General features: G+C 45.0%; 11 protein-coding genes, 2 long non-coding RNA genes, 2 other non-coding genes and 2 pseudogenes across 20 annotated transcripts; 6 read left to right on the top strand and 11 right to left on the bottom strand.

Annotated features, from left to right (window-relative positions):
- Positions 1-5,150: 5,150 nt before the first annotated feature.
- On the top strand, positions 5,151-13,486 carry LOC109272671 (uncharacterized). Its single transcript, XR_002082559.2, has 2 exons — positions 5,151-5,307; positions 13,254-13,486. It is a non-coding gene; the product is annotated as an uncharacterized LOC109272671 (long non-coding RNA).
- A 1,376-nt stretch (positions 13,487-14,862) lies between these two features.
- On the bottom strand, positions 14,863-22,680 carry NRSN2 (neurensin 2). Of its 2 annotated transcripts, none has more exons than XM_019458892.2 (3): positions 22,520-22,680; positions 19,045-19,239; positions 14,863-16,592 (listed from the first exon to the last, which is right to left on the bottom strand). In XM_019458892.2, exons 2-3 carry the CDS (start codon positions 19,231-19,233, stop codon positions 16,167-16,169), a joined length of 615 nt encoding a protein of 204 aa, XP_019314437.2. In that variant the 5' UTR covers positions 19,234-19,239; positions 22,520-22,680; the 3' UTR covers positions 14,863-16,166. The 2 variants fall into 2 exon arrangements, with proteins under 2 accessions (XP_019314437.2, XP_019314439.2); XM_019458894.2 differs by lacking the exon at positions 22,520-22,680 and adding an exon at positions 22,362-22,513.
- An 11,593-nt stretch (positions 22,681-34,273) lies between these two features.
- On the bottom strand, positions 34,274-37,607 carry SOX12 (SRY-box transcription factor 12). Its single transcript, XM_019458884.2, has one exon. The coding sequence runs from the start codon at positions 37,111-37,113 to the stop codon at positions 36,169-36,171; it is 945 nt and encodes a 314-aa protein (XP_019314429.1). The 5' UTR covers positions 37,114-37,607; the 3' UTR covers positions 34,274-36,168.
- A 21,076-nt stretch (positions 37,608-58,683) lies between these two features.
- On the bottom strand, positions 58,684-61,679 carry ZCCHC3 (zinc finger CCHC-type containing 3). The gene has a single exon (XM_019458880.2). It carries the CDS (start codon positions 61,415-61,417, stop codon positions 60,194-60,196), a length of 1,224 nt encoding a protein of 407 aa, XP_019314425.2. The 5' UTR covers positions 61,418-61,679; the 3' UTR covers positions 58,684-60,193.
- Positions 61,680-66,434: 4,755 nt separating this feature from the next.
- On the top strand, positions 66,435-90,286 carry CUNH20orf96 (chromosome unknown C20orf96 homolog). Of its 4 annotated transcripts, XR_008417749.1 has the most exons (12): positions 66,435-67,111; positions 67,378-67,426; positions 68,004-68,121; positions 77,111-77,223; positions 82,207-82,365; positions 85,555-85,654; positions 86,355-86,512; positions 86,598-86,699; positions 86,859-86,945; positions 87,611-87,729; positions 89,070-89,443; positions 89,838-90,286. XR_008417749.1 is itself a non-coding variant. In XM_019458881.2 (11 exons), the coding sequence occupies exons 1-11, from the start codon at positions 67,092-67,094 to the stop codon at positions 89,128-89,130; spliced, it is 1,086 nt and encodes a 361-aa protein (XP_019314426.1). In that variant the 5' UTR covers positions 66,435-67,091; the 3' UTR covers positions 89,131-90,286. The 4 variants fall into 4 exon arrangements, 3 of the variants coding, with proteins under 3 accessions (XP_019314426.1, XP_019314427.1, XP_019314428.1); XM_019458881.2 differs by having other exon boundaries at positions 89,070-90,286; XM_019458882.2 differs by lacking the exons at positions 66,435-67,111; positions 68,004-68,121 and having other exon boundaries at positions 67,229-67,426; positions 89,070-90,286.
- On the bottom strand, positions 82,714-106,088 carry LOC109272616 (uncharacterized). Its single transcript, XR_002082529.2, has 2 exons — positions 105,853-106,088; positions 82,714-83,189 (listed from the first exon to the last, which is right to left on the bottom strand). It is a non-coding gene; the product is annotated as an uncharacterized LOC109272616 (long non-coding RNA).
- Positions 106,089-114,629: 8,541 nt separating this feature from the next.
- Positions 114,630-116,378, bottom strand: DEFB132 (defensin beta 132). The gene is made up of 2 exons (XM_019458083.2): positions 116,327-116,378; positions 114,630-114,913 (listed from the first exon to the last, which is right to left on the bottom strand). The coding sequence occupies exons 1-2, from the start codon at positions 116,376-116,378 to the stop codon at positions 114,630-114,632; spliced, it is 336 nt and encodes a 111-aa protein (XP_019313628.2).
- A 6,545-nt stretch (positions 116,379-122,923) lies between these two features.
- LOC109272603 (60 kDa heat shock protein, mitochondrial-like) lies at positions 122,924-125,104 on the bottom strand (annotated as a pseudogene).
- A 1,175-nt stretch (positions 125,105-126,279) lies between these two features.
- Positions 126,280-126,842, top strand: LOC109272223 (cytochrome c oxidase subunit 7C, mitochondrial-like). The gene is made up of 2 exons (XM_053890874.1): positions 126,280-126,333; positions 126,542-126,842. Exons 1-2 carry the CDS (start codon positions 126,280-126,282, stop codon positions 126,809-126,811), a joined length of 324 nt encoding a protein of 107 aa, XP_053746849.1. The 3' UTR covers positions 126,812-126,842.
- Positions 126,843-135,814: 8,972 nt separating this feature from the next.
- DEFB128 (defensin beta 128) lies at positions 135,815-175,870 on the top strand. 2 transcript variants are annotated; one of them, XR_002082526.2, is made up of 2 exons: positions 135,815-135,983; positions 175,532-175,629. XR_002082526.2 is itself a non-coding variant. In XM_019458891.1 (2 exons), exons 1-2 carry the CDS (start codon positions 174,190-174,192, stop codon positions 175,765-175,767), a joined length of 288 nt encoding a protein of 95 aa, XP_019314436.1. In that variant the 5' UTR covers positions 173,929-174,189; the 3' UTR covers positions 175,768-175,870. The 2 variants fall into 2 exon arrangements, 1 of the variants encoding a protein (XP_019314436.1); XM_019458891.1 differs by lacking the exon at positions 135,815-135,983 and adding an exon at positions 173,929-174,241 and having other exon boundaries at positions 175,532-175,870.
- Positions 142,170-144,812, bottom strand: DEFB129 (defensin beta 129). Its single transcript, XM_019458885.2, has 2 exons — positions 144,755-144,812; positions 142,170-142,615 (listed from the first exon to the last, which is right to left on the bottom strand). Exons 1-2 carry the CDS (start codon positions 144,810-144,812, stop codon positions 142,170-142,172), a joined length of 504 nt encoding a protein of 167 aa, XP_019314430.2.
- Positions 175,871-175,975: 105 nt separating the features above from the next.
- On the top strand, positions 175,976-183,061 carry LOC109272222 (lupus La protein homolog; annotated as a pseudogene).
- Positions 183,062-193,400: 10,339 nt separating this feature from the next.
- DEFB127 (defensin beta 127) lies at positions 193,401-195,225 on the bottom strand. The gene is made up of 2 exons (XM_019458889.2): positions 195,177-195,225; positions 193,401-193,654 (listed from the first exon to the last, which is right to left on the bottom strand). The coding sequence occupies exons 1-2, from the start codon at positions 195,223-195,225 to the stop codon at positions 193,401-193,403; spliced, it is 303 nt and encodes a 100-aa protein (XP_019314434.2).
- Positions 195,226-207,145: 11,920 nt separating this feature from the next.
- Positions 207,146-214,227, bottom strand: DEFB125 (defensin beta 125). Its single transcript, XM_019458886.2, has 2 exons — positions 214,170-214,227; positions 207,146-207,527 (listed from the first exon to the last, which is right to left on the bottom strand). The coding sequence occupies exons 1-2, from the start codon at positions 214,225-214,227 to the stop codon at positions 207,190-207,192; spliced, it is 396 nt and encodes a 131-aa protein (XP_019314431.2). The 3' UTR covers positions 207,146-207,189.
- A 10,242-nt stretch (positions 214,228-224,469) lies between these two features.
- Positions 224,470-224,573, bottom strand: LOC128773609 (U6 spliceosomal RNA). The gene has a single exon (XR_008417962.1). It is a non-coding gene; the product is annotated as a U6 spliceosomal RNA (small nuclear RNA).
- Positions 224,574-229,064: 4,491 nt separating this feature from the next.
- On the top strand, positions 229,065-231,755 carry DEFB115 (defensin beta 115). Its single transcript, XM_019458887.2, is given in 2 exon segments — positions 229,065-229,158; positions 231,517-231,755. Coding segments are annotated over 2 exon segments (333 nt in total).
- A 7,982-nt stretch (positions 231,756-239,737) lies between these two features.
- On the bottom strand, positions 239,738-239,844 carry LOC128773604 (U6 spliceosomal RNA). The gene has a single exon (XR_008417957.1). It is a non-coding gene; the product is annotated as a U6 spliceosomal RNA (small nuclear RNA).
- Between the last annotated feature and the right edge of the window lie 2,164 nt (positions 239,845-242,008).

Raw genomic sequence — 242,008 nt, 5'->3', positions numbered from 1 at the left:
GGTAGTTTCCACAAAGCCTAAGATGCCATCTCTTAACCCCTTCCCTGCCCCCCCCCCCCCAACACACACCCTTGGAGAGCTGAGGGTGAAGGGAGAGGTAGGGACATATTTCCTGAGCATCCCCCATGTGGCCGGCCTGGGCTGTGCCCTTCGTCTGCTTTCTCATACAATCCTGACCACAACCCTGTGAGCTAAGGACGAATTTATGCTCTTTTGACAAGTGAGAAAACCAGGTGTCAGAGAGGAGAAGTAACCAGTCCCGGATCACACAGCAAGCCAGAGGGGTTTGAGCCCAGGTCTGTATGGTTCCAAAGCCCTCGCCGTTGGCTGTTTCAGGAGCCTCCACCAGATCGGTCAGAAGTTCCTGGGGAAGTCCCATGCCTCCCTCAAAGGGTGAAGGGTGCTCTCCCCCAGTTGGTGGCAGGAGGAGCCAGAGACGGCAGGAGGAAAGCTGGGTTGCAGTTCTGACCTTGCAGCTGACGGTTGGATGACCTTAGGCAGCCTCCAGTCCCTCTCCGGGCTCAGCCACATAATTACGGCTTTGTGTGTATTGGAGGTGGGGCTCTGGAACCTTCCAGAGATCCTCATTCTCTTCTTTGCCTTCCCGCTGGGAGGAGGAGGGAGCCCCAGATCCGAGTCCTCCCAATACTGGAGTCTTTGCTGAGTCATCCGATCCCTGCCCTGCCTTCCTTCCCCCCTGCCTGCTTCCTGCTGGCTCTGAAGCCGTCAGGGCCAGGAAGGAAAGGGATCGTGTGTTTGAATCAGGCCACTGTCCAGCCCTTCCGTTTCTGGGAAAAGCTTGAGGAGCGGGGTGGGGAGCAGGAGGGGGTACTGAGGTGTTCAGCCAGCTGCCAGTTGCATCAGAAAGCCTTGTGCAAGGTGTCCTCCCAGGTCGGGCACAGAGCCCTGCCCCATAGCCCCTACACCAACCCTGGTCTCCTGGGTGCCAGAATGAGGACTGCTAGGCCTTGTGGGGACACTGAGCCAGGCCTGGCCCGCATGGAGTGGCAGGAGGGAAGACAGGGTTCGGGGCAGGTGCTACTCATCTACCTGGATGATGGCACTTTAGACTGGTCCGGAGCCAACCCATCCACTTTGTCCCTGGAGAAAGCCAAGACTAGGCCAGTGCCCTGGATACTGACTGAGCCCTGATCCTTGACTCTGGTCATAGACTGAGCCCTGTTCCAGACTTTACACTCTTACTGAACTCTGACCTAAAAACTTGGACGGAGACTGAGCCCCCATCACTGCTGACAGCCACAGCTAAATCCTGACCCTGGCCCCAAACCAAGCACTGACTTGGTCACTGAAGAGGCACCCACTTTTTCCCATCCTGACCCTTGACCTAAGTTGCGATTCCTGCTCATGACTGAGTTACAATCTTCCAGGCAGACTTAGCTCTAATCCTTTACTCCTGACTCCAGTGCCCCCAGATAAACCCCCAACTGGAGCCCTAGGCCTGGTCTGTCAAGAATCAAGAGTGGTGCTCAGGCCCAGAAGTCAAGAGCTTGGCACTTGGGTGCCTGGGGGGCTCAGTTGGTTGGCGTCCCGCTCTTGGTTTCGGCTCAGGTCATGATCTCACGGCTCATGCGTTTGAGCCCCGCGTTGGGCTGGAGCCTGCTCAGGATTCACTCTGTCTCCCCCTCTCTCACTGCCCCTCCCCTACTCTCACTCTCTCTCTCAAAATAAATAAACAAAGTTAAAGAAAAAAAGAGCTTGGCACTTGCTGGTCTCCCTTCTGGCAGTCTCACCACCACATCCCCTCCCCGCACCACCCCCCCGCCGGCCCCCCTGCAAGGTTGAGGACGGCCAAAGGGCTGGATTGAACCACAAACCACAGCTCCATGGAGGTGTCCTCTGAGTAGCCCAAGACTGTGACTCAGCAGGGTGGGGGCAAGACATGGAGTCAAGCAGGGCCATAGGGGATGGGCTAGGGCAGGTGCCGTGTCAGTACAGGGAGAGAGAGGACAGTCTTTCTGAGATTAGAGCTGCAGGTGAAGTGTGGGGAGACCCCGGGGTCTGGAGATGGATGGTGCGTGTGGCCGGCCAGGACCACTGAGCCAAAGCAGCCCGGTCTAAGTCCTATCCACCTCCAGCTACCCATTTATCGCCTATTTTTCCATCCCTCGTCCACATCATTCTTTCTCAGAACATCCTTTATTCCCTTCATAACACACAATAGAATTTGGAATTACACATGTATTTAATTATACATAATCATTATGTATTAATATTAAATATATTAATTAGATACCATCACATATATATTTTACATATATATGTTTGTCTCCCCCATGAAACTGTAAGCTCCTTTAGGGCAGGCACCTGCTGGTTGGGCTCACCAGCATATTGGTAAGTGCTCAGTAAATTGTAGCGAAATGGATTAAATCCCTCCACCTATCTATACATCCCTCATCCATCCATCTACCATTTATTTATGACCTATTCCTCACCATCTATCCATTCAACTTTCTCCTACCATTATTCCATCCTTCCATCCACCCTCCATTTGATCATCATCCATCCATCCATTCATCCATCCACCAGCTACATATCTTTCCAGCATCAATCAAACCATTTATATATTCATTCACTCATTCATTCATTCATTCATTCAACAACTATGTATTGAATACCCACCTCTATGTCAGGCACTGTTCTAAAGGCTGGGGATATTTCAGTGACAATAACAGATAAAAACGGTGCTTATCTCCCAGTAGAAAGAAGACGTGCAAGGAACAATTAACACAATAAATGCTTACACGATAGGGCATGTTGGAAGGTGCTGGGTGCTAGGGGAAAGAAGTAAAAGTAGAATTGTGGGTAAAGAGGATCCTGAGGATCTTAATCAGTAAGGTGGTCCCCCGGATGCCACGAGACTATCTGGAGGACAAGTTGTTCAGGCCAGGGAATCACTTCCGCAAAGCTCTCAAGGGAAGGCTCGACTGGTTTGCTGAGGCCAAAGGGGGTCAGTGTGGCTGGAGTGGAACAGGTGAGGGGAGGTGGTGGTAGATGACGTCATTGCTAATACAGATTTAGACCATCTGGAGCTTTGAAGGCCTTCGAGAAGACTCTGGGGAGAAAGGAGCGGATGTTGCAATAATTCCGTTGGGAAACGCTGGTGGCTCAGAGCAGAGCAGGGGTGAGATGAGATTGGACTCTGGATATATGTAAAAGGTGGGGACAGCAGGGTCGCTGATGTTGCAGATACGGAGAGGAAACGAGAGTTCTCAAGGGTGCCTCCGAGGTTCCTGGGCCTGAACACCTGCAAGTGTGAATCTGCCGTCCGATGAACGGGGCCAGGTGGCAGATCGGAAGGTCAGCTTCGGTTGTGTTGAGTCTGAGATGTCGTCCCAACGTCTTCAAGGAGACGTTGGGCAGGCCATCGGATGTATGCACTGGAGTTCAGGGCAGAGGACTAGGCTGACGATGTACATCTGGAGCCATGGGCAGGAAGGAGCGGACGGGGAAGTAAGGGGGACAGCCATCAGAGTGTGGAGTTCTGGACACCAAGCGAGGAGAAATGTATCAGGGAGCAGGGAGGGGTCAACCATCAAAGGCTGTCGATCAGTCGAGAAGATGAAGACCGAGAATTGAGTGTTGAATTTTGAGTCGTGGTACCCTTGACAACTGCCGTTTCAATGGGTGTGGGATGGGGTGGGCAGGTAGCCACATGATTGAGGTGGATTGAAGAGAGGAGAGGAATTAGAGACAGTGAGAGGATAGACACTTTTTCAAAGACCTTTGCTGCCAAAAGGGGGCTAAAAAAAAGTGAGTGGTAGCTGTGGGGAGGGCTGTAGGATCAAGTGAAGGCCATTGTCTTGAAGATCCATCCACTTGCGACTCAGCCATGAATCTATTCAGTTGCCGTCTACCATACGCTATCCATCATGCATCTATCCCAATATCCCTTCCTCACTTGGAAGCTAAGAAACCTGTCCTGAATTTCTACGGGGTACCAACTTCTATGCCCGGGCACTGGAGTTGGGGGCTTGTAGGGCAAGAAACGGGGACCCCAGAATCTGGCACGTAGGAGGTATTCCGTTTAGGTGGATTGGATGATTTAAGACGCAAGGAGACCTGGTGCTCGTCTTCTAGGTGCTGGGTCCAGCAGGAGGACACAGAATGCCTGAGCTGGAGGCATGGTCTGGGTGCCGTATAATACGAACCAGAGAGGGAAAGCATTTTGCTCCAGGACGCACTGTGCGTCCGTGATCGAATGGAGATTCACACTCAGGCCTCTTGTCTTTTTTTCTCTTCCAGGGTGTTCCGTCCAAGGGGACAGAAGTTAGCTGGGAGCAAGGAGCGTGTAGGAATGTGGCACTTTCGAGAGGATAGATTTTGATTTTGGTTTATTTAATTTATTTTTTTAAGTAATCTCTACATCCAACATGGGGCTGAAATTCACAACCCTAAGATCAAGGGTCACGCAGGCTCCACCGACTGAGCCAGCCAGGTGCCCCAGGAGGATAGATTTTTAAATATTTGTATTTATTTCTGTTTTGGCTCAGAACTCAAAAGGTACCAGGGGTAATACTTGAAAAGTCTCCCTCCCATTCCTATCTCCAGCCGCCTACCGCCTCTTTCTGGGGGCAACCAATTTTCTCATGTTTCCTTAAAGACGTAAGGGATGACTATTTTCCCCTTTAAATACAGACGGGGGCATACATTCGCTCCTTCAGATTGCTTTTTTTCTTCCTATTTGACAATTTGTCTTGGGGATTATTTCACATCGGTTCAGAAAAAAACTTCCTGGGGGGCGCCTGGGTGGCTCAGTCGGTTAAGCGTCCGACTTTGGCTCAGGTCATGATCTCACAGTTTGTGAGTTCGAGCCCCGCATCAGGCTCTGTGCTCACAGCTCAGAGCCTGGAGCCTGCTTTGTGGATTCTGTCTCCTGCTCTCTCTGCCTCTCCCCCGCTCGTACTCTCTCTCTCAAAAATAAATAAAACATTAACGTTAAAAAAAATTTTTTTTTAAAGTTTGGGCATTTGTACTTTTAATGGAACTTTCTGGGTGATCATCCATTGAGAGTGTGCCAATCTACCCCCTGCTAACAGAGCGTGTGACTGCTTGTTTGCCCACAACTTCGACAGCACAGTGCCTTATCAACGTTTTTCGATCTTTACTCATCTGATTCAGAAAAACGAAAGTGTCTTCACGCAGCTTCCGTATGTTTCTCTTGTTCTGATGGACGAATCTTTTCACATTTTACAGGCACAAAGACGGATGGGGAAGAGGAACTTCTCAGGGCCGGCACCTGCCTTGCTGGGCGCTGAGCACCCCGTCTTGGGAGGTGACCCAGCAGAGGTAAGAGGAGGCCAGGTGTTGGCCTGGCAGGGACTAGGCTTCTAAGAACAGTTTCAACTCCCTCTGCTTCCTCCGTTCTCTCCTCCCCCTCCCTCCAGACGTGCTTCGTGGGCTGGCCAGGGTGTCTGTATCTCCACAGGCCACCCCAAAGGTCCTGCCCCCTCCCTTAGGAAACCTCTTCCTTCTTCCTGTCATTTGACCTTTCGTTGGCCCAGAGCTTCTGGAATGCTGGGCTAAGGTGACATCTAGCCCTTCTACTTGGCCCCACAAGACGGAGAAAACCATAGAATCGTAGGCTATTTCTGCTACTCTGACACTTAGTGACGGTCAAGCCCACACCCCCTCGTCGTGGGGGGAGGCAGGCAGAGTCGTGTAGCGTGTACGTGCCCATGTGCGTATATTGATGTGTATATTCCACGGATGGTATATCTCTGTGGCAGCCTGCGGTCAAGGAAAAAAATGCCTGGGTCTGGAGCCTAGCCAGGCCCAAGTTCGAATCCTCACTTAGCCTCTAACCAGCCATGTTGTTGGAACAGTCATCTGCCCTCTCTGAGCATCAGCTCCCTTTCTTGTGCTTTTTTTTAATTAAAAAATTTTTTTAATCTTTATTTTTGAGAGAGAGAGACAGAGTGCGAGGAGGGGAGGAACAGAGAGACAGGGAGGCACAGAGGGAGACACTGAGCTGTCAGCACAGAGCCCGACGCGGGGCTCGAACCCACAGACCATGAGATCATGACCTGAACCGAAGTCGGCCGCTTAACCGACGGAGCCACCCAGGCGCCCCTTTTTTCTAGTTTGTACAAACCAAATTCTTCCTGCCTCAGGGTTTTCATCCTTGCTGCTCCATCTGCCTGGAACTTTTCCACATCTTCCCCGCTTCCTCCTCCTCCTTTGGGTCTCAGGTCAAATGTCACCTCCTCAGAGAGGCCCTCCCTGACCACTCATGAAGCATCGGTCTGCCCCAGTCCCTGGGGTCTGTCTCTATTCCGTAACCCTGTCTTAATTTATTCACAGCCCTTGCCAAGGTTTGAGATGACCTCTCCGTGTGTAGTGAATTGTGTATCATCTGTCCCTCCTGCCCCCACCAGAAAGGAAGAACCCAGAAAGCAACAATGTTGCATCCTTATATCTAGCACAGAGTGGGGGGGAGGGGGCTTACTGGGTGTTCAGTGAATGATTGTCTAGAATGAATGAATGTGAAAGTGCTCAGCATCATAAAAGCTCAGAATTGCTGGGCATTTTTTATTCTGTAAATGCAAACCTTTACCCCTGGGCTCTGAGGTCTGAGTTGAGGGGAGCCTTTGTCCTGTGATTGGAAGGGGCAGGACGGGGTCAGGCGGAGGCCTGGGGAGGGGAAAAAACGAGGCCACGCTCATGCTCACAGGACACATGTAGACACTAGGCTGCGCAGGTGCTTGTGTGTGCACGCACGCGCACACACACACACACACACACACACCCCTCTTGCACACTCTTCTCCCTGCAGGCACACTGATGACTGCCCAGACTGGCTGGGCCCTCCCAGCTGCCTGGCCTGACTGGTGTCATGTGAGCTCTGAGCTTTGCAACAGCAGGGCTCAGTCCACCCGGCACCCGTAGTGCCCAGCCCAGGGCGGGCACTCACGATCGGTAGAGAAGATACATTCGCTTCCTTCCTCTTTCCATCTTCTATTTATTACCCTTCCTGCTCCCCCTCCCCGCCTCCCTCAGGGCCTCCAGTATCAGGCAAGGCGCAGCCCCGATCCCTCCCTCTGCCCTCTCCCCTTCCCTCACACAAGTCTCCACTGAGTGGGTATTAGATGCTGAGGCCTGGCAACTCTTCCTCTGCTGAACTCAGCCTGTGGGCCCCGCCTGGACACACATCTGGTGAATATCCTGTTTTCCTCCCTCCCTCTCCCTGCCTTGACCGCATGTCCTGGGCCAGATGCTTATCAAATCCTATGGGTTCTTCCAGCACCAGACTCCTGATGGCCTGGTGCCCGGGGCTTGGCTTTGAGTCATGGGCTTTGAGGTTTGGTGAGGCTGGGGCAGGAAGCTCATGGGCCCCTGGTGATGCCAACCCAGGCTGAGACTTGGCCCCACCACCACTCCAGCCCACGGAGCACACCTGTGATTAGACACGTGAAGACGTGGCCTGTAACAGGACATGATGTGTCCGAGGTCACAGGGAATGTCCATCTGGAAATTCAACCACGGCGCTGCCCACTTTTGAACACATCTGCTCGGCAGTGGAGACACAGACACCGCTGCCCAGTATTACAGGACCAGGGTTTGAATCCCAGCCGTTTACTAGCTGTGTGACCTTGGGCAAACCACAGAGCATGAACGGGGGAGGGGCAGAGAGAGAGGGAGACACAGAACCGGAAGCAGGCTCCAGGCTCTGAGCCATCAGCCCAGAGCCCGACGCGGGGCTCGAACTCACGGACCGCGAGATCGTGACCTGAGCCGAAGTCGGACGCTTAACCGACTGAGCCACCCAGGTGCCCCTCTGAGCTTTATTTTTACTTACACACGGCAGATCCTCAATAAACGTAGCTGCTAAAGAGAGGCAATACGAGTCAGGGCAAATACGCTCTTGAGGGTCTCAATGCGTCCACAAACACACCATTATAATAATTTACACGCCGGCTGGTGTGCGCACGAATGGGTCGCGGTACACGCCCACACAGGCACCATGCTCACTCAAGGGCTTGGGCAGGGGTCACCAATTCGCGCATGGATGCGTGTGTCTGTGAATTCACTCGGGCAGATTGTTTTTCCCCAACAATGTACACCATACTTGGGAGGGGGGGGTTCCAGAGGCTTCTCTGGGCACTTGTCACAGGCAGGACAGACTAATGTGTCCACCTGGGTAAACGTGATATCTGGATATCTACCCAACACCCATATGCTTGCCTGTGTCCGTGTGGGCCTGGGTGAGGGGTTATGCAGATGACCTCATCCTTTATCGGGTTGATTAGTTGGAAGACTCTGGGGGGCATTGGGGTTATTTCTACATCCACAGATGCCAGAGTTATGGAACTTTTTGAACCTGGACGTTTGGGTTCAATGTCACCTGTGTAGCCCTGGGCAAGAGGCCTAAGCACTGTGCTCAGGTTCCTTTTCTACGAGTTGGAGATAGTGGTTACCTCGTTATGGTGGCACAAGGGCGAAAAGAGTTTGTGTGAAATACTAATGGCACAGCATGGCACAGACAGGTGCGGTACGTGCTTCTCTCTAAATCTCCCCGCGTCTGTCCTCTGTGATGTGACTTCACCTGGTCCTTCAATTGCGGCCCTTCCTCTATTATACTGCCATCGTCAGTCTGCAGGGCTGTCCTTTTCCGCTAGACTGTGATGGAGGGCAGGACCACGTCTGAGTCATCCATAATTATAACTTGTACATTGAGTGCTAATCTGGACCTCCGATTTCTCCTCTGGCATAACAATAGCTAGCATTTATCGGGCACTCCTACGTGCCAAGCTCTGTGTTAAGCTCATTCGGTCTTCCAAGTATCTCAAGAGGTTGGTGTTCTTGTTGTCCTCGTTAAAAAAAAATTTTTAGGGGCGCCTGGGTGGCTAGGTCAGTTAAGTCTCAGACTTCAGCTCAGGTCATGATCTCGTGGTTTGTGAGTTCGAGCCCCACGTCGGGCTCTGTGCTGACAGCTCGGAGCCTGGAGCCTGCTTCGGATTCTGTGTCTCCCCCTCTCTCTGCCCCTCCCATGCTCATGCTCTGTCTCTCTCTGTCTCTCAGTAACAAATAAACCTTAAAAAGAATTAAAAAAAAATTTTTAATGTGTATTTATTTTTGAGCCTGAGCAGGGAGGGACAGAGAGAGAGTGGGAGACACAGAATCCGAAGCAGGCTCCAGGCTCTGAGCTGTCAGCACAGAGCCCCACTGGGGCCCAAACTCACGAAACTTGAGATCATGATCTGAGCCAAAATCAAGAGCTGGACGCTCAACCCACCGTCCCTTGTTGTCCCCTATTTTAGAGGAAAATAAACTGAGACTCAAAAGGGTTAGGGAATTGCCTTGACTGACACAGGGACTTGAACCCTGGCCGACTGTCCCCCTGTCAGCCTGCCCTCAATATAAGATTGGGGACAAAGAGTTGGGGCAGGAATGTCGCTGATAGTCTGCCTCACAGCTGGCTCTCTCCCTCCACCTCCCACAAATACCTTCCCCATCTCTGTCAATATCGCTTTGTTTGTCTCACCCTGGGGCATCTCCCTGCCCTGGCACAGCGCCCCCAGAGGCCAGGCAGTGGCCTCAGATCACCTCTTCTTAGATCCAGTTGGGGGTGAGGTGGAGGAGCTCCCCTGGAACTGGGCTTGAGAAGTAACCTCTTCCCCGGACCATAGGAGTGGGGAGGGTATACAGGACTCAACAGGACGGAGGGTAGCCCCTGGGGTGATGTGGGTTGGGTGCTCAGGCTCTGGAATAAAAGGGGGTGAGGCAGAAGGTGAACCTCCCCCACCAGCCCGTCAGTCCCTCTCCAGCTCAGGTCTCCCCACCTCAGAGAGCAGGGAACGCGGGCTAAAGGAAGAGGGGCTTCCCTCTGACCTAGGGGAGAAGCTGTCAACCGGCTGAGCCGCCACCACCTTGAAGGAACACCAGAGGGCGCCCGAGGCAGCTATGTGCTCTGTGTCTCTTCTGTATCCCCAAGCGCCCCTTGGGTCTCCAGGAGCCACCAAAGCCCAAGGCCCTGTTGGGTTCGGCTCTTGGGGTGGGGGGAGCACCCTCTACATGTCAATTAGGTCAAGCTGGGGGACAGTGTTGTCCAAATTACTGATTTGCTGTCTACTTGTCTCCTCATTTATTGAGAGGATTCAAATCCGTGCCACAGCCTGGAAGCTCCCAGGGAAGTGCCCTGGGGCAACTCGGGGGGGGGGGGGGGGGAAGGGGCTCTTCTCACTCACTCATTTCCTGGTCTTTTTCAGATGGGAGGATGAACCTAATTCCTGTTACTCCATTTTTTTTTTTTTTTTTATGTTTATTTGTTTTTGAAGGAGCCAGAGACCGAGCATGAGCAGGGGAGGGGCAGAGAGGGAGACACAGAATCCGAAGCAGGCCCCAGGCCCCCAGCTGTCAGCACCGACCCCACTGGGGCTCGAACTCACCGGCCTTGAGGCAAAGTCTGCCGCTTAACCCGGGTGCCCCCTCTGTTACTCCATCTTGACAAGAACGATCGTTACCATCGTGATTATTTTTACTCGAAAATAATTTCCGATCTATAGGAGAGTGGCGAAGGCAATACAGAGAGTTCCTATATACCCTTCAGCCGCCTCTCCTCACTGTCCTCCAATCAGCGACAGTCTCTTGGTCTTTCTTTGTCTTTCGTGACCTCGACGCTTCCGAAGAGTGCTGGCCAGATGTTTCGTTTCCCAAGGTCAGGTTGCGAAAGCCCTTGGGTTTCCCAAGGTCAGGTTGAAGTTATGGAAGTTGGGGAGGAAGAACACCAAGGGTGAAGTGCCTGTCTCCATCACACCATTTCAGGGGGCCATGCTATCACGAGACGCGTTACCAGGGATCCTAACCTGATCCTTTGGTTCGGGTGGTGCCTGACAGATTTCTCCACTGTCACGTCTCTTATTTTTCCCCTTTCTACATTCGATCTGTGGGAAGCAAAGTGCAACTCACGCTCCAGGGGAGGGGAACCAAGCTTCACCGCCTGGAGAGGAGGACATCGGAGGACAGGTTAAAGCCACCACAGAAATCACACGTGTTTGTGGGGGAGGGAGCTAGAGGCCGTGCAAATATCCCCTTTCACTTTAAAGTTTCACCCCTAATTTGAGCTTTCATAGGTGGGTTTGGCCTGCAGAAATTCTTCCTGTGGTGCTCTGGGAGTGATTTTTCTAATTCTCTCAATAATCCGTTATGCGTATTTTTTTTTACATTTTATAATTAATCATGCTTTTATTTTTTAATTTTTTTTTAACGTTTATTTATTTTTGAGACAGAGAGAGACAGAGCATGAACAGGGGAGGGGCAGAGAGAGAGGGAGACACAGAATCTGAAACGGGCTCCAGGCTCTGAGCTGTCAGCACAGAGCCCGATGCGGGGCTTGAACCCACGGACTGTGAGATCATGACCTGAGCTGAAGTCGGACGCTCAACCGACCGAGCCACCCAGGCACCCCAATCATGCTTTTTTTAAAGTGTATTTATTTTGAGAGAGAGAGAGAGAGAAGGTGCACACCAGCGGGGGAGGGGCAGAGAGAGGGGGAGAGAAAGAATCCCAAGCAGGCTCCATCCACACTGTCAGCGCAGAGCCCATTGTGGGGTTCGAACCCACAAACAGTGACTGAGCCCCCCAGGCGCTCCTACCATTAATCATGTTTTAAAGTGTAGTACATCCTACGTGGTGGAAAAGTGAAAATGAGTGGAAGCATACGCGATGCCAGTCTCCCTTCCAGTCCTACCCCCGCCACCCTGTCCCCGGTCTCCTCCCCGAGGCAACCAGTCAACAGGGATTTCACGCATGCCCAGGCTACGTCCACCAATATTCTCCTTTTTCCACAAACGGTTTGAAAGTATTCATAGAATTCCGCACCCTATACCTTTCCATCTAACAATATAACTTGGACATCAGTCCAGATCAGTAGTTAAGGATTTTCTCCTTCTTTTACACGGTGTTCCGGTGTCCCTGTAACATAGATGTGCCCCGCTTTATTAACTAAGTCCCCTACCAATGAGCATGTCGGCTGTTTCCAAATGTCTTCTCTTACAAACGATACTGCCGTGTTCCTGCATGTGGAATTGAACCTATAGGTATACCTGCACGAGAGGGAGGGACCAAAGGGCATGTGTATTTTCCATTTGGATATTGCCATACTGCGTTTCTTGGAGTCGGGGCTGGTTTACACCCTGTGTTAGTTTCCTAGGGCTCCTCTGCAAAGTACCTCAAACTACGTGGCTTAAAACAACAAAAATGTATTGTCTTACAGTTTAGGAGTCTGGAAGTCTGAAATCGAGGAGTTGGCAAGGCCATTCTCCCTCGGAAGCCTTTAGGGAAGAAGGCTTTTTTGCTTCTTCTAGCTTCTGGAAGTTACAGGCAACCCCTAGTTTTCTTGGGCTTATAGACGTATCACTCCAGACTCTGCCTGTCTTCACATGGCCGCCTGCCCTCTGTGTGTGTCATCTCCAAATTGCCCTTTCTTACTGGAACACTGATTATTGGATTAGGGGCCATCCTAATCTAATAGGACCTCATATTAACTTTATTATATTTGCAAAGACTCTATTTCTTTAAAAAAAAAAAAAAAAGGATTTTATTTTTAAGTAATCCCTACACCCAGTTTGGGGCTCGAACTCACAACCCTGAGATCAAGAATCACATGCTCTACGGACTGAGCCAGCCAGCTGTCCCACAAAGAGCCTATTTCCAAATAAAGTCACAGTCACCGACTCCAGATGGACATGAACTTTAGGGAAACAGTATTCAACCCGGTACATATTCCCACTGGCAAACTATGACAGTGAAACAGCCTGCTTTGACATTCTTCAAGGAGTCACGTGACAGTTGGTATTGTTGGGAATTCACTTTGGTTATTGGATTCTGCTTCTCGGAAATAAGATACTCTGTGGGGATGGGGCTCTGTGGGGGCGTGGGATTTATTGGGGTTACAAGAGCAGGGTCGGCTTCCTACGGGGCAGCTGGAAAGAAAAGCTCATGTGACATAGATCTTCTGGGGTGGATGTGTACCTCCCTTTTCTGGGCCATTTTGTCAACGTGAAATTCTATCCCTGGTCCTGATCAGCTGTGGGCACTAACCCAGAGTACCCAGGTCAGAGGTCACGCACGGCCACTCACGGGTTGTTCCCTGGGAATGTTTTGTCTTGGGCAGCGCCTCGTCAAATTCTGAAGCAGATACAAATGTTTAAAAATAGGTACGTTTCAGATAAAAATTTGGATTCTAACTTCTCTGGAAAGAAATGTCGGTTAACACTGTGCTCGCATTTCCACAGGGCAAGAAACATTCCTGAATACATTTCCTGGCATTTGATATCGTCTCCCCAGCTCTGGGCCTTCAAACCAAGGGGCAGTTCAGTCCGGTGGCGCAGGCTGTGGACTCAGGAGCCCGACTGCCTGCATTTGAATCCCATCTCTTCCCCTTGCTACCTGTGTGTCCTTGGGCAAGCTGCTCCGTGTTCCCGAGCCTCACCGTCGTTCTCTATAAAACTATGATTGATTGATTCAACCCATTTTATTGAGTATCTACTATGTGCCAGACATTTTCTAGGCACTTGGGACATGCCAGTAAATAGAGCAAGGAAAGATCCTCCTTCTTGTGGAGATCATACTGCGGCAGGGGGTAGACAAGTGGCAAACACTAATAGGTAAGTGATATAGTATACTGAAAGGTGATAAATGCTATAGGAAAGCAAAAACCAAAGTCCAAAGGGAATAAGGAATGGGGGCATGGTCGCATTTTACAACAGGCTGTTCAGGGAAGGCCTCGCTGAAAAGGGGGGCGTTTGTGCAGTCTTGAAGCGGGTGAGGGAGTTGGCCCACTGGTGAGCTGGGGAAAATGTATCAGCAGAAGGAACAGCTATGCAAAGGCCTGGGGCAGGAGCTGGCCTTGATGTTGGAGGAACAACAAAGAGGCGGGAGAGGAGACAAGGAGGGAGAGAGCTGAGGTCACAGGGGAAGAAAGGGGGAAGGGAGTGTCAGTAAATCATGTAAGACCTTACAGGCCACCCAAGACTTTGGTTTTACTGTGTGAGATGGAAGCCATGGAGGTTCTGAGCAGAGAAAGGGCATGGTTATACCCGGATCTGTCTGCTCTGCTGAGGTTAGACTTGGGGGGGGTGGGGGTGGTGAGGGAGCACAGAGGGGGAAAGCTGGGAGACTGGGGAGACCAGGGAGAAGCTGGTGCAATAATCTCAGAGAAAGTTGATGGTGGCTCAGGCCAGGGAGAAGCTGAAAGGACGGTGAGGAGGGGTGGGGTCAGGCTGTATTCCCAAGGTGGGCTAGCCTCCGGGTTGGATTGGAGCATGAGGAAAAGACAGGAGCCAAGTTCGCTCCAGGGGTTTGGCTAGAGCAAGCAGGGGGCTGGGGGTGGGTAGTTCCTGCAGGGGTGGATCTGGAGGGGAGGGTTGACAGAAACAGTTTGGGATAGTTGGGCGAGGCCTCAACCCTCAGGCGAAGGCAGTTGGAAATACAAACCTGCAGCCTGGGAGCAGGGTTTGGGGAAAATAATCTGTTTGTAAGGCATTGAGAGCGCCCGGTGTTCCTTAAGTGCTAGTAGGGGTTAGCTGTTCCTGTTGCCCAGCTTTGGCTCCGGCTCTCTCTCCCAGTACTCCTGGCCTCATATCCCTCTCGGGGATGGGAGCAGTGAGGATGCTGGAGAAATTTCCTTCCCAACAAATTAGCATGTAAACCCACCCTTGGGTCACTTCTCTGATCATTAGTTAAGTCATCTGTAAAACGAAAACAATAGTCCCCTTTATCGGAGAATTAGCGTGAGAGGCGAATGCGAAATAGTGGATGTAAGTGCCCAGCACCTGGTAGGTGCTTTAACAGCCTTTTCTCCTCCTTACCCTTGTCCCAAGCTCAGGGAGAAAAGAAGCAAAGTCAGTATCCATCCCAGCTGTTTATTGAAAGGGAAGGCAACACGGAAGGGGTGGGCAGGATGGGGAAGGGGCGTGGGGCACCAGGGCAGTAGTGCCGGCCGGGTGGGGGAGAACGGAGGACCCTCCCGGGAGACCCCCTCCAGGCTGGAGGTGCGACCGAGGGGGGAGGGTATGGGGCGGAGGCCATCGGCGCCTCTCTCCGGCTGTCTTGGAGCTCCCTCTAGTGGTGAGAATGGAGATGATGCGTCTGGCCAGGGAGGCTGCAGGACGGAGGTGCTTGCTGAGGGCCCAGCAGGGCACATTTGTTACAGGGTGAGGTCAGGACCTGTGGGTAACCTGTGGGTGATGGTTTCTAGATGAGTGGATTTTCAGCGGCAAAGACATCCCAGTTCTCCTGACCCCTGGCTCTTATAAACCATTTAAACGCATGTCCAAATCATCTTCTGAGCCACCAGGGACCATCAAGCCTCCAGCCAGGCTCTCTGGGCCCAAACTGTCCCCCAACCCTTGAGGCCCCCTGGAAGCCAGGAAGGTGTCCAGCAGGTCCCCTGTTCCATATGTGTAGAACAAGAGCTGGCCCAGGAGGAGGCTGAAGATGTGGGTCCTAATTCCTGCAGACTGCCAGCCTCCCCCAGTCACCTCATCTGTAAACTGGGGCTAATAATAGCCCACGATGGGGGGGGGGGGGGAATGAGGGGCTCTGATGCCAAAATGGACGTCGAAAACGTTCTGAAGGAGGTGACTGTTTTCGCACCATCCTGGAGAAGTCCAAGTGGGGGTTTTTGACCCATCCTCAGGCATCCTGGGGCAGCTGACAGATGAAGGGTTTAGGGAAAGAGGATGACCCTACCACCTTTCCCCCCAACATTGCCTATGGAGAGTAATGCTTTTATCTGGGTAGAATAGGAAAGTCATGGAACTCCAGAATCTGAGCCAATCCCCTCATAGTACATAGACAGGAACTGATGGTCTGCAAGGGTAAGGGGTTTGCCCAAGGTCAGAGTAGAGTAAGGATAGATTAAGGGGGATGTTTTCTACTCCTGAAGGGCCTTGAAAAGGAGGGAAGTTTGGGGAGGACTTGGGGAAAGTTGGCATCTTGGATGAGTTGGGGCCCAATCCCTGGGAAGGGGCACTGGGATCTGAGCTCCAGCCTCTCTGACCTGGAGCTGGATCTTATGGGGGCATAAGTGAAAGGGACCTGCTTCTCAAGGAGAAGTTAGGGACACAGTTGGAGGGCAGGGTGTGATGGGACAGAGGAATGGTCCAGACCCCAGGTCTGGCTCCCCCTCTAGCCTTGTGGGCAGCTCAAGAGTCCCTCTTGGGCTGGATGGTCTGCACAGAGGATTGCCCAAAGGGGCTGGCAGGTGGTGAAAACCAAGACTGGCCATTGGCATCGCGGAAGATGGGGGACAGCTGTTGCTCTGGCTCGTCCCCGAAGATCTCCACGTGGCCATCAGCTTCGGCGTCCAAGGGTTCTGCCTTGGTGTCCTGGCTCAGCCAGCCGGCCACAGCCCAAACCAGGCAAATGGCCAGCAGGATCCCAGCTGCCACGCAGAGTACCGTGCCTGCCAAACGGCAGGTGCCCAGGGCCTGGTTGTAATCGGCTGCCCGCTGATCCAGCACCAGGAATTCCCCCTCTCCGATGCCCTCCAGCTTGGGGGGCACTGCGTAGCCAGTGGTCAGGGCCGCCACACCCAGCAACAGAAGAAGGGTCCCCGTAGACAGGCTGATCTGGAGAGAGGCAGACAGATTGGAAGGTAGTCAGGGTCAGTGGGGGGCCCCAAGGTGATCCCAAGTGGACTTAAAGGTAACTCCTTGGTCTAACCTTAGAGATGGGAATCACAGGGGAGTCACAGAACATACCTTCTAGGACCTAACTGATGAGGGGCACAAGATATCATGTTCTGTTGGGAATCTTGAGACCCCTTGATCAATGTCCTTCCCGACTCCCACTTAGGAACCACTTAGTAGGTTTCTCCTGCCCACCTTGAGTTTCCCGCCATCATTATTTAGGCCCCATCTCTTCTCTCTGTCCCATCTACCCCCATCTCTCTGTTGGGATAACTCCTACACATCCCCCAGATCTCATCTCAAACCTCACCTCCTCAGGGAAGCCTTCCAGGATGCTCCTGGAGTGGGTCACGTCCCCTGCTTTGGATTCATACAAACACTGCACGTTTGTTCTTCAGTGCACTCACCTTGGTGCACACTTGAACATCTACTTTCTTGCCCATTTATTTATTTTCTACACTTTATTTATGTTGAGAGAGGGAGCACACACGCTCAAGAATGAGTGGGGGAGGGGCAGACAAGAGAGAGAGAGAGAGGCCCAAGCAGGCTTCGTGCTCAGCACAGAATCTAGACTCAGGGCTTGATCTCACAAACCGTGAGATCATGATGTCAGCTGAAATCAAGAGCTGGACACTTAACCAACTGAGCCCCCCAGATGCCCCTTGCACATGTACTTTTGTTACCGTGTAAGCGATGTCTGCCTGCCCCGCTGGAAAGAGGGCCCGGGGAGCTATGACAACAGACACTGTCTGTTTTGGGTCACGCGGTGTCTTCCTAGCATGGTGCCGGTAAAGAGCAGGAGCTGAGGGAATGTTTGCAGAATGACTAAACGAAGCACTGCTAGGAGCTTCTAGAGAACAGGGACCGCATCTTAAATTCTCTGTGCACAAGAGCCTCGCTCCCTGCCCGGGAATTAGAAGATGCTCAAAATTTTAAGCTACGGACTCACTTTTCTTTTGCTCTTCTCTGATCACCCCAGGCACTGACAGTATCTCCTCTCCTGGCACCCTCTGATCCTTTGGCCTGGGGTTGTGCATTCACTGTAGATAGCTTGACACTTTGCCTCCCCCCCTGGAGAGAAGCCATTTGAAAGCAGAGGGAAAGGGACCCCTGCCTCGGTCTCTGTACAGTATTTAGCAAAGAGCTACGCCCAGGGTAGGCACTCAGCTTACTGCCATCTCCACACTTTTCCCCACACTGTGTGCCCTGACTGACCTCTCTCCCTGGTTGTTAGAGACACCGATTGTTTCCCCCCTGTCTTCCCCGGCCTGGCAACAGTACCCCAATATATCACTGTGAAACCACAGTAGGATTTAACTGAGATGAACCCCAGTTCATGCCAGTCAGTATCTACTTTCCCTGTGGCCATAGCGATCAGTTGAGAGACGGGCAAGTGACCCAGTCAGAGCCAACGCAATGCTTGACAGGACTTCCGGAAATGAAAAGCATTGTTTTTGTTTTTGTTTCTGAAGGAAAGGCTGGAGGAAATTCTGATTTCCCGTGGGTAGTGTGGAGGGAAACCCAGTGGGTCAGCAAGGTAGCAGCTACCTGGGGATCCTGAAACCTAGCAGGGGCCACCTGGATGGGGGCGCCAAGGGGAGCCTAAAGACTAAGAGAAATCTTGAGTCCTCGGGGTGCCGGTTTGCACTGCTGGATGGAACCTTACCTGAAGTTGCTCCACCTCTGGTCTACTGTTTAAATCCATTTGAGGTGTGTGTGTGTGTGTGTGTGTGTGTGTGTGTGTTTTCAAGATTTTATTTTATTTTATTTTATTAATTTTTTTTTAACGTTTACTTATTTTTGAGACAGAGAGAGACAGAGCATGAACGGGGGAGGGGCAGAGAGAGAGGGAGACACAGAATTGGAAGCAGGCTCCAGGCTCTGAGCCGTCAGCCCAGAGCCCGACGCGGGGCTCGAACTCACGGACCGTGAGATCGTGACCTGAGCTGAAGTCGGACGCTTAACCGACTGAGCCACCCAGGCGCCCCTTAAGATTTTATTTTTAAGTAATCTCTACACCCAGTGTGGGGCTCAAACCTACAACCCAAAGATCAAGAGCTGCACGCTCTACCGGCTGAGCCGGCCAGGCGCCCCAAATTTGTATGGTGTTGGATGACTTATCAACAGTAGCCATTTGGCAATTTTTTTTTAAGTAGGCTCCACACTCAAGGTGGGGCTTGAACTCATGACCCTGAGGTCAAGAGTCGCATGCTCTACCGACTGAGCCAGGCAGGCACCCCTCCCCCCAGTTGGGTGTTTGTTGCTGTTGTTGTTTGTTGCACAAGCAAGACGCCTATATCTGCTATATCATCCCTCTCCTTTCTATCCACTGATCCCATGTCCTCTCTGCAGTCACAGGAAATCACATGAGTTGCTCCTCCTCTGGCCTTACCTTCCAGCATAGTGAGGGCCAGGGTCGGCGGGGACACAGGACAGGAGGCCCCTCAGGGTCATCGCTGAGGGCCATACCTGCACAGTCTTCATAGAAAAGGTGCAGATAGGAGCGGACCCCATACCATTTACCGTCTTCCACGTTGGGGCCGCGGCTACAGCCACAGGAACGGTCACAGTTTGGCATCATGGATCTCTGTGGAGGAAGCAAGGTGCAGTGGGCAGAGGGCCCATTGAAACCCTCCCAGGCCCCCTGAATCTTTGTACCTCCTCCGCTCTTCCTCCCATTTTAGATAACCCACACTCATAACACAGTCCGGCTTTCTAGATGCTGGTTTGTCTTTCCCCACGTACACTGTGAATGAGCCAATGCGCAGGAACACTGAGCCCAGTGCTTGACAATTGTAGGCGCCAACAAATTGTACTTGTTTAGTCTGGAAGCCACCCAGTGGCTGGCACTGTGGGTTCGGGAGCCTGACTGACTGGGTTGGAATCCCAGATCCACCACTTCCTGGCTGTGTGACTTTAGACAAATGCTTCCACCTCTCCAAACCTCGGTTTCCTCATCTGTAAAGCAAGGCTGATAATCACACCCGCTTCACACTGTATCTGAGGCCAAGGAATGGCAGCTGTTGCAGTTACTATTCCTGTAATTTCTTCATTATTATTTTTAATCCTAAACTTTTTGAGCTTCATATCTGGAGTAAGAAGTTCTCATCCCTATCTCCCCTCAAAATCTTTCCCGTTTTCAGGGTACTCTTGGGGGTGACTGTCATGGCTGACACTTTGCCCAATCAGGCCGAGCTCCCAAGGTGCAAGGCTCTAAAAAAAAAAAAAATCCCTCCCCAGGGCTGCCCCTCACAAAGCAACAGCCTCCAAGTCCCAGGAAATCTTGACTCCAGACATGGTGAAAGCCAGGGGCCCTCTGAGGCTCAAGGGTTGTTAGATTTCTAGGGAAACCTATCTACGAGCCCCTCTTTTTTTTTTAAATTTTTTTTAATGTTTATTTATTTTTGAGACAGAGAGAGAGAGAGCATGAACGGGGGAGGGTCAGAGAGAGAGAGGGAGACACAGAATCAGAAGCAGGCTCCAGGCTCTGAGCTGTCAGCACAGAACCCGACGCGGGGCTCGAACTCACGGACCGTGAGATCACGACCTGACCCGAAGTCGGATGCTCAACCGACTGAGCCACCCAGGCGCCCCGAGCCCCTCTTTTTTAATAAGACGTTTTTATTGAGGTGTAATTGACATATAACATCATATTAGTTTCAGGTGTACAGCATAATGATTTGGTATTTGTAATGATCGCCATAAGTCTAGTTAACATCTGTTACCATGCGTAGTTACCAATAAATTTCTTTCCTTGTAATGAGAACCTTTAAGAGCAACTCTCTCAGCAACTTTCAAATATGCAGCACAGCATTATTAACTGCAGTCACCATGCTGTACATCATGTCCTCGTAACTTACTTGTTTTCTAACTGGAGTTTGTACCTTTGACCACCTTCACCCGTTTTGCCCCCCCTGCACCCCCCACCCCTCCTCTGGCAACCGCTAATCTTAAGAATCTCTCTTTTCACAGATGGAGACCCTGAGGACTGAGTCACGGAAAGTACTTGCGTATGCACACACGGAGAGGACTAAAACCAAAGTGGGGAATGGGGAGAGGGGTGGTTTGGGGGAAAGAGGGGTTTGTGAGGGGGACGGACTGGGCTCCTGCACCAACACCCCTTAACAGCTTCAAACAAAATAAAGCAAGGCATTTCTACTGAAAGATAAGATAATTTCTAGCCCTCCTCCCCCTCAATTTCCAATCAATGTGGCCTTCAGTTTCCTGCATAGAGAGACTCACCAGCACACACATACACAGTACAGACAGGCGCGCGCGCGCGCACACACACACACACACACACACACACACACATCAGAGACGCACAGATTGACGCACAGACACACAGCAACACGGATACACAAACATGGCAGAAACATACCCCGCAGGCACACATACACCACATAGAGACACGCACAGGACACAGAAACAGACACACAGACACCCACATTCAAAGACACGCCACAGACAAACAACACACAAAGACACGCAGAGCGTAAGCGTGTGTTGGGGCGATTCTTGGAGTCCCCAGGGATCCACACAAGCGCCAGATGGGCTCTTCTCAAGGCCTGTCTATAAATCGCGGTTCTTCACCATCCTCACTCAAAACTCGGGGAAAAGGAAGAAAAGGAAAGGGCACAATTTTTTTTCTTTGGACAGAGGATGGGAAAAGGCATAGACCAAAAACGAAAGACGGAGGAAGAGGGCGAGTGGTCCCTGGAGAGAACAGGAATCTCCCTAAGAGGTGGGGGGCGGGGTTCCCAGGGGGTGTGGCCAGCGAGGGACCCTCCCCCCGGCCGCGGCTCTCTGGAGGCCCCGGGTAGAGGGGGATGCATGGGGGCCAGAGGGGCAGTCAGAGTCAAAGCGGCGACTATTAAAAGACCCTAGGGGAAGGGGCAGGGAGGGGACGCCCCGAGGGGACGCCCCGGAATTGTTGGTCTGGATTAGCTCCTCCCCTGCAACTCTCACGGCCCCTCTCCCCCAAATACACCTAATCACTCAATCTTGCTGGCAATGGGGAAGGAAGGTGACCTTGGCGCTGTCTCCCCGGCGGCCTGGCCCCTCCTCCTCCCCTGCCGAGGTTGCGGGGAGGGGGTCGGGCGGTCAGGGGGAGGGAGAGGGAGGATGCTCGGGACACCGCGCGGATACCCGGGACGTGGGTTGCCATAGGAAACGCTGGGGAGGTGTCCCTAGGCGGGAGGAGGGAGGAGCTCGGCGAGGGGGGGGAGCGGGAAGAGGAGGGGGCTGCAGAGTCCGAGGGGGGAGACTGCGGCGGAGGCCGGCGGAGGGAGGCGTACGCGAGAGTGACAAGCGGGACGGCCTGAAGATGGATGGAATCTCTCGCCGGCACGGCCTCGCTCAGTTCTCCTTCCCAGACCCCCAGACCCGCCCGCCTCAGTGTCCGGCGCAGCCCAGGCTGGGAGTAGGGGCTCCCTCCTGGGGGGCGAGGCCAGCGAAATCCGGCCAGTTCCTCCCCTCTCTCCACCGCACCACTGTTTCTGACCGGACCACCGGTTCCCTGGGCGAGATTAACTGCATCCTTTCTCCCAGGGGGAAACCGAGGCACGGAGGGGTGGGGATGGGTTTTAGGAGAGAGGTGGCTACGGGTCTTGTCCTCTGAAGCCTCCTCCCATCCTCTCAGCCCTGAGGGGTCTCTGGGCGAGGCGGCTGGTGAGACCTCTGCCCCCTGCTGCTTCTCTGGGACCTCACCTCCTAAAGCCCGAGGCAACGCCGAGGCTTGGGCGCCGCCGTCCCGTCCGGGGCTGGACGTGGCCGTGCTGGGGATGCGGGCGGGGGTGGGGTTCCCCGGAACCCGGGAGAAGGCGGAGTGGGGGGTCGGGCCCCGCGCGGAGCAGGGCTGAGCTCACCTCTCTGCCTGCGGTCTCCGCGGAGCGGGAGCCGGAGCGAGAGAGCCGAGCCGAAGCTGGTTCTGTCGGCGCCTGCGCCGCAGTCGGGGGCGGGGGTGACACGAGGGTGGGAGGGGGGCGCCCGCCCCACGGCCTGGCTCTGCAGATGGCGCACCCCTGCAGGATGGAGAGCCCCTGTCTCTTTCCAGAGTTCCCTTCTCTCTCTGAGACCCCAGACCCCTCGCGGAAACCCCCAGGCCTCCCTGGAACCCACCCCCTCCCGCAGCCCCTGAAACTCCACATCTGACTCTCCATCACTCCCTCAATCTCCCATCCCTCTGCCTGAAGACCCTCGCCTTCGCTGAGCCCTCACTTCCTCCTTGTAGCCTCACTCCCCTCTCTGGGTCTCCGTCCCCTGCATGGAGCCCCTAAGCCAGTAGACAAACGCTCCTCTTGCAGAGCCCTCCCCCCCTTCTCCAGAGACTCCAGCTCTCTCTCTCTCTCAGCCCTCACCCATGGCTGAGCCCCATCTCGCTCTCAGGAGCCCCCTACCTCTCCCTGGGGCCCTCACCTCTCACTGAGTCCCCTATCCTCTCTCCACTCTCTTTTCCTCTTTGAGCCCCTGTCCCTTGCTAAGGATCAGCCCCTCTCATCTTGAGAAGGGAGCTGGGGTTGGGGAGAAGGGGTTGGGAGAGAAGCTTCATGTCTCCTCTGGAAGGAGCCAATGAGATGGCCTCCCTTGTTCTTGCTTCTAACCTACTGCGAGTTCCACCCTGGGCAGCGCGTGCCTATGGCCCATCTCTCTGGACAGCCAGGCCTTGGCAATTGTGTCTGCTTCATTCCTTGTCACGTGCCCACAGCCTTGGTTTTGTCCCACACTTGCTGCTGTGTGCTCTTAGGAAAGTCACCGCACTGCTCTGAGCTTCTTCAGGCACCATTGCACAAACATGCCTTCATGCCTTGAGCATGCATTCTATCTCTCCATGTGCTGGGGGCAGGGACACAGGGATGAATGAACTCTGCGAGATGAGGCCAGATCTTTTTCGTTCATTGCTGTATCCCAGAGCCTCACGTATTGCTTGGCATTGAGTAGGCAGCTCAACAAACATTCACTGAACACAGACTAGTAATAGTAACAAATATATGCTGCTTGTTATGTGTGAAGGGCTTGTCTAAGTGCTTTACAGGTACTACTTAGTCTAACTATGTGTGTGTGTGAGAGACAGAGGCAGGCAGACAGACAGATGGACAGAGACAGGAAGTCCTGGAGCCCCAAACTAAAGGCCTCAAAGAGTGACAGGAGGTGAAGCTGAAGAAGCATTGGAAACGACCTGTGCCGGTTTTAAAACATGGCAACAAATTCTTTAGCACTTCTCCCATGGAGGGCTGGGGTCCACGTACCCTCTGTTAGTATCTTGGGTGAGCTGATGACTGCCTGGGACAAGTGAGGCTCTGACTCCCAAGGCTAGGACATAAAAGAACATGCAGGGGGGCGCCTGGGTGGCTTAGTGGGTTTGGGCATCTGACTTTGGCTCAGGTCATGATCTCGCGGTTCTTGAGTTCGAGCCTCGCGTCAGGCTCTGCGCTGACAACTCAGAGCCTGGAACCTGCTTCGGATTCTGGGTCTCCCTCTTTCTCTGCCCCTCCCCTGCTCATGCTGTCTCTGTCTCTCAAAAATAAATAAACATTAAAAAAAAAAAAAAGGACGTGCACTTCCCCTGGAACTCTAGCTCTTGGAGACGAGAGGAGACATGCAAGAAGTCTGTTTACCTTGAGGCTGCCATGCTGTGAGGAAGCCAAAACCACATGGAGAGCCCACGTGAAGCAACCATTCCCAGCGGACCTTGCTCTTTCAGTCATTCCAGTTCAGGCATCAGATAAGTGAGTGAAGAAGCAACCAGATGATTCCAGTCCACAGCTGTTCAAGTCAGTTTCAGCTCCGATGGTAGTGGAGAGGGCTCTGGAAGTTCTGGAGGCAACAGGAAGGGATGAGGTCAAGCGTACAGGAGGATAGGCTGGCCTTGAGCCAGCACAGGAAGGATCCAGTATTCTCTGAGACCGGGGGAAAGGAGAGAGGGTGGCCACTGAGAAGAGATACAAGGTAGCGGTTGTGAGTTGAACTCTGGAGTCTTTCAGGTCCAGGTTTGAATCTTGGTTCTGCCACTTGGTACTCCCATGATTTAACGGCTCTGAGCCTCAGTTTCCCTGACCGTAAAATAGAGGTAATATTAGTAGTTGCCTTTCAGAAGAGTTGTAAGAGTGAAATGAGGTGTTCATATAAGACCCTTAGTGTAGCACCTGGACCAGAGTAATAACTCAACAAATTGTCCCTAATACTAGTATGGTCACCTTAGTTTATAGGTGACAAGGGTAGGAAGTTGAGTGACGACATCTGATAAATCGAATGCTCTGGAGAAAAACAAGAAACATCATCCACTAAGAGGAAGGTTTATGGGTGGCTCAGTCAGTTAAGCGGTTAAGTGTCTGACTCTTGATTCTGGCTCAGGTCAGGATCTCGCGGCTCATGGGTTCAAGCGCCATGTTGGGTTGTGCGCTGACAGTGTGGAGCCTGCTTGGGATTCTCTCTCTCCCTCTCTCTCTCGGCCCCACCCCTCCTTGCATTCTCTAAGCAAACAAACAAAGAAACAAACAAACTTAAAAAAAAAAAAGAAAAGAAAGAGGAAGGTTTTAGGAGTACCGGATGGCTCGGTCAGTGGAACATACGACTCTTGGATCTTGGAGTTGATCTTAGTTACTTTAAATTTTTTAAACAGTCACATGTGGCTAGTGGCCATCATATTGGACAGTCAGGTGTCGGTGGGACAAACTTGCTGCCAAACTTGATCGTGGGGTAGTGAGTTTGAGCCCCATGTTGGGTTTAGAGGTTACTTAAAAAATAAAATACGAAATAAAAAGGAAGTTTTAGTTCAACAGGAGGCTTAAAAAGGGTGGTGAACCAGCCACGAAAGGCCATATATTGTATGTTTCCATATATATGAAATACCCAGAGTCCGAAAATCCAGAGACAGAGAACAGATTAGTGGTTCCTAGAGGCTAGGGGAAGGGAGGAATGGAGAGTGACTGCTTAATGGGTTTCCTTTCAGAGTGATAGAAATATTCTAGAACGAGATAGCGGTGATGGATGCACAACATCGTGCATGTACTATCATTAGGGAGAAATTTTATGTTATGTATGTTTTACCACAATTTTTAAAGGGTGGTAAAGATTTGGAATGATCAGTAATAATGATGGTGTTGGTGGGGACGGATATCACTTACTGAGCATTTACTATGTGCCAGGGTAATTTATCTTCTCAGCAACCTTATGACGCCACTTGCCTGAGGTCATTCAGTCACAATGTGGCAGAATCTGAATTTGCTCTGATGGCTCTGAGGCCACGATCTGTAGAAGCCACAGCGTGCACGGCTGTGACTTTCTTCAGCAGTGTCAGGAGACCTGGGAATGAAGAAAGAGGCTGCTGGTACCCCAGCTCCTGGGGTAGGTCCTCCTGGACAGGTGGGGCAGAAGATGCAGGGGTTCCAGACAGAGGAGCTCAGTGAGGTCCAAAAATAGGTGGATGGGAAGAAAGGGAGTCTGAGGTCAGAGTGTGGGATATTGTAGTCAAAGACTTTAGATGTAGAACCCGGTAAGAGGTGAGAAGGTTCACTAAGCCAGTGCTATCCAATAGAAGTTTCTGCAAAGAAGGGAATGTCCTAGATCTGTGCTGCCTGAACAGGCCATATTTAGCTATTAAGCATTTGCAATGGGGCTAGTGTGACTGATGAATTGAATTTTATTTAACCTTATTTATTTAAATGTTTATTTTTGAGAGAGAGAGAGAAGTGGGGGAGGGGCAGAGAGAGAGGGGGACACATGATCTGGAGCAGGCTCTGTGCTGACAGCAGAGAGCCCGATGTGGGGCTCCAATTCATGAGCTGTGAGATCATGACCTGGGCTGAAGTCGGATGCTTAACCAACTGAGCCACCCCAGCACCCCTATATTTATTTATTTATTTGGAAGTACGATTTACACCCAACGTGGGGCTTGAACTCACGACCTTGACATCAAGAGTCACACGCTCTACCGACTGAGCCCCCCAGGTGCCCCCTAACCTTAAGTACTTTTTTTTTTTTAATTTTTAAGTTTATTTATTTTGAGAGAGGCAGAGACAGCACGAGTGGGGGAAGGGCAGAGAGAGAGAGAGGGAGAGAGAGAATCTCAAGCAGGCTCCCAGCAGCCAGCGCGGAGCCCGATGTGGGGCTTGAACTCATGAAACCATGAGATCGTGACCCAAGCTGAAACCAAGTGCCGGTCGCTTAACCGACTGAGCCACCCAAGCGCCCCAACCTTAATTACCTTAAATTTAAGTTTGAATAGTCACATGTGGCTAGTGGCCACCTTATTGGACAGTCAGGTGTCAGTGGGACAAACTTGCTGCCAGGGCCCTACATTGGGCATGGCTGCCATCTCAGACTTCCATCATCTATCCCTTTTCACCTAGTGCTTCTGCCCTGCCCCCCTATTGGGTCCCTTCTCTACACTGTAGCCACAAGGATCCTTTTTTTTTTTTTTTTTTAATTTTTTTTTAACGTTTATTTATTTTTGAGACAGAGAGAGACAGAGCATGAACGGGGGAGGGGCAGAGAGAGGGAGACACAGAATCTGAAACAGGCTCCAGGCTCTGAGCCATCAGCTCAGAGCCCGACGCGGGGCTCGAACTCACAGACCGCGAGATCGTGACCTGAGCTGAAGTCGGACGCTTAACTGACTGAGCCACCCAGGCGCCCCACAAGGATCCTTAAAGCATGAGTCAGATTCTCATAGGGGAGTCTCATTCCCTGCCCCAAACCCTGTACTGACATCTCATCTTACTCAGGGTAAGAGGGAGAAAACTGGTGGAATAAAGGTGGCCACGAACTCTCTGTCCCTTTGCCCTTCAAGAGCTGGAGTTTATTTCTCTTCAGAGCTGGCCCTGGTGACTGCTTCAACCAACCCAATGTGGTGGGAGCAATGTCGTGCCTGTTCTGGACTTAGCTTTCAAGAAGACCAGCTTCTTCTTCTCCCTCTTGGGACACTCCCTTCTGGAAAGCTCCTTCTTGGACTCCAGTCCCCACGCTGAAGACGCCCAAGCCACATGGAGAGGCCACACGCTGGTGCTCCTGCTGGCACCCCAGACAAACTCCCAGCCCGCAGCTAACACCAAACACCACACTGAATGAACAGCATCGTGTAAGTGAGTCATCTTAGACGTGTAAGCCCACTCGAGCCCCCAGATGACATCGTGTGAGCGGAATTATCCCATTGAATCCCGTAAACCCACAGTATCTTGAGAGAGAATAAAACAGTGTTGGGCCATTAAGTTGACAGACGGTCTGTTACGCAGCAATGACTATGCCAAACCAGTTCTTACTAGGACCTACGGTTGCCCCTCCCCCACAACCTTACCTACCTCCTTGATCTCATCTTCTTCCGTTCCCTCACTCACTACTCCAGCCACACTGGCATCCTTGCTATTCCTAGAATGAGCCAAGCACATCAGGCAAACTCCTATCTCAAGGCTTCAGAGCCTTTGTACTTGTTTGTTTCTCTGTCTTGACTGATCTTTCTCCAGATATCTGCATGACTAGCTTCTGGCTTTATTCAGATCTCTGCTCATATGTCACCTTGTCAAAGAGGTTTTATTTAAACACTGTCGTAGGGACATGGACTGCTCACCAAATTTCCGTGTGCTTCACATATATTTCCCAGTTCCCTTGAAGTTAGACAAAGCCATGTGATTAGCTCTGGCCAATGAGACCCAGGTCTCCAAAGAGATCCTTGGCCGCAGAATTTCTTGGAGGAGAAAGAGCAGAACTTAGCATTCATTTAGTTAACAGGAAACCTTGAAAACAACCGAGGGTGAGAAACTGGGTTGCTAAGAAACCTTCTAGAATGGGGGAGACGGTTGGCATCCATTGCTAGGCAACCTAAAAGAAGCTAGACAGGCAGGTTTGGGTTGCGAGCAGCTTTCCCCCTCCTTTTCATAGTCTCCCTGATCACCAGACTGGATATGCTCTTAGACACTTCTGCTCCAACCCCCTAACTGAATAGATAGGGAAAATAAGGCCTCAAAAGGCAAGATGATTAGCCCAGATTCCCCCCGGTTTCTCAACGAGAGCAAAGACAAATGGCATAGGAGGGCATCGTCATGGGGAGTGACCTGGCATGGCTGAGGCAGAGTTTTAGGGTAGAGCTGATAGCTGAGGAAGAGTCTATAAAACAATAAGGAAGTCAACTGTGAAAGGCCTTGAATGCCAGGCCAAGAATCTTAGACTTGATCCTGAGGGTAATGGGGAGTCACTGAATGGTTTTCAGCCGTGGTCCCATGTGTTTTCCAAAGACCCCCTCGGGCTGCAGTGTGGAGACCCAGGACAAAGTCTCAGTGCCCTCAAGGCCCTTCATGCTCTTGTCAGTCTGTCTCCTCTCTCGCCACCGCCCCCTCCAGCCAGCCACAGCCAACTCCCTCCCATGTCACCTTCTTTCGCGGAGCCTTTCCCCTTGCGGTTGCTGGTGTCTAGAAAGCTTTTTCCTTCACCTGAATCCGCTTAATCTTATCGTTCTAGTTATAATTGCTACAGACCAAACTGCCCCCCAAACTTAGTATAGTAGTGGGAATAACCACCGTTCCATTATGTCCGTGGACTCTGTGGGTCAGGAATTTAGACAAGGTAAGAGGGGATGGCTTGTCTCTGCTCCATGGTGGCTGGGCCTCAGCTGGGAAGACACTGCTTCAGCTGGGAGTGACTTAAATGACTATGGGCTAGAATCACCTGGAGGCTTCTTCACTCGTCTGGCGCCTGGGCAGGTGCCCTTGTCACCTGGAGCACCTGCATGGAGTCTCTCCATAGGTTTTGGGCTTCTTCACTGCATGACGACCTTAGGGGTGTTGGACTTCTAATATACTCTTTTTTTTTTTTTAACGTTTTATTTATTTTTGAGACAGAGAGAGAGACAGAGCATGAACGGGGGAGGGGCAGAGAGAGAGGGAGACACAGAATCTGAAACAGGCTCCAGGCTCTGAGCTGTCAGCACAGAGCCCGACGCGGGGCTTGAACTCACGGACCGCGAGATCATGACCTGAGCCGAAGTCAGACGCTTAACCGACTGAGCCACCCAGGCGCCCCAGGGGTGTTGGACTTCTTAGGTGGTGGTTCAGTGTAGAAACCTACAGCATCTTTCTGCTACATCTTATTGGTTATAAGTGGATCACGAAGGCCAGTCCAGACTCAAGAGGCAGGAAATTTATGGAAGGAATGTCAAAGAACTTGTAGCCATGTTCTAAAATGGCAACAACGTACTGAGGGGTGAGTTACAGCTTAAGCATCGCCTTCTCCGTGAAGTGACCTGACGCGCCCTGCTCCATGTCTGGATTAAGTGCCTCCTGTGTTCCCCACCACCCCCCACCCCCCCTGCTGCCAGCCCCACTGTCCATCTCCAACAATGCATTTCCAGCCCTCTGTTTATGCGTCTTTCTCCTCCTCAGGACTGTGAGTTCAGTAAGGACAGACCATGTCTGGTTTTTTTCACCTTTGTACACCCAGCACAGAGCCTGGTAAAAGCAGACCCATGATGAATGTTTGTTGAATGGGTGAGCGAATGAGTGATTGAGGCAAGACGGTGATTGAGGCAAAGGAGAAAGCAAGGATGGGGCGGGGGGCGGGGATCATGAGGGTGGCCATTGAAAAGGTGAGAAGTGATAGGACACAGGACACACTTTGGAAGTGTAGTCAACAGGGATGAGGGATATGAAGCTATGGGGGAAAAAAGGAGCCCAGGATCACCAATAGATTGTTGGCCTTTTAGTCTTTTTTTTTTTTTTTTAATTTTTTTTTTTAACGTTTATTTATTTTTGAAACAGAGAGAGACAGAGCATGAACGGGGGAGGGGCAGAGAGAGAGGGAGACACAGAATCTGAAACAGGCTCCAGGCTCTGAGCCATCAGCCCAGAGCCCGACGCGGGGCTCGAACTCATGGACCGCGAGATCGTGACCTGAGCTGAAGTCGGACGCTTAACCGACTGAGCCACCCAGGCGCCCCAGCCTTTTAGTCTTTTAGCCAACAAAGATGTGGGTGCAGAGCAGGCTTGGGAGGACCATGGAAACCAGAATTCAGGTTTAGCTATGCCAAGTTTGAGGTGCCAATTAAATACCCCGGTGGAGATGATAAGAAGGCAGCTAGACATAAGAGTCTGGCAGCAGCAGGATGGAGATTCGGGCTTGAGAATCCACAGCTATAGTAAGTAGAATTCCAAGATAGCCTCAAGATTCCCACCTGCTGGTGTGGATGCCCAACAAAACCAGTTCCTCTCTGTATGGGTGAGACCAGGGAGCACGATGTATGTCATTCAGGCGATTAGGTTACATTATGTGACAAAGGGGAAGGGATTTTGCAGAAGTGAGGTCCCCAATTAGTTGATTTTTAATTCATCAAAAGAGATTTTCCTGGGTGGGCCCAATCTAATCAAGTGAGTCATTTGTTTATTTTTTTAATGTTTATTTATTTTTGAGAGAAACAAAGTGTGAGCAGGGGCGGGGCAGAGAGAGAGAGCGAGAGCGAGAGCAAGAGAGAGAGAGAGAGAGAGAGAGGATCTGAAGTGGGCTCTATGCTCATAGCAGAGAGCCCGATGCTGGGCTCAAACTCATGAACCGTGAGATGACCTGAGCCAAAGTCGATGCCCGACCAACTGAACCACCCAGGCGCCCCTCAAGCGAGCCCTTTAAAAGAGAGCCTTCCCTTAAAATTAAAATAAGTAACTACATAAATAAAAAGAAAAGAGAGCCTTTCCTGGAATGTCTGGCTGATTCAGTCGGTAGAGCATATGACTCTTGATTTTGGGGGCATGAGGTCATGAGTTCCAGCCCCGTGTTGGATGCAGAAATTACTTTAAAAATGAATGAGTGAGTGAATGAATGAATGAATGAATGAAGAAGATCCTTCCCTGGACCAAGCAACTAGAAGCTGCAAGAAGATTCTCTTCGCTGTCCTTGGCAAAATAAGGTGCCACTCTGTGACAGCACCTGGGAAGACAGAAACTGTGAGTGGCCCTTACAATAATGGCACCAGCTGACAGCCCAGAAGAACACAGGGACTTTGACCCCAGGGAACTGAACTCTGCCCACCACCAGGTGAATCCGGAAGCAGACGCTGAGTTCCGTAAAGGAATGCAGCCCCAGCCAACACCTTGACGCAGCCCTGTGAGATTCTGAGCAGAGAGCCCGGCTAAGCCTTGCCCGGCCCACAGAGACTCAAACAATAAATGCATGTTGTTTTAGGCTGTTTGTGGCACTTTGTTACCCAGCAATAGATGACTAACCCATCAACATACAGGTGTTTTTAAAACCTTGGAACCAAGATGGTGCAAATAGCCCAGGCCTGGGACCCTACAGAGATGAGTCAATGACGGCGTGAACAGAGACTGGAGGGGGACACACCCCGCCCCTCACCCTCGAATGCTTCTTACTCCTTCCAGCCTCTAGGTGTCTCCAGAGTCCGCATAAGCAGGTCTCTCCCCACCTCTTACAGGTCAGAATCCATTTCCTTCTGAAATGGAAAGACCCAGATAACATAACAATAAATGGTCTCCCGTAACAATAAGCGGGCCCCTCCCCAACTTTGTGTCTGGGAACTAAGGCCTGCAAAGGAGCCTTGCCCAAGGTCCCACAGAGATCTAGGACTATCCCCCCCCCCGCCAGGCGCTCGACCCGCCCCCACATTCCCAAGGGCAAAAAGACAGACAACCTCCCTGTTTCCAGCTTTCACTAGGGGAGAGATCCGGGGTGACTGGTAGGCTGAGACTGCAGTTTCTAATCGATCCCAACTGGAAAGGGTGCAGCCTTGAGGTTGGGGCTGCCGGTGTGTGTGGAGAAGGGAAGGAACCCCTCCCAGGGACGGAGCCAGCAGAAAGTGCCCAGCTGTGGTTATAGGGCCAGTGGCCCAAGCCCCGCTGTCCAGCCCCTGGCACCCTTCGTTGCAGATTGAGTTTCCCCCGAAGCAGACACGGAGACGGGAGTCTGGGGTGCAAGAGATTTATTAGGGATATAAACACCTGTGAAAAGAAGAGGGAGGAAGCAAGGTTGGGTACGGGAGGTCGAACTGCGCTGCAGGCCTGGCAAAACCTCGGCCACCCCCGGGGGCCCTGGGTGAGTGTCCGGAGGGGTGGGTGGTGCAAGTACTGCCTGTCAGCGTGTCCCCACACTGGACAGGAATGGCCAGGCGTTTCTACCTGATCCCCCTGGGCCACCAGACACGGGCTGCCCTAGGGCTAGTGGATCTTGGCAGCTGGAGGCCATCCGCTGACCAGATTCCTCACAGCCAGGGAAGTGCTCCTTAAAAGGGGTTCAAGGGTGACACCCATCTCTATCTTCCTCAACTTCTCAACTCTTCCTGGAGGGATTTTTTTTTTTTTTTTTCCCATCTTGCTTTCAATCAGAGGCTGAGCCAGAGGACTGGAATTCTTGCACCTCCCCCAACCAGACACCCCCTTTCTGTACGCACCCAGCCCTCCCAAACCTGCTATCGTCCTCTTTTAACGCGTCTATGTGTACCCCAGTCCCCAAATACCCTCTCTCGATGAGGTCTGCACACTTGGCCTTCGTTCTTACAGGGGACACAGGCTCTGTCCAACCTCAGGAATCCACTGGACCTGGCAGTGGAGGCACTGGGGGGGGGGGGGGAGGGGGACAGAGTTTGAAAAGGCTTTCCTCGGTTTCCAAAACACGCTGGTAAGAATCTCAAGGACAGGAATCGCTGTGGCTTCTGTTGCTTCTCTTTTAGTCATTCAATAAATCTACACTGCAGGCCAATGACGGGCCGGCTCTGGGACCAACCCCGCCAGCCCAGGCCCTGCGCTGACAGCCTAACGCCATCTGTGGATTCAAACAGGGAAGGAGAGGCAGCACCCTGACATGACACTCCGCCAGGGCAGAGAACCAAGATGCGGGGCCCTGACTTTGACCTTGGCCGCTTGCAGGCCCTCCTGCAGGTTGCTGCACCACCCTGACCCCGTTTCCTCTTCTGGACAAATGGAGTAATATATTTCAGGGGGCACCTTGTTAAATGCTGCTCACCTCGAACTTCATTTCACCCTGAAGAAGGTACTGTTATCATTTTCATGTTATTCATATTGAGAGAAGAGTCAGGGTGAAGTGAATTTGCTCAAGGTCACACAGATGCTCAGTGGTGGTGGTGCTGGGGCTTTTGAGCCCAGACGATGTGGCCCGACCCTTCTTAATTCTCATGAAGGGCAGGGTCAAACGGGCCCCCTGGGGCCAGGGATGCCTGCGACACTTGTTTCATTTGGTCCACGAGGATTTAAAGAGAGTCGTGTCAAAAAAATGAAACAAATAAAAATAAATAAATAAAGATAACGGAGTCAGCTTTCATTTTGTAGTTGAGATGTTCACAGAAACATCCAGATTTCTACCTTCTCTTGAAAAACCAGGCCACCGTGGGTTGCCTTCCCACAAGGTCACAACTGGCGGGAGGAGAGCAGCTGTCCCCGCAGAGTGTCTACCCAGACTCTCTCATGGACATTACCTGCCTGGCCCTGTGGGGAATGAATGTGTCACCCTTAATCAAGACCAGGGAGTCCTGAGACAGAGGGAGACAGAGGCCTAAAGGGGCCAGGTGCCTTGCCCAGCGACCCCCAGCTCTTTCTGCACATGGACTTCAATCTGGCAAACTGTCTGGGGGAGAGTTGAGGAAAGGCACAGACATGTAGAACCACAGGGCAAGGTCGGGGCAAATACACTTTATTCAGTCCTGGCATCAGACTGGCGAAGTCCTGCTGTGGGTGCCAGTGCCCCAGATCGGGGGACCCCTCCCCTCAGCTACTAGACTAGTTCTCCAAGACCACAGACAGTGACATCTCTTCACTCACATGACGTTTTCTGGGTTTTTTTCATTGTCTTTTTGTTGTTGTTGTTTTTCTTAAAAAAAAAAAAAAAGAGAGAGAGAGAGAGAAAGAGAGAAAGAGAAAGACAGAGAGAGAGCGCGAGAAAGGCCCAGAGCCGGAGCACCAAGCTTAAAGGAGGCAGCTGGTGGCTTTGTCAGCGACGGGAACGCGTGGGGCAGAGACCTGCAGAGACCCTGGGCAGGGGTCCAGGAGGACTCTGGGACCGTTTGTTCCTGAGATTTGTGTGTGTGAATGAGAGTGTGTGCACACCCAGGAGGATGAACACACGCCGGTGAGATACAGGTAGTGAGGGCAAAAGGGGGTATGGGGAGGCCGGAGGGGCGGGACTTGAGCGGAGAGTTGGGGAGCAAGAGGGGGAATTTGGGGCAGGGGTCCCCGAGGGCACCTCGAACCGGACACAACCTCCTCCGACAGCAGCGCTATCCAGATTTTTCACACGGAAAAACAGGCGCAAACGGCACACCTCCACTACTCTGCCCCTCCCTTCGGTGTCACTGGCCCAGTCGATGGTCTCAAGCCAGCTGTTCAAAAGTGGGTCTCTTCTTGTCACTCCGTCTGCTCTCATGCCTCAGTCTCAACACCCCCGCCCCCGTACCAACGTGCCTCAGCTTCTCCCACTGAATACGGTCACTGTGGGCACAGGACTTGAGTGATAGAAAAGGGCGGTGGGCTTAAGGGAGGAGTCCAGGCTGGGAGTGTGCCTTAACGTGAAGGGGCACTTGGGATGGGGGTGGAGAGCAGCAAGGCCCTTGTCCCCAAATAGACTGATAATTGCCTTGGTTCAGAGCTTTCTTGGGCGGTCCTCTCGTGGTGCAGTTCCAGATGAAGACCCTATTCCCAATTCCCGGATGGGGGAAAGAAAAGGCAAGTTTCTGGGTGCCAAGGTAGACTGTGGAGGCAGTCTAGCGGTGTGTGTCTAGCAGGCGGGAGGGTGCACGTCAGTCTGGGTAACCCCGCAAGGAAAAGGGGTTATGCCACTTAGGGAGAGTTCCAAGCGCCAAACCCAACCCTTCCGGGCCAGCTAGTCTCTTTCTCCCCTTTCCTAGTGCTCCTCCCATTAAGGCAGAGACGCCCCGTCGGGTTGAAAGGAAGCCGCGGCTCCCGGATCAAAAGATTTCTTAGGATCGCTCAATGCCCGCCCCACTTCTTCCCGGAGCGGGCCACAGAGGCTTGCGGTTCAACTGGGACCGGCCCCCTCCTCCTAAGAAGCATTAAGCATGCGCGAGAAGGGGGCGGGCCCCAGCGCTCGGGGGAGGGGAGCGAAGGGGTTTGGGAGGAGCGCGCGGTGCCGCCCAGCCGCAGCGCCCCCCTAAACCAGAGAGGAGGCGGGCTGGGCGAAGGCGGAGGGATCGGGAGCAAGGGCAGGGGCGTGTCCTCCGGCCACGAGGAGGGGCGTGTGCGAGGTGGGGGGAGGGGTGCAGGTCTGTAGGAGTGGACGGGAGGTGTAACGGAGGGGGGCTGGCTGCTGGTGGCTGTGCGGGAGGGGGCAAGACGGGGCGGGGCTTGGATGTCAGGGAAAGAGTGGGGGTTGGGCTGCCTTGGGGTGTGTCTGCGGGGGAGGGGCATGTCTGGGTTTGAGGGGGATGGGCACGTCTGGGAGGGGGGAGGCTGCGCGGGAGATGGGGTGCCAGCCTCGGCCTCCGAGGGGCCCCAATACCTGATTCCTGTATGTAAACAGCTGGTTTGGGGGCGTGCGCGCCCCGCTGACGGTGGGCTCAGTAGGTGAAAACCAGGTCGGCGATGCTAGACGGGCGCCAGTCCCCCGCGATCATCTCGGTAACTTCGGGGGTGCAGTAGTCCGGGAACTCGAAATGCGACGTGCCCGAGGGGGGCGGCAGGTCCGGGTCGCGGTCCAGGGCGCTGCAGTCCAGGCCGGCGGGGCCGGGGGGCAGTCTGGACAGAAAGCCCAGCGGCTCCTCCCCCGACGCCACCGTCTCCTCTTCGCCTTCCTCCACCGCCGCCGCCTCCTCCTCTTCTTCCTCTGGCTCCTCGTCCTCCGACGGAGTGGGGGAGGCGGCGGTGACAGCCGCCCCCTCGCCCGACGGCCCCTGGGCGCGCTCCGCGGGTCCCCGGGCAGCCCGCCCCGCTGGGACCATCCTCCACAGCTCCCTCCCTGGGGTCTCGACCAGGCGCACTTCCAGCAGCTCCTCGTCGTCGTCCTCGTCGTCGTCCTCGGGCGCCGCCGCGCTGCCCCCCAAAGGCCCGCCCGCTGCTCGGCGGCCCCCGCGGCCAGGCAGCTGCGGCCCGGGCTTGAGCCGGCTGCCGCCACCACCGCCGCCGGGGGGGCGGGGCCGCGCCTTGGCGGGCGCCCCCTTGCTCTTTTTGCGCGGCCGGTACTTGTAGTCCGGGTAATCCGCCATGTGCTTGAGGCGCAGCCGCTCCGCCTCCCGCACAAACGGGATCTTCTCCGAGTCCTGCAGCAGCTGCCAGCGGCGGCCCAGGCGCTTGGAGATCTCGGCGTTGTGCATGTCGGGCCACTGGTCCATGATCTTCCGCCGCTCGTGCTGCGACCACACCATGAACGCGTTCATCGGTCTCTTAATGTGGCCGCTCGGCGTCTTGCACCAGCCGGGCTCACGCGCCCCCTCCTCGGCCGGCCCGGGCCCCGGGGGCGGCGGCCCGCCGTCCCGCTTGGCCCTCGCGCCCCGCTGCTGCACCATCGCGCCTGGGCCCGGGGCCGCTAGACGCCGCCGGGGGCCGTCCGCATCCTCCGCGGCTGGGGGTGGGGGAGGAGGCAGCAGCGACGGAGGGGCGGCCCCGCCCCGCAGCTCGGCCCGGCCCCCGCGAGCTGGGGAGCGAGGAGCTGGGCGCTCGGGCCCAACGGACGGCGGGGGGAGAAGGTCAGCGGCGCGGTCTCAGGCGGGCTCGGCGCGCCCCCGCCGCCTCCGGCAAGTTGCGCCCAGCCGCACGCTGCACATTGTTTTGCGGGGGCGGAGGAATCGCACCCTCCGGCCCCCGCGGGCTCTCCTCTCAGTCTCCTGCTCCGCCGCGGCCCGCGCGCGCCGCTCCCCGCCCCGCCGCCTTCCAGTGTCTTTCTCCCCGCGCGGCCCCGCCGGCGCGCGCGCCACCCCTCCCCCTCGCCGTCTGCGGGCCGCTGCGGCGCGCGCGGGGCCGCCCCGTGTAAACACCGAGGTGCCCGCTTGGGCTGCGGCCGGGCCACGCCTCGCGCTCAGGCGGCGCGTCACCCGTTGCTGGGCAGAGAAGCTGGTATTTGCATCTCCCAATCGCTGGCTGCCGGGGCGGGGCGGAGCTCGGGCTGCGGGGCTGGGCGGTCTCGCTGGGTTGGAGGGTGTCGGATGAGGTTGGTTTCTTTTCTTAGGCTGGGGACTGGAAGGAGGGTGGGGGAACGCGGAGCGTGCTTCCCATCTGCCTCCGAAAGCTCCCGCCCCACGTTGCCTTTGAAATTTTAGCTTATTCTGTGACACCTGCCGCCAGGTGGGACATCCGCCCCCTCCTCTTTCAGGAGCGTCTTTCTGCACAGTCCCAGGACAATGTGGGGGCACTCAGGCTCGGGAAAGCTCAAGAGTACAGTGTCATCGTTTCAGAGATGTAGCCCCTGCCTACTACACATAGGGTCCAGCCACACAGAGGCTCGACAAATGCTTTGAACTCAATGAACGAAGCGCTTTCATATTATTTTAAACCTCGTTTGAAGCCCCACAGGAGTCCTGAGAAAGAAAGGAATAGGACGCCTATTTTCCGGATTCAGAACAAGAAAGACACGCAGACTAGTAAGGTTCGAATCCTAGGCTCGCAGTCCCTCCCTCTTCCCAGCTCAGCGCATCTCGCTGGAGCGAGTCGCTGGATCATCTCGCCTACCAGCCAAGGGTCCTGAGCAGGGCTGACTAACTGATTTTTCACAGTCCTCAGGCGAGGTTCGAGGATGCGTGAGTGTCCCATCCCCAGGTCCCAACCTACACAGCCACCCGCCGGGTGCGGACAAGGGCGCGACGCCCCTCCTGGGTCTGGAGAAGCGTGCGCGGGCACGGGGGCGGAGCCAGCGCGAGGGGCGTGTCCGCGACGCATGCTCTAGGCGCGTGGCGGGGAGGGGCTGCGCGCTCCCAGTTCACCACGTGTGAGCCGGCTCGGGAACCGCGGGCCCTGTGCTGCCCCCGAGGGAGGTCACCTTCACGGCGCCATGGGCCTGGGCGATGGGAGGGGGCGCGTAGGCCTCGCCCCTCAGGACTAGGAGCTGGGAGGGGTCGGGACGAGGTCCTCTAAAGTGTCTTTCTGCTGGGGCGTAGTGGGCACTGTCCGGGGCGGAGAGTGGAGAGCCTGGCGACAGACCTCACCCACCACTGGGCGGGTTGGAGCAGAGAGCCCAGTTGGAGGGTGTAGAGCAGGGAGGAAGGGCTGAGGTGCGGCTCCGCAGACGCGGGGGGCGGGGTGATGCTCTGGGTGCCCGGGAGGGAAATGGGAGCGTGTGGCCGGCGGGAGGGGGCGATTCTTAAAGGCACAGGGCGCTCGGAAGGAGAAGGCCGCGCTCCCGACCAAATGGTCCTTCCTCGGATTTACTGGACGCTGAGATTCGGAGCTTCCCTGAGTTTGAACCTTCAGAACTGGAGCCTGGCCTGTTCCATCCTCCATGGAGTCAGAATTACAGTATTCGTATCCCGATTCCTCCTCCTTGTCCTTGAAATGGAGGAAAAAACCATTTCTCCCTCATATGGTTGTTTTTTACAAGTTAAATGGGGATACTGGCTGTGAACAAATCTGACACCTAGTAAATGCGCAATAAATATTAGTTATCTGGGACTCTGGGCACCAACAACGTAGAGACACCAACATAATTTTTTAAAATTGGCGAGGTGGGGATGGGTTTATTTCAAAAAGGGCATCCGGGCACTTGGTGGGGGGGGGGGGGGGTGCACAGTTAGTTAAGCTACTGACTTGATTTTGGCTCAGGTCGTGACCTCCGGGTTCCTGAGGTCCAGCCCTGGGTAGGACGCTGCACTGACAGCACGGAGCCCGCTTCTCTCTCTCTCTCTCTCTCTCTCTGCCCACCCCGTGCTCATGCTCTCTCTCAAAGAAACATTAAAAAAAAAAAAAAAGTGTGCAAGTGCACTGCAATCAATTTTAGAATATTTTCATCAACCCCCAAGGAAATTCTGTGCTTGTTTTCCATATCTCCACCTCTGTCTCAATGGATTTGCTGCACCATTTTATATTCCTACCAGCATGTGTGAGGGATGCAATGTCTCCTTACTCTTACGTTTGAAAATACGGCTCTTAAAAATGTATTCTCTTGCCTCTAGCTTTGTCAAAAAGGTATCATGCTGTTATATATCCTGGTATTTACTTGCTCATTCAGTATTATAGTGCTAAGGTTCACCTAAAGTATTGCACGCGTATGGGGTTGGTTCATTTTCCACTGTGGGGATATGCTACAATTTTCCTATCTGTTGTCCTGTCCACGGACAGTTGGATTATTGCCAGGTTTTTGCTCTTATAAGGAGTGTTACTGTTAACAATCCTAGATGTGTCCCTGGAGTTCAAGTGCAGGGTCTCCAGAGTGTGTATCATGGAAAGTGTGATGGCTACATCTGAGGACGTGTGAATGCTAACTTTTACAAGGTAATGTTGTAAAACTGCCAACTTGCACCAATTTACTTTTTCACTAGGAGCAGAGAAGAGATTCTTTTCATCCACATCTTGTCCAAAGTTTGGTATTATCAAGCATCTTAATGTTTGCTTGCATTATTCTGTCTCATCATGATTTCTGTTTGCTTTGTGGCACTTACCACCTTCTGGAATTATTTTATTTGTTCACTCGGTTTTTGCCCATCTTCCCTCCACTAAAATGTAAGATCCACGAGGGCAGAGATTTTTGTCTGTTTTGTTTTATGGCTCTATCCCTAGGAGGGTGCCTAGCACATCATAAGTACTGATTAAATATTTATTGAGTGAATCAAAGTCAGTGTTCTATCAAGAGTACACTCAAATTCCTACAGGAGCCCAGAGAAGTAAAATTTTGAAAAAGAAAACCTAAAACTCAGATCCGCTGCTGAGATGCAGCCGTTATCAGTGCATACAGACTACCTTGAGTCCTTTCTAATGGGTGCCCCAGAGTCTAAATCTTGTAGGCCACGGGTGTTCAAGGTTGGGCTCACCACTGAGCTGTTCAGTGTAGACTGCAGTAGGAAGACAGTGAGTTTCTTGGAAAGATGCTGACCACCACTACCCAATGGTCCAGGCCACCATCACCTCTCATCGGGCACCTGTCCAGCCTCCTTTCTGGGCCCTGCACCCACCAGGTCTCCTTCCATTTCATTCTCTTTCCTGAAGCCAGAGCAATGGTATGTTTTACTCACAAATCTGATTGTGTATCTTCCCTTTTTAAAAACCTTCATTGGTTTCTTCATTACTTTCAAGATGAACACCAGGCTTTTATCGGCCCAGCAGGCTTGGTCTGACCCCTCCTCACCAATTTGACCTCCTCTCTTACTTTCTTTGTCCTGAGCCAGTTTCCAGCCACACTGGCCCTCCTCCCTTTGTGGAACAAGCTGGGCTGCCTCCCCACACAGGGTGTTGAGAAGTCCGTTCCCTCACCCTTCCAGCACTCCTACCTCTGTCTCCCTCCTTGTAGCCCTCCTAGCCCCATGTCCCTTGCCTTCAGTGCACCAGTGGCCTACCTGGCCCATGTGACACTTGGGATAGAGAACTTTTTAACACCTCTATCCTCTAAATGGCAGTATTTTCAATAACAGTTATAAAATATAATAAATAATATTAATGATAATGGCCAGAAAAGAAATGTAGATGGTGAAAATATTCTTTGAGCTTTTTATATGTAAGCATGTCAGCAAAAATAAACATGACAATACAAAAAAGGGAAAAGAGTATTGAATCGATAGTTTTCAGTTACATTAATATATTTCTTTGAAAAATAAAAGAAAATAAAGAACACACCTACATAGTCGTCTATTGCAATAATGATTATGTTATGTTACAGTTTAAAAACACGAAAATGCTTTAAAAATAACAATCAGGGGCACCTGGGTGGCTCAGTCAGTTAGGCATCCGACTCTTGATCTCAGCTCAGGTCTTGATCTCAGGGTCGTGAGTTCAAGCCCTGTGTTGGGCTCCATATTGGGCATGGAGCCTACTTAAAAAAAATTTTTTTTTAAAAAGATTCAATTTTAAGATTAAATATATTATTCAAGTTTGGTAAAACATAATTTTACCAGGGGCACCTGGCTGGCTCAGCCAGCAGAGCGTGAGACTCTTGATCTCACGGTTGTGAGTTTAAGCCCCATGTTGGGCAAGGAGCCTACTCAAAAAATGCCACCGAAAAAACCCACATAATTTTACCAAATGAAAATTATAATGTAATGTAATATAATATAGCATAATAATATAATTTTACTAAATAATAAAATCTGCAGTTACCACACAGCGATTCACTCTTTGTTTCCCTGTTTCAGCTTAAATACGAAAGCTTCAAGTGGTCACATAGGATGACAGAATTGAAGCAACTCAAGCTTCATAATCACTGTGCTATCATTGTTTATTTTGAATCTATTGTTTATTTTTTTTTTAATTTTTGTTTTTTTTTTAACGTTTATTTATTTTTGAGACAGAGACAGAGCATGAACAGGGGAGGGGCAGAGAGAGAGGGAGACACAGAATCGGAAGCAGGCTCCAGGCTCTGAGCCGTCAGCCCAGAGCCCGATGCCGGGCTCGAACTCGCGGACCGCGAGATCGTGACCTGAGCTGAAGTCGGACGCTTAACCGACTGAGCCACCCAGGCGCCCCTGAATCGTTTAAACAGAGACATATGTTGTACCAAAGGGGCTACAGACACAAGTGCTCAGGAAGCTAGCTGGAATAATTCTGTACTGTTACGAGCTTATTTTCAAAACTAACATGTGTAGCTGCATCTGACTCGGCATGTGTTAGGGGCTGACTGAACGGATAGTGCTCTGAATTAACTTCCTTGTAGAATATAATGTTTATGAGTGCACAAGTAATTAAAGTAGGCTGATTTGAAGCTTACAAATATATTATTAAGACTCCAGTTAGACCAACAAATTGATCTTCGGGGAGGAGTGTTTTACCACTGACAAGGTTTAGAAGGGTGGGCCCATGGAGGAGATAATAAAAGGCAGGCTGACTTTCAATCCGTTTTATTATTGTTTTTAAATTCTCTGCAGACGACACACCCTCTCGTTGCCTGCACAGCCCCACTTGGAATGCTACGGCAGAGCAGAAGCTCCATGAGATCAGAAGACCTGCCGAATTTCCACTCGCACCATTGTGTCCCCAGCACCTAGCAGATCTTGACAGAACAGAGACTCTGAATATCTGTTCAAATAAGGGAGGAAGGAGTCAACCCAGACACCATCATGCAACTCCACGCACCCCAACTCTATCTTGCTCCAAAACATCAGTGTGTGGACCGGCATGATCATCAAGGATGTTCCTAACGAAGAGCGAGGACAGTAAGAACAAGGTAATTCGCTTTTTGATTTACCTGACTGTCTTCTTTAAAAATTCAGAGATTAAAGGCATGCCTGGGTGGCTCAGTCGGTTAAGCGTCCGACTTCGGCTCAGGTCATGATCTCACGGCTTGCGGGTTTGTAAGTTCGAGCCCCACGTCGGGCTCTGTGCTGACAGCCTGGAGCCTGCTTCGGATTCTGTCTCCTTCTCTCTCTGCCCCTCCCCCACTTGTGCTCTGTCTCTCAAAAATAAATAAATGTAAAAAAAATTTTTTTTTTTTTAATTCAGAGATTATGATGGTGAGTGTGAGTGTGTGTGTGTGTTTGTGTGTGTACCATGTCTCTTTCTTTTACCAAATAATAGTATAGATCTGCACATGGGGCTCTTGATCGCTTAAAAATGGCTGGTGCAGGGGCACCTGGGTGGCTCAGTCAGTTAAGTGTCCGGCTTCGGCTCAGGTCATGATCTCACGGTTTGTGAGTTCGAGCCCTGCGTCGCGCTCTGTGCTGACAGCTCAGAGCCTGGAGCCTGCTTCGGATCCTGTGTCTCCCTCTCTCTCTGTCCCTTCCCTGCTCATGCTCTGTCTCTCTCTGTCTCAAGACTAAGTAAAACATTAAAAAAAAATGGCTGGTGCAAATCGAAAAGTGCTATAGTGCAAAATTTTCACTGGTTTTCAAAGACCGCATAAAAAATGTAAAATATTGCATTAACATTTTTCTCTTGATTTTGTGTTGAGATTATAATATTTTGTATGTATTAGCTAAATAAAATACGTTAAGATTAATTTCACCTTTTTTACCATTTTATTTATGTATTCATTTATTTTTTTTTTATAAAATTTTTTTTTAACGTTTATTTATTTTTTTTTTTTGAGACAGAGAGAGACAGAGCGTGAACGGGGGAGGGTCAGAGAGAGGGAGACACAGAATCTGAAACAGGCTCCAGGCTCTGAGCTGTCAGCACAGAGCCCGATTCGGGGCTTGAACTCACGGACCGTGAGATCATGACCTGAGCCGAAGTCGGACGCTTAACCGACTGAACCACCCAGGCGCCCCTCATTTATTTTTAATTAATTAAATTTTTAAATTTTTTTTGAGAGAATGCAAGTAGGGGAGAGGGGAAAAGGAATAGGGAGAGAGAGATTCTTAAGCAGGTTCCACACCCAAGGTCAGGGGCTCAGTATCACGACTGTGAGATCATAACCAGAGTCAAAATCAAGAGTCTGATGCTCAACCCACTGAGCCACCCAGGCACCCACTTTTTTTAACCTTTTTAAATGTGGCTTCTGGAAAATTAAAAAAATAATGTTTATTTATTTTTGAGAGAGATAGAGAGACAGAGCGCAAGCAGGGGAGGGGCAGAGAGAGAGGGAGACACAGAATCTAAGGCAGGCTCCAGGCTGTGAGCTGTCAGCACAGAGCCTGATGTGGGGCTCGAACCCACAAACTGTGAGATCATGACCTGAGCTAAAGTTGGTTGCTTAGCCAACTGAGCCACCCGGGGGCCCTTGGAAAATTTTAAATTACACTTAAGGCTTGTATTATATTTCCAATAGATAAGACTAATATAGAAGGTCGAGGTTTTTCTCATTTTATTTTATTTATTTTATTATTTATTTTAAATGTTTATTTTTGAGCGAGAGCGTGAGGTGGGGAGGGGCTGAGAGAGGGAGACAGAGGGCCCAAAGCCAGCTCCGCGCTGACAGCGGAGAGCCCGATGCGGGGTTTGATCTCAGGAACGGTGACCTCATGACTTGAGCTGAAATCAAGAGTTGGACACTTAACCAACTGAGCCACCCAGGGGACCCAGTTTTTCCCATTTGAGAAAAATTAAAAGTGGGCCATCTTTTGCCTATCCCCCAATTTTAAAATGTGTGTTTTGAGTTTGGTTTTGTTTTGTTTAGGTTTTGTTTTGTTTTTGTTTTTTTAAACTTGTCTGTGAAATTCCCAAGTTTTAAAAATCCTGCTGGAATACTGGATGGTCAATCCATGAGATGTAGTGTGAGATTCAGAAAAACACAAGGCAGAAAGGAGAGACCAGAATTGGGGATAGGTTTACGGAGAGAAGAAGACAGCGGGAGAGTCATTTTAACAGCACCAGCATGACTGATGGAATGGGGAATAATCATATTGGAGAAGGAAGGGAAGGTGACTGAATGGGGAGGGGATTTTATCTGGGTAGTGGGTCCCACCTGGTGACTCTGAAATCACACACCACTGGTAAATCCCCACATCTCCTGGAGTATAATCTTTACCCCCACAACCTGACTCTGAAATTCATCAGACTTTTTCTTTTGGGGGTGACCATATTATTTATGATGAAAGGGACACTGTTAATAATTATGCTGGAACAACAGAAATAAACTGGGTAAACTGGGAAGCAGGTTATCCTTATCTCATTGGCTAAATGTAGGGGACTCCCCTTCGATGAGTTAGAAGTCAAGCAAGCAGATACTGGGGTTTTAAACAATCAAAGTGTCCAGGGTTTGAAATGAAAATTTGTTCAATATTATTAATCTTTGGGATGTTATTTCAACTCCTTTGTTTCGATTTTCTCATCTGCAAAATGGGAGAGTATAATAGGTTAGGACATGGGACGTGATAAAAGGCTCAGTAAATGGTAGCTATAACAAAAGCAACAAAAAGATACAAAAGGCAAAACTATAAAGATAGTAAAAAGATCTATGGTTGTCGGGGTTTGAGGGAGAGAAGGTTGACTAGGTGAAGCACAGAAGACTTAAATCCTAATGCATGAGAATATTAAAAAATCATTTTAAACATCTGGAGAATCTCAAGATGGAATGAAGAATTCGACAAAATAGTTGAATTGTATTAGAAATGTATGAAGCGGGGCGCCTGGGTGGCTCAGTCGGTTAAGTGTCCGACTTCAGCTCAGGTCACGATCTCGTGGTCCGTGAGTTCGAGCCCCGCGTCGGGCTCTGGGCTGACAGCTCGGAGCCTGGAGCCTGCTTCCGATTCTGTGTCTCCCTCTCTCTCTGCCCCTCCCCCGTTCATGCTCTGTCTCTCTCTGTCTCAAAAATAAATAAACGTTAAAAAAAAAATTAAAAAAAAAAAAAGTAATGTATGAAGCAACCCCACTGAAGAGGGTGGGGAAAGGGTGCCGACTTAAGTAATTTTAGAAATGAGTGGATCCTGTAAAACTAAAGAGTAACGAAGTACTGTCCTCTAGTTGATAAAGTTTCCCACAGGGCTATGGGTTAACAATGCTGATACTGCTGTATATGTATACTGGAAATGAACAATTAGGTAAATGGATGGTGGAGAGTGGGAGCCAGGTCTCTCATTGTTGGATGGGAATGTACAGGTAGACAAGGAGAGAAGGCTATAATGACTCGTGGTAATGGATTAGAATTGGAAATAGAAATAGGAACTCATGTTTAGCTTACTACAGATACAGATGGTTACATGCAGAAATATTTATAGATGTGTGTACACACACAAGTTAGCATATACACATATACTTCTTTGTTCTGTTAGTTGAAAAGGCTTCAAAGAAATGACACTTCAGTAGCAATGAGCACCCTTAGCGTCCCAGTCTTGGTTTCTAATATCATTCTCCAATGGGAGGAATCGGGCCTTTTGAGAAACAGCTGATTCTAGGACTGGGGCAGGAAATATGCAAGATAAGCCTGGGGCGAAGATAAGTGCCCCAAAACAACAACAGTATGAAGGAAAGACACACAAAGACGCGGGATATGTCAAAGGGACACAGGAGTTAACTAAAAGAGCCCCCAAAGGCCAAAGCTGGAACAATTTGAGCAACAAAATTAAGTAGTATTGGATTATAGCCTAAAGTATGAAATAAATATCTATGAGTCCATACTGGTATAAATAAATAACTGAATAAATCAATAGAAAGGACAAATCTTGAGTGCAGAAAAACTCCAAATAACTATGTATATACTCTACTCTTTTTTTTTTTTTATGTTTGTTTATATTTGACAGAGAGAGCCCCAGATGCAGGGGAGATGCAGAGGGAGGGACAGAAGAAGCAAGCAGTGCACCAACAGCAGAGAGCTCAATGGGGGACTCAAACTCATGAATGGTGAGATCATGACCTGAGCCCAAGTCAGGCACTTAAACCACTGAGCCACCCAGGCACCACAAAATACTCCACTCTTAAAGGGGTGGAACAAAAATCCCACCCTTACGTGTGGCCTGAGCATAGTCACTTCATTCCAAAGAGGACAGTATGAAAAAGGGTGAAAGTAACTTTCCAGTGGAGAAATCTGACAAATTCCTCTTCATCCAGGTGTTCTGAGGTCAACACCAACAGTGATAAATCATGTTGATGTCTGAGAAACTGCCACAGCCCAGAGGAACCTAAGGGGTCATGAGATAAATGCTAAGTGGCATCCTGGATGGGATCCTGGCATAGAAAAAAGACATCAGGGGGGGCGCCTGGGTGGCTCAGTCGGTTAAGTGGCCGACTTCGGCTCAGGTCACGATCTCGCGGTCCATGAGTTCAAGCCCCGCGTCGGGCTCTGTGCTTACGGCTCAGAGCCTGGAGCCTGTTTCAGATTCTGTGTCTCCCTCTCTCTGACCCTCCCCCGTTCACGCTCTGTCTCTCTCTGTCTCAAAAATAAATAAACGTTAAAAAAAAAAATTAAAAAAAAAAGACATCAGGTAAAAACTAAGGAAATTTGAATAAACTATGAACTTTAGCTACTAACAGTGTATCATTATTTAACAAACCTATCATGTTAATATAATATGTTAATAATAGAGGAGGGAGGGTGGGTGGGGGATAAAGAATTTTGTATTATCTTCACAATTTTTCTATAAATGTAAAAGTGTTCTAAAACATAAGGTTTATTTTTAAAAACATGGCACAAGGCTTTATTTAGTTTATTTACACTTTAGAGTGTCAAAGCCATTACACTGCCTACCTTGAAAATGGAATTTCCTCAATGGATTAAAATAAATATTCATTTATCCTACAGTTTTAATATGTTTTGAATCCAGGAGTTAAATTGATCAATAAAAGTTGGCTACCAATTACTTAGGTCAATGTCTTGTGAACTCAGCATCAAAAAAAAACGCAGCGTCGTTAATTTGTATGTAGTTGTAATACAAACAAGGAAAGACGACTGGTTCCTTGATCATTTTAACTTCGATGAAAATACCTGTAATGAAAGAAATCCACATAGAGCAGATATCAACCCCAATGCTTGCATTTTGCTTGCGTAAAATTGTTTAGTACAGAAGGACTTATATTGTTGTGTAATTGGAACAATTTTGTTCTCCTTAAATAAAATACCAGCCAAAGATCATTCAGGCTGCAACTGACAAAAGGCGTTACTACTAGTTTCTTCTAATTTAGAGAATTCCCTTTTTTTTTTTTTTTTTAAATCGAGAGTCTTGTTGCTACATTGAAGCTAAAAGGAGAGCGGGGTCGAAGCCCATTGGTGGTGTGCCTGGGCCGAGGGCAGGACTCTAAGCCAAGGGGCCTGCCCATTGGTGGGCTGCCCGGCAGCTGTGGGGCAGGGGCGCCTGGGATGGAGCTCGGAACCCATTGGCTGCGTCGCTGGAGGATGGTGTAATGGACCGCCAAGGCCTGTGCAGCCGGTTTCTACAGCAACGGAGGCTTGAAAGAGCCACTCAGATTTCGGCGTTCACCCCCAACTCCCCCTTCCGGAGGGGGCAGGGCGGCCTGGATTTGAGGGCCGGAGAGGAAGGCGTGGGGGATGGGAGTTAAGGGGCCAGAGCCTTCCTCCGACCAAAGCTACCTTGCAAAGCAACATTTGAACTGGGTTCGAGGAACCTGGCCTGCGTGTTCACTGGGGGGGAAGGGGGGGAAATCTGCCAAACAGCCATAAAGAAGAAAGCGGAAAATGATATATAATACCGTCCCTCCCTGATTTTTCCATTGGTAATATCTTGCATGTGAACGAGCACAAAGCCCGGCACAGAGTAGGGCCTCAATACTTAATGGGAGGGAGAAAGAAAAGGAAGGGAGGAAGGAAGAGAAAGGGGAGACGGAGGGAGGAGGATCCATGATGTGGGCAACGTGGCGTGAGACAAAGTGCCCGCCCTACTGGGCTGAAATTCCACAGTCAGACCCCGAGAACTGAGGGGGAATGATGGCCTTAGGAACGGGGCTTGAAGGAGAGTGGGGTCGCCGGGGCGCTGGCGGAGGGAGGGGGCGGCTTACAGGCTCCTGGCTCTGGATATTTGGAAGACCTGACTCTGCAGTAAGACGCCCTGGGTTCACATTCCCGCGAGCTCTGTCACTTGCCAGCAGCCAGTGCTTCAAACTCTCCGGATCCCGGCGTCTTTGTGTTGGGGGAGTAATAATCCTTCATTGAGTTGGTGTCAGAACTGCGTTAAGATAATGCATGTCAAGTTCTTAAAACAATGCCTGAAACATAATAAATGTGCAATCACCAGTAGCTGTTTTCACAATTGAAGAGGGGTGGGATCTAAGTGGAGAGAACAGGGCGGTTGTCATTGTTGGGTAAGGAGGGAGGCGGGAGGAGCAGTGTGGAAATCCTACAAAAGAGACCAGTTTGGATGTCATATAGAAAAATCACCGGAGATGATAGCCAGCGGGCAAAAAAGGAAGAAAAATGAAAACAAACAAACAACAACAACAACAACAACAAAAAACAAGGATGGTGGCTACTGTTTGCTGAGGGTCTGGCATTCTGCCAGATCCTTTGCATGAATTGTTTCATTTCATTTTCTCACCAGCCCTGATGAGACAGTTATCATTAAACCCATTTTTCTGGTAGGGAAACAGGCCCAGAGAGGTTATGTGGCTTGTCTGAGCTAAGAAATGACAAAACCAAACAGGGGCAATTGTGAGGCCCGGGACGAGAGTGCAATTGGAGGTCTGTATGTCTCTAGTTAGAAGTTATACATCAGTATAATGTGCTGAATGAAATATGTTTAATTCTCCTTCTTGATGAATATACTTTCAGAAAAACCTGGAAGGCCAGGTTCGAATTAGAATTACAGGACTGAAGGCACCTGGGTGGCTCAGTCGGCTAACCATCAGACTCTCGGTTTCTGCTAAGGTCATGCATGATCTCAGGGTTTTGTGAGTTCGAGCCCCGAGTTGGGCTCTGACCTGATGGTGCGGAGCCTGCTTGAGATTCTCTCTCTCTCTCTCTCTCTCTCTCTCTCTCTCTCTCTCCCTCTATCCCTCCCTCTCTCTCTCTCCCTCTCTCTCTGCCCCTCCCCTGCTCGTGCAGTCTCTGTCTCTCTCAAATATATAAACTTAAAAAAAAAAAAACAGGGGTGCCTAGGTGGCTCAGTCCGTTAAGCATCTGACTTTGGCTCAGGTCATGATCTCATGGCTCGTGGGTTCAAGCCCCACGTCTGGCTGTGCGCTGACAGCTCAGAGCCTAGAGCCCGCTTTGGATTCTGTGTCTCCCGCTCCCTCTCTGCCCCTTCCCCACTCACAGTCTGTCTCTCTCTCCTCTAAAAATAAACATTAAAAAAATGTTTTTTAACCTTAAAAAAAAGAAAAAGAATTCCAGGACCTTTGGAATTCTGTGCCAGAATGTGTTGGCCCAAGGAGCAACTGGATCCTGCATCTTGCCCTTGTCCAGCTACCGCCCCTGCCTCCCATCCCACCAGGGAGGGACCCAGCATGCATGAGTGGACAACCCAGCCCCCACGCCCGAGCTGCCTCTTACAAACAGCTACTTTAAGAACTAAGCCTCCGGTCTATAAGGTGTGCATTAGGCAGTGTAGTTTGCCCTCAGCTGAGCAGGACCCAGGGATGAGACCCCCACGGGTGAGACCCGTGAAGGCTCTGTAAATGAGCTCAGGGATATTTTGGAAGGGAATTCTGGGGTCTTGGGAAATGTTCTAGAAAGGGAGGGCACAGACTCTGGTGGGCAGGTCCTCTTGTGCCCAGGAATCCTCACCCCCACCTCCTGGGGAGGAGCAATCAGGCCTCAGGGCAATGGCTATTCTTGCCGGTGGTAAGGGAGTGTTGAAGCCGGGCACTTGGAATCCAGGAACTAACTGCGTGCTCTCCCGGGTCCTCACTGTGCCAGGGGACTGGCAGGCGGTGTCAGTGATATGCCCTCAGAGAAATAGGGGAGGAGGGGCCAGACCTCTCAGGCTGAAGGAAACCCTTATCCAAGGTGAAGACTGAAGGAGTGAATTAGCTTTTTAAAGATGAAATAATAGGGGCACCTGGGTGGCTCAGTCGGTTGAGCAGCCCACTTCTGCTCAGGTCATGATCTCGCGGCCGTGAGTTCGAGCCCCGCGTCGGGCTCTGTGCTGACAGCTCAGAGCCTGGAGCCTGTTTCAGATTCTGTGTCTCCCTCTCTCTGACCCTCCCCCATTCATTCTCTGTCTCTCTCTGTCTCAAAAATAAATAAATGTTTAAAAAAAAAAAAAGATGAAAGAGCTGGGTAGCTCAGTCGTGTGGCGCGACCAGCTCTTGATTTCGACTCTGGTCCTGATCTCAGGATTTGATTTGTGAGTTTGAGTCCCGCCTCGGGCTCTATGCTGATAGTACAGCCTGCTTGGGATTCTCTCTCTCTCTCTACCTCTCCCCCTCTCCCATTTGCTCGCTCTCTCTCTCTCAAAAATAAATAAACATTAAAAAATAGATAAGTGTACTCTTAATCCCCTTCATTTATTTCACCCATTCCCCCAACCACCTCCGTAATTCTAAAAAAAAAAAAGAAAGAAAGAAAAGAAAAGAAAAAGATGAAAGAATAAGCCCTTTTTCAGGAGACAGTCCGTGCAGGTGTGCTAAGGGATACTTGGAGTACCATTAAAGGACAAGTAGACACAATGTCTTGATCTGTAACCTTAGCCAAGTAATTTCTAGATCATTCATGCAATAAATATTTATTGAGCTTTTCCTGTGTGCCAGACCCAGTGTTAAATGCTGGGCTACAACCAAGAGCAAAAAAGTCATGATTCCTGCCCTCTGGGAGCTCAAAATTGAGAGATAGAGGCAGATATTAATCAAACCATGGCATAAATAAACATATCATTGTACTTGTGGGAGCTGCTGGGAGGAGGGAGTGTTAGAGGGTCTGGTCTAGAAGGTTAGGGAAGGCTGCAGTTAGAAAGTGGCATTAGAGCTGAACACTAGGAAAGGTAAGGGTTAACATGGGTCGAGTCTGGGAGGGTGAATTCCTGGAATGACTAGCAGGAGCCTAGCCGGGGTGGGGGGTGGGGGGTGAGGCCCAGAAGAGGCAGGACTCTAGCAGGGCCTGGTGGGCCCCAGGGAGAGGACACAAAGTCTTTGAAGGTCTTTAAACTGGGGAGTAATGTGATCAGATTTCATTCTGGGGACTGTTGTCCAGGATTGAAGGAGAGCGTGTTAGGAAGCAGAGAGACTAGTGAGTTGGCTGCTTGAGAGTCTTAAACTTTCCCATCAAAATTTCTTATTTTTAAAGATAAAGGAGGTGAACTTCAGGCTCTGTAGAATCTACAGGAATTTCTTTGAAGTCTTGTGTTGTATTTTGCATTTATTGTTGTTGTTGTTGTTGTTTTTGCCGCAGACAACACGTGAAATCATTAAAACAAAACAAAACAAAGCCTCCAGGGACATACTGCATAAAATTAGTTTTCCTTTCACCTCACACTCCAAATATCCCGTTCTTCTCCGAAAGCACAACAGTTACCAATTTCACTAATATCCTTCCAGAGTTGTTCTACATATAAATAAGCATTTGCACATATTAATTCTCTTAATTTAAATATAGGTCTATCAGATCATTACCATCGTGCACTTAAATCTTACAGTTTGATTGTCAGCTATAACTCAAAGCTGACAAAAATCAGAAATTTGAAATAGTAGCATACTGTATCTTGCTTTGTTCACTTTAAAATATGTCTCAGAGAGCATTCTGTATTAATGCACAAAGAACTATTCTGTTAAACAGCTGCGTAGTGGTCCACTATTTAAATGTGCCATAGTCTTTGGGGCGCCTGGGTGGCGCAGTCGGTTAAGCGTCCGACTTCAGCCAGGTCACGATCTCGCGGTCCGTGAGTTCGAGCCCCGCGTCAGGCTCTGGGCTGATGGCTCGGAGCCTGGAGCCTGTTTCCGATTCTGTGTCTCCCTCTCTCTCTCTGCCCCTCCCCCGTTCATGCTCTGTCTCTCTCTGTCCCAAAAATAAATAAAAAACGTTGGAAAAAAAAATAAAAATAAATGTGCCATAGTCTATCTGACTAGTTCCCTATTGATAGGCAATCAGTTTCGTTCCAGTCCTTAGTACCCTAAGTAATTCTTCAGTGAACATCCTGGTACACGGGTATTGTTTACACACGTCCAAGTTTAGCTATAGATTCATTTCCTATAAATGAATGCTGTGTTACAGATTATGTAAATTAAAAATTTTTTCCCCAATGTTTATTGTTTTTGAGAGAGAGAGAGACAGAGCATGAGCAGGGGAGGGGCAGAGAGAGAGGGAGACGCAGAATCCGAAGCAGGCTCTGAGCTGTCAGCACAGACTCCGTCCCACAGACCGAGAGATCATGACCTGAGCAGGTCGGACGCTTAACCGACTGAGCCACCGGCCCCGCCCCCCACCCCCCCATCCTCCTCCAAATTGTATCTGTTTACTTTCATGAAACATGTCCTCCCCCAAATATTCCCGGTCATGTTGATAAGCCAGTAAGGGGCACTGTATGGATACACTGGCATTGCACATGTCTGGTACACTCTCATGAAACTCCACCTTAAACTCGGGATGATCTGAGCCCTGCTCACCCGTAGCTTCCTCTTGTATCCCCCCCACCCTCCACCATACTGAACTCCTTCTGCTTACTCTTTGTTGGCCATACCTGGAGCTGACATGAACAGATATGATGGGCACCCTGGCTGTGAATGAGGTCCCAACAGAGCCCAGGAGCCTCTTGCAAAAGGAGGTAGATGGTTGGCTGAGTCCCTGGAGCAATAGGGAGCCCCAGAGGGCGTGCCAGAGCACTGGATTGGCATTTAGGAAGATAATTTGTTCCTTGGTCTGCCTCCTCCCATCACTCTGCCTCTATAAGGCCCTTATCAATGACCTTGACATTACTCAGGCCAGTGGGCACTCTTCAGACCTGACTTTGCTTGACATTTCTCAAAGCCAGTCTTACTTGGTCTCTTGCGGCACTCAGTTCGGGTGTTAACCCCTCTCACTGTAACTTTCCTCCTTTGGTTTTTATGTCTCTACACCCTGGTTTCTCTTCTCCTTGTCTGGCTGTCCTTCATTAGCGTGTCACGATTTCCTTTTCCACCAGGTAAAACTCGCATGTCAGAGCTGCTTAAGGTATGCTCCAAGTTGCTGTAATCTTTCTTCCTTATGCTTTTTCTCCTGACCCGTTAGGAGACTGTAAAATCAGTTTAACGGGTCATGTAAGCATTTATAAAAGAACGAAGAAAATGTCAGGGCACCCCATCCACAGGGTTAATATTATTTCCTTATATACATAAATTCTTTTTTTTTTTTTTAACGTTTTTATTTATTTTTGAGACAGAGAGAGACAGAGCATGAACAGGGGAGGGGCAGAGAGAGAGGGAGACACAGAATCGGAAGCAGGCTCCAGGCTCTGAGCCATCAGCCCAGAGCCCGACGCTGGGCTCGAACTCACGGACCGTGAGATCGTGACCTGAGCTGAAGTCAGCCGCTTAACCGACTGAGCCACCCAGGCGCCCCTCCTTATATACATATAAACTGGTTTCTTTATAGGTAAGTACATATATGCATATGTCTTGTGGCCACGATATAAAATGCATATCTTATTATGGGATGTGGTTAAAGAGTTTGAAGACCATTGCTATAGGACTCCCGTTTATTTCTCCAGCCCAGAACTCTCCTTAGAATTTAAGACCTTGTATATTGAGCCACCTGTTCCACACCTTCTCTCAGACATCCTCTATGTCCCACAGCTGGAAACCTGGGAGTCCTCTTTGGCACTTACACCTCCCCCAGCCCATGTCTAAGTCTTGCTGCTTTAAACTCCTAAATATGTTTACCCTGCCTACTTGTCTTAAAAAAATTTTTTTTTCATGTTTATTTATTTTTGAGAGAGAGAGAGAGGCAGAGCACGAGCTGGGGAGGGGCAGAGACAGAGAAGGAGACACAGAATCCAAAACAGGCTCCAGGCTCTGACCTGTCAGCACAGAGGCCAATGTGGGGCTTGAACTCACGGACCGCGAGATCATGACCTGAGCGGAAGTCGGACACTTAACCAACTGAGCCGCCCAGGTGCCCCTCCCTGCCTACTTTGCTTATTCTGTCTTCATCATCCAGGTCCAAGGTACCCTCGTCGCTCACCTGGGGAAACTGGCCTTTTTTCTACTTGTGCTCCCCACTGACTCATTCTCTACAAAGTATCCACAATGATCTTTTATTTAAAATTTTTTTTTCCTTTTATTTATTTTAGAGAACTAGTGAAAGCATGAGTGGGGTTGGGGCACACACAGAGGAAGAGAGAGAGAGAGAGAGACAGACAGAGAGAGAGAGAGAATCTCAAGCAAGCTCCATGCTCAGCACGGAGGCTGACGAAGGGTTCTATCCCACGACCCTGGGACCATGACCTGAGCCGAAATCAAGAGTTGGACACTCAGCCGACTGAGCCACCCAGGCGACCCATGAATGATCTTTTAAAAATACAACCATGAGGCGCCTGGGTGGCTCAGTCGGTTAAGCATCCAACTTAGGCTCGGGTCATGATCTCACAGTTTGTGGGTTCGAGCCCCGCATCGGGCTCTGTGCTGACAGCTGGGAGCCTGGAGCCTGCTTTGGATTCTGTCTCCCTCTCTCTCTCTCTGCCTTTCTCCCTCTCCCACTCTCTCTCTCTCTCTAAAATAAATAATAAACATTAAAAAAAAATAAAAAAGATACAACCCTGATCATGTCACTTCCTTGCTCAAAGATCTTTCAGTGGCTCCTCATTAGATTCTTACACTCAAATTCTAAACATGGCTGACCAGACCCCAGGGTCTGTATCCTTATTTTGTACCATCATCTCCCTCCTACCTCTGCACTGGCCACACTGGCTGTTCTGGATAGGGTTAGATGTCAGACAATATCTATTCCCACTGTTTGTTTTTGTTTTTTATTAAGTAAACTCTATCCCCCATGTGGGGCTTGAACTCACGACCCCAAGATCAAGAAGAGTCCGATGCTCTACCGACTGAGCCAGTTAAGTGCCCTCATTCCCACTGTTTATGTGCCTTACTGTGCTATGCATGCTGTAAAGCTAAAACTTTCTGACTCCCTTGCAGCTAGAGCTGCAGGAATTAGATATACTTGCATGAGGTTTGAAGGTGGAAGGAAGGAAGGCAGAAGTCAAATAGTTTTGGCTGTTTCTGCTCATAAGTAAGGTTGTGGAGACACCAGTGTCATGTCTCTGACTTCAAAACCTCATTTTACTGTCCTGGCAGTGGAATTGGCAGTAGTTTTCCGATCCCAGCAGCCTGTCCTTGGACGGTAGCTTCAGTAGTATGTCCTCAAACTCAACCCTTCCAGTGATGGCTCCTGGCTCTTTTCTGTGAGAGGCAGCAGCTCCTCTGGTAAATCAGTTCAGTAGTGTTCTAGGAGTCATTCCTAATACCCACCCTAGGTCCCATTACCTTCTTCGATACCTAGAGTGGTTTCTGTTTCTTTCTCTCTTTCTTTTTTTAATATTTATTTTTGAGAGGCAGGGGAGGGGCAGAGAAAGAGGGAGAGAGAGGATCCGAAGCAGGCTCTGCCTTAACAATGGGAGCAGGCACAGTTCATGCAGGGCTTGAACTCACAAACCGTGAGATCATGACCTGAGCCAAAGTTGGAGGCTTAACAGACTGAGCCACCCAGGTGCCCCAAAGTGGTTTTCTAAACCTGGACTGATACACTGGGCTTCATTTGGTTTTAGTCATGCCTCCTCTCACCATAGGGTTATTAAACTTGTTATCTCTGCTGCCTAGGCTGCCCTTGTCACTGGTTAACCCCCATGCCGTCTCTCAACTCCTTCTGTATTTTTTTGATCTCAATTCAAACGTTTTTTGGGGACGTTATCCCTGACCCTGACCCCTAAGATCAGATCCATCTCTGTATGTTTCTTGCAGTGCTTTTTATCACACTTTGTAATTATGTCTTTGTGTGGTTCTAGAATTTGAGCCCCAGGGAACTTGACTATGTTGCTGTATGCCATTTCCTAGAAAGAGTTGGTGCTTAATATATATGCGAAATAAGTGAATGGAATGGAGGCGGCCAGACTGGAGGGGGTCAGGACAAAATAAAGCCTCTTAAGTAACACTGACAAGCCCTGGGTCACCTCCTCTTGGCCTTTTCCCAACCACATCTTTCTGTGACTCTGTAGCCAGCCTGAGCAGCCTGTGTACTCTGGCCTCCAGGCCTTTGCACAGGCTGTTCCTGTTGCTTGGATCTCTTCCCTCTCCACCTGACTTATTCATCTTGTGGGTGTCAGTCATGACATCATCATCTCTTCCAGGAGACCTGTACTTCAGACAATTTTATATGCTTTGTATATACTTTTTTCAGAGTATTAAAAAAATTATTAAAAAAACTGCTCATCACTTATCTGTATCTCCTTCTGCAAGTAACCCTCTCATTCCCGGGTGTGTGCAAACTACCCTGCAGAAGGGCTTGGCTCTAATGGCCCTCAGTATCTGTTGAAAGCTGAATGAAAGAAATGTCAGCTAATCAGCCAGCCTCAGCTTGGGGAACTCTGCACACTCTCTAGGAGCCCATGAACAGTGAGGGATTGTAATTCGGAGGTAGCTAGATCAGGAGGAAGCTGGGGGAGGTTTGTTCCGCTCCAGCCCATGGCTGAGTCCCCAGACTGCCAGGCAGGAGGCCCTGGAGTAGATCCTGTGGGGGATGGGCAGGGAAATAGTTTCTTCCTCTGCTCCCTCCAGGAGAGTTGGAGGGGGAGGGAAGGCAGAGAGAGGGAAGATTCCTTCCAAGGAGGCTCCTTGGCATGGTGCCTGCTTGGAGGGAGGGCGGATATGATGAATGCAGGCTTTCTCTCCGCCTTCAGCCCTGTGAAGGAGGGAAACCCAAGGCAGAGAAGGGAGAGCTGATGGGGGAGGGACAGGACTGGAGGGAGGGATCGAGGAGGGAAAAGTCTGTTTGCTTTGGGAGACAGGAAGGAGGGGCTATACTGGCTTGGCAAGGCGGGGCTCTCAAGAGCCACCCAGGCCTCAACCACACCTGATCAGCTCTGGAAATATCCTGAAATCACTGAGTTAGAGAATCAGTACACTGAGAATTTTAATTCTTAGGATTGGATCATTTCAACATCTCTGAGCTGAAAATCCTTGTCAGTTGTGTCTGGGGTCTTCAGGGCTGGCTTGGAGGAGTGAGTCAGCTCTCTGGGAAGTTTCCCAGACTCTTTCTTACTCCCTAATACCTGGAAGAGATGGCGTTTTTTAGAAACCTATGAATACTTTGCATCCTATTTGTGGCACTTCCCCATTGTAATCTGAGGGCAGAATGCCTCTCTCTCACTTTAATACCATTCAGAACTATAGTCTCAAGCCTGGCTGCCAATCAGAATTGTTGGGGGCGGGGGTGCTTGCTAAAAATGTTTTCATTCACACCAGTGATTTTGATTCCTTGGAGCAAAGTTAGGACTTAGAACTTGAGTTTTTGCCATGTGCCAAGTGAGTGTAACGCATACATAAGGTTTAGGAGACAATGCCAAAGGGTCTGGCACAACATAGTAGGTGCTACGTGTTGCCTACAGGGGTTGGAAATGCATTTGCAGGGTAAACAAATGATGGGTAAGAAGCATGGATTAAACTAGAGTCTGTGTGCCCTAGCATCTTCCACTCTGAAAGGAAATAGGGCAACAGTGTTAGCAATACAAAAGATAAATATTTATTCAGAACAAAACTTTTAACAATCGATTTTACATTCTAAGCCACAAGGAAATAGCAAAACATAAAGCGAAGGAAAAACAAAAACTAAAAGAAAAGCAGTGTACTGTCTTTTCTACTTTAACTTGATAACACTTAGTTGACCCAATGCCCTCTTGCAAGTGGTCTGTTTTGCAAGTACATTTTAGAGTTAACAGCTCACTTACGATTACAGGTTAAAATCACCTTTCTCCTGTGAGTGAGGAAGCTATAGATGAGCTCCAGTCAGATGCTTCTCTGGGGTTTCTAGCTATTGAGGCTAAGGTGCAAATGTAAACCTCCGGTAGGTTTCCTTACTGAGGAGCACCCCCATTTCTAAGCAGTGGCAATGAGTGGTGGAGGGTGAGGTCCCAAAGGACTTGGCACTTCAATCCAGATACAGTACCCCAGGGAGCAGTAAGTGCACCCTGGATTATGTTCCTTTGTCCCTTCCTGATCTCCCAAGTATTCAGAAGCCCCTGCTAAATGTCTTTCTCCCCCGGATGATTTCTTAGCATTCCTCTGGGCTCATCATTCTGGAGAGATCAGACTTTCTGGGCCCTCAAGTGTTGAGGAAAATGTTGTGAAGTGTGAGAGGTAGTGGAATGAGCACCGGGCTTGGGGTCAGGGAACTCTACTCTAGGCTAGCTCTGGAACCAGACAGCTATGTGATTTTGACCCAGTCACTGACCCTCTCTGGGCCTGTTGCACCTGTTGGAAATCCAGGGGATTGGCCTAAACCAATTTTTAGGTCCTTTCCAGCAAGAAAATTCTAAATTCCATGATTCTGTGAAAAATGGCTTCTGAGCCACTGAACAGCTGTCCCAAAGTCCATGCATTTTAATGCCATAAGAGAGGCCCTTGGCCACCATTCAGAGCTTATTGACTCAGATTACATACACTTCTAACAACACTGGTTTCACAAATTCTCAGACCACATAGATGAGAAGCAGCAAATTAAAAGGGGGAGGGGAAGAGCTGTAAAAAGTAGACACCCTGACAGAAGCCACAGTCAACAATGTTCTGGATTCAACAAACACTGACGGAGTGCCTACCACGTGGTGGGCCCTGTACCTAGGGCCGGGGCATAAAGATGAGCAAGGCAGCCCAATGGGTGAAAATCCTGGGAGAGGACAAGGCGTGGGGAGTAAAAAGTACAAAAAAAAACCCCCCACACAAAAACCACAAAAAAACCCCCAATACAACCCAGGTACAAAAACGAAAAACAAAATCTTAAAAAGAGGCGACACATCTGCACACGACAGTTCTCGGTAGTCACTGATGACAGAGTCACCAATTCAGAAAAGGCTGAAATGGAGTAAACTCGGTTTAAGAAGGCAGAGAGAGAGATGTCTCTTGTACGTTTAAAAAGATCTCCTTCAAAAACGATAAAAAATGGTTTAAAAAAAAGTTTTGGCACTTAAGAGGGGGTAAGCTGGCTCTGGGTTCCCCTGGCAGGCAGGCGGGTATTCAGTGCCCAGCCACCCCGGTTAGCTGAGCTGCCACGGAATTGTGAACTGCTTTGGGACACTGGGCAAAGGCGTGTCCTCGCTTGCCGCAGAGGTTGCAAACGATGCCCTTCCGGCAGTAAGGGCTCAGATGCCCCTCCTCCCCGCACCTGAAGCACCTGTCCTGCGTGCAGCTGCCGCTCATGTGGGTCCTGGAACCACATTTAAAGCACGTCTTGGGCTGCCCCTTGTACCAGCTGTAGCCCCTCTCGGCCCCCAGGAAGAAGGCCCCGGGCAGGTGCCTGACCCCGCCCTCCCCCTGGCGCAGCTCGATCTCACACTTGTACTCCCCGGTCCAGATCCCAAACCTGTCGGTCACTTTCACGGGCACGGCCAGGACATCGCAGTGGCGCTTGAGCCAGGTCACGATGTCCTCCACGTCCACCGTCTCGTTCCGGAAGAGGATGAAGAGCGTCTTCAAGCTGGACTTGCTCCGCCCCAGCACCACAAAGTTCTCCCAGCAGTCCTCCTGCTCGCGCTTCTCCTCGTAGACGCGTAGGAACAGGGCCAGCTTCTCCGCCGAGCGGAAGCTCACGTCGAACTCGCGACTGCCCGGGATCTGGATGACCGCGTAGATGTCGCTCGGGTCCATGCCGATGGAGCGCAGGATGAGCGCGCCCACCACGAAGTCCCGAGTCGGGCAGGCACCCTCGTCTCCCTGGAAACAGATGCGCACCAGGAAGCGGCCTTTGCCCGGGCCCGCCGCGGGGCCCGTCGCCACTGCCTGCTCGTCCTGAGCGGGCCGCTCGGCTGCGTCCTCGGCCGCGCCAGGCCTGGCCGGGCCCGCCATGGCCGCCGCCTCGGCCTTCTTTCTCCGGGCCGCCTCGGCCGCGCCTTTCTTCTTGCGCGGGTCCGCCGCCTCGCCGGCCGGGTCTCTCCGCCGGCCCTTCGGGTCCCCGCGGCCGGCCGGGGGGAAGTCACCGAGGCCCGGCGCCGCCAGGCCCGCGGGGGCGCCTAACCCGCCGCCCACGCCGCCCACGCCGCCGCCGCCTTCCTCCTCCCGCCGCGGCGGCCGCGACTCGCGGAACTCGCCCTTCTTCTCGGCCAGGTTCTTCACCACCTGGGCCCACCCCATCTTCTCGCGGCCGCCCTCGGCCTCCTCGCCGCGGGCCGCGGGCCGCGCGGGGGGCAGGAGCTGCGGCCGCCCCCGCTTCCTCTCCTCCTCCGCGCCGCCGCCGGTGGCCATTTTACCTCCTTCCCAGCATCCTCCACTCGCTCCCGCAGCCAAAGGGCGCCCATCCGCGCGCCCGCCCGCCCGGGGCTGTGGGGGTTTGGTGTGTGTCTGTGTGTGTGTGTGTGTGTGTCTGTGTGTGTGTGTGTTTTTTGAAATTCGACGCTTCTCTCCCCCGCCCCGCCGAAGGTATTTACCCGCGGCGCGCAGCGGCCAGCGCCGGCCCCGAGCCCTCGGGTAACGGCCGAGCCGCGTCTCCGCCAGCGCGCGCTCCGGCCCCACCTCCTGGGCGCCCGGGCGGGATGCGCCGCTTGGAGCGCGTCCCTGTCCCTTGCGAAGGCTTGGCAGCCCGGGGCCACGCTCTCGAGGATTCGCTCTTTCGCAAGCGGTCCTCGATGATTTCATTCAGGCAGCATCGCGAACGGCCCACGGTCCCAAGACGAGCCTATTTTGTTTTCTTTTCTATACCTCTTCTGTTTAACCAGAAACAAATGAAACTTAGCTCTCCCTCCTTTCAGAGCCTACGGCAGTGCATTGTTTTTCCAACGTTGGGTTATGGACATTTTCAAACACAAAGTTGAAAGAATTTTACGGTGAACATCTTACCTTTACCTTTGGAGTATTTTAGCATCATTAGAATTTTTACTGTGCCTTATCACAGTACACCTCTATTCATCAGTCCTTTTGATACATTCCTAAATGATACTGCATTTTTTAAAAAGACCCATTATACTCATGATGACAATTATAATATATTGAGCTCTTCAGTGCCCGGTACTGTACTAAGCTCATTAGCACACTTTAAGCTCTATCACATGGAATCTTCCAAAACCACGCTGTAATGACACCCCTATCACAAGAGGCAGGGGCCTGGAGACCCGGTTAAAACACTTGGCCGAGTGTCAGAGTAATAGGCGACCGCATGTGTAGGTGGCTTGTATTTCGAAACTGCTTTGCTTCTGACATTGTGGATCAAGGACTATTTGCATCAGACTCTCCGGAAAATCTGGTTGACACGAAGATTCTCAGCTGAAGTTCGCACTGGACAGAATTTGTATTCCTCCATCTGTCTCAAATGGTGCTTTGGAAGCATTAATAAAATCTGGGTGTTTGAGGGGATGGGTTAACAATACGCTTTGTCAGCTTTGTTTTCTTTATGCAAATCTGTGTGCATCTCAGGGTGTTTCAGTGACCATTGTGACTTTAGTGAAAGAAGAGGTGGATTGTGGAGTCAGGGAGACCCTGGTGTGAATCTGACTGCTTTGAATCTCAGCCTTGTCACATGGGGCCAATGACCTCAGTTTTCATAGGCTCAGTTTGCTCATCCATAACAAAGGGATATTAATGTCTACTCTCAGAAGACTAATGTTGGGGTTCAAGGAGATTGTGTGTCAAAGAGCTTGGTCCACAGGGGGTTTCCAAGAAAGGCTATTCTTCATTCTGTTGGTGTTTATTCTTTCTGCTTGACGGCTCAAGTCTTTCCACTGGGAGGAGGTTTACAAAACCAAATAGAACCTATATAATTTTAATAATCTCTCCCATTCCTCTTACCCTAACTGCTCACCCCAGGCAACTATCATACAGATATTTACAAGGATCAGGCAGGTACCTTAAATAAGGACAGTGTGCTGGGTGAACTGGAGAGCAGGTATTCTGTCTGAAGGGGCAGCCGCCAATCATCTTCCAGCTGATTATTGCTAGGGCTCACTGTAGCCAGATATTCCAAATTCTAAAGAGAAAACCAAACTATTTTATTTGTGGGAAACATTCTTCCTTCTCCTTCTACAAGGCTGTCTCCGCTATATTTGGTTCCTCTCTACAAAATTTAGAACCAGCTCACTAAATTCCAAGAAACCACTTTTTGGGATTTCAATTGGAATTGCATTGCGTTTGTACAGAACTGCCATTTGATAATACTAAATCACCTCATCTATGACCTCACTGGATTTCTCGTTTATTTAGGTCTTATTTGGATAAACTTCAATAACATTTTATAGTTTTCTTCATACACGTCTTGCATAATTAAAAAATTCATTTTGGGATACCTGGGTTGCTCTGACAGTTAAGTATCCGACTCTTGATCTCGGCTCAGGTCCTGATCTCACAGTTTGTGAGTTTGAGCCCTGCACTGGGCTCTGTGCTGACAGCTCAGAGCCTGCCTGGAATTCTGTCTCCCTCTCTCTCTGACCCTACCCCACTCATTCTCGTTCTCTCTAGAAATAAATAAATACTTTAAAAAATCAATTAAAAAAGGGAATACAAATTGAATTTTGTGTATTAACAACGCTGACATCTTTTAAAATTTCCAATGGTTTTTAAAATCACTTAAAAAAATTTTTTTAAGTTTATTTATTTTGAGAGAGACAGAAACAGCATGAGTGGGGTGGGCAGAGGGAGAGGAAGGGAGAGAATCCCAGGCAGGCTCCAGTGCAGAGCCCGATGGGGGGCTCAAACTCACAAACCTGTTGGATCATGACCTGAGTTGAAACCAAGAGTCAGACAAGACGCTTAACCGACTGAGCCACCCAGGTGCCCCTCACCTTGCTTTTCTATGTTGATACGTTCAGCCATATTGTCTGAATAACAAAGGTTTTGGTCTTTCTGTTCAGATCTAACAGTTCTTCTTGGGGGCACCTGGGTGGCTCAGTCAGTTGAGCGTTTGGCTCAGGTCATGAACTCGTGGTCCGTGAGTTTGAGCCCCGCGTCAGGCTCTGGGCTGATGGCTCAGAGCCTGGAGCCTGCTTCCGATTCTGTGTCTCCCTCTCTCTCTGCCCCTCCCCCGTTCATGCTCTGTCTCTCTCTGTCTCAAAAATAAATAAATGTTAAAAAAAAAATTTAAGGGGCGCCTGGGTGGCTCAGTTGGTTGAGCGCCGACTTCAGCTCAGGTCACGATCTCGCGGTCTGTGAGTTCGAGCCCCTCATCAGGCTCTGGGCTGATGGCTCAGAGCCTGGAGCCTGCTTCCGGTTCTGTGTCTCCCTCTCTCTCTCTGTCCCTCCCCGTTCATGCTCTGTCTCTCTCTGTCTCAAAAACATAAATAAACGTTAAAAAAAAAATTAAAAAAAAAAATAAATAAAAATTTTAAAAAACAGTTCTTCTTGGCTTACTGCACTATCCAGGACCTCTCATCTAACCAAACATATATTAAGCATATTTGTTTTATTTCTGACTACAAAGAAATGTTTGTATTTTGAAAAGATTTGACCTGTGGATTGGGTTCTGGCTCCATCTGAAATTTTACTAACCACATCTTATATTGTAAGATTTTGTTGGTATGTGTATGGCCATTCCTTCCATCAATTCCCTTTTTCTCAGGTCAAATTTTGCAGATCCAAGATTTCTGTAGTCTCTTTTGGTCATTTTTAGCTTTATTTCTTGTTGATTATCACTGTCAGCAATCTTCCCTAAGAGTTGGGTAAAAGACTGAAAATTTATATTTATTTCTCGGTGAATTTTTTTAGAAATTGTCAGCCATTCTCCTTAGCAGTCAGATTGGCCTATTGCAGAGATCATTGAACCAGGAGCTACAGGGGCCAGGCAGGTACTCTGAAAAACTCCGTCCAGATGGGCACTGAGGCCATCTACAGAGGGGAGACTTTACTCATTTCTGGCAAATTATTGCCATGGAAGGATATCAGAATTGGTCAGTTTGGCACCTCAGTCTGGGTTCTTATTGACAGACTTCTGGCATTGCACTTTTTTTTAAAGGTTAGTTAGGAGACTGTGACAGAGGCATGATTTGAGATGGACCTTGAAATAAGAAGCAGGTTTTGGAGAGGAAGACAGAGAAAAAAAAAAAAAAAAAGTCCGTGGGCCAGGCAGGTCTCTCTGTGCTGCAAGGTTGTAGATTGGGTGTGAGAGGAAAGCAAAGTATGTGTATGTGTGGGTGGTGGTAGTAAGCGGTATAATTCCAGGTATACTTTGAAGGTATTGCTGACAGACTTGGATATGGGGTGAGAGGTAAGTCAAAAGATGAGTCAAGGGGGAGGGGTGCGCATGGGTGGCTCAGCCAGTCTTGATTTCAGCTCGGGTCATGATCTCAAGGTTCGTGAGCTCAAGCCCTGCATTGGGCTCTGTGTGGACAGTGCAGAGCCTGCTTAGCCCCTTCCCCTGCTCGCACTCTTTCTCTCAAAATAAATATATATATATATTTAAAAAGGATGGGTCAAGGATGACTCCAGGAAGAGAGTTGCTATTTTGAGTTGGGGGAAAGAGTTGCATGTCAGAGTTGCCTATCAGGCACCCAAGTGGAGATGCTGAGTAGGCAGTTGGATGTATGCAGCTGGAACTCAGCGTAGAGGCTGGAGATACGAGTCTGGGAGGCATCTAGGCAGAGATGACATCTGAGGTCACAAGACTGGAAGGGAACGTGAATGGAGTGTGAGTGGATAAAGAAGAGAGGGCTGGGTTCTAGCCCCGAGACACTCTAAAGGGAAAAGAGGAAGAACCAGCAAAGGAGAAGAGAAGGGGTCAGGAAGCCACTCAAGAGAGTGGTTTCCTGGGCACCAAGTTTAGAAAGTGTTTCTACCCCAATGTTTATAGCAGCACTCTCAACAATAGCCAAATTATGGAAAGAGCCTAAATGTCCATCAACTGATGAATGGATAAAGAAATTGTGGTTTATATACACAATGGAATACTACGTGGCAATGAGAAAGAATGAAATATGGCCCTTTGTAGCAACGTGGATGGAACTGGAGAGTGTGATGCTAAGTGAAATAAGCCATACAGAGAAAGACAGATACCATATGGTTTCACTCGTATGTGGATCCTGAGAAACTTAACAGAAACCCATGGGGGAGGGGAAGAAAAAAAAAAAAAAAGAGGTTAGAGTGGGAGAGAGCCAAAGCATAAGAGACTGTTAAAAACTGAGAACAAACAGGGTTGATGGGGGGGTGGGAGGGAGGGGAGGGTGGGTGATGGGTATTGAGGAGGGCACCTTTTGGGATGAGCACTGGGTGTTGTATGGAAACCAATTTGACAATAAATTTCATATATTAAAAAAAAAAAAAAAGAAAGTGTTTCAAGGGAGGAGTGATCCGCTGTGTCAAATGCTGCAGATAGGTCAAGAAAGATGAGTAGAAGTGACTGTGGTGTTAGTACAGTGGAGGACACTGGTGGCCTTGACAGGGGCAGGTTCAGTGGAAAGGTGGAAATTCCTGGGGCAGTATCTCAGAGAACAATGAAGGAGGGTAGAATTCTGTGCACAGTTGTAGGAAGCGGTCTTAACAGGCAGTTCATACAGTCATAGGAGGGAGGCAATTAGGTGGGTCCATGAGATGATACGAACCTGTGAATTTACTGATCCCCAGGATTTTTCTTAGTGAAATAGGAAGCAAAATCATTAGCCAAGAATAAGGATGAAGAAGAAAGTGATGGAGGTTTCATGAGAAGAGAAACATGACGTAATTCTTTAGGATGATGGCTGGGGCCAGCTTAAGGATGGTATTTAAAACCCAGTTGAGCAGAATGTGGCGAGCTACGTTTCTGCTTGAGAGGTTAGTCCCTCAAGGCGCTCGGTAGTCCGCGTCCGTTTCCTTGGAGACGGACAGCCCGGTCTCGCTGGAAGTTTGAGCGGCCTAGGTTACCACGTGGTCCACGCTCAGACAAAAGAGTTGCAGAAGCCGAATAAATAGGCATCGCAAGAGATCGGAGCCCCGCGGACTCACAACTCTTCTTCCATTTTCCCCAATGGCCCATGTCTTTCCAAAGTAAGTAAAAGGAGCATCGATGGGTGGTGAAGTGCGCATGCGTCCCCCCCCCCCCCCCCGCCCCCGGCTTCTTTTGGTCTGGGCCTGGTTGTCTTTTGACCCCGCCCCCTCCCCCGCCCTCATCTCCCTAGCCCCGCCTCTCCCTCGGGCTCTCCCAGCTCCCGCGCGTTCCAGTGGTAGTTAACTGGGAGACCCTGTTCGCGTTTGCTGTTACAGTCCATGGGTTGGGAGTGATGGACGTTCTTTCCCGCCCCAACTCTTTCCAGACCCAACCGCTCTGGGATTCGCTCCACAGTCCACAACTTCCAGATTCTGGTGAGTCCGGGAGCGCTAAGGAGCAGATGGGGGCTTGCTGACCCTGGGCCTGCAGTCCTCCTGCCCTGAACCCCCAGGCTGTGACTGTCCCGGGTGATAGAGTCTGGAGACCTGAATTCCAGGCCTGCCTGTGTCACACAGTCGCTGTAGGATCCGGGGGCAATTCTCGGAGCCTGTTTTTTTCTCATCACCTTATCGGAACGTGAGGGTATTTTATACTGCTCTCTTATTTATCTCTGATTGCTACTATGGTTTTCTATTGGGTCTTTTCCATGCCTTCTGTTTCTCACAGTTCTTAGCACCTCACAGCCTGGATGTGCTTAGTAAATTCTGGCTGGCTGATAAAAAAGTGATAGCTAGCATTTCTGAAGCTCTTACCACATGCTTCACAAATATCCCTTGGACTGCTCGCATCAACCTGCGGAGGTGGGTTTTATAATTAGACCTAGTTTACAGATGAGAAAAATTGAGGCTCAGAGGAGTAAAGTCACTTGCTCAGGGTCACAGATATCTGTAAGGGGTGAAGCTGGGATTTGAACCCATCAGGCTGTGTGACTGATTGTGTTGTATCTGGTAGGATTATGTTCCATGGCAGCGGTCCAAGCAGAAAACCAAGCCATCTACTCTGCCTCCAGTCCTACAATCCAGAGGCCACAAGAAGAGCAGAGTGAAGGCTTTGACTAGTGTCCCGCCAGGTGGGCAGAAACCCTTGAGGGCTGGTATGTGGATGGGAGATGGGACAGCATGTATGCCCTCGGCCTTTGGTGACATCAACTGTATTAGAGTAGGCTAATTGCGGTAACAAACAATCCCCAAGTTTCAAGGGTTAATATTCAAGCCTATTTCTCATTTCCGTCAAAGAACAATTGTGGATCTGCAGGGGAGGAGGTAATCTTGTCCACATGGTCATTCAGCGATCCAGGCTTCTTCAGCCTTGTGGCTCTGACAGTTTGTGAGGCCTTGGAGTCCTCTGCTAGATACTTCTGCACTCAGGAGAGAGAGAGAGAGAGAGAGAGAGAGAGCGAGCAAGGATACGGGTAATTTTGTGGACTTTTTTTTTTTTTTTAGACTTGAAGTGATACATATCACTCCCACTCATGTTCCGGTGGCTGTAGCTCAGTCGTATGACTACCCATAACCACAAGAGGAGAAATGTCCTGCTGTGTGTCCAGGAGGCCAAGAAAACAGGGTTTGGTCAACTCAGGATAATCTCCACCACATTGTTGTTATGCCTTCTGAGGGAGTTCTCAGGCCCTTGGCTCAGGCAGACCTGGGTTCACTTCTTGGCTCTGCCCTTTACCATCTTGGAAAAGCCATTCATCTCTCTGAGCTTTAGTTTTCTCATTTTTTTAAAAATGTTTTTTATTTATTTTTGAAAGAGAGGGGGAGGCAGAGCATGAGTGGGGGGAGGAGCAGAGAGAGAGGGAGACACAGAATCCGAAGCAGGCTCCCGGCTCTGAGCCATCAGCACAGAGCCCGACGCGGGGCAGGAACTCATGACCCGCGAGATCATAACCTGAGCCGAAGTCGGACGCTCAACCAACTGAGCCACCCAGGCACCCCATAGTTTTCTCATTTGTAATATGAGGACCTGATAGGATGGCCGCAAGAATTAAATGAGAAGATCTGCGTCAAGCATTGTTGCTTAACCTTCTCAGACCCAACGTTCCTTTTAATAACAAATATTTTGTCATATTCCTTTAGTATCTGAGATAAACTTCATAGATAATATAATTGACCATGTATGTAATTTTAAAAATTAATATAATGCCCTCAGTGTAAAGTAAAGGAAAAGGAAAAGGAAAGCTGTTTATAGTTAAATAACTTCTATTTTAGTATGTAAATACTCAGGGTGAACTCTATTAGAAGATATGACAAAGTAGTCAGAAGCTTATTCACAGATGCGGAGTGACACGTGGTGGGATGTTAGGGACTCAAATGTCCAGAGGGATTTTTCATTGCAGTCACAATTTCCAAAGTGATGCCCCTCTCTTGGTAAAGTTCTTAACAAAACAGAGCACAATCTTCCCTTGATTGTAGCTGCTTTCTTGGAAAATTCAGCATTACCATAAACCCCTACAAAATACTCTTTGTGTTTAAATTTTTTCCTTTAACGTTTGTTTATTTTTTGAGAGACAGAGAGAGAGACAGAGCATGAGCAGGGGAGGGACGGAGAGAGGGAGTCACAGAATCCGAAGCCGGCTCCAGGCTCTGAGCTGTCAGCACAGAGCCCGATGCGGGGCTTGAACCCACGATCTGTGAGATCAGACCTGAGCTGAAGTCGGACGCTTAACCGACTGAGCCACCCAGGTGACCCCTCTTTGTGTTTATATGTGAAAGAGAGTCAGGTTCTGGGATCAGATCATTATAAATATGGTTTTTACCTACATCAGTGTCTGATAGGGCTTTGGAAAGTCACACAGGAAGTAGGAGAATTCTGTGTTCTGTGGGGCTGTCCTATTCTGGGGCTATCTATCGAGCATCCCTGGCCCCCACCCACAGATGCCCATCAGGCCCCCCAGTATTTGTGAGAACCACAAATTCTCCTTTCCAATGTATCTAAAACACCCCTGTCAAGAGATTTGGATGTTGAGTGCTGAGCACAAGGCCTGGTGGTAGTGACAGAATTTGTGTCTTTGCCTTTAGATCTATTCATACAGCATCCACAGGGAAACTCCTTTCCTTCTGTCACTGGGGAGACAGTGAGATGTGTAACATACAACCACAGTAAGAACCAGAGTAATTAACACAGGCCAAGCACTTATTATGTGCCAGATACTGTTCTCAGCACTTTGCCCACATCACTTCATTTAGTCTTCTCAACAACCCCGTGAGGTGGGTGCTGTGACGATCACCTCTTCTTCTAGATAAGGCATGGACAGGTGTAACTTCCAAGGTCCCACAGGTAGGAGGGGGCAGGGCCAGGCTGTGACAGTCGGCAGTTTGTCTCCAGGGTGGACAGTCTTAACCACAGGTCGATGGAGAGTCTGTGGGCACCGGAGAAACATGGACCTGAGTTGGTGTTCCTGTCTCCCTTCCTGCAATTCCATCTAGGTTATCTCTCGCAGCCCTCGCTACAGAGATTCCTGCTTTACACCCGGTGAAATCCTCTGTGTAAATTACAATGATGAAAATAGTTACCACTTGCTGAGGACTTATCTTATGTTAGGCTCTGTTGCAGAGGCTTCATTCATTCATTCATTCATTCATTCATGTATTCATTCAGCAGCATCCATTTGCTGAGTACCCACATGCCCCAAATTGGGCTGAGTGTTGTTGACTTATGGTGATGGAGACAGATTGGGTTTCCAGCTGCATAGAGTTCACAGTCCCAACCTCAAACATGTAACTACACAAAACTTAACTTAAAAAAAATTTTTTTTACACTTATTTTTATTTATTTTGAGAGAGATAGAGAGAAAGCAGGGGAGGGACAGAGAGGGAGACAGAATCCCAAGCAGGCTCTGCGCTGGCAGCACAGAGCCCGATATGGGGCTCGAACTCCCAAACCGTGAGATCATGACCTAAGCCGAAGTCATGTGTCAGAAGGTGTACTGACTGAGCCCCCCAGGAGTCCCTTTTTTAATTTTTTTTATGAAAAAATGTTTTTTATGCAAAACTTTCAATACACTTGAGATAGACGGGTACAAGGAAGTCACCACTTCATTCATTCCTTCCGACCTGGGAGATAAAATCACTATTTTACAGATGAAGGAACCGAGGCTTCGGTTGGTGAAATGTCTTAAGCAAAGTCATGTCCTTGAGGGCAGCTTTTGTGTCTTCAACAAGATGCATCAGCTGATTCCCCCAAGACGGGATGACCCCATTCCTTCTTGTTCCTCCCTTTTGCAACTAAAAAAGCCCTAGATGTAACACAACAAACGTAAGAAGACTTTGAAAACTGGAAAGAATAACGTGGGTTGGTTGCTAAAGGGGTGAGCAGTCATCTGGCCTGTATGCTACGTCTCAACAGGGGACGGACTGTCTGCTAAAATGAAGATTAAGTAGGACCCAGAGTATTATTTAAAACTTGGGGGTGCTTGGGTGGCTCAGTTGGTTGAGTATTGGACTCTTTTTTTAAAATGTTTTTATTTTATTTATTTATTTTTTAATTTTTAATGCTTATTTATTTTTGAGAGAGAGAGAGAGAGAGCGAGCATGAGTGGGGAAGGGGCAGAGAGACAAGAGGGAGACACAGAATCTGAAGTAGGCTCCAGGCTCTGAGCTGTCAGCACAGAGCCTGATGCGGGGCTTGAAGCCACGGACCATGAGATCATGACCTGAGCCGAAGTCAGACGCTCAACCACCTGAGCCACCCAGGCACCTCAAACATCCGGCTCTTAATTTCAGCTCAAGTCATGATCTCACGGTTCGTGAGTTCGAGCCCCATGTCGGGCTCTATGCTGACAGCGCAGAGCCTGTTTGGGATTTTCTGTCTCCCTCTCTCTGTGCTCCTTCCCTGCTCACTCTCTATCTCTCTCTCTCAAAAATAAATAAATAAGCATTAAAAATAAACATCAAGGATACGACAAAAGCACTTGTCGTACCAAGAATAAGGAAAATCACAACATGAAGGAGAAAAGACAGACATCAACACCAAGATGAGTCGGATAGAATGATTTGACTGTTTTTATTTACAGATGGCGTGCCTGTCTATGTAGAGAATCTTAAGGAATCTACTAAATCTCAAAGAAACTAGAATTAATAAGTTTGTCAAGGTTGCAGAATACAAGTACACAAAAAAATCAATCACATTTCTATGTTCTTACAATGAGTATGGGGAAACCAAAATTAAAAATACATTTATAATCCAAAGAAATTGAAACATTTAGGCATAAACTTAACAAAGAATGTATAGGACTTGTATGCTGAAAATTACATAATGCTAATGAAAGAGATCAAAGAAGACCTAGATAAATGGAGAGACATACTATTCACAATTAGAATACTCAGCATAGTGGGGGCCCCTGGGTGGTTCAGTCGGTTGAGCGTCTGACTTCGGCTCAGGTCATGATCTCACAGTTTGTGGGTTCGAGCCCCACGTCGGGCTCTGTGCTGACAGCTCGGAGCCTGGAGCCTGCTTCAGATTCTGTGTCTCCCTCTCTCTCTCCTCCTCCCCCGCTCATGCTCTGTATCTCAAAAATAAAGAAACATTAAAAAAAATTTAATAAAATTAAAAAAAAGATTCTTTCTCCCTCTCTCTCTTAAAAATAAATAAAAACATTAAAAAAAAAAGAACACTCAGCATAGTAAAGATGCCAATTCTTCCCAATTTGATTTCTATGTATAATGTAATTCCTATCAAAATCCCAGGAAGGTGTTTTATAGACATAGGTTTAATCTAAAATTTATATTGAAAACCAAGGCCCTAGAATAAACTATTTTGAGAAAGGAGGATAATGTGGGAAGAATCACTTTACCTGATACTAAGGCATACTATACAGCTACAGTAATCAAGACAGCATAGAATGGGCAGAGATAAACACCTACACCAGTGGAACAGGACAGAGAAACCAGAAATAGAGCCACATAAATATGCCTGGCTGATTTTTTTTTTTTTTAATTTTTTTTTTCAACGTTTTTTATTTATTTTTGGGACAGAGAGAGACAGAGCATGAACGGGGTAGGGGCAGAGAGAGAGGGAGACACAGAATCGGAAACAGGCTCCAGGCTCCGAGCTGTCAGCCCAGAGCCTGACGCGGGGCTCGAACTCACGGACCGCGAGATCGTGACCTGGCTGAAGTCGGACGCTTAACCGACTGCGCCACCCAGGCGCCCCACCTGGCTGATTTTTGACAAGGGTGCAAAAACAGCTCAGTGGAGGAAAAGGAAGCCTTTTCCACAAATAGTGCTGGGGCAAGTGGACATCCATAGGCAAAAAGAAAAAACAAACAAACAAAAACAAAAAAAAAACAAAAAAAGGGAGAGAGAAAGAAAAACAAAAAGAACCTTGACTTGAGTTTCAGAAGTTAGACAAAACTTAACTCCAAATTAATTGTAAAATGAAATAAAAATTAAATGTGTTCATGTAAATGCGTACACCTTTTAGGAAAGAAAATACAGGAGAGAAAAATCTTTGCGACCCATGGCCACGTGAAAAGCTCTCAGACTTTATACCAACAGCTTGATCCATAAAAGAAAAATGAAATAAATGGGGAAGTTCGATATCATCAAAAGTAAAAACTTGTTCTGTGAAAGACTGTGTTAAGGGGATGAAAAGACGAGCTACAGACTTGGAGAAAATATTTGCAAACTGCATCTGACAAAGGACTGCTGCTTAGAATATATTGAGAACTCTCAACAGAAGAACAATGCAGTTAGAAAATGGGCAAAAGACATGAAGAGACATTTCACTGATGAGGATATCCAGATGGTAAATAATCACATGAAAAGATGTTTGACATCATTATCCATTAGGGCCGTGCAAGTTACACCACAGTGACTTGTCACCACACGCCTATCAGAATGGCTAAAATGAAAAATAGTGATAACACCGAATGCCGGCAAAGAGGAGAAGCTGGACGATGCATGTGTTGCTGGTGGGCATGTAAAATGCTACAGCCGCTCTGGAAGAGACTTCGGCAGTTTCTAATGAAACCAACATGCAGTTCTCATCACGGTTCAACAATTGCACTCTTGGGCATTCATTCCCGTGACGTGACAACTTAGGGTCACACAAAAACCAGTGCATGAATGTTCCATAGCAGCCTTATTCATAATACTCTCAAACTGGAAGCAATCCAGATGTCCTTTAATGGTTAATGGTTAAATAAGCTATGGTACATCCATACCACGGAATACTATCCATTGATAAAAAGGAAAGGATTGTTCAGATTCTGTGTCTCCCTCCCTCTCTCTGCCCTTCCTCTGCTCATGCTCTGTCTCTCTCTCGCAAAAATAAAAGGAAAGGATTGTTGATACAGTCAATAACTTGGATGAATCCACAGAATTTTGCTGAGTGAAAAAAAGCCAATTCCAGAAGTTATATATTCTACGATTCCATTTATGTAGCATTCTGGGAATGACAAAATTGTAGAAATGGAGAACGGATGAGTGATCACCAGGGGTTAGGGACACAGGCTGGGGGAGGGTGGTAAGGGGAGGGGAAGAGGGTATGGCTATAAAAGGCAACATGAGGGGCCCCTGGGTGGCTCAGTCGGTTAAGGGGCCGACTTTGGCTCAGGTCATCATCTCGCGGTCCGTGAGTTCGAGCCCCGCGTCGGGCTCTGTGCTGACAGCTCAGAGCCTGGAGCCTGTTTCAGATTCTGTGTCTCCCTCTCTCTGACCCTCCCCTGTTCATGCTCTGTCTCTCCCTGTCTCAAAAATAAATAAAACGTTAAAAAAAAAAACATTTAAAAGAGGCAACATGAACTATGCTTGCGGTGATGGAAATGTTCTATATCTTGCCTGTCTTAACATCAGTTTCATGGTTCTGATATTGTAGGTGATTTTGCAAAATGCTACCATTGGGAGAGACTGGGTTAAGGATACAGAAGATCTCTCTCTCTGTGTTTTTTTTTTTTTAATGTTTTTTATTTTATTTTTGAGAGCAAGAGAGTGTGAGCAGGGGAGGGGCAGAGAGAGAGGGGAACGGGGGATCCAAAGTGGGCTCAGTACGGACAGCAGCAAGTCCGATATGGGGCTCAAACTCATGAACCTTGGGATCATGACCTGAGCCGAAGTCAGATGCTTAACTGACTGAGCCACCCAGATGCCCCAGTAATAAATTTAATTAAAAATAAAAAAGATATATCAGGGCTACTGCCATTAATGAAAATAAATTGTCATTATTAAAGCTACAAATCTCCCTAACTATTTGAGTTCAACTTGCTAATCTTATAATTTTTACAAACACCACAAAGGGGGATTTTGGAAGTTGGTTAATTAATTTCCCCTAATTCTTTTAAGCCACATCTTAAAATTTCATATATTGAATTTTCATTTTCAAAGAGTTCGCTTGTCTGATTCACAAAGACCATCGAGCATTTAAATAATGCTTGTACATCTAATAAATAAACTTCGAGATATGGGTAATCTTATGTCCTCTCATGTTTCGGTAATTTATACACATTTAATAAGAACGTCTTAAACTTTTAATTTGAAACAAATCTAAATCAAAATCTCATTTACACATTTTAAATTAGAACCACAATATTAATCTATTAATCATTCCATCTTTTAAACACTACAATTAAATACCCGGCGTATACAGATAACTCATAACTTTAACACAACATTATTGTAGTTTACTTCATCACTTCAGCAGTTATTACTAACATCTTCCAGGGTTAGATGTGTCGATGCTTTGAAGAAATACTATTTTTCTGAATTGTACTGGGTTGCACCTGGAGTAGGGATTGGGGGGAGGGGCGGGGACGAGAATGTGGCCACAGCATTCATGATGATTTGGGCGATTTTTTTTTTTTTTTTGATTTATTTTTGAGAGAGAGAGAGAGAGCACAAGCAGGGGAGGGGCAGAGAGAGTGGGGGACAGAGGATCTAAAGCAGGCTCTGTGCTGACTGTAGAGAGTCCGATGCAGGGCTCGAACCCATGAACCATGAGATCGTGACCTGAGCTGAAGTCAGTCCCTCAACTGGCTGAGCCACCCAGGTGCCTTGATTTGGGTGATTTGTCCCGGGCTGGCACATGACACGCTGTGAGGAAGCAGGGGTTCTGAGAACACGTCCTCCAAATGCCTTATTCTGATTGGAACTATTTTCTTTCTTTTTTTATTTTTTTTATTTTTTTTTAACGTTTATTTATTTTTGAGACAGAGAGAAACAGAGCATGAACAGGGGAGGGGCAGAGAGAGAGGGAGACACAGAATCCGAAACAGGCTCCAGGCTCCGAGCTGTCAGCACAGAGCCCGACGCGGGGCTCGAACTCATGGACCATGAGATCATGACCTGAGCCGAAGTCGGACGCTTAACGGACCGAGCCACCCAGGCGCCCCAGATCGGAACTATTTTCGTATACTCCTTATCTGGCAGGGCCACAGCTTTTAGAGGTGTTTCGGACAGCCAGTCGGGAGTTTTGCACAGCTCCTGTGCCTTCGTATGGTGCTGTGGTTCTGATGCCAATCCTCAGGTCATCAGTAACAGCAGTGACAACGAGAAATGCATATTCAGCACTGAGTATGGATCAGGCACTTCTCGACACACTTTAAAGCAGAATAACATTTAATCTTCACGACAACCCGATGAAGTAGGCGTGATGATCACTCCTATCTTATAGGTGGGAAAACTGAGGGATAGAGAGGTCATGTGACCTGCCCAAATTCACTGGCTAGTGGAAAGCAGTGTCTGGATTCGAACCCAGGCTGTCTGGCTGATTAGTTCCTGCCCTTAACCCCCGCCCTGTCTGACTCTGCTACCGGCCAGGTTGGTGGGAGAGATTGCGGGCACCTGGCCGTCTCCTGTGCTACTCTTCTCGCTCCTCCCCTCTGTCCATGCCCAGGGTCACGGGGAAGCCTCCTGCACTTCTCTGTCCCTTATATCAAGGCCCAAAGTGAGGCCTGGGAGCTTACTGATAGATATGAGTTTCATGCTCTGCCTCACTGTCACATATTATAAGGTCGAGAGTGGGTGGGGCTGGGGCCTGGGCCACCTCAATGGATGGTACTGGGACCCGATCCTAGGCCTGCCTATATCTTTACTCCCTCTCTGCCTTTTCCCATGCCCTAGCGTTGCATTCCAAGTCCGCCACGTCGATGACAAGCCAGCTGAGGCAGCCACAAGAAATGCACAGAGAGAAGCTGGACTCTGGGAAGGCACAGGCCAAAATCCGGCTAATGAAGGTAGGAGCATCCTCCCACAGGCACCGGGGCCCAGGATGGGGGCAGAGGGGTGGGGGGACAGCGATAGCAAACACGCACTGAACATTTGGTGGATGCTGGGCTCATTTCCTCGTTAGCAATGCCATGGGCATGCTTATCGTCACCCCCATTTTACAGATGGGGAAACTGAGGTGCAAGGCGATGAAGGACTTGTACCAGGTCACATAGCCAGAAAATGGTAGTACCAGAGCCACTTAAGCAAAGTGTTTGCCTTTGTGTTTAAGACTAGGAGGGGCGCCTGGATGGCTCAGTCGGTTAAGCGGCCCACTTCGGCTCAGGTCATGATCTCGCGGTCCATGAGTTCGAGCCCCGCGTGGCGCTCTGTGCTGACAGCTCAGAGCCTGGAGTCTGTTTCAGATTCTGTGTCTCCCTCTCTCAGACCCTCCTCTGTTCATGCTCTGTCTCTCCCTGTCTCAAAAATAAATAAAACGTTAAAAAAAAAAAAAATTAAAAAAAAAAAAAAGACTAGGAAAATGATCAGAATCGCTTTTTATTTCACTGCATTAGGAACACAATCTGGTGGCTTGTCCATTAAGACATTTCTAGTAAATGAACTTTTCGTGGAATACGATGCACCTTGAAGCAGAGCTTAGACGCTTACTAGTACATTTTTCACACCTCTGATACAATTTTAGATAAGTAATTTTCTCACCGTCCATTGTTTTCTATGGCTTCAGAACAACGTTTCAAAGTATTTGAAATGACAAAAAGAAGAGTCTTTGTGTCCATAGAAGAAAGTAGAATACTGAATACTATAAATACTACAAAATACCGTAGAAGAATTATTAACTTCTTCGAGAAAGTTTTTTTTTTTCCCAAAAGTTTTTTTTTTTTTCCCCATGAAATTTCATGGATTTGGCTATCAATAAATGTCTGGTAATACATTTCAGATGTTTGTTCATCTTCTGCTTTATTTTTTTATTTTTTATTTTTTTTTCAATATATGAAATTTATTGTCAAATTGGTTTCCATACAACACCCAGTGCTCATCCCAACAGGTGCCCTCCTCAATACCCATCACCCACCCTCCCCTCCCTCCCACCCCCCATCAACCCTCAGTTTGTTTCGAGAAAGTTTTTAAGAGCTCAGTGAACAATTACTAAATAAAGAAATAGGGAAGAATGCTATGAAACCTTTTCTTCCCTTTAACCTTCAATTTTGCAAAAAGGTTCAGAGGTGGCCCAGCGTTCTTAAAGGAGGAACTCATATTTCTGGTGTTTATTGTTATTGTTTTATTATTTTCTTTCTTAAAAATTTTTTTAAAATGTTTTTATTTATTTATTTTTTAAGTTTATTTATTTAGAGAGAGAGAGGGAAAGCGTGTGCTTGGGGAAGGGGCAAGGAGAGAGAGAGAGAGAGAGCGAGAGAGGGAGAGAGAGAGGGAGAGAGAGAATCCCAAGCAGGCTCCATGCTGTCAGTGCGGAGCCCGATGTGGGGCTCGAACCCACCAACTGTGAGATCATTACCTGAGTGAAATAAAAAACCCAATGCTTGGGCCGCCTGGGTGGCTCAGTCGGTTAAGCGTCCGACTTTGGCTCAGGTCATGATCTCACGGTTCGTGGGTTCGAGCCCTGCATCGGGCTCTGTGCTGACAGCTCAGAGCCTGGAGCCTGTTTCAGATTCTGTGTCTCCCTCTGTCTCTCTGACCCTCCCCTGTTCATGCTCTGTCTCTCTCTGCTTAACTGACTGAGCCACCCAGGCACCCTGTTTTTATTTATTTCTGAGAGGGGGAGGGGCTGAGAGAGAGGGGGACAGAAGATCTGAAGCCAGATCTGTGCTGCAGAGAGCCCAATTTGGGGCTCAACCTCATGAACCATGAGATCATGACCTGAGCGGGAGTCCAATGGTTAACCCACCGAACCATCCAGGCGCCCCTCTAGTGTTATTTTTATCCTGACTTTAGAACTTGGACAATTTGGCTCTGAAACCTGGGCTCCTAAACAGTTCCTAGTGTTGTCTCTTGTAACCATTCATTCGTTTAGTCAATAAATATTTATTGAATGCCTCCTATGTGCCAGGCTCTGTTCTAAGGATTTACCAGTCATGTGGCTGGCCTCTGACCTTAGGGAGATTACATTCTACTTTGGGAGACAGACAACAAACAAGACAGATAAATATATAATATGTGCCGTGATGATAAGAGTAATGAAGAAGTGTAAAGATAAGGTTAGGGGCTAGAGAGGCACAGAGGAAGAGTGGCTGTGACTGTTTCAGACAGGGTAGTCAGAGAAGGCTGCTAAAGTGATATCTGAGGGAGAAATGTTCTAGATAGACGAACTGCAAGTGCAAAGGTCCTGAGGTTGGTATAGCTGGAGATGAGGAAAGATAGTGGGAGTAGGGGTATGGGTGGTGATTTGTTTGCAGCTCTGTTTTCCCTGCTCTGGCTTTTTTTTTTTTCCTTTTAATGTTTTTATTTTATTTTTGAGAGAGAGAGAGAGTGCGTGCATGAGCGGGGCAGGGGCAGAGAGAGAGAGGGAGACACGGAATCTGAAGCAGGCTCCTGGCTCCTAGCTGTCAGCACCGAGCCCGACGTGGGGCTCAAACCCACAAACCGTGAGATCATGACCTGAACTGAAGGCTGACTGAGCCACCTAGGCACCCCTGGGCTTTGTGTTTCTATGCTGAGTGAGACAGGAAGACCCTGGAGGGTTCTGAGTAGAACCGGGAGATGATCTGACCTACGTTTTCACAGGAGTCCTTGGGCTGCTGCTGCTGTGTGGAGAATGGACATGGGGACAAGGGGGGGAACAGGAAGGGAGCGGAAACTACCCAGTCGATTTGCTCTCGGAGACAGAAGAGGATCCTGACTCTGCCCCTCAGTCTCAGGACAATATGCCTCTACATTTGAGAGAGGGAAAACTATGTGCCAGGTGCCATCCCCGGTGTTGGGGACACAGCCGTGAACACAGCACTCAGAACCTGTTCTATTATGGAGCTGACGTTGTGGTGGTGGGGGGGGGGGGGGGGACCTGTAATAAATGGATCAAAAAACCCCAAAGAATAGTTACTCCTCAGTTTATTCAACCCATACTTGTGGAGCCCCAGGCACTGTCCTATGTGCTGTGCCCTACAGCTGTGACGACACATGGCTGCCCCCGCCCTCCTGGCTGCAACATTCTAGTGGGGGAGGCAGGCAAGAAGTAAGAAAAATAATAAGAAAAAGATATAATTGCAGGTTGGGGTGAGGATCAGGAAGGAAACAAAGCAGGGGTTCTGCACTAGATCTGGTGGCCAGGGAAGATCCATTTCTAGGGCAGAGGTCATGAATTCTACAGTCGATTCGAATCCCCTGGGAGTTGGGTATGTGCGGGAGCACAGCTTCCTGAGGCCAGCCCCGGCGACGTTGGCTCGGCGGGCTTCTGGGAGACGAGGCTGATCGTCGTACCAAGTGAAATTGAGCATGTGAAGTGCTTAGCACAGTTTTGGGCACGTGATAAATACTCTGTACGTTTGCACCATGACTCATTCTATGAGGAGTTTGGGAGCCGAGGGCCAGGAGAGGGTGATTTCTAGTAAAGGACAGAGAAACGAGGAACAACAGAGGAAGAGAGCACGTAGGTATGGCAGAGGTGGAGGGCTAGAGCCCGTGGCGATAGTTTCAGCTCCTGTTCCTGAGTCACACTGGGTGCCAGGCACTGCCGCCAAGGGGCTTGATTGTGAATGTTACCGCCTGTTTTCTACAGCAGCTCTCTGAAGCAAGTATGTTTCCTGACCTTGAGAAATATTAGCAGGGCTCTCGGAGGCTAACGCCTCTGGCCAGGTTCCCTGCGGCCGTAAGTGGCCGACTTGGTGTTTGAACCAAGTGTGTCTAGACCTTACATCCGGCTTTTAATCACTGTGGGGCTTGGCCACATCTCGCAGCTTTAAGCCCACTCACTTCCTGGTCTTGGTGTCGTGAGAAGACAGGCATTGGGAATCACAAGTCTGGCTTTCCAGTGCCGGTGCCATTACCTTCTGGCTGCGTGACTTGAGGCAAGTCCCTTAACCTGGCTGAGTCTCCGTTTATCAATAAAATAAGAGTTAGTTGGGGTGCCTGGGGAGGCTTAGTGGTTGAGCATCTGACTTTGGCTCAGGTCATGACTGGGCTCGCAGCTGACAGCATAGGGCCGGCTTCGGATCCTCTGTCCCCGCCCCGCCCCCCCCCTTCCCCCGTTTGTGTGTGTGTGTGTGTGTGTGTGTGTGTGTGTGCGCGCGCGCGTGCGCGCTCTCTCTCTCTCTCTCTCTCTCTCTCTCTCAAAAATAAACATTAACAAAATAGCATGTGTTTAAACAAATGAAATAAGAGTCAACATAGGGGATGACCTGATACCGTGTGCCATGTTTGGAGTGAGGCACATAGTAGGCCCCCAACAATTCTTACTGTTCTTATTGTAGATTCTGTGTACCTGCTGGTGGCAACCTTAGGCAAGTCCCTTAACCTCTCAGACCCTCATTGTTTCCACGGGGGAGCGATGTACGAAATGAGACGCTACTCATTCAGCTCAGCTGCCTGCAGAGAAACGGCAGCGATTTTTCTTGCTTCCCCTGCTTCTCCACACAAGGCCCGTCACCTCTGCCACCTTCTTACCTACCTGGGGTGTTTTTTATTTTTATGACAATTGGTATTACTGTATCTTCTTGACTCAAAGAAGCCAGCGATCATAAGGTGCAGCTTTATCTTATTTACCCACGAACAGAATTTTGTCAGATTGTGGCATGCCGCCGGTTGGAAGAGGCACCCCCCCCCCCCCCACCTCCGAGGTGTAAAATTAGGGGAAAATGGGCGATTCAGGATGGACGAAGTAGTTCCGCGGCTCTGACCCTCAGACAATGGGGTCGCATTTACCAGTCGCGACCACAAGGGGGCGGGCGTGCGGCGGGAGGGAAGCGGTCCCTCGGCTCCGGGAGGCTCCAGCCTTCCCGCGCAGCCCCGCCTCCCATCGCTGCCCTCCCCTCCGCCCGCAGACGTTGCTCAGGAACGAGCGAAACTCACTCCAGGAGCTGTGCAGCCATGAGGTCTTCCTCACCACGCTCAACTGGGAGCTGGTCAAGGCCATCCAGGACATGGAGGACAGCTCGGCCCTGAACGCGCGCGCGATGCTGCAGCAGCAGGACATCCTCGCGGTGAGGCCTAACTGCACCCCCCTCGCCTCCGCCCTGTGCACCTCCGTCCAGCTCTCGGCGCCGCCCCGCTGAGCGCTCGGGTGCCCTCTCCCGGCCTCTCCCGGCCGGTTGCACCAGCGGCTTCCTTCTGGCAGATGCATCTCTCACACTTGGCCCCACCTCCCTGGGTTTTGGAATCAGACCCAGATGGGGGCTCATCCCAACGCCAGCACTAATTGGAGTTAACCTCTGAGCTCTGTGAAGTAGAGCACAAAGCACCCACCCCAAACGCGGGGTTGTACTCGGCACACAGTAGGTGTGCAAGAGAAAGCGGCTGCAGTCCCCACCCCAATCAGCAAATACACAGTGTAATACTGAGTGCTCTGTATAGACTCATATAATCCTTACAACAACCCCCTAGGGTGGGCACTATTATCTTTATTTTACGTCGGAAAAAATGGAAACAGAGAGGCTGGGTAACTTGCCCAAGGTCACCCTCAAGCACACCCACCTAGCAACTGGGATTTGAACCCAGGCAGTCTGGCGCCAGGGTCTGGCTTCCTCCCAGCATGCTGTGATCTGCGCTCTCAGCCCGTGGTGGCACTTATGGTCTATTGATGGCGCTTATGGTCTATGGGTGGTGCAGCTTTTCAGAGAACCCAGGGGGCATCCTCTGCCTCCTCTGGGAGAGGCTTGGAGAAGCTGCTGGAAGAGAGCTGAAAGTTCACAGGGACCCAGGAGTTTGGGCTGGAGAAGAGTCAGAGAAAATGGCTTCATGGAGCCGTTCTGGAGTTCCCTCTGGCCGCGGTCTGCCCCGGGAGAAGAGGGACTGAGCTCACTGGAGCCTGTGAGATGAAGAGAAAATGACGTCTTGGGAACTTGGTCTGCTCAGGCTGCCATAACAAAATGTGATAGACCAGGGGGCTTAGACATAGGCATTTTTTCTCAGGGTTTTGGAGGCCGGAAGTCCAAGATCAGGAGGCCAGGAGGGTTGAGGTGCGGTGAGGCCTTTCTCCTCGGGGTGCAAATGGCTGCTTTCTCTCTGTGTTCCCAGATGGCTTTTCCTCTTTGCTCACATGGAGAGAGAGATCTCTCGTGTCTCTTCCTCTTTTTTTTTTTTTTTTAGTAAAATTTATTTTTAAACTTTTTAAAATATAATTTATTGTCAAATTGGTTTCCATACAACACCCAGTGCTCATCCCAACAGGTGCCCTCCTCAATACCCATCACCCACCCTCCCCTCCCTCCCACCCCCCATCAACCCTCAGTTTGTTCTCAGTGTATAAGAGTCTCTTATGGTTTGCCTCCTTCCGTCTCTAACTTTTTTTTTCCCTTCCCCTCCCCCATGGTCTTCTGTTAAGTTTCTCAAGATCCACATAATGAGTGAAAACATATGGTATCTGTCTTTCTCTGCCTGACTTATTTCACTTAGCATAATACTCTCCAGTTCCATCCACGTTGCTGCAAATGGCCAGATTTCATTCTTTCTCATTGCCAAGTAGTATTCCATTGTATATATAAACCACATCTTTATCCATTTGTCAGTTGATGGACATTTAGGCTCTCTCTTCCTCTTCTTATAAGCACACTAGTCTTATCGGGTTAGAGCCCCACCCTTTTGACCTCATTTAACCTTCATTACCTGCTTGAAGCCCCTATCTCCAAATACAGTCATATTGGGGGGTAGGGCTTCAACATGTGAATTTGGTGGGGGAGAGGGGAAACAATTCAGTCTATAAGAGAAGCCAAGGACCTGCAGAGTTATTCATCCCAAACTTAGTAGAATATTCTCTAAACTTAGACAAAGTCATTGTTGATTTTCTGGCATTGATCCATTAATACATTTTTCTGTTCATCCTGAGTGCTTCCTGTGGGCCCTTGGGAAACAGTGATTAGTGGGGCACTTTGTCTACATCAAGCTCTCCTCGTGGGGTCACGGGCAATTAGAAAGCCATTTATGTGTACTGCCGTGGGGACAGGGGATGTGGGGAGCCCTCTCACCCAGAGGGGCCCTCTCACCCAGACATGGGAAGGTCAGGAAGGCTTCCTGGAGAAAGGGATGCTTGGGTTGAAACCTGCAGAAGTAGGTGTTCACTGGTAGAGGGCTGTTGCGGGCAGAACGAATGGGCATACAAGGCCTGTGGAGAGAGGGAACATAGCTCAAGGAGCCACATGTTGGCCCAAGGTCAGGCCAGGGCCTTGTCAGCTTAGCTAAGGAGTTTGGGCCTTATTTAAGGGCAGAGGGGAGCCACTGGAGAGTTTTAAATAGCAGAGAGATGAGGTCAGCTTTTATTTATTTATTTATTTATTTATTAAAAAAAATTTTTTTTTTAACGTTTATTTATTTTTGAGAGAGAGAGACAGAGCATGAACAGGAGAGGGTCAGAGAGAGAGGGAGACACAGGATCCGAAACAGGCTCCAGGCTCCGAGCTGTCAGCACAGAGCCCGACGCGGGGCTCGAACTCATAAGCCATGAGATCACTTGAGCCGAAGCTGGACGTTCAGCCGACTGAACCACCCAGGCACCCCTATTTTTTTTTTTAAAGAAAGATCATCCTGACTGCTGTGTGGAGCATGGATCTAAGGACAGCCAGTTAGCAGTAGCTGTTGTAGCATTGCAGGCAGGAGATGAAGAGAGCTTAAATAAGACAGTGGCAGTGGGGATGGAGAGAAGGACATGGCTTTGCAGGCTGTTGGGTGTTTTTTTTTTTAATATTTATTTATTTTTGAGAGAGAGAGGGAGAGAGACAGAGCATGAGCAGGGGAGGGGCAGGGAAGGAGACACGGAATCGGAAGCAGGCTCCAGGCTCCGAGCTGTCAGCACAGAGCCGGATGCGGGGCTTGAACCCGTGAACCGTGAGATCCTGACCCGGGCCGAAGTCAGACACTTAACTGACTGAGCCACCCAGGCACCCCAAGGCTGTTGGGTTTTAAATCTGTAGCACTTGGTGACATTTCAAAGGAAGGGGGCGTGGGGACCGCAGCCTGGGTTTGGCCCGGTGCCTGGGCGCGCGGCCGTGCCATCGGCGGAGGTGGGTGGTAGAGGGGACCGTGTGGAGCGGGTCGGCCAGCCTCCGGGCAGGTTGCTGGGGCTGGGGCTGGGTTTGGATCTGGGGGCTCCTCCGAGGAAGTGCCGGGTCCCCCGAGAGCCCATGCTTCAGCAGCGCCAGGAGACGGTGGGGGGCGAGCTGACCCCACCCCTCCCACAGACCATCGTGGACATCTTGGAGTGCTCCAACAAGAAGAAGCTGCGGCAGCTGACGTGTGAACTGAAGGAGTGGGAGGAGAAGGAGGAATCCAAGATCAAGCGTGAGGATCCCTGGGGCGAGCTCCCCGGTCCCCTCTCTGGCTTCTGGGAGGTCAGCAGGGCGCCCACCTTGCACCTGCCTTTTGGAAACCAGCAGCCCCGTCATCCCCCTGGGTCGGCAGGTGGAATTGCTAAGATGCAGAGCTTAGTGGCTTACTTCTGGAGCACTTGGCGCTTCGAGGCCCCGCGAGGCTTCCCCTTTACGGGCACTCTCGGTCACTGCGGCTCCCTGTGAGGCAGGGACCGTTCACCCATTTTACAGATGGGAAAGCCGAAGCGAAAGGAAGTGAAAGTAGCCCGCCGAAGGTCAGATAGCTGGGCAACAGAATCCAGCCCCAGCTTGCCTCTGTTTCCTGCCAAGGTCCCTCTGGGAGCCGGTGGCTGGGTCCCTCTGGTCCCGGGTCTTCGATCGTGTTGAGCCCGTGGTTTCTTTCCCCGGAGCAGACTGGAAGCCTTCTGAGGGAAGGGGCGGTGTGTCGGCGAGCCTCAGACCCTGGGACACCACCCCCATGGAGGGCGGCAGGACAGACTTTGTCTTAATGGTCGTTTCATGGGCCCGTTGCCCTGGGAGCAGGTGCATGAGGAGACAGGTCCAGGGAGGGACAGTCTTGGCGAGGGTCACACAGTAAGTGGGCCTCCCGCATCTCCTGGGAGGGGTCCTTGAGGGAGGATCCTGCCTCCTGTCCCTCCTGACCTCTCCAGACCTGGAGCAGCAGGTGGAACAGCTGAACGCCACGATCGAGAAGACCCAGAAGGAAGTGAACTTCCTGAGCACGTACATGGACCGCGAGTACCCCGTCAAGTCGGTCCAGATTGCCAACCTTGTGCGCCAGCTGCAGCAGATAAAGGACAGCCAGCAGGTAGGTGGGCCCTTGGCCCCGCTCCGCCATACTGGACCATACTGGAGACAGGGCTGGTGGCCAACACCCTCCTGCTGGCCCCTAGGATGAGCTGGATGACCTTAATGAGATGCGCAGAAAGGTCCTGGAGTCTTTGTCCGAGCAGATTCAGAGGAAGAAGAAAAACCTTCTGAGATCTCTGGTGGTGGTGAGTAGGCAGCTGCTGGGGTAGGTATCCAGGTCCTGCCCCAGCCCTGCTTTCTTCCCCGTCCTCTGCCTCCAGGCCCCCTGCACCCCCTCTGGTCTCTACCACGCACTGCTGCCCAATAAGAGGCACTGGGGGGCCAGACCTCTCCTCCCTCCACAGAAAAACCAGCAGCGCCATCAGGAGGCTCTTCTGCAGAAGATCCGGGATGGGCAGGACATGCTGAAATGCAGGGGCAAGTTCAGAGAAGTGAGTGGGCACGGAAGGTGACGGTCCCTCCGGGAGGGAGCAGAAGGGTGGGCGGTCCCCAGGACCTATGGGAGTCAGGCTTGTCTTGATCTGGCGCTCGGGTCTCCAGCCCTGGTATTGGCCTCCCTCCTAGCCAGTGCCTTACTGTCACCTGCCATTCATCGTAGGAGGAGGTTAGTGCCGCCTCAGCCTTGCCTCGTTGACCAGCATCCCCGGTGATGACCCATTAGCAACATCACCAGACATTGTCTGCGCGGCCATCATTTTACTGTCGTTCCCACTCCCTCTGTTCATCCTCTCATTTTTGTCACTCACCATCACCTGTTAGCCGTGTTAATGAACTTCACCGTCACCCCCCTCTCGCGTTAACTTTCATTATCGTCTTCCTTCATCCACTGTCGGCGAGAGTGGCCTTTGCTGCCGGCCCCCGTTAAGTCTCATTACCAGGTACCGCCCCCCCTTTGCCACCTGTCGCCATTCTCCGTGATGTCCTGGCCGCTTTCAGCGCCATCAGAGGTTGGCACTGACTCGCGAGCCCAGGAAGCCCTGTGACGAAGCCGCCCCGATTCCCTAGATGTCCTCGCTGCACCTGCATTCTGCCCCGGTCTCCCTGTTGTTGGGGGATGTTGGCTTCTCACTCTCCCCTGCTGCACTTCTGTCCTCAGTTTATCAGCCAGTTTGAGGAGGAAATACCCATCCTAAAGGCCGAGGTGGGGCGGCTCAAGGTCCAAGTCCAGGAGCCCCGAGAGACCGTGTTTGCGGATGTTCTGCTTCGGAGACCCAAGTATGTGATCTTTTTGGCAGCTGCCTCTTAAACGCGCCATGCCGTGTGCTTGAAGAGGCTCTCTGTTCCTGGGGAAGGCAGAGCCCTGCACAGGGGGCCGGGGAGACCTGGGTCTCGCCTCGCCTCGCCTCTGCAGCTGACCACGTGGCAGATGTGACGTTGCCCGTCTGGGCCTGCTTGTCCCACCAGCGCACGGGCAGCTGACTTACATCGTCTCTTTGGAACCCCCTTCTGGTTCCCAGATTCCGTGTTCCCACCAAGTGGGTGCACCCCTAAGCTTCTTGGTTGTTCAGGAAGATGCAGTTGAGTGGGGTGGTTGACGCCAGGGAATAGCCTGGAAGACACTCTGAGGAGAGAAGGATGTCCTCTCTGCTTGGTACACCGCTGGGCTCCAGAGGAAGAAGTTCCTTCCTTCCAAAGCCAGTTCTCTGCCATTTTTCTTGTGTCAGGCCCTTTGTGGCGGAGCTTGGGGGTCCTACTAGGTCTGGCCTCTCCATGATGGCACGCAAGACCTGGGGCACCTCCATGTGGAGGCCTCAGGTAGGCAGTTGACCTCAGAAGATGGATACTGGCTAGCGATGGAAATTTAGGTATTGCCAGTATAGAGATGTGTTTCCTTTTTCTTCTTTTTTAATGTTTACTCATTTTTGAGAGAGAGAGAGAGAGACAGACAGACAGAACACGAGGAGGGGAGGGGCAGAGACAGAGGGAGACACAGAATCCGAAGCGGGCTCCAGGCTCTGAGCTGTCAGCACAGAGCCCGACCTGGGGCTCGAACTCACGAACCGCAAGATCGTGACCTGAGCCGAAGTCAGACGCTTAACCGACTCGAGGCGCCCGGGTGCCCCTAGAGATGCTTTTTCTTTTTACCATTATTATGAAACATTTCAAATAGACAGACAGTAGAGAGAATATTAGGATGAATAGCCAGTTGCCCGTGTAGTTTTAGGAGCGGTTATATTTTTGCCATATTGGCCTCATCGTCATTCCTTATTCTCGTGAAGTGTTGTGAATTGCAGACAAGCCTGACATGTCACGTCTAAAGACGTCCGTGGGCACCAGGAGATTAGAGATTAGCGTGGATGGGAGAATTGGGACGGGGTGGAGACAGAGTGTCATGTGTGGCCTCGTGGGTGTGCTGATCACTGGGGGGCGGGGGGGATGTGTTGCGGATGCAAACCCATGGCTCTGGCTACTTGTGTGGAAAGAATGATGCCTGTCAGTTACCGAGCGCTCTTTACGAGCCGGCATGGTCTCATTCAGTCCGCCTGCCAACCATGGAGGCTGTGAGTCTGGCGCCCTGCTTGGCTTCTCACACCTTCTTTGCTCTTCCCTACCAGGTGCCCCCCAGACATGGACGTCATCCTCAACATCCCTGTGGAGGAACTGCTCCCCTTCTAGATGGCGGGCCATGGGCCACCCTTCCCTCCCTGCTCTTTCCCCCATACCTGGAGCCTTGACTTGTCTCCTTCCACGGCCACGTGTCCACTCAGACCCTGGTCTGCCCTCTCTCCCTTCCTTCCTTTCTCCCTCCCTCCCTCTCTCCCCCCACCCTTCCTCTCCTTTCCTTCCTTCCTCCCTCTCTCCCTTCCACCTTCCTCTCCTTTCTTCCCTCCCTCTTTCCCCCCACCCTTCCTCTCCTTTCCTCCCTCCCTCTCCCTCCCCCTCCCCCCCTTCCTCTTTTCTTTCTGGCTGGTGCAGCTGCTTGGGCCAGGTGTGCATTCCCAGTGAAGCGTGCCATTTCTTTTTACCAATAAAGCTGGCTTTGCATTTGCTCCCTTGCTTGGAGATTTCCGGCTAGGCCTGGAGAAGATGTGGTAGGCACGGACTGTCTTAAGATAAGGGGTGGGTAACTGTGCTGACCATATCTGGGGGCACAGAACATCTCAAGAAGGGCTCCTGACCCCCTGCCTGAGTCTCGATGGCTCTGTGGCTCCAGGCTGCCCCGCCCCTGGCATCCCTGGTGCAGTGGGAGCCCAGCTTCCCTCCGGATTTGTACCCAGACCTTTTGAGGCCAGTGCCAGGGTGGAGGGGAGACCCCCCGAGTCCTATGCACCTGGGATGTTGCTGGGCTTTCATAGCCGATGGCCATCTCTATTCTCGCGCAGCCGTCTGTCTGTCCACTGCCTGTGCCCCAGCTGTGCGCGGACGTGACACCCACCCAGGTGCGTAGTTGGGCACAGCCCCCAGCGTGTGCTCCTGGACCCCCTGCATGCAAGGACTGTCCCTCCAGTTACTGGGAGTGCTGTTAGCACACATCCCTCGGCCGTCGGACCCTCAGGGGCTGCCTCAGCTGCAGAGGCCACTTCACCGAAGGTCACCTGTCCTCCCACATGCAATGACTGCTCTGGGTGCAAATACCGAAGTCCCGGCCGTCTTGGCCTCACTTGGGACAACTCCGAAGGCCTGTTCTGGCTCCAGAACTCCCTGTAGGGTCAACTGAAACAGTCCTTGGGCCTGCCTCGCAGCTTGACCTCTCCCTCTGCCTAGTCCTGCCTGCCTCTCCCTTCCTCAGTTGACTCCCGGGTGCCCATTAGTAAACATCCTGCACTTTATACTCCGCCTCAGACTTGGCTTCCCTCGGACCCAGACTCTGGCTGCTCACTGATCCACTCTATCGAGGGACTTTGGGCTACAGGTTACGGAACACCTGACCAAACTGGCCTAAACAACAAAGGGCTCAGGTAGATAAGTGTTCTAGGTGAGGCGAGGCTTTACCCGGAAGTCAAGCGAGGACGCCTTCCTCTACTTGGTTCTCCAAAGTGTTCTCCTCCCCCTGAGGCTGGCACAAGCGGAGGAGAGGCAGAGAGAGAGGAGACACAGAATCCGAAGCAGGCTCCAGGCTCTGAGCTGTCAGCACAGAGCCTGACCTGGGCCTCGGGCCCATGAACTGTGAGATTATGTCCAACTGAAGTTGGACACTTAACGGACTGAGCCACCGGGTGCCCCTAAAGATTTTGTTTAAAAGTAATCTCTATACCTGGGGCGCCTGGGTGGCTCAGTCGGTTGAGCAGCCAACTCCGGCTCAGGTCATGATCTCACAGCTCGTGAGTTCGAGCCCCGCGTCGGGCTCCGTGCTGACAGCTCAGAGCCCGGAGCCTGCTTCGGATCCTGTGTCTCCCTCTCTCTCTGCCCCTCCCCTGCTTGCGCTCTCTCTCTCTCTCTCTCTCTCAAAAATAAATAAACATTAAAAAATTTTTTAAAGTAATCTCTATACCTAACGTGGGGCTTGAACTCACAACCCTGAGATCAAGAGTTGCATACTCCACCGACTGAGCCAGCCCGGCGCCCCGGAAGTGGACAGTGTTGAACATAATCCGAACAAACACTTAGCTAGCACTCTATCAACCCTATGAGGTATGTGTTGTTAGCATTTTCCATTGTACAGATCACTCTCATTAACCACTGTACCGGTTCAGGAGCTCAGCTGAGCCGCCGCCAGAGCTGTAGGTGTCCCATCACACTCTCACTTAACCACTGTACCGTCAGGAGCTCAGCTGAGCCGGAGAGCTGAGGTGTCCCAACAGCTGGGTTAAGTCACAACTAATGTGACAGTCAAGCCTTTCGTTGCTTACCCAGTGCAAGGAAGAGGCTAAGCCAGAGAAAGTGCCCACATCCGCCCTGTTGCATTTTCCCCAAGGAATGGCCCGCTTGGTCAGGTGGATCAGTGCCTGGGGGTGGTCTTGCTGCTGAGGGAGCCCTGAATGAAAGGCTCTTGGAGTTTTGTGAATCTGCCACACACACCCCCCCCCCCCGCCCCCCCACCAAGGGGTTGAGAGGGGGAAGGGAGAATGGGAGGGGCCAAGAGAAGGAAAGTAAGTGCTGGGTCCTGAGGCAGACTGGAGACAAGTATCTTCAGGGGTTCCCCTCCCCCCTGATACGGAGGCCTTGGCAGAGGTACCCGAGGAGGGCCTTGGTGGCTGAGTCCTTGGTTGCTCCCCATTCAGAGACTGCCGTGCACTGGCGGGGCAACGAGGCTGGTGGGGGGAGAACTTTCCCCAGGGAGGCCTACCAGGGAAAGCCTTCGTAATGGCCTATGGCCTAAAAAATCACATGGGTTTTTTGGCTCGGATCACGATCCCAGGTTCATGGGATCAAGCCCTGCATGGGGTTCCGCACTGAGCATGGAGGCTGCTTAAGATTCTCTCTCTCTCTCTCTCTCTCTCTCTCTCTCTCTCTCGGCACCTGGGTGGCTCAGTTGGTTGAGCGTCCCGACTTCGGCTCAGGTAATGATCCCGCAGTCTGTGAGTTCGAGCCCGGCGTCGGGCTCTGTGCCGACAGCTGGGAGCCCGGAGCCTGCTTCAGATTCTGTGTCTCCCTCTCTCTCTCTGCCCCTCCCCTGCTCACATTCTGTCTCTCTCTCAAGAAATAAACATTAGAGAAACTAAAAATAAAAAAGATTCTCTCTCTCACTCTGCCCCTCTACCCTGCCCACGCTCTTTCTCTCAAATAAAAAAAAAATAAATAAAATAATATTCTAATCGGTGTAAAGTGATATCTCATTGTGATTTTGATTTGTGTTTGTCTGACCACTAATGATGTTGAGCATCTTTCATGGGCTTATTTCAAAGAGCCTTTTGTGTGACTGAGTACTTTGAACTTTTGATCTTCCTGAGGTATTTATTAGCGAAAGTTTGTACAACCATTGTACAGCCCCAAACCGTCTTTTTTTTTTTTTTTTTTTTTTTTTTAAGTTTATTTATTTTGAAAGAAAGAGAGAAGGCATGAGTGGGGGAGAAGCAGAGAGAGGGGGAGACAAAGAATCCCAAGCAGGCTCTGCATTGTCAGCACAGGGACCCGAGGCCGGGCTGGAAGTCACGAACCTCAAGATCATGACCTGAGCCGACATCACGAGTCGGACGCTTAACTGAGCCACCCAGGCGCCCCTACAGACAAAAACGCTTAGCGTTTTCCCTAGAACATGTTTTCCTTACAGTGAATCTCTTAATGTATCCTTCGTCATTGCCTGGTGTATTTCCCAAACCAAGCAAGTCCTGGTTGCTTTTGGGTTGACAGCTTTTTCCCTCGCTTTATCTCTCTTCTCTCCCTTTTACTCTCAACAGCAAGAAGAAACCAGGCTTCACCTTCAACAGGTTCTAGTTTAGGTGACCGGCAGGAATTAGGAGGGATTTGGTAAGGCCCTGAAGGGTAGGGTCCCACCCGGAGGACCGCTGGTTCGCAGTAAGCCAGTGAGGATCGACCGTGGCGTGGGCATACCGGATATCGCCAGCAGATGGCGGTAAAAGGCCAATAAAAATTAACCTTAAGGGCCGGCTCCCTCGGAGTGGATGGCCGCTTTGTAACTCGCCAGTGGCGCGTTTTATCGTAGAGTTCGCAATTGCAGACGATCATTTGGACCGTGAGAGTGGCGAGGGGGAGACCTCGGTTATGTGCCTGTTGCCATTGCCTGCTCCATGCATCCAGCCTCACCCCTTCCTATTCTTCTCCGGTCCCGATTTCTAGTCCCACTTTCCTTGCCTCCGTCAAACAGGCTGATTTCCCGCTCAGCCTTTGCGCTGGCAGGGTGCTGGTCTGAATGCTCTTCTCTCCGTCTTATCATGCGGTGGTAGTTCAAATTTCCTTTCTCAGAGAGGTCTTGCCTGACCGCAATTTCTAAGGTGGTTCTCCTTGCCCATCACATCGTTCTATTTTATTCTAATTAATTTATCTATCATTTTATTTTATTTATAGCACCGACTACTGCCGGACATTAACACATTCATTTACTTCTTTTTATATCTGTGGTCTGAGTCCCCCAGCTATAAGGTAAGCAGCAAGAGGATAAGCAATTTGTCATTCTGGTTTATGGCTACCCCTGGCGTGGGGCGCAGCGCCTGGCACATAGTTGATGCTCAACAAATACTTACCAAATTACTGAACGAGTGAACTGGCCCTGCTATTCGTAAAGCTAGGTTTCAGCAGTGACACTTGCATCGTCATGGAAACAGAGCCCCAACCCAGGGAAAAGGCTCCAATGAAGAGGCAAAAAGGAGTATAAGGCAAACTGCATTATAAGACTATCGCTGCTCTGTGAGCTTCCGATGGCAGGACCTGGGTGCTTGGCCACACCCTCCCATTGCGCTAAGGCGACAGACAGGACGTCTGTAACCTCCACGTCACCTTTTATCTTCACGCAGGCGTGTCCCTGGGTTAAACACTGCACAATCTTTCTGTGCAGCTTTTTTTTTTTTTTTTACTGGTTGGCTTGAACCTGCAAATCGTCTGTTAAGAATGCAGCCGCGTTGGGGCGCCTGCGTGGTTTAGACGGTTGAGCGGCCGACTTCTGCTCGGGTCATGATCTCACGGTTGTCGAGTTCGAGCCCCGCTTCGGGCTCTGTGCTGACACCTGGGAGCCCGGAGCCTGCTTCGGATTCTGTGTCTCCCTCTCTCTCTGCCCCTAACCCACTCGCATTCTGTCTCTCTCTCAAAAATAAATAAACATTAAAAAAAAAAAAAAAAAAAAAAAGAATGCAGCCGTATAGGGGCGCCTGGGTGGCTCAGTCGGGTAAGCTCACAACTCTTGGTTTCGGATCAGGTCATGATCTTGTGGTTTCATAAGTTTGAGCCCTGCGACGGGCTCTGTGCTGACAGTGCTGTGGAGCCTGCTTGGGCTTCTCTCTCTGCCCCTCCCCCACTCGCGCTGTCTCTCTCTCTCTCAAAATAAATAAATAAACTTAAAAAAAATTAACAAACAACAAAAGAAGGCATAGCATTCACACACACACACACACAAAAAAAAGAAAAGAAAAAAAAGAAAAGAAAAAGAAAAAGAAAGAAAAAATGCAGCAGCAACTAGGGACGCCTGGCTGGCTCAGTGGTTGGTGCATGCAACTCTTGATCTTGGGATCCTGAGTTCAAACCCCGTGTTGGGTGTAGAGAGGACTTAAAAGTAAAATCTTTAAAAAAAAATGCAACGGCAACTCGTGCCCACCCCACCTGAGCAGGGTTCAATTACCTCCATTTCCCATGAAAGTGCATCGTTGTGACTAGCGCTGAATGGGCCCTTGTACTCATGGAATTTCCGCAAAGTTCTGTCTTAGGCAAAATAGAATTTGCTTAGGGGGTTAAGTAGGGGAGATGATGCAAGATGCAAAAGATGCAAAAGGCAACAAGTACAAGCTCTCACGGCTTAAGACAGTGGTTTGGTTATTACTAGGTGATATCTTAGGGCTGCGTAGATTCTTTTTAGTAGAAGCACATGAAAAATATAGATTCAGTGTCTAAGTAGCTATTTACATAAGTTTAATGTAGATGTGCATAGTTATGGGCAGGGTCCTTTCGAACAAGTGACAGAATACTGGTATAACATTGAACAATCTTCTCTTTTTATTATTTTTTATTTATTTAAAAAAAATTTTTTTTTAACGTTTATTTATTTTTGAGACAGAGAGAGACAGAGCATGAATGGGGGAGGGTCAGAGAGAGGGAGACACACAGAATCTGAAACAGGCTCCGGGCTCTGAGCTGTCAGCACAGGGGCCCGATGCGGGGCTCGAACTCATGGACCGCGAGATCGTGACCGGAGCCGAAGTCGGCACTCAACCGACTGAGCCACCCAGGCGCCCCTCTTCTCTTTTTAAATGTTGACAATAGGGGCGCCTGGGTGACTCAGTCGGTTAAGCATCAGCTCAGAGCCTGGAGCCTGCTTCAGATTCTGTGTCTCCCTCGCTCTCTGCCTTCCCCTGTTTGCACTCTGTCTCTCTCTCTCAAAAATAAATAAACATTAAAAAAAAAACCTTTAAAAAATGTTTACAGTAAAAACAATTCTAAATTAAAAAAAAAAATCTGAATACACTCACTGTCCTGAGCCAGTTTTGAGAACTGCAAGGGTGTATTTCATCATGGAGCATCTCAGTTTGACTCTAGATACAGGTACCTAATGCTGGCTCTCAGCTTTAATTTCAGTTGCTTAACGGAGAGAAAAAAAAAGACGCTTTCAGAGACTCAAATGGACCTGTGGCCCAGAACACTGAAACACAGCCAGTGGGGCGCCTGGGTGGCTCGGTCAGTTAAAAGTCTGACTCTTTATTTTGGCTCAGATCATGATCTTGTGATTCATGAGATTGAGCCCCACACATGGGGCTCCGTGCTGACAGTGCAGAGCATTCTTGGGATTCTCTCTCCTTCTCTCTCTGCCCCTCCCCTGCTTACACTCTCTCTTTTTCTCTCCCCCTCTTTCAAAATAAATAAATAAACTTAAAAAAAAACAAAACCCCACAGGGGTGCCTGGGTGGCTCAGTCGGTTGAGTGTCTGACTTCGGCTCAGGTCATGATCTCATGGTTTGTGGGTTCGAGCCCCATATTGGGCTCTGTGCTGACAGCTCGGAGCCTGGAGCCTGCTTCAGATTCTGTGTCCTCCTCTCTCTCTGCCCCTCCCCTGCTTGCGCTCTGTCTCTCTCTCCCAAAATAAATACATATTAAAAAAAAACAAACAAACCCACAGCCAGAAATTTCAGGATGTTTCATGACTTCGTATCTCTTCTCTAAGTTTCCGGGGACACATCTTCGTGGTAGGGATAGCTTGCTTTCTGCTTGTGATGGACAAGCAGGAAGCTACTCTACTTTCTGTAATAACAACTCCAAAACTTCCTTTTGGGGAATCCACCCCAATCCCTGCAGAGGCTGGCTCTATTTCTGGATTTGGGGGTGAGATTTGTGACCAAGACAATCAGAGGGTCCCATCCCCCAGCCACTGATCGATTTAGAGATGGGCACAAGATCTAAGTAGGGTCAGTCGGGTCTACTGAGGCTCGGGTCTTGGACTTCTATTTGTGCTGCTGGGGTAGTGAAATCTCTTTCCTCCTGGACTTCTTATTGGAGTTGATGTGTAATTGCAGTTGCTTGAGAGCAGTATGCATATACAGCTATCAATGAATCCACGGCAGCAGGAGGTAGCATATTACCACTGGAGGTGAAAGAAGACAGGTTCTAATGACATCATGTGACCCCTCACAAACAGCTTTGATGATTGTCCCTGGTCTTTCGGTTGGGTGAGCCAATAAATTACCTGAGGAGTGTTGACTGATATGTAACTAAATGGCTCCTTTTTGTATGGAAGCCTGGAATTGACTTTGAAATACATCAAGAAAGGAAGATGTCTCGTTAACAGCACTTTCTAATGTTCGCTCTCTTAGGAAAAGGAAGATGCATAAGCTTAAAATAGAATTCTTACTTATCAAAATACATGCATGAATTCTGGAAATGTGGCTTCAGGGCTGTTAAAATCTGTGATTAAGTCAATCAGTATTGCACACCTCAGGACCCCTGGCTGGCTCAGTCTCAATGGAGTGTGGGACTCTTGATCCGGGGTCTGGAGTTTGAGCGTGGAGCCTGCTTAAAGAAATATTGTATGCCTACTCTGTCTGTGCCAGGTGCCCACTCCAGCAAGGTTGGGGCAGCTCGGTAGTGGGAAATAATGCAGACCCTAAATGTTTTTATTTGCTCAGTTGGCACGCCTCACTCAATGGGAATATCAGCACTGCCTTGAAGAAATGAACAACTCTCATCCTCCATCAGCTTCGAGTTCAAATTATTCTGTTGTTCTGTCGCATCAGTAAAAATAATCACCTGATTTACCATGGGAGGCAGGGGTGGCTTGATGGTGTGTGATTTGTGCAGTCACACAGGTCCCTATACTCAGAAGGACTCTCTGCTTGGTTTAATATTCTATGGTAGCTGTCTTGAAATTCTTAATAATTTTGGAACAAGTGACCTCATATTTTTATTTTGCACTGGGCCCCGCGAATTATGTATCTTGTACTGACTGCGGTCCGTTAAGTTGAATCTCAGATTCCTTAAATCCCACCACCCCCCCCCCCCCGCCATTTTTTGATTTGCAGAAGCAGCTGAATGCATTCTTCATCAGATTTATGCCACCAGCCTGCCTTTCTACCGTCTGATTCCATGAAAACGAATGAATTTCTGTACTATGTTTCATAGCCTCAGGACATACCGCGTGATGATTAAAGGCACAAACATGGAGAAATGTCATATCTTCTATTTCTTTCATCCTGTTATCTGACTGAGAAATGATGCTGTGGGAGAGGAGCATGAATAACTACTGGAACAATCTCTTCTGGTCTGCATTGCTCTAGTGAACCCAGCTTTTTCACATTCGTGACAAATTTAAAAAGTTATTTACTAGCGAAAGAGCCCAAATACAGGTGCTAAAATTAGGCCCAACGTTTTCTGCTAAAAATATCAAGACGGATGCACTTTGTTCACAATTCATGAGTTGGATCCTTCTTAGAGGGGCCCTTTGTCTAAGTAAAAATGGCTCCAAGGATGGGACCAGGGAGAGGTTGAATGCCAGGAGGGGGAAATTTCTTACTATCTGTAAGATACATGGGAGGGACTCAGCAGACATCTTTTCCTCCTTCCCGGCAGCCATGACACCTTCAAATTAAAGAAGGTTTGGCGGGGCAGGGGGCGCCTGGGTGGCTCATTTGGTTCGACTGGTGTCCGACTTCACCTCAGGTCATGATCTCGTGGTTTGTGAGTTCGAGCCCTGAGTCGGGCTCTGTGCTGACAGCTCAGAGCCTGGAGCCTGCTTCGGATTCTGTGTCTCCCTCTCTCTCTGCCCCTCCCATGCTCCTGCTCTGTCTCTCTCTGTCTCTCAATAATAAATAAACATTAAAAAAAATTTTTTTAAGAAGGTTTAGGGGATAGTGATCAAAGGCAGCTACCCAGGAGGCAGAGGGAAAGCACGTTAAGTGCCTCGGGAGAGCTTCAAACTCCCTCTGACTTGAAAGCAAGAGATACTTTTGGACGAGAAAAAATGTAAGTGGTTAGCCCATTCCCAGTCTCCATTTCATAGCACTCATTTCCCCAAAGTTTTCTTATGAAACATTTCAAACATATAGCAAAGTGGAAAGAATACCCTTTCCCCACCACCTAGATTCTACTCTTAACAATGTGCCATACTTGCTTCATCACATGTCTGTCCATCTGTCCATCTTCCCATCCAGCCATCCACCCATCTTATTTTCATGATATATTTCTCTTTTTTTTTAATTAGGAATTTGGTGTGAGGGGCAGAGAGAGAGGGGAGACACAGAATCCAAAGCAGGCTCCAGGCTCTGAGCTGTCAGCACAGAACCTGATGCGGGGCTTGAACCCACGAACGGTGAGATCATGACCTGAGCCCAAGTCGGATGCTGAACCGACTGAGCCACCTAGGCAGCAACCCCCCTCCACTGCCCCCGGTCTTAACCATTTCCAAATGTAGAATTTAGTGGTTTTAAGTATGCATACATTGTGGTGCAACTCATCTTCAGAACCTTTTCAATTTATACAACTAAAATTATACCCATTAAATCTCAGCTCTCCATTTTCCTGTTCCCCCAGTCCCTGGCAAATGCCACTCTACTTATTGTTTTCCTGAATTGGGGTATTCTTGGTAGCTCAGTTCAGTGGAATCACACCGTATTTGTCTTTTCTGCAACTGACTTTTTTTTCATTTAGCACAGCATCCTCCAGGTTCATCCATGTTGTAGCATCATTCAGAATTGCCTTCCTTTTTAGGGCTGAGTAATATTCCATCGGACAATTATGCCACATTTTGTTTTCCCATTCGTCCGTTAGTGGACGTATGGGTTGGTTCCACCTTTTGGCTATCGTGAATAGTGCTGCTGTGAAAATTGGTGTGCAAATGTCTCTTCAAGATCTTGCTTTCAGTTTTTTCCAACTTTATTGAGGAATAATTGGCAAATACAATTGTATATATTTAAAGTGTATTAAGGTACTATTTCTATTTCACCTATCCATCATTCTTTCTAGAAGTTTCTTTTTTACTAACAGAACCCCAAATTTTAAAGACTCATTGCCTCTGGGAATAAAGATAACATTTTCTAGCTTCCCTTAAAGATGGTGTGGCCATGAGACTAAGTTCTGGCCACTGGTATGTAAGCAGAAGTGTTGTGTGGGACTTTTGGGAAAGTTGCCTAAGGACGAGGATCCTTTTGTCCTCACCCATTCCTTCTGTTCTCTGAAACAAAAGCATGATGGCTGGAGGCCCAGCACCCACTTTGTGCCATGAGGTGACCTTGAGTATGGAGGCTATTCACTAGGGATGGTGAAGCAGCAAATTAGCAATCTGGGTTGATGATGACATAGTGGGCCTGTCAAACCAACTCCTGAACTACTTCAAAAAAAAATTTATTAAAAAACTTTTAATGTTTATTTATTTTTGAGAGAGAGATAGGCAGACTGTGAGTGCGGGAGGGGCAGAGACAGAAGTAGACATAGAATCCGAAGCAGGCTCCGGGCCCTTAGCTGTCAGCACAGAGCCCGACATGGGGCTGGAACTCACGATCTGCAAGATCATGACCTGAGCCGAAGTTAGACACTTAACCGACTAGGCCACCCAGGCGCCCCTCGCCTGAATTACTTTCTACAAAAGTCTTTTGTGTGAGAGGAATAAACCAAAAAAAAAAAAAATTAAAAAATAATAAAAAAATTTTTTTTTAAGTTTATTTATTTTTGAGACAGAGAGAGAGCACAAGTGAGGGAAGGACAGAGAGAGAGAGGGAGACACAAAATCTGAAGCAGGTTCCAGGTTCCGAGCTGTCAGCACAGAGCTTGATGTGGGGCTCAAACCCACGAACCTTGAGATCATGACCTGAGCCAAAGTCAGATGCTTAACTGACTGAACCACCCAGGGTCCCCAAGAGGAATAAACTTCTATATTGCTTAAACCCTTTTGGGTTTTTCTATTATATGAAGCTGGATTTAAGTAGGACAATAAAGAAGGTTTCCCACCTTCTGTTTCTATCTACCGTTTTTACAGCCCCCAATTTTTCAGACACAACTCTGTAATAAATTCCACATCTTTACAATCTAAAGCTCAAAACATTATTTTAATTTTTATGTTTTATAATTTCCAAGACTTTGGTGTATGAACTTTGTGGTAGTAATTATTGTTGCTTCTGGGTCCATGGTAGGTTTTTATTTCTTTGTCCCCTTGCGGCTGGATGGAACCATGGGACTCATTCTTTTTTTTTTTTTTTTTTTAACGTTTATTTATTTTTGAGACAGAGAGAGACAGAGCGTGAACAGGGGAGGGGCAGAGAGAGAGGGAGACACAGAATCTGAAACAGGCTCCAGGCTCTGAGCTGTCAGCACAGAGCCCGATGCGGGGCTCGAACTCACAGACCGTGAGATCATGACCTGAGCCGAAGTCAGACGCTTAACCGACCAAGCCACCCAGGCGCCCCCCCCTTTTTTTTTTTTTTAATCTTTATTTTTTTTGAGAGAGAAACAGAGTGTGAGCAGGGGAGGAGCAGAGAGAGAGAGAGAGAGAGAGAGAGAGAGAGAGAGAGAGAGATGGAGACAGAATCTGAAGCAGGCTCCAGGCCCTGAGCTGTCAGCAGAGAGCCCGACGCGGGGCTCGCACTCACAAACCCTGAGATCATGACCTGAGCCGAAGTCGGAAGCTCAACCGACTGAGCCACCCAGGCGCCCCACCATGGGACTAATTCTGACCAATGAACTGTAAGAAGTGGCTGCTGTCACTTGAGAACTGGAGCATATAGCTGCCAGTGTGAGGGCCTGCAGGGTTCCTTTTCCTTCCGGAACGGTGGATGGGAATATTAGCAGCCAGCCTGGGTCCTGGGGACAACGAGGAGCAGAGCACCCCATTGACATGTGATGGTCAGGTAGCATGAGCAAGAAAGAAGCTTTTTTTCTTTAAGACCATTGAGATTTCCTGCTTGCTCTTACCGCAGCAGTAAGCACCTTAGCCCAGCTGTCCTCAGATGTGGTCAGTGGACTCCTAGGGGCCTCCAGAACCGCTTAAGGTGGTCCTCAGGGGGTGGTCAAACTATTTTCCTATCGACACAAAGGCAATTGGTTTTTTTATTTTTTATTCTATTTTTATTTTTATTTTATTTTATTTTATTTTATTTTATTTTATTTTTATTTATTTTTATTTTTTTAATTTTTATTATTTTTATTTTTATTTTATTTTTATTTATTTTTATTTTTATTTTTATATTTATTTTTAATTTGCCGTGTTGGCATTTGCACGCCTGGTTCACAAGCAGTCGTGGGTAAAACTGTTGGCCCCGTAGCATGAACCAAGGTGGTGGCCCCCGAGCTGTTCTTCCTCACCTTTGATTCACAGTAAAATAAAACGAGCAAACAATACACCCAAAGGAACAGCAACCACCACCACAACGAAAACCTAGCTGTACTTAAGAATGTCCTTAATGACAATCAGAATTTTGATCAAATTTCATCCCATGAGGCCTAAGAGGCACCAAGGGCAGGCTGCTCCCACATGTGCCATTTTGGCACCCTGATTGTTTGAAATTAAAGTTACGTGATAATGGGGCGCCTGGGTGGCTCAGTCGGTTGAGCGTCCGACTTCGGCTCAGGTCATGATCTCGCTGCTTGTGAGTTCGAGCCCCGCGTCGGGCTCTGTGCTGACGGCTCAGAGCCTGGAGCCTCTTCAGATTCTGGGTCTTTCTCTCTCTCTCTGCCCCTCCCCCGCTCACACTCTGTCTCTCAAAAATAAATAAACATTAAAAAAAAAAAAAAGTTACGTGATAATAAAAGTTACGTAGCGCAGGGACGCTCAGACTGTTCTCTGTCCCCTTGAAAGCAGGAAACCAGTAAACCAGTCTTTCCCTGTGAAAGATACCACCCCTGTACTAGAAAGTTAAAAGACCTCTTCATCCTCAGAGGCAGGGACTTCAAAGGAGAGAAAGCTTAGAAGCACATTTTATTTTTTCAAATCTACTACCCCAGCCTACACTCTGCTTAGAATTCTCTACGAATTAAAGCTCCCAAACACCTGTTTTCTATATCCTATCAATTCGTCACAGATTTATTGCCCAAAATGTATAAAAAGTGCCTGCCTTGGTCATTTCTTTAGGGCTCACTCTTGGGCTTCTGTGCACATTTAACAGAATCTTGGGTTTTTTCCCTCCCGTTCACTTGTCTTCTGTAAATTTAATTCTGGGTTGGCTGGAAGACCTTGGAGGATAGAGGAAGAATTTTTTTCTTCCGTACAGAACACATTCTTTTTCATCTTCTGTATGATGAAGCGGGAAGTACATCTAAAGCAGTTTGGAAGTATACTCGCGTCTCAAGGAAAAAAACACTTGTGCCGCTGAATTGTGAGCCACTCTTCGTGAAACACCATTTTAATTTGGATGAATGACTTATAGACAAATTATGGTTATCCAGACTTTGGTATGGTATTAACAAGAATGTGCGTCATTGTGATTTATAAGAACTACATATTTGGTCTTTGGATACTACATATCCTGGCTCACAGCTTCCCAAACCCTTGGAATTTCCTAAGGGTGGAGAGTGATAAAGGTGTCTTTTCTTATGTTAATGAGGCGACTTTTGGATTCTACCTAAGGGTCGGGGTTGGTTGCCAAGGGAACCCACCCAGCAATTAAGGGGTTGGGATTTCCAAATCCCCCCACCTCCCATCCTGGGGTTAGGGGAGAGGGGCTGGAGGTTAAATCAGCCATTGGTCAGTGGCTTAGTCAATCAGGACTATGTAATAAAGCCTCCATAAGATCCGAGGGGACAGTTTTTTGGTCTTTTTTGGAGAAAGCTTCCACATGCCATTGAGTTGGACCCCATACTCCAGGAGGACAGAAGCTCCCTTGTTTGGAACCTCGGCCTATGTATCCCTTCATGTGGCAGTTTCCACATTAAGTGAGTGTTCCCCTGAGTTCTGTGAGAGACTCTTGCAAACTAATCAGACCTAAGGAGGAGGTTGTTGGAACCTCCAACCTGTACCTTGTCAGTCAGAAGCAAGGGCAGTAGCCTGGGGTTGGCGCCAGGCATTGAGGCGGGGGTCGGGGACAGGCTTGTAGGACGGAACCCTTAGCCTGTGGAATCTGCTATCTCCGGAGAGACGGTGTCAGAATGAAGTTGAATTTTTCGATTCTAGGCTGGTGTCTGAGAATTGTTTGACGTTGTGCGTATGGGAAACACCCCTACCCCCCATATTGGAATTGGGTCCAGGAACCCTAAGAGAAAATGATGTTTTGCTATTGTATAATGAAATATGTAAAAATGTGAAAGATTTGGTAACTCAGTGAACCAGTATTTGCCAAATGACCGATGCATGAAGTGACCAAATCATGCATGGGTAACAGATCCATTTGAAGAAAACAATAGACCCGGCTGCCTGGGTGGCTCAGTCGGTTGAGCGTCCGACTTCAGCTCAGGTCATGATCTCACACTCCATGAGTTCGAGCCCCACGTCAGGCTCTGTGCTGACAGCTCGGGGCCTGGAGCCTGTTTCAGATTCTGTGTCTCCCTCTCTCTCTGCCCCTCTCTGCCCCTCCCCTGTTCATGCTCTGTCTCTCTCTGTCTCAAAAGTAAATAAACATTAAAAAAAAAAGTTAAAAATGGAACTACCCTATGATCCAGTAATTACACTACTGGGTTTTTATCCAAAAAATACAAAAACGCGAATTCAATAGACAAATTATGGAAACAGCTTAAGTGTCTCTCAATAGATGAATAAACATGATGTGATATATATGCACACACATATATGTATATCGGTATCCTCTTCAGCATGTGACCTATAATGTCTATCTCCTGCTGTCTAATTATTATTCATATTTATATACATACATACACACAATGGAATATTATTCAGCTGCAAAAAAGAATGAAATCTTGCCATTTTCAATGACATGGATGGAACTAGAGAGTATAATTCTAAGTGAAAGAAGTCAGAGAGAGACAAATACCATATGATCTCACTCATGTATGGAATTTAAGAAATAAAGCAAAACAAACGAACAAAGAAAAAAAAAAGCGAGGGAGAAAGACAAACCAAGAAACAGACTCTAACTATAGAGAACAATGTGATGGTTACCAGAGGGGAGAGGCGGGTGGGGAGGGATGGGTAAAGTAGGTGATGGGGATTAGGGGGTCACTTGTGATGAGCGCTGGGTGATGATATATGGAATTGATGACTCATTATATTGTACACCTGAAACTATTATTACACTGTATGTTGTTATATCTACTCAATTTTAGTAAATTGTAGTCCACATAATTTTATAGTATAACCTGGGTGTAGATATATATCTATAGATATAGATATAGATATAGATATAGATATAGATATAGACATACGTAAGCTCCACACTGGAATGATCAAGACCTGAGCCGAGATCAAGAGTCCGATCCGAGGCTCTACCAACTGAGCCACCCATGTACCCCAGTATTTTTATATTTGAACCAAGTAGTAATTCATTATTCACGCCAGCCAGGGAAAACTGCTTCTGAAGGCCTCACCTGATTTGGTCAGACCTATATGGGTATTAAGGCCCACTTTGACTTGAGACTTTTATTATATCGGCACAATCCCTTCATAGCTGGACTTTGATCAGTGTTTGATTGAATTAGCAGGGGACCGGAATCTGGGGGTGGGAGTAATGTTAGAATTTTGCCTATCACGAAACCCCGGTTTATATGACATTATACGTAGTGGAAAGAGAGCTCATGCTTTATAGAAAGGCACAGGAAATTAAAATGTTATCGGCAGTTTTGCTTTCGTGTAAAAAGCAAATTAAAAAAACAGAATAAAACGTGCCATCTCTATTTTCAAAAGTTTTGATGTTCTCTAACCAATGCATCGTTATAAAAGAATCGAAGCACGTCTATATTCATTTTCTCAAAACAATGATAACTGTTTGTCAATTGTGCTTTTTGCTAATTGGTAAAATTAAGTACTGAAATTCCAGGGTCACCTGGGTAGCTCAGTCGTTGAACCTGGACTTGGGCTCAGGTCACGATCTGGCTGCTGGTCAGTTCCAGCCCCACATTGGGCTCGATGCTGTCAGCCTGTCAGCGCAGAGGCTGCTTCAGATCCTCTGTTCTCCTCTCTCTTCCTCTCCCCCACTTGCGCTCGCCCCCAAATACATATTAAAAAAAAAATTCCAAAACTGAGTGCTACAGACTGAATATTTGTGTCCCCCCAAGATTCACAGGTGTTAGTTCCCAAACTGGGGAATTTGAGGGGGGGGGGCGCAGATCTGGAACCGCCCGGAACCCAGAGGGCAGGAAGAGACCCAAGAAGGGGGCAGATCCCCCCCCCCCCCCAGATGGGTGGCTGGTTCAATGAGCGAGGGAACTTACCTACGAGAGGCTTGTCTCGAGAGCCTTAATGGGTTCCGCAAAGGCTCCATTTCTGACGGTCTCATCAACACAGCACTCTCTCCAGGCTGTGTCCTTGAAAATGGCTCCGGCTGTGGAGGTGGTGGGCGGAACCAACATGCTAAGGACGGGGCAGGGGGTGAGGGACCTCCCAGCTCCCCGGTCAACCTGCTATCGCGTCCTCTGGATGACCTCCTCCAACCACTGGTCGCAGCCCCAGCCCCCCCCTCCGTGACTGTACTTGAATGTGGGGCCTCTAAGGAAGTGCTTACTGATAAATGAGGCCATGAGGGCGGGGCTCGTATCCTTTAGGATTAGGTTCCTTGTAAGAAGAGACCCCAGAACCAAGCCCCCTGTCCGCCCTGTGAGGACACAGCCGGAAGATGGCCAGGAGGGCTCTTTCCAGAAACCCACCCTGCCAGCCCTGGATCGGTGCCTTCCAGCCTCCAAAACTGTGAGCAAATAGACCTCTGTCGTTTAAGCCACTCAGTCTATGGGATTTTGTTAGGGGTGCCTGAGCAGACTAATGCACTGAGAAATACCAACATTTCGTACATTTTATTATTTGCCTTTACGTTTGGAAATAAGATAATAATTATTAAAATTTAAAAATCGGGGTGCCTGGCTGGCTCATTCAGTAAAGCTTGTGACTCTTGATCCGCGGGTTGGAAGTTAAGAGCCTTACGTTGGGTGTAGAGATTACTTAAAAGTAAAGTCTTTTTTATTTTTATTTTTAAAAATTTTAAATATTTATTTTTGAGAGAGAGAGAGACAGATAGAATGTGAGTGGGGAAGGGGCAGAGAGAGACAGAGGCACAGAATCTGCAGCAGGCTCCAGGCTCTGAGCTGTCAGCACAGAGCCTGACATGGGGCTGGAATCCACGGGGCTGGATTGTGAGATCATGACCTGAGCCAGAGTCGGTCGCTTAACCCACTGAGCCACCCAGGTGCCCCTAAAGTCTTAAAATAAATTTAAAAATCAACCCATATTAGAAGACTGGTGGCTTATTTTTTTTTCTCTGCAGCTTATAAACCAGGGCCATGGGATGTAGTTTTTTGTTTTGTTTTGTTTTGTTTTGTTTTAAGGAAAATAAACATTTTATTTTCAAAAACCTCAGGACTTCAGCTTCAGAAAGGAATGTCTTGAAAGTAGCTATTGTGCCATTTTTTTTTCCTGGGAATAATGCCATGGTATGTACATTATTTTTATCGGTTTCATGACTTTCTGCCAATTTGTAGTTTGATAACTCACAAGTTCAATTTCTTCTATGAATACGACTATTCTGAAAGATAGAATATTAAGGACTATTCAATTTCATAGCAGCATTTTGGTTTTGTTGGTTAACATTCGTCTTGACGTGGGTTACTAGGACAACCTCTTAACGAAGTTTCCCTCCTCCTACTCCCCTCCCTCCCTCTGTCCTTTCCTTCGTGGCCAAGCATACAATCACCATACAATTATCCTTGAAACAAGATTCAGAGTTATTTGTCTTCTTTTGCAAGGAAAAAAAACCTGGCAGAAATAGAGGAGCAAGCTAAACACACACCTATTAAAATAGTGATTGCGATCGAGCATATTTAGAGCTCTGTTCGGCTTTCAGAGCATACCTGTTCCCCATAATTCCGGTTTCAGTTCCCTGTAGCAAAATGACACAGGGGAAAAGGGAGGGAAAGAATCCTCATCTTCTCACAGGAGAATTGTTTACTTAAGGGGTCTGTAGACGTTTGAGTTATAGCTCTTGAGTAGCTGTACTTTAATATTTTGTATTGATACTTTATTTGATAAGAGGGACGTGTTGACTTCAATGAAAAGTTCGCTGTCGTCTCAGTATATTGAAGACGTTTCTCCCCCCCCCTCCCCCCCCCATGGCACTTTTGTGATTGTGTTTTTTACTCTTTGATTTCAAAACTTACCCTAGAGTAAAATGGACTCTTTTGGGTATACAGTTGTATGAGTGTTGACTACCACTAAAGTCAGGATGCAGAACAGTCCCCCGCCATCTCCCCAGATTCCCTTGGTATCCTTGACTACCGCAGAAGGCAATTCTTTCATCTTCTGCCCAGGAAGTCAAAGCCTGGCTGGCAGGCCAATTGAAGCAGAGAGGGGGAAGGAATCAGGTGTCTTACAGATCAATAGGTGATCTTTGAATTCTTTCCTTTTAGAGTGGTTTTCAGCTCCTCCGGTGTCCTTGAATCTAGTGTCTCTTTGTTCATACTCTGCAGAGCAGACGCTTGCCTCTCTCTTTATTGCAACTTCTGATCATCTTTTACCCTGAGTAAAGACTGTGAAGTGTATATATTCCTGCTTTTAATTTTATTTCTTTATTACTTAATTTAATTTTAATTTTATTTATTTATTGCGATCTACAAAGACTTGGCTAATTTTTGTGAATCTTCCACAGGTTTTTGCGAGGAAGTGTTTCTTTTTTCTAGTCATGCAGAATGTTCTTTTTTTTTTTTCAGTTATGCAGAATATTTTGTATTTTAATTATTCAAGTTTGTTAATTGTTTAGTACAAATTCTCCATGTCCTTATTTTTTTTTTGTACTTGATTTATTGATTTCTTTAAACAAATTAAAAAAAATTTTTTTTAACGTTTATTTTTGAGAGAAAGAGAGAGAGACAGAGCGCACGCAGGGGAGGGGCAGAGAGAGAGGGAGACATGGAATCCGAAGCAGGCTCCAGGCTCTGAGCTGGCAGCACAGAGCCTGATTAGGGCCTCGAACCCACAAATGGTGAGATCATGACCTGAGCTGAAGTCAGACGCTTAACTGACTGAGCCACCCAGGCATCCCATTGATTTCTTGATTTCTAATAGAATTGGAGGTCATTTACCTGGAAGAAATTTTAGGAGAGACATTTTGGGTGGGAAAAACTTTATAAGTGGAAATGTGGTGCATCATTTTCTCCAGTATCCCCTCAATTCTGTCTCCTCCATGCACTGTGGGTGAAGGGGATAGAAATAAGGCATAGTATCCCATCTTTTTCAGGGGTTGTGTCTCGTCCTTTGATGGTTCATCATTGGTGGCACCACAAATAATTTTGGAATCCTGCCTTGGAATTGTTCCTTTTTATAAGTCTGTGTACATTTTTAAAGATTGGGGTGTAAATGACATATGTTAGTTTTAAGCATACTTTGAAGCAACTTTCAGATATATAATACAGTATTATTAATTATAGTCACCATGTTATACATATCATCCCAGGACTTTATTTATTTTATAATTGGAAGTTTGTACTTTTGATGCCCTTCTGGCCATTTCTAGCCATTGTGCCCCATGGATCCCTGTGAATCTTTTTTTATTTTTATTTTTATTTTTTTTAACATTTATTTATTTTTGAGACAGAGAGAGACAGAGCATGAATGGGGGAGGGTCAGAGAGAGGGAGACACAGAATCCGAAACAGGCTCCAGGCTCTGAGCTGTCAGCACAGAGCCCGACGCGGGGCTCGAACTCACGGACAGCGAGATCATGACCTGGGCCGAAGTCGGCCGCTTAACTGACTGAGCCACCCAGGCGCCCCATCCCTGTGAATCTTTGATGGGGAGTGAGGAAATGAGTAGGAAACTAGAAAATGTTTTGCCAGAATCAAAACCACACTCAGATACCACCTCACGCCAGTCAGAGTGGCCAAAATGAACAAATCAGGAGACTATAGATGCTGGAGAGGATGTGGAGAAACGGGAACCCCCTTGCACTGTTGGTGGGAATGCAAACTGGTGCAGTTGCTCTGGAAAACAGTGTGGAGGTTCCTCAAAAAATTAAAAATAGACCTACCCTATGACCCAGCAATAGCATTGCTAGGAATTTACCCAAGGGATACAGGAGTGCTGATGCATAGGGGCACTTGTACCCCAATGTTTATAGCAGCACTTTCAACAATAGCCAAATTGTGGAAAAAGCCTAAATGTCCATCAACTGATGAATGGATAAAGAAATTGTGGTTTATAAACACAATGGAGTACTATGTGGCAATGAGAAAGAATGAAATCTGGCCCTTTGTAGCAACGTGGATGGAACTGGAGAGTGTGATGCTAAGTGAAATAAGCCATACAGAGAAAGACAGATACCATATGTTTTCACTCTTATGTGGATCCTGAGAAACTTAACAGAAACCCACGGGGGAGGGGAAGGAAAAAAAAGAAAAAAAGAGGTTAGGGTGGGAGAGAGCCAAAGCATAAGAGACTCTAAAAAACTGAGAACAAACTGAGGGTTGATGGGGGTGGGAGGGAGGGGAGGGTGGGTGATGGGTATTGAGGAGGGCACCTTTTGGGATGAGCACTGGGTGTTGTATGGAAAGCAATTTGACAATAAACTTCATATAATAAAAAAAAAAAGAAAATGTTTTGCCAGTTTGAGTTGTGATGTGCTTTATAATTATCGTGCTTTGGTTAGAGTATTACTTTTTCTCGGTAATGTGTTTACTATAGAAAAAATAGAAAGTAGATAAATAACAGAAAACATTATCCATAATCCCATATCTTTGTCCATTTAGGGCCTCTGGTTATCAGAAATGTTTTTATGATGATAAAGAAATAATTTACTTGCTATCCCATGCTATTTTCTAAAGAGATTAAGTGCTAAGGAAGGTTATTATCTGCTGACCTGGTTACGGAGGGAAGGGGGTGGATGGGAGAGAAGCAGCAAGAGGGCAAGAGGTATGTTGTAGAGAATGCGGGGGAATTATAGGGAGTGGGTTGGGAATTGGAGGCCTGGGAAAGAGCCTTGATGAATGGAGGAGTGCAGTGACTGACAAGACCCGGGACCTGTGGGCTGAGGTGTCAGTGGCTGAAAAGAAACTTGGAGGAAACCAAGGATTTTGAAAGGGAATGGTTGTGAAGTTTTGCCAGATAGGGTGATGGAAAATGTCTTCCCTATTTCCCCATGACATCTTCAGGAAAGCATTTATTTCTCATGACTGCATTGTGGAGTTGAAGCTACTGTGGGATGCATTGCATTGTTTTCTTTGAGAAGGTCACGGAGAAAAAATAAAAGCTGTTGCTAGAACCACCCCCCCCCCCCCCCCCCCCGCCCAGCATTTTGGGTGCCTGTTTGTGCGTGTGCATGTATCTTTGCTATACAATGGGATCGATATGGATGTGATATTTATAGTGCTCTTTGAGTTAGGAAAACAGTTGGATTCTTTCTGTATGACTGAAGAAAGCTCTAAATTTATCCTTTTGAAAGGATGTATATAGCATTACAGATTATGAATATATCTCCTTAACACTTCTCTCATTCCTGGACATTTAGGTAGTTTGGGGTTTTTTGCTATTTTAATCTATGCTGTTATCTGTGTTTGTACAATACATTAAAAAAAATACTTGGATTCTTAAAAAAAAAACACAACAACGAAAAAGCACGGATTCTTGTTATCTCCTCAGAATGTGTTCATTCCTAAAATCCGAGTCTCTGAGCCAAAAAGCATGAACATTTTTAGGGTTTTTGAGAAGGATAGCTAAATGTCTTCCAGATTTACCCGTTTAGTCCTAAATAGTCTGATGACAAGGCTTGTTTCTATCTATACCTTGACAAACGTGGGTTTGCAAATCTTTCGAATATCTGACAATCTGATAGATAAAAATGAGAGGTCACTGCAGCTTTAATTTGCATTTATTGGTTTTATAAGTTTAAAAATTTTATTTTTATCTGAAGTACACTTGACGTATATTAGTTTCAGGAGTACCACACGGTGGCGCAACAATTACCTACGTTACTCAATGCTCATCATGAGCAGTGGAGTCACTATCTGTGACCCGTTACAAAAGTACTGTGATACTATTACAGTATTATTGACTGTATTCCCTATGCTATACTTTTCACCCTGGGTGTTTATATTATAACTGGAAGTGTGTGACTTTTAATCCCCTCCACCTGTTTCCCCGCCCCCGCCCTCCCCACCACTCCGACTCCGTGTTCATTCTCTGTACTGATGAGTGTGTTTCTCTTTGTGGTTGTTCTTTGTTTATGCATTTGTTTTATTTTGTAGATTTCACCTGTAAGTGAAATCACATGGTCCTTCTCTGTCTGACTTATTTCACTTAGCATCCTACTTTCTAGGTCCATCCATGTTGTTGCAAGTGGCGAAATTTCATTCTTTTTATGGCTGAGTGATGTTCCATTGCATATATACAATATTGGTTCAATTTGCATTTATTTGAGACCGAGTAAGACGTTTTCTCCCCCATGTTCTTTGGCCATTTTCACAGTTACGTTGCTAGTTCATGTCACGCAGCCCTTTTGCTACTAGAGGTTTGAGGTTTTCCTCCTTTATGTTAACTTACTATATTTTTAGGGTATCAGCACTTTATCATATATGTCTCAATTTGTCATTTGCCTTTTAACTATTTATGATACTTTAATTTTTCTGTTTCACTTTGAGGTTTATTTTAATATATATATTTTTTGAGGTATCATTGACATACAACAAACTACCCACATTTAAAGGGTCCGAGTTGGGAAGTTTTTGCCTTATGTATTCCTCTGCTAGGCCATCACCACAATTAAGATAATGAACACATTCACTGCCTCAAAGTGTCCTCATGCCCCTCTGTAACTCCTCCTTCACCCGCCCCTCATATTCCTAGGCAACCACTGGTCTGCTTTCTGTCATTAGAGATTACTTGGAGTTTTCTAGAATTTCATATAAATGGAATCAGACAGAATAAACTTTTTTGGGTAACTAGTTATGAAAGAGTTGTACATTTAAAAGCACAATGAGATACCACTACATGCTTACTAGAGTGGCTAAAATTTAACGTGTTTTTTTTTTAAATTTTATTTTTGAGACAGAGAGAGACAGAGCATGAATGGGGGAAGGGCAGAGAGAGAGGGAGACACAGAATCGGAAGCAGGCTCCAGGCTCTGAGCCATCAGCCCAGAGCCCGACGCGGGGCTCGAACTCACTGACCACGAGATCGTGACCTGAGCTGAAGTCGGACGCTTTAACCGACTGAGCCACCCAGGCGCCCCTAGAGTGGCTAAAATTTAAAAGACCGACCATATACCCAGTGCTGGTGGCAAGTAGAATGTGTACTTTCCCTTGATGGTGGGAGTGTATAATGACACAACCATCTTGGGAAACAATTTGGTATTTCTTCTGTTTTTTTTTTTTATTTTTTTTATTGTTTATTTATTTTTGAGAGAGAGACAGGGCATGAACTGGGGAGGGACAGACAGAGAGGGAGACACAGAATCCGAAGCAGGCTCCAGGCTCGGAGCCGTCAGCCCAGAGCCCGACGCGGGGCTCGAACTCGCGCACCGAGAGATCGTGACCTGAGCCGAAGTCGGCCGCTTAACCAGGCGCCCCGCTATGTAATCTTTTAATACTTTGTTTTTCACACTGTCATTTTTAAACCATCTGGAATTCATTTTGGTTTGAGATGTGAGGTAGGGAATTGGCGGTTCCGTGTTTTTGTGTGGTTAGCTGGTTTCCAGGATTTCTTGGAATTATTTAGGCCTGAGTGTTCTGGTTTGTTTCTCTCAGGTGGAATTTGGCATCTGTCATGTAAATGTTATAGAAAATTCATGGGCATCAGGATGTGAGAGGAAACTTATGCATGATCCTGCTTTCCAACCCCCTCCCCCCCGCAAAAAAAGTCATAATTTTCATGAGTTTCATTGTATCCTTTGAAGAGATAGTTTGATATAATGGCAGCCATCGTATAAATGCTATTTTGGATAATGTTACTCGTATGTCCCGTATTCTCTAAGTATTTCCATTGTTCGTAACTATATGTGTTATTAGTATATAGCGTTTCGCCCTTTAGAATTTTCCCGTTTTCTTGCCATTTTAAATAACGTTGCATTGAACAGCTCTGTGCCTTTTTCCTTCCTTTGAATAACTTGACAAATGGATAGATTCCTAGAAGTAACGTTAACTGGATTAAACACGCAGAAGTTCTGTTTCTTTGTTCTTATCTCCACTTGACTTTCCAACAGGGCTGTGCCAGTTCCTATATTGTGAGGGGACACATTTGCGTCCCAAGCACCATTGCGGCCTTGCTTTCTGAGACCGTTACCAATGTTGGATGTCTGCATTTTGTCCGTTTTATTACACAAACGAGTAAATGAATACCTCATCAGTCAGTCAACATGGCTGGCCAAACCGTGCACCTTCAGCCCTCTTCTCTCTCACCTCCTGCTTTGTGGCAGCCATGGAGGTGCACTGCTCAGACCTCCCTTCAAGAGAAGCAGCTGTGAGGATGTAGCTGCTGGACAGCCTCCGGTTGCCATACTTCCAGATCTGCAGTAGCATTTACCCAAGGCCATGTTCTCCAGGGGCTGCTCCCAGCCCTGGACTATACCCCATGGGATAGTCGAGCCTGGAGCTCCTTGCCCTGGGTGGGGCTCCTCTGAGGGGCTCCGAGCCTTTCCATCAGCCCTAGACCTGTAATCTCAGGCTCCTCCTCTCCAGTCCTCCCGTCCCTCTCCTTTCACAGGTATCAGACCCGCACTGCAGTCTGAAGGCTCCCCTGCCTCCTGCTCCTCCCCTCCTCCTGCCACAGGTGTTTCCCCCTCAGTGAAATCTCTTCGTGCCTAACTCTGTCTTGGTATTAGGTCTTAGAGCCCCCAGACTGACAACATACCCCGTGGAGGAGTCCAACTGGGAGGCCTTCGTGTGGGCTCGATACAGACTCCAGGGTTTATTAAGTGGATGGCAGAGCGTTCTAGAAGACAGGAGCTTTGAGATGGGCCATAAACCGGAGCCGCGGAAGGAGGGAGGTTCCACCATTCGTGGGGGTGGGGCTAACAGTACTCAGACTACTTGGAGATGGTGTCGCGTTGTGCACCGCGGCTGTGGTATCGGAGATCGTGGTCGTGGCGTCGTAGCCGTCGGTTGCTTCTCGGTTTGGCTTTTCGTAGCTGTTCTGCAGAGCTGTTTCGATCTGTGGACAGGCGGTGGCGCGATGGGCCTCCCGTGGTCTTTGGTGCAGCGCCGTTTGCTCCTGTCGCACATGAAGGCGGATCTCTCCAGGGAGCTGCAGTGCAGCCTGCAGTGTCCTGGGAACTTGCGCCCACAGCTCGACCCACCCCCGCTGGCTGCGGAGGAGAGGACCAGAGGAGAAGTTCAGGGTGGAGGCAGCCCCGGGGCCTGCCCAGGGATCGGGGCCGTAGGGGAGCGTTTGGCTTTTTATTCCGAGATGGCCACTTGAGACAGCAGGCAAATGAGAGGGGGGAAGTCAGGCAAGAGGAGACAGGACTTGCCTGGACTGACGGCCTCTGGGGAACCCCGAGGAGCTCTTTCTCCGCCAGTCTCCGCGGCTTTGCACTAGTCAAGGCCTGTGACATCACTGTAGTTGGTGCCACAGGATGTGTGGGTGAAATCGGGGTGTGGGGAGCCGGGTCTGCATGGCAGGGAGGAACCTGAACCCTTGAAAGGGAGAGTTGGGGCTCTTCTTACCCCCCGGCCCCCACTTTTCTGCCTCATTTGTTCTCAGGGAATAGGAAACCAAGTATCAGACGACCCAGGGCAAAGAAAAAAAAGGTCAAATCGTTCCCCAACGCCTTAAAGGGAAATTAATGATTGCTACTGATGGGGTTTTTATGCATTCATACACTGCCGGATGCCAGGGGCCACCTTCTGGATAAATCTGATGGCTGTGTCTTAGCTCCATCTGCCATCACCTCAGCACTGGCATCTTCTGAGCACCGTTCCCTTCTGGGTTTCTAAAAATTTTTTTTTTTTTAACCTTTATTTTTGAGACAGAGAGAGACAGAGCATGAATGGGGGAGGGTCAGAGAGAGGGAGATACAGAATCTGAAACAGGCTCCAGGCTCTGAGCTGTCAGCACAGAGCCCGACGCGGGGCTCGAACTCACAGACCGCGAGATCATGACCTGAGCTGAAGTCGGACGCTTAACCGACCGAGCCACCCAGGCGCCCCCCGTTCTGGGTTTCTACGCACCCATTGCCTGGCTGTCTGATTTCTTTCTCCCTGGCTCTGCTTGCTCTCCTCACCCCAGGGTTCAAGTGGAGCACCTTGTTTGCCATCCTGTGTGAACTTGCCCTCTGGGAGGTCTCTTCGCCCTGCCTGCCAGCACTCTGTTGGGCATGGGGATGGGACCCTTGCTCCTAGGCCCAGTCTCTCCTCTGAGCACTAGCTCTGGGGCTGATGAAAGTGTCAGAGAGAGTGGCCTTCTCAGCATCTTAGGAGCTTAGATATAGGGAGCTCACATAAAGTGAGAGAAAGGTATTTTGGACCAGGTTGAGGCTGACTTTTGTTTTAAAACAGGAAAAAAGTTTGAGGACTGGTTTTTGTAGAAGATCGTACACAGGGTAGTGGCTGGGTATGGGGTATTGAGGCCAGTGGTGAATGTTGAGCGATCCCTACCTTAGGCTGGAACTCAGGGGGGTAAGTCCTGCCTCCAGGCCTCCACCTGGCTTGCCTGTCACCCGAGCAACCAGATCTGCTAGCATTTCTGCCCCCCAGCCCTCCTCCTCCATCCAGTTTACCTGGAGTCACCATTAATCCAAGGGATGCAAAGACCAGGAACAGGAGCTTCATGGCCGAAGGGATGGCTTGGGAAGCAAGGTGGCGGTTTAATGGAGTCCGGCCCCTCTGTGTGATGTGCTTGGAGCTACTGCCTTTATAGGAGCCACATGATGCCAGGATACTGGGCAGTGAACCAGAGGAAGAGTTCATTGCCACCCAGAACAGTCAGATTAGATCATAACGGCTACCAGTCTGTAGCTGTGATTGATTTATTGAGCGCTTGTATTCTAGGCTGTTGGGAGGGGAAGAGGCAGAACACAGCACCATCTTTCAAAATATGCTTCCTAGCCAGTGTCGGCAAGGGTGTGGGAGAAACGACTGCTCTTTTGCACCGCTGCTGGGCGTGTTGATTGGTACCGTTTTGCTTTTAGAGAGCAATTTGGCAATATGCACCAGGAGTCTTGAAAAATGCCTGCATTTTGCCTCGGTAACTCTATTCCTGGACTTTGGTCTAACGGAAATAATTGAACAAATACACAAAGAGGTCTATCTCAACATTGTTTGCAATAGCAGAAAACCAAAAGCATTCTAAATGTTGGTGAAACATGGATGCAACTGAAGACAGTATAATTGGACACCATGCAGTGATTAGACCTATTGCAGAGACTCATTTACTAGGCGGGCGACTCACTAAAGACACGCCAGCACTCTTCCCGTTTCAATTAGAAATACGTGGCGTCGCAAGAGACGGGCAATTCAACTAACAGTGGCTTAACTCATAGAAGTATCTATTATTTAATCAACAAGAAGAAGGGGGTGACTTGGTGGTGGGATGAAGTTAGTCTTGGATCCTTCTGTTCTGCTATCCTCCGCGTGTAGGTGCGCTGATTACCAGTTTATTCTCTTAGCCCCATATCCACCCTTCTTTGTCTTGCTTTGCGATACTGGATTTGAACCCTGGAAAGATGCCTCTTTTGCCAGCTGGCCCTGTGTTAGGCTTTGACAGTAGAGGGTGTTGGAAGTGAAAGAGCGGACCTAGGCCGGCCGATGGAAGAACACCACAAACCGCTCATTTCATTCTGGGTTCCAGTTCTCCATTTTTAAATTCAGCCAAGGAGCCCCATGGCTCTCGGTCCAGCTCCAGCCCTGCTCAGGCCATGCTCCTTCCCCCTGGTGGCCACTCCGGTAGCAGCACTGGCTTGTGTCCTCAGGCAACTGCCTCTCTGCCCAGTGGCTACCTCTGCAGATCAGCTCTGGCCAGCTCCCTCTGGGGAATTTCTTCGTCACTGCTCTGTGGCAGCCACATCCGCTTTGAAGAGAATGTGTGAGGTTAGTTCCTCCACTGGAACCCGGAAGTAGCGAAATGTGCTCTTTCCCTAACATTAATATTGCTGCTACTTCAGGTCCATAATCATTTACCTTTTATTTTGTTGATTAGGTCACTTACCAGTTTTTATTTATTTATCTTTTTTTTTTTTTTTTTTTTGGCAGGGGTGGGGGGAGTAATGCAATAGGCCCATGTTTATGCCCACCAATAGAAATAACAGCCATTAACTGATTGACCCTTATGACTAAATGGGACATTTCCTAGACTGGTCACCATATCCCTTCTGGGATGTTCTTCCAATTTGCAAAAATGACTTTCCTTGTTTGACCTATGGATATATGACCTGTACCCTAGAGGAGTGAGCAACCATTCCAAAATTTCTGGGGCTCACCATGATGCTTCCACAGCTACCCTCTGGAGTGATGAGGGAGTGACTGTCTTGGGCAGAGTAAGAGATCCAGCCCTCTAAACCCTTAGATGCTGCCTTATTCATGGAGGGTTTACAATTAAGCTGAAAACAACAGTATGAAACCTGTTAGTCATGCTAGACAGAGATCACCAAGGAGATTACCTTAGATGTACGATTGACCAGCCTGGGTTCCCTGGCCGAGGTATCTTAGAACCAATAGTATTCTCTTGACTCAGTTGGCCAGCTAGGGGTGGCATTTTTATATTGGCTAATACGTCATGTTTTGTATTAGTTAATACCAGCTGACTGACTGGGTTAGAATAAGAAGTTTCTTGCAGTCAGGAATCGGTAGAATTGTTGACCTCGGCATGCCGTTTAGTACTGTAGAACCACTTCTCTCAGCTTGGTCTGGGGACCCTCAGTACCCGGTTTAGGAAAGAATTCTAATGCTGCTTATTGTTCTAGTTATCTGTTGCTATATAACAAACTGGTTTAGTGGCGAGAACCGCAGTAGTCGTTCACTTAGCTCGTGACTCTGCAGTTTGGGCAGGATTCAGTAGGAGAGGCTCATCTCGGTTCCACATGGCGTCAACTGGGACACGTTAGCTGGGGCTGGAGGATCTACTTCCAAGATGGCTCACTCATATGGCTGCCAGGGTGGTGCTATCAGATATAAACTCAGTGGGCGTGAGGGACCTCTTCATTTAGGCCTCCCCATGTGGCCTTCCTTACAGAAGGATGGCTGGATTTCATAGGTGAGCATCCCAAGAGATAGGGACTAACTTGCTGATTGCCTCATCTTTAATAGGTGTAACTCAAAGAACATCAATCAAGGCTGAAGAATCAAGTGATAAAGGTGTAGACATATTTGGCAATGTAGAGATAACATTGAGAAAGTATTGTATTCACTCATATTGGATGTGTTGGAAAGGGAGGAGAGATAAAAAAATATGCTAATTCTATCATTGTTCTAGAAGGAAACCAGTAGATACTGTAAAAAGAGAAGGACATCTAAGGATACTGTATAACGTTATTGTTATAAAGATGACCACTCAAAAGTCTAAATTTAATTAAATATCTGAAACCTAAATATCAGAAAACCACACACACACACACACACACACACACACTACCTGGTGAATGACTTTTTAAAACATAAAAAATACATACAGTATTTCAGAATTCAGACTGAATATTATCTGCCCTATCCATAAATATAGATGCTTAATTCATTCACCTTGAAAATTTCGTATTAGATCATAAAGCATACCCAGCACTGCACTGTATATAAGATACCTAAATTTCTGATTCAGAAAGAAGGGGGGGGTTTGTCTCAAAGTGTTACAGACATACCAGTACACCTGTCTTGTCTGTCCCCTTGAGACCTGGAGCAAACTGGCTTCTCCTAGAGTGACACCACTGCCCTATAAGCTGGAGCGTGTGTTGGGGTCATGGTAACCTCTGTCTTCTTGGCTTGCCCTTCTTGGAACCTCTGCCTATAAGGAGGGAGGGTGATCACAGTCCAAGTATTCTTGACTTGGTGCTCCTAGGGGAGAGTCTGCACCCTAGGAGTGGGAGTTAGGTGGGGGAAGGAGGTCCAGTCTTTTGGACTGTGCTTGCCTTGACTAGAGTTGGGGTGAAGGCAGGAATGAGAGACACTTCTCCTCTGGTGAAACCATAACCCTATCTTTGGAGTCTGGAGGGAAATAGTCACTGTCTTCTGAGCTGCCCCTGCCAAGAGTTCATGGACATTGTGTGTGTGTGTGTGTGTGTGTGTGTGTGTGTGTGTGTGTGTATTGGGAGCAAATGCTGACCCCCGTGTTGCTAAATTAAATTACTAAATTTAATTTTTATTTTATTATAAAATTATTTTATTTATTTATTTTTAAGTAGGCTCCACACCCAACGTGGGGCTTGAACTCATGACCCTGAGTTCACAGTCACATGCTCTATCAACTGAGCCAGCCAGGCATCCCTATAAGGGTTTTTTAAATTTGGTGTTTCAGAGACTCTTGAGTGACTAGTTCAGTGTAGAAATTCCCTGTCCACCCACCTCCACATATACCCATGTGTAGGAACCCTCCAGATTTGACAGATGGTTCTCAGATCTATTTGCCTGGTCCTGTGGTTTTCAAACTATAGCGTATCTGAGTCATGCAGAAGATTGATGAAAATACATGTTGTTGAGCCTCTACCCCCAGAGCTGCTGATTCAGTGGGTCTCAGGTAGGTCTAAGATTGGCCTTTCCCATGGTGTTGCTGCTGCTGGTTCAGAGACCACACTTTTTTTTTTTTTTAATTGAGGTATAATTGAATATGTTATATTAGTTTCAGGTATAGAATATAATGATTCTATATGTGTCTAGAATTCCTATAGATTTAATTCTTTTTTTTTTTAATTTTTTTTTTTAACGTTTATTTATTTTTGAGACAGAGACAGAGCATGAACGGGGGAGGGAGAGAGAGAGAGGGAGACACAGAATCGGAAGCAGGCTCCAGGCTCTGAGCCATCAGCCCAGAGCCCGACGCGGGGCTCGAACTCACGGACTCACAGACCGTGAGATCGTGACCTGAGCTGAAGTGGGACGCTTAACCGCTTAACCGACTGAGCCACCCAGGCGCCCCTAGATTTAATTCTAATGCTAATTAGATTTAATGCTCATTCCATTAGCACACATAATTACAGAGTTTCTGTTCTCTTACAATGAGAACTTCAGATTTGCTCTTTTAGCAACTTTCAAATATGGAATACAGTATTTATTTTTATGAAAAAAAAATTTTTTTAATGTTTATTTTTGACAGAGAGAGAGACAGAGCATGAGTGGGGAGGGGCAGAGAGAGAGACACACACACAGAATCCGAAGCAGGCACCAGGCTCTGAGCTGTCAGCACAGAGCCCCATGCGGGGCTTGAACTCACAGACCGCGAGATCATGACCTGAGCCAAAGTCGGACGCTCAACCGACTGAGCCACCCAGGTGCCCCTGCAATACAGTATTATTAAATATAGTTTCCATGTTGTACAGTACATCTCCATGCCTTATTTATTTTAGAGCTGGAAGTTTGTACCATTTGGTCCCCTTCATCCGTTTTGCCCACCTCTGGCAAACTGCCCACCTTTGCCCACTCCCACCTCTGGCAACCATCAGTCTGTTCTCTGTCTGTGAGCTTGGTTTTTGTTTGGTTTATTCCACGTATAAGTAAGATCATACAACATTTGTCTTTCTCTTTCTGACTTAGCATAATGCCCTCAACCCATGCTGTTGCAAGTGGCAAGATTTCATTCTTTTTATGGCTGAATAAGATTCCATTGTATATATAAACCACATCTATCCATCCATCGATGGACACTTAGGTTGGTTCCCCTATCTTGGCTATTGTAAATAACCCTGCAGTGAACTGGGAGGTGCAAATACCTTTTCCAGTTGGTGTTTTTGTTTCCTTCAAATAAATACCCAGAAGTGGGATTGCTGAATCAATGGTAGTTCTATCTGTAATTTTTTGAAACACCTCCATATGGTTTTCCATAGTGGCTGCACCAGTTTACGTTCCCACCAACGATGCACAAGGGCTCCCTTTTCAGAGACCACATTTGAGAACAACTGGGTTAATCTTACATCCAAGGCGGGATTTTCTCTATGTCGGGGCACATGTTGGTGCTTTTATTGTTGTGCGTGTAGCCCACTTTCATTTTTTTGTTTGTTTCTTCACTTCCATTTCTTTCTACTCTTTTTTTTTCACTTAGTTTTGCTGACGATGTCATCTCTCTGTGTGCGTGTGTGTGTGTGTGCATGCACATGTATGTATGTATTTGCTATTGTTGGGGGGAATGTAATTAAAAATAAAATCTCTTCTCAACCCATAAAACCTCCCCACAGACGTAGAAGAGAAAGAAAACTGTTTTGTCACTAAATAAGCATTAAACCAGGACGTGATACATACCGTAGACAATCTGCCAAGAGATTGCAAAGACCAAAATCTTACCCATTTCTATAGCTAAGAAGATACAACTCATTACAGACATGTTCTCAAGACAAACACTCCCTAGCCCTGAAGAGGACCAGAAAGTACCATTTGTCACACATTGCTGATCCTAGATTCACTTGATACGTGGAGTGGCTTCTCTGTGTTTGCTGATTGGTTTCACCCAAAGGAAAAACAAAATTCTCATATCCTTGTGGCAGGTGGTAGTTTTGAAACTTAGAGCGAGGAGCCTGAGGAACCTGCTGAAGTTAGGCTCCTACCTACCCACAAAAACTGTGACTACATTTCAGAGAGGTGGCGCCCAGGTCTTTGAGAAAGACATTCCTGGGTTGTAAAGTGGTCAAGAAGTCTATTTACACTAAAAAAATAATAATAAATGTTTTAAAGAAAGAGAAGGAACTTACAAGTTTTCTAAAGTAAATGCTCTAAGAAAAGGGAGGGGAGGGGTGATAAGTCTCTAACAGGGAGAAATAAGGCTCTTTCTTTTTTTATTTTAACTTTAAACAAATTTCCATTACACAAAAGTCGCCACATAGTTGGCTGTTTCTCTACTTTGTACACAATTATTCTTGTTCTCCACAGAAAGACTGCTTCTTAACTTTTCATCTGGTGATGGCAAGTATGAAAATCCCGATTTTAACATAATAGTAGTAAAAATGCCTCTTTTTATTCAAAAGTACAAAATAAATTCTTTGTGAGCATGGACAATGACAGCAGTAAATCAGAATTTGTTGTCAACCGAAACCAGTAACTGATGGTTATAATGATTTTCTTAAACACCAGCCAGACTTTGCTTCAGTCATTTCCTCCAGTGGAATTCTCTGAAGTTATTGTTGAAGGGCCCTGCCTTGAGTTTCCTCTCACAGTTCATTAATAATGGTAAAGCACTGTTCTAGGAGTTAGAACATTCTACCTTCCATACCCCCTCCCAGTCTACCCATTCCACCCATTCCTGGGTCCTTTTCTTCTTTAGGAATTCCGGTGACTACGACTTCTGCTATAGTTAACAGAAAGGCAATTCTAGCAGTATCCAGTAAAGTAGGTCTTACACCCTTAGTTGGATCAGTGACTCCTTTTCCCACCATCATTCAAAAAATCTCCAAAGCATAGCGTCATAACCAACTTCTAAGGGACTTTGCATACGTTTCTCAACTATCAAGGATCCTTCAACACCTGCATTCTTAGCCATGGTCATCACAGGAATTTTGAAGATCTTCGTTAGCTGGAGTTATTGGATCCAAGGCTGGAATGCACCAAAGCAGGGCACAGCCCCTTCCCAGAGAATCTTCAGTAGCAGCTCGTGGAGCATTGAGGGCATCTGTAACTCTGTCTTTCTTTTCACTCACTTCAACATCATTTGTCCCAGCCTTCGGCACAGCTACTCTGAGAGTTTTGCCAGATGTTCATTCAGCTTTTCTCTTTCATATTCACTAGTTGTGATATCTAACTGTTGTGTTCAAGTGATTTTTTTGGATACGTTTTTCAATTTGAGCCTTGTCACCTTTTCCTTTTAAGAGCATGGAATCATCTTTGGTCATATTGACCTCTCCAACTTTTCCTAAGTCATGAAGCTGAACACCTTCAAGATTTAGAGTCAATCTTTCTTCCCCAAACACTGCACTACCAGTAGCAATAGCCATGTCTTTAAACAATTTTTTTTCTGTTGTCACCAAAACCTAGAGCTTTGGCTGCTTACCACCTGAAGACCAACTTTTAACCTATTCAAAACAAGTGTACTCAAAGCTTCTCCGTGAACATCTTCAGCAGTTATGAACAGGGACTTGCAGTGAGCATTGGCATTTCAAGAGCAGGTACAACGCACTGGACACTAGAAATTTTCTTGTTTTTCTGTTTTAGACATTTTCTTTTCACTCAGTAGAACATAGTCATCTTGGAATTCACATTTCTTTTTTTATTTTTATTTTTTTTAATGCTTATTTTTATTTTTTATTAAAAAAAATTTTTTTTAATGTTTATTTATTTTTGAGACAGAGAGAGACAGAGCATGAACGGGGGAGGGGCAGAGAGAGAGGGAGACACAGAATCGGAAGCAGGCTCCAGGCTCTGAGCTGTCAGCACAGAGCCCGACACGGGGCTCGAACTCACGGACTGTGAGATCGTGACCTGAGTCGAAGTCGGGCGCTTAACTGACTGAGCCACCCAGGCGCCCCTGTTTATTTTTATTTTTGAGACAGAGAGAGACAGAGCATGAGTGGGGGTGGAGCAGAGAGAGAGGGAGACACAGAATCCGAAGCAGGCTCTAGGCTCCGAGCTGTCAGCACAGAGCCTGACGCGGGGCTCGAACCCACAGACCGTGAGATGACCTGAGCCGAAGCCGGACGCCCAACCGACTGAGCCACCCAGGCGCCCCTCACATTTCTGATCTTTTGCTGTGTTAATGAAGTACAGAGAAATATAACCTCGATCAACCTTTATGCCTTCAGTAATTTCTAATTCATCGTTTCTTGTTTTTCCAACCTTTACTGTGATGACGCCCTCTCTTCCAGCCTTTTTCATTGCATCGGAAATGATGTTGCCAACTTCTTGGTCTCCACTTGCAGAAATCTAGCCATGTGAGCAATTTCTTCTGGGGCTGTCACAGGTTTAGACTGCTTCTTAAGTTCAGCGCTTACAGCATCAACAGCTAGCATCACACCGCTCCTGGCGTCCACTGGCTTAGCACCTTTGCTAACCTTCTCGAAGCCTTCCTTGGCAATAGAGCGTGCCAGGACACAGCAGTAGTGGTGCCGTCGCCAGCCTCTTCATCTGTGTTATTGGCAACATCTTGAGCAAGTTTAGGGCCAATATTTTGATACTTATCTTTTAAGTGGCATGGACCTTGCAACGGTCCTGCCATCTTTTGTTACTTTGGGACTTCCCCAACTGTGTTCAATAATCGCTGTTCTTTCCTTTGGCCCCATAGTAACGGCTACAACATCCGCTAAAAGGTCTATACCTTGGAGCATTAAGGCTCACGTATCTGCACCAAATTTTGTATCTTTGGAGGCCCGAGTGAGATGAGGAGCCAGTGCCCTGGACCCTCGCCTACTTTGGCAAAAGACTGCAGGTAACTGAAACATTTTTGCAGGGCAGTGGCAGGGCGTGCGGGCACCAAGGCAGGCCATCGGAGGCGAGTGAGGCAAGGCTCATCTTTTTCATTTGTGTTTGCCCTTACACTATCCTGCTTGCTTTTGGCTTTAAGGGAGGATTTGGGTGTGTAGCAAACTATTTTCAGTATGTATATGCCTTTCTTTCAGTTCCAAAAAGTTAATTTTGATGTTTTTCCTATAGGTTCTTGAATTGGATGCTTATTTTTATCTTCCTTTTATGTATTTGTGTTTTGTGTTAATTACATAAATAATATATAATATCTTTTCTTTTAATCCTATGATTTTTTTATTTTGAGAGAGAGAGAGAGAGAGAGAGAGAGAGAGAGAGATCATGAGGGGAAGGGGCAGAGAATAATGAAGAGAGAGAGAAGCTGACAGTGTGGAGTCCGATGTGGGGCTTGAACTCATGAATGTGAGATCATGACTTGAGCTGAATGAAGTTGGATGCTTAACTGACTGAGACATCCAGGCATCCCAATCCTATGAATTAAAAAAATTTTTTTTCCGATGTTTATTTTTGAGAGAGAGAGCGAGACAGAGTGTGAGCAGTGATGGGGCAGGGAGAGAGAGAGAGACAGAGACACAGAATTTGAAGCAGGCTTCAGGCTCTGAGCTGTCAGCACAGAGCCCGATGTGGGGCTTGAACTCACAGATGGCGAGATCCTGACCTGAGCTGAAGTTGGATAGTTAACCGACTGAGCCATCCAGGCGCCCCAGCTGTGAATTTTTAAAACATTCAAAACATTCAAAACATTTTAAAACAATGTTAATAAGAATTGCTAAAATAAAAATCCCAACAACACCAATTGCTGGCAAGGATGTGGAAAAAATTGTTATCTCTTGAATTGCTGGTGGGAATGCAAAAGGGCCCAGTTACTCTGGGAAATGGTTTGTCAGTTTCTTTTAAAGTTAAACATCAACTTCCCATTGGACCTAGCAGTCCTACACATGGGTATTTGCCCTAGTGAAATGAAAACCTAGGACCACCCAAAAACCTATAAACAAATGTTTATAACAACTTTATTTGTGACAGCCCTAAACTGGAAAAACCCAAATGATCTCAATGAGGGAAAGGAGAAAAAAAAAATCTGCACTAGATCTCTAGAATATAATACTATTCGGCAGGAAAGAGGAATGAGTCATTGATGCACATGGAAAATTGGATAGACCTGAAAGACAAGCTGAGTGAGAGAAGCCAGGCACAGAACATTTCATTCAGCGGGTATCCTAGGAAACAGCAAAACCACAGTGATGGAAAATAGATCAATGGTTGCCGGGGGTTGTGGTGGGATAAGAGTTTGAATAGAAAGAGGTATTTGTTAGGTGATGAAGCTATTATTGTATGTTCTGTTTGTGGCGGTGGTTGCACGAATCTAAACGTGTCCAAATTCAACACCGGGGAATAAGGCGGGGACTTGGTGTGGTGCTACGGTATCTTTCGTCTTGGGTGTCTGTCGTGCCTTTTGCACAGCTTCCAATCGCACTGTGTTGGGACAGAGCATCTGGAGGTTCACAGCCTCTGTGGTCTGTAGGAGCCACTCTGAGGAGGGTCCAGGGGAGAATTTGCCATTTTCAGTGGAAAACAAGTGGTGGTTACTAAATATGATGACTGTGTACTTTGGATCTGGATTCACTGCACCTTTGTTTATAGTAAGACACCAACTGCTTGAGAAATAAGAATGTTTTAAGTAATCCATTAAGCAGATGTGAAAAGGAACATTTTAAAAGGTGCAATCTCTTTTCAAACTCGAATTCAACATACCCGGTATGTTTGTTAATGAACTTGAGGCATGAAAAACAACCATGTCAAAATTCAAAGAACTGTATGCCAAAAGAACAAAAAGCCAAATTTACTCAATGAAATTGAGCAAATTATACAAAATAATTGTATCATCCTATGCTTATGGGTCCTTAGCTTCCTCGCTACAATTTAATATGCCCAAGAGCTCTTTTCACATCTAAAAATGTGGATCCTCAGGATTCTTTCTAATTTTACATCACTTTACGCATATGGATGTACAGTGGTTTAGCTGAAAACAGTACCCTTTTGATGAACTTGTATCTTATTTTTCCCATTTCTCCTTTTACAAACAAAACGGGAATGATTATTTCCCATCACATTTTTAAAAAAGATTTTATTTTAAAGTAACCTTTACCCCCCCAACATGGGACTCGAACTCACAACCCCGAGACCAAGAGTCGCATGCTCTACTGACTGAGCAGCCAGGAGCCCCTCCCAGCACTTTAAATAGTTCTTCTATTTGTGGTCATGCTACCAGTTCTACACACGGTTTAATTTGATTTCTTTTGCTTTTAATTTTTAGGGATTGCTTTAAAAATTTTGATATTCTTATATTAGGTCAAATATTTAAATGATTCCAAAGTCAGATCTTCCAAATAGGGTATATTCAGAGAAGTCTAGCTTTATTTTTTTTAAATCTGTTCTCTCTGATTCATTTCTTCCTGCTCCTCTAAATAGATGTGCACTTAAATTTTTTCTTTCCTTTTAAAAATAAATGTATCTAATGCTTTTGTTTTCATCTCCCTTCCCTTCCATCACTCTCTCCTCAATATGGAGAATTCCAGGTTACTTACGGTCATTGAAGCCAGGAACAAGGGAGCAGCAAAAGCCAGAGGCAAGAACTTCATGCCTGAAGGATAGGGACATGTTTGGGGACAGTGCAGTGGGGTGGATGGACAGAACTACCTATGTCACTTGCCTGGAGCTCTAATCTTTATACGACTTCAAATGAGATCAAAAGTTGAGCAGTGAGCAAATAATAAAGTAAAATAAAGCAGAAATCTCCGCCGTTAGGGCCAAAGGATTTGGCCAGACTGTCTCATTGGCTACTGCATACATTTGCGGAGTTCTCACAGAATATCTGGAAGACTAGCATCCAGTCTTTGAAAATACACTTTCTAGCTACTGTTGGTAAGGGTGAGGCAACACAGGGACAACTGAGTACTGTTCCTGTGAGTTTAAATCAATGCAGTATATTTTGGAGAGCAATTTGCAATATATATTCAATGTCTAAAGCAAAGTTAAACAGAACGAAACTATGCTACTCTTTGACCCAGAATTAACACGCATAGAGTAAATGGATAAGTTCACAAAGATGTCTAAGTACTGTATTTCCTTCTTAGCATTGCTCGTAATAAGGATGTGAAAATGTAAATGTCCATCAATAGAGAATTTGCTGATTTATGGTACATAACACATTAGAATTCCATGCAGCTTTAAACAGTGTTAATCGAGGACCTACAAGATTAAAAGCTGGTGTGATCTCTTTAAAAAATGAGTGAAAATTAAGTGAGAAAGGAAAGTTATGGGATAGTATGAGCTAGTCTTTGTTATATGTATTTATACATATACATATATATGCATAAAATATAAAAAAATATAATCTGGAAGGATATGTACCCCTAATTTTAAGGGTCTTTATCTTTGGGAAGGATTATTTGTGATTTTATTTTTCATAATTTTATGTTTCTCTATATTTATGATTGTTTCTACTATTGTTGTTTGTTTCTCTTGCTTTTTACACTCCACATGTAAGAGAAATCATATGGTATTTGTCTTTCTCTGTCTGACTTCTTTCACTTAGTATTATACCCTCTAAGTCCATCCACGTTGTTGCAAATGGCAAGATTTCATTCTTTTTTTATGGCTGAGTAATATTCCATTGTGTGTGTGTGTGTGTGTGTGTGTGTGTGTATCTCTATCTCTATCTATCTCTATCTCTAATCTATCACATCTCCTTTATCCATTCATCTGTTGATGAACACAGGTTGCTTCCATATTTTGGCTATTGTAAATATTGCTATAGTAAACATAGGGGTACATATGTCTTTTTGAACTAGTGCTTGTGTTTTCTTTGGGTAAATACCCAGAGGTGGAATTGTTGGAATGTATGTATTTCTATTTTTAGTTTTTTTGAGGAACCTCCATACTGTTTTCCAGAGTGGGTTTTTTGAAAAATTTTGAGATGAATATACTTATATAGCAATATTTGCTTTCTTTCCTGATTAACACAAAAGATTGATTGGATTCAAATCAGGTTCACTGGAATCCAAGATCTTTCCTGTGTTAAGCTTTAGTAACAATTTCAAGGATACAGGTAATTATGAAGCACAGGGAAAACATGCGAAAGTCTCAGGTGTTCATGTCACTTCCCAGCTCCCATGTGCCTCATTAGAATGAGCTGTGGATTGGGTTTTAATGCAGGAGATTTCTGAGTGATGTCTAAGTGATGCATGTGAGCGTATCACACAAACGGGGATGTTTCCTTAAGAAACATTTCCATTTTAGTCTCTGAAAATTACATAACGTTATACATGCATGACATTTTTTAAGGAGCCATGTCTTTATAAATTATAGATTCCAGGTTTGTTTACTAGAAACAATTCTAGATATATTCAGAGCAGATTATTCTGTTAGCTAAAGACTGCTGCTAGTGAATGGTATTGGTGAGTTCTCCGGGTCTGCTTGCATGTTTAGAAGGGGATCTGATAGAGTCAACATTATTATTTTTCTTTCTTTCTTTCCAGGAGCATCCCTGATAAAGGGAGAAGATTGATTGTAGGACTGTTGTTAACCCCTTTCTTCCCATCTCTCTCTTTTTTTTAAAGTTTATTTATTTATTTTGAGAGAAAGGGAGACAGAGAGAGAGCACAAGGGAGGGGCAGAGAGAGGGAGAGAGAGAATCCCATTGCTAGTGTGGAGCCTGATGTGGGCCTCGAACTCACAAACTGTGAGATCATGACCAGCGCTGAAACTAAGAGTCAGATGCCTAACCGACCGAGCCACCTGGATACCCTATTGTGTCTCTTCTTCCTCTTCTTCTTCTTCTTCTCCTTTTTAAAATTTTTAATGTGTTTTTAATTTTTGAGAGAGACAGAGACAGAGAGAGTGTGAGTGGGGGAGGGGCAGAGAGAGACACACACACAGAATCCGAAGGAGGCTCCCGGCTCTGAGCTGTCAGCACAGAGCCTAACTTGGGGCTCGAACCTACGAACCGCGAGATCATGATGTGAGCCGAAGTCGGATGCTCAACCGACTGAGCCACCCAGATGCCCCTTGTGTTTCTTAATAACAATTTTAAGTACTTTCATTGTCATGGTTCCTCTTCTGTGCTCTAATGCCATTTCTCCTAAATTCCTTTTACAGTGTGTTAGCCAGAAGGAAAGGCAATAATCCAAGTGTGAACTCACCAGGTCTTAAATTTGGCAAATGTAGGAGTTGTCCAAGTTCTTTGGGTTTATTAAATCCTTTAGGATAGGCATATTTGCTCCTCTTCCTCTTTATAATGGGTGACTAGCAGATGTCACGATCAAGTCCTTTATAGCTTTTTCTTTCTTTCTTTTTTTTTTTTTTAATTTTTTTTCAACGTTTTTTTATTTTTATTTTTGGGACAGAGAGAGACAGAGCATGAACGGGGGAGGGGCAGAGAGAGAGGGAGACACAGAATCTGAAACAGGCTCCAGGCTCCGAGCCATCAGCTCAGAGCCTGACTCAGGGCTCGAACTCACGGACCGCAAGATCGTGACCTGGCTGAAGTCGGACGCTTAACCGACTGCGCCACCCAGGCGCCCCCCTTTATAGCTTTTTCTAAGCTGTTGCTAAAAGTCCAAGGTGAGGTGGTCCATGTAGGTACCTTAGTATATAACTGGCACTGGGCTCATGCTCCAACACTGTTGTCACTGGGAGTTGGGGTTGTGTGGCAACTAAGTGCAGGGGCTCTGTTGTTAGACAGGCATGAATTCAAGTCCTGGTTCTACTACTTATCTGTGACCTTCAGCAGTTTTACTAAAACCTCAGTTGCATTATTTACAAAAATGTGTGTAAGATTCTCAAAGTTCTCAGTACTGTACTTGGCACTTTAAAAATGTCCGATAACTCTTAAATACTCTCATTATTAGTATTGCTTTTCTATAGATCTTCTTCCTGGTTGCTATCCTTCCCTTAGTTCCCTGCGGTATTATAATAGAGCACTTATTAATTCACTGGGTTGCCTTTGAATTGAGCTTCCATTTATTGATCTTGTTCACCAGATCCCTTTTTAATTCTCAGATTCTGCAAGAGTTAGAATGCATCAGCGATAAACCCTGGATATGTGGAATCTGGAGTTATAAGGGCTTCTTTGTCATATATGTGTAGAATCTGTAGACATTAGCATCCAGAGGTACTTTCACCATGGTCATGCGTTTGTTTCCGGGATTGTGCTCAAAGCTGAAATTCAGGATGGAGGACAGACGGTAGGAAGCACGGTGAGTTCTGTTTTCTTTCTTGGCCCAGACTCACTCAAGAGGGGAAGCGACTGACAGTATTAATGGTGATTTGTCATGTAATTCTGAAGCCAGCTTGTTTTCACCCAGCAGAGACCGTATAGTACGCTCTCTGCATCTTGTCTTACCTTCTTTTCCTTAGATCCTCAGGAAGCCTGATAATTTTATCAGAATATCAGCGCAGGTCTGCAGTGTCCTCATCAGACCTGGCGAAGACAAAGTAGTTGGTAGCTTAGTTGCCTGCTACATGCGGCCAGGAAGTGTAGGAAAACCTCCCTGAAAATAACGGGCCTCTGAATTTTCGCAGCATATTGAGAACGTTCTCTGGCTTGTGCCTTCTGGATTTTCCCGGGGCCAGGAGTGGGCAAAATCTTCCCAGCTGGTCTAGGTTTCAGTGCGAGCAGCTCTATCACTTGCTGTCTACTCCTTTCATCCCCACCATTGTTTTCGATCTCAGCTATTGAATTCAGCACCCCTCTGTGACACAGACTCATTGGTCTGGGCAAGGCTCATCTCTTACTTTACCCATTCATTTCTTGTTAACTGTATACCCTATTATCTTTCCCCTCCCCTTGGCTCTAATGAATTTAATGAATATCTTTTACATATTCTTTTTCTTTCAGTTTTATTGAGGTACAATTGGCAAGTAAAAATTGTACATATCTAAGGTGGACAACATGAGGGTTTGATATACACGTATGTTGTGAAGTTACCACTATCAAGCCAATTAAAACATCCGTCACTTCCTATAGATACTGTTTTTTTGTTTGTGGTGAGAACACTTAAGATCTCCTCTCTGCACATTTCAAGTACACGGTACAGTATTAGTAACTAAAATCACCATGCTATACATTAGCTTTCCCAAATTTATTTTTTATTTTTATTAAAAAAACTTTTTTTTAACGTTTATTCATCTTTTGATAGAGACGGAGCGTGAGTGGGGGAGGGGCAGAGAGAGAGGGAGACACAGAATCTGAAACAGGCTCCAGGCTCTGAGCTGTCAGCACAGAGCCCGACACGGGGCTCAAACTCACGGACCGTGAGATCATGACCTGAGCCGAAGTCGGATGCCCCACCGACGGAGCCACCCAGGCACCCCAGCTTTCCCAAATTTATTAATTGTACAAGGGAAAGTTTGACCATCCTCTCCCCATTTCCCCCATGCAGCAACTGGCAGCCTCCATGGTACTTAGTGCTTCTCTGAGTTCGACTTTTTAAAAAATTTTTTTTTTTTTCAACGTTTTTTTATTTATTTTTGGGACAGAGAGAGACAGAGCATGAACGGGGGAGGGGCAGAGAGAGAGGGAGACACAGAATCGGAAACAGGCTCCAGGCTCCGAGCCATCGGCCCAGAGCCTGACGCGGGGCTCGAACTCACGGACCGCGAGATCGTGACCTGGCTGAAGTCGGAGGCTTAACCGACTGCGCCACCCAGGCGCCCCAAGTTCGACTTTTTTAGATTCCATATATAAGTGAGATCATGCAGTAGTAATCTTTTTTTTTATTTTTTAAATTTAAAATTCAAGTTAGTTAACACATATCATAATATTGATTTCAGGAGTAGAATTTAGTGATTCGTCACTTGCATATAACACCCAGTGCCCATCACAACAAGTGCCCTCCTTAATGCCCGTCACCCATTTAGCCCTTCCCCCCACCTCATCTCCAGCAACCGTCAGTCTGTTCTCTATATTTAAGAGTCTCTTTTGGTTTGCCTCCTCTGTTTTTATTTTATTTTCTTTTTCCTTCCCTTCCCCTATGTTCATCTGTCTTGTTTCTTAAATTTCACATATGAGTGAAATCATATGGTGTTTGTCTTTCTCTGATTGACTTATTTCACTTAGCATAATACACTCTAGCTCCATCCACATTGTTGCAAATGGCAAGATTTCATTCTTTTTGACGGCTGAGTAATATTCCGTGTGTGTGTGTGTGTGTGTGTGTGTGTGTGTGTGTGTGTGTGTGTTATGTGTATGTGTGGATGTATATGTGTTTGTACCATATCCATTCATGTGTTGTTTTTTTTTTAATTTTTTTTTTTACGTTTATTTATTTTTGAGACAGAGAGAGACAGAGCATGAATGGGGGAGGGGCAGAGAGAGAGGGAGACACAGAATCGGAAGCAGGCTCCAGGCTCCGAGCCATCAGCCCAGCGCCCGACACGGGGCTCAAACTCATGGACCGCGAGATCGTGACCTGAGCTGAAGTCGGACGCTCAACCGACTGAGCCACCCAGGCACCCCAACCATTCATGTGTTCTTTATCCATTCATCAGTTGATGGACATTTGGGCTCTTTCCATAATTTGGCTATTGTTGATAGTGCTGCTATAAACATCAGGGTGCATGTGCCCCTTCGAATCCGCCTTTTTGTATCCTTTGGATAAATACCTAGTAGTGCAATTGCTGGGTCGTAAAGTGGTTCTATTTTTAATTTTTTGAGAAATCTCCAGCCTGTTTTCCAGAGTGGCTGCACCAGTTTGTATTTCCCACGACAGTGCAAAAGTGTACCCTTTCTCTGCATTCTCACCAACATTTGTTGTTTCCTGAGTTGTTCCTTTCAGCCGTTCTGACAGGTGTACGTGTTCTTTTAATTGCGTTGTTTTCTGCATATATTTTAAGTTTACGTAAATGGTATTATATGTCTGTTCCTTTTTTTTTTCACCACTCAGGGCTATAGTAGTTAATGTCTACGTACATAGCTATGTGTATACCGAATCTGTTGCTCCCATCTTACATGTTATATTCTAAAGTATGTATTCATATAATTTTATTGATCCATGACTCCAGAATGGCTGTCCAGATTGCCTTAGATTGGTATTGGTATTGCTAATACCAATAATGCTGCAACTAACTAATTACATAGTACATGTCCTCTTAGGACTTGGGCAAGAATATTTTTGGGATATAATGAGGAGTAGAATTCTTGAGTCATAAGATAAGTGTATAATGAACTTAATGAAGTACTAGATTGTTCTCAGAAAGATGAACTGTCCATACTTCTTCAAGTAGTATTTGAGGGTTCTTATGTTTCTACATCTTCTCTAACATGTACCACTATCCAGTTTTCTAATTTTACCAATGCCATTATTGGTTTGATTTGCTTTTCTCCAATTACCAGTGAATCTGAGCATTTCCTTATATGCTTTGGTGACTATAGAGTCAACATAATCCCTATCAAAACTTGAGCAGGATTTCTCTTTCTTCAGAAACAGACAGGCTGATCTTATCACTTACGTAACAAGACCAAAAAAAAAAAAAAATTAACAATTTTGAAAAAAGAACAAAGTGGCAAGGCTTTCGTTTGGTGAATTCAAAACATATAAAATGCAGTCATCAAGACACTCTTAGCACCGTAGGAATAGAATGCGACCCCCTTAATCTAATAAAGATCCCTTGGTCAACAAGCTAAAACCACACAGTGTACATGTCCCCCTTCCCTTCCCCTACAAAATCATTCCTAATGTAATTCTTCCCCTAAGATGTGTTTTGCCCTGTCCTTTCTTCTTCGGCCTTTCTCTGATCATTAAAAATCACGCATGTGGGCATATATAAAGTTATCTAGAGAGGGAAAGGCTGACGGGTTATCACTCCAGGTTGAGAAATCCCAAAGTTGATGATGACACGGACCACTGATCTGTACCACAAACCTGTCTCTGCCACAGGCAGCCCTTTCGGAACTCAGAGGAGGTCCTTGAAGAACCACTCAACAGATTACTCTCCCTCTTCCCAAATTAAAACAAAATGAAGCTGAACAGAGTCAAAGCTGCTCCCCTTCCCAGAACAGGAGTTTACTGGGGCACCTGGGTGGCTTAGTCAGGTTAAGTGTCCGACTCTGTTTCTGTTCAGGTCATGATCTCACGTTTCTTGGGATAGGGCCCCGTGTTGGGCTCTGTGCTGTCAGCGCAGAACCTGCTTGGGATGCTTTCTCTCTGCCCCTCCCCTGCTCTCTCTGTCTCAAAATAAATAAATAACACATTAAAAAAAAAAAAGAAGAACAGGAGTTTACTTAGAGGACTCATCTGAAAAGAAGAAACCTACTACTTACTGCAAAAAGCTGTTATGTGCGAAAGTCAAGTGGAGACTGGCTAGACCCGTGGGGACAGTGCAGGGTGCTACAGGTGGCTGCTAATTTTGGAGGACCATTGACACCTTTGGCGCCTTTCATCAGAGAAACAGTTTTGGCTTTAGGCCCATGGAGCTGCCCTAAAAAGAAGCATTTCTGATTATAACAAATTACTCTTGGGCCCTGTTCTTCTCTTCAGGGATAGTTAGATCCCAAGGGACTCCATGGTTTGGGTCATCCTCTCTCTGCCATGCTTTGCCTTTTCTTACTCAGATGTTTTTCTTACCTTAACTGAGCTTCCTGGGGTCATGTCCAGATGGGCAACCTAGACTAAGAGAGGAAGTTTTGTGATGGAGCAGCGCTCGGAGAGGCTGGACTTATTTTTTAGATTCTCACTTCAGCATGCATTTTTCTTCACAGCTCAGGAGATTCATGGTTGATGAAGGTACTGATTTCTTTTGGAATCTGGAGGATGGCCAGTGGATGACCATCACTGGAAGGTCAGACACTCCACTGGAGGACCAATTAACAAACCAGGAATTGAGTTCAAGCCCCACATCGGGCTCTGTGCCAACAGCTTAGAGCCTGAAGCCTACTTCAGATCCTGTGTCTCTTTCTCTCTCTACCTCTCCCTTGCCCATACTCCGTCTCTCCAAATACAGTCACATTGGGGGGTATGATTTCAACATACAAATTTTTTTTTTTAAGATTTCATTTTTAAGCAATCTCTACACCCAACGTGGGGCTCAAACCCACAACCCTGAGATCAAGAGTTGCACGCTCCACTGACTGAGCCAGCCAGGCACCCCTCAACATGTGAATTTTTTTTTTTAATTTTTTTTTTAACGTTTATTTATTTTTGAGACAGAGCATGAGCGGGGGAGGGGCAGAGGGAGAGGGAGACACAGAATCGGAAACAGGCTCCAGGCTCTGAGCCATCAGCCCAGAGCCTGACGCGGGGCTCGAACTCACGGACCGCGAGATCGTGACCTGAGCTGAAGTTGGACGCTTAACCGACTGAGCCACCCAGGCGCCCCTACATGTGAATTTTTTAAAAATGTTTATTTATTGTTGGGAGAGAGAGAGAGAGGCAGGGGGAAGGGAAGAGAGAGAGGAAAACAGAGGATCTGAAGCAGGCTCTGCACTGACAGCAGAGAGCCTGATGCGGGGCTTGAACCCACAAACCGCAAGATTGTGACTTGAACCAAAGTTGGCCGCTTAACCAACTGAGTCACCCAGGCTCTCCTGACATGTGAATTTTGAGGGGACATAGACATCCAGACTCTCAGTCTTCTAGATTTGACCCTAGGTTGTTGGTTAGCCCAGTTTGAACTCTGCGTGCCATCACCAAGGCATTTCAGCCAATCGCTGGCGGCAGTGTCTGTCTCATGGAGTTTCTTAGTGATTGAATTGAAGGTTCCAACTTTATATGAAACAGGCATAGCCTTGTGGAATGTATTAGTTTGTGTGTTATGCAGTGAACACCACAGATTAACCTCTCTGACTAAATATGGAGACAGGGATAATTTGTAATAGAAAACCAACTCAAACCAACTTAGGCACAAAAAGACATTTATCCACCCAAATTTCTGAGGTGTCTAGAAATGTGGCTGCTTCAAGCAAGCCTGGTCCAGTGATTCCAATGTCATCAAGCTTCTCTATCCATATGCTTCTCTCTGGGTGTTCATCTTGTCCTGTTCTGCGGACAGAATTCTCTGTGTGATAGAGAATGTGGCCGAAAGCAGCCCCAGATTCATTCCTTTGCAGGGTGAGGTCCTGAGACAAGATCCTGGTTCCAAATGGAAATATCCCGGGAGAGAATTCTGACTGGTCCAGCTGGAGCCACGTGCTACACCATTCACTTTGGCCAGGCCAATTTCAATAAAAAAAAAATACATGAGGCGTGAGTTTGTATACCCAGCTTGTGGTCAGGGGAAGGAGGTAGTTTGATTGAAGGAGTCAGAAGATGATTTGGTCTGGGAGACAGAGGGAGAGCTAGACTCAGAAAACAGTGACTATTCAGTTCCTAATGGAACCAGCAGCCGATTTTCTTTACATATTCCTTTGCTGATTAGTCTATGTTTAACAAGGATTGGTTAATAGTTAACTGGTTGTAGGCTTGCAGACTCCTAGATCGCCTGGATGAGAGAGCAGGGCAACGAGCAAGAGGAGATAATCTGCCCCGATAGGGGTGGGGGATGGGAGCTGAGATAGGGGATGTGGAGGGGTGAGGGGGATGGGGGCTGAGATAGCGGATGTGTGGGGGGGTGATGGGGATGAGGAGGGGTGCTCTGGTAGCAAAGATTTCCTCTGACACTCATCGTCTATACACTCTGTCTCTGTCTCTCTCTCAAAAATAAATAAACATAAAAAATAAACAAAAAAGAAATTAATGTAGCTTAATCATACCCAATTTACATTCTAGGTTAACTAGTTAATATGAAAGGGTGATTATATTTCTTTAAAACTCACAGATGTAATCTACATATACACGATTTTGAAAATAATTTATTTTTTATTTATTAAAACTTTTTTTAAAGTTTATTTTGAGAGAGAGAGAGAGCAGGAGAAGGGCAGAGAGAGGGAAGAGAGAATCCCAAGCAGGCTTTGCGCTGTCAGCGTGGAGCCCGATGTGGGGCTTGAACCCACAGACCGTGAGATCATGACCTGAGCTGAAACCAAGAGTCGGACACAACCAGGTGCCCCGATTTTGAGAACAATTTAATACGTGAACTTCAACATACAACTCTATTCTAACGTCATTATTTGAAATATAAAGAAACAGATCCTTACAAGACCAAAATAACCCATAAGCCATGAGGTTGGGTTTTATGTTTTTCCTTATCTTTAAAAAAATTTCTTTTTAATGTTTTTTATTTGTTTTTGAGACAGAGAGAGACAGAGTACCAGCGGGAGAGGGGCAGATAGAGAGAGAGAGGGAGACACAGAATCGGAAGCAGGATCCAAGCTCTGAGCTTTCAGCACAGAGCCCGACGCGGGGCTCGAACCCATGAACTGTGAGATCATGACCTGAGCCGAAGGTGGATGCTTATCCAACTGAGCCACCCAGGTGCCCCTTTCCTTATCTTTTTTTAACAAGTATGCACCACAATGTCTGAAGTAAGGCAAATGCTGTGAATGTGAAAGTTGTAGTTTGCAAAGAATACAGAGGAGTTAGAAGTGGTGGCCATGCTAATTAAACAATTAGGTAATAACGTCATGTTAAGTCAGTTTGCAGCATGAAAACTGTTTAAGTTTCTTTCTTCTTTAAAATGTATTTATTTATTTTGAGAGAGAAAGAGCACAAGCCAGGGAGAGGCAGAGAAAGAGCCAGAGAAGATCCCAAGCAGGCTCCACACTGTCAGCACAGAGCCCGACGTGGGGCTCAATTCCATGAACTGTGAGATCATGACCTGAGCTGAAATCAGGAGTCGGACACCCAACCAACGGAGCCACCCTTGCTCCCCACTCCGCCATAGCAATTTTTGATTTACTGGTAAACTCAAAGCCAGTTTGTGTGCAAAAATCCAAATATTTGACAACAATTAAGTAATCATTCCAGGCTTGTTGCCTTCTACTATGCTTTTGTGGGCCTTATTCTCATAATTAACAATAAACAGTCACATCTGACCACAGTTGATATCCACTGAGATCTTGGGTTTGAGTATAAAAATCCTAGTAAGGTTGCTCGGCCTTGCCCAGAGCCAGTGACTGACAAACCCAGAACAAAGGCTCAGGGTATTCTAAGAGGTACTTGTGGTTCCTACGTCTTTTTACCTAGCAAGGAGGAAGAAAAGGATATCGTCTCTCTCTCTTTTTTTTTTTTAAGTTTATTTACTTAGAGAGAGAGAGAAGAGTGAGCTGGGAGGGGCAGAGCAAGAGCCTCATGCAGGGCTCGAACTCATGAACCATGATATCATGACCTGTGCCAAGATCTAGAGTCAGATGCTTAACCGACTGAGCCACCCAGGTCCCCCCAAGGATGTCATCTCTTTTATGGGCCGTATCAGTGTGCTGGGGCTGCTATAACAAAATACCACAGACTGGATGGCTTCAACAACAGAAATGTATTTTCTCACAGTTCTGGAGGCTGGAGTTTAAGATCAAGGTGTTGACAGGTTTGGTTTTTGCTATAGCTTCCTCCTTGGCTTGTCGATGGAGAAGGATATTCCCCAGTATTATTCATCTTGAGAAGACAGGTGACTTCTATGATAGGACTCAAAAGGAGGCCTTAAACTTAGATGAGAAAGAAATTTCTCTTTTTCCTGAGGGATAATGAAGAGGGCACTCCAACTGTGGGAAGGTAAGCTGGATGTTCAAGAGTTTGGCAAATAGCTATAGCAGGGAGGAAATCTAATGCCCATGAGATATACTTAGGGTTCTTCAGAATCGTAGCAAGAGCTGAACTTATTCTTTGTGTGGCATCTCTTTCATGTTGCACAAAAACTTCCAGGAGCATAGTTTTAAAAGACTGTGGGAAAATCTTTGCCTCCATCAGGGTGACACTGTAGTAAAGAATCCACCGGTTAAGGAAAAGTGGCCTTGAACATTTTTTTAAATGTTTATTTATTTTCGAGAAAGAGAGACCACAAGCTGGGGAGGGGCAGAGAGAAGGGGACAGAGGCTCTGAAGCAGGCTCTGTGCTGACAGCCCCGATGCACAGCTTGAACTCATAAACTGAGATCATGACCTGAACTAAAGCCAGATGCTTAACTGACTGAGCCACGCAGGCGCCCCAGGAAAAGTGGCCTTTAAACTGAAGGAGGTGCTAGGTAGCAGAGAGGAACATGCTGCAAACCTGGAGCGGGGGTCTGTGCCATTGTAATTTGGGCAATAAGAGGAAGGGAGTGTGACCTGGGATCGAAGGAAGCAGATTCTGGGATGTAATGTGACGTTTACAGCTGTATTTTGTGAATGGTTGAACAGATGCCCGTATAGGGATAAGTGATCTGTTCAAAGCCAAACAGCTAAAAAGTGCTGGAACTAGATGGCTAGCTCAAGAGCATCAGATCTGAATTTCTTACATTCTCTACCACAGCCCTCAGAAACATCACTGTCTTCTGAGTAGGACCATCCCCTTTCGCTTACCAGTTCTGTAGCTACTAGTCTGTGCCCTCGAAACTCTCTAACCCGATGCTGTCCAGTACGGTTGCCATGGGACTCTTGAGCACTTGGAATGTGGCCAGTATGGATTGAAATGTGCTGTAATGGTAATGTACATATGAGATGTCAAGGACTTAGTAAAAAAAAGAAAAAAAAAAAGAATACAGAATGTCTCAGATCATTTTTATATTGATTTTTATGTTGAAATGATAATGTTTTAGATTTACTGTGGTCGATAAAATGTATTATTAATATTCATTTCATCTGTTTCTTTTAACTTTTTCAAATGGAGCTATTAGAAAATTCTTTTTTTTTTTTTCAAATTTTTTTTAACGTTTATTTATTTTTGAGACAGAGAGAGACAGGGCACGAACGGGGGAGGGTCACAGAGAGAGGGAGACACAGAATCTGAAACAGGCTCCAGGCTCTGAGCGGTCAGCACGGAGCCCAACGTGGGGCTCGAACTCACATACCGCGAGATCATGACCTGAGCCGAAGTCGGACGCTTAACTGACTGAGCCACCCAGGCGCCCCAGAAAATTCTCGATTACCTACATGGCTTGCATCTGTGGTCTGCCATCTGTTGGAGGCACCACTCTGCCTATCGCCTGTTGTCCGTCCCCTTGGGAATCTTGTTGAAATGTCTTGGCCCAGAGGTAGAAGTCCTACACCTTCTCCCTTAGCCGCCCTCCCTTCCCCTGTTCCCCCAGATTTTTATCTTTTAAAAAATTTTTTTTTTCAACGTTTTTAAATTTATTTTTGGGACAGAGAGAGACAGAGCATGAAGGGGGGAGGGGCAGAGAGAGAGGGAGACACAGAATTGGAAACAGGCTCCAGGCTCCGAGCCATCAGCCCAGAGCCGGACGCGGGGCTCGAACTCACAGACCGTGAGATCGTGACCTGGCTGAAGTCGGACGCTTAACCGACTGCGCCACCCAGGCGCCCCCAGATTTTTATCTTAAATGGCGCCATGAGCTCTGTGCTGACCGCTCAGAGCCTGGAGCCTGCTTCAGATTCTGTGTGCCCCTCTCTCTGACCCTCCCCTGTTCATGCTCTTTCTCTGTCTCAAAAAAAAAAAAAAAAAAAAACATTAAAAAAAAATTTTAATAGCTCCATGAATTAGGTTATGTTCTTCTGCGGGGAAGGTAGACTTAGTCTGCCCACATTCTGTCTTGCATATGGGCCTTTTCTAAAAAACCTATGAAAAAAGAAAATAATGACGATATATTTTTTTTGTCCTGTTACCTCAAGAAAGGCGCATCAGATGAGAACCATAAATCCTTGTTACAGAGGCCTAATCTGGGCTATCCGTGAGCCAAGTTCGGTGCTCACTTTCTCCCGGGCGTGCAAACTAAAATTCCATTCCTCTCTAGCTCTGTTTCCTCTGTGAGGTTTCCGTGAGAACGATAACATTATGTAAACTGTAGGTGATTGAACGGTATTTATTGAATGACTAATGACTGAGGAAACAGTCCTATGTTTCATTTTACAGCCAGCAAAGATGGAGAGGAACCTGGTGTTTTGAGGGAAAGACTCCTCTGCTCATCTGCTTCCTCCGGCTCCAGTCATGGTGTTGAGAGTGTCTATGGCGGGGGTGCTGGTGGTGAGGAGTCACTGGCCGAATCTCTGCTTTCTGTGGTGTCGTTCTTGGCAGAAATTGCAGTGTATGTGATCTTGCATGAGGTCGTAGGGTTGGTGATGGCTGAGTTTACAGTGGTGGCATTTGGGATGAGGAGGGGGTGGACGTTGGCAAAAGGGCTGATGCTTTTGGTTCTGGGGAGAAGAGATAAAATTTGGTATTTTGTTTGTATCAAAGCATCAGAATTCTTGGTAACTTGTAGGTGTTCTTGGGAGTTCCCTTCAAGTGTGTGGGACATTTCATTTTGCATGTAGTTTTTTATCATTTGAACCACTTTCTGTCCAATGCAACATTTCCTCTTCTTGCATTTCTGTATCTCCGTTTCACCCACGGCACAGTAGTCTTTGCATCTCCCAAAACCCATTAAACATCTTCTCAAGCCAAAGTACTCTGCACAAAGAAAAGAAGAAACCATTAAGCTAAGGTTAATAGCTAGATATGATATTAAGACTGCTGGAGGGAGAGGAATAGAGTAAGAGGTTGTTTATTAATGCTAAGTTTTTAAAAAAAATGTTTTATTTTATTATTTTTGGGAGAGAGAGACAGACTGTGAGCAAGGGAGGGACAGAGAGAGAGGGAGACACAGAATCCAAAGCAGGCTCCAGACTCCGAGCTGGCAGCACAGAACCCCAACGCAGGGCTTGGACTCATGCACCCTAAGATCATGACCTGAGCCGAAGTCGGCCACTTAACCGACTGAGCCACCCAGGTGCCCCTATTAATGCCAAGTTTTAAATGCAGTGTTAGGGATGTTGATGAAAGTCCCTGGCAGGCTAAGAAAATCTCTGTACACCCCTGAAATCCAAAAATCTAGGGCACATAGAGGAAGGGAAAAAAGGGAAACACAACTTTTTGCTTTAGCATACTATTTTATTTATTTATTTATTTATTTATTTATTTATTTATTTATAATTTATTTTTTAAAGTTTATGTATTTCAGAGAGAGAGCATGAGCAGGGGAGGGACAGAGAGGGAGGGAGAGAGAATCCCAAGCAGGCTCCTCGCTGTTAGCACAGAGTCCCCTGTGGGGCTTGAACCCACCAACCGTGAGATCATGACCTGAGCTGAAACCAAGAGTCAGACGTTTAACCGACTGAACCACCCAGGCACTGCCAGGATATGATGTTAGACCCCCCACTTAGCATCTTAGACACTTACAGGGCATCACTGTCTCTCCTCCTGATCCTAGGAAATACCTACAAGAGCAAAATCTGTCATAAAGCTAATCCAAGAAAGAATTTCAAAAGACAGCAATAGGACTTTCAGGAGAACTGACCTCTTGCCAAACCCAGTGGTCCATGACTTCACTCTCCTTGACTCTTGCTTGACCTGTGGTTCCTCGGGCGTAGTGTTCATCATTTTCAGCCTCTCTGGACATTCTGTCCCTCAGACAATGTCCCTTATTCATAATCATAGCCATAGTCTCATCTCTACCAAGGTAACTCCCACATGGTTATCTATAGCCCTACATTCTCTGCTTTGTTTAGAATCTCATCTTCACCTGATTTTTTTTTTCGTCCCAATGTCTTCAACTTTTTTTCTGACTCAGGAAAGTTCTCCCTTTCTCTATAATCTTACCAATTCAACTGATTTTCCATAAATAGTAAGAGGCTTATGTAGCACCTAATGTTCGCATACATTTCAACACCCTTTCTCTCCAGAGACAAAACAGTAAACTTCGTATATTTCAAGCAGCTGCATGGGTTAACCTGCTATACTCATGGGGAATCTGAGGCTCAAAGTGGCTAAATGACTTTACCCAAGACAACACGGCCATACCTGCTTATGTTACTTCTCTTAAGGTCCCAAGGTAAAAACATTAGAAATATCTTAACTCTTTCACTTTCCCTTCCCTGACCCATTGCCAGTTGTTCTAAATATCTGGGTGATTCTTGTATTCTGAAACAAGTCTTAACGCTTCTCTTTTCTTTCGAAAAAACAACACTCAGTCCTCTGGTTTAGCATTTTGCCACAGTGCTTTCCTAGATGCCCTGATGAGTGATTTGGCAGTTTCCCAGAAGACAAAGCCTGAGAAAAGGGATGAAACTTTACAAATCTGAAAAAGTTGAGGTGGAGAACGGAGACCTTTTTACTGGATCCTTAGAGGAGATGTTTTGAGCACAAGGGAAGGGACTTCGTATTACACCAGAGTATAAACTGATACGAACATTTGCTTCAAAAGATGGTTTAAATTAGAAATAGAGCACAAATGAGGTGACTTGGCTGAGTCCCAGATGATAGCTATGTAGAGGGCAGGAAGGCAGCCTTTATATGTTGGATAGTTTCTGAGCACACACAGAAAACACCCTGCTTTCTCTGTAGCTCTGTGTATATCCCTATCAGCAGAGTCTAGGATTGGGGCCTATGGGGATGTATGGGGGACGGTGCATGACTGAGGCAATAGGCAAACTCTTCAGCCATCTGTTTGGGCATCTCATCTGTCAGCATTACTTGGGTTCCCATTGTCATGGACAGCCAAATCCCTGCTTCCTCACACCGACCCCTTTTAACCCCATGATTCCACATTACCTGTGTTCACCTGGTACTGTAGCATGAGGCTGGCAAAGATAGGAAAAAGGAGCTTCATGGCTGGGTGCTAGAGAGGAAGCCTCCGATCTGGGTTGGAGTTCTTGGGCTCCAGCCTTTATTGGCCTCTTCATGGCCTGAGGCTATGAGCTGTGAAGTGCAGCCACGGCTCACAGCAGTTGTATTTTCACTGATTCTGTCTGAGAACAGCTTTCCTGAACGCTTCTGTGCAACATACTTCTGCTCTTGATCCTGGGGGAAACATAAGACATAAGATATGAGTGCTGGCGTCTCCACCGGTTAGCATGGGCACTGGATTACCGTGATAATTCGGTGTATGTATGTTGAATGAGTTTGTTGGAGGCAGCTCTTGGCATAACTTAAAAAGAAATTATTTATTTTGAGAGAGAATGAGAACGAGCTAGCAGGGGAGGGGCAGAGACAGAGAGGGAGAGAATCCCAAGCAGGCTTCGTGCTGTCAGCACAGATCCTGATGTGGGGCTCAATCTCACCAACCATGAGGCCATGACCTGAGCCGAGATCAAGAGTCAGTTGCTTAACCAACTGAGCCACCCAGGCGCCCCTTGGTATAACTCGAACTTTTTTATTGAGATATAATTGACATGTAACATATTTGTTTCAAGTGTTCAACGTAATGATTTGATATTTGTATATATTGTGAAATGATTATGACAGTAAGTCTAGTTAACATCCATCACCGCACTTTAAGATTTACTGTCTTGCAACTTTCAAATATACAATATAATATTATTAACTATAGTCACCATGTGGTACATTATGTCCCTGGGACTTACTAAAGTTTTTCTAACTGGACATTTGTATCATTTGATGACCTTTACCCATTTTGCCCCCCTTCACTCCCCCTACCCTAGGCAACCACCAATCTGTTCTTTGTATCTATGAGTTCATTTATTTTTAGATGCTGCATATAAGTGAGATCATATGGTATTTGTCTTTCTCTGTCTTGACCTAATTCACTTAGCATAGTGCCCTCAAGGTCCATCCGTGTTGTTGCAAATGGCAGTATTTTCTTTCTTATGGCCCATTTTATATATACTACATTTTCTTTATCCATTCATTCATCAGTGGACACTAAAGGTTGCTTTGATGTTTTGCTATTGTAAATAATGGTATAATGAACAGGGGGGCGGTGTAGATGTAGGTCTTTGAGTTAATGTTGTTGTTTCTTTCCGAAAAATACCCAGAAATGGAATTGCTGGATCATATGATAGATCTGTTTGTAATTTTTTGAGGACTCTCCATACTGTTTTCCATAGTGGTTGCATCCATTAGCATTCCTACCAAAAGTGCATTAGGGGTCTTGTTTTTCCCACATTTTTGCCAACACTTGTTATTTCTTGTCTTTTTGATAATAGCCGTTCTAACAAGCATGAAGTGATATTTCATTGTGATTTTGATTTGCATCTCCCTGATGATTAGTGGTACTGAGCACCTTTTAACGAACCGCTTGGCCCTCTGTATGTCTTCTTTGGAAAAATGGATCGATTCTCTATCCATACGTAATTAGATATGTTGTTGTTGAGTTGTATGAGTTCTTTATATACTTTGGATATTAACCCCTTATCAGATACATGATTTGCAAATATTTTCTCCCATTTGGTAGGCTGCCTTTTTCTTCTGTTGATGGTTTCCTTTGCTGTGCAGAAGCTTTTTGGTTTAATGTAGTCCCATTTGTTAGTTTTTGCTTTTGTTCCCTTTGCTTTTGGTGTCAAATCCAAAAAATCACTGCCCAGACTGATGTCAGGGAGCTTACTGCCTATGTTTTCTTCTAGGAGTTTATGTTGTCAGATCTTATGTTCAAGTCTTTAACTTTGAGTGAATTTTTGTGTGCAGTGTAAGGTAGTGGTACAGTTTCATTCTTTTGCGAATTCTTTTGTGACTGTTCAATTTTCCCAACACCATTTATTGAAGAGACTGTCCTTCCCCTATTGTATATTCTTGGCTTCTTTGTCATTAATGGATTGACCATATATGTGTGAGTGTTATTTCTGGGCTCTCTCTTCTGTTCTATTATTCTGTGGGTCTGGGTTTAGGCTCAGACCATACTGTTTTGATTACTATAGCTTTGTAATGTAATTTGAGAAAAGGAAGCACAAGGCCTATAGGTTTGTTCTTTCTCAAAGTTCCTTTGGCTATTTGGGATCTTTTGTGGTTCTATTCAACTTTTAGGTCTGGTTGTTCTATTTCTATGAAAAATTCCATTGGAATTTTGATAGGGACTGCACTGAATCTATAGACTGCTTTGGGTAGTATGTCCGTTTTAACAATACTAATTCTTCTGATGCATGAGCATGAAATATCTTTCCGTTATTTGTGTCACCTTCAATTTCTAGCATCAATATCTTATACTTTCAGTATGGGTCATGAAAGTATAGGTCACCTCCTTGGTTAAATTTATTCCTAGCTATTTTATTCTTTTAGGTGAAGTTGTAAATGGGATTGTTTTCTTCATTTCTCTATAGTTCATTATTCATGTTTAGAAACACAACCGAGTTTTGTGTATTGACTTTGTGCCTTGCAACTTCACTGAATCACTTTTTGGTAGAGTCTTTAGGGTCTTCTGTGTAACAATATATCCTGTGCCAATAATGACAGTTTTTCTCCTTTTCTCACATGGATGCCTTTAATTTCTTTTTCTTGACTAATTGCTCTGGCTAGGATTTCTCATACTTTGTTGAAATAAAGATGTTGGGAGTGGGCATCTTTGTCCTTTTCCTGATCTTAGAGGAAAAGAGTTCAGCTCCTCTCCATTGAGCATGATGTTAGCTGTGGACTTGTCATATATGGTCTTTATTGTGTTGTGGTATGTTCCCTCTATAGCCATTTTGTTGAGAGTTTATATTATAAATGGATGTTGGATTTTGTCAAATGCTTTTTCTGCATCTATTGAGATGACCGTATGAGTTTTATCTTTTATTGAGTCACATGACGTCTGATTTGCAGACGTTGAACCATCCTGCATCCCTGGAATAAATCCCTCTTGACCATGGTGTATGATAGTTTTAATGTGTTGCTGAAATTTGGCTTGCTAATAGTTTATTGAGGGGTTTTGCATCTATGTCCATTAAGGATATTGGCCTGTAATTTTCTTTTCTTATAATATGCTTGTCTGATTTTGGTATCAGAGTAATGCTGGCCTCATAATATAGTCATAAGTTATTTTGCTACTTTTGTTTTTTAACCTTCATACTAGCTTTACAAGTAATTAACCTATCACCTTTGCAACATTAAATTATTCTGAATTTTACTGTATACTTTTACCAGTGAAATTTATACCTTCATGTTTTCCTGTTACTAATTAGTTCCCTTTCATTTCATCTTAAATAAGTCCCTTTAACATTTCTTGTAAGGCTGGTCTACTTGCGTTGAATTCCTTCAGCTTTTGCTTATCTAGAAAACTCTATGTTTCCATCAAGTCTGAAGAACAGTTTTGCCAGGTAGAGTAGTCTTGATTGGCAGTTTTTCTTTCAGTGCTTTCCATATATTGTGCCACTTTGTTCTGGCTTGTAAAGTTACTGTTGAAAAAATCTGCTCGTTTTGTCATATGGTGAGTCCTTGTATGTAACAAGTTGTTTTTCTTTTGCTTCTTTTAAGATTTTCATCTTGTCTTTAAAATTTGAAACTTTAATTATAATGTGCCTGGGTGGGTCTTTTTGGGTTCATGTTTTTTGGAACTCCCTGGGCTTCCTGGATCTGATTGTCTGTTTCCTTCCCAAGGTTAGGGGAATATTCAGTCATGATTTCTTCAAATAAGTTTTCTGCCGCTTTTTCTGTCTCTTCTCCTTCTGAGACCCCTATAATGTGAATGTTGGTTCACTTGATATTATCCTATAAGTCCCTTAAGTTTTCTGCTCTTTTTATCATTCTTTTGTTTGTTTGTTTGTTTGTTTGTTTGTTTTTTGTTTTTTGCTGCTCTGATTGGGTGAGTTCCACTGCCCTTTGTGGTCACCGATGCTTTCTTCTACTGCATCTAGTCTGCTGTCAACCCCCCCACCCATTGTACTTTTCAATTCAGTTATTGTATTATTTTTTTAACAAATATTTATTTATTTTTTGGGAGAGCACAAGTGGGGGAGGGGAAGAGAGAGGGGACAGAGGATCTCAAGTGGGTTCTGTGCTGGCAGGCTGACAGCAGCAAGCCCAATGTGGGGCTTGAACTCATGAACCTCGAGATCATGACTTGAGCCAAAGTTGGATGCTCAACCGACTGAGCCACACAGATGCCCCCAGTTATTGTATTCTTAAGCTCTGTGACTTTTACTCTGTAATTGTTTATATTTTCTGTTTCTTTGTTGAAATTTCCACTCTGTTCATCCATTCATCTTCTGAGCTTGGTGATCATCTTTATGACCGTTATTATTATTATTATTATTTTAATGTTTATTTATTTTTTAAGAGAGAGAGAGGCAGAGAGAGAGGGAGACACAGAATCCGAATCAGGTTCCAGACTCTGAGCCATCAGCACAGAGCCTGACGTGGGTCTCGAACCCCACAAACCGCGAGATCATGTCCTGAGTTGAAGTCAGTTGCTTAACCTACTGAGCCACCCAGGGTCCCTGACCGTTATTTTGAACTCATTATCTGATACATCACTTATCTCTCTTTCACTCAGGTCTTTTTCTGAAGTTTTATTCTATTCCTTTGTTTGGAACATATTCCTTGGTTTCTTCATTTTCCTTGACTCTGTGTGTTGGTTTCTGTGCATTAGATGAAACAGCCACTTCTCCCAATCTTGAATGATTTATATCCCAATCTTGAATGATTTATCTCATGAGGGAGATGAATCTTACTGTTCAGCCTCACTCTGGCTTTTGTTGTCTCTCAAATCATTGTGACTGTCCAAGCTGCCTACATTATTTTTAGGGGCTACCAGTAGTTGAGGTGCGACAAGGCCTGTCAGTGTTCCAAAGGGCAGGGTCTTAGTCAACACTTAGGTTCCAGCCGATTGGAAGCCTTACTTTCAGGCAGCAGCTTTTAAAGTATGTGAATATACTTTTTCCGGGAGAAGATTGGGAGTTGGCATTTCTGTCTGTTCCCTCTGCCCTCAGCTCTGGGATAATAGCCATTTGAGAACTGTTTCTTCTTTCTTTTTTTGCTACCATCCCACTGAACCCATGAGCACCCAAGCCTCACTGGTCACCAGAGCCATGCCACCAGGGGATGTGTCCTCTGGGTGGCAGACATAAAAGCTGGGGCACAGATGCGTACACCAGGTCCTTTCTTGGAGACACTGATGGCCTGGGGCAGGACAGAGGGAGGGCATGAGGATGGCACCTGCTGGTCTCCCAAGTCTCTGGAGAGGACTGTAGTTGTCCCCTAGATGTGTGTTTAATTAGAAGCTTATCCCTCAGGTTACAGCTGTGAAGAGAAGCTAATAGGCCTCTTTCACAGAAAGACTGGGGATGCATTTCAGTCTGTTGTCACTGCGCTGCTCCCTGCAGGAGAGGGGGTGTCACTGGCTACAAATTCTTTCTTCCTTTGTAACAGTCTTGCAGGCCCTGTGAGCACAAGCCCCACTGACTACCAGAGCCAGATGATTGAGAGATGTCCCCTGTGTGGCAGATGCAAAAATTTAGGGGCCCTGTGAGCACACAGGCTCCTCCCTTGGAGATACTTGTGACCTGGAGGGAGGGAGGGAGGAAGAGGAAGTGCAAAGATTGAGTCCACCAGCCTCTGTCCCCAGAGAGCACCTCAACAGGCCTCTAGGTGTTTGCCCAACCAGAAGCTCCAAGGTAAGAAATCAGCTTCTTTCACAGAAAGACTGGGTATGCGTTTCAGTCTGTTGTCTCTGCATCGTGCCCTACGGGGTTGGTAGCCAGCCAAGAACTGTCTCTCCACGTATTACAGTCCCGTGGGGGCCATGAATGCAAGCCCTGCTGGTCATCAGAGTCAGGCAATCAAGAATTGTCCCCTGGGTGGCAGGCATAAAAACTGGGGCACCAGATGTAAAAACTAGGGCCCCATACGTGTGCGTAAATTCTGCTCTGGGCATCGTATTCTATAGTAGCAGAGGGAGAGAGCAGAGATAAGTGCCTTTCTCTTGAGGTCTCTGGAGAGGGTTACAGTTGGCCCTTAGATGTGTGTTTAATTAGCAGCCTGTTCCTCTCAGAGCTGCAGCTCTGAAGATAAGCTAATAGATCCCTTTCACAGAGTGGCCGGTCACCTCAGTCCGCTCTGCCCTGGTGTTGGTAGTGGGTTAAGAAATCTTTCTCTGTTTTTGTCCTGTGAGACCTGTGAGTGTAAGCCCTGCTGGCAAATAGAGGCAGGCAGTTGAGAGGTGTCCCCTTGGTGGCAGCAGTAAAAACCTGGGGAGTCAGAAGCTGTGTAAGCTCCTTTCTGGGAGATATTGGTGAGCTGAGTGAGGCAGAGGAACAGCACAAATATGGCGCCCACCGGCCCCGGTCTTTGGAGAGTATTTGCATAATCCCCTAGATGTGTGTTCAATTAGACGCCTGCCATGCTGGAGGTAGGATTTCTGATGAGATTGTGTCTCAGCCTCTCCTACCTACTTCAGTGTGTTTTTTTCCCCCAATCATCCAATGTATAGGAGTTGTTCAGCTAGACACCCTCCTCGCCCCGCCTCACCCGCCCAAGGAAATTGTTCTGTATGTAGCTGTAGATTCAGTGTGGCTGTGGAAGGAGGTGAGTTCAGAATCCTCCTACATTGCCATCTTGAATTGGAAATCTCCTTGCTTTTCTTTTGATTGACTAAATATTTTTCACTTTAAATTTATCCCCATCCCTTGTTTGGAAGGCACACACTATATTTACTTAATCAGTAACTTAGCTTTTTTTTTTTTTTTTAACGTTCATTTATTTTTGAGAGAAAGGGAGCGCATTGGGGCAGGGGCAGAGAGAAAGGGACAGAGGATCCAAGGCGGGCTCCGTGCTGACAGCAGCGAGCCCAGTGTGAGGCTCGAACTCGCAAACTGTGAGGTCATGACCTGAGCTGCAGTTGGATGCTCAAGTGCATGTGCCACCCGGGTGCCCCATAGAAATTTTATCATACATACTCACCTATCAAAATCTAATTAGTGTCTTTCTCCTCCTTCTAAAGATTTAGAGCATTGTAATTCCACCTCTCCTGACTTATGCACAATAGATTCTGTGTATTTTAGTTATATAATTTTTAACCCAAGACGATATGATTATTGTTTTATAAATCAAGCCTTTTCTCCTTGGTATTATTCCATGATCTGAAGTTAACTTTGTTGGATTTTGATATAGTGACTGCAGCTTTCTTTTTACAGGTGTTTGCATGGTATATCTTTTCCCATCCTTTCATTTTGAGACTACGTATATTTCCATATAAGATGTATATATTTGTAAATGGCATATAGTGTAAAAAACTCATTTATCGGGGTGCCTAGGTGGCTCAGTTGGTTGAGCATCCAACTCTTGATTTCGGCTCAAGTCATGATTCCAGGTTCGTGGATTGAGGCCCTTAAGCCTGCTTAAGATTCTCTCTCTCCCTCTGCCCCTCACCTCTTCTCTCTCTCTCTCTCTCTCTCTCTCAAAACAAACAAACCCGGAAACACCCCCTTCCCTCCAAATCCAAACCCATTTATGCTCAACACATGATTCACCATTAAGGAAATGCAAATCAAAACCACATTGAGATATCACCCCACATCTATTGGGCGTCTACTATCAAAAACCCCCCAAAATAGCAAGAGTTGGTGAGGATGTGGAGACATTGGAATCTTTGTGCACTATTGATGAGAATGTAGAAAGGTGCAGTTGCTAAGGGTAATTGCATGGCAGTTCCTCAAAAAACTAAAATAGAACTACCCTGTGATCCCGCAACTTCACTTCTAGGTATATACCCCAAATAACTGAAAGAAGGGTTTAGAAGATATATTTATACACTCATATTTATAGCACCATTATTCCCGGTGGAAGGAACACAAGTGTCACAGACAGATGAATGGATAAACAAAATGTGGTATATATACATACTATGGATAATAATGCAGATTTTAAAAGGAGGGATATTCTGAAACGTGCTGTAACATGACTGAACCTTGAATATAACATTATGTTATATGAAATAAGCCAGTCACAAGGAAGATAAATACTGTATGATTCCACTTATGAGAGGTACCTAGAGAAGTCAAATTCATAGATACAGAAAGCAGAAGTGTGGTTTCCAGGAAGTGAGCGGAGGGGAAAATGAGGAATTATTGTTTAATGGGCAAAGAGTTTCAGATTGGCAAGATTAAAAGAATTCTGGAAATTGGTTGCACAACAATGTGAATGTATGTAACACTACTGAATTGTATATTTAGAAATGGTTAAGATGGTAAATTTTATGTTATGTCTATTTTACTACAATTAAAAAATATTAAAATAAGCCATGGCTCTTTCATGGGTCTCTAATTTTCTAGTGAAAAAATCCATTCATATTTTAATTTGTGTATTTTTTTTTTTTTAACGTTTATTTATTTTTGAGACAGAGAGAGACAGAGCATGAACGGGGGAGGGTCAGAGAGAGGGAGACACAGAATCTGAAACAGGCTCCAGGCTCCGAGCTGTCAGCACAGAGCCCAATGCAGGGCTTGAACTCACAGACCGTGAGATCATGACCTGAGCCGAAGTCGGACGCTCAACCGACTGAGCCACCCAGGCGCCCCTAATTTGTGTATTTAAACTATTTACATGTATTATGATCATCAATATGTTTGGGTTTTGGTTTATTTTTGTTTTCTGTTTGTTCTCTCTTTTTTATCTCCCTGTTTCACCTTTTCTGCCTTCTTTTAGATTATTTGAATATGTTTCTAGTATCTCTTTAAAATTTTTTCATTGATTTTTTTTTTTGACTATATAGTTTTTTTGTGATTTCTCTAGGGATTATAATATATAATCTTATCTTTTCATAATCTACATAGAACTGATATTTGAATGGAAGATAGTATTCTCACCACTACATAAGTCCCTTTATACTGTCCTCTGTATGTTGTCATATGTATTACATTTACATATAGGAAAAACCCCATGAGACCTGTTATAGTCATTGCTTTTAGTTGGTTTACACATATATTTTTTTTAAAGTTTATTTACTTTTTGAGAGAGAGAGAGAGAGGCAAAGTGAGAGAGAGAGAGAGAGGCAAAGTGAGAGAGAGAGAGAGAGAGAGAGAGAGAGAGAATGCTCTGTGCTGTCAGAGTCCCAATGCGGGGCTCAATCCCATGAACTGTGAGACTGTGACCCGAGCCAAAATTCAAGAATGGGACACTTAACCATTCAGGCCACCCAGGTGCCCTGTTATATGTATTTTAAAGCACTTAAGAGGAAAGACTAGTCTATTATATTTACCAAAATATTTACCATTTCTGTTGCTCTCCCTTCATTGTTGAACTTCTATTTTCCTCTGTTGTATCTCCTTTCCTCCCCCCCACCACCAACCTTTTTTGGAAGAAAGTTCTTCAGCCTTTTTTTTACAGCAGGGTTGCTAGTTTTCTTTTATCTGAAAATGGCTTTCTTTTCTTTTCTTTTTTTATAAAATTTTTTTTTAATGTTTATTTTTGAGACAGAGAGAGACAGAGCATGAACAGGGGAGGGTCAGAGAGAGAGTGAGACACAGAATCTGAAGCAGGCTCCAGGCTCTGAGCCGTCAGCACAGAGCCCGACACGGGGCTCGAACTCACGGACCGTGAGATCGTGACCTGAGCCGAAGTCGGGCGCTTAACCGACTGAGCCACCCAGGCGCCCTTCTTTTCTTTTTTTTAAACAAACACTTTATTGACGTATCATTGACATACAAAAAGGTGTACATATTTAGTGCACGCAATTTGATGAGTTTGGAGACAGGTACATAAATATAAAACCATCACCCCAATCAGCACCACATGCTTATAAACATATATGACCTCCAAAAGTTTCTTCCTACGTTTAAAGCCTATTTTTCATTATTTAAAAAATTATTATTATTTGTTTATTTACTTATTTAAGTTTTATTTATTTAAATAATCTCTGCACCCCACATGGGGCTTGAACTCGTGACCCGATATCAATAGTTGCATGCTTTCCCAACTGAGCCAGCCAGGTGCCCCTAAAAATATATTTTTAAATTTAGTTAGTGATAAGAACACTAAACATAAGATACATTGTTTTAGCAAACTTTTTTAAACTTTTTTTTTTTTTTTTAATGTTTATTTTTGAGAGAGAGACAGAGTGCGCGTGGGAGAGGGGCAGAGAGAGAGGAAGACACAGAATCTGAAGCAGGCTCCGGGCTCTGAGCTGTCAGCACAGAGCCCGACGTGGGGCTTGAACAACGAACTACAAGACCCGTGAGATCATGACCCGAGCTGAAATCGGACGCCTAAGTGATTGAGCCACTCAGGTTCCCCATGTTGTAGCAAATTTTTAAGTATACAATGCAGTATTGTTAACTGTAGGCACTGTGTCCTACAGTTCTTACATTTGCATAACTGAAACTTTGTATTCTTTGACCAACATCTCTCCATTTCATCTCCCTCTCTGCCCCCAACGCCAGTCCCTGGGAACCACTACTCTACTCTCTGCTTCTGTGAGTTTTATTAATTTAGATTATTTAAGTAGGACTATGTAGCATCTGTTCTTAAGTGTCTGGCTTATTTCACTTAGCATGATATCCTCCAGATTCACCCGTGTTGTCACAAACGGCAGGATTTCCTTTTTTATTAAGGGGGAATAATATTCTATTATATGTAAATACCACATTTTCTTTATCCATTCATTCATCAGTGGACATTTAGAGTACTCCATGCTTTGGCTGTGGTGAATAATACTGCAGTGAATATGAATGCGGATATCTCTTTGAGATCGTGATCTCACTTCCCTTGGATATACACCCAGGAATAGGTCGGTGGATCGTTAGGGGAGTTCTATTTTAAAAAAAAAAAATGTTTTTTTAATGTTTATTTATTTTTGAGACAGAGAGAGACAGAGCATGAACGGGGGAGGGGCAGAGAGAGGGAGACACAGAATCTGAAACAGGCTCCAGGCTCTGAGCTGTCAGCACAGAGCCCGACGTGGGGCTCGAACTCACGGACCGCGAGATCATGACCTGAGCCGAAGTCGGCTGCTTAACTGACTGAGCCACCCAGGCGCCCCAGGGGAGTTCTATTTTTAATTTTTTGAGGAACCGCCATACGGTTTTCCATAGTGGCTGAACCAGTTTACATTCCCACCAACAGTGTACAAGGGTTAAAAAATTTCCCATATTGTTGCCAACACTTGTTAGCTTTGTTTGTCTGTTTTTTGATCATAGACATCCTAATAGGTGTGAAGTGATATCTCATTGGGGTTTTGATTTGTGCATTTCCCTGATGGTAAGTGTTGTTGAGCACCTCATATACTTGTTGGCCATTTGTGTTTTTGGAGAAATTTTTATTGAGGTCCTTTACCCATTTTTAAAAATCGAGTTAATTGTTCTTTTGCTACTGAGTTGTAGGAGTTCCGTATATATTTTGGATCTTAACTTCTTATCAGCTACACGATTTACCAATACTCTCTCCTAGTCCGTCGATCGCCTTTTCACGCTATTGGTTGTTTCCTTTGTTGAGTAAGCTTTTTAGTTTGATATTTTGGTAATTGTTGGCTTTTCCTCCTCCTCTTTCTCCTCTTTCCTTTAGTAACTTTTAACATTTCTTCCTCTTTTGCCGTCTTCCTTTGTGATCCGATGACTTTTTGTAGTGGTATTATTCTTTGATTCTTTTCCCTTTACGTTTCATGCATGCACTGCAGCTCTTTGTGATTTCCACAAAACATCTTATAGGTACAACATCCTGTTTTAAGATGATGACAACTTAAGTTTGCTACAAAAACTTCATACTTCTCTCCTCTTCAGAAAATAGGTTTTCACATGTTTTTGTATTGTGTCTCCATTAACGAGTTATTATAGTTACAGTGATTTGCACTTGTTAAAAGGGATTTTAACATCATTGCAATATATAGGGATTCTGAATTTGACTATATGTTTACCTTTACCAGTAATTTTTTTAAAGTGTTTGTTTTTGAGAAAGAGAGAGAAAGAGAGAGGCTGCAAGTGGGGAAGGGGCAAAGAGAGAGAAGGAGATGCAAAGAGAAGGGGCAAAGAGAGAGAAGGAGATGCAAAGAGAAGGGGAAGGGGCAAAGAGAGAGAAGGAGAATCCAAAGCAGGCTCCAGGCTTTGAGCGGTCAGCACAGAGCCCGACGAGGGGCTCGAACTCACCAACTTCAACATCCTGACCTGAGCCGAAGTGGGACACTCAACCAACGGAGCCACCCAGGCGCCCCCAGTTTGTGTCTTTCTGAGATGAGCTTCTTTCCCTTAGTAATACACATTTAAATTTCCTCCATGTCTTCTCATGGCTTGCTAGCTAGCTCACTTCTTTTTGGCATGGAATAATTTTCCATTGTCTGGACGCACCGCAGTCGTTATCCATTTCCCTTCTGAAGTACATCTTGGTCGTCTCCACGTTTTGGCAAAATTATGAAAAAAGCCGCTTTAAACTTCTGTCTGCAGGTTTTTGTGTGGGCTTAAGTTTTCAACTCCTTTAGGTAAGTACAGGTTTCCCGCAGTATCCAAAAGTGGAGCGTTCCTGTGAAATCTTTTGTGAGATGGCATGGTGTAAAATGAAGAGACAGTTACCATTAGTTTATATGGGAAAATTTGAGGGTGTTCCCAGACCCCAAAAGTAACCTCTCTTAGGCTTTTCCGATATCTTAGGACACACCTTGCCAATGAATGCACAGAATAAATCGAGACAAGGCACAGATGCTCACAGACCCACTTTCTGGCTCTGGTGGCCTGACGCTGAGATGCCGAGTGTAGGTCCGGGGGCAGGAGTTTGACGGGGCCACTGTTGTTACTCGGGGGCACAACGCCTCCATACCAGCTGGCTGCAAAACAAACGCTGAATGCTGGCTTCGCTTTCTGCCTTTTTTTTTTTTTTGTGGAAGGAAGAATCCTCCTTGGGTTTCTTTTGGCTAGGGAAAACAGCGCTCGTGGGGGGCTTTCGTACAAGCAAAGTGGTGTACCGTGAACTTTTGGGAAGTGGGGGATACCTGTACCCAGGAACCACAATTGTGGAATCGTACAGTAAGAGTGTCTTTAGTTTTGTGAGAAGCCACCGGATTGGCTTTGGTCTTTCAAGTTGGTTGTGCCATTTTGCATTCTCACCGGCAACGCTGGAGAGTTCCTGCTGCATAGCCTCCCCAGGACCTGGCCGTTTTGGTGTCTGGATTCTGGCCGTTCTGATAGGTATGTTGTGATGTCTCACGATTGCTTTAACTTGGACTTCCCTGACGACAAATGATGTGAAGCATCTTTTCGCACGCTTATTTGCCATCGGTGTATCTTCTTTGTTGAAGTGTCTGTGAAGGCTTTTGGCCCATTTTTTACTTGGGTTGTTTATTTATTTATTTATTTTTTTATTACTGAGTTCTAAGAATTCTTTGTATATGTTGGATAGCAATCCTTTATCACATGGGTCTTTTGCAAATATTCTCCCCCAGTCTGTGACTTGCCTTCTCATATTCCTGACATTGTCTTCTGCAGAGCAGAAGTCTTTAATTTTAGTGAAGTTTACCTTATCAATTATTTCTTCATGGATTGTGCCTTTGGTCAGTTATGAAATTCTTCAGCCCTAGGAATTTTTTAAAAGTGATTTCTTTTTTTTTTTTTTTAACTTATTTTGTTTAAGTATTGTTTTCCCAATTTTGTTTATTGCCTGTCTATGTTTTCTTGCAGTTCACTGAACTTCTTTTTAAATGTTTATTTATTTTTGAGAGAGAGAGAGAGAGAGAGAGAGAGACAGAGTGAGAGCAGGGGAGGGGCAGAGAGAGAGGGAGACACAGAATCTGAAACAGGCTCTAGGCTCTGAGCTGTCAGCACAGAGTCTGACGCAGGGCTTGAACTCACAGACCTTGAGATCACAACCTGAGTTGAAGTTGGACGCTTATCCGACTGAGCCACCCAGGCACACTTCACTCAACTTCTTTAAGAGGGTTATTCTGAATTCTTTGGCAGTTTACATATCTTTATTTTTAAGGGTTGGTTATTGGAGTCCTATTACTTTTTTTTTATTTTTGAGAGAGAGAGAGACAGAGTGTGAGTGGGGGAGGGGCAGAGAGAGAGGGAGAGAGAGAATCTGAAACCGGCTCCAGGCTCTGAGCTGTCAGCACAGAGCCTGACACGGGGCCCGACCCCACGAACCGTGAGATCATGACCTAAGCTGAAGTCAGATGCTCAACCAACTGAGCCACCCAGGCACCCTTGGAATCTTATTACTTTTTTTGGGTGGTGCCATGTTTCCCTGATTCTTTGTGATGCTTGTATCTTTGTAGTGGTGTCTGTGCCTTTGAGGACGCAATCACCTCTTCCAGTCGATACAGGTTCAGTTTGGCACGGAAGGACCTTCACAAGTCGGTTCAGCCTGGGGTTCTGGACTTTTCACTGGCAGGTGGGGCTTGCTGTGGGGTCTCTGGTCCGATGGAGCTCCTGCCTGTGCTGTGAGCTTTGGTAACGCTGGTGGCTGGCCTCCCACCTGCTGGCTGGGTTCCGTGGTGGGGAAGTGTTGCCTGTTGGGATCCACGGTCAGGCAGTGCCAGTCGCTGGGCTCACCGGGCTCCTTGGTGGAGCGCTGCCGCTGGCTGGGCTCCATAACTGGGCAGGGCCACTGGCTAGTTCCTGCAGCCACCCCTGATTGGATGGGGTTGCAGTTTGTACTCCCTGATGAAATGGTGCTTCTAGCTGGATTTTATGTGCAAGTGAAGCCGCAGGCTGTGCTTCATCGTTGGGTGGGGCTACTGGCTGTGGTCTGACACTGGGCAGGGTTGCGGGTTGTGCCGTGTGACCGGTTGGGGTGCTGGCTTTGCTCCCTGGCCTCGCGGAGTCACTGGCTGTTCTCTGTGGTTGGGCAGGGTCCCTGACTGTGTACCACGGCCAAGCAGGGCCATGGACTGTGCTCTGCATCTGGGTTGGACCATGGGCTGAGGACCCTCCCGGGCAGAAATGCTGACTGTGTTCCCTGGCCAGAGGGATTGTTGACTTGGCCTCACAGGTGGGAGGAGCCACTGCCCGGCCTCTCTGTTTGGGCAAGGTCATGGCTGCAACGTGGTTGCAATGCAGTGCTGGTCACTGTGAGCCCCACCCCTTCTTTGTTCCAGCTGCCTTGCTGTGGTCTAGGTCTGTCAGTTGTCCCGGTGTTCTCCGAGATAGAAGTGGGCTCCCAAGGAGGGACCCAGAAATGCTGGGGAGGCTAAACGTCTGGGGAGAAATTGTGGGCCCAGGAGATCACGCTTGGTGTGGCACCCTGTTTGCCCGGGGGAGGGCTGATCTGGTCAAAGTGAACCTGCTCCTCTTACCTTTCTAAAGTAGGTTTCCTTGGTTTCGGTGCTTCAGCCTCACTCTGGGATTTTCAGAAAGGCATCTTGTCTGTGGATATTTGCTAATTTGTTTTTCTGTGGGGAGGACTTGATCCAGGGGCCTCTTCTTCCACCATCTTGCTACCTTCAACAGCAGAAGTACATTTGGTTGCAACACAGAGACTGAATCTGTGTGTATTCATGGGTGTGACCGTGGGACGGGAGAGAATGGGAGAGCTTTGAGTAGAGAGCATATTCAGAACAGCGTATAAAGTATGAAGGAGGGATCTTAGGAATGCCATTCAGTTTTTCTCTGATAGTGTCCTTTCCCGCTCCTCTCATAAGCCACCTCCTGCTGATTTCTCAAGTCTCTGCTTCATTGGAACTTCCAAAGCAAGTCTCTTTAAGCCCTGGACTACTGTTGACCATTTTAAGCTCTTCTTCGTTTAATGTCCTCATTAGTTATTTATTGAGCATGTATCACATTCTAGAAACCGTCTCAGGGGCCAGTAGTATGTACCACAAAGAGTTCCTACCGTCATGGGGTTTACATTAAAGTGGTTTAAAATAGTGAGCAAAACCAGGTACTGCTCTCACTTTCATTGAGCCTTCTGTTGAGTGAGGCAAACAGGCAGTTCAATGGCTGCTGCTGAGGGCTCTGTAAAGATTGAAAATGACAAATTCAGATGCCACTAATCTGTAAAGTTTTGTGATTTTATCCAGCGTTCTTATCAGTTGTTCTTTTTTTTTTTTTCTTTTTGAGAAGGCAAACACTTAAAAGGATCTGGGGATCCAGTCCAGTTAAGTGTCCAACTTCAGCTGGGGTCATGGCCTCATGGTTCGTGAGTTCGAGCTCCGCATTGGGCTCTCTGCTGTCAGTGCTGAGCCCGCTTTTGATCCTCTCTCCCGCGCTCTCTGCCCCTCTACTGCTCTGTCTGTCTCTCTTAAAGATAAATATTAAAAAAAAAAAAAAAAAAAAAAAAAGGAGGTAAGGTTGAACTTTTTCCTTACAGATAGGTGCAGAAAATGATAGTGTTTGGATTCTTAAGATGTTGGCAAGAAAGCAGTTGAAGCGATCAGTCATGGAGTTGCCGCTGATAAAGAAAAGCGAGGAAGGAAGAGTCTGATTGACACATGAAATGTACTTGAGTCAAGGGAGTATATATCTTGATGAATTCAAGGAGAAGGCTTCCATAATAACAAAATCAGGGAGCTGAAGATGTGACTGGGTGTAATCCCAGGAGGCGGAGTTAGGCAGAACAGATTCCATTCAGCTTACGCTGCTCACACATTAATGAGACCCTGGAGAAGTCCTGTCAAGCCTCTGAGCCTCAGTTTCCAAATTTAAAAAACGCTGGCAATGACACCAAACTCGAAAGTGTTATGAATTTTGTGTTTTTTTTAATTTTTTTTTTAACGTTTATTTATTTTTGAGACAGAGACAGAGCATGAACAGGGGAGGGGCAGAGAGAGAGGGAGACACAGAATCGGAAGCAGGCTCCAGGCTCTGAGCCATCAGCCCAGAGCCCGACGCGGGGCTCGAACTCACGGACCGCGAGATCGTGACCTGAGCTGAAGTCGGACGCCCAACTGACTGAGCCACCCAGGCTCCCCGAAAGTGTTACGAGTTTTAAGTGTGGTAACTTAAGTGGCATTCAGTGCATGGTTGGTGCCCATAGAATATTTGCTTCCTACTGTGTGATGCCCCCCAGCCTTGTTTTATTCCTTCCCTTTCTCCTGTCCCTATTGTTAGAGTCCTAGCGAAGTTATTGTCCCATGAAATGAGATGAGGAATAAAGAAATTGTGCAGGAAATCCAGGTCAAGGGACTAGAAGATAAAAGACCTTAAGAAGGAGAGCTTGAACAAGGTCAATTCCTTCATCTAGGTCACATGACTAGGGCGATTTCAGGGATCAAGGTAATCCAGTGTGGGAAGTACAGTGAACTTTTCGGGGAGCCTCTGATAACCCCTCTGTCTGGGCAGACAGATCCCAATCTCTTTGTACCTGTGACTTATCTCTCCTAGTCCTACGAACGGGCCCTCACCCCAGGGCACCCCAGGTCACCCCAGGGCACAGCATGCTCTGCAGCCACTTACGCACATACCCTTCTGCCATCGTCCAGAGAGCAAAGACCTACAAGAGATTTCCCATCTCCCCGGGAAGACAGCCTCGCATGCAGGGGACTGAAAATTTGCACGGGTGATCATGGGGTGGGTGCAGAGTGTGTGCGCCTGTAGTTCTCCGGAGGCGAAATTTGTGTAAGTGTCAGAAACAAGATAGGTTCGTTTATAAAGCTGTATGATAGCAGATAAGCAAGTTGAACACAGTTCTATTTGTTTTGGGACAATGAACCACGATTCTTTGCGTTACAATAGCAAATACAAAGAAAACATACCATTTTAGTACAATGCAATATACATTGGTACTCTATGTAATCCCAAACTTGTTGGAGTCCTCATTACCTAGCCACATGATTACTTGGGTATTTAGACTCTGGAAGCATGTTGACGCAAAAATGTCTCTTCTTGTTGAATGCTTGAATATGTAACAAATTGTGCTTTCTTTTTTGGTGATTGTTATTTGTAAAATAAGAAAAGAGTGTTCACTCGTTTCTTTTGGTGTCTGTGCCCTCCTGTCATAGACATGTGGCACTATCTTTTAGCTACCCAGCATCTTTCAACTCCTCTGTACCTCTCTGCGTCTTTCAACCCTCCTCTATACCTGTGGCCACTCTGTCCAGCTTTCCCCTGAAACGCGCCCTCCCCTTCCATAGTATATAACTGTCAGTTGGAAAAGGTTGCCAATGTCGCATTCCCCCCTGCATCTAAGTGTAGTCATATAATTCGTTCTTACCAATAACGTGTGAGGTGAAATGATTGGTGTCACTTCTGGGAAGAGGCTTTTAAGAATCAGTTATGATTTCCTTGTGTTTCCATCCATTGGCACCAATAGTCTGGACCTCAATGGTCTGTTAATGAGAAACATAAAGAAAGTGTATGAACTTGTGGGGCACCCGGGCGGCCTAGTTGGTTAAGTGTCCGACTCTTGATCCCAGCTCAGGTCTTGATCTCAGGATCCTAGGTTCCAGCCCTGTGTTGGGGCTCTGTGTTGGGTGTGAAGCCTATTTAAAAAAATAAAAAAATAATTAAAAAAACAAGAAAAAAAGGAAAAAAAAGTGTATGAAGTTGTTAAATGATCAGGGTTAAGGTCTCCTTACAGCGGGAGATGTGGATCCCGGTAGGACAGCTTACTGATGCGTATGATGGTGGCCTCTACAAGTGACATCGTGGCAGTGCCTTTCTGCAATGGAGCTAATGTGAACCCAGTCCCTGTGCTACTGCACATCATAATGCCCCTTGTTAGGATAGATCAGCATTATACTTGCTAATAGAATGGCGTAATGCATTTTCCAGGACCATAAGGCTTTACAACAATCTACTACCATATCAAGGAGCACACGAATGTCCTAGAGCTCCCTCTAGAGGAGTAAACAGGATGTTTTACAGGTGTTTCTTGTGGGCTGAGTCCCAGTCTTCACTGTAGATCTTCTTTTCTTTTAATTTTTTTTTAACGTTTATTTATTTTTGAGACAGAGAGAAACAGAGCATGAACGGGGGAGGGTCAGAGAGAGAGGGAGACACAGAATCCGAAACAGGCTCCAGGCTCCGAGCAGTCAGCACAGAGCCCGACGCGGGGCTTGAACTCACGGACCGCAAGATCGTGACCTGAGCTGAAGTCGGACGCTTAACCGACTGAGCCACCCAGGCGCCCCTAGATCTTCTTTTCTTTAGTGCTATGGGCAGTGTGTGGCTTTCACTTTCTCCGTTATATACTTCTAGATTAGTTTAATTTTTGTATAAAGTCATATAGAACCTTGCCATTTTAGAAACAAAATAGATTAGAAAAGAATCACTCTGATTGTTGGAGTACACGAGGGGGGGCAAAGAGACTAGGCAAGAGAGTTCTGTAAGAACAGGTGGGAGGTGATAGGGAATGAAGCCGGGAGGAGAAGGTAGAGCTAGGGAGTGGGGCATAGGTGTGGAGGGGTGGGGGGTGGCCAGTAGAGGAAGTAGAGGATGAAGCATCTAGGTGTCTGCTTCAGTTACCAGTGCATGTGGTGGGGACACAACCTCCACTCCCAATGATCTCATGCACTCCCCAAATTACAGAGCGGGTCTTTCCTAAAAGGACAAAGGGGCATTTTTATCCCGGGGGATAAGCTGAACGAATAGCTTAGAATACAAGAACTGGGGTGGACATCTAGTCCAACGTTTATGTCACAGACAGGAAAGTGAAGCTGAAGAAAGAAAAGGGAGTTATCAAAGGATCACCTAGCAAGGCTGTGAATTTGAGTCCTCATTGATTCACAGACCAGGGATCTGTTTCCTTTATCCCTGAAACCCTTCTCATCTCCCTCTCCAGAAGAAACTAAGATTAAAAGTTGGTTGTATAGACTTGTATATATCTTAAAAATGTTTTTCTAATGTTTATTTATTTTTGAGAGAGAGAGAGAGAGAGAGAGAGAGAGAGAGCAAGCGTGAGCACAAGCAGGGAAAGGGCAGAGAGAGAGGGAGACACAGAATCCGAAGCAGGCTCCAGGCTCTGAGCTGTCAGTCAGCTGACGTGGGGCTCAAACCCACGAAGCATGAAATCATGACCTGAGCTAAAACCAAAAGTCAGGTCCTTAACCAACTGAGCCACCCAGGTTCCCCAGTAATGCCACAGATTTTTAAAAAGTTTGTTTGTTTGTTTACTTACTTATTGAGAGAGAGAGAGAGAGAGAGAGAGAGAGAGAGAACATGTGTATAAGTGCTGATGCGGAACTTGATCCCACAAACTGTAAGATCATGACCTGAGCCAAAATCAAGAGTTAGACACTTAACTGACTGAGCCACAAAGGTGCCCCTCTGAATTTGTTTATTTGTTATAACAAGGTTTTTTTTTGTGTGGAATCTTTAAGGTTTTCAGAATATAATATCTTGTCATCCCCAAACAATGGCAGTTTTACTTCTTCCTTCTCCATTTGGATGTCCTTTTTTTCTTTTTCTTGCCTTATTGCTCTGGTTAGGACTTCTGATGCTATATTGGATAAGTGGTGAGAGTGGGCACGCCTGTCTTTTTCCTGATCTTAGAGGAAAAGCTTTTAGTTTTTCACATGAGGTCTCTGTTCCGTGGATACAAGAGTTTCTTCCATTGTCATAGACTGTGGTTTTAACTTCCAACAGAATAGGTCGTCTGTTAAAAACATAGCCAAGAAACCTGACCCCATATCCGAGAAAGCGTTATTAAAGGTCGTGACATGTTTGTGAATCAGAGTATCTAGCTTTAACTAAAGATATATATCTTGTATAATAAAACTGATTTAAAAAAAAATTCACTCCAGGACCATTCAATTTAGAGTTTTACCTTCCCTTCCCCTTCCCCTTCCTCTTCCCTTTCTCTTTCTCCTTCTCCTTCTTTTTTTTTTTTTCTTTTTAAAGAGAGACAGAGCACCCGAGCAGTAGAGGGAGAAAGAATCTTAGGCAGGCTTCATGCCCAGTGTGGGGAAGCCCAGTCCCATGACCACGAGCTCATGACCTGAGCTGAAATCAAGAGTCGGATGCTTAACCGACTTGAGCCACCCAGGCGCCTCTAGAGCTTTTTTCTAACATAGCATTTGCTTGATGTAAAATGGCTAGTGGTGTGGTTGGGACAACTTGCTTCTCCTTATACCTGACTTTTAATTTCAGAAGATATTGTGCACACAAATTTGTTTAGAGTTGCCTACACAGGGTAAAAACTATAATGGTTGCTTTTGAATTTTTAAAGGTTTTCCCTGATATTAGAAAATTCTTTTGTTAATGTTTTGAAGTCTCTAGATGTCCACGGACCATGAAGAACAATCATAGAAACATGTTCATCATGGCTGGGGCTCTGCCTTGAAGTTCTGGAGTTTGGAATGCTTGGGCGGCTAATGAGAGGATTTGCTTTGGCCACTAGGTGGTGCTCGAAGTCCAAACTACCTGAATGTTTTCATTTTCATTTTATTTGTTTGTTTGTTTGTTTACTTATGTTTTTGATTTTGGTTCCATTATAATTAGCGTACATTGTTACATTAGTTTCAAGTGTGCAGTTTAGCGATTCAACAATTCTATATATTCCTCAGTGCTCGTCATGATAAATGCAAACTCTGAATTCGACAGTGGAAAGGATGGAAGAAAGGGGGAGGAAGCATGACTGCAGTGGGTTTTTCGGGGGCTGCAGGAATACTGGATGGAGTGTTTCAACTGGGAAAAATATGCCTAACATCTTCTGTTGCCTCTTGGGCTGATACGAAGGGAATGGATTAAGAACCCAGTTTTGACTAACCTTGAAAGTTTATACATGCTCTCTGAGGTATAACAATTTTGTTGCTTCAAAAGTTTATAATTATCTGTAACTATTGTTTTCAACCTAAAACAATATGGAAAAACTCCAGATGAAGTAGGTATTTTGTTGAGCCATTACCTACATACCTAGTTTGCTCTCTCAGTAAATGAGTTTTCAAAATAACATTTTTACCCTAAAATTATTTTGATTGAAAAAAATCTTTTTTTTTCTTCTTCATTTTTCTGAACATCTGAAGGTGTATGTGAACTCCTTCTGGGAACATAGGCTTTCCTCCATAACCTGGCCTAGAGGTACCTCAGATCTCTCTGGATTGTTCTCTCAAAGGATGAATGTATCTCTAGTTGATTTCTTTATTTTTAAAATATTTTATTATTTTTTAAAGGGTAATCTCTATATCCAATGTGAGGCTTGAACTCACAACCCCAAGATCAAGGGTTGTGTGCTCCACCAACTGAACCAGGCAGGTGCCCCTGTGTCTCTAATTTAGGTTTTAAAACTCTCAGAGAAAAACCCCTGCAAATGAGTTATTTCAGGGTTTACTTTCTGGGCTAGATGATACCAATTGTCCTGTGTGAATAAAGTGTCGGTTCAGGTTTGGAAGCTTGCTGGCAAAATATGCCCTTTCTGACGGTACGTGCTTTGTTATAATCACTCGGCTGAGTAATGGAATTGTTCTAGATCACTGGAAGGAGCCTGACCTCTGGACACGAGATTGAATATTGTCTTCATTTCCTGTTGGTGCAATTACAAATTACAACAAATTTAGTGGCTTAAGCCCACACAACTTTACCATCTTATAATTCTGCAGTTAGTCCGGAATGGGTCTCACTTGGCTAAAAGCAAAGTGTCAGCAGGGCTGTGTTCCTTTTGGAGTCTTTAAGGGAAAATCTTTCCTCGTCTTTTCCAGCTTCTAGAGGATTGGATTCTTTGGTCATGGCCCCTTCCTCCTTCTCCAAAGCTAGCTACATAGCATTGTCAGATCTTTCTTTGACACTGACTCGTCTACCTCCCTCTTCCACGTTTAGGTGATCCTTGTTATCACATGAGACCCATCCAGTTAATCCAAGATAGTCTCCTTATTTTAAGGTCAGCTGATTAGCAAGCTTAATTCTGTCTACAACCATGACTCTCCCTTGCCATGTAACATACATGCACAGCTTCTGAGAATTAGAATGTGGACATCTTTAGGGGACCATTACTCTTCCTACCATAAATATTATTAATGCAATTTTTCCCACCTTTAGAACTCAAAATTTCACATATAGATGGTCCCTGACTTACAATGTTTTGTCTTAGGCTTTTTGATTTTACAGTGGTTGCGAAAGTGATACATGTTCAGTAAAAACCATATTTTGAATTTGAATTGTGATCTTTATTTATTTATTTTAATTTTTTTTTGCATTTATTTATTTTTGATAGAGCACACTCACAAGTGGGGGAGGGGCAGAGAGAAGGAGACACAGAATCCCAAGCAGGCTCCAGGCTCCGAGCCGTCAGCACAGAGCCCGACGCGGGGCTCAAACTCACAAACCGCGAGATCGTGACCTGAGCCAAAGTCAGACGCTCAACCGACTGAGCCACCCAGGCGCCCCTGAATTGTGATCTTTACCCAGGCTAGTGATGTGTGGTAAGATATTCTCTCTTGATGCTGGGTATCGGCAGTATCCAGTCAGCCTTGCGACCGACCGTCAGGGTAAACAACCGATATACTTAACAGCCATGCTGTAACCATCAACCATTCTGTTGTTCACTTTCAGTACAGTAGTCAAGAAACTACACGCGATATCCACTGCTTTATTATAAAATAGGCTTTGCGTTAGATGATTTGCCCAACTGCAGGTTGATGTAAGTGCTCTGAGCGCATTTAAGGTCAGCTAGGCTAAGTTATGGTGGTCAGTGGGCTAAGTATATTAAATGTATTTTTGATTTATGATATTTTCAGCTTAGAATGGGCTTATCAGGATGCAACTTCATTATAAATTGAGAAAAATCTCTATAACATGTTTGTTTTTACTATCAATTTTTTTTTATTATTGAGGGAGAAGAGAAATATTTAGCTGAGATCAACTTGGGTTTAGATACACAGAAGGTGAAACATGAAGGCATCTGGCATGTCGTTGGTTGATTGACAGATCTGGTTTCTTCTGCTTATGTTTTTTTTTTCTTTTTTAATGTTTATTTATTTTTGAGAGAGAGAGAGAGAGAGACAGAGTGTAAGTGGGGGAAGGGCAGAGAGAGAGGGAGACACAGACTTAGAAGCAGACTCCAGGCTCCAGACTGTCAGCACAGAGCCCGATGTGGGGCTTGAACCCACGAACTGTGAGATCATGACCTGAGCCAAAGTCGGACACTTAACTGACTGAGCCACCCCGGTGCCCCTATCTGACACTCTTTGAACTTAAAAAAAAAAGTCACTTCAAGTTTTTCAATCATTATTACTAGAGACTTACTCTGACCATCTCTAAGGCCAATCTGCTGAAACCAGATTCACTAATTATCAGTTAACCATTTATTTCTCATAAGTAACATATGATCTTTTTCTTTTATCTTGTGTTCCTCTGACCTGATAGTTCTTATCAATAAAAGCCCCGAAGAATCAGGCAGACATGGGTAGCCATACATCTCACCTGGAGAAAAGTCTGTCTTTGGCATGCTATGGAATGCCGCATCAAAGCCACTGGTGATACCTCTCTATCCACATATCATGGTATTATTTAACTCTCAAAAAAATAACAAAAACAGGGGCGCCTGGGTGGCGCAGTCGGTTAAGCGTCCGACTTCAGCCAGGTCACGATCTCGCGGTCCGTGAGTTCGAGCCCCGCGTCGGGCTCTGGGCTGATGGCTCGGAGCCTGGAGCCTGTTTCCGATTCTGTGTCTCCCTCTCTCTCTGCCCCTCCCCCGTTCATGCTCTGTCTCTCTCTGTCCCAAAAATAAATAAAAAAACGTGGAAAAAAAATTAAAAAAAGAAAATAACAAAAACAAATAAAACTTCAGATTCATTTTTGATTTTATAATATGATCTGAAACACACTGCAGCAAGGAGACCAAATCACATTGTTTATTTCATATACTTTCATCTGTTAATAGTTCTGGGGGGGGGGGGGAAGGAGAGCAATGGTTAAATGGCATATTTAATTTTTTTTTTTTTTTCAACATTTTTTATTTATTTTTGGGACAGAGAGAGACAGAGCATGAACGGGGGAGGGGCAGAGAGAGAGGGAGACACAGAATCGGAAACAGGCTCCAGGCTCCGAGCCATCAGCCCAGAGCCTGACGCGGGGCTCGAACTCACAGACCGCGAGATCGTGACCTGGCTGAAGTCGGACGCTTAACCAACTGCGCCACCCAGGCGCCCCGATTAAATGGCATATTTAAAGCTACTTAAAGTACTTATATCTTTGAAACGATTTTTTTAAATGTTTATTTTTGAGAGAGAAAGAGACAGAGCGAGAGCAGGGGACAGACAGAGAGAAGAGACACAGAATCTGAAACAGGCTTCAGGCTCTGAACTGTCAGCACAGAGCCTGACACGGGGCTCCAACTCACAAACTGCAAGATCATGACCTGAGCCAAAGTTGGACGCTTAACTGACTGAGCCACCCAGGCCCCCCCAGCACCTATATCTTTAGTATTTAAGCAAATATCGTTTGTGAACTGGTATTATCACGAGACATTTGTATGCTTTTTGTGTAATGTTTCACACTTATTGTGCAAACACACACACAAAAGTTCCAAATGTGCATTTCATAAAATATGACACATTCCTGGTATACTTGGGCCTCAGGAGTGCAGTGGAATGAGAATGAACAGTAATATACAGCAAATTGCAATCCTAATTGGGTCCCTCAGTCTTAACCTAATAAATCTATTTTGTGAGACAATTTATGGATTAAAAGCAGATTCTCTTAAAATGAACATTGTATTTCTAAATTTATATCAACCTTCTGCAAGAAGCACATACATACTTTGTTTCTATGATATTGCTTGCCTATTTTCTACTGGGTCATTTGTCATTTTGTTATTGATTTGTAAACACTCTTTATATATTATGGATTTTAATCCTTTTATGGTATAGAATGCATTTATAAATTTTATTCTACTCTGATTATCTTTTTTTTAAGTTTATGTATTTTGAGAGAGGGAAAGAGAGAGAAAGAGAGAGTGGGGGAGGGGCACAGAGAGAGGGAGAGAGAGAATCCCAAGCAGGCTCCATGATGAGCATGGAGCCCGACACAGGGCTGAATCCCATGACTGTGAGACCATGACCTGACCCAGGTCTTACACTGGCTTGAACCCTCTCCTGCGTGCATTTTGTTATAAAGATGTTACGCACTTTATGTAGTCAAATCTGTCACTCTTATCATTTTTAATAATTCTCCTTTGTCCTCATTATTAGCTTTATTTCCTTTGAAGTTATTTATCCTTATTCATTTAAGTTCTTCTTTTATATTTTTTATTTTTCTGAAACTATCTGGTGGCATATATTTAGGCATAATGGTGGATAGCAAACATAGCCGAATATGGTTCTTCTGTATTGGGTCATGTCTGCTTGGCCAATAGGCCTGTTTCTTGAATCAGAGAGATGAATGTAGACTTTGTATGCTTATAAGTGTGTGTGTGCCCAGGGAGTGTTGACTAGCAGACTCTATTTTAAACTGAGTGGCTGAAAAGCAAGCAAGCTCACTTTATTTCATCTTACTTCTTACACAGTTATCAAAATAAATGACTTTTGGAGTGTGATATCTAGAAGGCTAAACATCAGTATGTTAGCAACAGAGGCAAGAGTATGGGTGGTCTATTTTCACCTTTTTTGTTTGTCTGTGTGTCTGATTTTTTCTAGCATGAAGTGTTAATTCAACTTCCTCACATCTCTAAAGAAAGAACAACAGAAGAATCTTGCTTGAGTCCTCCAGTCTTTGTAAGAGGGAATTAGGAATCCTATTCCTTGTCTGGATTTAGCCTATTCAACATTTGGGGAAGATAACATCTTGAGTAGAATTCAGAGGATATTTCTAAGAAATATAACACATTTAAAGTTCATTTATAAGTAAGGTATTAAAAGCAATTTGTATGACTGTGGGTCACAGTGGGAGGTGCAGTTACAAACGTTGATGGGTGATTTTTCTTTTTAATGACCACAACTAAAATGCAACATTTAATTATGCATCCCGGTCTACTCAAGGGGAAATCTCTTGCTTAGCCACAAAGGGCTTTGAAAATGAGACTGTGTGCTTTTTGTGCCCCATAAGGATTGCAAAAGATCTCTCTGATATTAAAGAGTTGACACAGGTGACAAGGAGTTGACCAACAAAGACTTAGGAATCTATTCAAGCAGGCAAGAGATATTACTTCCAGGATGTAACAATGTCACCTGTGAAAATCAGAAATACGAATTCTCTCAATATAGGTTGCTCTCCGAGTGGTGAGTGGGATATAAGGAGGTGGGTGGGAGGATGTCCAGTCAAGTGCATGACCAATAAATTTTGTGAACAAAGCAACATCTTGTATTTGAATATTTTGTCTTGGCCTCTCAAAGACTGACCCAAAGGAGGCAACTGCCCAAAAGAGGCAAGTTAGCTAATAGCTAAGGCCTTTACTTTTAGGTTCATGGAGAACCTGGGTTGATCATGGGATCAACCTGGGTTGATCCTAGTTCATTCCCTACTAGCTGTGTGACATTGGACACATTAGCAATTCCCTAAATCGTAGTTTTCCAACTGGAAAGAGAGAGGTATTAATTTTGTACTTCATAAATGCAAAGGCTTAAAGTAAGTGATGTATACAAAATGCATTTGTCATATAGTAGGCACATGTAAGAGGTCATTGAGCTGAAACCAATGAGGTACTGGTGGGACTAGTACAGATCTGGTGGGGCCACTGGTCAATTCTTGTTCCTCATCTTGAAATATCAGTAGCATTTGGCACTTCCTCCTCCTTGACAAATTTAATTCACTCTGGTTACTGGCAAACATAATATGCTATACACAGTATTCATTCCTAACCCTAGCTGTAGCCTGAACCCTGTGTTGTGATACAAGTTTCATTATCATCAACAAATATTTATTCAGCCTTCACATATTCCCAGATTCTTTGTGGTCACGGAAAGCTATTTGGGTGGGCTGTAATTCAAAATTACTGTAATTACTAATTACTGTAAATTCAAAGTTCTGGTGTCCAGAAATTGGAAAACATGGTAAACAGAATTCTTTAGGAAATGTCTTAATTAACTTCATTACTGTCTTGGGTATTTTATAGAGCAATAATTTGTTTGGTTCTTTGCAATCATTCATTCTGTAATTACACACTGAGAATATAGCATGGGTTTTGTGTTGTGCATTAAGAACTCCAAATTGAACAAGGCCAGTGGCCTGCCCTTGAGGGGCTCATAGATTATTACAGATGAACAAATAATTGGAACGTGACGTATTGTGACCGCCACCAAAAATATGGACAAGATACAGTGTTGACAAAAGAAGGGAGTTTGCAGCATATTTAGTTGGGTCAAGGGAAACTTTCACAGTCGTGGAGATGACTGAACTCGGTTTGGAAGGAAAATTAGGAGCTCAATAGGGCCAGCTTGATGGACAGGATGGGAGAGCATGATATAAATTTGTGAAGGGAGATTTATTTTTTATTTATTTATTTTTCAATTTTTTTTAATGTTTATTTTTGAGACAGAGAGAGAGACAGAGCATGAACGGGGGAGGGTCAGAGAGAGGGAGACACAGAATCCGAAACAGGCTCCAGGCTCCGAGCTGTCAGCACAGAGCCCGACGCGGGGCTCGAACTCACGGACCGCGAGATCATGACCTGAGCCGAAGTCGGCCGCTTAACCGACTGAGCCACCCAGGCGCCCCAAGAGAGATTTAAATGTGCAAAGAAACAGGTTGTGGAAGTAACAAGTTGGGTTGAGGCACCCACACCAATTTGGCAGAAACATAAGTGGTTCTCTAAAATGCCTAGAGAGGTGAGCAGAGACTAGCAGGGACTAGTTCATAATGCGTTGAACACTGTACTAATGAGATCTGATTTTTTTTTTTTTAATTTGCTCTTTTGAAAGACTTCATTTGTAGAATTGCTCTGTACTGGAGAAGACTTCATTGGAGACTCCAAAGTAATACCAATCTATCTGGGCAAACCTTAAGGCAGTCTTAAGATGCATTAAGACTAGATGACTTTCTGGAAGTTTCATACGTAAAAATACTATTTTTCCTACGATAGTTTCATACAGTAAAAAAATCACTATTGGATGTGTGTATCTGTCTGCCTTTATCAGCTAATGATTTACTTAATCTTCCAAATGGGTTACTTTTGCGAGTAAAAGTTGGCACCAGCTGGATGGGACATTGGAACAAGAGGAATAAACTAGGACTGACTCACACAAATAAGGACATATGACCAACCAATTGGGCTGATGGCCCAGGTGGAGAAATCAATGTTCCTGCTCTCTGGGAGCTCACATCCTGAGTAAAGAAGAGTGGGTGTGATGCGATGGAACATTCTGTAACTGTGAACTCCAAATATGGGAATGAAGGTAGGGTAGACTTGGATTTCCTGTCCGTCCATATGGGTTAAAACGAGAGCTCAGAATGCTGATAGCACCCAAAACTCTAGTTTCGTTCTTGAAAGACCGTGTGTGACAGAGATCGCCGGGCAACGAAATTGTGCTGCCTGTTTCTCTTGGGAAGTCTGTAAACATGAAGCTGTTTCTGGTTCTCATTGTGCTGCCCTTTGAGGTCCTACCAGCAGGTAACTTGTCCAAATGTACCATGAAACCCTAGGAGATACTACTCTGTCTGTAGGAGCGGGGCCAGGGCCTTCAGATTGTTGCTGTCTTGCCCATGTCATCAAAAGTACCCACTCTCCCTGAGTCTGTGTCTTAGAAGAAAGCATTCAGGGTGGTAAGAAGACATCAGGGCTGTACTCTTGGAAGTCCTTTCCAAAGGGAGGCATGAACCCATCCTCTAGAATGATCTTTGTAATTGAACATAGTTTTCACACAGGAACCTCACCATGCCTTTTTCCGTCCAAACTCATTTTCAGCCTATGCTACAACAGTAATGAGAACAGTACAAGCTTTGGAATCATGTAGATGTGAAGTTAAAATATATCTTGACCACTGATTAGTTGTATGAACCGAGCTAATTATTCCCTTTGAATTTCAGTTTTCTCATCTGTCGATTGAGTATGGATGACCCAGTTTCATAATGATTGAATTTCATGTGAGGAAATGTCTCTTTTCTCCCTCTTTGTTCTGTGAGCTTGTCCAAATATGGGTACAGGGGCAAATAAAGATTAGAAACAGGCGATTTAGGACCTCCGTACAATACTCCGAATAGTTTGGATCTCTAGGGAGATGGGTACTCATGGAATTGGGTTTGATTCCCTGGGCAACACATTTATTTGAGACAAAAAGGAGGAGAGAGAGAGAGAGAGAGAGAGTGAGAGAGAGAGCAGAGCCAGGAGGAGCATGGTTATGAAGACACAGAGGCTGGATAAAGGAAGTTCTCTGCAGCATTTATTGTGGAGACCCACAAGGTGTTGGCAAAGGGAGATTTCTGCTGCCCGTGTCAATGACTGTGAAACCCACTGTCTCTCTTAACTTAAAAAGCCCTGTCTGTGATACTCTTTTAAAGGTTAACTTGGCTTTGAGTCATGCCACGGTGGCAAGTTGGCACTCTTTGGGGACACTGGACCCGGGTAAGGCTGAGCGAGTACTGACTTTGGGGCATGGGAGACAGAGTCAGATTTGCCAGAGCCCAGGGGTGGGACATAACAACAGTTGGTAACCATGCGTTGGTCTCTCTTTTCTGGTCATATAGGTTCTGATGTTCTCAGAGATAACTGGGTATTGGCTAGGAGCCTGGGGCTTTGATGTCCTTAATTTGGGATGATTTGCCAGGAGGAGGCGCTTCGTTTTCTCTCACCAGCATATGGTTGACTTTGGAACCACAGGAGGCCAAAACTTACGGGAACCACACACGCCTTCTACTCTGCCTCCGGAACTAATCTGCGTCCAATGTTGTTTTCTGTGCACAGATACGGCACGACCCAGGAAATGCTTTAGTAATATAACAGGCTACTGCCGGAAGAAATGCGAGATGGGGGAAATCTACGAAGTGGCATGTCGAAATGGGAAATTATGTTGTGTTAATGAAGGCGAAAACAAAAAACACAAGAAAGCCCCAAAGTCACCTTCCTTTTTGGTACAGCCTGATGGGAAGACGGACTATGTTATTTTACCCACCACCACACTTCTTACAATCCAGATATGAGTCAGGGGCTGGCTCCGCTGGTCTCCACTCTTCCTAAACCAGAAACACCACCTCTTCGGACATCCTGGGGCAAGAGATGTATCTACTTCTTCTGTGACCTTGATTCTCCACATAATAAAGTTTTTTTTTTTTTTGCTTTGCTCTGGATTTATTTATTAATGTATTCACTTATTTTTTTGATCACTTTAAACATAAAGGAATAGTTATCATGTTCCAGGCATTCATCACACTGGTAACGTGGGTGACGTAGAGATGAAAAGAACATATAGGTAGAGGTGGAAGTTAGCCACCTAACTTTTCTGCATCGTCTGTGCAATTTCATAGCATTTCAAATATTGCTCCTTTTATTTATGTATTTTTGTTTTTGAGAGAGAAAGAGAGAGAGAGAGAGCATGTACGAGGGGGAGGGGCAGAGAGAGACAGACTCTTAAGCAAGCTTTGTGCCCAGTTGGGAGCCCACCATGGGGCTCCACCTCACGACCCTGAGATCATGACCTGAGCCGAAATCAGGAATTGGACACCTAACTGACTGAGCCACCCAGATGCCCTACTCTTAGTCTAAGCAGATCTAAATGTCCCAGCTTTGGGGGGGGGGGGGGGAGGGGGGGTGGTGGTGAATACAGGGGGTTTGGCTAACAAACAAGAATTCATTAGAAGAAGGCATGATGTTGGAATATTTTCATAGCATTTATTGGTCAGGTCTAATGGACAGTAATGATAGCTAGTGATAGTTCCAATACAGGTTACCCCTCCTATCCAAAAGTAGAGTTGATCCTAGGAGACCTTTCATAGGCCAAAATGGTGTAAAGTGAAGAAGCAATTACCACGAACTTATATGGAAAAGTATTTGAGTGTGCTGGACCCAAAAAATAACCACTCTTAGGCTTTTCAGATACCTTTGGACACATCTTGCTAATGGATGCACAGAATAAATCAAGATAAAGCACTGATGCCCCCAGACACAGTTCAAAGCTATGATGGTTTCATGCTGAGATGCTGAATGTAGGTCCTTGGAAAGGAGCTTGGCGGGGGGGGGGGGGGGGGGGGGGGGGGCGGGGGGGTGGTCCACTCTCACTGCTCACGGTGCCCACAGCCTCTGTAATGGTTTGCTGCAAAACCAACATTGGGTGCTATTTTTGCTTTTTGCCTTTTTAATGCAGCAGGCAATATCTTCTTCAGATCCCTTGCAGTTAGTGAAAACAGGTAGTAATGCAGGTGTTTTGTAGAAGTGAGGTCGCGTAACTGGGAACTTTCAAAAAGTGGGGGGCACCTGTATGTCGTTTGAAGCTCATATAATGTGTATGGTCCATTTCCTTTTTTAGTAGCAATTTGAACATTCAGTTGATGCAATTTTAAGGCTCTTTTACTCTTAGAATCTTTAAAACCGTTACATATTCAATAGTTTGTGAACAGTGAAATTTACAAGCTCTCAGTTTCAAGGTGAATGCGGTCTGCGGGTCTGATGTGAAATTCAGTGACCACAGTTGAGCACACTATGTCCTATAATTGAAATGGGCTAGGACGGTAGGACTTAAGTGTTCTCTCTCTTTTTCTCACATACACTCACAACAAAACAAAAAACCAAAACCCAAACCCCCAAAACCACTAGGTCAAGATGAAGAGGTAATGGGTGTGTTAATTAACCAGATGGGGAGAGAGTCCTTTCATGCCATACACATATATCAAAGCACCATGATGCACACTTTAAATATCTTACAATTTTTAAAAAATTTTTTTTAACGTTTATTTATTTTTGAGACAGAGAGAGACAGAGCATGAACGGGGGAGGGTCAGAGAGAGGGAGACACAAAATCTGAAACAGGCTCCAGGCTCTGAGGTGTCAGCACAGAGCCCGACGCGGGGCTCGAACTCAACGGACTGCGAGATCATGACCCGAGCCGAAGTCGGCCGCTTAACCGACTGAGCCACCCAGGCGCCCCAAATATCTTACAATTTGTAAGTCAATTCTGCCTCAGTAAAAACTGCAAATAAATAAATAAATAACTGTGTGGAATTTAAAGCCTCATACATGAGAGAGACATATTTAAGAAGCTTCTCATGAGCGAGGCAAACTTTCAGTAAGTGATGATGCCCTCCAGATGAACAGAACAGAATATTTTGTGGTGACATCCATTAATGTTGCTTGGTTAAAGTATTGGCCAGAAATAACTTTTGTGGAGCCAACATTTGCTCATCTGAGATAAAGAAATCAATGGGCCTTATCCCTCCATGCGCAGCACCCAGCTTGTCTCACTGGGACAACAGAGAGACACATATTTAGGTGGATACGTTAACATTTTAAGGATCTACGAAGATCTTACTTTTAGTCGTTGTGGATTTTGAGAATTCTGGAGACATGTACAGGAAACCAGGACCAGACTAAATTGTAGAAATTTAGAAATTATTTTGTTGATGATTTCGCCATAGGAACTAATGTATGACTGTTTCAGTCTAACTCTCAGAGGGGTTTTTCAAGGGGCCCAGATAAGAAAGCCCGTTCTTTATCTCAATACTTCATAAGCCCCTCTTTTTCAGTATTCCGTCACTGTGGATCACCAGAGGCATTTTTAGGGAGGGTCCATTTTGTCACCATGGTATGAACAGGGATCTTGTCCATTGTCTTTAATCTATGTGTGTCCTCTATTCTGTATGAGTCCATTGATAAATTAGATACACGAATCTGTTTTGGCTTAGTTTCAGATCAACCAGTGAAGTGTTGTTGCCTGAGTCAGGAGCGAGGTGTAATGAACTGAACAGATGAATTAAGCCTCAAACTCCGCTTTGAGTGGTGGACCTAATCTTTGCTTGGACTTTCCCCCTATGATACTTTTTGTATCCCCTTTATACTCATAGAAGAGTGGATGTGGTCAGTATTGTTAGATACATTTTTTTTGGTCCTTATTTTTATATACAAAGTTAAGTTGAAATCCGATACTTTTATTATGTATCCTGTGGCACAGGCAATATTATTAGTGCCTTATTTCTTTTGGATCTTAGAACACTCTCTGAAGTCTTATTTATAGAATATTGTGAAATTTCCAGAATGTTCCAGATACATTTTTCTAAGAAGTCTCAGCATTTGGGACCACTATCTCTTTGGGGCAGGGGTGGTCTTGGACAAAGATCATGAAAGGTGCCAGAGATAGTAATCATTTCCCATCCACATTCACACCTTCTTAGAAAGTTTGCTCATAGCCTTTCTCAGGGAATCTATTTCAATACGCCCTGGCAAGAGAGTAGAGGGCCAGAGAACCTTATTTTGACTACGAGTAATTGGACCAGGGTGGATGACAGATGTATATGTAGAGACTGAACTCTTTTGGATATCCAGGTTGGGTCCTGGTGCACTGATGAATAGGAAAAGATAGAAAGAGAAAGTGAGGGAGGGAAGGCGGGAGGGAGGGAGAGAGAGAGAGAGAGGGAGAGAGATTTCTAGTTACTGGTTCTAGACCTTTAGGCCTCATGTAATTACTAATATTTCTTATGATAGGTGGGCTTGAGTGGGCATATGTTCCTATGACCTCATATCTAAGACATGAAAATTGTGTATAGGGCAAGTTTTCAGGCACAGAGGTACAAATAGAAGGTTTGCTCATTAGTAATACTTAATTAGTAAAGACTAGGGTGGGGCGCCTGTGTAGCTCAGTTGGTAAGCATCCATCTTCAGCTCAGGTCATGATCTCGCGGTCCATGAGTTCGAGCCCTGTGTCGGGCTTTATGCCCAACAACTAGTTTTAGAGATAACCAAGTACTTAAGAGACGCCATGTTCAAAGCAACTTTATGATGATATTTTGTGTTTGTAGTTAAGTTCTAATTTAGCTTCGATTACTCAGTGGCCCTTGGGAATATGTAGATATTCATTGACCCAGTGTGATACTTTTCAAGCTTTCTAAAAATAGCCAATAAATATTAGAAAACATGATCAGAGCACCTGGGTGGCTCAGTTGGTGAAGTGTTTGACTCTTGATTTTGGCTCAGATCACGATCTCATGGTGGTGGGATTGAGCCCCAGGTCAGGCTCTCCACTGACAGCATGGAGCCTGCTTGGGATTCTCTCTTTCCCTCTCTCTCTGCCCTTCCCCCACTCATTCTCTCTCTCCCTCTCTCAAACTAAATAAACATAAACAAGAAAAAAAAAAAAGAAAACACGATCAAACGAGTGGAAAATGATTGTATGGAATAATAATTCGGATATTATTAAATAATCCCTCCCAAATAGTGCAGGTTAGATAAATGTGAAAAGCCCAGATGCCATTAAGTAATATTTCCTGAGTCCAAGAATCAGGTCATGTAAGAGTTACGTACATCTGAAATCGCTACCTTATGTCAAAATGGAAGCACAGAAATGATAGTACAGCTGTCTTGTAGCACTTTTTTTTTTTTTTTTTTTTTTTTTTTTTTTTGCTATCTTTCAGCCTGGTAAGGGTTGGAAGGCAATTACCTATAACTTCTACAAATAAAAATGAATTACAATGTATAGTTAAAGTATAGTTAACCAGTTTGAAGTAGTAAAATGTAAATTTAGTAATGTATCTGTATTCTTTAGTTAAGGTTAGTGGTATAAGCATTGCCATGCTGGGAAAGCTCCCTCCCTCCTAGAAAAACCACATTTTATTTATTTTTTTTATTAAAAACATTTTTTAATGTTTATTTTTGAGAGAGAGAGAGCGCGCATGAGTGGGGGAGGAGCAGAGAGAGAGGAAGACACAGAGTCCAAAGCAGGCTCCAGGCTGAGCTGTCAGCACAGAGCCCGACGCAGGGCTTGAACCCACGAACCGTGAGATTGTGACCTGAGCCAAAGTCGGACACTTGACCGACTGAGCCACCCAGTCACCCCTATTTATTTTTTTAAAGTTTATTTCTTTATTTTGAGAGGGAGAGAGAGAGAGAGAGGAGAGAGAGAGAGAGAGAGAGAGAGAGAGAGAGAGAGAGAGAGAGAGAATGCACATGCAAGTGGGGGAAGGGGCAGAGAGGAGAGAGAGAATTCCAAGTAGGCTTTGAATGCCTGATGTGGGGCTCGAACCCATGAACTGTGAGATCATGACCTGAGCTAAATTGAGTCAGACGCTTAACTGGCTGAGCCATCCAGGTGCCCCCAAAAAGCATATGTTAAGTAATATGCAATTAATGACTTACACAGACACACAGAATATCCCCCAAAGTTCGCACAAAGCCAATCTTTATTTTAAAAAGCTAATGTACAGTGAATATTGGGCATTACCCAAATTAGAAACTGTGGGGCTTCAAAGGACATCATGGTGAAAATGTAAAGGTAATCCACAGAATGGGAGAAAATTTTTGCAAATCATGTATCTGATAAGGGACTTGTATCTAGAATATATAAAGACCTATTGCATCTCAATAAAAAAAAAGACAACCCAATTAAAAAGCATACAGAAAATGGCCCCTATCTTTATGTGCATTAGGGCAACTGGTAGTGCTGGGAAGTGGATACATAGCTGTCTGTTGTCACTGTTAGTGACCTCAGGTCTGTGGAACGGGACCTTAAAGACAGCCAGAATGGGTGAAATGGTGATAATGGGGGGGTGGGGTGGAAGGCTGCTCTGGAGGCCAAAATCTGTCGTCAAATTGAGTAAGATTTTGGTGACTTCAGTGTGCCACGTGATAAAATCTTAAAGGCATGGATCAAACTGAATAAGGGTTGGTTACCTTTAAAGATAATGATAAAATTCATCTAGCCATCTAACCATTATAGAAGCATTGAGCAAACCAAAGGAAGGACTCATGGAAATAAGTGAAGCTAAAACTAAAATCAGAAGATCTCCAAGCAAACCTCATCTTGAAGTGACTGATGAGCATAAAAATGATACCAAAAAAGATCTGTTTATATTAAAAACTTCCCAACTGATGCAACTCTTGATGACATACAAGGGTGATCAGAGATAAAGGCCAAATACTAAATATTCAGATGAAAAGAACATTGCACCAAGTATTTAAGGGATCAATATATGCTGTGTTTGATACTATTGAATCTAAGAAGTTTGTTGAGACTCCTGGACAGAAGAACAAAGACAGGGACTTGATAATACTTTTCAAGGAAGACTACTTTGGAAGGAGAAGCAGAAGCAGAAGCAGAAGAGAAGAAGAAAGAGAAAAAAAAGGCAGAGGGAGTGAAGGAGGAGGGTAGGGAGAAGGAGAAGGATGGTGAGGAGGAGGAGGAGAAAGAAAAGGAAAAAGAGGAAGAAAGAAGGCAAAATGAAAAGGCTAAATTGTATCCCAAACAAGAGAAAGAAGAAAAACAAAAGTTAGCAGAAAGTGCTGAAATGAAATCTCTAGCAGAAAAGATTGGATGCTTGATGAAATTTCGGGGGAGCTTAGATGAACAGACCGTAGAGAAGATTTGCATATCTTTAAAAAAAATTTTTTTTAAATGTTTTATTTATTTTTGAGACAGAGAGAGAGAGAGACAGAGCATGAACGGGGGAGGGGCAGAGAGAGAGGGAGACACAGAATCCAAAGCAGGCTCCAGGCTCTGAGCTGTCAGCACAGAGCCCGACGCAGGGCTTGAACCCATGGACCGTGAGATCATGACCTGAGCTGAAGTTGGATGCTCAACCGACTGAGCCACCCAGGCGCCCCTTGCATATCTTTTTCTTAAATCATGGTGAAATAAAATGGATAGACTTTGTCAGAGGAGCAAAAGAGGGAATAATTCTATTTAATGAAGGAGCTAAGGAGACATTGGATAAAGCCAAAGATGCAAATGATGGTAACTTATAATAAAGGAACAGAGAAGTGATCTGGGAAGTACTAAAAGGAAGACATGGAACCAGAAGCATTGAAAAAAGTCATAAATCTGGGATGCCTGGGCGGCTCAGTCAATTGAGCATCTGACTTTGGCTCAGGTCATGATCTCATGGTTTGTGAGTTCGAGCCCCACGTCAGGGTCTGTGCTGATGGCTCAGAGCCTGAAGCCCGCTTCGGATTCTGTGTCTCCTCCTCTCTCTGCCCCTCCCCTGGCTCATGTTCTGCATCTCTCAAGAATAAATAAACATTAAAAAAAAAGAGAAAAAAGTCATAAATCAATAAGAATCCCTAAATAAGTGGAAGTCTAAAGGTCTCAGCTTTAAAGGACAAAGAAAGGGAAATAAAGCTGTCTGGAATGGGCAAAGAAAAGTTCAGGGCAAGAAAACTAAACGTGATAGTGATTATGAACGTGATAAAAATGGCGCAGCTGGCCGAGGAAAAAGAGAGCAAGAGCAGAAACAAAGAAGAAGCTGCGTGGAAACAACAGAAAACAAAACAATGGTCGCTGGCGACCAACAAGTATAGGAAACAAGTTTTTAAGTCATTTTAATTAGAGATTTTAAGCTGCTCTTGTCTTTGGAGGGTTTTAGAAAGAAAACTGAGGGACACCTGCGTGGCTCAGTTGGCTAAGCCTCTGACTTTGGCTCAGGTCATGATCTCATAGTTTGAGAGTTCAAGCCCCACCTCGGGCTGTCAGCACAGAGCCCACTTCGGATCCTCTGTCCCCTTCTCTCTCTGCCCCCTCCCCTGCTCATTCTCTCTCTCTCTCTCCCTCTCAAAAAGATAAATAAACATTAAAGGGGCGCCTGGGTGGCTCAGTCGGTTAAGCGTCCGACTTCAGCTCAGGTCACGATCTCACGATCTCACCATCCGGGAGTTTGAGCCCCGCATCGGGCTCTGGGCTGACGGCTCAGAGCCTGGAGCCTACTTCCGATTCTGTGTCTCCCTCTCTCTCTGCCCCTCCCCTGTTCATGCTCTGTCTCTCTCTGTCTCAAAAATAAATAAACGTTAAAAAAAAAAGATAAATAAACATTAAAAAAAAAGAAGAAAACTGAATTACGTCCCCTTCAATGTCACCTGTCAGAAAGGAAAACTTTTTTGTTGTTTAATGTGTCTTTTTTGTTATCCAAATGACGATTAAAAAAAAAATATTCTGGGGCGCCTGGGTGGCGTAGTCGGTTAAGCGTCCGACTTCAGCCAGGTCACGATCTCGCGGTCCGTGAGTTCGAGCCCCGCATCAGGCTCTGGGCTGATGGCTCGGAGCCTGGAGCCTGTTTCCGGTTCTGTGTCTCCCTCTCTCTCTGCCCCTCCCCCGTTCATGCTCTGTCTCTCTCTGTCCCAAAAATAAATAAATAAATAAAAAGTTTAAAAAAAAAAAAATTCTGTTTGTGTTATTTAAAACATTTTTTTTAATGTTTATTTATTTTTGAGAGAGACAGAGACAGAATGCGAGTGGGTTAGGGGCAGAGAGAGGGAGTCACAGAATCCGAAGCAGGCTCCAGGCTCCGAGCTGTCAGCACAGAGCCCGACGCGGGGCTCAAACCCACGAGCTGTGAGATCGTGACCTGAGCTGAAGTCGGACGCTCAACCGACTGAGCCACCCAGGCGCCCCTCTGTTTGTGTTATTTTAGATGATTTAAGTGTCAAAAGAAAGATTCTTCCACTAAATTGCTTTTATAAGCAATGAGAATGTGTTAGTACAAACTAATAAAATATATATACAATATGAAAAGAAAAAAATGGACAAAAGATCTGATAGATATTTCTCCAAAGAAGTTACATCACAAATGACCAGTAAATGCATGAAAAAAATACGCAACATCACTAGCCATCAGGTAAATGCAAGTCAAAATCATGACATACCATTTCACTCTCACTGGGATTGCCATAATCAGAAAGGCAGATAATAACAAGTTTTTTTTTTAATGTTTTTAATGTTCGTTTACTTTTGAGAGAGACAGAGACAGAGTGTGAGCGGGGGAGGGGCAGAGAGGGAAGGAGACACAGAATCGGAAGCAGGCTCCAGCCTCTGAGCTATCAGCACAGAGCCTGATGTGGGGCTCCAACTCATGAACCGTGAGATCATGACCTGAGCCAAAGTTGGATGCTTAACCAACTGAACCACCCAGGTGCCCCTACAAGTCTCAGTGTGGATGTAGAGGACTTGGAACCCTCATACCCTGCTGGTGGGGCTATAAAATGGTGCAGCCATATTGGAAACCAGTCTGGTGGTTCTTCAAATGTTAAACATAGATTTAAACGATCTGACAATTGCACTTCTAGTTATATATGCAGAGAAATGAAAACATACTTCCACATAAAGCCTTGTGTTCATAGCACCATTATTGATAATAGTCTAGGTCACATGTCTGCACCCTAGGAGCAACTTTGGTTTTTTTTGTTTGTTTTTAACAACTTTAGATTGTACAGACTCATTCCTACAACCAAAATAAGAATTGTGTTGAAGAAGTGTTTAGAAGCCAATACCCTGACAGTTGTCCATGACACTAGTTTTGAAATAAGAATTCAGGAGCAAGAATAAAGAATTCTTCCTTTCATGTGGCTGGAGCTAGAGTAGATTTTCAGGGACAGAATCAGAGTAATTGGCCTAGCCTTAGAGATCCCACTAGAAAGGGAACAGGCGTGTTGTGAGGAGACACTGCACTACAACCTACAGTGCTTGATTTTTGAGGAAACGAGAGACACCGCTCTTGGGTTACAGTTCAAGGAAAAAATTCGATATTTCTCAGGGCAATGTCTCAGCTTCAGAGCCACCTCAATGTGATCACACCACATTCCCAGGCACAGAAGACACAGTCACCTTTCCCTCTAAGAGTGGGCTAGGTGAGGCAGAGAGTGAATTGGGGCATGAAATTGTAGCAAGGTCAGTGGACAGTAGGTGACTTGGACGACTGTATGGAAGGAAGCAGAATCAGCACCCTCTATAGTAGCTTAAACTAAGGAAGATTTATTTATTATTTCAACAGACTTACTATACACATCCAGTGTCGGAGGCTGCTGTCAGTTTGGTGTATTGTCAGGATCTCACTGAGCTTCATTTGTCAACTCTGCCGTAACTGTTAAAACTGTACTACTGGCTCAATCCATGGCTTCCAGAGTTCATTTAAGGGGCTTACATCAGCGGCTGATGTTGCGATAATGACACAACACAAGGACATACACTGTCCTTCAGGGAATGACGTCACCACCACCCAGTTTCTCATGTCACTGTGGGCTGAAACCAGGGAGTCATCCTCACTCCCACCACCTCCAATGAATAATCAACTACTATAAATCATAGCTACTAAGTACCTCTCAAATCTACCCACTCTGTTCCATCTTCACTATCTTGACTTTGGTCCAAGCCAGCTGTCTCCTGGCCCATTGTGGTACGTTGTATTTGTTCTCTCCCTATTTTCTCCCAGTTTCAATGCATTTTATTCACTCAATACAGAGCAATTTAAAAAGTGCAGACTTGACCACGTTATTCCCTGCTTAAAAAATTTTTTTTTTATCTTTCCATTGGTAACTTTATTATTTTTTTTTCCTGCTTAAAATTCTTAGTGGCTTCACTTCCTATTCCTCTTCAGTTAAAGATGAAAATGGTCTACTAGCCCCTGCCCTATTAGTCCGTTGGTCTTCTTCGCCCACATCTCCAACATCATCCTGTGTCCTGCAGTCTGCCCACGAGCCCTGTTTTTTCACTTTTCTTTCTTTGCATGTGGATGTCTAGTTGTTTAAGCACCATTTGTTGAAGAAACTACCTTTTCTCCATTGAATTGCTTTCCCTCCTTTGGCAAAGATCAGTTGACTATAAGTATGTGGGTCTATTTCTGGGCTCTCTATTCTGTTCTAGTGATCTGCTTGTCTTTTTCAACAATGCCACACCATCGTGATTACTGTAGCTCTGTAGTAAATCTTGATGTCTGGTAATGTCACTCTTCGAGACTGTTCTCTAAATAATGTATATGTTTTCGCAGTGATGTGTAAGCACCAAATTGGCACACTTTAAAATTATTTATGATTAAATAAACGTATTCTACAGGGAGAATTCTAGAGCTTGGAGAACTCCAAGTTTTACAGTCTGCATTGGTATGTGCGGATTCTGATACACGCATTTGTTTTAGGAACCGGTTCATAATGATTCCGCTTGCTTCAGGTCCCGTTGATGTTTCCAAACCCTCAAGTGCTATCTATTTCCATGTGTAAATAGTGGATTTGAACTTAACAATGATCCCGGAGTGATTGTAAAGATACAAAGAAACAGCACTAGTGTTAGTTACTTCAGTTCTGTCATTCTGTGTGATCACTTTTGTGTTTATCCAAACAGTGAAAGAGAATGCAAGTTGTAATATTTTTGTATGGTTAGTACCAATTTTAATTCACATATGAAATATTTTTATGGATTTGAATTGTATATTTAAGATTGAAATTTATTCTTCTTTTAGGTTTTATTTTAGTTATTGATTTAAAAAATGTTTTTAATGTTTTTATTTTTGAAAGGGGGTGGAGGGGCGGAGAGAGAGAGGGAGACACAGAATCCGAAGCAGGCTCCAGGCTCTGAGCTGTCAGCACGGAGCCTGACATGGGGCTCGAACCCATGAACCATGAGATCATGACCTGAGCTGAAGTCAGATGCTTAACTGACTGAGCCACCCACGTGCCCCAAGGTCTTATTTTAAAATAAAAAAATAGAGATGCCTGGGTGGCTCAGTCGGTTAAGTGTCCAACTCTTGACTTTGGCTCAGGTCATGATCTCACAGTCATGAGACTGAGCCTGGCATCATGCTCTGTGCTGGGCTCGAAGCCTGCTTAAGGTTCTCTCTCTCCCTCCCCCTCTGCCCCTCTCCCACTTGTGCACTCATGTGCTTGCTCGCTCTCCCTCAACATAAAAGAAAATAAATTAATGAAAATTATTGCTAATTTTTACATGATTATTACAGGCAGATTTTGTTGTATATTGTATTTTATTGCGTGGCAATAAAAAGTGATCCACTCTCGGTGTCAGCTATGCGAAGGACTCCCCCCTACCCTTTTCTACTCCATCTTCCATGGGTTACTATCTCTGGGGAGGAGAGAGGGAAAGAGTAAATCCCTCTTTATGCGACTGGGCCAACACTGCAACATGCTCGTGCTCTGTGAGGTAACTGATGTGTTTTGTGTGGCAGGTGTTCAAATCTTAGCTTGTTCATGGGGTACCTGAGGGATTCTTTGAGACGCTCTTCAGGGACCTCCTACTGCCCAATTTCCCCTCCCCCCCCCCCCCCCCACCGCCTGGCATTACTGAGATAGAATTGATAGGTGACATTGTATAAGTTTGAGGTGTACAGTGTGGTGATCTGAAACATGTATATATATTACAAAGTGACTACCCTAATAAGGTTAGTTATCACCCCACATAATAATTATTCTGTTTTTGTGTGGTGAGAACATTCACGATCTACTGGCTTAGCAATGTTCAAGTATCTAACATAGTATTATTAACTGTAGTCACCGTGCTGTATATTACATCCCCAGAGCTTAGTCATCTTATCACTGAAAGTTTGTACCCTTTGACCAACGTCTTCCCATTTCCTCCACCCCAGCTCTTGCAACTACAATTCTACTCTCTGTTCCTGTGAGTTTGACTTTTTCAGGTGTTACATATAAATGAGATCACTTGGTATTTGTCTTTTTCTGTCTGAATTATTTCACTTGGCATAAAGCCCTTGAGGCCTATCTGTGTTGCAAATGGCAGGATTTCCTTATTTTTTAAAGCTGAATAGTATTTCAGTGTGTGCGTGCATGTGTGTGTGTGTGTGTGTGTGTGTGTGTGTGTGTGTATGTGTATCTATGTCGCATTTTCTTTATTCATTTATCCATTGACAAATATTTAGGTTGTTTCCACGTCTTGGCCATTGTAAATAATATTGCAATGAACATGGGAGTGCAGACATCTCTTTAAAATAGTTTTAGGGGCACTTGGGTGGCTCAGTCGGTTAAGTGATGATTTCAGCTCAGGTCTTAATCTCAGGGTCATGAGTTCAAGCCCCACGTTGGGCTCTGCACTGGGAGTGGAGCCTACTTAAAAAAAAAAATAGTTTTAAAATTTCTGTTGGATATATAACCAGAAGTAGGATTGCTAGATCACATGGTAGTTCTTTTTCTTTTCAATTTCAACTTTATATTATTATTTTTTTAGGTAGGTTTATTCAACTAGGTTTTTTGGGTTTTTTTTGTTTTTTTGTTTTTGAGTATAGTTGACACACGATGTTACATTAGTTTCAGGTGTACCACTGAATGATTTGACAAGTTTATACATTATACCATGTTCACCACAAGTGCAGCTACCATCTGTCCCTATTTTTAGTTTTTTGAGGAACCTTCCAGAAGGTTTTGAGGAACCTTCTGGAAACCCTTCCACACAGTTTTCCGCAGTGGCTATGCCAATTTGCCTCTCCACCAGCTGTCACACTAGGGTTTCCTTTTCTCCATATCCTTACCAGCCCTTCATATCTCTTATCTTTCTGATGATGGCTGTTCTAAAAGGTGTGAAATGATACCTCATTATGGTTTTGTTTTGTATTTCCCTGATGACTCGTGATGTTTAGCACTTTTTCTTGTACATGTTGGCCATTTGTATGTCTTCTTTGGAAAAAATGTGCATCCAGGTATTTTGCACACTTTGAAATTGGGTTGTTTGAGTTTCTGCTTTTGAGTTGTATGATTTCCTTGTGTATTTTGGGTATCAAATAATTAAGGGAGTATTGACATCATAGCAATATGAATATGAATAGAAATTTCCAAAAGTGTTGAGTATATTTTGACATTACGGTCTTTAAATGGGGCATTGGGGATCACTATTTATCAGAGGTCAAGAAAAGACCATGAGTCCACGTGTCACAAGTAGACAAAAAATGACAAAACCACTAACCATTAGGAATGCAAAACACATTCTTTATTAAGATAGAGAAGACACTAAGCAAATACCTTCCACAACTAACTATGGAACAAAAAATGACTGAAAAGACATTTAGATTCAGAGATTGATTGTAGAAGATAAAACATGATAGAATGGATACATCCCAGAAGACTACTGCCCCCCGAGTATCAGTAATTGTATAAATTTTAATTCTAAGAATTTAAGAACTAAATAATTGAATTCTTTTTGTTTGGCTGTTTGTTTATTAATTTTTGAGAGCGAGCACATGAATGGGGGAAGGGCAGAGAGAAAAGGGAACAGAGGATCCGAAGCGGGCTCTGAGTTGTCAGCACAGAGCCTGATGTGACTCAAACTCATGAGTCATGAGAACATGACCTGAGCTAAGTCAGACACCCAACTGACTGAGCCACCCAGGCACTCCTAGAGAATTGAATTCTTAGGTGGATTGGTTGGTCCCAATGTAGTTCGTAATAGAGTTTGAGCCAGTCTGTAATAAGATGAGAAAAATTGGAATAATGCAATGAGATTTTAAGTAATTTGAATGAATTCAGTTAAAAAAATTCATCCTATTTTTCCCTGCTATGTCATATGTACATATTTCTTGAAGGTAAAATTTCACTTTTGGAATCAAAGCCGACATATAATGTCACTTTTGGTGACATTTAAAGATAACTTAGTAAACGATGGTGATAACTAAAATTAAAAAAAATTTTTTTTAATGTTTTATTTATTTTTGACAGAGAGAGAGAGCATGAGTGGGGAAGGGGCAGAGAGAGAGAGAGGGAGACACAGAATCTAAAGTAGGCTCCAGGCTCTGAGCTGTCAGCCCAGAGCCCCATGTGGGGCTCGAACTCACAGACCGCGAGATCATGACCTAAGCTGAAGTCGGACGCTCAACCGTCTGAGCCACCCAGGTGCCCCTAAAATATTTTTTTCTAGGCAAGCCAGGACTAGAAGAATCATAAAAAAAGGTGGATATAAATGAAAAGCAAATGTCAGTTTTTAAGCCATACAAAATCTCATGGCAAGACAGAGGATCATATTGAGAACAAACTGTATGAGGGACAAGTGTGTAAACATTTCTGTGTATGATTTCTTTGTTTGTTTTCAAGTTGTGTTGTTTGACTTTGGTTTATATATCATCAAAGTAATGTTACTATACATGTAATAATAATTAATGGAGAAAATTGCATGGTCACCATGTGTCCTCATTGTCTTCATATAATCAAGGTTCTATTTATGTACTCATCTAAGAAAAGTGAGAAGGTTCATAATGTAAGAATGAATGTACTATATTCCAGAAATTTGTGGGACACTTCTAAAGCTGTGTATAGAAGGAAATTTGTAGCTTTAAAATGCTCATATTTGAAACAAAGGAAGGCTGTAAATAAGAGAGATAAACATCACCTAACAAAGTTAGAAAAAGAAAAGCATATTAAAACCAAGAAAGTAGAAATATGACATTCTATTATACACCCAAAACAGTGAATCTTATGGCACTGGAAGTTGGTTGAAAAACAAGTGGAAATAAAAACATTAATAAAAGTACTAAAGAAATGGAAGCTGGATCAAAAATTAACAAATAAAATTTAGTTTTTGTAAAGACTGATCAAATTGATAAGCAAATAGTGAGACTTACCAAGAAAAAACAATAAACAATGTCAGAAATGAAAAAGGAGACATCACTACATATCTTAATAAGCATTAAAAAGAAAAAGAAGATATTACAAATTATTTTAGGGCTGATACATTTAAAAATCATAGCAAAATGGGAGAAACAATAAAAACAAAAATATGAGTCGACTAAAAACATTACAATTGTCCTTTTAGCTTTTAAAGACACAGCCTATAATTAAAAAAATTCCTATAAGAAGTTGAATCTCAGTTGATTCTATCAAACATTCAAGGAAGAAATAACATGAGAGGCTCTTAGATAAATAGGAAAAAAGAGAATATGACCAAATTGGTTTTGTGTTTAGCTTTTAAAATCTAAGTAAACTTTTTTTTTTAAAGAACAGTTTTAGATTTATAGAAAAATTACAAAGGTTGTACAGAGAGCTTCTGTATACTCCTTAGCCAGTTTCCCCTTGCTGCTAACATCTTATATGTCACGGTGCATTTGTCACAGCTAAGTGCATTAGCATTAACTAAGCCCTACACTTATTCGAACTTCAGTAGTTTTTCCTTAATGTCCTCTTCCTGTTCCAGGAGCCCATCAGGGTATCACATTACCTTTAGTTGTCATGTCTCCTCAGCCTCCTCTGGTTGTGACAATTTCTCAGAAGTTTCTTGTTTTTGACAAATTTGACATGTTTGAGGAGTACTGGTCAGATATTTTGCAGAATGCCACTCAGTTTGGGTTTTTTCTGGCGATTTCCTCATTGTTAGGCTGGGGCTGTGGCTTTTAGGGAGGATGGCCACACAGGTGAAGTGCTGTTCTCATGACGTCATTTCACATGCTCATACTATCAACAGATTTCCCCATAGAATCTGAAGCATGGTTTTATCAGGCTTCTCCACTGTAAAATTACCGTTTTGCTCCTTTCCATACTCTACTCGCAGGAGGTAAGTGACTAAGCACAGCCCATACTGAAGGGAGAGGCAAAGCTCCCCCTCCTTGAGGAGGGAGCGTCTACATAAATTTACTTGGAATTCTTCTGCACAGAAAATCTGTCTTTTCTCGCCAATGTATTTATTTAATTTTTCAGATCAGTGTGGACTCCTGGATTTTATTTCTACATTGTATTACAATCCAATGCTATGTTATTTATTTTATTAGTCAAATCATCCCAACTTTGGTCGTTCAGAATTCTTTCAACCTAACTCCTGTGTCCCATTAACATGCCCCAGCCTTCTCAGTTTTAAAACACTTCCTGGCTTTCTGGCATTGCAAGGTGCTCTGGGCTCGTGTGTATTCCCTGCCCCAGCCCTAGAACGGGAGATAAGAGGGTGATTAAGAGAGCATATGCCACAAATTTGTGTGGTGGACGTTACCTTGGTGCAATGACGTAAGGAACAAAACTGGAAAACGAATGTGAAATGTAGTGGGAAAGGACATTTTTCATGTGAATCATATCCAGAAGGTATATCTTTAAGAATTAGGTGGACTGTATACATGAATTATCATTATGTCATCTTGTATTTCAAGACAGCAATAAAGTCTCATGCAATTGAAACCAATTCCTAAGTCCTTTACGTTTCCTCCAAACTTCAAAGGACTCCAGTCTCCAAAAGGATCCATTACTAGTGGTAACACATAAAATAACAACAAAGGAATAACTAAAAACTTATGTCTTGGAGTTATGTATTTATTTCTGCCTCTACCTTATATAGTGAGCTCCATAGTAGTGGAGTTTTATTCATCTCTGTCTTCACAGCTCACCGCTTTTGCATAGGAACTAAATAAATTAGATTACCCCATAGTTTGTCTTTGGGTACCTATTCATTGACCAAACAAAGTGCGTGTATATTCTTCTGAAACGTCCTGTTCCTTCCATTTGTTGATTTTGTTCTGTTCATGCAAATTGCCTTCTCACTAACACTTACCGGTTGAAATCATACACATTTTATAAGGCACCACTTTAATCTTAAATTCACTTGGCGATTTTCCCTGAATACTTGGCTTCACCTTTCCCTCTCCTGAATTCCATGACAACTTCCTTGAGTTTCTTGCTATAGTTTTTTTATGTGCTGGTTATATCCCCTTTCTAAGGGAGAGGTTCTGAGTTGTCCTTATCAGTTCATCACTTGGTGTATTGAGTATTCGATCTCTGATTAAAGAACAAACAAGTCAGAAAACTGGCAATGAGCTTTATTAGAATCTACTGTAAGGTCATTCTGGGGGGGGGGTGTCAAGGAATCAGAAGAAAGAAGATGTGGACCTCTTCAGCTTACTTTATTAGAATAGGTTGAGAAGTAAAGGAACAGAAAATTGTACTTGATTCAAGTAGAGTTTGCCTTGGGTCTTGAATAATTTTCTATGTTTATATCATAATCTTGAGGGAAAGTCACTGCATATGTCCTTGGCTTTGGACGAGGTGGCTTTGTAATTTTTTTACGTGCTTCCAGTTCCACGATATTGAGGCAACAGTATCTCCCATTCTCACATAGTACTTCACGTATTTCACTTATTTTGCATATTTTCCTGCAATATCCTCGTATATATTCACCCCAGCATCTCTTAAGTTGTTCAGTTACTGTGCATATAAAGAACAATAGGCCAATATCAGTGTTTGAGACTAAAAGGCAACTTTGGTCATGGGGAAGACAGAGGATGTTTGTAGGGATTAGGTGTATGGAAAACCTGCAGGCATATACTCATAATATCTTATGGAGGATGCTCCAAGAAGGTAAACCTCAGTGTTTATGTCTAACTGATCACTCATATTTATTTCCTCCTGGGTTTTGGGCTTCCATCCAACATCCAATGGACTCCCCCCAAAGCATCAGCTCTTGTTGGGAAAATAAAGGAACGGAAGCTTTGATTGCAGGGTATGGAACTATTACTCCATCTGGGAATCTCAGCACATCTGCCACTGTTTGGGTGCCGCAGGGCACCAATTCTCTACCACTGCCCCACCTGTAATGCCCAGAGAATAGTATTTGTTACTCTGTATTTATGTCTGAGTCAGACTGTGTTCTTGGGTTCATACTCCCTACCATGATCAAGAAAGACTGTCTTGTTGTTCAGTCAGGTGTTCTTTTCCCTCAGTAATACTCCTCCCCGATTCTCAGCATTGCACATTTTTGCCAGTGCAGGTCTTCCTTTGACTTCTATGTCATCATAATAATCTTGAACTTGTTTTACTCCTCTCTGAGTCCTCATTCCTCTTCCACTTCTAGAGCGAGAGTTTCTCCAATGTTCAGTCCCAGACTTTGCTCACCTTGATATATAGCCTTTTCTTTAGTGAACCTAAATACTTTTAGTGATCTACAGAGTTAAGATGTTCAGATTTTGGCTTCTGGACTTATACAATCCCCTGAGATAGACCCCAGAAGATGAAGACTGAAAACAAAGATGCTGCCTCCAACCCCAGATTCCAGAATTCCTTTGATTCTTAGGAGTTTGAGGGGCTGGGGACGGACCACTTCTAATCCTATAGTAAGAGCCAAATATAAGAGATCTGCTTTTGAAAGAGGAAAGAAAATGAATTTTTACGTTCTTAGTATGGGCCAAGCCTTATGCTGGATGTTTTACAAATGTTATTTAATAAAGCCCCTATGATCCAGGTGTCATTATCTCCACAATGAGGGAACTGAAGCTCAGAGAGCCTTTACCATTTATCCAAAGTTGACCAGCCAGTAGATATTGAAGGCATATTTCTCACACCTGACTCCACAGTTTGTGCTTCTTCCACTATCCACACACTGTAGACTAAAATATATATTGGAGTGGAAGAAAATATGGCTAGGTGGCAGAGTAAAAACTGTATCCTAATAAATAGGAGCATTCCTAGATATGGTCTCACTCCTTTCTATAATGACATCTTCCCAGAGGAAATTATGGCCTCTTTTCAGCTCTGTCAATACTTTTTTTTTTTAAAGAACAGTACCACGGTAGAAGGCATCAGGGAGAGGGAATTTCTGGTGAGGTTGGGTAGACCAGCCATCCCAAGGGGGCCTATCTTCTCCTGCCATGACTTATAAAATTCCCTTGGTTCTTAGAAATACTCCATCCCATTGTTGATTTGGGTGAGCCCCTGGAAAGCTCTGGATTACCTGTGGACTTCTGGAACAGCAGAATTGCAATGATCAGGAGGAGCTTCATGGCCAGGCTTGCCACAGGAGGTGGCAGCCAAAGCTCTTTGTCCAGTGGGTTGCACACCATGTCACCTTCCTCAGAGACTTGGATTCTTATGCACCAGACTAGAACGGATGGCATGATACGAAGTGTGTTCCCAAACTTCTGAACTGTGGGCTTCGTACCATGTGGGCGGGCACAGGAAATTTGAGGTCACCCACTTTCCCCCCACGTGGAATTCAGAGACACAGCATGTTCTACCCCATCTTATCTGATGCTTTCTGTCGGCTGTAGACTACTGGTGAGAATAATCTGTGCTTTCTGTACTTTGGCTGTCTGCCCTGTTAGACCAAGGTAGACATGTGCTCACATCTAGTTATGAATAAAAGAATACACACAATGAAGCATTCTCCATTGGCAGCATTCAGCTAAGTGTAGCATCTTTGGGTGTTGTGTCTGTCACTTCAGTCTGTCCAAAAGGCAGCCCACTTTCATCCTCACATCCTGGATATATTTAATGACTCACAGACAAGCAATATACAATGATAGAGGAATAATAAGATGACTACAATAAAATTTCATCTAGAAACAGCAGAAAGGGGGGAGAAGAGACAGAGGTAACACCGCAATAGAGCATTGTCCTGATGGACAATAGCAAGGGTTTCTCTCCTGCCAACATAGAGAATTCTTCGATTTGTATTTTTTCCATTCTGTTCTCTGGGAAGATTCCCTTTGTCCATGGATCTCAGTGGCTCTCTCTTGGAGGAGGTTGGGGGAGACTTCTTCTGGGGGATATGCTACTTTAGCAACACATTTCCTATTAGTGCAGGTATTGGAAATTATACGAATGATTTTGTTACCCAGGCTTTGATTTCTCTTGCGTTATAACTCGTTTGAAAGATAAGACTTTCCTTTGAATTGCTTTTAGTCATGTTCGTCTGTAAGATCAATCAATAAATAGTTTTGAATCATGGAAACTCATTTTAGATCCCAACCAGGGCACTGATATCGACAGAATAAGCTTCTGGAGATTATGCCATCTCTATGCTCATCCCTTAACTTAACAGTCTCTCACTCAGGCTCTGGCTGTAAGCATTCGATACGATAGCATCTGGACAGTGTAGATGAACTAATTGAGAGTGATCTCCATGAATTTATGGTAGTATCAACGTATGTGTTTGTGTGATGCCACCGGCAACACTGGTCTATCTAAATTCAGAAATGTACACAACATTAATTGCGTTAATGTAGGATTGTGGTGTCCAAGGAATTAAAGGACTAAAAGAAGAAGAACATAGGAGCCCTAGTTATTGGCTAGAGAGCTATTGAAGTAGATCACGGACTCTCTTCTGGTTAGAGACAGAAATATAAACAAAGTGGGGCTGATAAATTGATTTTTGAGCTTTCAAGATGAAGAGTTTATTTATGTTAACAAAATACATTGCTTGTGCAATGGAGAGAACATTCTGTATCTAATCTGCACTGTCTTTTTCACCAATTCCGTGATTAGAAAATTCACATTCTTTTGTCCCACAGGTAACATTAAGACTGCATCTTAGAAAAAGTGGTGTCTCCATACTCCCACTTCAATACTGTGCGTGTGCTTGCATGTGTGCATGTGTGTGTGTGCCCGCGTGTGCGTGTGTGCACGCGCGTATGTGTGTGTGTCTTTTCTGTCCCCTGCTGCCAGAGAGTCTATGAACATGATCTTCTAGATTGATTCCATAGAGAGTCTTCCTTTCGCAAGACTCCCTTAGGGCTAAAAAAGTACCTGTTCCCATGTGCAAGATGGGATGAATAAAGAACATGATGTTTCTTAGGAAAAGTACAACATTTTAATGTACTTCTTATAAAAAGACATGAGTGTAATATATTTCTGGATAACTCACCTATCATGCTCTGTCGAGTCGAAGAGTTAGGAGAGTAAATTATTTGATTATTTAAATGGGTCAGCCAGGGAGGTTGTGTTTGTTTGCAAGAGTTAAAAAGTTTTTCTTTTTATGTCAATTAAAAATAGACTTGAAAAATAGTTTTCTTGTATAGCGTGTGCATTATTAACAAGAATCAGGAAATAAACACCAAACACAAGAAAGGAAATAGCCAGTGGCATTACTACTGTCTAAAGAAAACATCTGAAAACATGCATACCATTTATAATTTTTTCCTTAATTGAACAAAAATACCTTTATTGTTTAATCCAGATATCACCTTATGGGGTTTTCCCGATTAACAGGAAAGATGTGATAAAACTGTTTCAGACTTACATCAATTGCATGGCTTTTGAAAGTCTAGGATTCTTCAAATCTCTGCGGGTTCCAGATGTTTACATTCTTAGGATACACCGGCTTTCAGAATTCTCTATCTTCATTTGCTAATTCTTACTTGCACCATACCCATCCTCCCCGATGCAAAACTCTTCGTTAATTCCCAACAAAGTAAAACCACACGTAAAACCACACGTACTAAGCACTTTGGAATTTATCAGAAGGTATATAAGAATTTGGGAGGGAGGGCTGCTGGGAAGGTGATTACTTGGCAGTAACACAAGCAACTTTCAAAAGGACTGGAAGACATCATTGATTTTTTTTTTTTTAATTTTTAAAAAATTAAATCCAAGTTAGTTAACATATAGTGCAATAATAAGTTCAGGAATAGAATTTAGTGATTCATCACTTACATATAACACCCAGTGCCCAGGGCACTAACAAGTGCCCTCCTTAGTTAATACCCCTCACTTGTTTAGCCCTTCCCTCCACCAAACACCCTGCCAGCAACTCTCAGTTTGTGCGCTGTATTTAAGAGTCTCTCATGGTTTGTCTCCCTCTCCGTTTTTATATTATTTTTGCTTCCCTTCCCTTATGTTCATCTGTTTTGTGTCTTAAATCCACATATGAGTGAAGTCCTACGATACTTGTCTTTCTCTGATTGACTTACTTTGCTTAGCATAATACACACTCTAGTTCCATCCACATTGTTGCAAGTGGCAAGATTTCATTCTTTTTTGATTGCTGAGTAATATTCCATAGTGTGTGTGTGTGTGTGTGTGTGTATCACATCTTTTTTTATGAATATAATTTATTGTCAAATTATTTACCACATCTTCTTTATCCATTCACCCATCGATGGGCATTTGGGCTCTTTCCATACTTTGGCTGTTGTTGATAGTGCTGCTATAAACATGGGGGTGCATGTGTCCCTTCGAAACAGCACACCTGTATCCCGTATCCTTTGGATAAATGCCTAGTAGTGCAATTGCTGGGTCGTAGGGTCGTTCTATTTTTAGTTTTTTGAGGAACCTCCGTACTCTTTTCCAGAGTGGCTGCACCAGTTTGCATTCCCACCAGCAGTGCAAAAGAGATCCTCTTTCTCCACATCCTTGCCAACATCTGTTGTTGCCTGAGTTGTTAATGTCAACATTTGTTATTTCTTGTCTTCCTGATGACAGCCATTCCAACAAGTGTGAGGTTATATCTCATTGTGGTTTTGATTTGTAGTTCCCTGATGATTAATAATCTTGAGCATCTTCATGGGTCTGTTGGCCATTTGGATGTCTTCTTTGGAAAAATGTCTATTTAATTCCCCTCCCTATTTTAAAATTAGATTGTGTTTCTGTCATTGAGTCGTATGCATTATTTATATATTTTGGATCTTAACCCCTTTTCTGATATATGGTTTGCAGATATTTTCTTCCATTCTGTAGGTTGCCTTTTTCATTTTGTTGATAGTTTCTTCTGCTGTGCAGAACCTTTTAAGTTTGATATAATCCCACTTGTTAATTTTTGTTTTTGTTCCTTGTTCTTTTGGTGTCCTATTTAAAAAATCACTGCTAAGAACAATGTCATTTATATGATAGTCTACAAATTGCAAACCAATCTATAGAGAATTTGTAGAAATCCAGCCTACCTGAAGGTGTATTGCGTGTGCCAGTCTCAGCCTATCAGTTACTGGTGTTGTGGTTGGACGAGCCCTTGTGGTTATGATTGCAAGGTGCCCTTCAGCAATAACCATCAGGAAACTTTGAAAAAATAAAGTCTCATTACTTATAGAGCATGGAAATTACATAGCACACCTGAGGCTGCATAGCAAAGTCTTGGATAGAAAGAGAGTGCACACAGGGTTCTGGGGTTCTGCTTTTATTGGAGCCTAGGGTATTATGGTCTAACTAGGTGAATTTAAAACATAAGAGCAGGAATTTAAAGCATGGGGAGAGAAAAAACTAGTGTCCCAACTGGTTAGTTTTCAAATTCAACCAAAATCTCTGAAATAAAGGAAACTCATTGAAGGGGGGGTGGCTCTTTTTCTAGCTCTGTGGCTGGCAATGTGTTTATTAGAGATAGCCTTTGTTGAATTGGCTGCCTCTTTGAAGTGGATGCCTCAGCAATCAAAGCTTAACTCAGGCACTTGCATTACAAAACAAACAAACAAAAAACCACAAAACAACTGCCTGGGCTTAGCACAGCAGCAGAGTGGGAAGGATATCAGTTTGGACACAGTGGAGGGGAATTTTACCAGAATCACCTAGGGTGATACTGCACAGGGCTAAGCTGTCCAGCGTTGGGGGCATTGGGTGGAAAGCAGTGAGTTAGTGCCCAGTTACCCTAGTTGTATGGGTTGTGGCTGGAGAAACTTGTTTCTCTTCAGAAGAACCCAGAGTACTGAGAAAAGAACCCCATGCCGGAGGTGAGGTTGGGGGGAGAGACACGGAAGAAAGCAAATAAGAATATTAAAACGCTATAGAGAAAGCAGCTTCTGCTAGGAAGTCTGCCTACAAACCTCTGGGAGTATCCCACTGGAGACTCTCCTGGTCCGCCCGCACCCGTGTGCACCCAGTGCTAAGCCCACAACCCCCCTTCCGACCCCCCACAGCCAGATCTTTGTGTGGCTCATGGGAGCCACAGCAATTCCTACCCAGGTCTTTGGGCAAGGAGAAGCCACAAACTGGAGCAGCAGTGCCACCTTCTGGAATCTAAAGGGAGGTTTCCAGCAGCTACACTGGTGAGTTATAACAAGAGAAAACAATAAAAGCTTAAAAATCCTGTCACAAGATGGAACAAGAAGAGTGGTGCTGGTCTACCCGTACACAACCTAGGAAACACCAGGTAAACTGACACCAAGGAGGAATCCCACATGGGAAGACAACCAGTAGAGATTTAAGGGCGTTTCTGCTGCTTCACATGTGAAAGCAACGGTGCAAAAATGTAGGAACGTGAAGAATCAAATAGGCCATCACCATAAGATATCCATAATTCTCCAACAGCTGAGTCCAAAGTTAGAGAATACTGCAATTGAGTTGATAAAGAATTCAAAATAGCTGTTTTGAAGACACTTAATGAGCTAAAGAAAACTTAGTAAGACAGTTCAATGATCTCAGGGGAAAAAAAATACAGGAACAAGATGAACTCTTTGTCAAAGAGGTAGACCCTAAAAAAGACCCAAATAGAAATTCTGGAGCTAAAGAATTCAATGAATTAAGTGAGGAATATAACAGAGAACATCTTTTTGAGAAGAGAGCAGGTGGAAGATATTATAAGTGACTTAGGGGATAGGAATTTTGAACACAGAAGAGAACAAAGAAAAAAGAATAAAGTGAAGAAGGCTTACACATTCTATGGGACTGAATCAAAGGGGAAATGTTGGAATAATCGGGAATCTAGAGAGAGAAGAGAGGGAGAAGGGGACAGAAATCTTATTTAAAGAAATAGTAGTTGAAAACTGCCCAACCTGGGGAAAGACTTAGACATCCAAATTCACAAAGCTAATAAATAGATTGCCCTATTATCTCAAGGCCAAAAGACCTCCAAAACATAATATAATAAAACTATTCAAAATCAAAGATACAAAGAAAATCCCAAAAGGCATCCAGTAAGTGAAGAGTGTAACCTACAAAGGAAACCCCATTAGGCTGTCAGCAGATTTCTCAGCAGAATCCCTAAGGGGACAGTGGAGTGACATACGCGAAGTGATGAAAGGTTTAAAATCACCTGCCAAGAATATCTGGCAAAATTGTCCTTCAGATATGAGGTGGAAATAAAGACTTCCCCAGACAAACAAAAGGTGAGGAAGTTCTTCACCACCAGACCTGCCTTGCAAGAAGTGCTGCTGATAGGAGTTCTCCAAACTGAAATGAAAAGATGCTAATCCAGCAACACGACAACATATGACAGTACTCAGCCCACTGCTAAAGCTGGAAAATGTTAGTCAGATATAGAAAACTCTTAATTTTATAATAGGGTGGTATATGAACCACTTAAGTATAAAGGTTAAAGAAAAAGAGTGTTAAAAATAACTATAGTTACTATAATTTGCTAATGAATTCACAGCATGAAAGGTACATTGTGACATCAAAAATATAAAAGGGGAGGATAAAAAGGGAGGAGACTTTATAGGTGAATGCAGATTAAGTTCCTACCATCATAAAATGGACTGTTTTATCTATGAGAGGTTTTATGGAAGCCTCAAGAAAACCACCAAGCAAACATCTAAAGTAGGTTCATAAAGGATAAAAAAAAGGAGGGAGAAGGGGGAGAACATACCACACCACCAGGGCAAATCAGCAACTTACAAAAGTAGTTAGAAACAGAGGGGAAAAAAGGAGCAATGGAAATACAAGACAACCAGAAAGCAATCAATAAGATGGCAGTAGTAAGTTCTTGCGTATCAATGATCACTCTAAAGATAAATGGTTTTAATTACCCAATCAAAAGGCACAAAATAGCTAGAGGTTTATAAAAAACCAGACCCAACTGTATGCTGCCTCCCAGAGACCCACTTCAGCTTTAAGAACACATGTATGCTCAAAGTGAGGGGATGGAAGACATTTCATGCAAGCGGAAACCAAAAGAAAATGGGGGCATAGGCTGTTGGCCAAAACTGGTAGTAAGAGACATAGAAGGTCATTATATAATGGTAAAGGTGTCAGTACATCAAGAAGATATAATAATTATAAATATATATACAACCAACGTTGGAGGACCTAAATGTATTAAGCAAATATTAACATGTCAGAAGGGAGAAATAGACAAGATTATGACAACAGGGCACTTCAGTACCCCATTTTCAGCAATGGATAGGTCATTGAGAGAGAAAATCAGTTTAAAAAATTTGGAATTGAACCATGCTTTAGACTGAATGGACCTAATAGACATCCTACAAAAAAGTAAATTAAAATGGATCAATTAGGTAAATGTAGGAGCTAAAACCATAAAACCTTTAGAAGAAAACACAGGTGTAAATCCTCATGACCTTAAGTTAGGCAATAATTTCTTAGACATGACACCAAGAGCAAAAAAGATAAATGGAACTTCATCAAAATTAAAAACTGTTATATTGTAAAAGACACGATCAATAAAATGAAAAAGAAACCCAGAGAATGGAGGAAATATATGTCTAACATATCAAATCATATATGTAACATGGGCAGTATAGCTCAAGAGATGGGGAATTTCATTAAAAAAAATTTTTTTAATGTTTATTTATTTTTGACACAGAGAGAGAGAGATGGAGTGTGAGCAGGGGTGGGGCAGAGAGAGAGGGAGACACAGAATCCAAAGCAGGCACCAGGCTCTGAGCTGTCAGCACAGAGCCTGATGCAGGGCTCGAACCCATGAATGGTAAGATCATGACCTGAGCCCAAGTTGGGCACTTAACCGACTGAGCCACCCAGGCGCTCCAAGAGATGGGGAATTTCAGACTGGAGCTAGGAACTACAAAAAGAAACCAAATGCAAATACTATGTTTATATATGAAGGTAGCAGCAATTTGGTGGTCAGTTCCCATGTAGTGAAGTGATGGGTTATTGAGCTACGGGGGATCCTTAAGGACAAAGATAAAAAGAATATGAAGATTATCATGCTGAATGATGGAGAAAGCATATATTCATGAAAATGTAATATCTAGGAATTGTGGAAAAACGGAATGATTGGTGTGGTCTGTGTCAGGTAACATTTGAAGCCTTATATCACGTTTTAGGAGTGATCTTCAAACTTTTTTGAATTTTGAGGGTGTGGTTTTCCTAACACTATTTAAAATGGAAAAATAAAGTATTTCATCATAAATGTATATAATAAAAAGATATGATTACTGGTGTATTATAAAAATTGACATGTAAAAATTACAATTTAGTTTTTCAATTCAATCTGAATAGATAATAATGGCAATTATTCATTTAATAAATATGAAAAGCTTTTTAGAAAAGCAATTAGAAACATTACATCGTTTTTTTCTCTTTAAATTTTTATTCCACCAGTTTAAGTGTTTATTCCACCGTCCCCACAAAATTAAATCTTAATGTAATATATTTTTATGTTTAAAAGTCTATTATTGATCGTTCTATCATATTTGCCTGTAACAAAAGATGGATATATATTGTGATTTATTGTAAAATCTCCATGAACATAAAGCTCTAAATGTTTAACAACATATTCAAGATGGAGCCATCATTGCAATATTTGGAACAAAATTGATTAAAGATGCATAAATGTATTGTCAAACATGACAAATAATTATCAACCAAAAATAACTTTTTTGTTTTACTGTAAATGCATCTTGTTAGTAAATAGATTGTGCTTTCTTTCTACTAATTTTATTTTTTAATTTTTTTAACGTTTATTTATTATTGAGAGACAGAGAGACACAGAGCATGAGCAGGGGAGTAGAGAGAGAGAGGGAGACACAGAATCTGAAGTAGGCTCCAGGCTCTGAGCTGTCAGCACAGAGCTGACATGGGGCTCGAACTCACAAACTGCGAGATCATGACTTGAGCCCAAGTCGGCCGCCCAACCAACTGAGCCACCCAGGCGCCCCTCTTTCTTTTAAAAAAAAATTTTTTTTAATGTTTTTGTTTTTGTTTTGTTTTGTTTTTACTTATTTTTGAGACAGAGAGAGACAGAGTATTAGCAGGGGAAAGGCAGAGAGAGAGGGAGACACAGAATCCGAAGCAGGCTCCAGGCTCTGAGCTGTCAGCACAGAGCCCGATGTGGGGCTCAAACTCATGGACTATGAGATCATGACCTGAGCCGAAGTCGCCGCTTAACCGACTGAGCCACCCAGGAATCCCATCCCCTCTTTCTACTAGTTTAGATAAATACTACTTTTTACTGGAATGAGGTGAAAGTCAGCATCAACTTTTTTCCCCAGTTTTTATTTTGAAAAATGTAAACACTGAAAGACCTTATTTGTATCAATAGGTAGATGTAAAAGTTGGAAGATTAGGCATCAGGTAGATGATAGACAGATGATAGATAGATAGATAGATAGATAGATAGATAGATAGATAGATAATGCACAGATAGTAGATCACACAGCTTTTTTTAACTCCTTACAAGTTATATGCCAAAAATTCTTTAGTAAGCTATTATTAAGCTTCAAAAAAGCTTAATTTCAAAGCTCTATCCACCATTAGCTTGATTCTTCCTGCTATCATTGCTTTGATAAACAAAATTTGAGTCACTTGGATTTCCAAAAGATCTGTTACCCAAAGTCTATGATTACTCATCTTGTGAACACTAGCACAAAGATTTCAATTATCCACTGATTTGACACTTGGAGATTTGTCCACTCTGGGCAATCCATGATTGTCAGATAAAGGATGGGTGAGAGATTAAGTTTTCTTTTCAGAGTGGGAGAAGAGAAATTGAGAAAGTGGAGGCAGAAAAGAAAAGCCTGTTAAGAATTCTCTGATCATGATAAGACATTCAGAAATCAAGGGTCTAAAAATCTATTTCCTTAAATTCTCAATGTGCACACCTTGGAAATCCTTTTTGTAGCTGGTATCCCACTTTGAAGACTACTGATTTATATTGTGTGACCTTCTCATATTTATTGAGATGACTGCATGAACCACGTGTTCTCAAGGTTTTATTGAGCATCCACCATGTGCAAGGCACTGGTCTAGTAGGTCAGGACATAGCCACGAACAAGATCAAGGTGTTAGGACTATATGGACACTATGGTGTTGATGACGGGCCATAAATTAGTAAATAACTCAATAATTCAGTAGGAGACTGAAGAAATATACAAAATAGGGGTGCCTGGGTGGCTCGGTCAGTTAAGCATCTGACTTCAGTTCAGGTCATGATCTCACGGTCCGTGGGTTCGAGTCCCGCATCGGGCTCCATGCTGACAGCTTGGAGCCTGGAGCCTGCTTCAGATTCTGAATTCAGATTCTCTCTATGCCCCTCCCCTGCTCTCTCTCTCTCTCTCTCTCTCTCTCTCTCAAAAATAAATAAATAAAATAGAAAAATAAAAACAATTTGTTTAAATATACAAAATAATTTCAAAGAGCATAAGAAGAAGAAAATAATATAGAGTAGTGAGGAGTGGTCTCATGGCCAAGGATTGTTTCTAAGGAGTTGACATTTGAAGCAAAGATATGAAAAAAAAAAAGTAGTCTAGGCTGAGGCAGACTGGTGGTTTAGGGAGGCCTTCATAGTGAAAAGATGCCTCTGGGAAGAGTCCACACAGGACCCGTGTGATGAAGTGTCCACTATGCAAAGAAATAGAGAAGAGCAATTTAGAGAGAAGGTGATCAATTTGTTCTAGTTTGCTAAAGACTTTCTTGATGTTAGCACTCTAACTCTCAAGTTCTGGGACAACCCTCAGTCCTAGACAAGCTAGGATGGCTTGTCAGCCTAACAGGGTGTCTAAGATCTCCTGGAATAGAGGTCTATTGAAAGGTCAGTGATCTGATGGCCAATATCCAAACTGCAGTCACAGTCACTGGCAACTTGACTTAGACAAAACTTGACTTAGACAAAAGAATTAGAGGAAAAAACCTTCTTGATTCTGAGACATTGAGGCACCCGAGACTGTGGCTTTCAGTAGCATCCCAGATTTAAATTTTTTTTTTTTAACGTTTATTTATTTTTGAGACAGAGAGAGACAGAGCACGAACTGGCGAGGGTCAGAGAGAGGGAGACACAGAATCCGAAACAGGCTCCAGGCTCCGAGCTGCCAGCACAGAGCCCGATGTGGAGCTCGAACTCATGGACTGTGAGATCGTGACCTGAGCCGAAGTCGGCTGCTCAACCAACTGAGCCACCCAGGCGCCCCAGTAGCATCCCAGACTTAGCCCAACACATTAATAATCAATCAAGTTTAGAGTTAATAATTGCTTCTTTGTGATATCAAAGAGTAAACTTGCTGACTCATCAGTCACCATACAAACCATCACTCAACATGCATACAGGCACACAAAGCATAGAAACCCTACACACAACAGGCATTCACGGACAAGATAAAGATCTGGAGAGGCATGCTGTGAGGTCACCATTGTGGGAAGTTGGACTTTTGACTGGAAAGAACATCGGAAAGGTGAGTCGAATTTGTGATGCAGCTTTTAATTTCATATGCTGCTCTCAAGGCAAGTCACAGTTTCATCGCTGTCTAGTTAACACAGTATTTGTGCAGAATGAGGTGGTTTCTGACTATAACTGGGTTAGTTTCTGGTTGAAGCCTTAAACAAAGTTTGACCTTATGATACAGATAAGGACTTAAATTCATAACTTGCAATAAAGTGGGGATGGGGGGAATATGGGAAAGGGAGGACTTGTCTGGAACTTTTTATGTGCCTTCACAGGTTCCTCCGTATATGATAGGAGTGGTTCAGGAATTACTAAAATCAAAATCCTTGTCTCAACCATAAAGGCAGCTCCAAACTGTGGTCTTTTTTTTTTTTTTTTTTTTTTTTGGTATGGAAAAATACACAGACACACAAAATGTTCACTGAGACCAATATATTTTAATACATCAGAGGAAGACAGATAAGGAATTTCAGCCCAATAAAGAGAACCCCTGTGTCTTCTATGCACTTCCCTTTACACATTTCCAACGGTAGGGTAACTCTTGGTACTTGTCTTGGCAGTAGCATTCTGTCCGTCTGCATGCCATCCAGTCCCCAATAGAATTGTCCCTGGTGAAATAACATCAGCAAGATTGGGTCCCTGCATATTATTCCCAGTGCATATCTCTAGTGTCCCATACCCAGAAGAAATGTTAATTAGTTGTACCTTCAGTGGTCTCAAGAGAATGTGCCGGAGCTGTGGAAGAATTTTCTCTTAGGTTTCCAGGTATAGTTGGGTTAACTGTTACCTCATCATCAAACCAAGATATGGGGGAATTAGAAAATAAATCCCAGTCATTCGTATTAACAGTTATCCGTTCTTCAAAGGGTACAGGACGTGGTGGCGTTTTAGTGTATCCGTCGTCTTCTTTTATGGGAATGCAGCACGTTAGCTTGTTCATACAAAGCAGCTTGTACCTTTCAACATGAAAACATCGTTTTCTGCAGTGCCCGATGTTATTCTTCCAACATCTTTTGACTTCCCAGCCAGCTGCAGGGAATAAATGAGTAGGATAAGTTTTAACTCTAGCACCAATATGATAAGCATTAATTGAAAAACTTGACAACCATTACCCATCTAGAGCAATATGATAAATGCTACAAGCCATTGGGAGACCAAAAATGAAACTGTATGTTAAATATTGTGTCATATGCCATCAAGGAAATGGGGGCTGGGTGGGGAGAGAGAGAAAGAAGGAAAGCAGAAGAAGGAAAGAGGAGGAGGAAGAGGAGGAAGAAAGAGAGGTAGAGAGGGAGACCTATGTACAGCTAATATTTAAGCCAAGGCAAGAAGGATGGAAGGAGCCAGCCAAGTACACAGAAAGCAGAGAAAGGATCAGCAAATGCTCAGTCCCACTGCTGAGAAACTGCATCATGTGTTTGGAGGAGGCTGATGAGTCTGAAGTGTAACGTGACAAGGAGCCTAAGATGAAGTGAACTTCAAGTGGCCAATGCCATCACCCAGTCATGTTACACCATTGTTAAGCATTTTGGTTTCAAGACACAGTGTGAACTAATTTATTTTATGCTTTAGATGATTAGTTTGGATTTTATGTGGAAATTAGATTAGGGAAAAGAAAGAACAGAATCAGGAAGGTGTGTTAGAAGCTTTGGCTAGGTATGATATAATGGTGACTGGAATTGGGGCTTCAAGAACTGTGGGAAAAAGAGGGTCGATTTAAGACATGGGTTGTTTGGATATGAGATCAGAGGAAGATGGAGAAATCAAAGTGCATTCCTGCATTTCTGTTGAGATAGGGGAGGTTAGTGGTACTTGCCATTCGCAGAATGGTAAACTGAGGAAACAACAAGCTTTGGAAGGAAGAGAAAAGGCAGGCTCAAGTATTCACTTCAGGGCATGTAACATACACCTAGAATGTCAAAAAAGGCGGTGGAAACACCTGTAGGATCTCAGTAGGCAAGTTCTGACTCTAGGTGTAAATTTTGGAATCGTTGCTTATGGATATTTCAGACTACAGTAATGGATAAAGTATAGTGAGCTGGAATAACGTGAGATAAAAAGGGGACCAAGATTAAATTCTGGTGAGTGTCAATATTAAGAGCTCAAATAGGAGAAAAAGACCCAGAAGGAACAACCAGGTAAGTTGGAACAAAACAAGAGAATGAGACACTAGAGAATTAGATTCGTTTCTCCAAAAGCAGACCTTGGGGGGAAATTTGAGTCTAACAAGTGAACCGAGAGGCATTCTCCTCCATCTGGAATCAGTTTGGAAATACGGTAGTTAGGAAAGTAAGAAAGCCAAGAAGAGGTGAGTTATAGAGTTAGTTACCAGTGTGTTTGACTAGAGCATAATCCTGTGGGAAACTGTGGCAGCCAGTGCCTCAGAATTCTCCTTGAGAATGAGAGGAGCTGGAGTATTTATCTGCCACCTGGCCAGCCAATATTTGATAGATGATCCCAGAGTGAGCTCATAATTTTCTGTCCTTTCTGGATTGCTCTGTACAGGGGCATTTCGTACACAATCAACCATGCTTTGGGGAGAACGGCAAGGTGCAGATCAGGCTAGTATGCATGAAAAATGGTAAATGCCAAAAGGATACAAATAAAGTTGTATCAGTGTAACTAGGTTATGCAAGAGAGGAAAGTGTTTCTTAAAACAGTGAGTGGACATTTGTAGGCAAATATTGAGGAGAAGTTGAGTAAGATATGGGCAGAAGTGTCCATTGTGTTTAACATGATTGTCACTGATACCCATGAGAGGAGTGGTTTCAGAGTGAGAAGGAAAAAAAAAAGAAAGAAAAGTGAAGTTGGTGAAAGGTGAATGAGAGAAGTCGAAGTAGAACCTGGAGACAAAACTCTTAAGTTCCATGTGAGGAAGAGCGGAGAAATGGAGAGGTTCTTGGAGGACAATACGGAACCAAGGGAGCATTTTTCAGGGAAATGACAGAGCATGTTTGAAGACGCTTAAGAAGAAACCAGTAGAAAGGGAGAGATTAATGCAGAATAGGGAAATGAGACAAAAGAAAGGCATAGTTCTTCATGGTTGGCAAGGATCAAAATCACATTCGACAGATTGAGGCAGAGAAGGCACACGTCCTCAGCTATGTCAAGAGGGAAAGAGAAGATGGGTGCAAAGACATACTGGTAGGAATGTTGACCGTGGTAAAAAGAAAAAGTTCTATTTGAATGTTTAATTTTTTTATTTTATTTGTTTAATCGGTTTTTTAGATTTCACATATGAGTGGAGTAATATAGTACTTGTCTTTCTCAGTGTGACTTACTTCACTTAGCAAAATACTCTCTCAGTCCACCTATATTGGCTGTAAATGGCACAATCTTATACGTTTTTAGGGCTGCATAATATTTTGTCTTATCCTTATCCATTTGTCTATTGATGGATACTTGGGTTGCTTCCCTATCTTGACTATTGGAAATAATGTTGCAATAAACATAGGAATGCACATATATTTCAAATTAGTGTTTTCATTTTCTTTGGGTAAATGTCCAGTAGTAGAATTATTAGATCATATGGTGTTTCTATTTTTTTAAATTTTATTTTAGAGAGAGAGAGAGAGAGAGCGCAAAGAGTGGGGCAGAGGGAGAGAGAATCTTAAGCAGACTGCACACTCAACGTGGAGCCCAACACAGGACTTGACCCTATTACCCTGGGATCATGATCTGAGCTGAAATCAAGAGTGGGACGCCCAACCAAGTGAGCCACCCAGGCACCCCATGGCAGTCTAGTTTTAATTTTTAATTTTTTTGAGGAAATCCATATTGTTTTCCACAGTGTCTGTGCCAATTTGCATTCCCCACCAGGCGTGCACAAGGGTTCTTTTTCTCACATCCTCACCAACATTCTTACTTCTTGTCTTTTTATTTTAGCCATTCCGACAGGTGTAAGGTGATACCTCATTGTGGTTTTGATTTGCATTTTCCTGATGACTGGTGATGTTGAGCATCTTTTCATGTGACTATTTGAATTTTTTAAATCTTGAAGTGTGGGATAAAGTCATAAGCTGGGAGGGAGAGTCATGTAGAGAAATAGAGCAGGAGAATTAAAGAGAAAGAAAGGTCAGTACAAAAGAGCTGTCTGGGAAAGAGGAAGGATGAGCTCACAAAAGAAATATGGTAGGATTTCTAAGCAATGTGATAATTTGAGGGATGAGGATCTGAATATAAAGTGAAGCTAGCCTGCTCCATTTTACGATCATTTTTCAGGCAAGTAAATATGACCGTATTTCTCAGCAAATTGCCTGCAATGTATAAAGGTTAGTGTATCCTAGGCAGAGGAAGCAGCTAGAGCAAAGATTCTATGTTGGAGAAAGCCCGGTATGTATTAAAAAAGGGAAGCCGTTCTCAAAACAACCTTTTCTGGATTTAATTTGATTATGTATGAAAAGCACCTTTCATGGGTTTACATATATAGAGATAACAGTAATTTGTCTCCTGTTGCCTCCCCTGGGCCAAGAAGTTTATTCCTCTTCTCCGATGATTCATTCTCTTATTTTTTTTACTGGCTCCGATTTGCTTTGCTCATGTTAGAATTTTCTGTAAGTTTTAAGTGTAGACATTCCACTTTTTTCTTCCGAGACAAACTTTGACATCACTTCTTCATTCCTTGTTTCTACAAAGATTGTTTCTCAATTTTTCTTTTCCTCTAGGATATCCATTCTTGAATGCCCCTCATTCAAGAAAGTGTGAGCCCCTAACTATGATACAGATTTTATTCTAGGTCCGTATAGTACATTTGTGAACTAAGCAGACAAAAAATCACATAGAGCTTACTTTCTAGCAGGGGAAGACAGACGATGAAAAACAAATACATTACCTTATATGTGAGAAGGTGATAGTGGTTTGCAGAAGTAAGAGAGAATAGATTTCAGCAGAATCTATTTGGGGTGTCATGGGGGCAGACTAGCAGTTTCTTTTTTTTATGTTTTATTTATTTTTGAGAGAGAGACAGAGACAGAGCGTGAGCAGGGGAGGCCAGAAGCAGGCTCCAGGCTCTGAGTTGTCAGCACGGAGCCCGACGCACGGCTTGAACCCACAAACCGTGAGATCATGACCTGAGCCAAAGTCGGACGCTTAACCAACGGAGCCATCCAGACACCCCCTGACAGTTGTTTAAACAGAAGTTAGCATAGGGTTTGAAAGAAGGTGACAATTAAATAATGACTTGGAGGAGGTAAAGGAATTAGCCACACCAGAGTCTGGGTCAAGTACATCTAAGCAGAGGAAACAGACAGAACTCTGTGGGTTGAGCAAGCCAGGCATGTCTGAGGAAGAGCAATGAAGCCAGTGGGGCTCTAGTGAAGGGAGCAAAGACTAGAAGAGTAGAAGATGAGGTGAGAGAGTTCATAAGGGACAGATCACAGACAGCAGGTGAGCCGTTGTTGGGACCTTGGTTATTGTTCTGAGTAAAGAGGGGGCCATTGCAGAGTTTTGAGCAGATGAAGTACATAATCTGACTTCTCTTGGGAGTAGATTATGCCATCTGCTATCTTGTGAGATGACTGCAGGAGGCAGGTGTAGAAGGACAGATACCTGTGAGGAAGCTACGGCAATAGGAGGTGAGAGATGGTAGTGACTTGAACCAGAGTGGTAGCAGTGGAGGTGGTGAGATTGGTTGGCTCTGGACACAATTTGCCAGTGGACTCCCTGATAGATACAGATGTCACAGATAAAAATACCAAAGACAACTCCAAGAATATGGCTTCAGCGATGCAATGATGGCAATTGGGAATAATCTCTCATTGAATGTATTTTTGTTTAGAATGACAGCAGTTTTGGTTTTTTTCCCCAAAGGTCCTCAGTCCGGAATTATGTTGTTAAAACTTGTGACCTCCACCACCAATATCGCAAAATCATAAAACTAAAGAATATGAATAACAATTGTATCATTTTGGGCACATAAGCCATTCGCCAAAACATTTTCCCGTGTGTGAATTCTGCCTAAAACATAACCAGATGCAGAATCAGATGGCACCAAGTTAAATATAGCCATTGACATGATGGACAACTTGGCTTAGTAAAAACTTACTTCACAAAACCATCAGATGTCTCTCTTACTTGAAAATACAAAAATAAACTCAACTACATTAAGTAGTTAAATTTCAAAACGGAACCTATACGGGAAGATCTATAAATCAACCGGAATAAAAGCTACCCCCCCCCCAAATAAAAAGGAAAAACAGGCAGAACCACACAATTTGTAGACAAATTAAAATACACAATAAATATATATGAAGTTTGACTTCTCCATACTGAATGAAGTAGAAACAATTACATCTTTATTATCCTTCATTTAAAATTTTTGATTTATGGCTGAGAATGGTTATATAGAACTAATTTGTAAATATAACGTAAATATGCTTATTAGCAAAAATAAGGACGTAAATGTCCAATTATCAGATTGGATAAATGATTTGCAGAGCATCCATTCAATGAAATTTTGTGCAATTATTGAAAATTCAGTTGTTGGAAAATATTTGATACATGGGAAAATACTGACATTATAATAGAAAATTTAAAAGTAGGCTACACATTTTTATTCACACAGTATCCAAGAAATCTGAGGGAGAGCAACAAAACAAAACTTTATTTTTAGTTCTTTACTATTTCAAAACTTTTCAAAATGTCAGCAAATAGTTCATAATCAGAAATTCACCCACCTTCTTTAAGTCTTGTGCATCCATTAATAACAATAAAGTAAGTTTCTATATTGATAAGAAATTTTTAAGACATAGTAGTTGTACCTTGCAGAAGAATCCACATGGTTCATTTACACTGGGTTTTTAAAAATCTAAGATCTAAAAAAGAAAAAAAAAATCTAAGATCGGTCTATCTATCTATCTATCTATCTATCTATCTATATCTGCTAAGATATACAAGAAATTGGTAAGATTGAGGGATTCTGAAAGAAAGATTGCAGAAATATTACTCTAGGGTAAGAGAGTACTTAAACTCATATAAACCTATCAAGTGCCTGATACTTTCCATCAATTGCAAGTATTGCTTTTCAATAAAAGTGGATAATTCTCAAAAGTAGCATTACTAAAAAGCAGGAATAAGCCCATTCATATCGATCTAATATGAGAAGCTTACTATTTCACTGGTTAACACTGGTTAGTTATAGAGAGAGCTCGCAAGAGCTGCTCAGAAGATTGAGGAAATTCATGCCTTTAGAGAAATGTCTCAGAAGATACCCCAGCATGAGACGCCTAGGTGGCTCAGTAGGTTAAGCGTCCAATTTCGGCTCAGGTTATGATCTCACTGTTCGTGAGTTTGAGCCCCACGTTGGGCTCTGTGCTGACAGCTCAGAGCCTGGAGCCTGCTTTAGATTTTGTGTCTTCCTCTCTCTCTCTCTCTCTCTTTGCCTCACCCCTGCTTGTGCTCTCTCAAAAATGAGTGAACGTTAAAAAAAAACAATAGAAAAAAATACATCATGGCCAAGAAGATTAAAAAAAAAAAAGATACCCTAACATGATAGGTGCCTCCAACAGAGTCTTAGAGAGTAGGGACATTGAGCTGCCATAATGAGACCATTTTTGTGGTTCTTTATTGGCCCAAGGCTTTTCCTGCAGACCCTCTTTTCCCCTCAAGACACCTGAAAGCCCAAGGTCAACAACATCCTAGTTCCATTGTGCCTATGTTGTAGGGTTCCATTACCTTTGGTCACCAGATTTAGAAACCCACATATAATGAAGGCCAGCATCAGGAGGTTCATGGATTCTGGCAGAGAGGAAGCTCTGTGTCCTGAGGAATCCAGAGCACTTTGCCCAGCTAGGACTCTAAATAGTCACCTTTACTTGCCTGTCGTGGGTGATGAACCAGAAATGGGGACACCATCCAGAACACCAAACCATTAACTTGCACCACTGAGTGTGCATGACAAAATCATGCTCTGTTCCAGAAACTTTTAAAGGAAACTGAGGCCTTGTGAAATGAGTTATAATCCTGAGGAAGTATAGAGTCTGATGGAAAGAAACAACTCCCAAAGGAAGTTGTTCTCTTTAACCCTAGATGAGGCCAATTACTTCTCCTCTGTCTATATGCAGCATCATACATATACACCAACGGTAGCAGAATGCTACATGAAGATTCCACTTATTTCAGACCAATAGCTTATGACTTCCACTAGAGTATCCTCCTCTCCATCTGAATGATTGCCACATCCATTCTGTATTCATTTTTGTCTAAGTTTTGAAGTTTAGTTTGAGATGGTTTCCTTTTTTACTGTGGATATTCAATTTTTGCAGTAACGATTTATTAAAAGTACTATCCTTCCTCCATGGAACTGCCTTGGCAATTTGTCAAAATTTGTCAAAACTTATTCGGCCATACGTGGTTCTCTGTTACCTTCCATTGATTATGTGCCTGTTCCTCTGACAAAACAACATACCCTTGATTACTGTAACTGTATAATATGTCCTAAGATAGTGTACTGATTCTTCTCGCTTTATTCTTCTTTAAAAAAATTTTTTTAGCTATATACCGGTTCCTTTGCTTGTCGATACAGATTTTAGAATAGTCTTGTGCATATCCACAAAAGATCTTCCTGGGATTATGATAGCAATTGAGTTGTACCTGTGTATTAGTCTGGGGAGAAATGTTGAGTCTTCTAGTCCATGAACAGGTATGCCTACGCCACTTCATTTAAGTGTCTTTTAAATTTCTTTCTGTCCTTTTTTGTTTGTTTGTTTTTTTCTTTCTTTTTAATTTTAATTCCAGTATAGTTAACATACAGTGTCATGTTAGTATCAGGTGTACAATATAGTGATTCGGCCATCCCGTACATTCCTCAGTGCTCATCAAGATAAAAGTACTCTTAATTCCCATCACCTGTTTCACCCATTCCCCATCCACCTCCCCTCTGGCATCCACCAGTTTGTTCTCTAAAGTCACGAGTCTGCTTTTGGTTTGTCCCTTTTTTAATTTGTCCATTTGTTTTGTTTCTTAAATTGTGCAGAGCAGTGAAACAATATGGTATTTGTCTTTCTCTGACTGACTTATTTCACTTAGCATTTATTGCTTGCATCAGTGTTTTGTAGTTTTTAGGATACAAGATTTAAAATATTTTTCAATTTCCACCTAAGTATTTAATACCTTTAATTTCAACATTCACGTAAGTATAATTTGATACTTTTAATTTCAGCATTCACATACCCTTACTAGTATACAGCAATACAATTCATTTTTATGTGTTGGTTTTGTATCCTGGACCTTGCTCAACTCAGTAGTTTTAGGAGGTGTTTTTTTTTTTTTTTTAATAGATTCTTTGGTCTTTTCTACATAAACTACCATGTCAGCTGCAAATGAGGACAGTTTTCTTGTTTCCTTTCCAAACACTGTCTTTTATTTCCTTTTCTTGTCTTACCATGTTGAGTAGAATTTTCAGAATACATTAAATAAGAATGGTGAGTGTGAGTATCCTTGCATTTCTGTGATCTTAGAGATATTCATTCTTTTACCATTAAGTATAACATTAAGTACATTAAGTATAACATTAGCTGTAGGTATTTTGTAGATTTTCTTTTTTATCAAGTTAGGAAAGTTTCCCTACATTCTTAGTGTTTTTTAATGTTTATGTATTTATTTTCAGAGAGAACACATGTACACGAGCATGAGTGGGGGGAGGGGTAGAGAGAGAGAGAGGGAGAGAGAGAGAGAACCCCAAGCAGGCTCCACACTGTCAGCACAGAGCCTGATGTGGGGCTCGATCCCACAAACCATGAGATCATGACCTGAGTCAAAATCAAGAGTCAGATGCTCAACTGACCGAGCCAACCAGGTATCCCCATTCTTAGTTTTCTTAGAGTTTTTATCATGAATGCATTTGAAACTTATTCAGATGCTATTTATACATCAATTGATTGGATCATTTGATTTTTTCCTATTAGCCTGTTGATTTGTTAGGTGATATTCATGATTTTCAAATATTTAACCACCTTTCAAATCCCACCTGTTCATGACTTTAATTCTTTTTATATATTGCCCAATTCCATCTGCCAATATTTTTTTTTATTTTTATTTTTTGAGAGAGAGGGAGAGAGAGGGAGGGAGAGGGCACAAGTGAGTGAGGGGCAGAGAGAGAGACAGAGAATCCCACTAGAGGGAGAGAGAAAGAGAGAGAGAGGGAGAGAGAAGTGGGGCTCACTCAAAGTGGGGCTCATGTTTTACCTGAAGCGGGGCTGGAGGTCACCCAATGCAGGGCTTGAGCTCATCCAAGGCGGGGCTCGAGCTCCCCCGAAGTGGGGCTCAAGTCCTGATGTGGGACTCGAACTCACAAATCGTGAGATAATGACCTGAGCCGAAGTCAGATGCTTAATGACTGAGCTACGCAGGTGCCCCTGCCAGTATTTTTCTAACTGAAATAATCGTAGACTCACAGGCACTTGTAAGAAATAATTTAGAGCGAGCCTGTTTGCCCTTTATCTCGTGTCCCCCAATGGTCACATCTTGTAAGCCTATAGTACAGTCTCAACGAGGATGGTGACACTGATACATCCCCCCAATCTCATTCTGATGCCCCAGTTTTACTTGTAATCATTTGTGTGTGCATGTGTGTGTTGTGATAGTGTGTGTGTTTGCAGTTCCGTGCAGTTTTCCCACACATTAGGTTTGTGCGTCCACCACCACACTCAAAAGATACGGAGCAGTTCCATCATCATAAGGGTCCCACCTTTCATTCACTATGGCCTTGCCAAAAGTCAGTTGAGCATATTTGTCTGATCTGTTTCTAGATCCTGTAATTTGTTCCACCAATCCCTCCACTAATACAACACAGCTGTACCTAAGCCTTGCTATCTGATGGAATGATACTTTATACTCTGTCAAGATGGTAGGGCTGATGTTCTTGTGTATCAATGTTATAACAAACTTGTCTATGTCTACAAAAAATCTTGCTTAGATTAGATAAGAATTTCACTAACCCTATAGATCAATGCGAAGTCTTCTAATCCGTAAACACAGTATGACTTATTGCATATTTAGGTTTGTTTTGCTTTCATCAGAATTTCGTAATTTTCAGCATTCAGATCCTAAACTTGTTTTTTTTTTTTTTTAACTTTTTTTTTTTTTTTAATTTTTTTTTTTTTCAACGTTTTTTATTTATTTTTGGGACGAGAGAGACAGAGCATGAACGGGGGAGGGGCAGAGAGAGAGGGAGACACAGAATCGGAAACAGGCTCCAGGCTCCGAGCCATCAGCCCAGAGCCTGACGCGGGGCTCGAACTCACAGACCGCGAGATCGTGACCTGGCTGAAGTCGGACGCTTAACCGACTGCGCCACCCAGGCGCCCCTTTTAACTTTTTAATGTTTTATTTGTTTTTGAGAGAGACAGAGACAGTCAGTGGGGGAGGGGCAGAGAGAGACGGAGACACAGAATCCAAAGCAGGCTCCAGGCTCTGAGCTGTCAGCACAGAGCCTGATGCCAGGCTCCAACTCAGGAACTGGGAGATCATTACCTGAGGGGAAATCGGACGCCTAACCAACTGAGCCACCCAGGCGCCCCTAAACTTGTTTCGTTAAAAGTATACCTAAGTATTTCATTTACTTGGGAGTGACTGTAATTACTACTGCCTTTAAATTCCAGTTTCTGTAAGTTTATTGCTAATATATAGAAATGGAATTTACTTTTGAATAATTTTTTAAGCAAACAGACATTTATTTGGGCCGTTAGAGTTGTAATTCAGGAGACACAGATTCAAGTAGAAACCTGAATTCTTCTGTGTCTTGTCTTTTATCCTGCAACCCAGCTGAACTCACTAGTCGATTCTTGTGGATTTTTTAAAATAGATTTTTGATGGGATTTTCACCTGGAGAATCATGTCTTCTGCAAACAGGCAGCCCCTTTTTCCTTTTAAATCTTTGTCTATTATTTCTTGATTTATTGTGATGACTACAACTTCCAGTACTGGTAATTCCCTTCTACTCCTCACCTGAAAAGAATTTTTATCATGAACTGGTGTTTTGTAAAATGTTTTTTCTGCGACAATCAATAGGCTCATATTATTTTTATAATTTCCTTATTGATATGGTTACGTTGATTTTTTTTATTTTTTTAATTATATGAAACCAATCTTGCGTACCTGAAATAGCTTCCCCTTGGTCCTGGTGTCTGATTTTTTTATACATTGTGGATTCTATTTGCTGATATTTTACTGAGGTATTTGCATGTAAGTTCACAAGGGCATTTGGTCTGTAGTTTTTGTTTTTAGAAATGTCTCTAGTTTCGGTAGTAGGGTAATGCTGATATCATACAATGAGTTAGGAAGTACTTCTCTTCTAGCTTCCGGAGGAGATTAAATCTTTGTACATACAGGTATCCCTCACTATATGAAAGTTTGGGTCACACCACTCTGCTTCTATGAAAGACCTACATTAGTACCTGTTTTTGCTAACAAAAAAATCTGAAGAGGATTTTTGCTTTTACAAAAGGCGAAAAGCAAAAATAGTGATCAGTTACGCGTTTGCTTTGCAATGAGTCATTATCGAGGCAACTCACACCTAGAGCACCCAGAATAGCCCCACCAAGCTGCTGCCCTGGGAACTACACTCAGTATCTCAGCATCAAGTTGCCATGGTTTTGCACTATGTCTCTGAGCATCTGGGCTTTGTCTGGATTTTGTGCATCCCTTAGCAGGCTGTGTCCCAAGATATCAGAAAGACTAAGAAAGGTTATCTTTCGGTCTGGAAACGCTCAACAAATTCTCCATATGAATTAATGGTAATTTCATCTTTGCTTTATGCCATTGGGCTTACAAAAGTGTTCATAGAAACGTTCTACCCTCAGATAATGGGGAAAACCCATATTGGGTCAAATTCTCCAGCGAAAGCATTTCGGCCTGGAGATTACTGTTTGAAAGCTTTTAAATTAGAAATCCAATTTCTTTAATGGTTATAGAACTAGTCAGGTGGTCTATTTCATCAAGATCGAGTTTAAATTGTTTTTGGTTTTTGAAGAATTGACCTATTTCTTCTAAGTTGTAAAATTTTTGAGTGAAAAATTTCTTGTTTTCCCATCTTATTTATTATTATTATTATTTGTTTTAGATAAAGACAGCACATATGCTCGTGCAAACTAGAGAGGGGCAAAGGCAGAGGGAAAGGAGCAGGCTCCACACCTATTGGTGGGGGGGGGGGGTCATCATGGGGCTCGATCTCATGATTGTGAGATCATGATCTGAGCTGAAATCAAGAGGCATAGGCTCAACTGACTGAGCCACCTAGGCGCTCTTCTTTTCTTATCTTTTTTTTTTACACATTTATTTATTTTTGATAGAGCACAACCTGGGGAGGGGCAGAGAGAGAAGGAGACACAGAATTTGAAGCAGACTCCAGGCTCCGAGCTGTCAGCACAGAGCCCGACACGGGGCTCAAACTCACAAACCCCGAGATCATGACCTGAGCCAAAGTTGGACGTTTAACCGACTGAGCCACCCAGGCGCCCCTCTTATCTTTTTTAATGGCTGTAGGATCTTAATGACATCAATGTTTCATTGTGGACATTGATGGTTTCTGAATTGCTTCCTTTTATCTTTGTCAATTTTGAAATTTGACTTAGTAATTTTACAGATTTTTTTTTGAGAATCAGCTTTCTGTTTATTTTTTTCTTTTTTTTTTGTTTTCAATTTTATTTTTCTCCTACTGTTCCCCTTATTATTTCCTTTCTTCTGCTTGCTTTGAGTTTATTTTTCTCTTCTTTTTCTAGTTTTGAGATAAGATCTTAGATTATAGAGATCTTTCTTTTTCTTTTTTTAATTAAAAAAATTTTTTTTTCTATTTTTATTTTAAGTAGGCTCCACACCCAGTGTGGGGCTTGAACTCACGACCCTGAGGTCAAGAGTCACATGCTCTACTGACTGAGCCGGCCAGGCACCCCTTTTTCTTTTTAACTGTAAGCATTTAGTGATAAAAACTTCCTTCTAATTGTCACTTTAGATGCAACCCACATATTTGGATACGACCTGTTAATTAGGAGGAAATGTGAAACACAAAAACATGCAAAAAGGTGTCGCACACATTAGGGTTTTATTCTTCTCATATGGTATAATGTCAAGGAATGCTATAAGACTTTCACACTGACATCAGGGACCAGGCAACATCTACCCTTTTTTTCACACCCTCCTAGCACATACTTTTGGCCCATGATTATAAGAGGGCTACCTCGCCTCCAGCAACATGACTGTGATTCAAGCAGAGGGAAGTGGCAGGACAAAAGCTAATGGGTACCTGCCACTTGAATCTTGGCCCCGTCCCTCTGAAGTATCTTACAAGATCCCCCACCAAAAATATTCTGCTTAACATCACTGAGCAGAATTGCATCACGTTTCACCACTCTGTGTTTGCCACATTTGGAAAAGTTGTTGACATGGGCGTGCCGCTGCACCTAAACTATCATCCAGACACAACAGGTCGTGCTAAGGAGCAAAGAGGCGGAAAGGCCCAGAGCGCACTCACTCCTCAGCAGATAGCACTAGGCACACGGAGTTCTCCAAGAATGACGGCATCCCTGTGGGGCCAAACTAACGATCCCGTTCTTGGAACATCAAGATCTAATCGCGCTGGCGGCCCGCAGGCACACGCCAAGCTCTGTGGAACATCACACTGGGTCAGGCGAGGAACCGCATGTTCAGACCACCCCCCGGGAGCAGAGCAGGCTGGAGACGTGGCAGACGGAAGAGCTCCGTGGACAGGTGATCAAGCGGAGCTACTGAGAGTTCAGGAAGCTGAAGAATTTGGGCAACCGATACCAATCTGCAGCCCCTGGAACACACGGGGGCTTCTCAGAAAGCCTGTCATCTCAGGACACAGTATGTGGCCAGGCAACACTCTGAGCGTCGGTGACAAAGTATTCAGGGGCAAAGTTCTTTTATGCAAGTTGCCTATGGCCCTGCATGGTTGCATTTTCTTTCTCTGTCTCTTGGCATATCATTTAAACTTATTTTTACATTGTTTTAAGTGCTTGACCTAGAGTTTTAGTTATATCTTTTTAAACAATCTAAGTCTGCTTAGAAACACCAAGAGTCTGTGTTCAGCCCTTTCAGCTGAAATCCACTGTTAACATACTGAAGATTTTTTGGTATATTGGTACAATGTGGTAGAAGGAAAAAGATCTAAATTTTTCTGATTTTGTCCCATACTTTTACTGAGGCTGTGTCTCAGGGCTGTGACCTTCACCAGTATTTCTGTCCCCTTTCCCAGCATATACTCTTTTGCCCATCTGTTACTCCCTTCTCTGAGAACAGTGCCCCCAATGTATTTCCTTGAAGATACCTTCCCTGTCGCCTATTTTTTTCCTGAGATGAAATAAGTTTTAGAGCAGGTTGGAGTGGGCAAGATACCTTTCTTTTTTTTATATTTTTTAAAATGTTTATTCACTTTTGAGAGAGGGGGGGGGATTGGGGGGGAGGGAGAGACCATGAGTGGGAGAGACACAGAATTGGAAGCAGGCTCCAGGCTCCGAGCTGTCAGCAGAGATCCCGATCCGGGCTCGAACCCAACCAACTGTGAGATAATGACCTGAGCCCAAGTCGGACGCTTAACTGACTGAGCCACCCGGGCACCCCAATACCTTTCATCTGGGATAAAGTCTCGGAATTGCCTTCTGTGAAATTCTTTCTCCCTAGAGACTAGACCTTTGTTAGGAAGAAAGTCTTGAAGAGTGTTGGCATTGCCACTAGCCAGATACTCACTGTGAGAGCCTGATTGTTTTAATTTATTTTCTGTCAAATTGCAGCTTTTCCTCAAAGTGTGGTAATCCTAGATTTCCTGTCCATACTTAATAGACAGAACAGAAATTGTGATTGTAAGCATTTTTTATGTGGTTAAGCCTATCCTCAATTAGCTTTTGATTTAAGATGTTTATGAATATAGAAAAACATATTTTTGGAATGCATGGCACTGAAATTTCCTGCTTTATTCTCTTTATAAAAGGTACATAAGCAGAAAGATGGAGTAATTTTTTATATGCAAATACAGCACCCAAGAATATTTATGCCAACCCAGGAGTTTAATAATAAGAATTCTTTTTTTTTTTTTAAGTTTATTTATTTGAAAGAGAGAAAGAGCACGAGCCGGGGAGGGGCAGAGAGAGGGAGAGAGAGCCAAGCAGGCTCCTGTCAGCACAGAGCCTGATGCAGAGTTCTATCCCACAAACAGTGAAATCGTGACCTGAGCCAAGATCAAGAGTTGGACGCTCAACTGACAGAGACATCCATGTGCCCCATAATAATGAAAACTCTTTTTTTAAAAAATTTTTTTAAAATGTTTATTTATTTTTGACAGAGACAGAGACAGAATGCGAGGGGGTTAGGGGCAGAGAGAGAGGGAGACACAGAAGCAGAAGCAGGCTCCAGGCTCTGAGCTGTCAGCCCAGAGCCCGACGCAGGGCTCGAACTCACGAGCTGTGAGATCATGACCTGAGCCGAAGTCGGACGCTCAACCGACTGAGCCACCCAGGCGCCCCATAATGAAAATTCTAAAATGACATCCCTGTACCCTGTCTAGCAAGTAATGAGTTCACATTGTAGAAGGAAGAATAAGGTTCCAGTGATAAGATATAAGTGAGATACACCCTCATTTATTACAGAAGAAAATAGATGATAACTAATGTAGGCAAATTATAGTCATTAATTATTAAATAATAGCAGCAATTCAATATACCATTTTACCTTGTAGCATTAGTTTTCTGGAACATATATTGGACGATCTGTTTAGGACATATAGATTTTTTACATTTTTCTTGTATCTTTGCACGTAAATCAAGGTAATCACTTTCTGATTTGGAAGCTAATGAGCCTATCTATGTGAATTATTTGCTAAATCAAAAGCTAACAAAAAGAAACCTAGGTGGTAACAGGTCAAAGCAGTGAGCAGGGCCATAGGCAGCTTGCATAAAAGAACTTTGCCCCTGAATACTTTGTCACCGACGCTCAGAGTGTTGCCTGGCCACATACTGTGTCCTGAGATGACAGGCTTTCTGAGAAGCCCCCGTGTGTTCTGCAGGGGGGTTGCAGATTGGTATCAGTTGCCCAAATTCTTCAGCTTCCTGAACTCTCAGTAGCTCCGCTTGATCACCTGTCCACGGAGCTCTTCCGTCTGCCACGTCTCCAGCCTGCTCTGCTCCCGGGGGGTGGTCTGAACATGCGGTTCCTCGCCTGACCCAGTGTGATGTTCCACAGAGCTTGGCGTGTGCCTGCGGGCCGCCAGCGCGATTAGATCTTGATGTTCCAAGAACGGGATCGTTAGTTTGGCCCCACAGGGATGCCGTCATTCTTGGAGAACTCCGTGTGCCTAGTGCTATCTGCTGAGGAGTGAGTGCGCTCTGGGCCTTTCCGCCTCTTTGCTCCTTAGCACGACCTGTTGTGTCTGGATGATAGTTTAGGTGCAGCGGCACGCCCATGTCAACAACTTTTCCAAATGTGGCAAACACAGAGTGGTGAAACGTGATGCAATTCTGCTCAGTGATGTTAAGCAGAATATTTTTGGTGGGGGATCTTGTAAGATACTTCAGAGGGACGGGGCCAAGATTCAAGTGGCAGGTACCCATTAGCTTTTGTCCTGCCACTTCCCTCTGCTTGAATCACAGTCATGTTGCTGGAGGCGAGGTAGCCCTCTTATAATCATGGGTCAAAGTGATGAAAGAAAGAAAGAAATTGAAGACAGACATAAATGGAAAGATATCCTGCGTTCACAGACAGAAGGTGATATTGTCAAATATTGTGCAGCCACTGTGGAAAACAGTATGGTAGTTTCTCCCCCCAAAAATGAAAAATAGCACTCTCATATGATCCAGAAATCCCACTGCTGGATATATAGCTGGATGAAATGAAATCATTCTATTGAAGAGATATTTGCATTCCCATGTTCTTCACAGTATTTACAATAGCCAAGGTGTGGAAATACCCCAAATGTATGTTGACGGTAGAATGGCTAAAGGAAGTGTGTATATATAAAAGTGGAATAATAATCAGACTTTTCTTCATGAATTTGTGTGTCATCCTCGTGCAGGGGCTGTGCTAATCTCTGTATCGTTCCAATTTTACTACATGTGCTGGTGAAGCGAGCACAATAATCAGCCTTTTAAAAGGAAGGAAGTCCTGCCATTTTTTGACAATGTGCGTGAACCCAGAAGACATTATGCTAAGTGAAATAAGCCAGATGAAAAAAAGAAAAATACCTCACCATCTTATTTACATGTGGGCTCTCAGTAGTCAGACTGTGTGGAGGGGGAAGTGGAGAGATGGTTTCAGGAGGTACAAAATTTGAATTATGCGAGATGAGTAAATTCTGAAGCTCTGTTGCACAACAACGTGACTATAGTTAGCACTGTTGTATTATATACTGCAAATTTGCCAATGGACTGGATCTTACATGTTGCCACCACAAAAAAGGTCAAAAAAGAAAACCATAACTAGGTATGGTAATGAATAAAAAAAGATGGAAAGGATTAAAAGAGATCATAGACTGAAAGATGTTATTTGCCAACTGCATAGCCAACAAAGAACTCGAATAGAGTACATACACAACTCTCAAAATTCAACAATTAAAAATATTCCATTATCTTTGAGTAAATACCCAGAAGTGGCATTTCTGGATCATAGTGGCATTCCCACTAACAGTGTACAAGGATTCCTTTTTCTCCACATCCTCACCAACACTTGCTGCTTCTTGTCTTTTTGATTTTAGTTGTTCACAGGTGTGAGGTGATATCTCCTTGTGGTTTTTGATTTGCATTGTCCTACTGATGAGTGATGTTGAGCATGTTTTCGTGTGTCTGTTGGGCATTTGTGTGTCCTCTTTGGAAAAATGTCTACTTGGGTCTTCTTCCCGTTTTTAATTGGATTGTTATTTGTGTGTGTGTGTGTGTGTGTGTGTGTGTGTGTGTGTGTGTTGAGTTGTATAAGTTCTTAATATATTTTGGATATTAACCCAATTTGAAAAGATGTATGCACATCTATGTTTACTGCAGCCTTATTTACATTAGCCAAGATATGGAAGCAACCCAAGTGTCCATCAATAGATGAATGGAGAAAAAAGACGTGATATATGTATACACAATGGAATGGTACTCAGTTGTAAAAAGGAATGAGATCTTGGCATTTGCAACTACGTGAATGGACCTAAAGAGTATTATGCTAAGTGAAATAAGTCAGAGAAAGACAAGTACCATACAATTTCACTGATATGTGCAATTAAAGAAACCAAACAGGGGCGCCTGGGTGGCTCGGTCGGTTAAGCGTCTGACTTCGGCTCAGGTCATGATCTCACGGTCCGTGAGTTCAAGCCCCCGTCGGGCTCTGTGCTGACAGCTCAGAGCCTGGAGCCTGTTTCAGATTCTGTGTCTCCCTCTCTCTCTGCTCCTTCCCTGTTCATGCTCTGTCTCTCTCTGTCTCAAAAATAAATAAACGTTAAAAAAAAAAAAAAGAAACCAAACAAATGAACAAACAAAGAAAAAGACACATAAAATCGTCTCTTTGATACAGAGAACAAATTGTGGTTGCCAGAGGGGAGTTGGGGAGAAGTGGGTGAAATAGATAGAAAAAGGGGGGACTAAGAGGTACAAACTTCCAGTTACAGAATAAATAATTCATGGAGACGAACAGTACAGCATAGGTAATAGAGTCAGTAAGATCGTAATAACGTTGTTTGGTGACGGATGGTGACTTCACTTACCATGGTGAGCACTGGGTAATGTAGAGAATTGTTGAATCATTGTATTGTATACCTGAGACTAACATAACACTGTATGTTAGTTATGCTTCGATAAAAAAGTAAAGACATACTCCTCATAAGAAACACAAATATTCCATTTAGAAAATGGGCAAATGAACAGGGATTTCACCAAGGAGGATGGCATCTAAGTACAAGAAAAGATGATCAACATCAGTAGCAATTAGGGAAATGCAAATTAACACCAGCAGGAGATACTACACATTATCCGTTAGAACAGATAGCATTTAAAACCATGGCAATACCAAATGCTGATGAGGAAAGACTGAATCTCTCATACGTTGTTGGCGAGAATGTTAAATGGTGCAGGCACTCTGAAAAATAGTTTGGCAATTTTTTTTTTTTAAAGCTAGCACTCACCCCCTAGGCATTTATCCAGAGAAATGAAAACTTTTGTCCACAGAAAAATCTGTACACAAATATTTATATCAGCTTTGTTTGTAATAACCAAAATCTGTAAACAGCCAAATGTTCTATAACTGTAGTACATCCGTACCATGGAATACTACACAGTGACAGAAGAAACAACTATTGATAGATGCAGTGATCTCACAAGGTTGTGTACTGTATGATTCCATGTATATAACATTCTGAAAATGACAAAATTAGAACAATGGAGAATATCTTGTTAGTTGCCGTGGGTTAGGGATGTTGGGGAAGTAGGGAGCTAGGTAGCACAAGGAAGATCTTTGTGGTGATTGAACAGTTCCGCATATTGATTGCTTACACTAAACAATGCCTGTGATAGAATGACGTAGAAATATACATAAACGTTGCACCAATGTCAGTTTCCTTGTTTTGACATTGTGCTGTAGTTATTCAAAACAACGTTTGGGGAAACTATGTAAAGGCTACACAGGATTTCTTTACTGTCTTTGCAACTCCCTCTTAATCTATAATAATTTCAAGATAAGATTTACATTAAACGAAAAAACGAAGACAGAGCCAGAAGATGTATGTGTTTGGTGAGACATTTTCCCCTGGTTGCAAGGAGCAATGGATTTGGAGTCATTTGGGACTTCATGGCTTACCAACTGTGTGGCCTTAAGAAAGTCAATTGACCTTTCTGAGCTTGAGTTCTATTGCAGAGAATGGTCTTTATCAATTTCCTAGCCCAAACTTTAGTCATTTGTGTATCTTCTTACAAACTTAACAACCTGCCATATTATCTACAGGCTGTAGTGTTACGTATTTGTCGTCTCCCACCCCCATTGGAATGCAAGAATTTGCTTTCTTCTTCTCTCAGAACTCTGTCTAGTACAGAGATTCACACCAGCCAGTTCACCAGTCCTCCCTGCAGGACCTGAGAGAAGTGGTCAGGCAGACTCCATATGTAGCATTTGGACACCAGGGACCACCCCTTCTCCCAGACAGTCCGACCAGTTTCAGATGGTTCTAATCATCAGAGGTCTGTCCAATTAGTGAAAACCTGCCCCGCTGCTGTTTCCAGCCAAGACTTCTGGTTCTGCCCTCTAGGCCTGCATAGAACATGTCTTTCAGAAGATAGTGACCCTACCTCTCATCCACCCATCACTGCTTTTCAGGCTAATAGATCCCTCCTTCCATCGCTATTCAGGCATAATCCCCCCAGGGTAATAGAAAGAACATGTGCTCTTGAAACAAGTAAGCCAGACCCGAATCCAGACCTCACTCCTAAGCACTGTGTAACCCTGGGCAAATGACATTTGCCTATCGGGATCCTGTGAGGATTCTAGGGGCTCATGTATGGAAAGTGCTTACGATGGCTACTGAAAGACAGTAAGGCTTCAGTGGATGGCTTCACGCTCACTGCTTTTCCTGGAGAAGGGACTACTTGGTATCAAGGGCAAAACAGGTCTCCTGATATCCACCAGGCTGTCCCTGATACCTGCAACTGTAAGAAGAAGAGAGTAGACTGGAAGAGCCCTGGGCCCATCAGAAGGTGTAAAATGACTATACCACAGACTAAGGACTCCAAAAAGAAAACCCAGTGGACTCACAGACACACTTACTGATGGAGCCCAGGCAGTCTCCCCTTTTTGTTGGAGAATCTGGCGAGGGGGGAGGGTAGGTATTTTTGCTGTACTCTTTGATGGCTGAGGTCTAAGAAAGTCGCAGAAGGAGCCAGTATTAAGGATGTGGAGTGGGAAATAAGGAGTAAAGGCATAGTTAAAGAGTTGGATGTTGGGCTGGGTTAGGAGGGTCTTAGTCTGGTTTTTTTCTTGCCCGCAGTATGACCCGAGGCAAACATCTTCCACTCTCTGAGGCTGCATTTAAATAGCTGAGAAATGCCGGTTCTAAGATCTATCAGGGTATGAGTGAATACCAACATGCATTCATTAATTCATTGTTTTCAACAAACGTGTATTGGACCCTCTGGATATACAGAAATTATAGCCAGTCCCTACCTTCAGGGGCTCACTGTCAAAAGTTGCCTTTGACAATGTCAGTCTGATAGGGGAGATGAACTAGAAAAATCCTTAGTCCCGACTCAACATGAAAAACATTATGGCAGAAGGAAGGAAGCAGAAAGGCTGTGAGAACATAAGGGAGGAGGCTCCATTGCCCAAGGAGAGGAGCTTGAAAGGCTTCTTGGAAAGTGGGTCCATTCTCTCCACAGTGTCACAGACTCGTGACAGACTTCTAGGTCCTCTGCTAATTAATGCCTTCCGCCTTCCCAGATGATGTCTCGAGAAGGGCTCTGAACATTGGATCATCGATTTATGTTGCTAACCCACAAGCTGATGGGTGGTGGGGCGGTCTGCCCTTCTCTGATTTATTGTCCATGACTCAGCCTCACCCAAGACAATAAAATCCGAGTGAAGACCAACCTTTCCTGGCACATCAGTATGCTGCCGGATCGTCCCTCTTCCCTCTCAGGATACATTAAACTCTTATTCCTGGCCTTACCTGTCCTTGTGCTCCTGGCTTAGGCTTCCCCAGGTAACCGGACCACGGAGAGGAGGGAAAAGGGAGTGAGAATGGGGTTCTACGCATAGAATTATTGAAAAACTGATCATGTGCGGCCGTGAAGACAATCTACAGAGATAACTGAGATGTAGTGAAAAGCCTTGGTATAGTGACTACGTCCCATAATAAGGGTGGTCTGTCACTTCCGACCATTATGGTGTTTTTCATGATGGCAAATATGGGCGGAGCCCAAGGTTTCTCATATGATGTCCCTTCCGTATGCAGAAGCAACTGCAGCATCCATGGTGTCCTTAATATACTTGTCCCAAATGTCAACGGGGTCTCATCCCAGGTGTCTCTCACTCCAACCTACTTTCAATTGCTACTGCCTCTGATAATAACAGGTCCCATTACTTTGCTTCTCCATTGTTATGTGGATTTGAACGTTCCTTTAAAGCAATCAAGAGAGGTATCTTGCTCTTGTCTTAGAATACGTATAGTGAAAAATTTGTAGGTTGACGCCTGATATCTGGAGTTTTGTGAAAACAGGCTCAAGGCGTGGAGCTGGGGCTAAGGCAGGTGATTCTGGATTCCAGACTGAACATGGCCATAGCTCTAACAATACGATAGATTTTATGACTGAGCAGTGAAGAACTTTCTGACGGAAATATTTTCTGCTTAAGCTTCCTGGAGATTCTAAAGTTTATTGTTTTTTCATGTTTGTCCTTGAGAGGGGCACCTAGGTGGCTCAGTCGGTTAAGCATCCGACTTCGGCTAGGTCATGATCTCACGGCGCATGAGTTTGAGCCCCGTGAGGGGCTCTGTGCTGACAGTTTAGAGCCTGGAGCCTTCTTTGGATTCTGTGTATCTCTCTCTCTGCCCCTATCCACCCCCCCCCCCCCCACTGCCGGCTCTCTCTGTCTCTCAAAAACAAGTAAACGTTAAAAAAAAATTAAAAACCACAAACTTTAATGATTATCCTTGGGCGGGGCGGGGGGGGGGGGGTGGCAGAGAGAGGGAGACACAGAATCCGAAGCAGGCTCCAGTCTCTGAGTTGTCAGCATAGAGCTGGATGCGGAGCTCGAGCTCGAACTCACAAACCACAAGATCATGACCTAAGCCAAGTCGGACGCTTAACCGACTGAGCCACCCAGGCACCCCTAAAGGTATTTTTTAATGTTTATTTATTTTTGAGAGACAGAGAGAGAGCGCGCAAGCAAGCAAACAAGAGCGAGAGGGGCAGAGAGAGAGGCAGACAGAGGATCTGAAGCGGGTATGCCCTGACAGCAGAGAGCTCTATGCAGGGCTTGAACTCACCAACCGTGAGATCATGACTTGAGCCTAAGTGGGATGCTTAGCTGACTGAGCCACCCAGACATCCCTAAAGTTTATGATTTTTATTTTCATGATTTCCTTTTGGATTATTGCTGCTAGAAGCTGCACCCTCTCTTGGATCAGCTTTTCAAACTGAAAATCTTTGTCAATCACTGAGTTGTTCTAGAAGCAAAAGAAGGTAATTCTGGGCTAATACTGAGTTGGTTTCAGCCTGCTTTAAACTCTAGTGAGGGCTAATTGGTCTTGGGGAGGGAATTAGAGCTGCAAAAGACATTTTGGGGAAAGAATTTGCACATTGATTCATGGAATCAGAGTCATCTTAATTCTGATTTTTCCATTCTGAACATCCAAGTGAGAAAGAGAGACTTGGGAATTATCTTCCAGGAGGGGAGTTTGGGGAAAAACACAAATAGAGGGAATCAAGATACTATGATCTCTCAAAGGAACCCAGGGTGTTGGGGAAGTTGGGTGTGTACTCTGTGTTTTATAGATCCAGATAAGGTCGAGCCACAATGTCACCTAAGTGCAGAGTTTTACACCATCCAGAATATCAGCCTGCAGGTCGGCAATATACACTGATCTTTCAATGTTCAAAGCCCTGTTCTAGGGCGTCATTTGGGTCACGCACCTGGAACAGTGCCTGGGACATGCTCTGGTGTTCAACAAAGCACTGTTGAGTGAATAATGAACAGAGTGGGGCAAAAAACAGGAAATTAAAGGTATAGGTCCATTCCTTGGCAGGCACCTAGATTTGGGGACAAGGAGGAACGAGTGTTGGTGAGACTGAAAAACGACAAGTGAAAACATCACAAGTACAGAAATAAAGTCCAGTTAGAGCTGGTTGAAGGAAGGGAGATAACTACTCTTATCTTGTACATGTCGCGACCAGTATTAAGCATTTCTACGTGGACAGACTTATTTAATTTTCCCAAGAATGCCGTTACATTTCAGTAGTTCATTCTAACCATTATTACTATAATACTAACATCCTTAGTCGAATAGTCTCTACTCTTTTTCATGTATTTTGTTTATTCATCTTTTTGTTTATTTTGATAGCTGGATGGGTCAAAAGGTGCAGTTATAGAATTGGCAGATGCAGGCAATCTTGCAAAGAAAATGAGAAGAAGAAAGAAAAATGTGGGCCAAAAAGAATTTGCTGCATCCCTGATGGAAAGCACATATCCTTAAACCCTTATGAGAAACAACAGATAAGATGTCAGTTTAAGGCAAGAACAACTCAACATGCACCAACTCCTGACGTAAGACTTTTAACAGCCAAAATAATGAGTCAGTAAAGGACCTACATGGTCCCTAGCTCCTTAGACACCTGCTGGGTCTTCACATAATCCATTAAAGAAAATATGCTCATTCCAGCTCTCTTTCCGTCCTGCCTCTCTAGTCCTCTGTAGCCTGATATCTCTAGGTTGTCCCAGGGTTTGACTGATATTACTGGTTCTCACTGTAAGACAGTCTTATAGGATCTAGATTCTGAATTCCTAAGCCTCTGACCAGGCGCTGCTACGTCCCTCAACATGGAAGTTTTCCAGGCTAACGCAGCTTCCATCTGAGCCACACATTCTTATCTAATGCCTCATCCTAGACTCTTGAGGTAGGTCAGTGTGTTTGGTCCAGAGGTCTTCTTTTGCCTCTTTAGCTCAAGGTTTAGCCCAAGATTCTGCCTCATGGGCTCACTCTTGGAATTTATCCCTTACCCCAGTTCCCTAATCGCACTTGGCTTTCCAAAGATTGGCATGCCCTCTGACTGGGAAACAACCATTGCCACCCTACCCAAATGAAAGGGGCAAATAGTAAAACAAAACAAAACACACACACACAAACAACCAGTACCCCCAAAACAAAAAAAAAACCTCCCAAATCCTCAACATTTACTGAGAACTTATGGGTGCAAGGCCTTATCCTAAGCATGTTACATACATAGTCTCCTTTTGTCCTAACAGCTCCATGAGGTTAACAGCGTAGTTTTATGTCTCTTTGCCAGAAGAGGAAACCAAGTCACAGAGAGTTTAAGCGACTTGCCCCAGGTACCGTTGACCACTGAGCTAATAGTTCAGTAGCAGGATTTTGAACCCATGATGCCCGAGTTTAGACATTATGCTTCTTCCCAGTGGAAAATCATTACTGCAGCACCCAGAACCCAACCTCTTTAATGTGGAAGGTGTGGCGGAAGGCAAGGACTTGTGAGCCTCCTTGTGGTTAAAATGTGTAACAAATCCAGCCCTAACTTGCATATCCAGGCACAAATAGAAATGATCCCGAGTTGCAGTTAAGGAAGGAGTTGTTCCCACTTAGCAGTCTTAGTTCAGAGGCCAATGGATCTGGATCTCCGCTTACTTAGGCACAGAGATGCCAAATAATATTTAAACTTTAACCCAGACCACACCAACGGCTGCAGAAAAGCCTTAGAAGCCACCTGTTCTTGTACACGTTTTTCTGCATTTTTGGCTAGAGCAATTATGCCTACAAACGGACGCAGGTGTCAGAGGGTTGTATAAACATGCCTCCAGACCATAGTCCCAAAGAAGTGAAAAGGGTGCAGCGGAAATTCAGATGCACTAATAGGATGTGACTGTATCTATCCCCTTACTACTCTGAGCCTCCTTTTGCCCACTCCCAAAATGAAAGTGTTGGACTAGGTAATAAACTCCATAAGCCTTTCAACTCCCAAAGCCTTCTTTATTCTTCACATTATGGTAAAAATCCACTCTCTGGATCCATGACTTCAGATTCTACTTTAGAAAGCAAAGGCATGGAGGATGACAAGACGGAGAAACAGGAAATTGGCCTCAACCTAAGTATTCAAACCATAATCCTAAAATATATCTTAGTTATCTTCTTGTTCCTCACTGCCCCCTACACATCACGTCGGCTACAAAGACCTTCCAAGGCTGCCTCCGTAGCACCTGTTTTCCATCCCGGCCTCTGCTATTCCCATTCAGCCATCATCTTTTCTTGCCCATTGTTACTGGCTGACTGTGTGCCCTCAAATTCATATGGTCAAGTCTTAATCCCCAATATCTCAGAACATGACCACATTTGGAGATAGAGTTTAAATTTAAAGAAGCAATTAAATAAAGATGAAATCGTTAGGCTGAACCCTAATCCAATATGACTGGCATTCTTATAAGAAGAGGAGGTGAGGACACAGAAGACAAACCACGTGAAGACACAGGGAGAAGATAGCCATCTACAGGTCAAGGAACAAGGCCTCAGAGGAAATCAACTCTGCCGACACCTTGACCGTGGACTTTTTAGCTTCCAGAATTGTGAGAAAATAAATGTCTGTTGTTTAAGCCACTCAGCCTGTGATACTTTGTTGTATTAATACAACATACATACACATACACATGCTTTGAAGTATTAATACACATACTATAACGCTTATATCCCACTTGTTTTTTGGTCTCCCATCATCCCTTTGACTCCCTCCATTGTTTCCATATAGTTGCCAGTGGATCATTTCTAAAACCCAAATCTGAAATTTTTATTTTTCCTTTCAAACTCTTCAAAAGCTGTATGATGATTACACAGTTCTATACTTCCTTTGTGATAATCCCTGTTCACCTCAAACTCTCCCTTTCCATTCCCACCATGGACCTCACAAGCAACTTGTGTTATTTGAAATTAATGTTTCTCACCCTTTTTTTTCTCCCTCTCCTTTTTTTTAATGTTTATTTATTCACGTTGAGAGAGAGAGAGGGAGAGAGAAAGAGAACTCAAGCAGGCTCCATGCTATCAGGGCAGGGCCCGATGCAGGGCTCAATCCCATGAACCCTTAGGTCAAGACCTGAGCTGAAATCAAGACTCAGACACTCAGCCGAATGAGCCACCCAGGCACCCCCTCACCCTTTTTAAAAATAGGCTTCCCCTTTTGCTGAGAAGCTTCTTCTTGCCAGACAAACATGCTTCTCTGTAAGTAACACCTAAACAATACTTCTACCTGCCCTAAGCCATGTATATTCTTTCTTTCCTCGCCACCAGAAGGGTCCTTTTATTTATTTACCTTAAATTTTTTTACAAATAAAATTTGCTTATATTTAAGGCATAATGTGGTGATTTGATATATGAACACACAATCTAGTTAATTTAACATGCTTATCACCTCAAATAGTTATCTTTTTTTCTAGATAAGAGCACTTAAGATCTGCAATCTTAGCAAATTTCAAGTATAAAATAAAGTATTAATAATAACAGTCACCATGTTGTATGTTACATCACCAGAATTTAATCATCTCATAACTGAAAGTTTGTACCCTTTGACCAACGTCTCTCCATTTCGTGCCTACCTTCTCCTCCTCCAAACCCTGGCAAACGCCTTTCTGCTCTTTTCTGTGAGTTCAGCTAATTTAGATTCACCATATAAATGAGATCATAGAGGATTTGTTTTCTGTGTCTGGCTTGTTTCACTTAGCGTAACGTCCTCCAGGTTTATCCAAGTTTCCAAACTGGGAGGATTTCCTTCTTTCTAACACTGGATAATATTCCACTGTAAATGCGTGTACTTGTATATGTACATGTGATATTTAGGTACCAAATTTTCTTTATCCATTCATCCACTGGCAAACATTTAGGTAGTTTCCGTATCTTGGCTATTGCGAATAATGCTGCAGTGATCAAGGGACTTCAGATATCTCTTCAAGATAACTGTTTTCATTTCCTTCAGATATATACCCGGAAGTAGAATTGCTGGATCATAAGATAGCCTCATTTTTAACTTTTTGGGGAGTTTCTGTACTGTTCTTCATGATGGTTGTATTGATTCACACTCCACCAGCAGTGTACCAGCAACCCTCTTTCTTTACGTCCTTGTAAACACTTGTTCTCTGTCTTGTCTTTGGTGTAATAGCCATCCTAACAGATTGAATGAATATTTCATTGTGGTTTTGATTTACATTTCCCTGATGATTAGTGATGTTGTATACCTCTTCATATAACTATGGACCATTGCATGTCGTCTTTGGGAAAATGTCAGCTCAGGTCCTTTGCCCATTATTTAAAGGGATTATTTGGATTTTTGCTACCAAGCTGTATGAGTTCTTTACATATTTTGGATATTAACTTCTTATCAGATGTATAGTTTTCAAATATTTTCTCTCCTTCTGGAGGTTGCCTCTTCATTCTGTTGTGCAGAGACATTTTAGTTTGATGTGGTCTACTTACTTTTACTTTTGTTGCCTATGCTTTTGGAGTCAAATCCAAAAAATCAGGGTTGCCTGGGTGGCTCAGTCAGCTAAGTGTCTGACTTCAGCTCAGGTTATGATCTCACCGTTCATGAGGTCGAGCCCTGCATCAGGCTCTGTGCTGACAGCTCAGAATCTGGAGCCTGCTTGGGATTTTCTGTCTTCCTCTCTCAAAAATAAATAAGCATTAAAAAAATTTTTTTTTTAAATTCACAAAATCATTTCCAATGTCATGAAGATTTTCCCTATGTTTTTTGATCGGAGCTTTATGGTTTTAGGTCTTCTGTTTAAGTCACTAATCAGTTTTGAGTTGATGTTTTTTGGTATGGTATAAGATAAGTGTCCAATTTTATTTTGATGCATGTAGATACCCAGTTTTCCAAGTAATATTATTGAAGAGACTAGCCTTTTCCCACTGTGTTTTCTTTGTGCCTTTTTTAAAGATTAGTTGGCCATACATAAGCGGATTTATTTCTGGGCTATTCTATAGGTCTAATGTGTCTGTTTTTATGCCAGTACCATACTGTTTTGATTACTATAGCCTTGTGGTATATTTGAAATCAGGAAATGTGATGCTTCCAGCTTTATTTCTCAGGATGGCTTGGGCTCATTGGAGATTTTTGTGGTTCCATATGAATTTTAGGATTATTTTCTCTATTTCTATGAAAAAAGCCATTGGAATTTTAATAAGGATTACATTTAATCTGTAGATTGCTTTGGGTAGTATGGGCACCTTAACAATATTAATTCTTCCAATCCATGAACACAAGGTATTTATTTTCTATTTATTTGTGTCTTCTTCAGTTTCTTTCATCAGTGTTTTATAGTTTTCAGTGTACAGGTCTTTCACTTCTTTGGATAGATTTATTCTTAAGTATTTAATTATTTTTGATGATTTTGTAAATGAGATTTATTGATTAATTGCTTTTTTTTTTTTTTATAGTTATGCCCTCCAGGGGCGTGTATAGATGTCTCCTGCTGGGTTTCTTGTGTGGGCAGGACTGCTTCTGAACCATGGCTGAGAGGGATTGGAGCAAGGCCCATGGGCCTGTTACCTGAGGCAAAGGCAGGTGTGACTCATCCCAGGTCCTTTGACATGGTGCTGGTAACAAGATCACGGTCAGATGGGGCTGTAGCTGAGTCCGCAGGAGGACAGGGTTATTTCTGGCTCTGTAGCCAGTACCATGGTTGGTTAGCCTGCCATCTGGTTGCTGGCCTACCTTCTCAAAATGGCCTTCCTCAGACTTGGGCTCTGCAAATTCTTAAGATAAGGTGGTCAGGAGAGCTCTTTCCAAATGGGTAACATGTGTGCTGGGGACAGAAGGATCCAGCATGCATATAACTAGAAAAATAGTTATGAGCCAGGTAATCCCACCATGAGTCCTTCCTTGAGGTGGGAATAAGCTAAGGGATGTTTTGTTCTCCCCAGACATGAGAATAACTTGTGTAATAACTAGGCAGTATTCTCTGGATACAGATTGTCCATAGATACGGTAGTTGTTGGCTTAAGAGCAAGCTAAAGTTCAGAAACATCTGGCCATGTTTGATGACCCAGATGTTGATATGTGCATATATTATTTAATTGTTTTAGTGGAAGATGAAGAAAGAAGGGGTTTAGTCCTTGGTTAAGGAATGATGAGTACAACAACAATTTTAATATTGATCCTTTTGGGGCGCCTGGGTGGCTCGGTCGGTTAAGCGGCCGGCTTCGGCTCAGGTCATGATCTCGCGGTCCGTGAGTTCGAGCCCCGCGTCGGGCTCTGTGCTGACTGCTCAGAGCCTGGAGCCTGTTTCAGATTCTGTGTCTCCCTCTCTCTCTGCCCCTCCCCTGTTCATGCTCTGTCTCTCTCTGTCTCAAAAATAAATAAACGTTAAAAAAAAAAAATTAAAAAAAAAAAAATATTGGTCCTTTTGACCAGCCTATAAGAACCCAAATGATAGCCCTCCACAGATAGAACCTGAGGTAGCAGCCTCATCCCAGGTGAGAAAGTATGACTCAAAGAGTAAGAAAAGAGTTTGTTCCCACATTTGAGTTCCCATCATGCTTTATCCCAAAAAGGTAACCGTGATCCTGACTTCTACCAATTTCTTTTGCTTTTAAAAAGTTTTTGAGAACTGAAATCATTCAGAAAACTCTCCTTTGTATCTGGCTTAAGCTCAGTGGAACACTTGTAGATTCTTCCATGTTGTTACATACCACAATAGTTTATTATTCTCATTGCTGTGCAGCATTCCCTTCTATGAACATTCCAGAAGTCATTTATTCATCCTAATTTTTAAAAAAAAATTTTTTTTAACGTTTATTTATTTTTGAGACAGAGAGAGACACAACATGAATGGGGGAGGGGCAGAGAGAGAGGGAGACACAGAATTGGAAGCAGGCTCCAGGCTCTGAGCCATCAGCCCAGAGCCCGACGCGGGGCTCGAACTCGCGGACCGCGAGATCGTGACCTGAGCTGAAGTCGGACGCTTAACCGACTGAGCCACCCAGGCGCCCCTATTCATCCTAATTTTGATGGACATTTGGTTGTTTCCACTATTTGACTAGTAAAAATTGCAATGCTATAAACATCCTTGGAACATGTCTTACAGTGAAATATGTCCATATTGTTTGTTGTTGAGTATATATCTAGGAATGGTGGACCACAAGGCATGTAATTGATCATCTTTAGTAGATACCGTCAGTTTTCCAATTTGGCTGAACCAATTATACTCCCACCACGACGGGAGTTCTAGTTGGTACACATCCCTGCCAACACTTGCTGTTGTATATCTTTTCAATTTAACCACCTGATAACTGTATTGGGGTATCACATTATGGCTATAATTTGCCTTTTCCTGATGCACAAATGAACTTGAACCCATTTTCATATTTATTTTCGTGTTTGTTAACCACTTGGCTACTTTCTTTTGTGAAATACCTGCTCAAGCCTTTTCCTATTTTTCTCCTGGGTTGTCTTTCTTTTCCTATTGGTTTGTAGGGGTTCTTTTTATATTCCAGATATGAGTTCTTTGTCAGGTTGTAGGTATATGTATTATATACATTTGTATATGTATATATACATATGTATATATGTATATATGTATTTGTATATGTATATGTATATACAATTGTGTATGTATATATACATATACAATTCGGTGGCTTGCCTTTTCTTTCTGCCAATGGCGTCAATTGGTGATTTTGTTTTTCCGTTTTGGTCAGCACCGAGAAAGAAAAAACACAGCCTACATCTGATAGCTGAACTAGTTGCTACCAGGTGGACCATGGTGTTTCCCTGCTGAACATAAACAAATTCACAGGACGGTAAAGTCAGAAAAGGGCTCTCTGCAACCAGTATGGAATAAAATGTCTTATATCCTTATAGTTAAGTATGGCTCTTATAGGCAGCATATGGTTGGACTTTGTTTCTTATCAAGTTTGGAAATAATAGTCTTTTAATTGGAGCATTTAGCTGATTTGCATTTAAGTTAATGAATTTATTTCAGTTTTTTCAGTCATTTTATTTTATTAAAAAAATTTTAATGTTTATTTATATTTGAGAGAGAGAGAGAGAGAGAAAGTGGAAGAGGAGCAGAGAGACACACACAGAATTTGAAACAGGCTCCAGGCTCTGAGCTGTCAACATAGAGCCCAGCATGGGGCTTGAACCCATGAACCGTGAGATGATGACCCAAGCTGAAGTCAGATGCTCAACCGGCTGAACCACCCAGGGGCCCCATCAGTCATTTCAGAAATAGTGTTTTTTTTTTTTTAATTTCTCCTTCTTGTTTTACATTCTTTTTTTTTTTTTTTTACAGCATCATCAGTCTTTAATAACTTATAGGCAAAATCTAAAAAATAGTTAATAATAATACAGAGGACACACACAGCTTATAAAAACAGTTGTGGATCTACAAATGTGGAGGGGTTCTTGGCACTTTCGCACAGACACAAAAATAAAGACTATTGTGACTAGCATCCCTAGAAAAGCAGCCTGCAGAGACACCCCAGTTGGGGGGTGGGCCAGGGGAGGGGTAGCCCTCGTTCATCCCAGATGCATTCTCCAAACAACCTTCTTTGGCCCCAAAACATATCTAAAAATATGGAACGCTTCACGAATTTGCGTGTCATCCTTGCACGGGGGCCATGCTAATCTTCTCTGTACTGTTCCAATTTTAGTATATGTGCTGTCGCAGCGAGCCCTTGTTTTACATTCTTATACCCATCTTTTCTTGTATTCTTTTGGCCTAATAGAAATTTTATTATTTCTTTTTCCTTCTGTTAACTTGTCAGTTACATGGTTTTGTTTTTGGTTTACAGTTCTTTGAGTGGCTACCCTAGAAATTATAGCACGCATCCTTTACTTATTATAGTCTAATGTAAATTATTGCTTTTGCCAACATACTAGGACCTTAGAACACTTTCACGCCAATAACCTCCATTGTACATTTCATATTACTATGGTTACACATTTAACTCTGCAAATATTATAATGCTCCCCAAAACATTATTATAATTAGTGCTCATCCCGAAAGGTGCCCTCCTTATTGCCCATCACCCATTTAACCTACCCCACCCCCACCGCCTAGCAACCCTCAATTTGTTCTCTGTATTTAAGAGTCTCTTATGGTTTGCCTCCCTCTCTGTTTTTGTCCTATTTTTCCTTCCCTTCCCCTATGTTCATCTATTGAGTTTCTCAAATTCCACATGTCAGTGAAATCACAAGATATCTGTATTTCTCTGACTTATTTTGCTCAGCATAATACCCTCTAGTTCCATTCACATTGTTGCAAATGGCAAGATTCCATTCTTTTTCATCGCCGAGTAGTATTCCATGGTATATGTATACCACATCTTCTTTATCCATTCATCAGATGATGGACATTTGGGCTCTTTCCATAATTTGGCCCCTTCAAATCAGCACTTTTGTATCCTTTGGATAAAATCCTAGTAGTGCAATTGCTGGGTCGTAGGGTAGTTCTATTTTTAATTTTTTGAGAAACCTCCGTATTGTGTTCCAGAGCGGCTGCACCGGCTTGCCCTCCCACCAGCAGTGCAAAAGGGTTCCCCTTTCTCCGCATCCTCGCCAACACCTGTTGTTGCCTGAGTTGTTAACTTTGGCCATTCTGACAGGTGTGAGGTGGTATTTCACTGTGGTTTGGATTTGTGTTTCCCTGATGAGGAGTGATGTTGAGCATTTTTCTCATGTGTCTGTTAGCCATCTGGATGTCTTCTTTGGAAAAGTATGAGTACACTATTTTTATTAATAACTCATTTGGGGCCTCAATTTCCGAGTGATATTGAGATCCTCATGGTTTGTTACCTTTGTGTAGCCTGGCTTAACTGAAAAGGTGCAGGACAAAGCCTCTCTTCCCTGGACAGAATGTGTGACTAATTTGCATATGGGGAAGTTTCAGGAAAAAAAAATCCACGCCCTTAAAGACTAGGGCCATTCGAATTGGAAGTCAGCATGGTGTGAATACCCTTGCAGAGAATTCTGGGCATAACCTAAGTCTGTTAGGTCTCTTTTTAAAATAATCACTTTAATTGAATCATAACGTGTCTACAGAAAAGTGCAAAAATCCTAAGTACGTAGTCTGATGAATTATCATAAAATGAACAAGCCCATGTAACCATTACCTCGGTCAAAAAATAAAACTTTACTAGCGTTATGGAAGTTCATCTTATTTTCTTTCGTAAAAGTTATCACTATCTTGATTTCTTTAAAAACCTTTTTTTTAATGTTTAATTTTGAGAGAGAGAGAGAGAGAGAGAGAGAGAGTGTGAGCAGGGGAAGGGCCGAGAGAGAGGGAGACACAGAATCAGAAGCAGGCTCCAGGCTCTGAGCTGTCAGCACAGGGCCCGATTTGGGGCTCGAACTCATGAACCGCGAGATCATGGCCTGAGCCAAAGTCAGACGCTTAACCGACTGAGCCACCCAGGTGCCCTCACTATCTTGATATCTAATGCCATATTAATTTTTTCTTATTTTTAAACTCTGTATAAAAGGGAATTATTTCTTCACTCACCATTGTACTTTTGAGTTTAATTAGTGTTATTTTGTGGAGAAATAGTCTATTTTCTTTGCAATATAGCATATTTATTCTCTTGTTGACATGCTTTAGAGTTAAGATAATGCTTCCATGAACATTCTTGTACATGCCTTTTGGTGAAAGTATGTTTCTGTTATGTATGTGCTTCAAGTGGCTATGGTAAAGCATATGGAATTTGTATGTTCAATTTTTCTTTTATCTACCTACCAGCAGTATATGAGAGTCCCAGTCCCTCCCTGTTCTCACCAACATATGAAATTGTCATGTGTTCAGCCACTTCGGCATATGCTGAGTAACATCTCACTGAAGTTTTC

Source organism: Panthera pardus, unplaced genomic scaffold (assembly GCF_024362965.1).
Source record: "Panthera pardus isolate Hobbes unplaced genomic scaffold, ASM2436296v1 HiC_scaffold_25, whole genome shotgun sequence".
NCBI lineage: Eukaryota > Metazoa > Chordata > Mammalia > Carnivora > Felidae > Panthera > Panthera pardus.
The sequence above is the reverse complement of the archived record's forward strand: the minus strand, read 5'-3'. Positions and strand labels throughout refer to the sequence as shown.

What these genes read in the sequence shown, in the direction of transcription:
- NRSN2 (XM_019458892.2), bottom strand. Translation starts at nt 19,233, where the DNA reads ATGATGCCAAACTGTGACCGTTCCTGTGGCTGTAGCCGCGGCCCCAAC. An exon ending in GGCCCTCACTATGCTGGAAG is followed by an intron (nt 16,593 to 19,044) that starts GTAAGGCCAGAG and finishes GCCTCTCTCCAG; the next exon opens with ATCAGCCTGTCTACGGGGAC.
- SOX12 (XM_019458884.2), bottom strand. Translation starts at nt 37,113, where the DNA reads ATGGTGCAGCAGCGGGGCGCGAGGGCCAAGCGGGACGGCGGGCCGCCG.
- ZCCHC3 (XM_019458880.2), bottom strand. Translation starts at nt 61,417, where the DNA reads ATGGCCACCGGCGGCGGCGCGGAGGAGGAGAGGAAGCGGGGGCGGCCG.
- CUNH20orf96 (XM_019458881.2), top strand. Translation starts at nt 67,092, where the DNA reads ATGGCCCATGTCTTTCCAAA. An exon ending in ATGGCCCATGTCTTTCCAAA is followed by an intron (nt 67,112 to 67,377) that starts GTAAGTAAAAGG and finishes AACTCTTTCCAG; the next exon opens with ACCCAACCGCTCTGGGATTC. An exon ending in TTTGACTAGTGTCCCGCCAG is followed by an intron (nt 68,122 to 77,110) that starts GTGGGCAGAAAC and finishes CCCATGCCCTAG; the next exon opens with CGTTGCATTCCAAGTCCGCC.
- DEFB132 (XM_019458083.2), bottom strand. Translation starts at nt 116,378, where the DNA reads ATGAAGCTCCTGTTCCTGGTCTTTGCATCCCTTGGATTAATGGTGACT. An exon ending in TGGATTAATGGTGACTCCAG is followed by an intron (nt 114,914 to 116,326) that starts GTAAACTGGATG and finishes TCTCCTCCGCAG; the next exon opens with CCAGCGGGGGTGGGTCGAGC.
- LOC109272223 (XM_053890874.1), top strand. Translation starts at nt 126,280, where the DNA reads ATGCACATGGAAAATTGGATAGACCTGAAAGACAAGCTGAGTGAGAGA. An exon ending in AGCTGAGTGAGAGAAGCCAG is followed by an intron (nt 126,334 to 126,541) that starts GCACAGAACATT and finishes CCGGGGAATAAG; the next exon opens with GCGGGGACTTGGTGTGGTGC.
- DEFB129 (XM_019458885.2), bottom strand. Translation starts at nt 144,812, where the DNA reads ATGAAGCTCCTTTTTCCTATCTTTGCCAGCCTCATGCTACAGTACCAG. An exon ending in ACAGTACCAGGTGAACACAG is followed by an intron (nt 142,616 to 144,754) that starts GTAATGTGGAAT and finishes TTCTTTGTGCAG; the next exon opens with AGTACTTTGGCTTGAGAAGA.
- DEFB128 (XM_019458891.1), top strand. Translation starts at nt 174,190, where the DNA reads ATGAAGCTGTTTCTGGTTCTCATTGTGCTGCCCTTTGAGGTCCTACCA. An exon ending in CTTTGAGGTCCTACCAGCAG is followed by an intron (nt 174,242 to 175,531) that starts GTAACTTGTCCA and finishes TTCTGTGCACAG; the next exon opens with ATACGGCACGACCCAGGAAA.
- DEFB127 (XM_019458889.2), bottom strand. Translation starts at nt 195,225, where the DNA reads ATGAAGCTCCTCCTGATCATTGCAATTCTGCTGTTCCAGAAGTCCACA. An exon ending in GCTGTTCCAGAAGTCCACAG is followed by an intron (nt 193,655 to 195,176) that starts GTAATCCAGAGC and finishes TTATATGCACAG; the next exon opens with TAACTGAACAACTTAAGAGA.
- DEFB125 (XM_019458886.2), bottom strand. Translation starts at nt 214,227, where the DNA reads ATGAACCTCCTGATGCTGGCCTTCATTATATGTGGGTTTCTAAATCTG. An exon ending in TCTAAATCTGGTGACCAAAG is followed by an intron (nt 207,528 to 214,169) that starts GTAATGGAACCC and finishes TATTCCCTGCAG; the next exon opens with CTGGCTGGGAAGTCAAAAGA.